At 43.6% G+C, this 288,358-nt stretch overlaps 15 protein-coding genes across 24 annotated transcripts in view; 9 read left to right on the top strand and 6 right to left on the bottom strand.

The window, feature by feature from the left end:
* Window positions 1-8,511, top strand: part of eya2 (EYA transcriptional coactivator and phosphatase 2) — a 29,253-nt gene extending 20,742 nt beyond the window's left edge. For all 3 annotated transcript variants that reach the window (XM_030375809.1, XM_030375810.1, XM_030375808.1), the window contains 7 exons: window positions 568-657; window positions 3,306-3,364; window positions 4,651-4,811; window positions 5,771-5,885; window positions 6,174-6,295; window positions 6,973-7,073; window positions 7,405-8,511. In XM_030375809.1, the coding sequence (XP_030231669.1) occupies window positions 568-657; window positions 3,306-3,364; window positions 4,651-4,811; window positions 5,771-5,885; window positions 6,174-6,295; window positions 6,973-7,073; window positions 7,405-7,485 (729 nt within the window). In that variant the 3' untranslated portion in view covers window positions 7,486-8,511. The remainder of the gene's footprint in view (window positions 1-567; window positions 658-3,305; window positions 3,365-4,650; window positions 4,812-5,770; window positions 5,886-6,173; window positions 6,296-6,972; window positions 7,074-7,404) is intronic.
* A 114-nt stretch (window positions 8,512-8,625) lies between these two features.
* On the bottom strand, window positions 8,626-16,677 carry tgm5l (transglutaminase 5, like). The gene is made up of 14 exons (XM_030375194.1): window positions 15,753-16,677; window positions 15,392-15,574; window positions 14,587-14,820; window positions 14,194-14,312; window positions 13,679-13,807; window positions 12,754-12,931; window positions 12,369-12,504; window positions 12,085-12,188; window positions 11,405-11,644; window positions 10,917-10,979; window positions 10,589-10,798; window positions 10,056-10,213; window positions 9,548-9,684; window positions 8,626-9,206 (listed from the first exon to the last, which is right to left on the bottom strand). Exons 1-14 carry the CDS (start codon window positions 15,757-15,759, stop codon window positions 9,056-9,058), a joined length of 2,049 nt encoding a protein of 682 aa, XP_030231054.1. The 5' UTR covers window positions 15,760-16,677; the 3' UTR covers window positions 8,626-9,055.
* A 189-nt stretch (window positions 16,678-16,866) lies between these two features.
* Window positions 16,867-19,644, bottom strand: pxmp4 (peroxisomal membrane protein 4). Its single transcript, XM_030375195.1, has 4 exons — window positions 19,444-19,644; window positions 18,919-18,981; window positions 18,625-18,823; window positions 16,867-17,960 (listed from the first exon to the last, which is right to left on the bottom strand). The coding sequence occupies exons 1-4, from the start codon at window positions 19,554-19,556 to the stop codon at window positions 17,697-17,699; spliced, it is 639 nt and encodes a 212-aa protein (XP_030231055.1). The 5' UTR covers window positions 19,557-19,644; the 3' UTR covers window positions 16,867-17,696.
* A 688-nt stretch (window positions 19,645-20,332) lies between these two features.
* itcha (itchy E3 ubiquitin protein ligase a) lies at window positions 20,333-38,486 on the bottom strand. Of its 2 annotated transcripts, none has more exons than XM_030374074.1 (24): window positions 38,354-38,486; window positions 37,326-37,391; window positions 37,025-37,166; window positions 35,096-35,220; window positions 33,832-33,963; window positions 33,657-33,705; window positions 33,385-33,563; window positions 32,892-33,162; window positions 32,596-32,691; window positions 31,951-32,125; window positions 31,282-31,351; window positions 30,831-30,915; window positions 29,568-29,696; window positions 29,317-29,389; window positions 29,024-29,095; window positions 28,819-28,907; window positions 27,782-27,941; window positions 26,125-26,258; window positions 24,963-25,103; window positions 24,133-24,253; window positions 23,523-23,627; window positions 23,198-23,294; window positions 23,022-23,094; window positions 20,333-22,656 (listed from the first exon to the last, which is right to left on the bottom strand). In XM_030374074.1, the coding sequence occupies exons 2-24, from the start codon at window positions 37,348-37,350 to the stop codon at window positions 22,557-22,559; spliced, it is 2,643 nt and encodes an 880-aa protein (XP_030229934.1). In that variant the 5' UTR covers window positions 37,351-37,391; window positions 38,354-38,486; the 3' UTR covers window positions 20,333-22,556. The 2 variants fall into 2 exon arrangements, with proteins under 2 accessions (XP_030229934.1, XP_030229935.1); XM_030374075.1 differs by having other exon boundaries at window positions 29,568-29,693; window positions 38,354-38,485.
* Window positions 38,487-38,910: 424 nt separating this feature from the next.
* Window positions 38,911-41,235, top strand: bloc1s1 (biogenesis of lysosomal organelles complex-1, subunit 1). The gene is made up of 4 exons (XM_030374079.1): window positions 38,911-39,162; window positions 39,344-39,416; window positions 39,991-40,123; window positions 40,479-41,235. The coding sequence occupies exons 1-4, from the start codon at window positions 39,102-39,104 to the stop codon at window positions 40,587-40,589; spliced, it is 378 nt and encodes a 125-aa protein (XP_030229939.1). The 5' UTR covers window positions 38,911-39,101; the 3' UTR covers window positions 40,590-41,235.
* Window positions 41,236-41,373: 138 nt separating this feature from the next.
* rdh5 (retinol dehydrogenase 5 (11-cis/9-cis)) lies at window positions 41,374-45,147 on the top strand. 2 transcript variants are annotated; one of them, XM_030374077.1, is made up of 6 exons: window positions 41,374-42,058; window positions 42,831-42,912; window positions 43,041-43,363; window positions 43,558-43,816; window positions 43,907-44,070; window positions 44,513-45,147. In XM_030374077.1, the coding sequence occupies exons 2-6, from the start codon at window positions 42,881-42,883 to the stop codon at window positions 44,731-44,733; spliced, it is 999 nt and encodes a 332-aa protein (XP_030229937.1). In that variant the 5' UTR covers window positions 41,374-42,058; window positions 42,831-42,880; the 3' UTR covers window positions 44,734-45,147. The 2 variants fall into 2 exon arrangements, with proteins under 2 accessions (XP_030229937.1, XP_030229936.1); XM_030374076.1 differs by having other exon boundaries at window positions 43,558-44,070.
* A 790-nt stretch (window positions 45,148-45,937) lies between these two features.
* gls2b (glutaminase 2b (liver, mitochondrial)) lies at window positions 45,938-56,139 on the top strand. 3 transcript variants are annotated; one of them, XM_030374071.1, is made up of 18 exons: window positions 45,938-46,333; window positions 47,901-48,001; window positions 48,334-48,458; window positions 50,015-50,144; window positions 50,304-50,383; window positions 50,634-50,797; window positions 50,992-51,050; window positions 51,754-51,786; window positions 52,247-52,305; window positions 52,456-52,522; window positions 52,971-53,021; window positions 53,148-53,324; window positions 53,698-53,829; window positions 54,919-55,011; window positions 55,098-55,159; window positions 55,555-55,631; window positions 55,780-55,843; window positions 55,941-56,139. In XM_030374071.1, exons 2-18 carry the CDS (start codon window positions 47,942-47,944, stop codon window positions 56,089-56,091), a joined length of 1,584 nt encoding a protein of 527 aa, XP_030229931.1. In that variant the 5' UTR covers window positions 45,938-46,333; window positions 47,901-47,941; the 3' UTR covers window positions 56,092-56,139. The 3 variants fall into 3 exon arrangements, with proteins under 3 accessions (XP_030229931.1, XP_030229933.1, XP_030229932.1); XM_030374073.1 differs by lacking the exon at window positions 45,938-46,333 and having other exon boundaries at window positions 48,334-48,483; window positions 50,674-50,797; XM_030374072.1 differs by lacking the exon at window positions 45,938-46,333 and having other exon boundaries at window positions 48,334-48,483.
* Window positions 56,140-62,744: 6,605 nt separating this feature from the next.
* On the bottom strand, window positions 62,745-66,767 carry LOC115557723 (elastase-1). Its single transcript, XM_030375787.1, has 8 exons — window positions 66,633-66,767; window positions 65,878-65,978; window positions 65,030-65,130; window positions 64,672-64,797; window positions 64,135-64,271; window positions 63,669-63,811; window positions 63,101-63,250; window positions 62,745-62,822 (listed from the first exon to the last, which is right to left on the bottom strand). Exons 1-8 carry the CDS (start codon window positions 66,670-66,672, stop codon window positions 62,811-62,813), a joined length of 810 nt encoding a protein of 269 aa, XP_030231647.1. The 5' UTR covers window positions 66,673-66,767; the 3' UTR covers window positions 62,745-62,810.
* Window positions 66,768-87,553: 20,786 nt separating this feature from the next.
* Window positions 87,554-236,089, top strand: asic1b (acid-sensing (proton-gated) ion channel 1b). Of its 4 annotated transcripts, XM_030375948.1 has the most exons (11): window positions 87,554-88,780; window positions 99,031-99,226; window positions 212,990-213,140; window positions 215,665-215,792; window positions 222,254-222,404; window positions 225,370-225,426; window positions 226,879-227,032; window positions 228,849-228,940; window positions 229,343-229,422; window positions 231,546-231,647; window positions 233,273-236,089. In XM_030375948.1, exons 1-11 carry the CDS (start codon window positions 88,419-88,421, stop codon window positions 233,366-233,368), a joined length of 1,569 nt encoding a protein of 522 aa, XP_030231808.1. In that variant the 5' UTR covers window positions 87,554-88,418; the 3' UTR covers window positions 233,369-236,089. The 4 variants fall into 4 exon arrangements, with proteins under 4 accessions (XP_030231808.1, XP_030231806.1, XP_030231805.1 ...); XM_030375946.1 differs by lacking the exons at window positions 87,554-88,780; window positions 99,031-99,226 and adding an exon at window positions 185,773-187,168 and having other exon boundaries at window positions 231,546-231,651; XM_030375945.1 differs by lacking the exons at window positions 87,554-88,780; window positions 99,031-99,226 and adding an exon at window positions 185,780-187,168.
* Window positions 236,090-242,637: 6,548 nt separating this feature from the next.
* smarcd1 (SWI/SNF related BAF chromatin remodeling complex subunit D1) lies at window positions 242,638-256,532 on the top strand. Its single transcript, XM_030374515.1, has 13 exons — window positions 242,638-242,883; window positions 245,550-245,725; window positions 245,975-246,017; window positions 246,487-246,609; window positions 248,090-248,212; window positions 248,375-248,491; window positions 248,617-248,718; window positions 250,736-250,897; window positions 252,083-252,180; window positions 252,975-253,110; window positions 254,202-254,324; window positions 254,971-255,072; window positions 255,246-256,532. The coding sequence occupies exons 1-13, from the start codon at window positions 242,701-242,703 to the stop codon at window positions 255,297-255,299; spliced, it is 1,542 nt and encodes a 513-aa protein (XP_030230375.1). The 5' UTR covers window positions 242,638-242,700; the 3' UTR covers window positions 255,300-256,532.
* Window positions 256,533-256,714: 182 nt separating this feature from the next.
* Window positions 256,715-260,285, top strand: LOC115556999 (glycerol-3-phosphate dehydrogenase [NAD(+)], cytoplasmic). The gene is made up of 8 exons (XM_030374516.1): window positions 256,715-256,858; window positions 257,507-257,684; window positions 257,926-258,066; window positions 258,329-258,467; window positions 258,611-258,723; window positions 259,048-259,284; window positions 259,430-259,536; window positions 259,739-260,285. The coding sequence occupies exons 1-8, from the start codon at window positions 256,815-256,817 to the stop codon at window positions 259,833-259,835; spliced, it is 1,056 nt and encodes a 351-aa protein (XP_030230376.1). The 5' UTR covers window positions 256,715-256,814; the 3' UTR covers window positions 259,836-260,285.
* A 1,139-nt stretch (window positions 260,286-261,424) lies between these two features.
* Window positions 261,425-277,161, top strand: cers5 (ceramide synthase 5). The gene is made up of 10 exons (XM_030375372.1): window positions 261,425-261,905; window positions 266,652-266,757; window positions 268,408-268,538; window positions 268,730-268,787; window positions 268,924-268,974; window positions 269,873-269,965; window positions 271,532-271,660; window positions 272,762-272,868; window positions 274,477-274,633; window positions 276,155-277,161. The coding sequence occupies exons 1-10, from the start codon at window positions 261,733-261,735 to the stop codon at window positions 276,323-276,325; spliced, it is 1,176 nt and encodes a 391-aa protein (XP_030231232.1). The 5' UTR covers window positions 261,425-261,732; the 3' UTR covers window positions 276,326-277,161.
* Window positions 276,866-277,357, bottom strand: cox14 (cytochrome c oxidase assembly factor COX14). The gene has a single exon (XM_030375376.1). It carries the CDS (start codon window positions 277,342-277,344, stop codon window positions 277,168-277,170), a length of 177 nt encoding a protein of 58 aa, XP_030231236.1. The 5' UTR covers window positions 277,345-277,357; the 3' UTR covers window positions 276,866-277,167.
* Window positions 277,358-278,930: 1,573 nt separating this feature from the next.
* On the top strand, window positions 278,931-279,842 carry bcdin3d (BCDIN3 domain containing). Its single transcript, XM_030375373.1, has 2 exons — window positions 278,931-279,168; window positions 279,266-279,842. Exons 1-2 carry the CDS (start codon window positions 278,968-278,970, stop codon window positions 279,824-279,826), a joined length of 762 nt encoding a protein of 253 aa, XP_030231233.1. The 5' UTR covers window positions 278,931-278,967; the 3' UTR covers window positions 279,827-279,842.
* Window positions 279,843-280,075: 233 nt separating this feature from the next.
* Window positions 280,076-288,358, bottom strand: part of ppp4r1l (protein phosphatase 4, regulatory subunit 1-like) — a 12,972-nt gene continuing 4,689 nt past the window's right edge. The window contains exons 8-20 of the mRNA XM_030375370.1: window positions 288,053-288,118; window positions 287,415-287,573; window positions 287,078-287,202; window positions 285,969-286,480; window positions 285,479-285,813; window positions 285,285-285,368; window positions 284,981-285,166; window positions 284,604-284,765; window positions 284,252-284,352; window positions 283,946-284,066; window positions 283,393-283,527; window positions 282,520-282,661; window positions 280,076-282,421 (exon numbers count right to left, since the gene is read on the bottom strand). Of these exons, the coding sequence (XP_030231230.1) occupies window positions 282,276-282,421; window positions 282,520-282,661; window positions 283,393-283,527; window positions 283,946-284,066; window positions 284,252-284,352; window positions 284,604-284,765; window positions 284,981-285,166; window positions 285,285-285,368; window positions 285,479-285,813; window positions 285,969-286,480; window positions 287,078-287,202; window positions 287,415-287,573; window positions 288,053-288,118 (2,274 nt within the window). The 3' untranslated portion in view covers window positions 280,076-282,275. The remainder of the gene's footprint in view (window positions 282,422-282,519; window positions 282,662-283,392; window positions 283,528-283,945; window positions 284,067-284,251; window positions 284,353-284,603; window positions 284,766-284,980; window positions 285,167-285,284; window positions 285,369-285,478; window positions 285,814-285,968; window positions 286,481-287,077; window positions 287,203-287,414; window positions 287,574-288,052; window positions 288,119-288,358) is intronic.

Genomic DNA, 288,358 nt, shown 5'->3' with positions numbered 1-288,358 from the left:
ATGACCAAGTAGGGATTATATTGGTCAATCTCAATCGATATGAAAAGCCAGACGCTTGATTTAATGTCAAAAGTTCAAATGGTTTCGAAATATTCCCGTCCACTGTGTTTTTCACATTAAATACATCTTAGTACACAGGTCCAGTTGCGGTGATTAAAAAAAAGACATCTGTGACAGTCAGTAACTTCTATTAGCCAAATCAAAATGAAGATGTGATCGAGACAAAAAATGCTGAAAAAACGAAATGCTAATTAGAAATGCTTGCATGGCTTCAGACATGGAGAACGTAAAGAGGGAATACTATTGTTGTTGTTATGCAGTGAACTAAAAGCACCGCGTATTTCACTATGTCAATGAAGTCCGTCTCCCTCCCCTCCCTCTGAAGTTAGAGACAAAGATACTGAAACTCCCCTTTTCTGTGTGTGTGTGTGTGTGTGTGTGTGTGTGTGTGTGTGTGTGTGTGTGTGTGTGTGTGTGTGTGTGTGTGTGTGTGTGTGTGTGTGTGTGTGTGTGTGTGTGTGTGTGTGTGTGTGTGTGTGTGTGTGTGCGCGTGTGTGTGTGTTACAGGACTCCTCCAAGGCTGTGTCTCTAGGTCTGTGGATGGAGGAGATGATCTTCAATCTGGCCGACTCCAGACTCTTCTTCAACGACCTCGAGGTAAGCACCATTATTACCAGGGATTTCTTATACTTACTGTGGTAGAACCTGAGCCTCAACACAAGCCCGTCGGGAGCGGTTCTCCCAGCGGAAATCCCAACATGTGGACCCTCATCTGGGCCGGTGCTATAGTGAACCTGTATCTGGTGGAAGGAAACAGCACAGCCTCTGTTTATTCAAAGGTGAATTTATGTTAGATCGTGAAATTTGCAATGTGAGGCCAGACCGCGAGTCTCTGCGATCCCAGCGCGTTGTGAGCGCGGCCGATGGATGCCACAGACCCCCTTCCCTCTGGAAGAAGAGTGGGCTTTAACTAGCTGCCGTCGCATCCCTGCAGTCTGGTCCTGTTCAGACAAAGACACAGATAAGAATCGTGGAATGAATAGACAGAGAGAGAGAGAGAGAGAGAGAGAGAGAGAGAGAGAGAGAGAGAGAGAGAGAGAGAGAGAGAGAGAGAGAGAGAGAGAGAGAGAGAGAGAGAGAGAGAGAGAGAGAGAGAGAGAGAGAGAGAGAGAGAGAGAGAGCAAGTATGAGAATAAGTAACCTTTGTACCATAATTATAGATGTGTGGCTGTTTCTCTTGAAGGACAAATTACTTAGACGGAATGACTAAAAGGGTGGAGAAGGCCAACAAAGCTGTTCAGAGAGAGGCTGCTTCTCGCTCTTTTCCCTTTGTTGACCTATTGGACCCAGTTTCGTCTCTCACAGCGACTGACTGCACATCACCACTCCTTCTTGTGGTGCACAATTATCTTGTCCTAACCCCTCATGTAATATCGCTAATCCCATCAACCGCCTCCATAAGGCCGTATTCGCCCGCATGACTAAAAGCCCAATAATTTAGTGGTTACAAAGCACAGCACACCAAAATAACTTCTATGTACTTATGTATGAATAAACGTTAAGACACTTCGTGGTAACTAGTAGTCAACAACTTCACAATAACGGATCTGAGACGTGGTGTGTTTACGCCGGCTTTCTGCTTTCAGATCTCAGCCAGCGTTTGTAATGGAGCCGTCTTGTTAGAGCACAGGGTGGCAGGCCGCTGTGTCGACCGTATCAGCAACACTCAAGTGTGTTGTAGCCTCCCGGGAGTGGGGGGGGGGGGGGGGGGGGGGGTCGTAAAGAGGGCAGGGGGCCGGGGATGTTCTGTCGGTTCTGTTTGTGGCATGCTCAAGGAGCCGTAGTGTGTGTGTGTGTGTGTGTGTGAGTGTGTGTGTGTGTGTGTGTTTGTGTGTGTCGGTGTGTGTGTCGGTGTGTGCATGTCTGTGTTTACGAGTCTCCATTTTGCATGATTGCATGTGGTTTGCTTGTCAAAATGTAAAAAAGAGACATAGAGAAATAGAGAGAGAGAGAGAGAGAGAGAGAGAGAGAGAGAGAGAGAGAGAGAGAGAGAGAGAGAGAGAGAGAGAGAGAGAGAGAGAGAGAGAGAGAGAGAGAGAGAGAGGGAGGGAGAGAGAGAGAGAGAGAGAGAGAGAGAGAGAGAGAGAGAGAGAGAGAGAGAGAGAGAGAGAGAGAGAGAGACAGAGAGAGAGAGAGAGAGAGAGAGAGAGAGAGAGAGAGAGAGAGAGAGAGAGAGAGAGAGAGAGAGGGAGAGAGAGGGAGGGAGAGAGAGAGAGAGAGAGAGAGAGAGAGAGAGAGAGAGAGAGAGAGAGAGAGGGAGAGAGAGAGAGAGAGAGAGAGAGAGAGAGAGAGAGAGAGAGAGAGAGAGAGAGAGGGAGAGAGAGAGAGAGGGAGGGAGAGAGAGAGAGAGAGAGAGAGAGAGAGAGAGAGAGGGAGGGAGAGGGAGAGGGAGAGATGGAGAGAGAGAGAGAAAGCGATAGTATGATTTACTGAGTGAAAGCTATCCTCAGTGGATCAAGGAGGGAGGTCAGAGATGGGAACAGCAGACCTCGCCGCAGAAAGGACCATTGTTGATAAGTGACGAGATGATATCCTCGTGACAATAGGGCTGTGCTCTGTAGCGATCATTAGAACGATAAAAAAAAAGCCATACATTATTGTTAAACTTGTCAAACTCTTTGTGGACTCTTTCACGTAAAGCCATATTTCATGTGTAGGGATGCATTTTTCTTTTGAAATTGATTTTCCTATGCTTGTGGTCATTGTTGTACATTTTTGTATTTTGACTGAAAGGGAGCATTTAATAAATGCTCACCTACACGCACTCACTGCAAATAAGACATTAGACAAAGGCCCTCATTATTCCCGGTACGAGAAGGGTTCTAGTGAAGGCAACTATGAGTGGGTCGTCCGGCTCCCTCATCCGAGAGTCGCGTTGGCACGGCCATGCCAACGCGTCTCACATACACGTTCACTACAAACGCCCCTGCCGCCAACCCACCCTCCCACACACCTGGCCCCCCTTCGGCCCCGTCTCGCCTCCTCCACCCAACGCCGGCTCGTCTACCTCCGTCCCCCCCGTCGCCGTCCCCCGCGGTTCCTTCATGGAGCTCAGGATGCTGTGGAGGGTGGGGGTTTGCGTTTGCTGCTGTTCTTTCCCAGAGGCTCTCTTACAGAGGGCGGACCTGCCCGAGCAGAGCTAGAAACATCCCCCTCCTCCCCCCGCCTATCTCCCCTCCATGAAAGCGATCTCTGATATATCCGCTTCTCCCCCCCCCCCCCCCCCCCCCCCCCCGGTTCCCTAGGAATGCGACCAGGTCCACATCGACGACGTGGCGTCGGACGACAACGGCCAGGACCTCAGGTATGGAAGCTCCTGCTCGTTCTGCTCTTCCTCTGCTATCACGAGGGGGGGGTGGGGGGTCCGGCGGCACTGGAGCACTCACGGTCGGCTGGCGGGACGCTCCGTTCTGATCGCCTCGTGAACCAGACTTGCCCTCGAGTTTTTTTTCCTTTTTGGTGCACAGAGGGGATTAAGCCAGGGGACATGAGACGATCTGGAGGCGGCGTGTGTGTGTGTGTGTGTATGTGTGTGTGTGTGTGTGTGTGTGTGTGTGTGTGTGTGTGTGTGTGTGTGTGTGTGTGTGTGTGTGTGTGTGTGTGTGTGTGTCTGTGTGTGTGTGTGTGTGTGTGTGTGTCTGTGTGTGTGTGTGTGTGTGTGTGTGTGTGTGTGTGTGTGTGTGTGTGTGTGTGTGTGTTTGTGTGATTGGAGGCGGTGTGTGTGGTGTGTGTGTGTGTGTGTGTGTCTGTCTGTCTGTCTGTGGGTGTGTGTCATATAAAGTACATGAGACAGTGTGTGTGTGTGTGTGTGTGTGTGTGTGTGTGTGTGTGTGTGTGTGTGTGTGTGTGTGTGTGTGTGTGTGTGTGTGTGTGTCTGTGTGTGTGTGTGTGTGTGTGTGTGTGTGTGTCTGTGTGTGTGTGTGTGTGTGTGTGTGTGTGTGTGTGTGTGTGTGTGTTTGTGTGATTGGAGGCGGTGTGTGTGGTGTGTGTGTGTGTGTGTGTCTGTCTGTCTGTCTGTGGGTGTGTGTCATATAAAGTACATGAGACAGTGTGTGTGTGTGTGTGTGTGTGTGTGTGTGTGTGTGTGTGTGTGTGTGTGTGTGTGTGTGTGTGTGTGTGTGTGTGTGTGTGTGTGTGTGTGTGGACATGTGTCATATAAAGTACATGAAGAGTGCACCTAGAGTCTATGAAGGTCGTTGGTGCAGCATTAACATATCTCTCTTATCGTTGCCTCCACCTCCCTTCAGACGTTTTATTGCACAGACTTGTTGAAGTGCCTTTTGGATTAGATTTCAAGCTAAAAGTCGCTGTGTCAAATTACCCCTTTGTGAATTATTCGCTGCACCAGGCAGCCCCCTTCAGCCTTTTCATTAGTCACCCATATTCACTTAAATTGCGGCTGTCGGAATTTGTCGCAGATACACAATGCGGCATTCACACACATCATAAAACATATAAAACATGCATCTGACCATATTCACGTGAGGAACACATGCAACCACCAGCCGCACCAGACCCGTCAGACCAACCACCCCGGTGGTTTCCGTGCTCTGATCCTTCTCCTCTCCCGACCCCCCCCCCCCCCCGCAGCACGTATAACTTCGGGACGGACGGGTTCCAGACCCCCGCGGGGGCCGGCTCCCTCTGCCTGGGCTCGGGGGTCCACGGCGGGGTGGACTGGATGAGGAAGCTGGCCTTCCGCTACCGCAGAGTAAAGGAGATCTACAGCACGTACAAGAACAACGTGGGAGGTGGGCGTTCTTTCAATGCTACTCCAGCGCACCGAGCCAAAAACGCTTGGCTTCCTGGCGAATCGTATGTTTTCTGTTATTTTGGACGTGATGGATGAGGGGAGCGATGTGGCCCACGAGAGACCCAGCGAGCGTCTGGAAGCGTCTCAGAGCGATGACGCTTTGACACAGGGTTTCATCAGAATATTAACACGTCCTCCTCAGTGGGAAGTGTGCTCGTCGATGACGGGTCCGAAGCTTGTGATTATGGGCTGTACTTCACGTCACCCTGTCCACACAGAGCCAAGTTTAGGCGGAATAAAGGCTCAAACATTTTAAGGCAATAAAACGAAGAAGTAATAAATACTTTATAAATAAATATATGTATGTATATATATATATATATTTATGACGTTTTTTTTTTTTTTTTTTTATAATCAGAAAGAAAAGAACAACTCAGCGGGTTCGGGCTTGTAGATCGTGTTTTCGCACAACCTTTAGATAGGAGGTGATACGGTTGTGGTCTGAAATGGAGAGTGTGCAGCTGTTCTTATGTCCAGACAGCCTGCAGTGTGAGCCATGCCAACACTGGCTGTGTTCAGGCAGGGCTGATTACTACACTATGTTAAGAAACAACATGTGGTTTTGGGGTTTTGGCTGTGGGAGCATTGTGTGAGATTTGTCCATCAGTAGAATGGAGCCTACGTGGAAGCACTGTGTACCAATCTCTCAGGGAAATTAAGCAAGATCGCAGTGCGGTGGATCTGCTTTCCTGTTGATTGTTAGTGTTTTATTTCGTTTGTCGAACAAGCACGGTCTTGACTGGCTTATTATTCTTCGATTTCTTCATCGATTTCTTCTTCCTTGTCTTCCTAATTTCTCCATTCCTCATCATCACATCATCTATCATCATCCTCATCTTCATCATCATCATCCTGACCGCCAACTTCCTCCTCCTCCTCTTCCTCCCGTGGTGGCAGGTCTGCTGGGCAGCCCTAAGAGAGAGGAGTGGCTCCAGCTGAGGAGGGAGATGGAGGTCCTGACCGACCTCTGGCTGACCCAGGCGCTCAAGGCCCTGGCTCTCATCAACTCCAGGTGGGTTCCTGCCTGGGTTGATGTGGGGGGGTCGTGAACTCTGCCGAGTGCTTTTGTTTTTGCTTGTTTGTGCAACTCTGGAAAAAAGTTGGAAAATGTGGAGCATTATCATCAGATTTCCATTCATTTACAGTGTGTTGACACATCACTAATGAACATGAATAAGTGATGTGAAGTGAAAATATTAATAATTATCATTATAATAAATGCAAAAACCCAACGATCAATACCATGACCCAAGAGCCTAGAGAGGATCCACCTTAACCCTGTCCTCGTCCTCCGCCCCAGGCCTAACTGTGTCAACGTGCTGGTGACCACCACCCAGCTGATCCCTGCCCTGTCCAAGGTGCTGCTGTACGGCCTGGGCTCCGCGTTCCCCATAGAGAACATATACAGTGCCACCAAGACAGGTGAGACACACACACACACACACACACACACTGACACTCTGCCACAGGCTGCTCACACTTTAGTAAAGGAAGGGCATGAAGGAATGAGGGGAGGTAATGGACAAAGCCATTGTTGCATTTTGGAAGGACGTCAACGGATAGAGTGCAAGCGTGTTGTGTGGTACATCGGAAGTGTCATGGTAACGGTGTCAGAGATCCCTGGAATACTATCCACTTTATCCCTTCCATCCTTCCCCGGTCTCAGAGGGATGGGAGGGAAAGGATAGAGCTCCACGTAGAATGTACCTGACGTGACACGACTTACGATACATACAAATAATAATGATATTACATTTTATTTATACAACACTTTTCTGAATACTCAAATTACATAAGATATAAATGGCATAAGTGATGCATGATATGGCTGAGACGAAGGCAGGGTGGCTCAGCACCGAAGAAGTAATAATAAAGAAATAATTCTCAAATAACTGGACACACCACAGTGGATTAATCCGCTTATACCAGAGTTACCTCAGGCATTATTGACCAATCAGGAAGTATTTAACATTGCTGTGGAAGTGTTAATAAGTACATATCGTCATAAATAATATTTAAAATACATGTATAACTTGTATCAATTGTATGAAATGTGAGTGATATCTCTAATGCTCACCGACTGATCCGGGGTCCCTTAGGGAAGGAGAGCTGTTTCGAGCGCGTCTCACAGAGGTTCGGACGGAGAGCGGTCTACGTTGTCGTGGGCGACGGAGTGGAAGAGGAGACGGTGGCCAAGAAGGTAAACACCCCGTCTGTGCTCATGACTCTAACCCAGGGAGACCTACTCAACCCATCGCTTGGCTGCAGAGTCGTCTCACATACAATATTTTATCTATTGCGTTACATTTGTTTCAGTGCAAATGATAAATATTCTTCACTGTTTGTTTGCCTAGAATGGTATTTTCAAGGAGTCCTGGCTTTTCACTACATAAAATATATACAATGATTTGAATATATGATACATTTATGTATTTACGATCTGTAGTATTACACTGTTAATAGTATTTTTTTAATAATTATAAGTTAAACATATATAATATAAATATATATTATTTTTTTGCGGTGTTTAGAAGACGATGCCTTTCTGGAGGGTGTCGTGTCGAGCTGACCTGGAGGCGCTCAGCCATGCACTGGAGCTGGACTACCTCTAGGGGGCGGCAGCCACCAACACCACCACCACTCTGCTTCGAACACGTTGGCTCTGGGAGAGCGAAAGACTCAGGCGACTGAGTGAAATGGATCCAAGACACTGATGAAAGCAGCTTCGTTTCTTTTTGTTTTTTTTATCCCCCGGTGGTCTTCATAATGACTTGGAGCGGACAACCGAAACAGGAAGCAGCCTCACCTCTTTTGACTCAAGCCAAGAGGACATGTGGGGAGCTCTGTTTTTAAAGACATTTTTCGAGGTTTTGTTTTGAAATAAGGGACCAAAGTTACACATCTAACCACAGGGAACGCTGTTTATTACTGGAAAAACGTTTTTTCTCGGTCATTTATGTTTATTTTATCATTGTTTTGACAAAGGATTAAGGAGTGGCGCCCCACTTTCGGTGTAAACTAAAGGGTGTTGCACTGAAAGGAAAATTGTCAACATGACACGGAATCTAACGTTCCTTCCAGTAGGAATCCCAGGTCGTCTCTTGGGAATGGGGAGAGAATCTAATGATTTCCAGTAAACAAGCCAACTTCATAGAGTAGAAGAAAAGGTTTAACACCATAACATTATTTGTAACTGATATCCCACCTTCACTATATTTTAGAATCACTTTAACTTTGAATAGGCTAGATACATTACATTTACCTATATAGTTAGAGCCTTTAAAAATAGATCATATGTTACATTTAAAATGTAAGTTATTTATTAATTAGTGAAATCCCGTAGTGAGTAAGGAGTGATTTTGGAAACAAAATATCAACGGAGAGGAAAAAAGGCCCAATTTCTAAAAACAATATATTGAAGATGCTGTATGATAGGCTTTTGGTTTGAATGATTACTTGTGATAAGGGGTTGTATATTTTGTTCATGTTTTAACTTAGCCCATAATCTCTGGTATGGTTGTCTATGGGCCATTTTACACTCCTACTGTCAGTTGGCTACTGTTTGTATATAATGCTTTATTGTTACATGTGTTTTTCTTGAACAGTTATAATAGATTAATAAATATAAATTAAATGCATTCTGGGAAAAGTGTGTGCTGGTTTCTTTTACAAATTTTCTTATCATTACATTGATAGTGAAAGCGGTTTATTGTGAGATGCACTCATTTTAGGATGGATAAATAATGTTAGTGACGCAGAGGATAACTAGCAGAACGCTTGAAATGTACATAGTCTGTATTTGAGAAATATTAACATGGGCAAGGGCTCCCTCTGGTGGAAAGGACATTTACTTAATTTACATAAAAAAACTGCATCATATTTTACGTTATCATGTAGAAATATTTTTAATACATATATAATAGAAATATACAAAAATAACAATTTCTCACAGATACAAAATATAAAAATAATTTAAATGTTCAACCTGAAATTGTCCACCAACCGGTCTAAAGCGCCTACTGGCTTGGCATTAGATTTTGTGGTAGATATAAAGTTGTTAAGTATGTTTTCAGACAAGAGTGCTTGCAGACGCAAGCCACTCCTAATACTCGCACTTTAGACATGTTTACACAAAAAATACCACTGCCACAAAAAGACACTAAGACAGCTAAAGGGAACTTTTCAATTTCGGTTGACAGTGACCATCTGGTAGCCTCTGACGACGGCTCTGTTGGTGAGGTCGAGTCTGGCCTGGATCATCCTCGTTCCTGCCTTCTCAGGCACGAAGCTCAGTGGCTGTTGTACTCTGCCCCCTGGTGGAAGGTTGAGTATCCTGCAAGGAGAGGGAAACGAGACAGGACACCTTTAGTCATTTATCCCTGGCGTTCACAACTCTTTTCATGCCCTGATTGAGAATTCTGCGGACAGAAACGCCTTTCTGTCCGCAGATTTGTTATTGGTATAGTTTGATGTAATGAGTGCCGCTCCCACATCAGCAACAGTGTGACAGCAGCAGCGATTCATTATTCTAAGGAATCACACAGTGCTGTTGAGTGAGCCTCCTGCCACACCTGGGACCACACATTCCTCCACCCATTCTCCTCCAGCCATTCTCTAACGGAGATCTAAAACATGAACGAGGGAAGGTATCAGGCACTGAGGTGGTCGTCTTACCTGAACTCCCGCTCGCCCAGTTTGAGTCCAGCGGCCCGGATAGTCAGCACCCCGCTGACAGGCACAGAGAAGGGGTTGGTGAAGCTCACCACCGCCGTCTGTTGGGTGCCACGATTCACAGCACCCTCCTTCATAATCTGGACACAGAGAAGAAAACTTTTTACTTCTTCAAATGTTTTGGTTGACTAATTATGGTTAATTTTGAGCGGGATCCTCGTCCCATAATGAATATTCTTATTTTTTTATTTCTTATTGTATAAACTCTTCCAAGTAAAACGAAGGGATTCATCCAAACCTACTCACCCTAAGATGTCAAATGTTGTACTGATAAACATCTGACATATAAGACCATTTACACATTTTCATCGATTGTGTATGACTGTGTGTGTGATTGTGTATTTAAATACATTGAATCTATTCAGATCTATATTATCTTTGCATTCCACACGCATAGCAGAACTCTGCTAGGGGGTAACCCCGGGCGTTCGTCAGTGTTTATTTATCCTACCTCTACGTCCAGCTGTGGGCTTTCGATGTTGAACTCCTCGCAAGCAAGGACTCGCTGCTGATTGGACGGATCTTCCAGGACCACTGCCAGGTTGATCAGGTCATCCCCCACCACATCCTCATAATGGACTGGAGAGATCTGGTGCCTGACCACTCTGACTGTAGAAGAGAGAGAGAGAGACATGCAGAGATCTTCAGAAACAGTTGGTGGCAGATAGTACAGAGGAAAATGTCATTTGTGGAAACTCATTTAAAAAATGCCTTCTTTGCGTACTGACACAGCTTGTTGGAAGTTTGATCATTGATCAACTATGGCAGATATTAATCTCAATCTCATGTAAATGTGTATTAGTTCAACAAGGTTTAAGAATATATCATATTTAATTCTTAATCTATGCATCCATCTTTAAAGCAAAGTCATATATTTTTAAGTCCTCTTCTTTTTTAAGTTCTATTCTCTTTCATACAAGCTTATGTATATGGAATTTCTTCATATTCTATATAAATGTAATGATTTGAATGAGGTGAATTTACCCTCCAATGGAGCCAGCTTCACAACGCTCTCAGCCTCCCAGAAAGTATCTGAGGGACTGTGGTTGTATTGTTTGGCCTGGGCATTGAGATGCTCAATGATCTCCTTGGCAACCGTCTCCTTGTTGGTTATCGTCACCCTGAAGGTGATGGGCACCCCGGCAACTGGAGCTTTCTCCAGGGTTAAAGTGACAGACACACCCTGGGACGTAGCTGCAGAATATAACATCAGGACATCGTCATATAATACCACCAAACAGTTCTAAACCATACCAAAAAGAATGAGCCAAATCATTGACGCAAAGACCAAAACACTCTAAGGTTTACTTACAATTGCTGGACACTGTGTCATCTGAATTATGTCGCCTCCTTGATCGCAGCGTCGAATTAGGGCCTAGATTTGAAGACACACCACATAAAAGGTTAGTTTAAATAAATCCCTTGTTCATTTGGCACATATTAATGAGTCAATTATTAATCAGCACTCAAAAATTAATTAACGAGCAATTTTCTGTGCCTAAAAACTATCCCTGCTAAAAAAACAAGTCAAACAAGGTGTTTTAACCGTTGGTGTAACACCAACACCCAACTACAGAATGTGACCTCAAGTTGGCCAACAAGAGAACTTCCAACGAAAACCGCCAACAACCACCCACAGGGAACAGGGACACCGGCCCTGTTTTGGTGTCTGATGGGATTTGTTCGGCCAAATAAAGCACCTTTAAGCTCATAATCCATCGGTCTGCACACACACACACACACACACAGATGTTAAGACAAGGCAGTTGGTCTGTGGGCTATAAAGGGCTCCGTGCGTACTCTTGACGTGCTTGTAGTCTCCGGTGATGTTTTCGGGCCGGGGATGACCTATGGCCTTGGTGCAGATGAGGCTGCCCACTCGCTTGGTGTCCCGGCTGGAGCAGACGACCTGGCCCTCCCGCAGCACCACCGTGTGCACGCTGGCCTTCACCTCGGCGTACACGAACGGGATGTCGTAAGGCAGCTCGATGCGGCGGTCCCTGAGAGCCCTGACCGGAGCCGGACCGCAGCAGAACACCCCTGGTGGGACAGACGGACACACAGGGTCAGACAGAGGGAGGGCCAGGGGGGGAGGGAGGGAGGGAGGGCGGGGAGAGGAAAGACAGAAAGACAGAGAGAAAGAAAGAAAGAAAGAAAGAAAGAAAGAAAGAAAGAAAGAAAGAAAGAAAGAAAGAAAGAAAGAAAGAAAGAAAGAAAGAAAGAAAGAAAGAAAGAAAGAAAGAAAGAAAGAAAGAAAGAAAGAAAGAAAGAAAGAAAGAAAGAAAGAAAGGAGGGAAGCGGGTAGGGAGGGAGGTAAGAAAGACAGTCAGAAATAAAAAAGAGAGAGAAAGTAAGAGAGGGAGGGAAGGGGGAGAGAGTGAGAGAAGAAAGGGTGGGAGGGAGGAAGACAGGAACGAAGGAAGCTAGCTACTGAGATGGGAGAAAGGTTAAAACCCAAAGGGTGGTGTATTGAAACCAACCTGCACTCCTCTCCTGTGGGGTTGGGTCGAGCACCTGCCAGCCGTTCAGGTCTGAGCCCAGGTCCTTCCTGGTCATCCAGCACTCCACCCAGACATGGAAGTTCCTGCCAACAAGCACCCCAGCACATATTGATGTGACGAAGCTTGAACCCCCGTCAATAACCATAACCACTTGATTGCCTCCTAACTTATCAACTCAATTATAGTATAAACATAGAAATGATCAGTATTCAAGGTTCCGTGCCCTGATGTGAAGATGTGTGCTGGTGCCCGTCTCTGCTCACCAGATGCTGTCCTTGCTGTGAGGTAGTTTCTTCCCCAACTCGTTGTAGAACTCCTCGATCACCAGGTTGCCGTTGGTGTCGTGGGCCGAGTTGTAGTTTGTGACGACGCGGCATGGAATGCCGAGCACTCGCATGACTGAAAAAAGGACAAGGGGGTGTGAGATACATGAACACACACACTCACACACACACACACACACACACACACACACACACGTAGACGTACGGTAGCTTGAACATTGTAATGGGAACGATGGAGTAGGCGTTGGAATCATGAATAATAACATGAATAATGTCATTAAAAAAACAAAGGTGTGTTTTGATGACTTATCCAAACAAACTGTTTACAGAGAATTCAGATGGAAAATGTGATTGCGTCAGTCACCTGTGCACATGACGGCAGCAAACACCCAGCATTGGCCGTACATGACCGGGCTGAAGCCGCTCTCGGCCCACTGGGTCAGGATGTCCCCACTGCCGGTCCACGTGGACGGGTCAACGCCCTGCGTGAAGTCCCCCGACCACTTCCCCTTCAGCACCCCCCGGTCGTCCTCAGAGTTGATCTGCACGGCAACAGAGTGGGCAGCGGGGAGAGTTCAGGATGCAGCTCGTATTGTATTGAAGACTGATGTGTTTGTTATGAAGAGGGCCACAATGTGTTCTTGAGTGCTGTACAAACAGGCTCTGGACGCTTTGGTTTATGAAGGTGTTTCGTGTATTTGCGGTCCACCAACATGCACGCACGCACAGAGACACAGACGCAGGCCAGGTCTGTGCAGACATACACATACCCAAACACTTGCATAATCGTGTAATTAAATGGAGTCGTGCCAGGTGGCCTCAGGTGACTCTGGCTCGGTTCAAACCCATTTGAATAGGCTGGGGTCATTAAACAGGCACGGCAGTAAAGGACGTCATTGCTGACAGGTTCCATCCTGCTCCAGCCTTCTCATAGGGGCCAGCGGGGTGGCTAGTCAAATTGTTTATAGTTATTATTATTATGTGCCTTTTTGTATACATGCAGCCTTTCAATCGTTTAAATATTTTTATAAACGATAGTTGTTTTTTTCGGGGATTCATTTTACATGTTGTTGATTTTTTTCAATTCTCTTGTTTGAAGATTGTGTTTATATCTTTGAATCAAGCACCTGTGTTACCATAACAACTTCCCCACTATTGATCAATGAACTGAATCTCACCTCATACAGCGTGACAGAGAGAGAGAGACAGAGAGAGAGAGAGAGAGAGAGAGAGAGAGAGAGAGAGAGAGAGAGAGAGAGAGAGAGAGAGAGAGAGAGAGAGTTGCTCACCATGGCAGACACGACCCTGCTGATGTAGATAGGGTCGGCCCTGGATTTGTAATCCTTCACTGGGTTCGTCAGGTGCTGGGGGCTAACCTGGAGCAGGCTGAGACACGCCTCCAAGATGTCTGGCTCAAACTGCAGACGGGAGACATGAAGAAGAAGGGGAAGAAGTAGAAGAAGAAGGGGAAGAAGTAGAAGAAGAAGAAGAAGAAGAAGAAGAAGAAGAAGAAGAAGAAGAAGAAGAAGAAGAAGAAGAAGAAGAAGAAGAAGAAGAAGAAGAAGAAGAAGAAGAAGAAGAAGAAGAAGAAGAAGAAGAAGAAGAAGAAGAAGAAAAAGCAGATAGCAATCAGAAAAAAATAAGTGACACATCTTTCAAATGAACCCAAAGTGTCATGGTTATCATTATTATACATCCTATAAATACATTCAATTTAATACTACTAATAATTATAATAACAACAATATTATCTATTTTTTTAATGTCACTGTGAGAGTTGTTCCTCACAGTAACATGTACACACCTGATCGAAGGACCAGGGCCTGGCAGCAACGCTCAAAGGCGTGCCCATGTACAACAAGCCTGAGTCGTTCTGAATGTACTCTTCTCTCTGGTCCTCGAACGAGAGAAACACTGCATCTTCTGCAACATAACACAACTAGCATTGACTTCAACTCATTACCACACAAAGGTTGAACTACCCTACTATTGTGTGCGTGTGTGTGGTTGTGTGTGTGTGGTTGTGTGTCTGTGTGAGTGAATGAGTGAGTGAGTGAGTGAGTGAGTGAGTGAGTGAGTGAGTGAGTGAGTGAGTGAGTGAGTGAGTGAGTGAGTGAGTGAGTGAATGAGTGAGTGAGTGAGTGAGTGAGTGAGTGAGTGAGTGAGTGAGTGAGTGAGTGAGTGAGTGTGCACGTACTGCTGCACCAGGGGTTGCAGAGCAGGGTAAAGTTGCCCAGACGGTAGGTCTTGCGGCTGCTGGGCGTGAAGACAAACATCTGTATACTGTAGGTGCCAACGGGGGCGGTGGCGGGGGTGGAGATTAGGATGGAGGGGCACTGCAGGTCCGGACCCTCGGGGTCCATGCAGGCCCCCCAGCGAGAACAGGGAGACACCTTGGAGAAGGTGACGGACCGCTTCACAAACAGGTGACCTGGCAGGCAAAAGAGAGGCCAGTTAGAGTTAAGGATGAGAGATAAAGTGGTTTGTATTGACATTGAGTCATGTAGCAGAGACTTTTAACCTAGACTACAAGTTAGCTGAGAAAAATCGTAGCATGCAATCAAAATTGGGCTAGAGCTAGAAAAACAGGGTTGTTGTAGTGCTGCTTGATAACCTTGTTTCAGGGCTAAAGATGAATGGATTTTATGAAGACTTGTGCATGCCACAGCAGGTTAGGTAACTTACATTAATCATGAAAAAACATGAAATAAAATCCCACTTGCTGAAGTTGAATCAACGAGGGCAGTGAGGACAGTTCCACCTATGTTTCCACATGTGCTGAATCCATATCCTCACAAAAGTCGAATGGTTTATCATTCATATTTGTTTTATACAAACATCATGGTTCGCTTTCCCCGTTTTTTTTTACCACTATAAAGCTTCACTGTCGAACTGAGATTAATCCATTCTCAAATCTTAAGGTTGATATCCACTCTATAGGATAAACGTAAACTTTAAGTCTAACTTTTAACTTCTCCATGCACGCAGTGAACTGTTCCTACCGATGCTGAACTTGAAGACCAGGGCGTCCGTCTTGGGGTTGAAGGGTCTTTCCTTGAGCTTCAGGGAGATCCTGAAGGGTTTCCCCCTCCGGACCACCAGGGCTTTGACGCCGACGAAGCCCTCCGTCTGGTGAAGCTTCTGGTTATCATGCCGCCAAAGCTTGACATGTTGAATGACCAAATCTGTGAAGGAAGCAGGGAAGAATCAGACATGTTATTTCGCAGTTTATTTTGAAAGCACCAGCAACACTATTCAACTTTACAATGTTCATAAACATGCTGTTAAACCAATAAAAAGTACATTCATTTAGAGTGGACAATTGATCATAATCATAAATTCTCATATGAATCTATATCTTACCCTTCATCTGTTACGGTTCTCTCTCAAAGGCTCACTGCAAAGTGAAATGACTCCAGATGTAATCTAGACAGCTATTTAAACCCTCCCTTTAGAAAAAAAAAAAAAGGCAAATAGTCCAGATATATTACAATGGTGCTCATTAGAAAGCTGAATAACTAGTTCTTGGCCAGCGGTAATGAGTACATGGAGTACAGTACAATATCTGTTGTGCAACACAGACGCAACAGATGCCAATTTGTAACATGTTTTACGCACAAGAACGCGCATGTTTCAGGCATGAGTAACCGGCTCACCCTAAATTCAGTCCTTTAAACATGCTGCTAGGTTGCTAGGTGCGCTAGGTGTGGATATCTGCTGATTGTACGTAATTACAATTTTTATGAAAGGTTCAAGTAAAAAAAAAAAGAAATTGCTCAAGTTTTACAGCCATTACTATTATTTTTGTTTAGTGTTTATTCCAGTTATAGGCTACTGCTATTTGTTGTACGCCTATCTCAATCAACTGCACAAATAATTCATTAAATAAGGCATAGCCTATAATGAAAATAAAATGACAATGAAAGTGGTCTCATACAGAGCCAAGCCCATTCACCTCCAAACGGATGTGTTCTCACTCACAAAGCATTTCACTCACTAGCAGACGGATGGCGTCTACTTTTCTAACAAATCACACTCATAATTGCTCTTGCATCTTACCTATACCTAGGATAATAAACATTCTTTATTATTTAAGGTCATGATGTACTCTAGTTAGGATCCAGTCAGAACATGCCAAGTGTATCGGACTGTTGATTTTTATTTAAAAATGATTGACAAATAGAATGCCGACACACATATATAAATATATTATCATTATTGACCGTACCTACTTTCTCTGCCTCACACACACACACACACACACACACACACACACACACACACACACACACACACACACACACACACACACACACACACACACACACACACACAGAGCTACTGAACTTTACTCCACTGCACCTTAATGCCTCGTCATTTTCTTCAAAATAAAAGCATGGGAGTCCTTGTCGTGCTTGAACTCTTTTGTTGGAATTTGTTTCACTATTCAGGGTGAAAGGTAAGGGTTGAACTCAGGTCAGGATACATTTTTATTCAGTTTCAATTAGAGACGCTATAATGTTTGATGGAGAATCATTCTATAAACAACTACGGTATTATTAATATTCATAAATTAGAAAATGGCCAAGCTATGATTTCTTTAACCCATACAACCCTTCAATCACTCAACTCTTTATATAGATTAAATACTTGAAACAGCAGAAAAATAATTCAATTAATTAACCCCAGCCCTCGTTTTAACATACCAAGACATCTGATAAAAATTCAAATTATCTTAATAATTAAAGAATTTACTCAAAGTGACCCCAAATATCGTCTAGTTATTGCTGAAGCCTAAATGGGTACTGAGTTATGGCTGGGGCCCCAACATGGGAGCACGCAAAACATTCAACTGACAACCACACACCATGTCTGGTCCGACACCAGGCACTGGTGTAGCGTACACCATGTTAAATTACACCTTTCAGCCCAAGCTTAAACTAAACAAGTGTAGGTTAAAACACATGACCCAACAGGGTTGATTGTATTGTAAAGGCTAGCCCCTCTTCTGTATCGGCCGGTCCATATTATAACAATATCAAATTCCGTTCTCCGATACAGTCCCATTTTAAAATGCAGTGTGTAAAATTCCCCCTGCAATGATTTCTCATAAGTTCGCTTTCGAAGTGTTGGAATGTCAAATTGTTAATGTGCAATATCTATAACCTATTACATAGAGAAGCATCCTCAAACATAGAAGATAGGCAACGATGGCGTGGTGTCGAACATGTCGATTGTACACAATTAACTGCACAATGTTCACTAACGAGCCCGCTGTCACTTAGAGCGGTGCACTGTACACTCAATTCATTTCGGCGTCCTCTGCTTGTTGTAAACGAGGAAGTCGGAGATGTCATGCCACACGTTGCTGTCGTTGTACAGGTAGTTCATGGAGGACTGCAGGGAGGGCTGGAGTGTATGTGGGTACGTCTCAAACAGCCACAGGACCGTGCCCCAAACTAGGGTAGCGAACAGGGGGAACGGGTCCTTCTTAGGCTGAGGAATGTAACCTTTCTCTACGGCCAGTCTGGCCAAGGCAAACAGAATCCTGGACAGCAGGTACATGTTGATCTGTTTAAAAGATGTACAGAATAAATCCAATGATTAATGTGAACATTGATAAAGAGTACAATTACTCAATAGACAAGTTAATTCGTATTCAGAAAATATCAAACATGACTTCCATTGCTGATTGAAGCTGCTGTAGGTAACATTTGCGAGAGCATGATTAAAAAAAAAAAAAAAAAAAAAAAAAAAAAGAAGAACCTCAGCTCACTCTCTCCCCCATCCCTATGTCAATCTGAGAGCCACTGAGAGGTTTTGCATTTAACGCACATGCTATTGACATGCAAGATGAATTCCCTGAACCAATCAGCCTAGAGATGACCTGATTGGTCAGAAATGTTGTCTAAAACGAAATGGTCTCCTACATAGGCAGGGTGCAGTCAACCGGAGCACATACATCACAGAGCAATTCACTTACTGACATATCATGCAAACATTTTGCTCTTTGATCTTATCTACAGCAACTTTAATAAATGTATCATTTAGTCTATAAAAATGTCCCTGCTTATGTCAAATGCCCTTCAATGTTTCTAGAGCACAAGGCATTGTCTTACAATAGTATAAGCAGATAATAAAAAGATACAAGAAATTCTGTCAAATATTTGGTTAATCAACTAATTGACAAGAGTATCAATACGTTGAGAGACTTGTACATTGGTTGCACACCCACCTGGCTATTTATGTTATTGTTCTCCCCGAAAACAAGCCATCCGCCTACGCAAGCAGCCAGGAAGGAATGGGACTGCAAGCTCTTTCCCTGCAGCTTCTCTTGCAGGGCTTGCAGACCTTTGTACGTAAATACAAAGCAGGCCAAGTTGCGAGAGTGTGTATATGTGGCTTTTGCGATGGCTCTCATTTTGTCGTTCAAACTAGGGTAAACAGAGAGAAAAAAAAATGATAACATGAAGATAAGAGGATTTTTTATTACAGTTACGCAAGGTATCATTAATATTATTATCGTCACCTTCCATTTCTGAATAGGAATGTCATCACAAGGGCATGGGGTGCTCTGATTTTGGCACCATACCTGAGAGGGTAAAAAAAAATACATTGCATTGAATGGTGACATTCCATCAACCAGTGCCAGGGTTAAGTTTTGTAAATAAATGAATAGCTGAACATGCAAAACAATAACTAGCTAACGATGTACGCATGTGGCAGTGATTCAGTCTCCTGGCTGACTAGAAATGAGCTGGTCCTAGTACTTTGTATTAAATATATTTTGTATTTGAATACAGATAGTATTTATCTATAAATGAAGAGCTGGTCCACCCATTGCAAGCGAACCCCATTGGCAAATAGTACAACCACTTTAGAAAGACTTCATTCAGTGCCAGAATGTTTCTGGATTCAATCTCTGCAACCGACCTGTAGGCATCCAAGATGCTTAACCTCTACCTACTGCTGCTGCTTCATTATCCACTTTACACCACTTTGGATAAAAACGTCTGCTAAATAAATGAGAGAACAGATTAAAGAGAAAACTTACACGGCGCCATTTCGAAATCCTTTCAAAACGGCTAGAGCCGCTTTGTATTTCTCTTCCTTTAAAAAGTTATTAACAGTGTATAGCACAGTTCTGAGGAGATCTGGAGCACTCATCTTTCACTGTACGGGGAGGGGGACAACATATATTGTTGCACTGGTAGGGTGTGGGTCGTCTCTCTTAAATTCCCCGTGATGAAACGCAACCATACAAACAGTTCCTACTTTGCCTTTAGGTTTTTATATGGCCGTCAGTCAAAAATCAATTCGGCTATTGAAAAATAATTTATAAATGTGCGTATATTCTTTATACTAAAATGGTCACCTTACATCAGGTAATTATCGGAGAACACTGGGTCAAAATTAAACAGGGCTACTACTAGTTAAAATAATTCTACCTCAGTTCAGTCGTACTTTGTGGTCCTGCACAAAATTAATTATAAAATGTATAAAAAGATTTTTAAATGGAAACGGTTATAATTTCTAGCGTTTTAGCGACCTCGCTACACGGGATTCCCCATCTATCCACCTTATACCAAAAGCAGGCATGACCGATCATAAACAGCAGGCTATCCAAACCATATATTCCTATGGAATGAGCCTTTGGCTTGTTATGACGTATGTTGATGATTCGTAAATCAAAAGTCTGAAGTTAGTGACCAATATTGTAAGCGGTTTTAAGCTTTTTTACTTTAATATGTAAATCTCTATACGCTCCAGTAAATATTGAACTATCTTACAATTATCGACTTAATTAACTAATGATTAAAAAAACGCAACATGTTTTACAGGGCAATCGACCAAAATACACAAATACGATCGAATCCCAACCGTGAAGAATTCTCCTCTTAAACCTGAAAAACTAGGAATAAAATGGATAGCCATTTTAGATGTCCAGGTGCTAGAACAGTATTTATTCATCGTGGTTAAAATGTTACAATTGCCATCATTTGAAATGAACAAATAGTCATTTTATTCCAATCGTTTTAAGAATCGCCTCACAAATCTAGTTTACATTGTCTATTCATTATCACCAACACAAAACAATGAAAAACATAACTGAAGCAGTGGAAGATATCTTTTAGTTATTTTGACTTGCACAATTGACTGTTGCAATGTGCAGTGTAGCTTACAGAATCACAAGAGCCTAGAGACCTCACGTGGTCAGATTTCATACACTTTCCTCAAAGGTCAAAGTTCACACACAGGATAATTATGTTACCACCATTAACAACACATTTTGCTCATCCACATTAATACAACATTTGATACTTAGCCAATGTCAACATTGTTAAAATCACCATTGCATTCAATTTTAAGCTACATTTTCGTAGTGTCAATGTTTGTATAATGTGATCGACACTTTGCATAGATACACAGCAATAGCATTATTACTATGTATTACTGAAAAAATATCTTACGGACAGGTGACGGGTTGTAGATATGTTTCTGCTTAAACAAGGGCTTAGACATATATCTGATAAAAAAATAAAGCAAAAATCAAAAACAAGAGTCTGTCATAAGAAAATACCTTTTATTTTACTCCTCCCATAAACAAACAGAATACACTTAATCAATCCAATTACTTCTTAAAAGGTGGTTGCACTGTTGGTTACTAGTCATTACTGACAATTCCTAAATGGTAAGATAGATTTACTTTGGGGTCACAACGAGAAACGCAACGTCACTACATTCCATGATACTCAATGCCCTATAAAACTAGGGCCACTCACATTAGTGCAATCAAATGTTAATTTGTAGGCCTACAAAAAGCTTTATCAGTCCCTGGGCTAAGGCTGAGGATCGTTATCATCTACTGTGTATTTGTTTTCTCGTTTGAATTCATAAAACATATTTACATAAAACCCAAGTTCTCAAGCCCATGGAGTCATTTGACTCTGATGCCTGTGATAATACTTATTTCTATAGAAGACATCAGCTGCTAGCCTTCAGTGGGAGGAAGTGGTGTTATCAACTCGCTTCTATCTCTTCTTCATACATTATCCTATAATCCCACTTCATCAGCAGCAAAGCTGATTCTCATGCTAGCAAAAGCTTTTCCAGGGTTTTGCTCCCCCAACGTCGGTAGAGGAGGGCCTATCCAGTGTCACGCAGGTGGATCTAGCAGTTAACTGCAGAGCCCGGCTTTAAGAGCAAGAGGGGGAGGAGGGAATAACTCACAGCAAAATGCATAACTGTGCTGAATACCAATGAACTAAAATCGCTACTCTATTACATCGCATTGGCTTTGATGGCTAAGCAGATTTTCTTTCTAGAAAAACTATTGCACTTAAAAAAATACTGCTGCTTAACAGCAGTCTCAGCCATCTCAATCCTTACAGAACCATGACGTTATCAACAAACTAAAAGTCAGTAAAAGTGAGTCCTAGCGATGCAACTCTACTACCCGATACCCCAATTAGTCACTCCAATTAGCTTCATTAGGCGATCTTTACGCCAGAAAGGTTAATCAAAATAAGTTAGATACAAAATATTTAGAATATGTGATCCTCTATGTTTTTTTTAAATGTTAAAATGTTATTTACACTGTCTGCTAACTGTGTACTCACTACGGCGACATTGTACAAACAAAAATTTAGAATAAAAATATATCACAGCAAATACACAATATAAGATTCGTCCTTTAGTTGTTTCTAGTAGTAGTGCATAGGCCAGCCATGTGGCTCTTCTCTTAAGTCGTTAAAGTACTGCTGCATGAATGGGAAAGAACATTGAGCACTTGCTCGTGTACACAATAAACGATGGTGAGCATGCCGTGATTGGTAAACGGTTGGGCTGGCAGCCATCTCCTCTTATGCATGCTCAAAAAGTTGGGTAAGGCAAGCTGCATCTGTGTGAAGTGGCAGGGGTGAACGGTCAAGTGGGAAGGACTCTCAAGTCGAGTTATTGGTGAGGAAAGGAGTGCAACCGTGGTGAATATGTCTTCACCAAAATATACTGTAGGAGGGAATGTGTTATCTTATGTCCATAATCTATAGAAGAGTAGCAACTTCATTCTGCAACTCCAGTCCTTTTAACATTGCTGCTACCTGAAACGAAAAAGAAAGCAAGAAAGCCTGGAACTTGAATCTGATTTTCGTCCTCCACCTCCTACTCCTACTCCTGGCCGAAGCCTTCGGTCTCCTCGATGGCAAACATCAGCTTCTCTTTCATCTGCTCATAGCTTTTGTAGGGGGGGAGATCCAGACGATTAAAGCTGTCGCACAAAAGGAGAAAAGATTACATTAATAAATGGATCAAATGGGATCTATGAAGAATTTCAGCTCATTAACGATATCTCATGTACAGTGGTTTCGGTGAAGGTTTACATGACCCACCCTACTTTAGACATTATTTGATTCATGTCCATAACATCCAGCTAAGGAACCGGGTGCATTATCAATAAGCTCTTAAGCCTAAGGTTATACAGCTAGCAACACATAACAAAACCAGGTCTTGTACAACAAAAACTGCTGGTTGAATCAGCCATGACTAAGAGGGGCTGGTCAGCAGCACTTAATCCCCGATCCGCCCGGAAAGTCCTGCCAAAGCATTGAGGAATGTTCACCCTTGCAGCCTTACCATGTGTGGCTTCTTGGAAGCCAGTTTTCTTTGCCGACCTTCTCGATGCAGAACTTCTGTGGACCGTTGCTCCCTGGGTAAAACATCACAATGGAGTCATCAGGATGCATAAAATGAACAAGACTGCTGCTTCTGGGTGGCAGATGTGGTGTGTTATATCCGTCTGCGGGGCATACCCATGAGGTCGGCGAAGCCTCCCACAGGCAGCCTACAGGTGCCCGTGACAAACTGCAGCAGTCGCATTCTCTTCTCGTTGTCCATCTCCTTCACAAACTGCCAAACAATCAGTGGTCACCCGTTAGTTTATTTGCAACCTAAACATATTTTCTGAATTGGTTTCTTACATTTAATCTATACATCTTGCCAAAAAAACTAAAACAAAAAAATCTCTTCAAAAAGTAATATATACACATCGGGTTTTGAATTTTCAGCCTGAGAACCGTGACATAATTTAACCCCAGTGCACTGGGTTATGCATGTTTGTATACATGTTGTTCATACCTGCCAGAACCAGAGGATCTGCTTGCTGGTGCGTGCATAATGTCTGTATATGGCATTCCTCTGCCAGTCCGACAGATCTATCTCCTGCATGCCACACAGCATCACCTGCATGGACAAATAGACCAACACCGGTTGAACCTCCAGCTTCAAAATGTAAAAGTACTACCTGGTATTTGGAATGTTCACCTATGAATTAACAACATATGGATCCAGGTTACACATTATGTTGCATGTTTCAAACTCTTTGCCTACAGTCGGATGCTAACGAACCCGACATTGAACTCGGCTATTCGCTCTCGAGGATTAAGCGGTTTGACAAGCACAGAAAAAAAAAACACACCCGCAAACAGCCAACCACTAAATCATTGAATCTGAAGTGGGTTCTATGAATCATAGAGGCTATCTGATCAAATGATTTATAGAGATATGCAAGAATTCCCGGGTTGGGCCTCCAATACCAGCCTAATGCACTCAGTGAATCACAAATAGGATTCACGCATGTGTTACGCAAGTAACGCTACATATTACGGCATTAGTAATTAAGAACATGCATTAACATGTTTCACACTCTTTAGAAAAACGTCCCTGAATATCTAACCAAACAGCATACCTCAAGCTCCTTGGCATCAAAGTACTGGAGGTACTGCTGAGGAAGGACTTCGTTGAAGCCCTCGAAGAAGGCCTGGCTCTGTTCCTCCACTCCCCTGGACAGCCTCCACTCGGCCACCAGCCTGGATAGAACACGGACCCAGCCAGCGTTACAACCAATGTGTCCTCGGAGAGCCAGTCCTCGGGACACGTCATTTCACACATTTAGAGCTTGAAGGTGATAGATAGTAGCTACGGCCAAGGCTGCTTTAGGCCCAATCCCATTTCTACCCCTTCCCCTTACCCCTTTCCCTTACCCCTTCAAAACAAGGGGGAGGGGGAAGGGGGAAGGGGTAGAAATGGGATTGGGCCTTAGTCTTTCTGCTACAGCGGAAAAATATATGGACAGTGTGCGTTTGTAAGATAGCAACAGCTAGACCAGACGAGACGGCCATACCTGCCGCTCTTATTTGGTCGGTCCATGATGGACCAATGAAAGGTTGACAGGTTATAGTAACGGCTCACCCAGCGGCGCGTTTAATGAGCGACGAAAACGGTCGAGCTTCTCAGCACTTTCCCTCACAAATCATGACATCCTACTCATCACACAGATTGTTCTCTGACGTCCTCCAATTGCGTGTTGTTGAATGCGTGAACGCGCCCTGGGGAGCACTTGTCACGGTGACGTGACAGTGACGACGTCACCGCCGACGCAATGATTCATCTGCAGTAGAGCCAAAGGCCACTAGAACAACATAGGAGACTAGAATCCAGTGAGTCAGCTGTTGAGGCGCTGTCGCCAGACAACGGGAGACGAGTGGAGGGCAGAGGTTCAGCGGAAGGAAAGGTCACCTGATGTACTCCTCCTTGTTCTCCTCGGTGACCTGGATGTTGCCTCCGTCGGGCTTCAGGTCGTGGGTGGTGACCTCGCCAAGGATCTCCTTGTCCACGGAGAAGAACATCTCAAGGGCGCACTCCTCGATGTCGTTGTCCCTGGAGGGAGATGCGGGCGGAGACACGCGTCACCCTTGGGTGGTCCGCACTGATTTGAGGGTGTGTGGGTGCGGGTATCAATAATTTAGGAAGTCAATCCATGACTATACAGTATTGACTTCTGGTAGTGTGTGTGGAGGATGGCTGGTTTAGGAAGCCTCACTTTGCCGAGTTAAATTGGCACGTTGAGTAATCAGTGAGCACAGGTTAAACCAGCCCTCCCCACACACCACGCACATACACAGGGAGAGTACTCCTGGAGGGCAACATGCAACACCAGGCCATGTATCATCATCAACAAACATCTACAATAAACCGGTCTTCCAACACCACCACCCTGCTGTCTTGAGGAGCCCAAAACAAGTCACCTAGGTGGAGTGTGACAGTCAGCCACCAGGTGGAGTGTAGCAGTCAATCACCTAGGTGGAGTGTGGCAGTCAGTCACCTAGGTGGAGTGTGGCAGTCAGCCACCTAGGTGGAGTGTGGCAGTCAGCCACCAGGTGGAGTGTAGCAGTCAGTCACCTAGGTGGAGTGTGGCAGTAAGTCACCTAGGTGGAGTGTGGCAGTCAGCCACCTAGGTGGAGTGTGGCAGTCAGCCACCTAGGTGGAGTGTGGCAGTCAGCCACCTAGGTGGAGTGTGGCAGTCAGCCACCTAGGTGTAGCATATCTTTTGCACCATATTTCTATTTTTTACAGCACTACAATATTTTAAAGTGTATCTAGTCACCTAGCACAAAACATATACATTTAAATCAATAACTAATGACTAAATAATATTAGAAAAAATTATTTGAGCATGGGTGTTCAGTTTTATGCTTCAGTTCAATTATGCTTTTTCTGCCCTGTACAAGATGCAAAAGCAGCTTGCAGTTTAAAGAGGTAAAAATGTTCACATTTACAAATAGTACATTTACTTTCTAAACCTTTCCTCTGAGGTTGTACCGCTGATTATGTAGCTCCTCTCTCAACAAGCGGCTTCAAAATCATTCTTGCAATATACGCTAGATCCCAGGGGACATACTTGATCCAGATGAGGGAGTTGTAGAACTCGGGGTCTATTGACTCCAGGTCCTTGAGTGCCAGCGGTTTGTTCAGAATGCGCTTGTAGAAGGGCAGGGAGAATCCAGTGTCGATGAACTTGCCGTGGAACAGAGCCTAAAGGGAACAAACAAAGCAAGACATGTTTGCACGGTTGGCCAGATATGCAATTGTGCCCTGTGATGTAACCCAGCGCCCATCTAACTGCTCATCTGCTTGGATGATACACTGGCAGGATGATACACTGACTAGTATCACAATGACATAACTAGGCCCTCGGTTGCCTCAGGATGTGTTATAATTCAGTGCTTTGGCAGAGTTGCTAAGAGTCATAATCGGGTAAATACACGACTAAGAACTCAACAGGACTTTTAAAATGCATGTCAACATCTTTAACCGATCTACTTTGCGCAGAAATCGGTACATGAACGGACAAGCGAAATCGGATAAGAACACCTAGATAACTAGTTAGTAACTCATTCATAACTCTTCGGCTTTCTACCTGCATGTATACCAGCATCGTATCACATATCGGAGTTTGCGTTCTGCGCATGCTCGAGATCTTGCGGCCGGGGACGTGAGCCGGAAGTAGAAGGGAGTCGTGTTATTGTCGCCATAGACATTTAAATAATTCTTATATCTTCATAAATATTTAAGTATTTCTTTATGTTTATGGTTGCTATTTATTTAAAAAGGTGGCACAGAAGATGGAGGAAGCCGGTGTCGTGCCAATGTAGTTAGAAGTGTATCAACATCAACATGCGTTCAGTGCACACTACGCTTCGATTTCCCCCAAGGCTGAATTTAAAGTGTACATGTATCCTAAACGTTGGTCATCAACGAGGTTGTAAAGTAGTAACTTCGGGCACATCTGTCAAAATAAACGTTTTTTTCTTCTAACGTGTATACAAGCTTTATCCATTCATTGCGCCGCGACCGAAATGACGGGGATATTCTCTGATATTATTAATCTTAAAGACTGCGTCGGGTTCTCCGACTCTCTGGATCTTCCACAACAAGTTAAGACCCGTAGTGGGGGTTATCTCGCCCATCGTGGAGAAGGAATTGTGGCTTTGACTCTCTGAAGTCCAGGTTAAAACACGACATATGAGAGAAAGGGATAGTTTCCGTATGCGGGACAGCTGTCATTTCACTTCGGGTTCGTGTCATTTCTCCGACGCTCCATTTGTTCCGACCCGCGGTGGTATGCGGACTCCTCCGGCTGGACTCCTCCCGCTGCTCCGCCGCCGGAGGAATCCGTATACGATCGAGAGTTCGGAAAAATGGAGCGTCGGAGAAATGACATTCTCGAATGCTGCGGCGGCCTGAGTTTGTTGTTGCTGGTGACGTGAAGAGGACAGCCGGTGGCTCTACTACCACTAGGTTAAAATGGTACAGCGCTACCTATCGTACCGGGGCATGACATGCTTCGGCCAATGAATCGGTTTTTTCACCGCCATATACACTCGGACAATTGCAGTTGTCCAATTGAGGACAACTGCAATTGTCCTCAATTGGCTTTTATCAGATTAAGCTGTGTAAGTAAACGTACCGAGTCATTTACATCTATTTACATTGTCCCAGTGCAGTAAACAAACAAATCAAACATGACTGGATATGTTGTGGTATGGAATATGTACCATGGCGATGAAGCGCCCGATGAACTTGAAGTACTTGAGGTGGTCGGGGTTGATGTAGGAGGCGGGGTTGATCTGCAGACAGTAGTTGTCCTTGCCGGCGTACTCAAACAGACAGTACATGGGATTCAGCACTTCGTGGGAGAGCAGGAAGAACCATTCCCTGTAAAGCAGCGGCAGACAGTTTGGTCAACAGAGTGTGAGAGTGTGAATGTGTGTGCGTGTATTGAAAGAGGCACGGTGGTCAGATTGGCATGACTGAAGTTATGTGACTAATATCTTCTGTTACTACCATCTCCTCTCGCCCTTCTACTATGTAAAATGAGTTACCCTCCCTGGTCTCTTCCCACCACCCAACAACCTGCCCTCGACCCTATCCCCTCTCACCTTCTTCCGTCTATTGTGCCCGACCTCCTTCACAAACCCATCTCCTGAACATCTCTTTGACCACTGGTAGTTTACCAAACCCCTTCAAACAGCGAGAGTGCACCCACTATGATCGGATGTAAAGAAATACCGACTTGTCTCTCGTATAGTACAGTCTTCCCCAACTCTCTGCACACCTCCACCTGATTAACCTTCTGGACCCTCAGATTTCTTTAGAAGATCGGTTATTTGATCTGCATGATGCTTGCACCTCCAGGGTTGAATCCCAAATGTTTGAATGCACTTATTGTACGTCACTTTGGACAAAAGCGACAGTGTGGGGTGCATGGAGGGTGGCTGGTTTAGGCAGCCACCCCTGGCCCGAGTCAGGCTGGTGGGGTCTGGGACTGTGTGAGGCTGCAAATGGCAGTGTGGATCACCTCATTCATGCACCATTGATCTTCAAACTCTACACTAAAACGGTTTCCAACATCACCAGCCTGTGTCCTAGTTCTGGAGGAGCCATGTAGGAGCCATGTATAAGCCACGTACCGGGAACTTTGCTGCACTACACCCAATGTGGGGCCTCTCCAGACAAGAGAAAGGACACAGGGCTGCCTGAGGAGGCACTGAACCTTATTAGCTAAATAAAGAATGTGTAGCACTGCACTAACCTGGCCACCCCCCCGTAGTCCAGGCCCTCTTCTCCAGGGAAAATTATCCACAATCGTCGTCTCAGATCTTGTGGGTGGAATCCCATGATCTTTACAAACAGATAAATATATAGGACAGTCAAATTTGTGGGAATAAAACAAGCGCAGACATCACTTCAAGAATCGCGCCAACGATATAAAAAGGTGTCAAGTAATGGGAACTGACTTGTAGGAACGAATCCTCGAACAGAGTTTTCCGGCTGACTGTTATTTTGATGTGCTGAGGCATCGACAGTTGCTGTGAACAAAAACAAAAGACATCGAAAAAACATGAAACAAATATATTAGAGTCATGCTTTGGCTATTTTTCAGAATTTCACGTTAATAACAAATCTTGGTACATTTAAATGTTCTTAACACTGAAATCTAAAATCGTTCCATCCATTTTCCATATAAAATATAACATAAATTTCCCTTATTAGCAATGATATCGGGCAAATTAATGGTGGGGTGACATACCTGACACCAGAAGCGGAAGTACTGAACTTTGGCTTTAAAGTCCCTGACATAGGTAATCTGAGGCCCATTCTCACTGTGGGAAAACACAAGAAAACATGGTTGCATAACAAACACTCACACTTAGATAAGAGTTTACCTAGTAAGAGAATGTGTGAAAGGATCGGATACTTTGATGTTTGTCCTGTTACTGTTAAACATTGCTTATTGATGCAAGTTGAGAAGAGCACTAGCCGGTTTCACCGGAGCCTTACAGCGAAGATTTGCCCGTGCGGGGGTCGATGTAGGTGGTGGTCCGACGGTTGTGGTCCACAAAGTAGGGGATACCGTCCACGGTGAACCTCATCTCCCAGCCCTCTGGCAGGGGCTTGTCATTCAGTCTTCTGGACAAAACATACACAAAGGGAGTTATGAACACTTGAGCTCACACGAACACACATACCTCTTGACATGCACGGGCATATGGCGGTAATGTTTTGGGCTCCGTGATTACTGGTATTTTCAAAGTTAGGTAATGCTGGTAATGCAATAACAAAAAAATAAAAAGGTGGTGCTTAAAATAATTGCCATTCGGCGTTGCTGTGGAGTATTGATTTATAACTCGAAAAAATATCCAAAAAACTAATAGCTTTAGCAAACCAAAGTACAAACCAAATAATTATTTTAAATGCTTGATCTAGATCTAGAGAAGCCCCCCAGAGTGCACTGATCTCAGCAAATAATTACACAACAACTAGGTTACTCACCACCAGTCATGTCAAAAATTAGTGTTTGAAGGTTACATTTCTCACAATAACAAGTGTAAACATCAACCACATACACACACTGAAAATGCACCAAGTCTGAATAGGAACAAGTATGAAATCAAAGCCCCTTCACACATGCAGTCCTTTGTGTATTGGAGCCGGTATTGAAAAAACATATCTGGCAAGGTTCCGACAAAACCATGTGTGACCAATGCTGCAACATTAATGGCACAAGCACGCATAATAACGTAGGACGTGCTAATGAATGAAACTCTGTTGTGGAACTGTATGAGCCAATGTATGAGCCAGTTCTTGAAGAGGTGACACATTTATTCAGTGCCGGCTTTGCAGCGTAAAAAACGGTGTTATCATAAATCCATTGTTGTCACATGCTGGAGGGAAATATATAAATCACAGTAAAACTAAAGATTTTCTTACAGCAGACCTGGGAATTCTGTGGATCGGCAAGTGACGCATGTTTAATCGAAGGATTGTCAAAATCTGCCAACTGGACATATATTGTTCTCAAACTGTTTTTCAGAAACAGTTATTCTGACGCAAAGGTAAAACTAAATTTCCGGGAAATTACAACAAAGGACGATAATGGCATTGGCAGTGCTATGAGAATGGTAGTATTCCGGTGAAAAAGGGGAAAGGATCGTCTTGTGTGAACGCAAAAACTGCTCTATTTAATGAAAAACTTGACCAGGCAGTTGTACGGCATTCATGTTTGTATGCGGGCTCAAGACAGACAACTACACAGAATCTCACCCTTGGGTCCTGGGGTCCTCCCATTGAGTTGTGCGATTTGTATGATGAACATAATACACTCTGCCATTAGTGTCCGTTCTCTTTTCTGATTGGAGAAAAAGAAAGAAAGGTAAAACGATACTCCTATTTAGCAAACTTCTATATTGAGCCTGTTGGCAATGCACTATAAACTAAACCGAAAAATCGGGACGTCATTAATAAACTTATTTGTGACTGCTTGTTATAAATACACACAGTGCTATTGTATACATTAAGTGCTATTTTAAAAGGTTGCCAGTCTTTCAGAATGCTAAAAATATGTTATCATATGGCTATATATATGCAAACAATAAAAAAACAACTAAGACGCTAGTTCTGTGTAATTTCTCAGGACTGAAGTATACTGCTAAATCTAGCCACAACCTTAATGAATTCTAAAGTAATAATTAATTTGATCTTCAGTGATGCTTACCCCAGCCATGAGGTAGAGGTCCAAGCGGGTCAAACTCTTTATTGGCTGCGGGAGCCAGCTGATCTTGGAGCTAAGACGGAGGCCAAACAAGAGTTATTGCAAACCACATGGCATTTGGAGAATCATCTTTACTAATACCTCAGAAGGTCATGTTCGAACCAAGTGTTATTGGATGTTATGATAGCTGTGGAAACGCAGTGTCAGGGAAGGGCGCATCAGGGGAGGATGATGTAGCGTAACATACACCTGGGATCATACAAACAGGCCGTAAACATGTCACACAGGAGGATGATGAGGAAGGTTAAGGCCATGTCCACACCATGTCTCTCAGAAAACCGTTTCTATAGCATTAGATTTCTTTGTACTTGTATTTCATGTAACATGGGCAGAATATTTTGCAATCAATCAGTATTTTGTAATTGAAATAAAGATGACTGAACCAATTTATCTTGATTACGGTAAAAACCTCTCTTGTCAATGGTTAATCTCCATGAAACAACACATTCATATCATCCTAATTCACAGAACATGTGCAGCCACATTTTGTCTTCAGAGTATCGCTAACCCTCTACTATTTGGGGACGGGTCATGCCCCAGTTCCCGATGAGCGCTACATCCCTAGAGCACCCCGGTGGCCTGGCGGCCGAGTGTCCCTGACGTGCCCCTCACCCCATAGATGAACCTCTGGTTGAACTGCTGCATAGCGCCCTGCAGCTGGCTGCGCTGATGCTGCCACTCCTCGAAGTTGCGCACCGACTCCTGGGTGGGGCGCTGCCACGTGGTGGTGCGCGTCATGTGGTCCACGTAGTACACTCTACCCATGGGGTCCACCCGGCGCTCCCACCTGCACACATACACACACGCACACAATCATGAGTGAACACGATAGACGTTATACTCCTCCATAAGGATCCCAAGGAGATACCGCCAAAGAGAGAACAACGATAACTATTATAAAACCATGAATTTAGTAGGTGTGATTGCTGAAGAAGCAACTGAAGAAGCAACATTTGACAGAAAAAAATCTTTTGAGCATGATTTGAGCTTCAATAACATTATAGGGAGCTCTGGAGGGACAGAGGCTGTTGCTCAAAAGACCCTAATCCACGATATGACAAACTAGTTGCAAGTTAGTGAGTTAGAACGAGATAACCTTTGAACTGGAAAATGTCTCTGCAGACTTCTAGGCCTTTGGCATTTTATAACAACCAGTTATCTTTTTGCAGAGCAAACAAAGTCCAATGTGCCTAATGCACAACATCAACCACCCTTAACATGCTAGTGCATCAGGCTGCTGAGGAACAGGTTCTGTACCCTGGGGACAGAGCTTCAGGCCGCTCCCAAGACGTCCTCTTCTCGATGTGATCAACAAAGTACATGCGGCCGTTTTGGTCTACCCGCTGCTCCCACCTGCACACAAACACACACACCCACAGGACAAAAACACTCATTAACAACCAACCAACCAACCAACCAACATTGGTTCTACTGGACGGCAAACCTTTGGTGTTTGCGAAAGCAATGACATCTTCAGTCTGGCCCTCACAGCCCTCCTTTAGGTCCTAAAACAGGAACCCAAATGCCCACATCCTCCCCTTGGCCCCCTTTACCCTGGCGGCAGGGGCCCGTTGCTAACGGGTGTGACTCTTGGGACGACGGCGCCGGAGCCTGCAGCAGGTGGGGCAGGAGGCGGTGGTTCAGCACCACTGGAGGTCACTGAGGGCTCCCCTCCATCTCCCACCGCTGCTGCTGCTGCTGCTGCTGCTGCACCCCCGGGGCTGTTCTGTGGGTTGGAAGCCCCACTCATAGCACCCAGCGTGGCGCCGTTGGTCACGGCAGCGACCTCGTTCACATCACAGGTGGATGAGCTGTTGGAGGAGGCTGGGCGGTGGATCAGAGGGGGGGATCAAGGGCAGAGTAGAGAGGAGTTCATTTGTTAAGCTCTATGGAGAATGACCTCTTCAGGGACAGTAGTGGCGGCGGCACGTAACGATTACATACTACAAGGACGAGGCATCTGAAAACAAAAAACAGACTGAAAACAATGCATCTGAAAAGATGCCTAATTTCCTCTGTAATTCTTTTGGCTGCTGGCTCTCCTACCTGGTGAGGCGGTTGGTCTGCGGGGGGTGGGTGGTGGGGGCCGGGCAGGTCTCGGAGGACGTAAGCCCCCCGAGCCCCCTGGAGAGGGAGCTGGAGAACCCGTTTGGTTGACGCCGTTGCCGTTTGGTACGATGACCCACTCATCCGATTCACTGGACGGAGACGCATCTCGGCTGGACCTGCGAAGGGAATGGTCAAACGCTCTCTTACAGCACTCAAACGTGTGGCATGCGACTATACGATAAATATATATAGTGCGGAAGAGTATGAACCTGTTTCCGGTTTCTCTGTTCGGCCTTGCCTTCCCATTGGAGGCAGCTTCTAGAGAATGGTAGAGAAAAGCATTGTTAAAAAATAACATAATACAACGACATATTTCAGAATGCTACATATAATACTAACAATCCTGCTAAAGTGTCAGGGTGTGTGTTTTTTTAAAATCTCCACCGTGTTCTCTCTCAGCAGAGGTAAAGGTCTCTGCGTCGACCTGCAGGCCATCCAACAAGACTGACAGGTCACCAACGACATCCTGGCGATCCCTGTCCGAGGCAAGCTGCAGATTCTGCACCACCTCACATACTGGTGGGACACACACACACACACACACACACACACACAGAGTTGGAGAACATGGATCGCATTCCTATGTCATGAGATCAGCACATGTTTTCCCATGAAGAGTCTTATGAAGAGTCTTTGTAATAGTAGATTTGTCTTTAAGAAATCCTATAGTTGGTTATGAGATACATGAACACCGACATAGATACTTGAATATTGTTATAAGTATGCATGAGCAATATAAAAAAATGTTAGCTGCATTCATCTTCTACATGCACATGAACACATGCATTAGTATGGGTCATTTGAAAATCACCCAAAAACCAACATTCTATTCTAAAAAGCAAATTAAACTGAATCAGCGGATGCATCAGATTAGGGGGTAGCCTACATCTAAAACACACCCAGAAACAAAATTAAGAACAGACCATGTTTCAATGAATTGCAGGTTTTGCATAAATATTCATGGGATTTATAGATGTGGGAAACAGCTGCTAGTCATTCAGTTCCAAATGTCAGACTTTCAACAACCTTTCCTCCAACCCGATGGAAAATCTAATTCTGCTTATAAAATATAACTCTTGCTAAATGAAAGCTTTAAAAATCCCGAATCAACATGAGTCGGAAGGTATTTGTCGAACATATTTTTTGTGTGGTGCTTCAGCATAATTTCAGAGTTCAGTGCAGGACACAGCTTTTCCAAATTTTGAAGGGTTTTGCTGCATTGGCTAGGGTAGAGCTTCAGCCTTAAAATTTGCATCCCTCAGAAAACCAAAGCCAGCCTCAATCACATGCTATGAGATACTGTTGACAATAGAGCAATGTAATTGGACGTATACAAAAAACTACTACAGTTTAACGCCAGTGCATACATGTGTCACAACTACGTTATACAGCTGCATACCAGAAGTAAGCACAAATACATTTGAGCGCAAATATATGAATGTTACCTACATTGATTATTATTATTTTTGCGTATATCGTGCAATTGAAGAAATGTAATTATAGGTAACCGAATTTGGACCTAAGAGGGCAAATTGTTCATGTTTTGGTTACTTTCTTCCAACCCGTGGTAACAGCAGATTGCAAAAACCTTAGAACAACATATTAAAACAGCAGATTATGAATAGACCGGAGCACAAAAGACCCTTACATTTCAAGTCGTTAGCCTTGAGAGCTTTGCTTATCTCGAGAGTTGCTATTCCCAACAACATGTCGGCCTTGAGAGTCTGATGGCTCCAAACTCGGAAGATCAACTTGCTGAATGGGGTAACGATGCTGAGGAATGAAAAGAAAAAATTGAAGTGCGTCAGTTCAGCCCATAAGCTTTAAATTCACTGCATACATCTATACTATGACACAAAATAGGTATATGAAAAACAACATCTCAACAGATGCCAATTCAATAGAGGGACTCAAGCAAAACGAGTGTGGAAGAGATTTCCACAGTTCACAGGATTGTTTGTGTTACTGCTTCCTGCAGGGACCAAACCACTTCCACCAACAATCTTCAGAAATTGTCTGCAAACGCATGTTGCATTGTACATGCAACCAATGCAGTAGTGTTAGGGGGCACTCACACAAGTACCGTGCTCAAGTACGATTGCCCTTCTGTTGTAAATGCGACGGCTCCGCGGTTCCGGGGGGGGGGGGGGGGGGGGGGGCTTGGGTAGTGGTGTTGCTGCGCTGTCTCCACAGACAACGCAGCGATATGATCATGAGCAGTGAACTTCTAACTTGAGAGAAAGTGAAATCCTCCAGCTGCTGATAATGTGAGAGAATGTGGTGCAGTCGTAATAAACAAAGACGTTGAAAGATGGTGCGATCTATGAGAGAGACGCAGAGGAAATGTCCTTACGAGGCTTTTGTCAGGATAAAAAAACAAGTCAGCAAAATATAGAATATGTTGGCGTTTTTGCACTTGTAAGTAGTTAGTCGCGTTTGTAGCCTACACTCAGACGTGAACTTATTCTTGCATGCGGGTGTCTTCATTCATAAAAAAATAAAAATATTTGGGAGTTTGCAAATTATTCTAAAGAGGTCTAGACTCCGTGCGCAGCCCCGCCTTCTCCTGTGAACAAAGAATGCCTGCGCCGTGACGAACGGGGTATTTTTGATCAAAAACTCAACTTCACTATCGCACCAACGTGAACCACTAGCCGTCATGTTTATTGTTTAATGTGAAAGAAGGGTCGCATGGACTATACATCATCCAGCTCAGGTTGCGTAGCCGTGCGTGTGCGTGCGTCGCAGAGATGGAAATTAACTTTTTTGCCCACCAGGCACTGTGGCAGGTACATTTAAAAATCTACCAGCCACTCATCTTTTTTACCAGCAACTTTTTATACGCTATATATTTTTAAATATATGCGTACATTTTAAACAATGTAATATTAACAATAGATAAGAAAAGTGTTGTTCATACACATCTTTTTTTCCATCAGAAGGGATTTTTACTGTAAGTAGGTGCTACCAAGAAACTGAGTTGAAAACGTTACAAGTTACAAGTGTGGCATAGGTTGAATTGCGTGTGTCTCACGCAGAATGCGTGAGACTTGAGAGCCCTGTTACCGGTATATTATCCCGGATGCAGTTCAGCAAAAGAGGCGTAGAAGAAGAAGGGGGCCGGATGTTGACAGTAACGGCTGTGGAACTGTGCAGCGCCGTATGACGAATGTCTTAAATATGCAAATTTTATCTGACCTGACTGGAAAGTATAACCTGACACAGTGGCGGGTGAAGTGACACAATTCACCCGCCACCATACAAATCCACAGGCAAATGGCGTCTGGCGGGTGTAAATTTCCATCCCTGGCGTGTCAGCTCATTAGCATCTGTACCGTGGCCTGAGCACACCTCTACAAGTGTGCTCAGGCCACGGAATTGAAGTGGACTTGAGTACGGTCGGCGTGCTCACATTAGCCAAACGATCTAGACTTGAGCACGGTACAGGTGTGAAACGGACTTGGGCATGGTACAGATGGCCTAGTGTGAGTTCGCCCTTAATATCTTGTGATAAGTAGAGGTAATTTGACCATAACATGGGTGATAAGGTGCCGTCTATGTACTGGAGCATACTTACACTGTGAGTGCTTGCTTCCATTTTGGACTGTGTGTGTTGTTACACTTCTCGGTCTTCTTTGACTGTCCGTCCACAGCAACTTCAACGTATGGGCTTGGGCCAAACCAGTTCTTTTTGTTTTCCTTCAGCTTGGCTGACAGCACTTAATTAGTAAAAGAGTAAACATTGAGTTACTATGGTAGAATATCTAAAAAACATGGTTATTTTGACTCAAACAATAGTGTACAATATGTTTGCTTATGAACTATATCCAACATTATTGCAACGGACTGTAACTAGATTAACTGAATTGCCAACTCACCTGTAACTTGTAACTGAGCCTTCATGGTCGTGCCATTACACTGCAGCCATCATACACAGAAAGGACCTGTAACAAACACGAGGAGTGACATCACACGTAAACATCTTGACATCCTGTACAGGTAACCCACTTAAGAGATTAAACTCTAGCTTCACATAAATGGAGCGTAAGTAGTCAAGTGTTTTCATATAGCTCTATCATAATTCTCAAAGCACCTTACAGGCCAACATTCAATTGACAATTTGAAAGATCCACCTGGCATTTAAACTGCAAAATTACCAGTATCATGTAAAAAGGGGGCTTTATTGGAACATAACATTAATAACTAATACTTTCAACATAATGTGCTGCTTAGGAATCAAATCAAATAAAAACATATTTAGACTGGATCACACGCCCATCTAGAGGGTTATTTGAGCGTCAAGCAATTGTTGCTATAGATTCGTTATTATAGATGGTATATAAAGCATATATTTGAATAGATAAATCCGACGAGAATAATAAGGACAATAGAGCATATCAACTAGTACATTCCTAACAGAGACACAGTTGCTCCAACGGATTGAGGCAATATGAAACTAACCATCGATTCAATCCAGTCAACATTGTGTAAAATAAGTCCCCCACTGACTTCAAATCATTTTTTACCCACGATGAATGGAAAATGATGCGCTGCTCATTGACATTATATGAACTATGACAACAATCGAGGTCGCGTAATCGTGGACGATTATGATAAGAGGCTAAAGTTGACAATCTTTCGTTTTTAATTTACAGTTATTTCTCACAAGTCGTGGGACAATCTACACAACTAAATATTTAGACCGGTACTGCAAACTTAGTAAACAACCACCGAATCCAAATGAAGGATTCAGCTAGCTTACCATTTAAGCTAACTGCATTACTTTAAAGCTAACGCCAAACCGAGGCTTCAACCTAGTCGTCTTTACAAATCTTTAGAATTGACACATCGCCCAATTATTAGTAACTTGAAACACAAACGATTCTGCGTATACATGGGGACTGACCGTTATAATGAAGTCCTCCAGTTCCACCAACACGCCGACCAACACTTATTTTCGCTACACACAAAAATTGTTGACAGGTTGCTGCCAGCAGCTTGTCAGCCCGCCAGCTTCCGGTACCACGACGCATCTGCTCTTCAAAATTAAAGAATTCAGCGTAAAATGGTTACAAAATTATTGATGATACAACGTTTTGGAGTAACGTGCATTAAATTATAGTCAATATTTCGCTATCTATAAATAGTGGAATGTCAAGCAGTTGCACGGTAGGCAGGCTGAGAGTAAAACGATTAATATATCTGCTCTGAATAACGTTGTTATATACATTTGATAGAGAAATCATAAAGACAACTAAATATTGTGTATTTCCAGTTCTGCAGGGCATGTTATGATAATGTTGCCATCTGTAACGTTGCATATGAGGTGAAAAATGGCACAACACAAACATATTATACTCAATGTGTCACTCTGGAGGGAATTGTATTTTATCATTATATTCTTCGATACATGCAACAAAAAGAAAATATATATGACACACTACGATATCCCAGAGCCTCCATGGACGTACCACGCATGTGTGGCTTTTAGCTACCCCATGATAATGCACGTGATTGGCTGACGAGAAGGCTATCTGAAGTCTCGTGATAGCAGATCCATTGTTGTGTTACGGCTTTAGATTTTAGATACAAGCCTGCCATATTAAAATAAATGTAAACAAGAACAATACATCATAAAAGTCACCGCTAACACAATGCTTTCCCGTTTATTAAAGGAGCACCAGGCGAAGCAAAACGAGCGCAAAGAGCTCCAAGGTGAGTTTCAGAAAATCGAAATGGATAGCAATATTGCTATCTTAAATGCTAACAACACTGTGGGTAGTCCACATGAGTTAAGCCTATCTACAGCGAAATGTAGATGACTTACCGATCGCAACGATTGATGAACAATGTGGCAACGTTTGGATTTAAATGTATTGTGATTCATTTCGCACAGAGAGAAGAAGACGCGAAGCCATTGCTGCGGCTACCTGTCTGACAGAAGCTTTGGTGGACCACCTTAATGTTGGGTACGATGTGACTTGATATGTTCAATCAGGTGTGGTACCTGACCTATTCAGGTTCATTTTAATCAGCATTGCCGGGTAACTGCAAACATTTATTTAGTTATGCTATTTTGAGTTTTTGTGTTGGATAGATTATAAATTTCCTCCAATCATTTATTAGGCATAACGTTACAGATGACAAAATATTTTCATCCATTGATCATTGTAAAACCTGTGGCATAACCTGGGCAGCATGCCAAGGGATAATCAACTTTGAAAACAATATTTGGTCGCAGAAAGCACAATGATTTAAGACCTATATAGTATCAGTCTGTGTTGCGTTTGAACATGCAGAACCATATTCACATTTCGACCTGGTAACCTCAGTACAAGTTAACATTGGCGCACCAACTGCCATCGAGATGAATGATTAATAAATTTAACAGATTAATTTGAAATGTAATAAACTTATATGGACGAATTAAAATAACTGCCTGTTGCTAGTAAATATGCTACATGGTACACAATGGAACTTTAGTGTGTATGTGTACCAAGGGTTAAGGTCACAGTGCACCACTGATGTGTGCCTTGTTTTTAGGGTAGCCCAGGCATACGTTAACCAGCGCAAGTTGGACCATGAGGTGAAGACTCTCCAGGTGCAAGCCAGTCAGTTTTCCAAGCAGACGGCCCAGTGGATCAGCATGGTGGAGGGATTCAATCAAGCCCTAAAGGTATGCTCTGTTCTGTATATTGAGATGCCTAATGTTGACAAGCTGTCATCAGCCACAAAATATATTGTCCTGTAGGGAAAGTGGTGTATAAACTATTTTCATGTAAAGTAACTAATAAACATATTTGTCTGGCATGCAACTTACACAGCTGCATCTTTAAATCGTATCATTGCTACCCCTTGTGGTCAATATAGTAATCAAAGCTTTTGATAGCCTTTATTGCTTTCGTTTAATCTCACCCTCTGACCTGGCACCATGCATCCATATGTGGCATGTCAACGTACAGTTGAAATCCATCAGCCTTTTAGACCACAGAAAGTCGCCAAATGCAAAGCAATGTCCATTATTTTGTTAGGAAATTGGAGATGTGGAAAACTGGGCTCGGAGCATTGAGATGGACATGAGGACAATAGCCACTGCATTGGAGTATGTCCACAAGGGTCAGCTTCAGTCGGCTTCATCCTAAGCATGAGGAGGATGGACGTGTCATGAACTGCCAGCTTCAAAGCTGAAACCCCAGCTGCTCTGCAACAAGAGGCATATCAGAAATATGGAGATCAGGAGACGTTTTAACACAGATGACTTCAAGACGCCTGATGCTGCCTGCTGAGCCCAGCTTGAATTGTGCTGAATACTGTGGTGTTCAAGGAATAACTGAAGAAATGTATTTATAATATATGCAAGGCTGCAATGTTTATTTTCAATATATTTACTGTTTGGTACTCACAAATCATGTTCCCTTGTTACTTTAACTGCTGATCAATATCTTCAGCAAAAACACAGCTGTGTTCAGTTTATCTGCAGTAGCTATGATTGTCGAGGCAAGTGCACAAGTGGCTGTTATGCAAACAGTCAACTGTGACTGAGAAAAGGGTGAGATGTGTGAAATTGGATTTATTGACATGTAGCTTTAAGAGGCCGTGAACAAGATTACCTCTTGTGTTCTTTACCATGGTAGCGCTATCGCTGTTTGCCCTGAGGTAGGCTTTTACACTTTTAATCCCTCTGTTCTGTATTTTATTATTTTCTTTAGCCAAAGTTTGTTCGAAATATTACACATCTAGCTGAAAGGCTAGCTGTAACATCTTAATAAACACGCACTAAAAAGTTAATTCTTTGTGTTGCTATTTAAAACATGGTAAAGCTCGATTAATCCATCAGTGGAATGCGTGTGGTTGAGGAGGAAAGTTATGCCACACCGAGCACGTGGCAAGTGGCAACCACACTATTGTTCTTTATTTCCGCATCTTGCATGCCAAGAAGTCAGTCAGTAGATACCATGCTTTTATATGGTTCTAATAATGGTCCCTTTTGCTGCAGATCAATATATGCATATCTAATTATAAAAAGGGGAATTTTAATAATATAACAATTCACTTAAACTTTGACACACATGTCGGGACTAGTTAAGCTATTTCCATTGACGTATAGGAACGCTAAAATTGACTGAACTAACCAATAGCACTACCAAGAGCACTTTCTTACAGGTCACATGATCATTGGACTTTGAAATTATGCCTCACCAGTTGATATGAACAAATGTTAAGTCACCCACCTTCACGTCTGGTGTGTTACATGTTTCCTGAGGTTTCTTAGATCAGTATTACGAATCCAGCTGCTTGAAATATTCTTTTTGCAAATGATCGCAAAATAACTGGTGAATACACATTAACAATGATGAGTACATTGTAATCTAGGATTCCCTGTTTTTTTCACTAAGAAGGCATACACATATTTGAACATTCACGGTCACAAACAAAGCAAATGCTTACGGATTGGGGATTACGAGTCGCAGGCTTTCAGGCTTTTCTTGGGGGATAAACCTTGTTTGGATAAAACCTTTACCCGGACCAACTTTCCCTTGGATCAGAGAGCAGTCCAAGAGGGAACGAGAAGCCCAAGGGAAGCCTGTAGACCTGTAGAGACGTGGAAAAGGTAAGGCATTTCATTTAGTTTGTTAGATATTCCAAGAATATAAAAAGTTGTAAACATGTGGAAGAGTCATGCAGGACTTTGGTCAGCAGTACCGAGGGGTGCAAGCAGAGGTCTCTCTTTTTACTTTAATTTACTAGCAAACCGAAACCCAACAACCTGCAGCCAAGAGAATAAGCAATGATTAGAGATAATATAAATATAAATCATTATTTTGTAAATAATTTTTTTCTGAGATCTGATTTTTGGTTGAAGAGGAATAATAATAATGAATTATAAACATTCTATTTTTTTAGTAAATATTATTTATTTAGAAGTTGAGTCAGGATTTTGCCCATACGACACATTCTGACGTATGCAATCATAATTTAACCATATCTATGTAGATCGATGACAGGTTATCTAAACATCTTGTTCTACTCAAACTAATAAGCCAAATAGAATCCGAATAATCTGGTTCTCAGTAGTCAGAAGCTTAAGTGGAATTAAAAGTGTGCAGCAATACAAAAGGTTCCACTCTGCTGAGAGTGCTGTCATTTCACCATGCAGCTCTTTGTTCCATAAGAGCATTATACAAAGATTTCTCATGTGCTAAGAACGTTGTTGGGTTACAAATTAGACAATCAGTCATTAAAGAAACACAGTCTGCCAACAAATCTATAGTGCTTCATAAGGAGAGGTGTGTACATATTTACTGGTCATCATAACTATGTTAAATGCTATTCAAAAACTGATATTACACCTACTTATTTATTGTTTTCCATTATCTTCACAGCAACCAACATCTTCTTCAGGTCATCCCCAAATAATATATTTTCATGCAATATGATTACAGAGTGTCTCTATGGCCTTCTAGGGTAAGATTATTCGATATCCTCTGTGAATAAATGTGGTTTAACGATATCAAGATGCAAATCATTCTTTATAATGGCAATGGCTATCAAGGTCAGTTCAAGAACAAATTTTAAACAGTCACTTTCATCAGGGAGAATGCACTGCTGTACGTCTCGGCCACCTTTGTGGTTCTGTGGATCGTGGGCTGGCTCTACCGAGACAGCTTGGTGATTGAAAACGTCACTGAAAAGTATGTCTTTGTGACGGGCTGCGACTCTGGGTTTGGGAACCTACTTTGCCGCAAGCTAGACGGTAAGGGTTTCCGGGTGCTGGCGGCCTGTCTGACGGAGAAGGGTGCCGATGACCTGAAGAGGGTGTCAGGACCTCACCTTAAAACGGTCCTACTGAATGTGACCTGTCTGGACAGCATTCAGAAAGCAATGGAGTGGACCAAAAAGGAGGTTGGCGATAAGGGTGAAATATGAATTTTGAAAACTTTATTTGCAATAAATACATATATTTAATATTATATCAATAACTAAATGTAATATTTTTTAGATAAGGTAAGGGATTTTTTGAATGGTTTTGTAGGTTTTGTGTTTGGCTTTTGAGATGATCATGTTTTGAATGCTGCTTTCAATACCTTTTTTTTCTCATTTTTATTCCAGGTCTATGGGGCATTGTGAACAATGCAGGGTACTCTCTGCCTATGGGCCCCACAGAGTGGATGAAAGTGGAGGACTTCCACAAAACGCTGAACGTCAATTTGAATGGAGTGATAGCCATGACCGTGGCCTTCCTGCCGCTTGTCAAGCTGGCCCGGGGCAGGGTCGTGAACATAGCATCGGTCCTGGGTCGGGTCGCTGCCAACGGCGGTGGATACTGCATCTCCAAGTTTGCCGTAGAGGCCTTCTCCGACTGCCTCAGGTCTGCCCTCCATCATCATCAAAGGCAGAGTGTGTGTGTGCATACTGCACCAGTCTACTTCATTATCTGCTCTGTTCTTCTGTCTATTAGGAGGGATATACACTACTTTGGAGTCAACGTTTGCATCATTGAGCCGGGGTTCTTCAAGACAGCCGTGACCAGCCTTGATCCCATAGAGAAGGAGCTGCATCGTCTGTGGAACCAGCTCAGCCCTGAGGTGCAGGCCAGCTATGGAGACAAGTACCTTGATAAGTGTAAGGGGAAAACCGCAGAGGAGGAGGATGGTGTTGCACCGTTAATGGATCACTGATGAAGAATGGCAGATCAAAGGGTTTCCAATCAGCACAATTCGGGCCGTTTTATCAGCAAAGTTGAAATACTATCTGTCCATCTGTGATTAAGCTTGACGAGAACCTACAAACTAGATTGAATTTGTGAGCTCACTGCCATCATAAGGGTAAATACAAACAACTGTGATACACTTTATACAAGGTAGTTGTAAAACAGAATTTGAATAATATAATAAATTAGTCTGAGATTCGATTTTGCCGGCTTTCATAAGTCAAAACAAATGAATAGCTTTTTTACACTGTCTTTATTTTCTATTAAGTAAACATTATTTGTATCAGGGATACATATTTAACAGAGAAAGATGGGAAGAATAACTTGTTGCTCAACTTTTCATGTGATTTCCAGATATCAACATCCAGCGTTTCATTATGAATGGCATCTGTGACAAGGACCTAGCCAAAGTGACCAACTGCATGGAACATTCCCTGACAGCTGCCTATCCCCGAACCCGATACAGCGCCGGCTGGGATGCCAAGCTCCTCTGGATTCCACTGTCCTATATGCCTGCCTGTGTGGTGGACATTGGGCTGAAGTTGGTTATGCCACGGCCTTCAAAGAGTGTGTAAGAGTAGAGATAGGAAATAGGACAATAGTTTCAGTCTCTGCCTTCTTATTTTGATGCACACCATTTCTGCCTGCAATACAACCAAGCTACCAAGGGACATTGCAGATCTACCCATGAAAAACACAAACACACGAGATAGTACCTTTAGGGATGTCTTGTGCATATTAAAAAAAATATAAAAACAATAACAAATAACTAACTATTTAGATAGTGTATAATTTAATTGATGCATTGTTTGTTTACAATACTCGTGCCTTGTTGCCAGTGTTATTTATGGTCCTGTAATGTAAGAAATTTTCAAGGAACATTCAAAGCAATATTATGATGAATGAAGGATGGACACTAGGAGTTATTATCATAATTTTTGCTCTTGTTTAACGTGTTTAACATCAATAAAATTAATGATGCTAGTGAACATTGCAAATAATGTCTTTGTTTTGTATCATAACAGAAATTTTATCACGAAATGTGACACAAAAAACATGTTTATAAGTATAGAACTTATGGCCTGTTGGAAATGTACATGTTGAACTAATCCTCTGATCACAGGCCTAACAAAATAAACAATAATAAGGGAAGCACTGTATAGTATCAAAAAGTATTTATACAATTATAGATGAATTGATTCAAAGTATAGTCGTTATTAGGCCAATTGTAGGCAGTATAACTATGTTTCAACTGTTCTAATTGGGAAGGTGACGCATCATTTATTGTGCCGACTCATTTAATGGACATTTCACAAGGTGGTGCTATTGAGTCACACATCATGGTGGACTATTTCATAGACAATGTTTTCAACCCAAGCAAGAAAATGACCCTACATTTGAAACATGTATTACTTTAATCATAGTTATCATACTATGAATAGTTTATATATTTCTTAATATATTTATTTTATCATAAAATAAACTACATCTACATTGACTTTCTATTCTAATTAGGCTAATATAATTGGCCTACCTCGTTTTTAAGCTTTTTATTATATATGAATCAGCCAGGTGAGCTGTGGTTTTATTGAAGGATTCTATTCCAGATAGATAACCGATGGTCTATCAATCAAAAGGGCCGACCTGCTTCAATGATGAAAGTACACATCAACATATCGAGTGCAACAATAACCTATTCTTTGTGATGTACTTTTGTTTGTCAGCCATAAATAACTTGTCTTCTGATTGGGCATTGCATCCTGTCATTCTGGCAACACATGGGAACGTCAAATTCCTGGACAGCTGCCAACATTTTAAAGGACCCCGGACAACTTCACATTTAGTTTTCCAAGGCAGTCGCACGCCGTTTACCTCGCTTATGTGACTTATCCAGAAAAGCTGGAGAGGGGCCCGACATAAGTGAGGCATCAGATAGTCCACCGTCAGCTTACTCTGTTGTGGAGCTATAGTCTAGTGTTGTTTAACCATGCACTCGTTGAAAGAGATACGCATGTCAAGCAAAGTCGTGGAGTTTGTTGTCAAAGATTTAAAGAAGCGTGTTTTGAGGGACGCAGTGGCGGGTCTCCACACTGTTGTTCTCCCCGCAATATGTCGAAGCACAAAGGCGTCGCACTTGTACCAGCGAAACTCTTTTTACACGGACCATGTAAATATGTAAGTTATGAAGACTTGAAACGGCATGTTTTCCTCATTCATACACATTAAGTGTTGGCTAAAGAAGCCCTGTTAAATGTGGAGCACGCTTTTCCTTTGTATTGCATTATATTGTATCTGAGTGCAATATATGGAACATTTAAATGAGGTGTAAAAGGGCCTACCCTACTATATTGTCCTCCCAATGACCATGTCTTTCATTTAAATATGAATGATATACACATTAACAATTTTGGATTAAAATGGGTTTATATTATTATATATAATATAATGTATTTAATGGTTTCCAGCGAATTAAAATGACTTCCAGACTTCCGTCACTTACAGAAGGTTTCTCTGTGGGCTCTAGGCCTGTTGGATAGGCACCCTCGGCTGATTATTATATATTCTGTCTGGCAGGTCTGTACAGGCTGTACTAATTTAGGCATCTTTGGTTTCTTGCTTTGGACAGTTGATAGCTATGTCATTGCTGACTCTGGGTCATGTTCTGCAGGTTCTGCATTAGGAAATGAGGAAATTAAGAAGGCTGTTATCATAATGGAGACCTTTTTAGTTGGTAGGCCTATAATGCTCAGGCTATCCTTCCACTCTTGCGGTATTGCTGATTTGGTACGGCCACACTGAACGCGTTACGCGCGTTAGAGGCTTAGAAAATCGGCATTTTTTGCATGGGGAACCCTTGGTTTAGGCGCGTAGATGCGCGTTCAGTGTGGCCGTAGGAGGAATGCTAATGATCTGATACTCATGGTTGATGAAACAGTTAAGCAAATGGTGGTGTGGCAATCATCTACATTGTTTGGGCTTATCCCTGAAGATATCCGCCTTATTGCTGTTACAGCCAGCTTCATCACAGATGCTACCCTTGTTTTCTATGGTGTGTGTGTGTGTGTGTGTGTGTGTGTGTGTGTGTGTGTGTGTGTGTGTGTGTGTGTGTGTGTGTGTGTGTGTGTGTGTGTGTGTGTGTGTGTGTGTGTGTGTGTGTTGTGTGTGTGTGTGTGTGTGCGCGTATGATGCTCGTCCCCACATCACCATTGCTGCCACAGTTGGTAAATCCTGTCTGATTGTTGTTTCTTGGTGTGTGGACAGCAGATTAACCGTTGAGGAGCTGTGTGTTGATGCGTGTCAGTTAACTGTGCAGCTAGACTAGAGAATACTGCACCACTGGAGCAGCTGTAACCTTTGGTAGAAAGTGGAGCAAAAAATAAATCATCCTGCACATTTTTTGTCTGAATGAAGCTTTCAGGGCCATGCCCAAGAGTCAAGGAGGACCATACGCCAGACTTAAAGTCCCAAACTAGCAGGACTTGTTCAGTGAATAACATGTTTGCACACATCTCAACTATGCTAATTAAGATGACTAGGATGTTCTCAGACCGTGATGGTAAAAAAACATTTACTGCAATCCCCCAGAACTTTCATACAAACCCATCCTTTGACTTAACGCACAAAATCATTTAAAATCAATATTTTTTAAGTTCCAATAATGAACAGGTGACATTTAGGATTATTTTTGTTAACACTCATAACACACATTGGGTAATTACAATGTTGTCACTATGTTTAATAGGTGTATACGCAAAAAAATCCCTTTATTCCCGAGTGGAAGACATGCTGTTCTACACCATTACAGATGGGCGGGAGAAGGTGCCCATCTCCTATTTCACCTCAGTAAGTATTCAGTCTGCAGATATAGCCAAAACCTCTAAAATAACCGATATTTATTTTACCACCTCCTTCTCTGGTTTTCCACCCATCTCCCCCGGCTGGAGAGAGATCTGTTTAATTAATGAGAGAAATCAATTAGAGAAATTAGCAAGCTTAGTGTGAGTATGGAACGTTAGCATTGCAGAGATTTCTGAACCTGAGCATTACTTCCACTGGTGGAGTATTTATTAACTAGAATCTCTACAGAGCTCCAACAATAACTGCTTCAAGATACTGATTTATGAGATGATTTTGATTTCATTAAAACAACTGTATTCATTTAACTCTGAATGCAGGCCCTAAGGAAAACTGGTCTTCACCCATCTGACCCTCGACTGAAGTGCAGCATGGAGAAGCTTGAAAATGCAGAGCAGGATTCGGTTGGGGGGGAAGTGATGATGGACCGAGACCTGTTCCATAAGTGAGAGAGTGGGGCATGTCGATTGGTTAGTTGTGGTTATTGTCAAATTGGTCAAATATATATTTTTTTTCCATTGTTTTAAGAGCTTCATCTATATTACAAATACAGAAGGTAAATTGATTTGCTATAAAGATCAATCAACAAAATAATAAGTTTCTCATCATATATTATAGTATATATAGTATATTTATACTAAATTAAAAAGATCATGATACATGCTGCCCACATAGCCCTATCTACTGATTGTCAGTTTGCAGGCCAGGAACATCAACTCTCCTGTTTCTAAATATAAAGGTAATTTAAACAGACGTTCCCATATTGGCCACAATATTGTTAATTATAATAAATAATCGATCTGGGGATAGAGAGTATGGTTGAACCAGGTCTATGGTTTTGCAAATTGTGAGTAAAAATAATCCCTTGAATCAAATCTCATACAGTGGCTGTGAAACCTGATCGCTATCACCACTCATCCGTACTCTATTACTTCTTCAACTCCAATAGCAGCTATAACAAGACTGCTATTTTTAGACGGGGCTCCTAATATTCCATGATGATGAAGGACTATCCCTATCGGTGTTCTTCACCCCTCCCATCCACTCTATTACTCACTATCTTTCCCTACGCAAACATGCACGCACACACGCACACACACACACACACACACACACACACACACACACACACACATACACACACACATACACACACACACACACACACACACACACACACACACATACGCCCGTCCCTAACCCAGACACAAATACACACAGGGCTTATGGTTTTTGGGGCCTGTGAGGGCCTCTCTTTCCCTGGCTCAGATAGATTTCCAGCAGGTGCTGTCACTCACACATTCCCTTGTGAGAAGGTGCTCTGTTCTCAACCTCTGACCTCTGCCCTACTTTGTGTGGACACACTTTGACAATGTCAGGAATTGGAAGGCTAGAAGGAAATTCTAATTATATGCTATTTGAAGTGTCTTGTCACTAGCTATAAAAGCGTCAAGCCATGGTGTTTACAGGGCTGCCTGTACAGGTTTGATAACGTTGTTATTGAAGCGCAAGTTCTGACATTTTGCAATATGATTGAGAATTATTTATTTTTTCTATATTATTCCATTTCAGCAGCCGCCCTTTTCTGCCCGCTAGGAGTCATGATTTATTGGGGCCATTTGAAATATAACAACATTGAAAAATAACCTTAAATTGGTATCCTCGTTGTTTGGGTGGCTCATGTCCTGGCTATAGGGCATGACAAAGATAGGACCAGGGAAAAGACAGCCTATCAGGGTCACCACCTTACTCTCTCCCTACCTTGCACTGCAACATATAGACCGACAAGACAGAACAGCACTTCTGCTACATAGAAATAGAGAAGAATGAAACACAAGCAGAGATCACTGACGGACATGATATACTGGTAGCAGGCCGTGATCCAATTGACCACAGTCTTTCGTGTATTTAGGGAGGCCTATAATCTTTTTTTTCTAATTTTAATCATAACCTTTGCATAACTGTTTAAATGTGTTTGACAAGATTATCATTTCATTTCAGATGTGTTGAAGGAAACCTCCTCCTTTTGATCCAAGCCTTCAGGAAAAAATTCATCATTCCTGAGTTTGATGCTTTTGCAAAAAAGATCAATGAAATCTACAAAACTGTGGAGAAGCAAAGAGATGGGCATGTAAAAAAATATTTTAAATGGCTTTTTGTAAATAATTTGAATAAATGGTTGCATATTTCACATAGATTATGTGTAATGGTTTTTCATCAATTAAGCTTTTGATTCCTTAAATCAATTATATAAGTAATCGCTGGTTATTATTGTGTCTCCTGGTCCCAGGTAGCAGACTACATCCCCCACCTAGCAAAGTTCAGCCCAGACCTGTGGGGAGTGTCTTTGTGTACAGTGGATGGTCAGAGGTAAGAAAAACAAGACACTCAATAGTTGAGTAGTACTCAATACATTGTAAAACAAACAGCAAATCATTTTGTTGATTTTGTCTTACTGCATCATCGCGGATGCGTTACCTGGTACTTTTGGAATACTTACCCATTAGTATGTAAAGATATTTTCCATTCTACAAATCACATATTGTCAGACATAAGTCGGAACATAATTTACATTGTTCCCGCTTTGTGTTAATTAAAATGACTTGTTGTTCTCGTTCAGACACTCTGTGGGAGACACCAAGCTGCCATTTTGTTTGCAGTCATGCGTGAAGCCTCTGGAGTACGCCATCGCGGTGCACGAGGCGGGGACAGAGCAGGTGCACCGCTACGTGGGGATGGAGCCCAGCGGACTGAAGTTCAATCAGCTGTCACTCGATGAAGAAGGTCAGACGCACTTTAAGGAACTGTTTGTGATGACGTCTTGTTATTAATCAATCATGCTCAAATCTAGTTTGGAGGTTTTGTTCTGCAATATTTACATACTTATCTAATTCAAACGAAATAATTTGCACAATTAAAGTTGCGGTTCCGAGTTTTTCTAATTAAAAGTTGATTTGTACCGGTATTATTTCTCCCAGACAAACCACACAACCCTATGGTTAATTCAGGAGCTATCCTGATCAGCTCTCTTATCAAGGTAAACACCGTCATGCACTCAAAATGTAAATAATAGACCTGGGGATTCCTACACTTACATATTTACAGGTCACTTCAGTGCATTTGAACCAGATGCATTCTCACAAATCAGACTAGCTCAAATGTTCTGATCGATCAGGGCATCTCTGCCCTGATCGGTGCGGGGGATCCATCTTGCCTTTCAATCCCATCAGCACTCAGAGCATTATTGTCGGTCCACTGCACTGTGAATGCACCTGCCGTGAAACATAGAAAGGGGGGGGGGGGGTTTGGATGGTTTATTTTATAAATCATACTCTCTCCTGCTTTTTCTTTGCTCTTTCTCTCTCTTTACAACTCTCATCTCACCTAGAGCGACATTAACCCCTTTGACTCACCTCAGCCATATTATATGAGCACATTGGGAGATTATTCAACCCTCAGTTCCCATATTTCGTTGTGTCTGTGTCTATTTGGGAGATTGGAACGTAGATGCCTAAAGTGTTCGTATGAGCACCATTGCTGAACCCTCATTCTGTCACCTTGTTCTCTCAAATGATGGTGATAACTCTACCCGCTTGGGTCATTGATCAGAAGGAAAAGTGTGCCATCATTGTAAAATTAGCTGTTGAAGTTATCCCAGATAACAGCTCTACCCTGTGATTCATGTGACATTTTATGTTTTAGTCTTTTTGTAATATGTCACCCTCATTCTGTTCCCGTAGCCTGGTTCAAACAAAGCAGAGAAGTTTGACTATGTAAGTATATAAGGATCTCAAGAATAGTTCCTGATGCAATGGTCATTTAAAGGGGTAATAAAACCAATGTTTTTTGGTTTGGTTTTTACGTGGTTATATGTCTTGTATGATTCCCAACATAGTGATACGTGCCTGTTACTAAAATATGACTGCAATCCAGGGAGAACAGGTCTAAAATCGTAAAATCTCTGACGTCCAATTTGTGAATCTGTGCAGCGGTTGATTTTGATGTCCTTGTCTGAGAGTGTTAGGCTTTAGGATACTGCCATTGTTTGTACTACTGCCACAACTTTTCTTATTATAGCAATCATACACACTAAATTGCCGTAGGCCAGGACCATGAGGATAACAAATCTGCTAGAGCTGAAACTCTCAAAGCATGCTCCCTCACACTTTAAGGAAACTTAAATAGTGAACAGGGATGTATGGTATTTACTATCGTCATAATTTGTTTTTATAGGTGATGGAGTTTGTGAAGAAGATGGCGGGCAACACCTATGTGGGATTCAGCAACGCCACGTGTGTATCCCTCTCTCTACTAAATCAAATCCCTGGTGTAAATACTGGGACTGTTATAGAGTCATAGAGTACAGTGTTCTGGCCTCTTTGCTAACCTGCTCCATTATTAATGCATCGATGTTGACCCTATTTATTGCTTCTCTGTCTCAGGTTCCAGTCAGAAAAAGAGACAGGCGACAGAAATTTTGCTATTGGATACTACATGAAAGAAAAGAAGGTGTGTGATACAGAACAGTTTGCTAGATAGTGCAGCTATGTAAAATGCATCATAAGCCTAGATTTACAAGGCAGGGAGTTCAAATCTATTACTTAACACATAAACCTCTTGTGTTTATTGCTTCAGTTTAAAGTATTTGTTTTTCAGATGAACAGTTTAAAAGTAAGATGCTGCTCTGTTGATAAGATGGTCGCTCAGAAACCTACATTACAACTCATATCTATATACAAATATGTTCTATGATAACAAGGATAAGTGCTTATTTGAGTAACACATTTAAAAAGGTAGTGTTAATTTGGTAGAAGAGCCATTTCAATAGAACCTCACCTCAGATATAATCTTGCAAATCTTGACATTCAGTTTTGTAGTTAATGTGCTATGCTAGCGCACTTCATTTAATGAAATACTCCATCATTGTTAAATGATCGCATGCATAATGTATCCACAGTGCTTTCCTGAAGGAGCAGACATGATCGATGCTCTAGACTTCTACTTCCAGGTAAATGAAAATAAAATGTGATATTGAGAAAGAACATTTAATTAGATATTTAATAATAATAATAATAATGAAAAAAAAAAAAACACACAATCTAATCATCATGACCAATACATCCTTGTCTTTTAGCTTTGTTCCATTGAGGTGACCTGTGAATCAGGAAGTATCATGGGGGCCACTCTGGCTAATGGAGGGATCTGTCCAATCACAGGGGAGCGTGTTCTGAGTGCTGAGGCAGTCCGCAACACCTTGAGTCTCATGTACTCCTGTGGGATGTATGACTTTTCTGGACAGATGGCCTTTCATGTAAGTTGTGTTGACTGCTGTAAAGTTGGCCTTGTGTTGAATAGCAAATATTTTAATATTTTAACCTTTCTAAAAACAATACTGTATGTTTGATCAGTATTCAATTAGGAAATTCAAAGTAAAGGCTCTTTGAAACATGTTGTTCATTCCCATTATTATTCTGCATATTTATATCAGAACTTTTGAATCAGCCGTAATACATTTCAAACCTCAAAACATATTTAATATCTGTTTGAGGACAGTGTGGTTCTCAGACAGAACTTAAACTAAAAAGAGAGACTTGAATCTTCAAATGTCTACTGGCTTTCCACTGAACAACATCATGGTTGCAGCACAAATGACAATAATAATAATGCACCCACCAACCCCCCAGGTTGGTTTACCTGCCAAGTCCGGCGTGTCAGGGGCCGTGCTGCTGGTCGTCCCCAACGTCATGGGTGTGATGTGTTGGTCCCCCCCACTGGACAGAGTAGGAAACAGTGTACGCGGAATCCACTTCTGTCAGGTAGGCACTGGATTCACCTGCATAGCACTGGCATTTGATGGTGTGGATCATTTCATCTATAATGGAGTTGAAAATCTAATTTATAATTGTTTGGATAATCAAATCTATCATGGTAAAAATAATCGAATCACATCTTCCAGTTATAGATCATCTAATCTATCATGATATTGATAATGTATTCTAGTCTATCATGGTGTTGATATCTAATCTAATCTATTGTGGTGTTGACAATGTAATATTTGGAGGTGGATAATCAAATCTTTCCTGGTGTTGATAATCTATTCTAGTCTATCATGGTGTTGATACATTTATTAGACATTACTTTGGTTTAGTTACATGTATTTATACAACCAAGTGCTCATGTTGTATACTTAATACTTTTAAAGCACCTTCTAAGATGTAATCGTTCTTATGTTAAAGCCTTGTTTTAACATGAACATTCATAGATCTATATTTATGCAAAAATGTCAGACATTGTGTGTGAATTGAGGCAATGTATATGGAATGATTCCATATTTCTCCAATGTTCGCCCTAACCGACTCATCGCAAAATAATGGTCAAGCAAGCTGTACAAACTAAGAATGGGAATTCTGTCTGCAGCTGTTCTGTATTCACCACCGCAGATCCATCCCCAGAGCATGTTTATGTTGGTTTGGATATTTGCAATGATTGCAATCATGTGCCAATCAACATTAATAGTGAGTAATGAGCCACACTTTACACTTCATAGTGTTTGGAGGTGGAGCTCCATTATACATAGATGCAATTATTTAGCTGAAATGCAAGGAGAAACTTTGCTACACGCTCACATAACCGAATGATTGACACTGAATAAGTGAAACCTTGGCTCGCAATAATGAAAAATAAGCATAATTTCTCCCAAGGGTTCTGTTATAAACGATTATACAATGAATATTGTGCAGCTTTCTCAGAGAAGTAGCTACCAATCAATCAAACAAAAAAACCCTGAATGCAGCCAAAATACCAAACTTGCAAAGTGTGCACGTTTAGCCAATTTGAAAAATTGGTATTCTTAAAATATGATTTGTTCCTGTGACTCAACTTTTCTTGTTTTCTGCTTTCCCCAGGAGCTGGTGTCATACTTTAACTTCCACAACTATGATAACCTGAGACACTTTGTGAAGAAGCAGGATCCTCGCAGGCCGAGTGGGGATGACAGGGTAAACTTCACTTCAGCTCTGTCTGAGTGACCAATTTACGCTGCTATGATCAGTCATAAACAATGTGTCTCTTTCTGTGCTTGTAGAACAAGGCTGTGTTCAACTTGATGTTTGCTGCCTACAGTGGGGATGTGTCAGCCCTGAGAAGGTACCACATCTTAAATCAGTTTGACTTGGATATTAGTCTATGAAATGATGTGTTCTGGCTAGACTTACAATGTGGGATTTTCACTATCCATGCCAGGGTAAACTTCAACCAAAAAGCATTCAATTGATTAAATTAAGTAAGAATGAGGTGCAGGTTTCCAGCTGGAAGGCCTTTTTTTGTCTAAATTTAAGCTTTGTTTTCAAAATCAATAGTACTGGCAATGTGAGGCTAATTAAATATCAGATTGGATTGCATCGAGGCAAGCACCACTGCCAAAATGAGAAGGCTTTTTATATATTATGAAGGAAAAGCAACAGTCCTTTCGAAATACCCATCCTAGTCAACCCAGTTCAAATCCAACCAATAGACTCACTTCTAACCTCCATGTGGTCCAGATTTGCACTCTCATCGATGGACATGGATCTGAAGGACTATGATTGCAGAACAGCGTTGCATGTTGCCGCTGCAGAGGGTGAGATGACTGGTGCACAAGACCAATACCTGATGTCTGCATAATGCGATACAGTGGAAATAAAAAAAATGTTTTATACTTTCTCATAACTTATTAAATTCATTTATTTTGGTTTTGTTTGGTTCCTTTATGTTGTGTTTGCTTTCAGGACACCTCGATGTTGTGAAGTTCCTCACTGAGACCTGTGAAGTGAATCCATTTGTAAAGGACAGGTACGATTTTGATATTTGCTCTAAGACATTGAGCTTTGCTATAAACTGTTGATATTTGCAATTTGGAAAGATCCTTCCTCACATATGTTTTACGTAGGTGGGCTAACCAGCCTGTGGACGACGCCCTGCAGTTTGGACATGACAGTGTGGTGGAGTTGCTTAAAGAGTACCAAAAGGTCTGCAGCCAAAACAAACTGCCGGCCCCTGATGGTCCCCCCAAATTGGAGACCGTGGAGGGCATCCTTTGATCCATTTTTCAGGGGAAATCTGATCCAAATACAGCCAGCAGAGCAGTTGTCTGATCTCTTCTTTGTGAAACATAATGGTTCATTATAGCAGGTGTGTGTGTGTGTGTGTGTGTGTGTGTGTGTGTGTGTGTGTGTGTGTGTGTGTGTGTGTGTGTGTGTGTGTGTGTGTGTGTGTGTGTGTGTGTGTGTGTGTGTGTGTGTGTGTTTGCTTGCTTGCGTGTGTGTGTTTGCTTGGGTGTGTGTGTGTGTGTGTGTGTGTGTGTGTGTGTGTGTGTGTGTGTGTGGTGTGTGTGTGTGGTGTGTGTGTGTGTGTGTGTGTGACCATGCTTTATGCACGGTCAAGAGGTAGTTTTATTTGACTGCAATCATGTTGAGGACAAAGCACAAGACATTACCTCAGTGTATCACTGCTACATACTATGCACTGTGCAATTATGCAGCTCAGTTTATACAGAGAGCGATTGTATTTGTGAAGCGCACAAGCAACATAACCAGATTTGTGTTATTTACCACTGGGAAATGCACAACAGACATCCCAAAATAATTACAACAATTTATATTGTATTCTAGTCAACCCGTTAAAAGGTTGGCTGCTTTGCCATAGGTATAAATTCTTTCCTTTATTTATAGAGATTAACCTACTTGAACTCATATTTAAGAGAGGCTGTAAGGGCAACAAGAGGGGTTCTATTCATTGTAAATATGCAATTGTAATTAGTAAGCATTTGTTTATTATACTGTTATGGAGAAGTGCCTTACCAGGGCCTGTGGAGCACAGTAGCCTCCAATTCAACAAGAGCAATTCCACTATTTTGAACTTTTCAAGGTTCCTCTATTTGACTACCGTAAGAAGTTTCTGTATTCTGATTCTGTATTTTTGGGATCAGAAGTTGAGCTTTAAATATTTGTATTTTTGTAAAACAATGCAGATTGTAGACGGGTCAGTCCTGCCTTGTGTTCAACACATAAGGGAGAAGAGAAAATATGATGCCAGTATTGAACTTTATTATATGTAGTATGAAATAAGTTTGACTCTACGTTCCTTGGTAAATTTTCTTTTTAGTGGGTGTTGCTGCATGATGGAGCGTCTTTATACAATCTGTTAAATACGTTATGTTTTCAAGTAGAAATGTGGCCATTTGCCACGTGAATGTTTTAATCCAAATGAAGATTGTACCTTTAGCTACCTTTCATTCTATAGAATGTGACGTATTCTTTCCACTTAGATAAAAACACAATCCATTCATTGTTGCATCTAAGGAACAGATGGTTTGAACATTTTTACCTATCTGATAGCAGTTCAGAGCTTGCCTTATTATCACCTTGCTAGAATGGATTGGGCAATATGATATAATTTGATCACTTTGAAATCCGGTTAGTGAGACAACTCCGGTAGTGTCCATTAGATGGCGCTATGGAACCATTATACAATTATTCCTCACCTCTCGGGCTCATCACACTACAAGCATGAAGCAGAACCAATCCCCAAGAGGGGAAACACGCTGCAACAGCTCTGGGTAGGCAGGCAGTAGGGGCCTTGCTCCAGGCCACAAGATAACTTTCCTCAATGGAAATAAGGAATGTTAATTTTAATAATGTTTTTAACTCTGAAGTTCCATATATTTTGTATGAATGATATTTATGACTGTAATTTAAATAAAAAAAAGGATTTAAGAAGGATCGAATGCACACGTACTTACGTATTTCTGTCTACAAACTAAACTGGAAATGTAATTGGACTAAGCTTGGCTATAATATATGGTACAGCAGGCCGCAAGGATCTATACAACAGTCAGACAAAAATACTATTGTGTTTCCTAATTTTCCTCACAGTTTGTCATTCATTCTATTTCTCTTCTAATTCAGAGTTGAACATTTTTATTAGCCTCTATCTGCGCAATTCTATTAACCAACATAACAAATTGTAAAAATAGATCGTGATTAGACCTGCAAGTGGAGTTTTTCCCATGATTAAAAAACAGAACAATTACCTTCTGCCGTAGTAATATTAGAAATGCAGTGACCTTTTAATTGTATTCTGCATGGATAGATTGGGTGAAAGTGTTGTCTGGGGCTGGAGTGTTGCGTTTCATTCAGATTAACTGCCATTATCGTAGGTAATTAGTCTCCTAATTCTCACATATATCAAATCAACTTGCAACCGTGTAATACTCAGTAAATGAATAATTCAAGCAGCACAATGTGGGTTCAGAGACATTTGAAACATTTATAAATGCTTGGTATCACCACGGCACGGAGCGATCAGCAGCCAGCAGGCCTATGGCATAGTGGCTGTAGTGAAGTTGTGCCTATGCCAATGAACGCTTTACGTATCGTACAGGCGGGGCATATCATCCATACCATACGCACCACGCCCTAAAAACATTTTTACAGTGTCATACATAATCCAAAAAAATGAAATAATGTAGATAATATAAAAATACTAAGGTAACACATCATCACATAAGTAGCAGTGGAACTTGAAACCCTACAGCATATTGTCATGGAGGTTATCGGGATTACTAAACCCATTAGTGACACAACGGTGGAACAAGGAAAGCGAGGGAAGGCCCCCAGTCATATTACAACTGTGAAGGTGGATGCTTACTTTGAGCAGAGGTGTCGACTTGGGGATCATGTGGATAGAAAACAGGATTTCGGACACAGAGGCTTCAGGTGAGCCCGTTGCTGGTGGGTCTGAGTGAATGTGGATGTTGAGACTGAGGTCTCGATGCTAAAGCAAAGAGAGCCCAAGCTTCGGCTGATCCCCTGGGCTCACATTGATCACAGTTTGAAGGAATCTGTGAGTCTGTCTTCGATTTTTTGGAGCTTGGGTTTCATGTGCCAGTGCTCATTTGTATGAATTTCGGCAGGCTGCAGCTGAAATACAGACCCTCTCTCCCCCCCACACACATACAAATACATTTGTCTGTGTTCACATGTGTATTGTGGTTGTCTTGACAATGGGCTTGATGTCAAAAGGAGGCATTCAAAACGGGCAAGAACACATAAAAATAGCATCTCTGGTGATCAGGGATAGCTGCTTTCAGCTGGTAGAAGGAGAACCTTCCAGCATGTCTTATCTACTGTGTGATCCTCCCATCCCAGCAGACTTAATTACAAGCCGATGTGAGAGGGAAAGGAAAGTGCCTGAGTGGGGTCTGAACGTATTTACAGCAGGGAATTATTGTGGGAGGTGTAAATCTCCTTTTCGCTTTATAAGCCTTCTCCAATAACAAGCCAGCATTACATTTTTCATAAAACAAAGGTAGGGGGGGTGGATGTTGCTTCTCAGGAAAGGTGCATTGCATGCTAACTTATATAATAGGGGGTGGATGAATAGATAGGAAAGGCAAATCCAAACAGTAAAATGTGCAAGCAGTCTTTTCACATAAATTCAATATAAAAAAGCATGAACATGAGTGTAAAATAGAACAGAGGATATATATCTGGGGTTTTCTGGAGCACCATCAACACATTGATGCACTCTTTAATGGAGTTAACACTATAGACGACTCCAATTACAATCCCAGGCACCACCTAAGAAGACTGGACCCAGCAGCAGTAGAGTTAGTTGATGTGTTGTTGCTGGCCATGCTCCAATTTGTAGTTTCACACAAAGTGTTGACACAACAGAGTAAAACATTTAATAATTTGTTCATTGTGTATTGTTCATGGGCGCAACATCATAATTTTCTGCTTACACCTGAGCTTCCAAGACCTTAAATACACAAAATAGCATATATTCAAGGATAATGCACGAATAATGCATGAAAAGAAATACCACAAATCTAAACTAAGACACACACAACTTTGGCGAGATGGAGGTGGCATCAGTCTCTTCTTAGCCTTGGTATACCAGCTGCAGAGAGATATGCACAAATGCAAGTCTGCAGGTCATAACAATATAAACCAATGGCTTCAGAAATATATTTAATTATTGAATCTCTGACCTCTATTACTCAAACTGCAACAAAGAGGTCACTCCAACAAGACTGGCCAATAAGGACCAGACTCTTAATGACCCTGATGGAAATTCATATTTTCAGTCGGTAAGTTCTCTGCATGTGCGTGTGTGTGAGTATGTGTGTGCGTGCATGTGCGTGAGTTTGAAGGATTGCCATGAATCTCCTCTCAATGGTTTAGGAGGTGGCAGCCTTAGTTCAACTTCTCCATCCAAAGTGCTGGGTGATGAGGGGGGGGGTGTCATCTCTGTACCATCCCCTCCTCCACAAGCATGTGGGTTCAATCTCTATGGGAGAGCAGGACAACACACCATGTCTGTCTGTGTTGTCATTCATTTCACTGTGAAGCATGTTCGTCACCCTTGAATCCGTATTTAAATTTTAAGAGCATGTTTGTGGAGAAAAAACATATTCACAGCAGGATTGTTTTGTTGTGTAGAATATAGTGCAGGTGGCAGACTAAAGCAGTTATGATTATGCTAGCTTTTCAGGTCCTGATGTTCTCATAATTTTTTTTCTTTTTATATTAAATATTTACGGAAGACTTAGAAGAATTAAAAAACATGATAGCCCCTACATTCACGTGGGCATGGGCATAGGAAAAAACAACAATTCAAATGCATGCAAATGTATCATCCCTGTTTAATATAATGCACACTTTGACAAACTAAATGTGAAAAGTAGTTATAGGCCTTTATCACAGAGGTGTAACCATATGGGATGAAAACAGTTGGAGCTAATTTGGTTAATGATGGGTCTGTAGGCCCGCAGTGCCCATAATTAACACCATAAGATAAAGGCTCTGTGATAAAGCCTTATTGGACCGTGGCGTCTTAAAGCCCATCCCAGTTAACTTCATTATGGTCAAGTCCAGTGTCCTGAGGTGACTTATTGTAGTGCACATCGTGGCCCAGCAGTGGTCAGGTCATTTATCATTTAAATGCTGAAGTCTGGCAGCGAGACTTGTCTGTCGACATAGTGATAACAAAAAAGAAAGTCTGACCTTCATTGGACTTTGTTTTGGATTGACATTTGAGGAAGTTGTGAGCAATGCTTCAAAACATTCATAGCTCAGTTGAGCACCATCAAGCCATCATCAATGCTCTAGCAGAAATCATCTTAAAACAGAATAAAAGGTCAGTGTTTTATTCCTCACTGCCAATCTTACTTTTTTGCCATTTGGTTTCCCACGGAAATAATATTATAAAGAGATGGGAGCGGGACCATGAGCAAAACTAGGAATTCATTTATATTCACACATTTTCAAACCTGGGAATGGATAATGTTTCTCTCTTTATACGGTTTGGTCTTGTACTTTAAAGCGGAATCATGTTGTGAGAACAACAGAGCGATAGAGTTTGGTGTTTTCCATGTGGAGAAAATGGAAGAAGGCACCACACGAATCAACCAGGGTATCTAGCACATTTGAATCAGAGTGCAAGCGAAAATTAACACAATCTGATCTTTTGAAAGCTTAAAACAACTGGCCTTTAAGGGCAATTATACTCCTTTTATAGCCTATTGCTCGACGCCTTAGTTCTTATATATAGCCCTAGAGAACACGCATTAAGCAAAAGATATTCCATGTCATGTTCTCCCCACAAATTAACACCTTTATTGATATGCAACACCATCCTGGAGCCTATTTGATCGATAAATTGTAAATAATAGACAATGCAGCTCTTTTCTTTTTAAATAATTGGGACAGCACAGTGCAGGAGGAGACTACAGGCGAATCGTCCTGATACAGAAAAAAGCCATGCGTTGATGGTTAGTCACTGTGTTGTCATACCCGAAAGGAAACATTAGCATAGAAATCTGTATATTATACGGTAGTCACAGTAAAGTGGCACTGGCTGTGCCCTTGGGCCAAAAAGGTCACTCCTACTTATCTCCACAGGAACCTCTCCCCCGCCCAACCACTCCACTGTGGCTCCCTAAAATAACAGCCGGTCCCATGCCGGTAACCCCATTAAAAATTGTCAACCTCTGAATACTTAAGAAAACATAATAGACACACTCAATGGTAAAAACAGATCAATTGAATAAATGTCAACTACTGATTCCTTCTGATCCCTAAAGCCATTCTAACAAATTTCTTTGCCTTAAGATCATCATTCAATTACATTTTTTTGGGCTTACACGTGGAAGATATGACACAGTGAGAGTAAGAATCTGTTGCTAGGATCCTTCAGAGTAATTTCCTCATGACACACATCGTCTCTGACCTTGCTCAACCCGACAATCTCAGAGGGTTATAAAGCGTCGCAGCCCTGCAAGAGAGCCATGCTCTCCAGAGCTGTCGTTAGTGATTGCTTGACTGCAGGCTTTAGCTGGTCTGAAACGTTGGCTCTATATGCTTGTCTTCCCATACTGGGGTTTTGATTTGTGCATATTTTTCATCTTAATCATTTGATGAATGATAGTATTGAAGTAATTGATTGTGGTGACACAGTCAGCACATACAGCTTCAGCAAAGCTGCGTATGTACTCCAAAGTGAATCCACTTCTTTGTAAGATTTGTGTAATAGGTCTATGTTAAAGCTATTGATTAAAAGGAAGTCCCCTTATGTCTCATACCATTTCTTTCCCCCAAAATGACATGTACTAATGTATGCTTATAATCAGAGCCAAAATCATACATAGCAGTGAAATAATGATAATAAGAATGATACAAAAAAAAGGGAGTTGAATTATACAGTTTATTCACATAAGGATACATTTTCAGAGAATGCATGGAGGTCCTCTTGAGCTTTAACCCATGATCTGCAAATGGGCAGAACATTTATGGTTAATATAAACATATTATAAAAAAATATAAAGGAAGCACACCAATTGCTCACCCAAAAACGACATATTAGTACATAGTGCATGAGTATGAATCGAGTAACGTATATAATCAGTGTGTACTCTTTAAATGACATTATTTTATTAACAAAATAACACCAATTATTTATGGAAAAAATAAAATGTGCTCAAAATGTGCTATGAATCAAGCCCATGAGATGAAATAATGCATGCATATAAAATCTCCCGATACTGACCCCATTCATCCAACCGATATAGGAGGAGACGCGGGTGAAGACGGTGGGCTTCCTGATGGCGTTGCATCCAGCAGAAGACACAAAGCTGGTCACACCGTGGACCACCCAGCGGCCCCCAACGCTGCAGTTCAGAGGTCCACCAGAGTCACCCTGGAAACACAGAACACAGAACCCCCAACATACCCATGAGCAATGACTCCAGTCTCACACTCGCACGCCCAAACACGCTGCAAATCGACCAAGCTAGCATCAATGGACAGAATGTGGAAAATTGTGGATCACGAGTTCCTGATCATCTGATGACTTCATTAATAATACATCTACACAGCTGTGGTCCCTACATTAACATCAGGGGTTCATGTGTGACCAGAGCACCACCCTGGTCGATGTGTGGTGCCTCCACTAATGATGGCCAACGCTTAATATCCTCATGCACCCCAACCTGGGTTTCCCCTCAAAATGACGTGTTCATCGCCATCATCAATCCTTGTACAATTGACTCAATGGTATGTCCGGTGCCTTTGAAGGATGGACAAAGTTGGGGGGCGGAATATCGGCGCCTATTCACCTGGCAACCAGACTCGCTGGCACCTCCAGCGCAGACCATGGACTCCTTGACGGTGCTTCCCCACCATGAGGAGCTGGTGCAAGTCCTGTGGTCGACAGAGGGCAGGGTAGCCTGCTTCAGCTCGGCGGAAATCTGGCCTCCGGCTGGCGGGACACACAGGGGAATGATGGTGTGGGGATAAGTAGTTTATTAGAAGAGGAGGCATGAGTGGGGAAGGTATAGGAAGAACAGTTTTGTCTAAATTAGTTTTTAATAATTGTGGGGTATTTGAAGATTAAAGGAGATTGCTTAATCTTTCAATGGTTGAGTGTGTGTGTGTGTGTGTGTGCGTGTGTGTGTGTGTGTGTGTGTGTGTGTGTGTGTGTGTGTGTGTGTGTGTGTGTGTGTGTGTGTGTGTGTGTGTGTGTGTGTGTGTGTGTGTGTGTGTGTGTGTGTGTGTGTGTGTGTGTGTGTGTTTGCGACTCACTCTTGGTGCGTCCCCATCCGGTGATGTAGCAGGGGTTTCTGTTAGGCAGAATCTGGCCAGTAGGGGGCAGAGAGCCCAGCTGGACGTTGTTGTTCAGAACAGCGTCAGAGGTCAGACGCAGAAGGGCGATGTCCCAGCTAAAAATTAGGCAGATAAGTATGAAACATTTGTTTTATGTGTAACTCTGTGTGTGTGCTGAGATCTCAAAAGGGTGACACAAAAATAAAACGTGTGCATAGCACCTTAGTGATGTTAACACCTCCTTCAACCAATAAATATAGCAGTTAAAATAACCTGTGTTATTCATCCACTGTGACAGTGGAGTGTTGTTACTCGTGTTGTTCAGCCTAAAATACAGTATATGCTTTAGTTAGTCAAACTGAGACTGGAAAGTCTGTGGCCTTTAAAAATCCTTCGAAATTAGAAAATATATAAATTCCTAAAAACAAGGTTGCTCTCTTTGTCATTGTGACTTCTTTATCTCAGGAAGTAATTGCACATTCCCATGCATGTCCTCAAACTGCAGAGCGGACCCACCCTCCGGCGACGCTGTTGGAGTTCCAGTTGGGGTGGATGTGGACCCGGCTGACACTCATGTACTGCTCGCTGCCCTCATGCACGTTGATGTTGTGGTCCCCCAGCACCACGCGCCATGTACGGGAACTTTGTAAAAGGACAAAACATGTTAGTTATAGGTTATAGGATATAACTCGTACTGCAGGTCAGGGTTCATTTTTGGGAGAGTGGGTTTCTGTGTGTGTGTGCGTGTGTGTGTGCGTGTATGTAACTGGCGAGTGTTGGGTCAAACAGTCCTGTATATTATGTTTCTGTATGGGTGTGCGTGCGTGTGCCCTGCTGGGTCATCTGCTGCTGTCTGCTTGTGTTTCACTCTCACCTGTCCACACAGTGGGCGGCAGTCATGACCCATCCCTTCCTGATCAGGGTACCTCCACAGGTGTGGTAGAAGGAGCTTCCAGACTTGTATTGGAGGGAGATCTTAAACAGCCACACAAACACACCAACAAAGAAGAAAACGCCAACACATCGCATTAGGATTAAAACACAAACAGTTATAAATCTTAAAATCGGATTATTAATAACAGGCAGCTTATGCTGACGGGTGCACAGGTATTTCCGTTAAAACATCCATTACTAATTTTGCCATGAATAGATAGGAGGACATTTGCAAAGATTCTACCTTTGTATTTTGAGTCAATGGAAAGTATTTCATAAATAGCACAAGCAGCTGTTGCCAAACTGGTTTACGTGCATAACTCATTCACAGGAAAATGTCATGTTATTTGGCTTGAGGTAGGTAATGTAGGCTACATGTTTTATGCAACCCTGAGATCTGTTTAAGAGAGATTTAGGAATAATAAGAAGAGGAGCAAGGTTTAAAATGTATTTAGGAATAACTGAGGATATAAGTGCGTTGACTGAATGCAGACTAGGCAGCCAAAACAAGTTTTTTCCTTTGAAAAGTTGCCTCAGGGTTGAGCTGAAGAACCGACATTTATCCCACACACATACACACATACACATACACACACACACGCGCACACACACACAGACACACACACACACACACACACACACACACACACACACCCTACATGGGGGAAGGTTGCAAGAGAATGTCGACTGCAGTTAGGGACATCTAAAAATAAGGTAGAAATAACAAGGTTTTTGTTTGTCTCCATACAACTGCAAAGTGTAAATATGAAAGCATATAGCATAGCCTACCTGCCAGGGCCAGGAATGAGCCCTAGCCACCTCACCGCCCACGACACGGCCCTCCACACTGTCCTCCAGATACCTGGGCTGGGGCTCCAGCTCAGCCAGCACTGGGAGATGGAGATAGTTAGCAGTCTGGGCTGCCACGTCGTATGCTAATGTCTTTGTCTCATCATTAATTGATATAAGATTTGCATTAGGCAAATTTCAGCAAGTCTCTAGGAAGGCAGCAAAAGGAAAACTTTTAGGATAAAGGAGGAATATAAAATAAGGCAATGGTCAATTATATGGTGCATGGAAAATTTGCCATCAATGGAATACATAAATTCTAAATAGAAAATCGATCTAAATATACCAGAGAAATTTGTCAGATTGTGATTATCTCAAATTTTTTATTCATCAAAGTCCTGTAAATCAATTGTCTGGAAATGGAGCAAATGGAACGAGGCTCTTGGCTCATGTGTAGAGTTTGCCTGGCTGTTTGTCAGCGTTTCCTTCACCACTCGGTCACATTAAGTAGCCCGTAGTGTGAACCATGCAACAAGTTAATTAGTCGTCTGCAATCTGTATCATATCTTACTCTAATTGTCCTTAGGGGCGAAACACTCAGACTCAATGCAAGATTTTCTTGCCTTTCAATCAGTCAAGGAATCGATTAATCAAAGCCATGTATAATTGCAGTTGAATATTCTATGTATTTCACGCATTGTGAATGGATGGTGGAATGAATGAACACCTGGTGAAGCAGGGTTGGAGCTACTTACCCAGGGCTGCGAGGGACGTCAAAAGTAGGAACCTGAGCATGTCTGCAGTCTATTGGACTTATGTGACTGTCAAGCGTCCTCTCAGGGCCCTTTTATACACCATGGGGTACTTAAAATACTACACACACACACACACACACACACACACACACACACACACACACACACACACACACACACACACCTCCACTGATACACATGCGAAGACACAGGCATACACACACCTATAAACACACACTCACCGACACAGCCTCAAACCCGCACACATGTACACACACACACACACAAACACAAACACACACATAGTGGGTATACATAAATCGCTAACCAGCAGACAGTGTCCACCTGTTTCTCTCCCACCGATTATCGCCGTGTGCTGACTCAGCCGTTTCAGCCGTTCTTGTTTCCATTTGTTTCAGGTTAATACTGTGCTTAATATCCTGCAGAGACCATTACTCCACAAACTTCTTTACTGCTGCATAATGTATTACGAGTGCCTCTTTAATCGGAAATAAAAGAACTGATTAATTGTGCTTCGTCTATTATATACTGGCACCATGTGAACATCTGTACTGTAAAGTATCCTCTATCAGATCATCCATTACAATCTAAACTATCAAATCATTTCAAACTTTATTTATATAGTGCCTTTCGTGCACAATTGCAATACAAGCTGCTTTTAACAATACAATGAAATACAACAATAAAATACAACTACACTGGCTTCCATCTCCTACTATTATTATTATTGTAATATTGTATGACATTCTCCAAGATTCAGGATTTTTTTAGTCAGGGATTTAGGCCTTGACTTTTGTGCTTCATAACAGAAAATGGAAAATGGTGTTTTGACAATTTGCATTTTGCATTATTTTGCGGAATCTGCACAAACACGACTCAAATATACATACACTCACAGCATGGTATGTAACATGGCCAGGCTTCCGTGTTTAGACCAGAAGCTTATGGTCCTGGCATGAATTCTGTAGCTCTCAGTTCAAGAGTACATCCAACAGTCCACAACTGGCTGGAGACAAACTACAGTTATCAGAGAGGACAGACCGCCCCAAGCTGGAGAGCACATCATGAGAGGTGTGAGGGGGGAAGGTGATAGGATTATGGAATATATATATAGGATTATGGAATTTGTTGGGTTTGTGTGTTTGTGTGTGTGTGTGTGTGTGCGTGTGCGTGTGCGTGCGTGCGTGCGTGCGGGCGTGCTTGCGTGTGTGTGTGTGTGCGCGCGCGCGCGCGCGTGTGTGTGTGTGTGTGTGTATTGGTGTGTATGGATGGGTGCGTGGGTGTGTGTGCGTGGGTGTTTGTGTTTGTGTGTGTGTATGTGTGTGTGTGTGTGTGTGTGTGTGTGTGTGTGTGTGTGTGGGTTGGTGTGTATGTGTGTGGGTGTGTACATTATGTACTACAAGTCTGAAATTAGGCTTACTAGTGGTGTACTCAGGGCTCAAGGCCAAAGATGGCCCAGAAAGTAAATAAGGTAGGACATTTTTGATGTTGGACACATTTTCGACACTGTGCAGGATACATTGAAGTTGGTTTAGTTTACTCAATACATGCAATTTAATTTACATTTTTCTAAAGTATTTTAAAAGCTTAGACATATGCAATCATCAAGGACAGAAATGCCATTGAAAATCTATTTCAAAAAGGCAAAACATTTTCCTATTTCTTTCACAAACTCCCACACTTACGCACACACACAAACGATCCACTGTTATTTCACTTTCAATCCAATGTATTGATGGAGATGTTGGCCGTTAGGTAGGTTGAATGTGTGTCCTCCCTCTCCTATGCCTCTACACCCCCCTGCTCAGACACTGAAAACAGCAGGGAACAAATGATGTGCAGGCATAGAACCAGTAGCATATCAAATTGATACATTCTGCAGGGAACAGGTGGGACGGGGTATGCACCTTTTTCGATTTAGATTCTTAATTAAGGATGCATATAAGGAGATAAATGATAATGGAAAATACTGACCTAGATGTTCTCAATGCAATAGTTGATGCTGATCATGTTAAAGCCATTTTTGGGAAACATTACCATGCGCTGGAGGAACGGAATGCCTTCATTTATTCATTGATTATGAAATAATGATACAGAAATGCTGAAAGCAGGAGGGTCATAAAAACCGCGAGGCTTGTACCTTGAAACGGAAGAAGAGGCACAGTAAGATATAGCAGCATATCTTCAGTGTGCCACTGACTTCCCATAGCGACATCATTATTTGTCCTTTTTCTATTACCTGAGGTGAATTAAGGCCTAAGGCTGAAGGTTTTAGCCCATTGCTTGAACAATATAGACGCATGCTTAGACCAAAGTAACACAACTTGAAGTTTTTGTTACTATACATTAAACACATGTTACCATACATTAAACAAAAGTGCTGCTTTGCATTTTAGTTGCAATTCTGCGACACACTTGTGCCTTTCTGCAGCACACTTGCTCCTGCAAACAACAAACTATTGCATACATAAGACACTTAGTTCAAAAATGAAAACTCAGGTACCATTGGGAAAACACATCCATTCAAAATACAAAACACATTGGGCAATTGAAAATACTTAGATACACACCTGAAAACACTTACTTACAAAACTGAACATCTATCAGCCAGCTACAAAAAGGGCAATTTTGCACTTCCCGGAGCAACGTGGGGGAAATATCTCATTGTGTGCCACCATTAGCCTTCGAGGGTAACTGCACCATCATGCAAAAATAGGTCCCTACAATACCCAACATATCATCACATTTCTAGATGCACTTCATGATGCAGCTCAACAGGACGGAGCTGAGCAGCCCAGGTTTGTTGTTGTCTGGGATAATGTTTGTTTCCATCAGGCTGTTTTGATCCGGAACTGGTTCAACAACCATAAACAATTTTAAGTCGTATACTTGCCCCCTAACTCGCCATTTCTGAACCCTATAAACATTTTTTTCCGGCTTGGAAGTCGCGCGCATATGACCGACAATCACATGCCCGCATGCCTCTTCTGCAGGCAATGGAACAGGCCCGCGCCGGAGACATTGAGGTAAGGTCAATCCATGGATTGATTCGGCACACAAGGCGAGGATCCATAAGCCCACCCACGCAAAATTGCTTCGTTTTTCTGTGTTACCGTTTTTTTCACATACACATTTTGCAAAAAAATTGGCTCATTGTGTCAAAACTCAACACACAACTCACAACAACTCATCATCCATATTCACTGTTGTTATTCAGTTCCACAGAATGACAACAACCAAAAAACCTAATACTCAATACTGTACATTGCAGTACAGTACTTTACAGTTCAGTAAATTATAACAAAAATTAACCAAAAATACACAACTGTACTGTACATAAACACAGAAAAACAAGGTAACATGTCCCCCACGCTGCCCCTTTGGCACAATTGCCCTTTGGCCTTTTTGTAGCTGGCTGATTGGTGTTCAGTTTTGTAAGTAAGTGTTTTGAGGTGTGTATCTTGTATTGTATTTTCAATTGCCCAATGTGTTAAGTATTTTGAATAGATGTGTTTTCCCAATTATATACTGAGATGTCATTTTTGAACTAAGTGTCTTATGTTTGAAATAGTTAAAGTGTGCAGGAGCAAGTGTGTTGCAGAAAGGAGCAAGTGTGTTGCAGAATAGCAACTGAAGTGCAAAGCAGCGCTTCTGTGTAATGAATGGTTACATGTGTTTAGGTATAGTAAGAAAAACTTCAAGTTGTGTTTCTTTGGTCTAAGCATGTGTCTATAGTGTTCAAGCAATTGAAAAAAACTGTAACAGTACAGTATTGTATTTTTGGTTTATTTTAGGTTCATTTTTGCTTAAACTGAATTTTCTGCACTGTAAAGTACTTTAATGTAATTTAGAGTATTAGATTTTTTGGTTGTTGTGAGAACATGCCTTCTGTGGAACTGAAAAAAACATGGAAGATGAAAGACTGCAGTGTTTTATATAAAATAGACTAGTGTGTTGCTGCTGATCTGGAAGTGTATTCATATGATACAAGTGTGTATCATTTTGTCATCAAAGTGACTTTTTGACGAAGGATTGTTAGGTTTGGTAGCTGAATTTCAATATGACATAGATGTGAATGGCATATTTCTCAGTGTTGTGTCTTATTTGCCTGTGTGTTGCAAAACTTGTTCAAGCAGCAGGCAAATCTGTAATCTTAAAGCTTTTCTACACTCAGGGCAGGCTTTCTCTCAATTAACCACGAAAGCAGCAATGCCCGGTCACCTTGCAACATAACTCAATAGTTACAAACATTACATCTATTACTTTTTCTTACAGACGTTGACGTGACAAAGGGTTTCATTTTATTAATTTCATTCTGATGCTTTACATGATTTTTGTCCTTGAAGATCACAATTGTGGATCCCAAAGAGGGTGCTTACCATTCAAAGCATTCTTCTTGAATTTATAATAATGCATACATCATATTTAGCATGCACCTAGGTAGTCATCCACTGCAATACGTGTTTCCCCTTGTGAGGCCAATCATATGGCTGTCACACTGATTGTGTATAGTTTCTAGCCCTTTTGACTTTTGAATTTATTTATTTATTTATCACAGAATATGCCATTTTCTAACAGTCATGTAGCTAGTCTAATAGTTGATAACTAGTTATTTTTATATATTTCTTTTCTCTATTCCTTGCTCCTGTAGCTACTAGCATGCACCAATCAGACACTTAAGAAAAGGAAGGAACTGTTTCCTTCTACTTTTTACTCTCTCCTACTACCTCTTTGAGGTTGTCCTTTATATGTTGCCTGAAAACCATGTGGGACTTGGACAAAAAAAAATCTGACTTTGATTGTGAGGAAGCATTGGAAATAAATATATAGCCTGTCCCTGCATTGGTGCTTGTTCTGTCACAAACTTAAAACACCCGATGTTGACAGTAATGGCATGCTGTGGTGATCTGGCCATGTGGATTTGAAATTCAAATGCACGTCCCTGGGTATTTGTTTGTGATGTACCTAGCAGATATTCTTTGTAACAAAATAATGTGGGAAAAACTATTCATCGGTCTAGTAGACATATTAAAACATACAGTCAGATACTGATACTGCAGGCTTTATCTATGACGGCATTAATGCATTCGAAACCAATCATAGTTTTATGAATTAATAGAAAAGAATAGAGCGAAAGGTCTATAATTTAATCTTTAATTTAATCATTTGTTTTTCTAATTGAATAGGCTAAATGTATCTCTAGAACCAGAAAATGAGATAAGTTATAGTTCATGACCTGAGGTGAAAAACATGATTTTAAATGCAATACATAATTTAATAATAATAGTATACAATTATCTACTATTTGAGTACACTGAAATAACTTATAATAGCCAAACAATTATATACTATGAATCATAGTACATACTTTTCCTTTTCCTTCACCACCAGAGCCGTGGCACTGATCAGGTATATTGAGGGGATGTTGGCAGAGACCTATATGATTTTCTTAAAAGTATTGCATCCCATGCTTGATATGCAATGAGCATCTTCAGGCTGATGAGTGTTGTTGTTTTTGGGGCTGGTTGGATGGATGGAACATTTGGTCAAAAATATAGAAATAAACGTTTCTTGCCTGGAATGTCCTCTCATCTTTCAACTTCAATACTGCAAGGTCGAGATATAACACTGGACAAATGGAGATTTCCTCAGTGCCAAGAGCCATCTGCAGTAGCCAATCCAACAATTGTGATGTCATTGGATGCAAGGATTACAAACCATTTAAAATGTCCCTTTGAAGTGGGCTCACTCTGTAATGCAAATGTTTCTGTTTGGGTAAGCGCTTGTCTATTTCCCAGCTTTTTTCGATTGGAGAAGCTGTTCAGATTTGTTACTCATTGTCTAACAAGGGTCTAGACATAGACTCCTTAAAAAAACAATTAATATAAAAAAGCAGTCACATAAACAAACCACATATTAATCCTCAGTGACAAATACTGAAAATACAAATACAGATGGAAGAGAGGCCCATGGTGGAATATGGAATGGATTGCATAATCTTTTGTAGAGGTCATGTACTCAGGTTGCAACCAGAATTAGCAGTGCCTCCTGTACAAATCGTAGTCGTTTTAATAGAGCAGCCTCACCAGCAAGTGCTAGTGCAGGATCTATTGTCAGGTAGGCCTCATTCAACCTCACATACTGGCCAACGTTAGCTTTAACAGGGGACCAGATGACCAAGTGTATCCCAGCGCACATGTTTAATCTGTGCAATATAAATCCGTGCCTAGTCATGAAAAGCTTGATCTCACACAATCGTTGATTGGCTGAACCTCAGAATTGTGAGGCAGTCAATTGAGTCATTAGGAAACACAAACAGCCCAACTCGTTGACTCTATTAATTCTAGCTTCGTACAGCCAACCATTTTCAAATTCGCTCATTAGTTCTGGGAAGCCTGCAGTCAGCAGTTTGTTGTGGAATTGTCAGTCAACCTTACTTTGCTGCTGATTGGATGCTGAAGTACCCTCTTTCCAAAGTAAACACCATTAGCAACCACTACCACAGGACCGCTACCATTTTAATTGAAGTAAGAACTTCAAAGTGTTAAAAGGATTCCAAAGCAGAATAAATGTTGTGTTTATCTTCAAAATGCCACTGCTCTGTGTTCACGATCATTCGCTAAGGTGAGGTTTGCTGATTAGCCATATTTTTTCCTAGCCTAGCTTCCCATGTTGGTCTGGTTTGAGACTAACATCTTGATGCAAAACCGGACGTGAGTTCTGAGCTGATGTAGCGAGATTTAGACCTCTTGCTTCACAAGACTAGTGTGATGCCATTTGACAACAGCCTGCCATCCTCGCAACAACCTTTTCCTGACCGCATTTGGGTTCAGATTTGCAGAGACCTCTGATTTTGCCATGCACGAGTGTCTGGCAGTGCAACATGGCGAGGTGTGACTCATTGGAGGGTAGCAGGGTAGCAGAGGTTGTTAAGGGGCAGGCTCTGCTCAAAGGGCGGCAGGGAGCCCAGCTTGACGTAGGTGTTTAGGAAGGTGCAGATGACAGACGTAAAAGGGCAATGGCGTACCTAAATGTCACACAAATGGACTCCATTTAATCCACTGTATCGGGGAAATGCAGAAATGCAACATTTCTCTCTCACGGTTCCCCCAACAGTGTCTGTACTAAATGTCAGAAATGGTCAGAGATAGGTTCAGATCTCACATTGCGGGCCCTCCTCATGGCTATCCTTAAACCAGGGTAAGGTGCGTCAGACGGGGCCTCGGTTTTGGAGCGCCCTTCCCAGACAGATCTTGAAGGCTGCCTCTAATCACTGCCTTCAAATCAAGTCTTCAAACTCACCTCTTCTTCACTCCCTTCAGCTAACCAACCTTTCTCTGTGACGACCCCCCGCCCCCGGGCTCCACTGTGTGCTGCCTTTTCCTTTATTTTGTCTTTGTCTGTGTTCTTTGGTGCTGTTGGACAGATCGTACAGCATTTGGAGTCTTGGAAAACACTTTATTAAAAGAATATATTCTTCCTCTCTCTTACATAATATAGCAGACAGCACAATTGATACTGAAATGGGTTGTATCTGTATATATGCACAGTATCTGTGGAGTGTGGGTGGTCGATGGCTGGTTTAACCTGCCTGCATTGAGTAATCAATGCAGTCAAATCAAATGGTTGTTAAACAAACGTGATTTCAATATGAACTTTCCAACAAATATTCAGGTGGGATGAAGAAAAAAAATGCTCTTCTTGTAGCCTTATCACAACACCAATATTGAACACAGAAATATCAAACTAACAGGCAAATGGAAATCTTCTAAATTTAATATTGTTCTGGATATCATTTCCACAAATGCTGCCGGAAAATGGGAGGGTTGTAGAGAGCAGAAGAGAGCAAGATTTTGAAGCTAAACAACCAAAACCTCTCCCTCGCCACACACACACACACTCAAAGAAGCATATGCAGACAAACACACAAACACATACACACACACACACACACACACACACACACACACACACACACACACACACACACACACACACACACACAGAAGCACATGCAGACAAACACACACACACACACACACACACACACACACACACACACACACACACACACACACACACACACAGAAGCACATGCAGACAAACACACACACACACACACACACACACACACACACACACACTAACTGTATTCAACTTTAAAAATTGTGTTCACATGTCATTTATTATTTCTTTTCAAATTGATCCACATCCCACACACATAAATAAGTTGTTGTTTAATCAGCCTAGATCTCCGACCTTCAACACTGTCCGCCATGGTGCTCCCTCTCAGCAGCCACTAAGCAGGCATTATATTACAGTTTTTTCCTATCATTTTAGGCAATTTACCTAAACCATGTTCACATTCCCTAAACACTTCACACAGTGAGCATACCAGTAGACCATGTGAACCAAACTGTGGTTACTTGCCCCTATGCTAAGATACAAATGCTGGCAATGACGCCTTCTTCCAAATTTCATGGATACCTGCCCCAGTCAATGTTCACTACCGGCAACACGCTGTGGAACTACAGCATATTTTACCAATGTTTAGATACTCTGTTCAAAACAGTAAACTTTCTGTTCAAAACCTAACAGTAATTTAGATCACTGTAGATGGAAAGATGCTGCATTTGGACAGACAAATGAAGTTACATGTTTGAATAAGAAAAAATATTTAGTTTATAGTTTATTTATTTGATTTTACAGTAATTTAGATTTTTTTCCCCCTGTGCACCATAGTTCTCGGTGAATTGGCATGGAATTACTTTTTTTACGTAAAAGCAACGCTACATACAATGATCTGTACAAAACACAGAGGATAAGTTTTGCAATGCAAAACACCTGGTGGTCATTTCAGCTAAAGACCTACTCAGCTAAAGACCTACTCAGGTGTTTTACATGTAATTTGTGCCTCGTTGAAAAAGGGCCTTCTTTGGCATTTGCTTTGGACTTCTTTACGTAGTTGGTATAGGAAAATGGATGCAGCAAGAGCAAGAGCAAGAGCAAGAGGCAGAGGCAGAGGAAGAGGCAGAGGAAGAGGAAGAGGTAGAGGAAGAGGAAGAGGTGGAGGTGAAGGTGGAGGTGGAGGTGGAGGTGAAGGTGGAGTTGGAGGAAGAGGAAGAGGTAGAGGAAGAGGAAGAGGTAGAGGAAGAGGGAGAGGTAGAGGAAGAGGGAGAGGGAGAGGAGCAGCAGCAGCAAGGACAGTTGTATCTGATGAAATCAGAGCAACTGTCATGTAATCAATCATGGTCTGTCCATGAGGGAAGCTGGTCTGAGGGTTCAGCCGAACTTGCCAAGATCAACGGTGGCATCAATCGTGAGGGTTTTCACACAAACTAACAGGTACTATACAGTATTTACTGTATTTACAATTACAGTACATTTGCCACACTCAATTGTGACATCTTTTGTGGGAGGTAAACCGACATATGAACACTGTCAGCAGATACTTGGCTTGGATTGTCATACTGTAATATTACAAACTTTATTACTGTAGTCCAAAGAAGTGTTTGTCTGTGTTTTTTTCTCTCTTTTTTCAATGCAACACTACAGGAAATCTATGCCAAACTGGAGGACACAGCAACATTTTATATATGCAATTGGCAATGCTTCAAGATGTTAGTGTTTTTTAGGTCATAGTGTTCTGAGAGGAAACATGTGTTAAGTTATGGCAGCATTGTTTGTGGTGTGTTTGTTGTAGTGCATTTTGCACCAAAGGTTAACAGATATGCAGAGGTGTGTGTCTCTAAAGCCCACTGTGTTAAGTGATAGGGAAAAGTGACCATAGTATGGGTACATGACCGAAAACGATAGGAAAAAACTGTATTATAGTATTCATATACATTTTGACATATGAATAATTATTTAAAGTCTTATACTACGACTTAAACCTTCTCGTTTACAATGTCAAGTGAGAGTGATCTTTTCTATTCAAAAATAAATGAAGAGATATATCTATATAAAATAGAATAATCTTTCCTTTCTAACCTAGGATTGGAAAAGGGTTATCGCCAGAAGGTGGAGCATGGTTCAAGAGGGCTGAGATGCGTGTGGGGAAAAGTATATAATGTGTCTGTAATTCATTCCTAACTCATGCAGACCTTCAGACTAGTTAGGCTCAGCTCCCATACAGCTGGCCCACTCACACACGCACCTGTGATCTGTCTCACACTCATTCCATAATTTAGCAGTGCGACAACCACAATGGTCATATATATATATATATATATATATATATATATATATATATATATATATATATATATATATGTATATATATATATATATATATATGTTTATATACAACTACATGATTTAAATATACCTTATTTTCTTTGAGGCAAAACAACATCTGTTGGACATGAGTAGGAAAATAGAAGAGATGTTTGCACACAAAGGGAAGTAAAAAAAATCACTTGAATTTTGTGTGGTCTTCACTTTAGTTGCACTTGCAGCGTTGTATCTCGTCTTTATATGCAAGCTAATCTATACAAGATATACATTTAATAAATCACTTAGATGGAGCACAAATAATATGTTGTTGTGGATGTGATCTGTAAAAGAAAGAAGGAAAGAAAGAACATATATTATATATTGTTATGCATGTGTCATTTGAAAGAAAAGATAATTTAACAAAGAAAGAAGGAAAGAAACCACACAAAAAAAACAAAGAAGAGGGAGAGAGAGAGAGAGGTTTCGGAGAGGCTTGTTTGAGAGACAGAGTGGGTGACAGTGACTCACTTATTCAATGAACTACATGACTGCAGATATAAAAAAGGTAGGAGATAGTTATTAGTCACCAATCATTTCTTGCCCAGGGCTGAGTTTGAGTTCTAGAAACACCAGAGCCCTGAGTCCGTCTGCTGTCCAAAAAAACCCTGTGACAAATGCTCCTCCTCTTCTTTTATAGCCAAAGGTTGACCTTCAGCTGGTCATTGCCAGTCACATGATAACAACAAATATGCACCTGCGGCTGATCTCACAAATGTAATTATTTATGTGCATTTACCAAGTATAGATTTCTGTTGCTCTGGGGGACTGAAGAAGCCACTGCAAAAATGTTATCCAAATTTCGTCGTTTAGTTCAACTAAAAACAGTTAAACTAACGCATCAAGTAAAAACATGAGTCCTGAACAAGATTTGGAATGGTTACTTACCTTATAGTTTTTTTCCGTTTGATAATGGTTTTATTATCTTGCCCTAAAGCATTCATGTTATTTAAATTATTAATTGACAGTAAAAGGTAAGGAGAAAGAATGTTACACCCTTTCACTAGATGGAGCTAAACTGTAGCATTTTATCATCATATTTGAGCAAACAATTTGGTGGAACGATGCCGCTTATCTCCAATTGCTAATGAGACAGTTGACATAATTTTCACGCTAATCAAGAGAGAGGATGAGCAGGGGTAAAAAAAGGGCAAGTGATTTGTGTGTGTGTGACCTGTTTATTCTAAACTCGTTTATAACCCAACTCTCTCTGTCTATCTCTCTCTCTCTCTCTCTCGCTCCCTCTCGGAATAGTCTAAACAGAGCAATTAAATAACATTGACTATACACTCTATATCTATCTCCTACATATCTCCACAAGCGGTAAGACGCCGATCCGTGCGTGTGAACTTAAAGATCAAAGCTACATTCCCCCTCTCCATACTATTGTCTCAACTCTCTGACATTGAAGGCTGGTACTGCACAAGAATTAGTTTATGATTAAAGCCTCCCGGTAAAGAGAAAGTGCATTGAAAGAGGGACTTTCACAGGCCAGTCCACCACCACTCTAAATGTGCCGGCCTGTCGGTCCGGACTACCAACAATGGGATCTTGGAATATAAAGAGGTCTCTGATGCCACTGCCTTTTGTTAAACTCTGTAACTAGACTCGAAGTCATTAAAAGTGTCTGGGTGTGTGATTATTACCGTATCGCTGTATTACAGAGATATCCATGCTGCCCGGTAATTGAGCCTGTGCCCTGGGGCGCGGCGACCGGCTTCCAGTACTTTCACATGGCGTTCTAACTGTTGGACGTCTTCTGTCCCCTCCGCGGTCCACACAGACACACAGACACAGACACCCACACACACACACACACACACACACACACACACACACACACACACACACACACACACACACACACACACACACACACACACACACTTAGACATATAACACACACAAACCCCAATACACACACTCAGATACCATACACAAAACCCAACACACACACACACACACACTCACACAAACACACCTATATAATACACACACACCCCAAAACACACACCCATATAAAATATGAGTGTGTATTATATATAAAATATATAATACACACACACACACACACACACACACACACACACACACACACACACACACAAACACAAACACACAAATAACATACACACAACCTAACACACAACCACACACACACCCCAGCACACACAGAGATAACAGACGCAGCCCAACATACACAGATAACATACTGACACACAATGATACACACACACAAACCACACACTTTCACAATCACACACATACACACACACACACACACACACACACACACACACACACATACAAATCCATACACACACAAACATGTTCATGTACACACACAAACAAACAACCCTACTCACACTCACACACACACACACACACACACACACACACGCACGCACACACACACACACACACACACACACATACACACACGCAAACACACACAAACTCACACACAAACCCTGAAGTGGTCTTGTTGCAGGGGAGGTTATCTAATAGGGAGATCAGAGTGGTGCGGAGTGGTGTTTCAGTGTTAATTAAAGATGTTGGGTCACGATACAGCTTCCTCTCTGTTAATGGACAGTTGATTTGGTTCCCATAAAGATGTCTCACAAACACACAGCGGAAATTAAAGTCCTTAAACAAAAAATGAACAGGATGCCCTGATTAGGTCTGTGATTCATATCCAGGAAAAGCTATCAATAGACAACTGTTGAATTAGCCACCAGGACAACATTAGATACAAAACAAACAACTGAATGATGTCAGAGCAGAGGTGGTTATGAACTGTTCAACCTTATTAAAGCAACCTTCTAGCGGTAATCCAAACCATTGCAAAAGTTATTTTGGGTATATTTTAATTTTCTTTAATCACATTGCATTTCTTGTGGTTGCATTTGAAGTTCAGCAAAGATAATAGTTTATGTAAGATACAATGTTAAACAAGAGGTTTGAACTCAAACAGGAACTTTTGACTCAAGAGAGAAGGAACACAGAGTTTGAAACCTGATTCCATTATTTAAACAAGGGGATCTCTGTCCAAAACAGCTTTTGTATTCAGGTAGAAGGAGGTCAAATTAAGTCCAACGGAAGGACATCAACTCCGTTTGACCATTCCATCACATTCAAAAACCACAAATATCAAAGTATGTAACATTTATCGACTAGTTCATGTCTGTGCAGTTGTTCAAACACACTATTTTTTTTTGAAAATATATTCACAATGGACTTTACTAAGAACTCCTTGACCTTTATTAACAACCCCTTGACCTACGTCTATCAACATCGTCAGCTATGTTTAATAACAGTCAGACAAAAATCCTAGAGATGTGATGTTACTACGTGTTAAATATTGAATTCACCTTAGTGTCCACCGCTGCGCCTGCTCACTGTGTGACTGGCTATGAGCTGACGGACCCCAAGATGACGCCAGATCAACGCCAAGTTAACGTTGAAACGTGACTTTGTCAACGATCATGTGGCACTCAAGAAAACTATTCACAAATGGAGAAGCCGGGAGGATGGTTAAGTGGGAGTGCCAAACTAAATACTGTTACTGCTAGGCCTTAGTGCATCTGTGAATCATAAGTTGCCTGTATTTGAAAGCACTTGATGACCGTTGAAGCATTGAGTGGTAAGGCACAGTATGCTTCTGTATTGAGTTCGAAAAAACGGCAAAAGTTTCGAACATTTAATCAGAATTATCCTTCAAATGCACTTGATGATGATGTCTACAATATGATCATTTTAATGGTGGGGCGGCACTTGATTGTTGGTGCCCATTGGCATATTGAAGGATAACCTGTTGCTGTCCGCTCTGATTTGCTGTTAAATTCTCTGTGAGGATGTAAACGTTGCACATTTGATTTGATTTAATTGTAATTTATTTAAATAAGCTAGAACAACATGTGCCATCAGTTGGCAGAAACAAAAACATGGATCTTTTTTCCTTTTTTTTTATTTCATGTATTATCAGCTTTTCCCTGTGAGAGGTGTTGTGATGCAATAATGATTCCATGCAGTTATTCCAGGGTGACGGCGGCAAAAGTAAGTTAGTAAGTTAAATTGCAATTATACAACAGAAGAAATAATAGATTCCTTCCCCTCCCTCCCTTCCTCCTTCCCTCCCTCCGTTCTTCACTCCCTCCCTCCCTCCCTCATTCCCTCCGTCCTTCCCTCTCTCACTCAATAAATCTGTTCTATATCTCCTCTCTCTCTTTTTTGTCTCATCAGCTCCTTCCATTTCAGCATCCCTCTTCAATACTTTGCTTCCTACTGCCTGCTTGTCTAACTGCCTGTATGTCTGCTTGTCTGCCAGCCTGTGTGTCTCTTTGTCTGTCTGCCTTCTATTTGTTAACTTAGTAAAAGGCATAGGCTGTAGGTCAGTGGGTCAGTGGCTAATCAGGGAATTATGCCATTGAATGTGTGTGAGTGTGTGTGTGTGTGTGTGTGTGTGTGTGTGTGTGTGTGTGTGTGTGTGTGTGTGTGTGTGTATGTGTGTGTGTGTGTGTGTGTGTGTGTGTGTGTGTGTGCATGTGTGCATGTGCGTGCGTGCGTGCGTGTGTGTGTGTGTATGTGTGTTTCTGTTTGAAAGCATATTCTTCTGCAGATGCAGATTAATAGAATTACGCCTTTGTAATGTGTGCACAAATAAGAAAGTTTCAATTTTTTTTCATAATCAATGTGATCCCAGACAGTTAAATGAATACATCAAGTGAAAACATGAGTCCGAAACAATATTTGCGTGACTTACCTTACACATTTGTCTATTGATTATGGGTTTATTATCTTGTCCCATGCTCACATGTGCACACGCTCACTTAGGGCTGAGGAGAGACCATCCTCTGGGGCTCAGCAGACCCCAGTGATCCTGTCTGGAGCGACCCTCATCCATCTCTGTCCCCCCCCGCCCCATTACTCCCAGCTCCCGTTGCTTCCTCGGCCAGCTCCTCTCCTCCAGCAGCGCCCTGACCCAGGGGTCGGGGCAGGCTGGCCTGCTAGGCTCAGCTGCTGCTGGGCCCTGGTCCACGGAGGCAGTCTGGAGGGTATAGGAGCTGAATGCCGCCGTGTGGAGCCGGGTGGAGGAGCTACAGGGCTAGCGTCAGTATCATCTCCCTCCACCCTGCCACTGTTACCTCGCGCCAGGAGATACCTCTACAAATCCTCCGAAATGAACACAAATCGAAAAATAAGGAATCTGTAAATGGAATGTACATGAGGTTCCATATTTGTTTCAAAGAAGGTAGAGATCAATATTATTATTATTAGTGGTAGAAGTAGTAGTTGAAGCATTATTATCTGTATAATAAATATGTGGCTTTAAATAGAACAACAACGTAGGATAGGAAAATACAGGAATATTCATGGGGGATATGATTTGTTATTTCGGATTTAAAATGCGTTATCATAATTTCTCATCTTGAAAAACTTAGCATGTCAATTAGCACAATTTAGCTATCAATCAGTTTGAATTAATGAACTGTGCTCATAGTAACATGCAAATTTAGAGAATAAACAGCATGAGGCGATGATTACGGTGTGTTTATGTGTGTGTGTGTGTGTGTGTGTGTGTGTGTGTGTGTGTGTGTGTGTGTGTGTGTGTGTGTGTGTGTGTGTGCGTGTTTGTGTGTGCGTGTGTGTGTCTGTGTGTGCATGTGTTTGTGTAGATGTGTGTTTGTGTCTTTGTGTGTGTGTGTCTCTGTGTGTGCATCTTTGTTTTGTGTGTGGTTTGTGCAGGGTCATGCTATCCCAGTACCCCTTACTCTGCAACCCACATGATGAGCAAAAGGTAGGCATGGAAAAGAGGGGTGTTGTTGAAGAATAAGAACAGACTTTCCCAGAATATATGCAGATACATGCAGATATATTCGAACTGTTGGGAGTAGCGACTTGTTTTAATTAGGCATACAGACGCGCAGCAAATTATGATTAGGATTTTTGACAGTCACTTTTTTCTAAGGTATTCTGATAATACTCATATAGTTTTAGTATTATTGGTATTACTGAGTAATGAAGTTTAAACACATGGAATAAATGTTGACTGAAAATTAACAGGGAGAACAATCGTTTGAAACTGTTCAGAATTGGCAATGACGATGTATTCATTATTTACAGATGTATTATATGCATATTTGTGACAACTCAGTAAGGAAAAGTTATTACTGAGAGATCAGGTTTATTATGTTTTAAACAAATCACAATTCACCATCCTTGGTTTGTGAGGAGTTTTAACAATTATTTTGCCGAAAGGTGAATGTTATGTTTGGCCACATTTGCCAGACACAACACATATGATAATAGAAAAAACAAACTTGGCTTGAAACTCTGCACTTTATTTCCATTCATTAGGAATTATCACACATCTAATATGCAACCATATTAAGTGTTCTTGCAGGTATGGTATTAATTTGTCTTCTTCCACAGTAAGCTTACCAGCCTCCATGATCTAAATATTTCAAATCAACTGGACTCATTCAAAATCATTAGGTCGGTGAGTGCTGCCAACAATTGCGAGTAAGTTAATTTTCAATTATGTCTTCAATGAAAACCAAAGGCTATTATATGGACATTAATTTAGGCTTGGCACTCAATAACATGCATATCTCCTACATGCAGCACTGTGATATAATTTACTTTTGCCTTTTTTGACGTCCATCACAAATGTATAAAAAAGTGACAACACAACACTTACACAGAAGAACGAGAGTGACAGAAGCACGAAAGAGAGAGTGAGAGAGAAAGAGAGAGAGAGAGAGAGAGAGAGAGAGAGAGAGAGAGAGAGAGAGAGAGAGAGCGATAGATAGAGAGAGAGAGAGCGATAGATAGAGAGAGAGAGAGAGAGAGAGAGAGAGAGAGAGAGAGAGAGAGAGAGAGAGAGAGAGAGAGAGAGAGAGAGAGAGAGAGAGAAGAGGGAACAGATATAAAGACGGTTAGAGAGAGGGAGAGGCAGGGGTTGAGCGATAGAGAGAAGGGCACGAATACCATGTGAATATTTAATTCGTTTTAATGAAAAGAAGTTATTAGGATTCATTTTCCCATTAGAACTAATCTTAATATTCTTTTCCACTTCTCATATGAATTAAATTCTAAAGGAAACACTAAGTTGAAGTTCCCACATAATCAACGTTGTTGGCAGTGGTGAGCCAAACTGTATGAAAAAGAAGTTTGAGGAGGCACTGAAGAAAAGGCAGGGCCCTTTAATTTGTATTTTTACAATGTTCAATTGTGGATAAAAAAAAGTTAGTTATTATCTTAATATGATTGCATACATGTTGAACACTTAACCAAGAACAGCCAATAGGAGAACAGAAAATAGCAATAGCTTGAGCATAGTTCCTAATGCTTTCTCTGTACTGGCTAACATTGAAAGGTAGGTTTGACAGGTGAACTGAGGCATATTATTTGTTGCCTGTTAAACTATTGCTCCTGAATTGAGTGGCTTACCTCGACAGACACTTCCCAATCACAGCCTATATGTGGGTATGTTCTTTGCATGAAAAATTGATAGGTAAAAGGTTGTCAACTTGGTGCTCACCATTAGCCTTGCACGTTGAGTATTGTATCACTTTATATGAGCATGAACAACAATGCCGTAAGGGCAGATACCTCATTGGTCGAAAACCAGCCCTCACTCACACACACACACGCACACACACACACACACACACACACACACACACACACACACACACACACACACACACACACACACACACACACACACACACACACACACACACACACATAAAAACGCATGCACATACACATTCCCACACAAACACACACACACACACACACACAAACCACACACATGCACACAAACACAGGCACACACACATTTGTGTGTCATTCTGCCTCAGAGAGAGGAGAGGACGCATGGTGCGTTCGGCCTATAGCTCCGACAAGCGTTTCTGAGGGATACTTTACCAGCCTGCTTATCGAAGTGGCCCATTGATGGATTCTTTAAGCGCTGTCGATACGATAAAGACGTCCTTGACCACTAATGACCAACCTCTGCTTGTTCTATCCATTCTCCGCGGACGGAAGTGGCAGATGCCATTATGACGACGCATAGCCGTCTGTTTGCAAGGACCTTGTCTGGTGCTGCTGTGCCAGCTGGATGTAATAACCCACCCTGATTGGCTGCTGCTCTTCCGAATGGTGTTTTCTGATCATTTTCGCACGTCTGTGTGTGTGTGTCTGTGTGCTCAGAGAGGAACTCACCGATCTTCAGTTGAGGGTCAAGAGCGTTGTCTTCTTACTCCGATGGAGTGCTTGTGAATAAAGAGGCCTGTCACCAGGCAGCTTACAGGGAATTCATCTTGTCTGCCAGTTTCATTAGAGCTGATTGGCACTCCCAATACCCTTTGCTGATGATGGAGATGCCAATTTGCATGCACACCAACGGTGAACGCTATAGAGGGAGGAAAGCAGAAGGAACGGAGGGGGGGGGAAGGACTGGAAGGAAGGGAAATTGAAGGAGAAGATAGGAAACTCAAGTCAGTTCAAGTCAATTTTATCTGCTCAGCCCTTAATCAGATACAGTCTCAAAAGGGCTTCAAAGGACAATACCTACCCCCTGAAGAATAAATAAAACCTTGATAAGGAACGCTGAAAGAGGGACTCCTCCTTCCAGGGAAGGTTAGTAGTGTGATGAGTTAAAGAAGAGAAGGAGAAGAAACGAGGGGAAAGGAAATGACGGGAAATCAACGAAAGGGCTGGTTTGTAAACAGACATCTCAGCACTTCAAAGTTTGCTCGTGTGTTTGAACAAGGACCCCTGACGTTTTTTGAATCATGCACTTCCTTGGAACAGTGCTGCACTTAAATCAAATAGTGCTCCTACAGAAATTGTCGCATGGTGCATTTTGTGCCAATACACCCCATTTTTCTGACAACCTCCAATTTGTACTTGGTTACCACATAATGGTTCCTTCAAAGGCTAAAAGACGGAACTGCACTCAAAAGTAAAGGTGAATAAAACGGCCCAATGAGTAGTACCACTAAAGAGCAATAATGGATCATTGGCAGGAAGTGCTTCTGAATGGCACCTCAGGAGACATGGTTATGGTTCTGGTCCATTTGTTTAAAAGAAAATCCCATGTATTTGGTGGTTATCTGGCACTTAAGTATTCAAGGCATTCTGCAAACTTAAGATAGCTTGTCTAAATTCAGACTTTGAATTTGACATTCGTCTTCTTAACCATGACCCCCCCCCGCCCGCACTGACACTGATAAGAAAGAGAAAGACAGTCCACTGTGGGTCTTGGTTGACCTGAGCAGAGCTTGGAAAGAAACAGCATAGCAACACGATGATAGCGGATGCACTTTGATCATCCAAAGATATGGATATACTCGGAAATGTCGAGCTGAATAGATCTTATGGATAGACTCCCTGCGCATCTGAGAAGATAATGTGGTACAGGATATCCTCAGAGGCTTCCACATATCCTTGGATCACCTACGTTGATCCAAAGATATGGATACACACTAACCCGGCCACCCCCCGCCACATGAAAATGTCATATCTAATATCAATTTCACGTGCCCTGACTCAAGTTCTAAATTCACAAAACCTCCTCTTCCCATACTGGAATTTCGCCTGTTTCCAGCACTGCAGATCAATAAAAGATGTTTCCTTTATGGATGACTCCCACACTGGCGAAAGTCAATACTATGGCAAATGGCGATTATGGACGCATTATGAGCAATTTCATGGGTGAGCTCCACTCCCCTCCTCCCACCCCTCTTGGCAATAGGTTTCCGATGACAGACGTGGCACATCTGCCTTCAGCACCTATCTCCGAGTGCCACTCGTTTTCACTGGCGTGTCTGGATGTTCCATTCATTCAACAACATGGAATTTGTCAGGGGAAGAAAATCGATTTGTTTGGGGGCAGTATTCTGAGTGCATGTGTCAGGGATGTGTGTGTGTGTGTGTGTGTGTGTGTGTGTGTGTGTGTGTGTGTGTGTGTGTGTGTGTGTGTGTGTGTGTGTGTGTGTGTGTGTGTGTGTGTGTGTGTGTATATGTTGTCGTGCACGTGTAAGCCACTGAAATTGATGTCGCTTCTGAGCATGGTTTTGTGTGTGTGTGTGTGTGTGTGTGTGTGTGTGTGTGTGTGTGTGTAGCATGGGTTTATGTTATTCTGTGCAGAGAGTTGTAACTCTTGAAGGCAGTGTGGTATGGATGAATCATCAGCCCACGTGTGGATGTGAATCTGTGATTGTGCGCGTGTATAATAATTGTTGAATGCCTGGGTAATAATGCATGCGGTGTGGCGGGTCCGTTTGCGCGTGCATGTGCTTGGAGCTCGCCCTTGGCTATCGAATGTGGCAGCGAATGTTTGGCTGCAGGCGCCTTTTTTTTATGCTACAGCCCACGTCAACGATTCAAAACGCATCTATCTCTGTCCGACCACTATCTGCTGCGCGTGTTATGAAAAATGTCAGCTGTGTTCACAATCGAATTGGTCTGATTGCTCCAAGGTAGCAGAAACCTACTCCGGCGTCACCCAATGTAAAACACGTGCTGTCCAATCGTTGCTCTCTTCTGTTTGGGCGATTTCAATTGATCTGGTATAACCATATAGCCTGGCTCATTCGGAGGTTTTCTTAAGGATTTATTTCACACGAGGCATAGCGTTTGAGGATTACTATTGTTATTTAAACGTGATATCGTGGCATCACCCACGGATAACGAGCCCACGGAGTATTTCCCTGCATGGTTTGGTGGCGGCTCTGGATTCGGAGGAAGTCAACCATGCAGTCGCGTAATCTGACACATTCTGCCCCACTCTGATGCGGCTGTTCGCTTTCATGTCCAATCCACGTACTTTTCGGTATTTTGATGTTTAAAAGGACCGGGGCTCGCTTCGTTTGCCTTCCCATACGGCCGTAAACCCTACCATGAGGAGTACAAGCGGTGCACTTTAGTCGCACAGGAGAGAATCATTCTTACCGTACCGTTTTATCCTCGTTATTTTTTTTATTGTTTAGGAGGAAGAATTGAGCCCGCCCGATTGATCGTTGTTTCCCACCTCTAACGCTTTCGGAGTTGAATTATCAACTTGGCAATCGCTGAAGTTCGCGAGGAGCAGAGAAGACCGCGTTGGATTCCGTCCTCGCGCGCTCGGGACCCACTGAAAGACTGTGACCCTAACCGAGGTTCAGACGTGCTGTCGCTTTATTTATTCTTGCCGTTTTTTTGGGTGGGCAAACTAGACCCAAAGCGCCGTTAATCTCTTTGGAAAATGCTTCTAAATTGCCACTGGTGAGTGTCGGGGTGCTGCAGGGTGCCCGTGACGCAACGTCCATCCCCACCACCACAGACTGGGTGAGGAGGAAGAGGGATATAAGGGTGCTTGGGTATAGGCGTAGAAGGGCGTGAACTCTCTACTCAGTAACCTCCTTCCCATTAAAACCCACCAGCCCAGTATTTGTCGTGCACACATCTGTTCCCCCTTGGTAAAGTCATTCCGTCGCCGCCATGGACCTCAAAACGGAGCCGGAAGAAATGGAGTACAAGCAGCCGGTTCCCATTGAAGTTTTCGCCAGCAGGTCCACGCTGCACGGGATCTCGCACATGTTCACTTATGAGCGGATGTGCGTGAAGCGCAGCCTTTGGATTCTATTCTTCTTGGGCTCCCTGGGATTGCTGGTGCTCGTGTGCGTGGACCGCGTGCAGTTCTACTTCCAGTACCCCCACGTCACCAAGCTGGACGAGGTGTCGGCGCCGATGATGGACTTCCCGGCCATCACTTTCTGCAACCTCAACTCCTTCCGCTTCAGCCGCGTGACGCGCAACGACCTGTACCACGCCGGGGAGCTGCTTGCCTTGCTCAACGGCAGGTGTGTGTATATTTTTGTGTTTGTGTGTTTGTTTGTGTGTCTGTGTGCGTGCGTGCTTGCGTACTTGTGCACTCCTTGTATGTTTGTATGTATGTATGTATGTATGTATGTATGTATGTATGTATGTATGTATGTATGTATGTATGTATGTATGTATGTATGTATGTATGTATGTATGTATGTATGTATGTTTGAATGTGTTGAGTGTATTTCCCTAAAGAGTAGTCAGAGACATGTAACACATCTATCTATCACACCTCTTCACATGTCACTATTCTCCAGTGATTGGTCAATAACCCGATAGCCCTACATCCCAGAGGGCTGCCTGTCAAAAAATAAACATTCCTTTTCGATGATAGATAATTACAAACAAAATGTTACCAGTTGATTTAACATACACAATTTACAGAATATTTCAAGTAATTTGGACTTTCAACCTGCATCCCCATGCCCAAACACTACCTTGTTTTTCTGATCAACTGAAAAATGTAAATGTCACTTTGAGGTATTCCTACAAAGTGCTGCCCTCTATCTAACACCTTTCTACCTCACTGTCTCTGTCAGATGCCCCAAAACACACAAAACCTTTTACAGCTCTCTGAGAGAAAATATGCACTGACTTAACCGACTACAGACTGTTTGTGGAAGACATAGTGTGGAGGTTTGAAGCACTTTGTGAAACAAGACTCTATATTCTATAAACAGGACCTGGCTTATCCAATGACACATGTCGTGTTTTGTTCTTCCCTCAAGGAAACAAGGGTTGTCTAGAGAAACACGCACAGGCTGTAGATCACTATGCGTAGTGGGATGGGGAAATGGTGTTTAAGATCATGGGGATGTTGACATCATGAACCAAAGCACTGTTTTAGGTCCGAGACAGGTCACACAATGATTTGACAAGATTTAGATGTCTGGAAATGATTATCAATAATGTTCATATGATGACCTATCGGGAATAGGCTTTTATTTTATTTTATTTTGCTTATTACACAACTCAGAAAATCCTACCATCATAACTTTTGTGGAATAAGTTAATTTACAGACAGGATAATAAACTGTTATGATGTGCAACTCCAGATAATAAAGTTGAAGTAAATCAGAATATCCCTTTCATAGTGGGATTTATATTGTAATGGACAATCGCTGTTAATGACAAACACTTGCGTTGAAAAAATTGTAACTGAGATAGTCCTCATCTGACCTCATGGGGTGCATCGTCTGAACCACAACGTTGAAGTGAACAGCAGACCGCACAAAACGACAAAACATAACATCTTGCATTGGGTGTTTTCTTTTGTACTTGAAGTCCCCATGGAGTTCAGTTCAATGTAAGATGGCACTTAGGTGGGGATAGCATAACCATGGTGTGTGCGTGTGTACGGTGTGTAGGTATGGATGTATGTTTGTTGAATCTTTTGTTTTAACATGCAACAATTTAATCATGAACTACTGTTCACTTTAGGGAACGGTAATTTCATAAATATCCAATGTGATTCTTCACTTTGTTAACATTTCATCATGGTGTATCCCAATGCGACCACTTCAATAGTAGATGAGCAGTAGAGTGGATCTAAGTAGATTAAAGTAGATCTTTACCCAGCTGAGGACAAGCTATGCGCCATCTACAAACATCCCCCCAGACAAGGGTTAATTTAATTATTTTATCCTCACCTTGTCTGTGATTATTCAGGTTTTGTGAACAATGACGTCCGATCCAAAACCTCTGTGTTTTCTTGGCTCTTTTATTTTATTTTATTATGTACAATTCATACACAATATTCTGCATGGTTGACTTGCCCACGTGGCTGGTGTATTTTTAGCGTATTGATCCACACAGGGCTTTGAGAACATAGGCACTTGGCAGGAGTGTATCTGTGTGTCTCATATGAATTTTAAGTCATACCAATATATAGTATATACATTAAAGAAGGCGGATTGCAAAGTCTTGAATTTATGTGTGCATGTATGTATATGTACTATGCATACATGCATGCCATGTACACCTTCCAATACCTTTTTTTCATTTTGGCAGAGGTATTATCAGTGCAGTCTTTCATTTAGGCCCTTATAACAGACCGCTTTTTAGCAGCTGGGGTTGTTTTCTTTGTAATTGTTATCATTATGAACCAAGCGTTTTGCTCACTGCTTCTGCGTTGCTGAGTGCTTCGCTTTTCATTCTGCCTTGGGCCTCTCACGTTTCTGGCTGACTGCCCTGTCCGCCCCGAGTTGGAAAAAATTCAACTCAAGAACCAAAAAAAAGCCCAGCGTCTTACAGGAGGTGTAGATATACTTTGATTGCTATGCAACAGTAAAAAGATACATCATGCTATTCAGCTTTTTTCTCGGCTTCAACAAAAAGGCAGTGCAGTGCGCTTCGCCTTCAAAGTTTTCTACGCGATCAGGCACTATACTTTCTTGTACTAAAAGCTACTAACAAAGAGTATTTTAATTGTTTTTATCAGCTCCGGTCCAGCAGGTTGTGCTTATAAAGAGATGTACCAAAAGTTTGAAAGTCAAACGAACAAAAAAATTGAAACGACTAAGACTACAATGAAACATGTCGGGCCTAAGCAGCATCACTTCAAGCCAAAGTGACTTTGAAATGAAGATAGAGACTTCTGACTTGGGGTGGAGACTACAAGCAGAAAGCAATTAACTTGTCTCTGGTAAGCTGTGTGCTGAGCAAGGCTTTATCCCCGTATAATTAGTGTTGTTTGTGAAGTTACTTTGCTGTCCCAACGATAACCACTATCCTGCCTTTTTTCACTGTGTTTCTTGTCCCTTGATTCATTTGGCCTGCCGTCCATGCACCCGACCAATGCCTTAGTGACCGTCGCTTTAGTGCTACAGGTCAGTCACGCTCTCAGCGGGGAGGAAAACAAACAACAACAACGTATCAGTTAAGATCCAATTAAGATCTAACATTAAGATCCAACATTAAGATCCAATTTTATTTTTCAAAACTCTCCTTTTGTACTTATGTCCTCGTTTGTTCAATGTATTTACTCATCCTGTCTGTCAAATATATTATTTCTTCAGATATCAAGTTGCATCAGGACGGCTTTTTGTTTGGTCTCTCAGGGTTATGAGGGGTAGAAAAACATATGAACTTAAACAAAGGAGATAGAAAAACAACACCTGACAAAATGAATGCTTTGACCAGAATCTGTGAGGACCTGACACCATAATCATTTACATAGTTTCATTGACATTAAATAGTTGATATACAAAAACAATATATTATTATTGCATAAACAAATGTGAGTGTTTGATTTTTTTTTACCGTTCATTCAGGAAAACAAGCACTTATTAAATCTTTCTCCAGGCAACCATAGCCACACATGGCTCAACTTGAGACTGTCATCCAAGTGTGTTAAATGCTGGCAGCCAGCAGATTTCCCACCAAGAAAATCAATGGCATCTTCCAAATGTGTCTTTTGTGTGTGGCAATTCTACTAAACAGTGCAGAAAATAAAGTAAATCACTTAATTTCTTTTTTTGCAGTGAATATAATGCCAACGTGATGATTAGTAAATGAAAGGTCATATTGATTTTGTAAATTGTAATGTTGTGTGTTGTGAATCAGTGAGGCACTTATTTAGCATAGACCTTAAATTGTGCCGTTAGTGGTTCTTAGCTGGCCCACTAATTTGTACCAAAAGCAGTAGGTCTAAAGGTAAAAAAAAAAGATCTGTGCGTTATCTCTGTTTATATCTAATCCATATACACTCTGAGAGGTGTTGGGATTCAAGGTCTGAACTAGGGAAAGACCTAGACTATTACGATGTCATGGTCAAATGTGTTTTTTATGGTCATTTCCAAAGACATTATTCTGCTTTGGAACCATGCCCATTTCTTCTCTCTCTTTAAATCAGTAACTGGTGCGATGCATGTAGAAGGCTGCAGGGTACTGATCCTTGCCTTGGCTTTTAGATCTAATCCGATCTAATCAATCAGAACAAGTATAGTTGAGTAATGGTAAGTGGAGGGCAAGGTTTGATTATACGCTAGTAAGATGGCACTAATACAAAGTGCTTTTTTATTTATTTATTCTCTCTCTTGTATAAATGCAGACGCTATTAATATATTACTACTTTGTAAAACAAAGTCATTTGCATTTAAAGTGTGATTGCTGTGTATCCGAGAGTCCAAAATATGGATAGGGAGACATATTGCAGTTTAGCGATGAGATCAGGGCCCTTATAGACTGCATGTCGTGAAGACCCATCCTTGATAGATGTCACATTATAGAATAGCTTCCCTCCAACATTGCAGTTTGTTCGGAGAGTTGCATGTTTTTGATCTAACGCTCTCACTCTCTTTTGCGGTGTGGTTTTGAGAAATTAGTGGATATTGTGTTCATAATAGCCAGTCTCATGTGCATTTGCATTCGTGTGGCGGTATTTAATATTTATTTTCTGGTGCTAAGATATGAGAGTTGAATTGACAGTGGGTTCAGCCTCACCCCTCCAAATTAAATCAGTAATATAAAATGAGACCGCGAGAATCTTTGAGTTTGCCTGCTGCCTGTGTGCACTGTGCAGTACACCGGCAATAATACCGCACACCGGGCTAGATGGAGAAGATATAACCTGATTGTCCCAAAGGAAATTTGTTTTGGACACGCAACTGTATCGGACATTCAATATTCCTACGCATACATTTCATGCAGGACAGCCAATATAATGGCTAAGACAAAATGAACTGAAGCAACTCATATGTCATCAGACAAAATAGGGTTTATTATACATGTGCTGCTTCTGAATGGTGGGGGACTGGTTAGGCCTCTACCTGAGAACAGGATCTTGTTGTTGGTGTAAGACATGCCATCATTTCAGTTGATCATCATCGCCGACATCATAATTGTTATCGTCATTGTCATCATCATCACCATCATCATCATCTGAGGTCTGACTGTGAAGTTGACACAGAAGAGTTATATTTTAGATTTCCTTCCAAGTGGAACTCCTACAGCTGAAAAAGGTACTTAAAGATGGTGGAATATATGAGTGAGACTTACAAAGCCGACAGGCATTTGCTGTCTCCACACTGACGGGTGTAGGTTTGTTGAATGTGTAGGAATGTGTATAAGAAGAAATGTGTATATTATATATTGTGGCAGACGCCAGGGAGGAGTGAGGGGAGTGGTAGGTCTGGCAACCTGCTGGCTCCACCCCCAAGCCATATATGGACTTCCTCACTTTAACGAGGTGAGCCTGGGGATCATTAAGCAGGGGTGCTTGGGCTTAAAGGAGGTAGCAAACGTCAGACAGGGGGGGCTGGAGTTGGAAGAGGAGCTAGGGCTAGCAGACGACAGGCAGGATCTGTGTGATCGCCTGGAAGCACGGAACGCCCTGAGAGAGAGAGAGACAGGTGGAAGGTGTTGGACGGACTGGAACACATAGGAGGTGGATGACCCTTTTCCCACCCTGGTTTTCATTTACTCGGTAAATAAACCATTCTGCACTGGAACTGCTGTGTGTTGTGTCATAATATCTGTTCAACTTGGTAGCGTGGAAACCCCACACCCACTGGCCCGCTACAATATGTATGCATGTATGTATATATTGTATAGTATAGTCATAGTTTAGTGTTGGCAACACCAGGTGTAGCATTTAGTATTGCAACTATGTGAGCCTCAGGAAAACTTTAAATACATCTGCTGACGGCCCAAAGGGAATATATTTTAGTAAGTGCTGGATTTGTCGAGGGAACTTTGGAGTTTACAGAGTGCGACCTGTGCTGTGGTTGTCAAGGTGATTTGTTAAGGGGAAGTGTGCGTGTTTTCCCTCAGTTGCCCCCACCTGAGGGAGTGCCATTGTGCCAGAGTTCTCCTGTCTTCATTAAAACCACATTCCCCGAACCGCTAATGGGGAAGTCAAGGTGTTCATTCATTCTGGAGGATAACGCACTGCAGGCAACCCTATCCCTTGGATTGTGTGAATTCAATTAAGGGCGTAATTGAATAATTAGCTCAGATTTATGAAAATGATGTGACGATTGTTTTGTCACACGGCTTGGGTTTTTATCACGCATTGTTAGTGGCACGGTTCTTAAACTGAGAACAGCAAGTGCGATTTTGTTTTCCTTTTCTTTTCTCCCCAGCGCTACCAAGTTCATATTAAGTGCTTGATGGCGTGCCCTACCTGTTCAAAATCCCATCTCGAGAATCAGAATGTGTTTCTGAATTGGTTCCTTTTACTCCGTCCCTGCGATACCCTTCCCCCCCCACCCCCCCCACCCCCAAGGTGGTGAGACCATGCAGAGGCTCTTTTTCGTTGATTCGCCTCGCTCACTGACGGAAAATTAAAGTGCCAGCGGCCCCCTAATCCAATTTGGTCTCCCCCCTCCCCCCCCCCGTTTGCATGGGGAGAGCACGGTGCCTTGCTCTTGGGAGCAGTGGCAGGGCGATATTAAAGAACCCAGCCTCAGTGCCGTGATTGTATCCGCTTCGGCTAAAGTCTCTCGGTTCGCGGATCCGGGCACCGCGTCTTAAGTGCTCTCCTGGCAGCTTTATGTCGTTTGAAGAGGCGAGCTGGAGGGACACAATTCAATTAATTTCCCAAAACCAAACCACAACAGGCTAGTCTTCCTATTAGAGAACGGCAGTGTGGCCAAGCGGATCACGGGCAGACGGCAGTGGCAAAATAATCATACAACATCCCCCCCCCCCCTCTTTTTGGTTAAAGATGTACCTTTGTGTTCAGAGTTCATTGCTCTCAAAACGAACTGACGGGGAGGAAACAAAACACCAAACCACGTGCACATTACCCGTGGTTATGGGCACGTGGTTTGGTGTTTTTCTCCAGAAGGAGGAGAATTACTTGTTTGGAAAGCCTTACGATTCATATTGCTTCCCACATTGTTTATTGTTAATGTGTGGAGGGTATCATTTGTACAGTGACGAGAGATTTGTGAGGGACCTTATTCACGAAAATATAACCCAGTTGGAGCGCCACACTCGCCTTAATGCAGAACAGTGATCTGTATAAACTGTAGCTGCAACAGAAGGGAATGTTGGAACTAGAAAAGAAAATAAAAAACATAACTAGCCTGTTTTGGCTTCACGAAATGTTTATATTTTCATCTGTCTATACTACTTTAAAAAGAACTTTACATTTTCTGAAATGTCGTAACATATATAAGCCTTCCTCTCACAATGGTAGCTGAAGCATTTAACCTCTGCTGTATAATAGGCTAGGACGTTGTTACAAGTGTTATAGATTTAAATATAGGGGAATATAAAGAAGGGGATAACAGGGATAACATTGAAGCACATGAGCATGTGATCACACAGGTCACTGCAATTCGAAATTAAGGTTGGACAAGTGCAAGGTTTCAGTTAAGGAAACGTTGATCAGGGGATTCGTGAAATTACCTCCACTTTTTAATGCATCTCTACATTAACGAGTTAGCGCTATCGTGCGTCTTTGGTTAACGCAGTCACCACCGCAGTATACTTCAGCACCTTTGCGGGCTGTTTCTCCACCCTCAGTCCCCCCCACAGTTCAGATGCAACCTAGCACCGTTTCAGTTTGATGACGATATTGTCTGAATCCCTTGAAACTCATGCACAGCACAATAACGGCAATCTTCCACCGGCGATGCATACCCCTAGCCCCTATGACTTGACATGAAGCAAAAACTGATTGCCACCTTGAGTGCAATTGATGAGAACATTGGAGAGCAAAGGTCTATTCTGTTCTCCTCCTAAATTATAGTGCTGATTGTGTCATACCGAAATGCAATACCGAGTATTGCGTTTCGTTCTGTTTGCAACGGGTAAACAATTGTCGCTTCGGCAGACCATGTCTTGGAATGGCACTCAAGTGAAAAATATGACCCATTGCTGAATTTATGCAAAAGGAACATGTGTTGAACAAAGTTTTAAATTCGAAGGAGATATTTTCAACCATGCCCAATACCCCAAGGTATCATGGTCCTTCTTGATTAAAATCGATTAAAAGGAAATATTTGTCCAATACAAGTGTGGCTCCTTATCTCATAATGCAATTTGTATCTTTATGTCTGACTCTCGCAAAGACTGACAGTCTCTATCAACACCGTCGCCATCAAGCTTTGGGTGGCGGTGGCGGTGGCAGGGGGGGGTGGGGGGGAGATGAACGTTGCTCTTTTGACTGTACAACTATCTCCATGGGCGCCCGCCTGCGTCTTAGCGAGGCAGGGCCAGGCTATTTAATGAAGGTTAATTAGAGCCAGAGTGGGGTGGTGAGCAGGTGGTAGAGCCTGTGTGGCTTGGCAGACGAAGGTACGCAATGAATAACTTCCCCAGGATTTGTTTTCTCCCTCTCTTTCTGTGTGTGTGTGTGTGTGTGTGTGTGTGTGTGTGTGTGTGTGTGTGTGTGTGTGTGTGTGTGTTGCAGGCATAATATACTACCACCACTACTCAGAGCTTGAAGGGGGGGCTGGGGTTAACACTCCCTGCTTTTTAAATGCACGATATGATTGTGTTTTGCACGTCAACATAATTGGACCATATGGTGGATAAATTGTTAGTGAACTGAAAGCTAAATTGCACCCATCTTCAAGTAAGTGTTGGAGGGCTCTCCAGTTTGATTACAGCATTAGAACCCATGCCTTTACCGTCTAAAAGCACTGCTCTTTGAGCCTGTCAATGTTTAATTATACCACAAAATACAGAGCCAAATGGTCTTTGTGGGGAAGAGAAATACAGCATTTATGTTGGATTTCTTGCCACGTTTACCCTGCCCATCACATTTCACAATAACAGGATACGTGAACAAAAATGTATGTTTGATCTAAATTGATCTGCTACAAAATAACAAAATAAAAGTTTTTTTGCGGGATTGAATGGGTCAGTCATTCTTGAGGGTCAGTCTGGAAAAGAGTAACGGTATCAGCGTATCTACCATGGCAATACATGAATCAAATCGTTTCATATTGATAAATAAAAAAAAATATCATATGAAATGTTTTTGTTGGTGTTTTTCCTCAGAACATCTTAATTATCATCAGAAGTTAATAATTCATAATTAATAATTGTGTACATTTTGTGTAATACAGCATAATCCAGCATAAATTATGTTACAGTGGGTTAATTATGGTGGATGAATTTACCCATGCATTTATTATGTCTTATTATTACTCAACTGGTGTGTCTGTCTGTCTGTCTGTCTGTCTATCTGTCTGTGTGTGCATATTTGTGTGAGTCTCTGCAATTCAGTATCAGCCATAACCACTTATAAGCACAATGTAGTCAACATTTCAAAGTGTTAACTGAGTTGTGTGTGGTGGTTCTTTAGCTATTATATTCGTAGGCTTATAACAAGCATAATCAGCATATCAACGATAACACAGAAAGTAGGGTGAGCGTGAGCAACCATTCTCAATGTGTCGACTTTTCCTGAACTCAAATAAATACAAAAGCCACATTAAGCAAGTGAAATTCCCTGAATCTGTAGTTTTTATATGTAATATTATATATGTACTCTGTATATTTATGTGATATATACACATAAATATGTGATACTCTATATGTGATAGATATTTATATATATATATATATATATATATACACTATATAAAAAGGAGTTTGGCTGGTGTTTACTGTTCAATAATTACTGATTACAGCTTTGTGTGTGTGCGTGCGTGCGTGCGTGTGTGTGTTTGTGCACATGCGCGTGTCTCTGTACATAGTTGTGCATGCATATTTATTGTGGGTAATGAACATAAAACACTTGCTCACAACACCATGCATGTCCTTAGTCAAGGATAAAAAATGAATGAATAATAAAATTCCACAGTGTGGTACAGAAACGTCCCTGCAATTAAGCGCCACGGGGCAAGAACGACCTTGTTTTGAATCACAGTGTTCCCGATTCCAAACTTTTTGGTTACCTTTTATTGAGTTTTAGATGGAACACGACACAGGGAATTTGATTCGGGCCTCTGGGAACACTGCTATGGAAATCCTCTGTAATTGTACAGTGTAACATTAGAGTAGTGCTCGGTGGGTGCGCCGTGGATGAACCCTGCATAGCATTCAGCTCGTACCGTTTTGAGGACAGGTTGTGCATAGTGTACCTCGGTACTTTCCCCTTTCCATCACTAAATAGTTATACGCGATGATGATGATCACATGCTGGGCTTTCCTATAGTAAGACAAAATCAAGTTAGACTTTTGCAAATTGTGAGGAAAACCATCAACCCACACAAGCTGAAGGCTCCTAACCCTTTTATCCTGACTCCCCTGGCCTCGGCCTTAGGTACGAGATCCGCGACACCCACCTGGTCGAAGAGAACGTGCTGCAGGTGCTGAAGGAGAAGGCGGACTTCGACAGCTACAAGCCGCGGCCGTTCAACATGCGCGAGTTCTACGACCGCACGGGCCACGACATCAAGGACATGCTCCTGGCCTGCCACTACCGGGGCTCCGAGTGCAGCGCCGAGGACTTCACAGTGGTGAGTGGGGACCTGGTGGGGATAGCGCTGGTTGCGCACCTCAAGGTGTTTTTACACCCTTATCCGACAAACGCAGACCAACCAACAAACCAACCAACTTCGAGCAAGTGTGCCGGAACCCATTGGTGGTTGTTGGTTTTATTTTACTTTTGTTGTTGGGTTTGTGACTTACCAAATGTTCTGAAGTTGTGCGTCGGTGTGTCCATTCCTGTTATGGACAACAGGGGGACAACTGATCAGCTGTGGCACCGGCCCCGCATCTCTTAATGCAACACAGTGCAGTCGATGTTGAAGGGTTTAGCATCTACTCTCTGCTGACCGCAAAAAAATAACCATTTCCGATGTTTGCTTTTGGCGACTCTCACTTTGTGGGAGATTTATGAGCTGGCACCTTTCCCCGGGAAAGTAAAGCAGGCTAAGACATAATAATGGACTGATTTCCTTTTTCTTTTTCTTTTTTTTTTTAAGCAGTCATAACTCTTGGTGACACCCCCGCTCTCAGCCACCTTCACCGTGGCACGGTGCGGGAGGAGAGGGCGAGAGAGAGGGAGAGAGAGGGGGGCGGAGAACAATAGCGCAATAGTGTGAACGACTCGCATCTCGGCAGCCAGTGTCGTGTTGTGATTGTGAAACACAAAAGACCCAGGTGTTCCTAGCCAACATATGAGCCTGTACAGGAGGCTCACTAACTCCACCCCCCCCCCACGTCTCCAAACAGTGAGAGACGACAAGAGCTAATCAAGCAATTTTTTGTATTCAAAATCCTTTTGCATGGCAGTGTTGTGTGTGGCTATGTGCGTGTGTGTGTGTGTGTGTGTGTGCGTGTGTGTGTGTGTTCGTATGTGCGCGTGTCAGCCACAGATACTGAACACCTCTTCTTCACTCATCTTCCCTTTACATTGGCTCTTGGTTCTGTGAATGCTCTTAAATCAACAATAGGTGTACAAGTAATTTGCTCTGCCATGCATCGTTTCACAAAGTCATAGTTATTTCAAGAAAGCGGGAAGATATTGCCAAAGGCCCGCTTTCTTCGCACAGTTAATTTGTTCTTGCGGTAGAAGAAGATCTTTCTTTTATTAAACTGCTTGTTGTCACCATTAAAATTGTACCGTGATGTTTTTTGCCTTTTAACTGTTTGCTGAAATTTCCAATTTCAAAAACGCCTGCTGTCTTAACTTTGATATTGAAAACAAAGTGACATTTCATCTTGAATAATGAATTGAATTCATCCTCACACAAAGCCTAATGGGACACACAGGAGACACTCCCTTAATTTAAAGCCCCTTCGGTGCCAAAGAAATTTGATTTGTTTCACAGAATTTGATTTAACCCCATAACCGTGCACACGTCAATACATTCTGGCTATGATTACTGTTACTGCCATGTGTTTGCATTGTTTTGGTCAAGTCTTACTTTCAAGTCTCTTTCTTTCTTTCTTACTTTCTTTCTTTCCTCCTGTCTACCTTTCCATCTGACTCTCGATTGGGATCTAAGGGTCCTCGCTCTTCCTCTTTTATTTTCGTCATCTTACCCCGTGTCCCTCACTTTTCTCTTCATAGCTCTATCCTTTTAGACACTTTCCAACTTCTGTCTCCCTTTGTTTTCCTCTGGCTTTCCTATCCACCAGTGCCCCCCTCCACTGAATCAGCGTATCCCAGGGCCAAAAGAGAGCCATAAAAACCCATGCTGAGTGTTTACGATGGCTGGGCCAGGCTGGGCTGTCCTAAACAGGGCGGTGACCATGAGATGCAGCCTATGGTGGCACATAATGCATACACCGAGTCCTACCCCCCCTGCAAAGGCTGTGTGTTGTTGTTTATTCAATGGTCTCACAGAGCCAGACTTTCCGTAAAGGCAAGTCTGGGACGCAGTGTTGATTAACTGTCGAGAACGCCCTACTTGTCTTGAAGAGGTTTTGATTGACATGCAATTATGACCAACCATCGACCGCACTTCGGGAACAGTCCTTCAAAAGAGAACTGTGGTAAAACAAACGTGATTTAAAATGTGATTTACGACAATGGGTCGGCGAGCCGAATACACCCACAGATGTAAATGTAATGAATAAACTTTTCTTACGTTCCTTGTAGACGCTGCACGGCGTGACTTATTCTATTTATAGGATGTACAGAAGCATGATGATGTAATGTGAAGGAACGGAAGAGACTTGCGCCCGCTAAATAATAATCCTATGTGGATCACAAGAGTTAGGAGGCCTCGGTCACAGGGCATTTAAAGGGGTGCCCGCTAACAGTGGAGAGCCCACAGCGTTTAAGAATCAAGCTGTTCCTAAATTGTGGTGGAAGACGTGGCCAGACTCCACTACATTTGTTTTCGAAACTTCTCTCCATTAGGTTGGCGCAGTCCTAATGCAATCACATCAGGTTAATAGGGAGTCCAGTTGGTTATCTAACCATCTATCTTTTGATGGATGCAGAGACTGGGACCGGCTTCTGCGAAGCAACTACTGTATCACTAATGATTTTTATAGCAGTTTCAGGTCCAAGGCTAGGTGTTGAAGCATCCATGAGCCTTGCTACCAGAAGCAAAGGCTGTTGCTGTAAGGGCGAGAAACAGAATGACAAAAAATAGCTACTTAGCCCTTACCTGTCAATGGAAAGGCTGTGACTGCACACACTCTCCACCATAAATTATATGTATGGATGTGACAAAGGTTTCTCTCTCTCTATTTGACAGAAAGATCTATTATTTTGTCTCGCCATTTTCTTTGACCTCATACCATTAGCTAATTGGTTGTGGTTAAGGAATATAAACGCTACAGTTAAAAGCGTAGCCTCTGTTCTGTTGCTGAAGGAGATAATGAAAGATAATGGCCAAAGGAAAATGTGAAGACTCATTCATTTCCCTGACCAAGACTTCCTGTGTTTATGTGGGTAGGGGTGCAAGCTCGTCACCTTTCCGCGAAAATTCAGTTTTTCCCGAAAATAGGGCATCCAAGGGAATTGCGTAGATCTGCAAAAACAATATTGGGGGTGGGGGGCGGGGTCTACGTCTCATCAAAGTCATCAACGAGTACAAGGCAGAGAAGGATTCAGGACTTTGCCATGATGTTGATGCGCTGATGGCTAAACTCTGCTGCTACTCGTTTGCTCGTGGAATATTGATAATTTTATTGACAATTTAGATTGTTTTCAGTGAGCTATTAACAAGGTAACATGGTTAACTTTATTTGCTTTTTTGTTAACATTGCTCATGCTGCTCTAGAAACAATATTTATTATAATTATTTTTAAATATTAATCATTTTTAATCTTTCTGAATTTATTATACATTTTATAAAAATAGCAAGGCAGGGAGCCTGCAGTGGAGTCAGAGGAGGACAACCAAGCCACAGTGAGGCACATAGCTGCTCAAGCACAAATAATGTGCTTTGGTAGGGTGGGCTGGAGTTCAGGGGGAGGGGCGGTATTGTGTGTTACTTATATTTTATTTATTTGTCATTTCACATAATAAATACAAACCTTAAAATTCGTACAGATGCGGGTTGTTCTTATTGTTAGCACTGCTTCATATACTAGGTCTGTATATCACTAAAAGGCTTTTATGTTTCACTTAAACAGAGCTTGTTTAAAAATATGTAGCATGAATTGTAGGAAGGGGCCTTATAAGGCGCAACACATAGCTCATTTACTTTGTTTCTGACGAAATAAGTCACCTTTGTGCGCACGTGTGTGTTTGTGTGTGTCTAGAAACAAGTTGCGGTATATTTGGTGGGGAGTATAAGCCTACAGTACACGGTGTCACTGGTGAGCCGTCTGCCTCCACATAAAAGCCTGATACATGATGGATGATTGATGTTGCAACCTACAAGTCGGTGCCTCTGGAGTGTCCAGACCCCCACGCCCCCACAGCTGGCTCTCATCAAATGTGTGAGCTCTGAAGTTTAAACAAGTTGAAAGGGATAAAAAGTTAAATGAAGACACACAAGAGAGGAGTAAAAAGAGGTTTGAGTGAAGCTCATCAAAACAAAGAAACGAGGGCAAGTGGTGTGTGTGTGTGTGTGTGTGTGTGTGTGTGTGTGTGTGTGTGTGTGTGTGTGTGTGTGTGTGTGTGTGTGTGTGTGTGTGTGTGTGTGTGTGTTGTGTGTGTGTGTGTGTGTGTGTGACAGTTACAAAGCTCAAATGACGAATCCTACAGCAGTGACTTCAATGCACGAAGGCAGAACTTAATTAGATAACCTGCTTCAATAACAAGCTTATGGTAGCTCAACATCTCTGCGGGAAATGCGTCATATTATTTGGAAAAGATAATTGCATTAGATCATTTTGCAGATCATTTTGAATTTTGAAGCATATGAATTTATTCATCCATGTGCTAGTCTCAACACATTTGAGTTATGTTGACGGGGGGAATGTTTGCTTGAAATTACAAAATATAAGAAGGGTGTTCACTGGAATTAGCATTAAACAGCTGTTTGCATGCATCGTAATGGTTGTACTTGGCAGGATACTTGAGTAGTAGGGTTACAGTGTCCCACAACGTCCTACAGAATTGTCCTGATTACCGGTATTGGACAGAATGTCCTATCCGTCTCTCTCTCTCCCCCCCCCCCCCCCCCCCCCCCTTGCTCCGCTAGTGTGAAGTGGAACTGCCTGCTAATTAGATTTGATCAATAGACAAAGCTTGTTTGAGGCAGCAGCTCCTGGGATCATATTTCATAAACACTATGGAATGTCCCGTTACAGTCTCTAGGGTCTTCTCAGAGCGTAAACGCTACACTTAACCAGTCACTTAAGTGTGGGCTTCGTCTTGCTTTCCGTCTTTACCTTAGTTTTTCCTCTCGCCGGCTTGAAATTGACAGCGCTCTGCTTAATTAAGCTTTGATTGAAGCTACTGGCTTCCCAGCTCAAATCCACTGCTAATTATTTTAATTATATTGAGTATGTAAATGTGATGGATGGTATTACCGGGGAGGAACTTCAATTTGAGTTTCCTGTCAGGGAATCAGATGTTAGAAAATACATTTGTCAGCTGTTTCCACAATCTGAAGAGATATAAGATATATATATATATATATATATATATATATATATATATATATATATATATATGCATAGAGCCATGTGTTAGTTTCACCCAACATGTCAAAACTGATCATTCGTCCCATCAGTTTTTTGGCAAGACAATTCCAAAACCCTTGAGGAGGGACAAATCAATTCCTTATCACTGAAGTGCCCATAGACAGGGATCAATTATACCATTGCTGAGTAATGGATCTACCCCAGATGAAACAACAGGAGCTCTTTGCTCGGTTACTTCACAGCGAGCTTCGTATGAGGCAATTTACATCAGAAATAACATGCGATCTGTATCGGGCCAACGGAAGGGGGCTATGTATTATGCATGCTAATGCAAAATGTAAGCGCAACACAGCTTGCATTGTGAGGCGAATGTGTCCAAGCAGTGCTTGAAGCCCTCTCCACCCGGCGTCAACTCACTGGCTCTCCAGCGTGCTTACCTCGGCGATACATCATTTATGCCCGGGGGTACCTCATGAGATAATCACGACTGCTAATTGTGGCGTTGGTAGATCTTCTCAGATTTACCAAATGACTGTGGCTGCTATCTTCTTACCGGTCGGTGTTTCTCTTTGACTCGGCCGCTGCAGTGATCTAATTACAACCCACCGTGCACAGTGCCTCACCAGGACTGTCTGTTTGTGCTGCTTCCTGGGAGAAAAACAGTTTAAAACGAGCCGGCGTCCAAGTGTGTGACACATCTCCCCGTGCCTGTGGCTGTGAGGAGGATTCTGGCAGCGGGCCTGACTGTGTGCGTGTGCGTGTGCGTGTGTGTGTGTGTGTGTGTGCATGCTGTTGGCCTCCACCCGTCTAGTTTCAGCAAGGCTACAGTTGAAAGGCGGCCCGAGTCTGTGTTACAAGGAGCATGCAGGGAAACGACGTGAATTTGTGATGCAGTGCCGGAGTACAGCTCCTCGCCCGAGGTTGTTTGGCAGTGTTTGTTTTGGTCAAGAACTAAAAGACACGCCGTCCTCATTTGAATGCTTTGCGTTCGGGGAGGAAAACAAACACGGAGTTACATTGTGTACTGGAGTGGATCTCATTCTCTTTGAAGGGTCAATGGCCAATGTGTCCGGCAACCACGGGGTTACCACTCTCGCGGACGGTAGGCAGAGTTCCTTTTTAGCCCTGCCTTACCCTCCCCTCTGTCAGGGACCCCTGAGTGAGAGAGTGAACAACACACCCCAGCCATGTGCAGGCAGACCTGCAGACCTTGAGTTGATGTGGTGATCACACTCTGCAAATGGAACCCCTGCACCCCACACTCTGCTAGCAGGAGGAAGGACCCCAGATACACACCCACTCGGCGCCAACACACACACACACACACACAAACACACACACACACACACGCAAGCACACACACCCAGGCATATGCACACTGCCTCTAACGTACATGCACGCACACACGCACGCACGCACACACACACAAACCTACAGCCAGACACCTACACATAAACTCGCACACAGATTGGATACATAATATTGGTCTCAAACAGCATGCAATCGTTGCGTCTTATCTGGGATTTTAATTACAGACTGAGCGAAATCGCGGGGTTATGACAGATCAGAGAGCGAGGACGGAGGGACGGGGGATACAGATTGAAGCGCGGCAAGATCTGAGGAACACATTCAATCTGTTTGACCCCATCGTCTCTCCCGTTCTCAAGTAATATTAGAACAATTTATTTTATTTTTTATAATCGGGCAGCGGAACTAAGCAACACGAGACGGGAGAGAGAGAGGGAGAGAGAGAGAGCGAGGGAGAGAGCGAGGGAGAGAGAGAGCGAGGGAGAGATAGAGCGAGTGGGAGAGGGGAGAGAGAGAGAGAGAGGGAGAGAGAGAGGGAGAGAGAGAGAGAGAGAGAGAGAGAGAGAGAGCGAGGGGAGAGGGAGAGAGAGAGAGCGAGGGGAGAGAGCGAGCGAGAGAGAGCGAGAGAGAGAGAGAGAGAGAGAGAGAGAGAGAGAGAGAGAGAGAGAGAGAGAGAGAGAGAGAGAGAGAGAGAGAGAGAGAGAGAGAGAGAGAGAGAGAGAGAGAGAGAGAGAGAGAGAGAGAGAGAGAGAGAGAGAGAGAGAGAGAGAGAGCTTATCCCTTAAAGAATCAATTAGAAGCGCTTTAGCTGAGATCAGAGGCTGTGAGCGGCCCTGCCGGGGATGCAGGAGCCCTGAAATAGGGGCGATGATGGAGGCCAATAGGGGGGGGGGGGGGGGGGGGGGGGTGGCTGTTGTCTGTCTGAGGATCAGAGGTTAACAGTTTACGGAACGATAAATGGAGAGATAAATATACAGTTAGATGGCTTGTAGATGACATGATGGACAGATTGATTAATATATGGATGGACTAATGGGTTGCTAGGTAGATAGATATATCAATAGATGGATAAATAGATGATAGGTAGATTGATTAATTGATAGATTGACATAGATGAATAGGTATGTGTGTGAATAGACAGATTGATATATAGATAGATGAATGCCTGCCATACTGGCAGGTGGTGTATGATGTGCTCTGCATGCTCAGTTCCTGCCAGCATGCATGCAAGATGTGTATTAAGTGCTCAGCTCGCTCCACTCTGCTGCAAAAACACCCATGCAGGGGCCGTGCCGTGCGTCTCGGGTGAGCTATTTAGATCCACACGCAGTCTTCAGGGCCTAATTCAAATAGAGCTAGCAGGTAGCACGCTACCGGCTAACACAGCTAATTTACTTCCTTGGCTCACGTCTCTTCTTCTCTCCTCCTGTCTCCTCCTTTCTTCTATTTTCTTTGTTTCTCGTTTCTCTTGGTTGCTTCTCTTCTCTCTTGTTCCTCCTTGTCGCTCCACTTCTTTTTCCTTTCTTCTCTTCCTCCTTCTCTTGCCCTCCCCCTTTCCTCATTTCACCTCTCTTCTCTGTCCTCAATTCTCTTCTCTCCTCGGCTCTCTTCTTTCCTATTTTCCCCTCTTATTTATGCTCTTCCCCTCTCCCCGGTTCTCTGTTTCTCTTCTCTCCTCTTCTTTCTCCCCTTCTCTCTGTTTCTCCTCTCTCTTCGTTCTCCCCTTCCCTCTGTTCTCCTCTCTCTTCGTTCTCCCCTTCTCTCTGTTCTCCTCTCTCTTCGTTCTCCCCTTCTCTCTGTTTCTCCTCTCTCTCTTCGTTCTCCCCTTCTCTCTGTTTCTCCTCTCTCTTCGTTCTCCCCTTCTCTCTGTTTCTCCTCTCTCCTCTTCATTCTCCTCTTCTCCTCTCTGTTTCTCCTCTCTCTTCTTGTTTCTCCTCTACTCCTCTCTTCTCTCTGTTCTCCTCTCTCCTCTTCCCTATTATATTCTCTCTGTTTCTCTTATCTCCTCTTCTTTCTCCTTTTCTCCTCTCTTCTCTCTGTTTCTCCTCTCTCCTCTTCCCTCTTATATTCTCTGTTTCTCTTCTCTCCTCTTCTTTCTCCCCTTCTCTCTGTTTCTCCTCTCTCCTTTCTTTCTCCCCTTCTCTCTGTTTCTCCTCTCTCTTCGTTCTCCCCTTTTCTCTGTTTCTCCTCTCTCTTCGTTCTCCCCTTTTCTCTGTTTCTCCTCTCTCTTCGTTCTCCCCTTTTCTCAGTTTCTCCTCTCTTTTCCATGTTGTGTCATGTTTTATAATGAGAAAACATTTTTCCCCATTGACTTGTTTAGCTAGAAAGTGATTGTTATGTTGATTGATTTTGCTGATTTAAGCACGGCTTATTACAGCAACTGCTAATGGCAAAGTGAGTCGGGTCTCTTGTGTTTATACAGATAGCTGATTTTTCACAATGGGATGGCAATATTGACAATGGGACATTATTTGGGTCTGACATTAGCTATTAACAGCACATAACCAAATAAATTGAAACGAGGATCATTTGAATCGTGGATCTGATTTTAAAAACATTTTACTATTAATTTGTCTAGGCTAGACTGTACATCATAGTCAGATGAATGCCAATTCCCAATATCTTTGTCAATTATGATATTACTACTCCTCCTGTATACATTATTTATATATATATATATATATATATATATATATATATATATATATATATATATATATATATATATATATATATATATATACACTATAGACACACACCACATTACTCTCATTATTGCTGTACTCTGCTGTCAAGTGAACGGCCGGAGGCCCTGTCATTTGGCCAGGATCATGACAGCCGGGTCAAACAGATGTCATGTTCCATATTCTATCTACCAAGTTTCTCTAGACCTGAAGGTGAATGATTTTCCTTAATTTTGTCCTACAAAGGAAAAACACAATCTCGTCCTGATTTTCACCTCCTTCTCGGGTATACCTTCACCTCCCCAAAACAAACATGTTTCCAGGACAACCTTCCAATTGCCTACCGTATACTGATGTACTTGACCCGAGTTACTCAATTGTCGGTTGACTTTGGTTCGGTTCAGCGAAGGTTTAATGTAGAGCTGGGCGATTAATCGATTTTTAATGGTAATTTGAATTAATGGTTTAGGAAGATTTTTTTAAAAGAAAAAGCAATTACTATTTTATTTTTTTAAAGGTTAAATATCTCACATGGCAGCATGCACTAAAAAAGGTGAGTGTTTAGAGTTTGCTTAAAGTCTGTGGCAATAATAAGCAGCAGCACATTACATTTATTCCAACATCTTGAACTGATGCACGCAGCAGAGTCGGAGAAGTGTGTTATGTATTTAGCTTTTGTTAATCATTGTTATTCTTCAAATACAATCCAAACTTAATAAAAAAAAATATTTTAATTTTTAGGCCAAATAGCCCAGCCCTATGTAAAAATCACTTGCACGCGTTCAGCTGCTACCTCGATGGTTACCTTTTTAAATGTGTGCTGTTTTCTAGGCATTGGGGTCAGAAAATGTTGCTTGTGTCGCAAAGTTTCAGCACGTTCTCCCCGCATTGACGTGTGATGGGATGTCGGGCGTAGCCAGAGGTCCAACATGTGCTTTGATTTGCCCACCCAATGTCAGATCAAATGCAGAGAGATTGATGTTGTCCGGCCTGTGACACTTCCATGCTGCAATGCAGCCGAGATTGTCTCCTCCACACACAGACTGACAGACGGACAGACAGACGTGGAGTACGATATATTTTAAAATTTTAAAATATTTGCATTGTACATATCCATTGCTATGAGCTAGATATGGAATGTGTGGAAGGCATACATTATTATTAGTAATTTTAGTATATCATTATCTGATACGTCTATGACTTCTTTAAACCTTGGTTTGGATATCGGTAGTGATATTCTGATCGTCTGTCCCTCTGTCGATAGTTGAGGTTGTTTGAATTACAGCAGACTAAGATCACGCCTTAATGCAATACAGCATCGTCACTCAATGATCAAACCATCTCCTTTTGTCCTTGTGCTGTTCTGCTCAGCAATCACAGCCTGGAGGAGACAACACATCTGATGTTAATCACTTGAGATTACAAGGGGGTACAGAGGCGGGTAGGACTGCACTCAGCAGCAAACTAGCATGAGGATATTGAGCCAATGGAGGATCCACTACTGTACCGTATGTTAAATGCTGTAGTGCACTGCTGTCATACATAAAAGCTGCTGCTAGAATCTGTTCCTAACAATGTCTGATATTCAATTAAATAAATATTGATTTGATACCAGGAACATTTCACTCAACATTCATGAGTAATGTCCATTCTGCAATGGCGTCCTTAGTTTTTTTTATCATAGATTTTCATATTGGAATGACATTGTAAATATGATGCAGAAATATACACCGTACAACAATAATGATAATATATCTATCAACAAAGATAAGTAAAAGATGACTAATAAAATTTGTATTGCACGATCATTTTCACTGTGTTCTTGCTCTACCTCTATATGTTTTTATAGATCAAGGTAGTGCTTCATCCTAAGGCTTTCAAACCTCTATCCTGGCTTTTCTCTTTTCATCTTATGCGAGGATCTCCATCACTTAGAATCTCCTCGAATCACCGCTCTCCCATCTGCCACTCCCTTCATCTCCCTACTCCCTTGTGACTGACTCTACACGTTATGCTCTCATTGGTCAGGGCAAGGAATTGTAAATCACCAGCATACACTAAACAGGCTGCTGAATGTGTATCAGCGACCAACCCTATGTGTGCACGTATGTGTGTGTTTGTGCATATGTGCTTGTGTGTTCTGGCCATATGTGGGTCCATCATTTGAATGCAGCAATCCAAATAATGTATAATGTTTGTGTGTGGAGAGGTGTGATAGTGAACATGGGAACATGTTTGTGCTGATATACTGTGTGTGTGTGTGTGTGTGTGTGTGTTTTTATCTGTCCGCATGCATCTGTGTTTATATCTGTGTATTCTTGCATCGGTGTGTGTGTGTGTGTGTGTGTGTGTTTGTGTGTGTGTGTGTATGTGTGTGTGTGTGTGTGTGTGTGTGTGTCCCTGTGGGTTTTTATCTGTATGTGGTTACATCCTTTGGATGTGTGTGCGTGCGTGCAGCCCGGTGTGTGTTTTCCCGGGCGTGTATCAAACACATTGTAATAGCGGGGGGCATTAGGTGGGGGAGACCTGCTTTAAATGCTCAGATCTGGCAGCCCTGGCCCCTGAGTATGATGCTGACCTGCAGCTTCTGTTGCTTTAAAGCTTCAAAAAGCGAAGTGGCTGTTTTCACGCTCCCTGGATTTAAGGCTTTCACACTCCTCAGCTCCTCTGCACCAGGAAAACTTGCCCCTGTTTCTGAAAGATTACCAAGTGGAGCAGGCCCGCCTTCCCTGCTGTTGTTCTAGTGTGTGTGTGTGTGTGTGTGTGTGTGTGTGTGTGTGTGTGTGTGTGTGTGTGTGTGTGTGTGTGTGTGTGTGTGTGTGTGTGTGTGTGTGTGTGTGTGTGTGTGTGTGTGTGTGCGACTAACAAAAAATTTATTTAGCCAATAAAGTAGGAATATGAGTGTGTACGTGTGTGTACATGACGTGCACCTGTGTGTCTATGTGTGTGTGTGCATGGGTGCGTAGTACGTTGTTCTGGTTGTGTGTGCGTTAGGTGTGCATGTGTGTGTGTTTGTGTGTTAACATCAGCATGGCCCGATATGAACTAATGAGGGATTTTTCCATCTGGATTTGCGTGTTGGTCTCATTCCCTGGGAGGAGCGGGGTTACTGCAGAGTTCTCCTTCCCACCGATATAGACAAGTAATTCTTACTTCTACAGCCGCCCTGACAGCTGCAATGGATGGGCCAGGGCCGGGGTTACAAATCAGTAGTCTCCGGGGAGGGAATGGTGGTGGTGGAGAAGGTGGTGGAGGTGGAGGTGGTGGTTGTGGCACAGTGGTCCGGGCTGAAATTCGTCAACGCCACCTTAATTCTGTCCCAGACTTCTGTCGATGTCCCGGGGCTAACACGCCGATCAGATGAGTGCCAAGGACCCTCGGGTTAGAGAGGGAGGGAGGCAGAGAGGGAGAGGGGGAGAGGGGGGGGGAGAGAATTCTGTCATTAATGTTTATGGAGATTGGTAAGATTGACAAGTCCTTCTCTGACCTACTCCCAGGAAATAGTTTGATTCACTGAACCCCAACATTAGCATATGGTGCATTATTATAATCCTACTTGTCCCTACACATTTAAAGTGAATTTGTTATTATTTAGTTATTTTGAATAATTTTTAGGCTGATAAAAAAATGTTACGCAGTTGATGTCTGCTCTTGGTTTGCTTCCTGAGGCAGCTGGGTTTTGTTTATTTCCCTATGGCGGCGGACCTTTGTGACAAAGTATCCTTGCAAACCATTAGCCATTAGCCATCCTGGCTAAATATGGATAAGGACAAGGATAGAGTTGTATACTGAAGTGTGGGCGCACTGTTGTTGTTGTTAACACCAATGTCACATTCTTTAAGAAATATGCCTTTCAAGACAGTACATTTTTCTGGCCTTGATGGATTTTTCTGAAAATAATCTATGTTCAAACGATATAATTTAAATTAAAAAACATTTCCCTTGTGTTGATCCAACATTAATAATGTGATTTACCATTTAAATATCTATTATAATTAAGATAGGGAGAGAGCGCGAGCGAGAGAGAGAGTATGGTGTTTGAGTTATCATAGTGCCAGAGCCAAAAGGCCGGAGGTTGGGGGGGATAGTGGTGCTTGTGGCCCCTGGTTCATTTGTATTAGATAAGTCCACCTGTCTCGCTGCTGTGCTCCGCTCATATATCCTCGGGCTCCTTCTCAGCTCTAAGGCTTAGTCACGGTGACTTTCTGGCCAGCTCTCTTGGCCCCTGCTTCTTAGTAATTACTAAAAGCCAAATAATCTTGCATCTCGAATGGTTCACATTATTAATGGCTTCATTTGTGAGTGTTTCTTTTTTCTCTCTTGAGTTGCCGCTGCATTAGCCTCCTCTTTTCTTCGTCTTTAATTAAAATGATAACTTTTCAAGTTTCCTCTAAAATAATTAGCAAAAAAGAACATTAGCCAACAACAAGTGGCGTTAAAAAAAAAAAATCCCTCAGTTGTTTATAAAAAAAAGCGTTGGTATATATTGAGTGACCTCATCACTGCACTGTAACTGCGGTTTCTTCAGATTTCTGGTAGCCCCTGGTCCCTGTCTGGATCAGAGGTCCTTTCAGACGACCGCTAATAGTCCTCCTCTCAGAGTGAAACACATCCAGTGTGACTCAAGGCCACCTCCAAACGAGGTGTTAAACAAGAGTTACAGTCGCCCCTGACAACCTCTTTAAGGGCATCCATTATCGCAGATTAAGTTTTTCTAAGGGTAATAAGATGCCACTGCTATGTCAGATATTTTATATATACTCTCATACTTACCTATATGTTATGTATTTGTATTTATTTATGTATATTCAATGTAAACTATGGGTTTGGATGGGCAAGGGCCTTGTTCAATTGATGACTAATTAAATTTACATGTAAATCCAATACATATCAACTAGTACATTTCCTGGGGATCACACTGGGACACACATCTGCAAAAATATAAAGAAAAATGCTTGTGTACATACATATGCACAACTTATCTCGTGAAGATACGTCGCAACATTTTTCCAAGAAATGTAATATTTATTCAAACACCAAACCGGACCGGTAGGTTGAACACAACCACGAGATGGCGTGTGCGTCCGCGACGCAACTGCTGACAAGTGGAACATAGTGATTTATGTGTACCTGTTCCACTCAAATTTACAAAATGTGAGGGACACAGATGAAGATAAATATAAGGAAGCGATTTTGCCAGCACAGCACCGCACACATATTCCATCCTCCAACGTCCCCGGCCTGATGGTCAATGCCGAACTCCCGCCAAAATCGGAATCACAATCTCACGACAAAAACTTTAAGTTAAGCACAGACAATGACCAGAGGTGGCCATGCGTGATATGCTAGCTTTTGCACTCTTTTGTCAGAACATCCTAAAGAGTGTGTTAAGAACTATGGACAAAGTCATGGAGAAGGCGTGAAAATGAACTACATGTTGCAGCTGCATTGGACTCCTCCATTATTCAAATCCATCACACTATTGCTGTGTCGGCCATGATTCCTTGTGATTACCAGTCAGTGTTACTTCGGATTGTTGCAAATCGTGTTTCACACGTGACAATCCATACACTGCGTACTTGGCTGTGACGCTCCATTAGTAAAAAAATTAGTTAATATTACTTTATTTTGACAGAACGTGGAATGCCGGTACAGTCAGTCTGCCTGAAAGAAAACTGGTGTAAGCTCACACCGTACCGGTAAATTGAAATACCGCCAAACCCTAGTATGAAGATAGGTAAGGGGGCATCTCACCAGGGCAGGCTTGCACAGACGGATGGTCATAAATCTGTGATACCAAGGGTCAGGTGTTTTTCCACTGAAGTGCACATCTCATCCTCTTGAGGGAAAGACAAGATCACACACATTCATCATCAAGTGTCCCCGTAAAAACCCAATTACTATGCACAGGCACAGCCAGGACGCATGTCTGTTTTGTGTGGTGTGCCTCTCCTAGTCTGATTCAATGAGACTGTGTGCTCAAAGAAAATGTGTTCTGATAATTGTATACCAAATACAAATACAAAAAGATTATGAATAATACGATTCAATTATATACAAATACTATACAAATAGATAAAGAAAAACAGAGCGTGCCGCATTAAGAAGATGCGAAGATAAGGAGAACAGTTATTTATGTGGTGCCTAGCCAGGGAGTGGGGGCTGCTGAAGAGCCCTTCGTCATGACGACGCTACCCTTGCCTGTCACTGAGAGAAGGGCTCTATTTCCTGCTCTCATTCCTGCCATTGCGACTGCCTTCTCCTCTCCTCCCTTAGCCTTTAACTGCTACTCCATTGCGTTCGCTCCCATTAATATTTCATACGGTGACCATGTGCATGAGGTGCGTATTATGTTTCCCTCGCTAAAAGTAAAGCTGGATCAGACACTGAACAGCCGCCAGTGTATCCTTTACATTGAGAGGGTTTTTTTTTGGGGTTCTTTTTTTTTGTTATGCATTATGCAGTGTTGTGATGGGTCTGTATGGTAAAAGGTTGCATGTATCCTTGTGTCTGTCAATTATTGACCGTTTGGAAAAGCACTGTAAAGTGTAGAAAGTAAAATATTTCTGAATGGGTTTGTTTTTCTCAATTAAATGCAATGGAATTATTAAGCCCTTTTTGGCATATGCAAGTAGGCTACCGTGTGCTTCATTTTTCTGTTTGTGCCGGAACAACCAATTACTATTACACAGATAAAAAAAATCCCAAATAATCCCAACAATTCGATGTATCAAGGTCAGTCAAATCCATTTCTTCCTCTGACTATTGTCTGGCCAAATCTATGCCATCAATATTTCAATAATTTGCCGAACTTTCATTTAAATCACACTAGTGAAGAAAAATAGTATTTTACACTTTAAGGCCCAATCCCATTTCTACCCCTTACCCCTTCCCCTTACCCCTCCCCCTTGTTTTGAAGGGGTAAGTGGTAGAAATGGGATTGGGCCTAAATCTTTGAATTTGGGGGGTGTCTCAAGGGTGCGGACATCTAGTAAATGCTCCGCCGCTCATTCTTCATCGCCAGGTCCGGGCCAGGTCCGGCACCGTGGGCTCAAGATGAAAATCTGAACTAGATTTCATATTTGTTCCTTCAATATTCCTTCAAAGTGCTTCAATGACTGTATAGAATCTGATGATCATAAAAGAAGTGCCCCAGAGACTGAAACAAGTTTCGAAATAATTTTGTGCTCGTCATCAAACACACACACACACAGACACACTATGGCGACACATTAGTGCCATAATTCACTAATGTGATAAAAGATGCATTCGGGCGTATTATATTATTCCACACGCGTAGATATTAACTGCGAGCGCGCAAATGATCTCTGCGCGCGCGCAAATTACCTCTGCGCGCGCAAAACAGCCTCTTGCGCGCGCAAAACAGCCTCTCGCGCGCGCAAATTACCTCAGCGCGCGCAAAACAGCCTCTCGCGCATAACAGCCTCTCGCGAAAGATGTTTTTACGCTCGCTCGAATTTAATTTTGGCACTATGGGGGAGGGAACCAAGGCAGGGCGGGCTTTCCTATGATTGGCCTTTTCTGAAGCGCGATATTTGATTGACAGCCCTCCTCAGCCCTCCTCTCATTCAATTCTGAATTGTACAGTAAATGGCTGAAACGATAGTTACGTATTGTAACTCCAGATTCTATGAGTATAGGCGCAGCCTTTTAAGTGTCGGCCTCATTGTCCTTTAAATAGCTGAAGAAAAGCTGTTTATTGGGAGCAGAACGTCTGCCGGCGCCCGACTATATCTGCGAAATGCGGACGTCGTTGAGGCACGCCGCACGCGGACGTAATTGAGGCCCACGCTGTTGGTGGTCGGGGATTACACATTTTTCAGTGCTACGGCTCACGCCTAGGGCTAACCCAATAGCGATAGCCTTAAAAGGCTGCGCCTATACTCATAGAATCTAGAGTTACAATACGTAACTATCGTTTCAGCCATTTACTGTACAATTCAGAATTGAATGAGAGGAAGGCTGAGGAGGGCTGTCAATCAAATATCGCGCTTCAGAAACGGTCAATCATAGGAAAGCCCGCCCTGGCTTGGTTCCCTCCCCCATAGTGCCAAAATTAAATTCGAGCGAGCGTAAAAACATCTTTCGCGAGAGGCTGTTACGCGCGAGAGGCTGTTTTGCGCGCTGAGGTAATTTGCGCGCGCAAGAGGCTGTTTTGCGCGCGCAAAGGTAATTTGCGCGCGCAGAGATCATTTGCGCGCTCGCAGTTAATATCTACGCGTGTGGAATAATATAATACGCCCGAATGCATCTTTTATCACATCAGTGACTTATGGCACTAATATGTCGCCATACCTACACACCTACACACCTACACACACACACACACACACACACACACACACACACACACACACACACACACACACACACACACACACACACACACACACACACACACACACGCACACACACACACCTACACACACACACATACACACATACACACACATACACACAGTGGTGGTGTGGTTCTGCATAGTGAAGATGTGTGAAATGGGAAATCTTTTGATGATTTCTTTGCGGTTCCTTTTGCGAGCAGAAGGATAGAAGTCACATTGGTTGTAAAAACACGAGCACACACAATGTGGTTCTGCGAAGTGAAGATGTTGAAAATGGCAAAAGTTTTGAGAAAGACAGATGTTATGCTGAACTGGATGACGTGAGTGTAGAGATATTATTACCATCTGATGCTATCTCTTAGTAACACCCTCAACAAAGTAATTGGTAAAGATGGTCATCTAGTTGGTTTGCCATCAATAAACTAGTGTACATATTTTTTATTAATGCTTTTAAGATGTCCATTATTCATGCCTTCTGATTATTTCCTTCTGCATTAACACACTGGCTTTGCTCCAACAGATGGTCCAATTAAAGATTTTAGTACTTTAGGCAACGGAAGACATGCGAAGATTCAAGCTTTCTGTATTCACAGCCTTTTTCACACACTTGGTTTCTACAGCTAGAAAAGGGATGCCAATGCACCAGCTTACTATACACTGAATTGATCAGTACAGAATAAAATATATGTATTGCAATGAGGGTGGAATACAGAGTACTGTATGTTTTATGACAGCTGTGTTACGCTTGCACATCAGAGGCCCAAGCAGTAATATCTGCGTGTGTTTCAAGGCAATGGCTGCCAATTTGTTTGGCAAGCATGTCATCGTCACTTCAAACAGCTCAAATACAATCCACATGTTACATTTCAATCACAGTGTCGCTGAAGGAGTCAAAAATACAACTCCATGTTAAATGTTGTCGTTCACAAAATTGACTAACCGATAGTGGAATTGTATTTATCTTTCGGTTAAAAAACATATAGATCTCTCATTTTGCAATATCTGCCATACTGTCAGAACCCAGCTGCGCTGGCTGGTTCTGATGGACGTTTAATACCTCTGTAACACCCTCTTCTCGGTTACCTCCACGTCCTTCATCCATCCTTATTTCTTTTGAACACAAATGTGATCTCCCACCTAGTGAGGTTAGTTTGGGCAGCAGTATAATCAGCCGTGTAAAAGCACTGTAATCATTGAGCTTAAATACAGAGTCTCTAATGGGAGCCACGTCTGTCTGATTGCCTTCTGATCATGTCTTCTCCTCGTAGACTTGCCTAGCAGCAATCATTTGGAGAAGTAATATGCACGTGTGTGTGTGTGTGAGTGTGTCTGTGTTGGTTACTATCCCAGTGTGTCTCTGAGCCTTATTGAGTGGCGGGTGGGGAGGGATGTAATCTGGCACTCTCCCCGGCCGCCAGACACATCAATAGCACTTCAGCCGGTACACTTGGGGGAGAAAGAGGAGTCCCTCCTCTACAGCAGGGGAAACAATAGGCAATTAAATAGTTCATCTCGTGGAGGCAAAACAAGGCAGTTAAACAGACCAATGGCACAAGAAGGCGGGGCTGGGCCAATTGATGGTTGGGACTGTAACGGAGCTAGTATCAGGTTCTTGAATTTGCCTTTTTATTGAGGATATAACGGCAGGTGTGGTGGATGTCTTTCAGTTAATTGCAGTGATTAAAACGACGGTCCCTCCGCCCATGTTTTAGCATTTGTGGTTTGAAGTGTCCTTCCACGGACTGAAGTGTTAATTCGCTGAACGGTTACTCAGACGATTAATGAGGTTGAGTAGTGATTGGATTGTGTAAAATGGACCCTTTGTGTACTGAGCTGTACAATTGTGTTTCTGTATTGCTTTTTCCTTCCATCTATCCATCCATCAGAGACAGTGGTTTGACGTCACAAAATGACCCTCACCCTAACACTAGCCAGTCTTTACTGGCTGGTGAAAACGTATGGCCACTGCAAGTCTTTTACTAATAATGTACGGCAGGTTGCAGCAATTAACATTGCTGGGACTTACGGCAACACATGTGTCAAAGTGACATTAATGCATTACAAATATATAGGGCTGAGACCTCACGACCCATGCCCAACAATACATTCCTTGCTCCAGCAAGAAACACACAAAAAACGCCTGATGACAAGATAAGCCATGGTACGACCAACCCTCTTATAATAACATTATGGGGTTCGTTTACTGCGCAATTGCAATAAATATAGAAACAAAAAAATGAAATCCCTGCACCCTTCCAAACTGACATCCACCTGCACAGAGGGACACGCATTCCTGGAAAGGAAAACACAGGAAGAGAAATGTGATGTTGAGCCCTCCTGTGTGTCCGTCCCGCAGGGCTGTCTATATTCTACAGCGGCATCTCCGAGCCTGCAGTCATTGGCCACCTGGGACCGGCATCTCTGCAACTCCCTGTAATTACAGTCCTGCGTTCTTCAGCTCCATTAAGACCCCGGCTTACCGGCTCTGAGATATTTACCAGCTGTGGAAAGGCATCCTTGGGCTCTCCGAGATATGGCTGGGGAATGGCTGGTGGATGAATCCCAGAGCCTCTCACCAGTCCACAGTGGCACATTGCCTACGGTACTAACCCTTATTTTTAATATTCCACTGTGAGAGGAGGAGTAAGGAAAACATTTAGCGAGGGAATGGATCCCTGGACAGCAAATGCAAGGAGGGACTGCAGACAAAGCGCCCCCTTAGTGCCTGGCCACGAGAAAATGCTGCTATTAATTAGTCAGTAGGAAGCGTTTGTGGGTAAGTCGATCCTCCACAATGCACGGCCTGGACTCCTGCTTACCTACCAGTGCACCACCATACCTGGGTCTGCTCCTGGGTGGAGGTTCAGTCACACATGAGGCATAGTGAGGGGAATGTGTTTCCTGCTGTATCCTATGTAGATTGCCAGCCCAATGATTGCCAATAGGCTGAGTTTATTTCAGTTTCAGCATTGGTCCTCCTCCCAGCGGGATTTTGTCCTCTAGCATTTGACTCATTCCCTCACCGCCTACCATTCTCTCTGCATAGTAACTAGGGAAAGACCCAGGAATACAATAACGTCTCTTCTAAAGGCTAGTTCGAACACAATGGACATTGATGGAGCTGCAGATGTGAGACGTGCATTGACATCCATGGCTGCAACGTTTTTCACCCCTTATTTTATCATATATATGATAACAATTCAGGGGTATGAATGATTGATAATAATAATAATAATAATAAACTTTATTTGTGTAGCACCTTTCATACACAGAATGCAGCTCAAAGTGTGTTACATTTTAAAAGATTCAACCCAATCAGGAACATTTAACACAACACTAAAAGAAAAAGAAAAATTAAAAATTAAAAAATTAAAATAATAAGAATTACCCAACCCGTCCTTTGTTGCTAAAATCTCTGATATATATAGGTATGTTTGTAGATATTTTTTAAAGATATCCACTGAGCTCTCCTGCTTGATGCACAGAGGTAGTGTGTTCCATAGCTTTGGTGCATAATGGAGAAAGGCAGCTTCTCCGCTTTGCTTGTGGGGCACTTTGGGTACAGTTAAATATACTTAAATATAATATTGTACTGTTCCACTCAAACTATTGAAACTCCTCACAGAATGCTTTGACCTCCTCATGAAACACAGGAGCTCCTTCTACATGGCCCACCCAGTTACCGTGCAACTTTAGGGGCAAAGGTCATTGACTAAAGGTCATTGACGTAAGAGCCCGCGCAGCGAGATCTGCCGCTCAAGATTGTCCCTGATGACTTTAATCTGCGATTTCCCATCAGAAAGTCGTTTAGTGTTGAATTGGTTTTATTTATTGATGCACTTATTGCTCTGTCCCTGCACATCCTTGAAGAAAACAGACCCACTGACCCTTTTCTTCCATTTAATTTATTTATGATAAATGTATTTTGTGTGTGTGTGTGTGTGTGTGTGTGTGTGTGTGTGTGTGTGTGTGTGTGTGTGTGTGTATGTGTGTGTGTGTGTGTGTGTGTGTGTGTGTGTGTGTGTGTGTGTGTGTGTGTGTGTGTGTGTGTGTGTGTGTGTGTGTGTGTGTGTGTGTGTGTGTGTGTGTGTGTGTTGTATTATGCTGTGCGGCCTTCCTCAGTCCTAGCAGGTCACGTCCGCCCACGCCAGTTCATGAGACTCAGCGAGTTCTCCCTCTTTTGTACTCTTTTCCGGTATTTTCTCCTTCCTGTGGACACGTTGTGTGACAGACGGTGGCTTAGTAGGTCATTGAAGTAAACTTTAGGGTGAATACAACATAAGAAGCCTGTCAGACACTTTTGGACCATTTCTCTCTGGCCACAGGACCAGGTTAACAGCCCACTGCAGCTGATAAAAGGGCTTTTCCCGTTTAGATAAGCCTGTATCAGACAGTGAACTTGATTTTGATAAAATGCTCGCATTGAAGACACAATTAATGCATGCCATTTCAATAATGGGGAAACAATCAAGCAAAAGAGGGATTATGAGATAAACTGGGGTAGAAAAAAATCCAACTCTTTGTTTTACAAACTGGAGGTTATAGACGGCTACAAATGAACAACACCCAAATCCATCCCGTACAATAAGCCCGCAGTAGGAACGTGTTGTATCAACGCTCAGTTCCACATTCCATATGCTTACATCAGAACTACAATTTGTTTTCCATGTTTCCCGTCGCTATCAGCCCGGCACATTGATTGGTTCCGCTTGCGAGTTGCCACACATTGCATGCGAATGGATTAGGAAGAGAACGGGAGAGCGGGAGGAAAGATGGAAAGTATTAGTTTGAGACAGTTATCTCCTTGGATTTAAGTTGGCCCATTCATTTGTCTGGGAAAAGAATAAGTCGATGGGGGGTGGGGGAGGATGAGGGGGGCGGGGGGGGGGATTGCCGAAAATTGCGAAACAAAAAAAAAAAAACAGCAGCAACCCAGAAAGCTTCCCACGGCCTCCCCCCCCGAATAGGCCCACTTTATGCTAATGTTTCTGGACCGGACTGGAGCCCTGGCTCTGGAGATGAGGATGAGGATGATGAGGTGTGAATGTAAAAGCCATTACACCTCCCTATATGAGTTCTATTATCACCCCCGGACGGTAATTGCATGGGAGCGCTGCTCTCTTAGCGCGGCGGCGGGGACGGCGGCCGCAGCACAGCACCAAGGCCCCTCCTTTATGGCGTCAGCCTGATATGATCTGGAAGTGCACTGGTGCGAACACTCAGGGTGTCTCTGCTTTTTCTTAACGCCCGTCCCTTTTGTGAAGCTTTCTTCCCCCCCCCCCCCCCCCCCCCCCCCCCCCCTCCTCCCCAAACGGGAGCGGAGAGCGTGAGATAGCGAAGTTAGAAAGGCAGTGAGAAAAATAAAGAGAACGGGGGGTAGGGCTGGGAAGCGCAGACATTTTCCTTAATTAACAGTGAAGAAAAAAGGAAGAGGAGGGAACAAGGAAAAATCGGAAGCTTCTAATGTGTATTTACACAGGTTCTAAGCTCTCTCTCTCTCTCTATCTGGCGTCTCTATTCGCAGGGGAGACTAGAGAAAGGGTCACAAAAGGCTGACTTTTTGAGACTTTTGAGTTAACAGGCCTTGGACAAGCAAGGGCGATGGAGTTGAGCTGAAAAGGTTGGGTTTTTTTTGGCCACCATTTATCTTCCGTATTTATTTTCCGTGATTAATTAGCATTCTTCTCTTGTATTACATTGTGTCCAAACATCCTTCACACCTGGCATTGACACGTATCTCCTGCAACCACCTTGAGCATACTTTCTGCCCCTCCCTTTGTCCCCTCGTATCCAATAACTGTCTGCGTCCTCTGTGAGGTCTCTCTCATGGATGTCCAGGGTAAATCTCTATGATCCTCTCCTTGCTCTTTCAAATGTGGGTGTTCATTTCCTAATGCTGGCCAAAATTAAATTCATGTAAGGAGCTGCCTCATTTGAATTTCTGTCTCTACCTCATCAAATGTTGAGTGGTGTGAGTGATGTTTGATTGCATTAACATTTACATTTAGGGCATTTAGCAGATGCTTTCATCCAAAGCGACTTACAAGGGTTCATCATAAACACATTCCGACACACCGACGGCAGAGTCAACCATGCAAGGCGACAGCCAGCTCGTCAGGAGGATCTTGCTCAGGGACACCTTGACACTCAGCTCAGAGGAGCCTAAAATCCGGTTACAAGTTAACCCGCTCTACCACCTGAGCTAAGCCCACCCACCGATGGATGGTGTAAAATGTTGCAGTAGCCTCTGCTGCTGCGGTTCAAAAACTCCAAAGGGCCGTATTATTATTTATATAAATCCCTGTTTAAGCAGCAACGCCAGGAACACAGCAATGATGTTAGTGCTGCAAATAAGAACACATGGTCGACAGCTAGCTGCCAGATTTTAAATTCACTAATGACTGCAATTTACTTTTGGCAATGACTTGGACCTCTCGGTTTTTTTTATCCGGCAGCACAACAGAAGTCCTGCATTCTGCAATCTTGTTAAGAGTGGACTTATTCTTTTTTAAGAGACATCATCCATGGCTTAGCTCCTCCCACGTTGTTAATGTATTGCAATGGAAGGCATTCAAAGGCAACTTATCCATCTTAAGTCATTTTATTTTGCTGGATAAACACTTAATTGTGAGAAACACATTTACTTAACCAATCAGACAGGGTTGCACTATGGGTCGGTCTCTCTCTCTCTCTCTCTCTCTCTCTCTCTCTCTCTCTCTCCCTCTCTCTCTCTCTCTCTCTCTCTCTCTCTCTCTCTCTCTCTCTCTCTCTCCCCTTGATCTTTGAAAACAGATGCGTGTGCCATATTTTCCCTTCTCCCCCTCATTATCTCACTCACTCTTTCTCTCTCTCTCTCTCTCTCTCAATCATTCATCCTCTCTTTTACATTCTATCATTCTCGCCCGCTCCGCCGGAATCTCATCGGTGATCCATCAGTGTCGCTCCTCTTTGATATTCATGCAGAAAGGCGCACTTGAGATGCAGAAAACACACTTCTGAGGTCTGCCATTTCCTCCTGAGTTGTTCCCTTTTCTTCACCTCCAGTCCCTTAACAGATCTCCTTCTTTCTTCTTCCCCCTTTTTGATTTCCTTTGATGCAGCTCTCACTCTGTCTCTCTCTCTTGCTCTCTCACTCTCTCTCCGCATGTACTTTCCTCCGTAAAGAGGTCAGATTGCTTATATTGTTGGTTTTTAACAGTGCTACTGTGTGCTACTACTGCACACTGCCAACGCCTACTGCCACAGGTTACTGTCACAGGCTACTGCTACTGCTACCGCTAATGTGTACTGCCAATGCCGACTGCCACCGCCTACTGCCAAAGGTTACTGCCACAGGCTACTGCTACCGGCTACTCCTACCAGCGACTGCTACCGCTCACGCATACTGCCACCGGCTACCGCAATTGCTACCGGCTACTGCTATTGCTACCGCCTACTCCTACTGACAAATGCTACCACTTACTGCTAACCCAAATTGATACCGTCTATCGCAACCAAGTACTGCTACCGCATACTGCTAAAACGCACTGCTATGCCCACTGCTAGGATACAATACTACCGAGCACTGCTTCCGTATACTGCTGTTGTTTATAGCGACGGCAAACCGCTACCGTCAATTGCTACTGCATACAGCTATGACACCCAATGTGTGTGAACTGTAGCTAAATGTACTTGGTCTGAGAATAATTCAGAAGATGCTTGTTCTGGATTAACTCTGGATTTCTGGTGTGTTCATGCAAACCTCATACCGATCTCTTTGCTCACTTCTGGCATTTGTGTGTGTGTGTGTGTGTGTGTGTGCGTGTGCGTGTGTGTGGAAGTCCTCTAATGTGCCATTCTGTGATAGTCATGGCTGGAGGGTTCTCAGCAGCCTACCCTGAGAGGTCTCAGTGGGATGACCGGGATCATGCTCGTGAATTAATATGCTTGCTCTTTGCCTGAGATGCTTAAGCAAACTGTGCAGCTCACACATATGTTGAAACACACACACACACACACACACACACACACACACACACACACACACACACACACACACACACACACACACACACACACACACACACACACACACACACACACGTGCACTCAATCCTGGAATGAGCTCCCTGATCCCTGGTTCCTCCAAGTGGAGGGAAACGATCCCTGACCTTTCCAGACCGCACGCCACTCTCCCGCCAGCATGCATACCAGGCCAAGTGCGGGCCCAATACCCACCGGTCCAGAGACCACCACTGTCCCACTCTCAGCTCCCCCAGCCTGCTGCTCAGGGCACAGTCCTCTGCCCCCTCAATGCACCACCAACACACACACACACACACGCACACGCACGCACGCGCGCACGCGCGCGCGCACGCACAAATACAATACGAATGTGTTTGGAATAACCAAAAGTCCATGTCAAATGTCAGATTCACACATACTGGACAAGAGAGAGAGCGGGGGGGACTGGTGGCGGTGACGGGTGGAGCAGTAAGTGGGAGCACATGAGGAATCAGGGTCTGGAGGATGTATATCCTGAGGAAAGATGGATGGATGGATGTCTCTTATGATATTCACTCTGGCTGTGTGTGGGCCGCGGGGAGTGCACGGCCCGCTGTGATGAATTGGCCACTTAAAGAGGCGAGGTCAGGGGACAAGTGGGGAGGGGAGAGAAACGTGGAAAGCCATGGAGTGGTGTTGGTGGTCTCTGCACTTTGAATCATTTGACAGCATCGAGTGGGGGGGGGGGGGGGGGGGACAGTGGCGTAGGCTGAGAAACGGTCGTGAACCATAGCGTTATCCCAGTCTACCGCGACGCAATTTCCCGTATTTGTGCTTCCGATGAGCTTGTGTACGCCGGTGAACAGTCTCCCGGAGCGAGGAGAAGAACAGTCGAGGGGGATTGATAAAGAGGCTTCGACAATGCAATATCCGGCAAAATTCTACGGAAACGAATATCCCTCCGTTTGAAGACTCTCCCTCTCTGTCACGCCTCTCGTCGCTAAACCCGTTTAACAGAAACGGATATCGCCCCCCCCCCCCCCCCCCCCCCGAAGAACGTTCACAAGGCCCGCCCCCTCTCTCTCCCAGCAGAACCCCAGGTTTCAGGGCTTCCCGTCGTGAGGCCGGGAACGCCTGGGAACCAGGGTAGGCTGTAGAGAAGGCGGCCCGGGCCCAGCAGGGGGGGGGGAGGAGGCTGGTCAGAGTGCCAGGCCATGCTGCGTACGTACGCTGCTCTTACGGAGGACGCGGTGGGCCGGAACATTCGCTGTTTACCCTCTGGGGTGGAATAGGTTGAGCGTGAAAAAGCGAGGAGCCGCGTAACCGCCCACGCACCACCCTCGCTCGGCATGCTGGGATGACATGAATTCCCCGGCAAGTGGTGGTTTTGCTTTATTTTTTCCCGTTCAAAGAGACAAAGAGGAGCTGAGGGGAAGTTATTTTCTCATGTGAGACGGCTACACGTGAAACTCCTTCCTGTGATATTTTTGTGAATATCACAGAGCGTTCGTTCAGCTTTACAACGCAGGCCGGATCGTATGCCAACTAGAGATAAGTCTTTCCTAAGAAAGACATGATATGCTCAATTATTACACGGCCTTGTATGTATGTATGTATGTATGTCTCCATTAATACATACAACCCCAAAAAGAATTGGGGAAAATAATCAGGAAACTGGTCAATGAAGGAAAGAACTCCCCCATAGTTGTGGATATAAAAGCCAGCCAGATGCATCGATGGTGTCCGTCGTCCTCTGCTCCTCTCCAACGCTGGAGAACAGCATCGGCCTCTCTCCTTCCCTTTGAAGAACAGCTTGTCCTTCTCCTGAGACGTTGTTGTTTTGGTCGTCGTCGTCGTCGTTGTTGTTGTTGTTGTTTGTTCTCTCATGGCCACGTGCAGATCCTCCCGGACCACCAGGGGTAGCTGAAAGCGTCGCTCCCCGCCCACTCGTTCTCGGGGCCTCTTGAAGGGTAATGGGCTCGGATGCATTAGCATTCATTCAGACCTCCTTCAAACTGAAGGAGTGGAGGAAAAAAAATCTTGTCTTTACTCATCTTCCATCAAGAGACCGTATGCTGGGCATTCATCATCAAATGAAAGTCTAGTGCTCTCACTGGGCACATTGTGTATCAATTGCTCTTGTGTGGCTAATTTCGTATGCTCGATGGAGGCCATCTTTGAGCGCCGCAAAGTATAACGCGTTTCTTAATTTCCGACTGCCGAGGCCCATGTGTTCCCAACGCAGAATGGATATCTGTTATTCTGGAGTCGGATAGTAGCGAAGTTGTGCTACTTCAGCTGCTGGGATAATGTGGATTTATGGGACCAGTAATAGGTGGAAAATAGGGAGACGGTTCTCCAAGTGCATTTGAGGCTCTTAAATATGATATGTGTGTACATCCTGAATCCTGTGATTGGTTTTCTGACTATTGTGATTAGGATTTAATTGAGGATGCTCTGAAATGGATGATATCCAACTAAGTGTATGTGTGACTGCGTGTGTGTGCGTGTGAGCGTGTGTGTCTGCTCCCACGCGTGCGCCCACCGTTGTTCATTCGTGCTTGCCCTGTGTGTCTATGTGTGTGCTCCATCCAGATCCTTAATATCCCATCTAGAAGGTAGTAACTCCATTCACTCTGGATATTTCCTCTGTCTATTCATCTCTCTGTATATGTATTCGTACAAATGGCTATAAGCAGCAGGTTGGGGGACATTTCTCTGATTATAAAAAGTGACAGATTCTCCATGAGCAAGGCACATCACGCTGAGGTCGGTTTGGCCCATTGCACTTTACAAGGTGCTGTGGTTCCTTCCCGTTTCCTGCTCGTCCCTTGGTCCTTTTCATCCTCATGTCGACATTAAATCTTCAGCATTTATTCCGTTGCTCTCACCTTTATCTTGCTACCTGTTACGCTTCTGGAAAAGAGACAAGAGAAACTTAATTTGGAAATGTTAGAAGAGGCAGGGATCACAGCAGATAGCATCCAGAATGCTTTCTCACCTTTTGCTTCCATGCGCTGGTGTCAGCCTTCTTAATGGCTGCCACCGTGGCTGAGGTTCCATTAGCACAGCTCCAAAGACAAACATCATGAAAGCAAAGGGATTACTTTGTTTTGTTTATTTCTGGTTGAAAGGTCATAGGTAATAAATGATAACAAAGGTGTTATGTGTGTAGTTCTGCGTGTGTAAGAGATGTGTGAGTCCTACTTCAATCCTTCCTTCAAAGGTATAGCAACCAAAATACATCCTGAATTGAAGAGGGGGGGGGTTATTAGCTTGGACAGGTACAGTGTTATACCAAAAATACTTTGATGTTGCACCATTCCAATCACAATCAATACTGCATTATGAGTTGCGGTATGGATCTGTGTGTGTGTGTGTGTGTGTGTGTGTGTGTGTGTGTGTGCGTGTGCGTGTGGTGCTTTGCAGTACAGATTTGTTAACCGAGGAGGGCTTACAGCTTTGGGCTTGATGGCTCACCTGACACACTCTGCAGAGGCTTAAGGCACGATAACATTCTAAACTAGTTGGATTTTGAGTTTTCTTCCTTGTCTGGCAATTCGTGATTGTATTTATTTGCTAAAAAGAATTATATTGGTGTTGTAATTTTGCAGATTTAAACAGAACACCACTAACACAAATTTCCCACTAAATATTTGCAAATAAAATATTATGCGTTTATTTGTTTACACATTTACATACAAATTTTCTGTGTTCTATTAATTGTTTTTCTTGGCAGTGTTCACTAAACATGTTTTTTAATGTTTATGTTTGCATACAACAAATACAAAGGCTATTCATGTTAATATGAAGTGGAAAATGGATCAAAATGACTGAACTAGGAGCTTTGCTCTGGCTGATGGACTCCAATTACTCTCTGTCTGATGAATTCAAAATGAGTTTGGATCGCAGTGGTTATAGTTAGAGATGGTATCATGAAAGCAAAGTCTTCCTTGTTGAAGGACTTTGAATAAATCATGAAACTTTTACTCACACACTGTGCTCGTGCTTTCAAACGTTTAGCATCTATTCGACATTTGGTGATTTTCTCATTAATACACTTACTTGTACTAACTCCAGCCCACACTACAATTTCATGTGTTTCAGTAACATTGAATAATAAGCATAGTCCTTTTAAACATACAATCATACATTAAATCATCAGCGGTTTTTCCTTCTAACTAACAAATGGGCATTTAAAATGACAAATCCCTGCTTCCCTATGACCTGTTCAATCACATGCATCAAACTTGTTTTGATAATTTGCTGATCTGTGAATGAACTGTGAGAATTGGTACATGACATTGAACAACTTCTGCATCATAATGGATGTTAATGGATTGCGTGTCATGAGGTTGTTTATAATTATCTGAACACCGGAACGTTTTATGAATGGCACTGCGATGGAGCATGGGGTTGTAACGCATGACTACGGAAACATTTCTTACCCAGTTTAAAAAAGGGCTGTGGTCTCTCACACACAAACACACGCACAAACGCGAGCGCACACAGACACACACGCACGCACGCACACACGCACATGCACACTGCTTTTCTTAGATGTTGATGATGTGTTTCAAAAACCACCAAAGTGTTTTGAGTAATTTCATGGGTATTTTTTTTTTAGTTTTTTCAATTAAAGACGTGTAACAGTGTCATTGGAAACACTTGAAAGTGAAACTATCATGTGGTTTTTCGAGGTAAGATGATTTAAGACTAGTATTTGCTTAGAAAACTACTAGTAATTGCAGACGAAATTGGGGCACAAGTGCCTTGCAACCCAGCTAAGCAATTGCCAAATATTGGGAGTGCTAAACTACGGAAAGCTAGCGTTTTATGACATCATTATCTTGATAGCAGCTTCAAAACGGGCCCATATCTTAACACTTTCGAAAATCCACATTAAAATGAAATGCTTGGGTTAGTTTTCTGCGATGCACATACAAACCCTTTTTTTGGGCCTGACATTCAAGTCAAACTTGGGTGATCTAATATAATTGTTAATCAAACATCATAGCTGTTGGGGTATCCATGGAAACACATTGATGAAATGTTTGGTTAATGACTGTTGACTGCATGGGCTTGCTAGCTACCATATTAATTGTGTGGTAATTGAAAGCCAAAAAAGGCTTGTAAAATGTTTTTACGCACACATTTTGAAGATGTTGAATGTAGTTCCAAAAGACATGAATGCGATTTTCTACCAGCAAATGTCAATTTGTTATGTTGTTGCTTATATAAGGAGTGCTTTCTAACAGGTTGTGTTGAAGAGCGTCCCTGCACAGCAACACAGAGCGGCTGAATGTGATGACATGGACAGGGACTGAGAACACGCCAGAGCCAAGCTAAAGGTTATGGTGGATCGCAGGCATAATAAATTGACTTTTGAGTCTTTGCTGAAATAATGAGCGAGAGAGCTGTTGCCAGGTTCCCTAACAAGGACAGGAAGATTGGTCCAGCGTAAAGGAAGCCCCCTGAGAGAAAGCTATGCCTCATCCCAGGTCCTCAGTCATTTTTAACGTGCTTTTGATTGAAGCATTGAAGATCCAAGGCCAGCATTAGTATGCAAAATAGATTTGGTGGGTAGGTACTGTGCAGCAGTTCCTTTTTCATTTGAATGGAACCAACCCAATGTTCCTTTTAAGCATCAAGGGACCAAAATAGAAAGGACATTTTAGCATGCTGTTCCTTTTTATACATTGGACGATACCAACAAAAGAGAAAAGCTATTTGGCCTTTATCATTGATGTGTGGATGCTGTGTGGTGGATATACAAATGCAAAAAGTGGGTGGATTTACTGTACACATACAAAAAGCGTCAATCTCCAGTAAGCCTTTTATGTCAATTACAGTCGAGCATGACTTCTCAGGGCTTTATGTGACAGCATTGGTGTGTTTGATTTAGTGATCTCATACACATGGCTTTGGACAAAATTACAGGCTATTAGTCAAACATAACTTTGGAGGATGGAGGTAATTATCCTCGTTATACTTTAATATCTAGTGGTATTACTCCGGGAAATGTATGTTAGCATAGGACTCAATGCAGGCTCACCGTACAAAGATGGCATTAACAAGAGTAACTAAACAGTCCAATAATAAGGCACTGTCTTCGTCATTTCTGCTGAGGTTCAGGTTTTTGTTATGTTTGACCTTCATGTAGGTTACTATTTATTTTCAGGTACTGAAACTGGTACTTTTAAGGTAAACTGACACAGGAGGGGCAAAAGGTTCTCAATTCAGCTATTAACTAAATGTGTGTAGGGATGATAACATGCTCCTGTGTCTTCCATTGTCCAACACATGATCAGACTTCTTCAAAGCGCTGAAAAATATTGTGGTCTGTTTCCTTTCCTCCTTTTTCTTTTTTCTTGTTATATTTCTCTATCTTCTTTGGTATCTCTCTCTCTCTCTCTTTCTCTTTCTCTTTCTCTTTCTCTTTCTCTTTCTCTTTCTCTCTCTCTCTCTCTCTCTCTCTCTCTCTTTCTCTCTCTCTCTCTCTCTCTCTCTCTCTCTTTGTTTCTTGACGCACTAAGCTAGTGTCCCAGTGGCATAGATTAGACATTAAAGAAGAAAAGAAAAAACCCAAAGTTAGAGAATTCCAGCGAGCGCAGGGGGAAATGGGGGAAGTGATCTTATTAAAACTTGAAAGGGAGATGCGAACGAGGAGGACGTGAGCGCGTGAGCCGGGGGGATACATCCATCGTCCACCAGCGCAGCAGATGGCCGCTCTGTGTCCGCGTATATGTGTGTATGCCTGCTCCTGTACATGTGTGTGTGTGTGTGTGTGTGTGTGTGTGTGTACGTAAGCCTGAGGCAAAATGTACTTCTCGTCCACTACTGTTGAATCTTAGCGCATGCTCACTTGTTAAAGCTCCTCTCCATCCTCCCCTTCTGCTCCTGTAGGCTTTGTGTTCTTAAGGCGCTGACATGCGTAGCCTCCACCACCTGTCTCCGGCCCCTCGGCTAGAGCCGCTGATTTGGCACGCAGCGGGTGATCAAGACGCTCTGATTAAACGTGTTACTGACCGAAGTTCATCTCTCGGCTCAGGAAGAGTGAAAGGGAGGCTTAGAGAGGAGCAGAAGCGAGCTCATTGGACAGTTATTAGGTTTTTGGAGGTGATTGGAGGTGAATCTTCCTCAGTCCTGTCCTGAAAATAACCTTTGGTTTTCAAGTGAGCGATGGTGCTGAATTGAGGTTCACCTACGCCAAAGCGTTTATCGTTGAAATGGATTCATTTATTTATGCACTTATTGCCCTGTCATTCATCTACCTGGCAGCGCTTGTGCATCCTTGAAGGGAACCACGGAACCTTTATTCTGCTTTATTTATTCATACTCAATTTAGGTTGTTTATACCAGCACTGTGTGTGTGTGTGTGTGTGTGTGTGTGTGTGTGTGTGTGTGTGTGTGTGTGTGTGTGTGTGTGTGTGTGTGTGTGTGTGTGTGTGTGTGTGTGTGTGTGTTAGTACGGGACACAGAGAGAGAGGGAAAAGTGTGTGCGTGAGTGGAGTTACATTTTTGTGACTTTGCCTGAACAGGGTTTATAAATGAACCACTGAAATGCGGGACCTGCTTTGATAAAATATCTGCAAATTGGCTTGTTGCTGTCAACTGCTCGTTATCTCTGTTCAAAAGGCTACGGAAATAGAAGAAGAGTCAAACAGGATATTATCAGTGTATCATTCAAAATACGCCCCCTTTTCCTCCACCTTCTTCAGAGATCTAGAAACGTGTTCATATTTAAAGAAAACGGAAACAGACAGAGGCGTAAGAAATAATTGTAGCCTACGATTCAAATAGATCCTTGAGGTCAATAATCACAGAACTCCAACGCCATTACTATCTTAAAGACCTCTAGTGGTTTTACCTCTACATGAAGAAAATAAATATACATATCGCACATTGTTAATGTGTGATTTAGAGATTGATTATTATGATTCACACCAACAGAGCAGGCCTTTCTGTTGTTTGGTATATCATACGTTTTTATATGGAAGCGTAGGTTGCGCTAGATCATAGTTTTGTGCTCCTATTTTAAAAAGTATTAGTTATTCATGAAACACAATTTTCAAAGTCGTTTTCCTAAATGCGTAGAAGAGAAGCTGTTTAAGGTCTCAGTGCTCCTCTCCCGTTTCAAGAGACAACAGAGAAGTGTGATGCTCTTCAAATGTTTATAGAAACCCAGCACAGGGGAACAAGGTGGTGTTCATCGTCCTCAGCGGCATTGTTCTCCTGAAATGCCTATGGGAGAGACGGAAGTGCTTCTGACATTTTTTTCATTTAGTCGTGTTATCATGCGGCAACTGGCGACACTCTGGCCTGCAGAAAAACGGCAAACTGCAAGAGACACATCAGAGGGGAGGGGAGTGCAATAACGAAGGGAGGGGAAAAAAGATATATTGGACGAAAAAAAGGACAGAGAGACTAAGATAGAGTGCTGTCTTTTATTCTATTTTACCTGACAACCTTGTCAGATTAGGCTGTCAATGTTATGGCTTTTCAATTGCCTTGTATTTAAACTTCAGCTGAAAGGGGGAAACTTAGACGGCGGCAGGTAGCCTGGCTTTTAATCCGTCGTCTGGAGAGCGAATGGAAAGAGCGTCTTACTTTTAAACAGGATTATTTGAGACCCTGGGCGATTGAAAATGAAGTCATTATGCTGCAAACGGAAAACAAAGCATCCATCATTGGAGCTTGCACGATGGGCTTTGCCTTCGCACATCCTTATTCATGTGAAAGGCAATCCACTCTTTCAATCACAAGTACTTTGATTGTATTGGTTCGATCTTAAGTATTCCCGGGTGAACGCTGGGGAGAACAGCAATGGCATCGTCTTCCAAATTGGGGGTGTTCATATGCAGTTTATTTCTGGCTGGGTGCCTGAAACTGCCAATTCATGGGAAACTTTGGGGATGGAAAAAAAAAATGTAAAAAAAATTCCAATCAGTGTCTGATTGGAAATTCTCAACACAAATATTTATGCGTCTGTATGTCTAGTGGCAGCATTTCTTTATTTATATTAAGAGACAGGCAAAAAGAGTGTACCAGAGGACATTGATCCAGGGAATTTCACTGCTGGCAGTTGAATTGTAATGTGTGTGAGAGTGCTCCTCTTCATCTCTGGAGGAGCCCTCCCAACATGGCCATACATAATGGATCAGATATTTGAAATGATGACTGTCCCAGTTAAGTTTCACTCACTTCAACTCATGAATAATTTCCTCTTTGTTTTCTTTGTGGCTCCTTTACTCGTCCCTCTCTCCAGGGAATACATCTCTCTATCTCTCTCGCTCTCCCTTTCTCTGTCTCTCTTGTTCCATTTCTCTCTCTCTCTCTCTCTCTCTCTCTCTCTCTCTCTCTCTCTCTCTCTCTCTCTCTCTCTCTCTCTCTCTCTCTCTCTCTCTTTCTCTCTCCCTCCATCAATTTGACACCCTCTTACCATCACAATTCACCTTTGCCCTCATAGCTCTCTTACAATAATCACACCGCCATCTAATCTATTACTCCTCTCCTCTCTCTATCGTCTCCATTTTCCTCCTTCACCACCTCCTCCTCTAATTTTTTCATCCTGCTCCTCCTCCATTGGCCCATACTCCCTTCCTGGTTCCATGCAGATGTCAGCAGTCCCAGGTCCACAGGAGTCAGTGGGTGGTTTTTGCCAGTGCAACTTTCCCTTTAACTGTAACTAACGGTGGAGGACCAAAGTCAAGGCACACACTGTATCAAAAACGATAGAGACAACAGCAACAAGAAGACTACAATAATTAATCTGGGCTCAAATGCTAATTAAGTGACAAAAGTTGCTTAGATTTTATATATTTTTCAATATCGGGGAAGATCGGGGCAACAAAGATCTTTGCCCGTGACATTTGGATAGAAGCACAGCACAACCCCCTCGGCGTCACGCAATATTTATATCAAGCCTCGCCTCCCTTCCCCCCTCAAACATATTGTGCTCAAATGCAACCAGACCTTTGGTGAACTGCCAACCTGCATCTATCTATCAGAGAGAGAAGCCTCCCACCGTCTCATAACAGACAGACAGGGCCGGCCTTTTGCCCAAGTCAAAAGCAAGTCCATCAAACTTTCTGTTAGGCCTGGTGCCCTGTTGTTATCCTGTGTGTGTGTGTGTGTGTGTGTGTGTGTGTGTGTGTGTGTGTGTGTGTGTGTGTGTGTGTGTGTGTGTGTGTGTGTGTGTTGAGGGGGAGCTGAGAGAAGTGCTGGAGCAGGTTGGTCAATCAGTCACAGTGACAGCCTAATAAAGGTCTCCTCTGTCAGTACAGAGGTAATGGTAGCCCCACAGGTGTGTGTGTGTGTACGTGTTTGTTTGTGTGTGTACATGTTTGTTTGAGTGTGTGTGTGTGTGTGTGTGTGTGTGTGTGTGTGTGTGTGTGTGTGTGTGTGTGTGTGTGTGTGTGTGTGTGTGTGTGTGTGTGTGTGTGTGTGTGTGCATGTGGTTATACAAGGGTTAGTGTGTGTGTGCGTGTGTGTGTGTGTGTGTGTGGTTATACGTGTGTGTGTGTGTGTGAGTATTTGTGTGTGTGCGTGTGTGTGTGTACGCTGGAGCCGTCATGCTGTTCCACTTTCTACTCACTCTGACTGCACCGCGGTCTGAAGACTCCTGGCATTGGGTTATGTTGTTCCCCCTCATGGCTGTGTATTAGTGGGGGGGTTGCTGTTATCAGCACCTTAATCACATTAGGTATGGGGGGTTTAACCACTCCTTATATTTAGAGTGAAGCGTTCCGAGACACTCTGCATTTGCCTGAAAGTGTTGGTCTAACTCACACACGTCCGTCCGTGCAGCAACATAATCACACAGACGCGAGCAACTGCACACGCTCACACACACCACATCCATCCACACTAACACATTCACAAACACACAAACACACACGCACACAAACACCACATGCATCCACATTAACACACACACACACGCACACACACACATACAATGTCCACGCACACACATTTTCTTGTGTTCTTGCTTTCCTTCTCGTCCTCTCTCTGGCCGGCGAGTCCCGAGCTCTGTGTTCGTGCGGTGGCGGCGGGGATGTAGCACTACTCAGGTGGAGCTGCAGACAGGGAAATTGGAGCCATGCATCACCTGCCGTACAAAAAAAAATCCCATTACAGTCTGTTGCACCTCTCCCCGGAGAGGTGTCCAAAAAACACACAGGGAGAAGGGGGAGGGAGAGTATTGTTAAAAGATGTCCAGGTAGGAGGGCCAGGCAAAGATAAAAAGGGTAATGGTGAGAAAGTATCATCATTATAATACATCACTGTCACACTTGTGGGACCACCACAACAGCAGCGGAACCACAAACACTTTACCCTGTTTAGGTCCGCTCTCTTAGGAGCTGGATGTCTTAGACGTACCGCTCTCAGCCACGGATGTACAGCTCCGCTTGTGGGAGAGAACAAGGCTGCTTTAATGGCTATGCATTTGCTCAAAGGCCTGTAGAGTCTTTGTAGCATGTAAACACATCTTTTGATCCCAGCCCCATCACTGAACCCCTGTTTATCTCCATTACATTTTTGCTTGTATTCTGTTGCTGTTTAAGTGATTGGTTGTTATACTGAAATGTATTGTTAAGTTTTACTTGTATACTCGATCATATGCTCCTCACTGACTAATAGCTAACTACTCAACCCACTCATACACTCAGTCGCTAACGCAGGCACTCGCTTAATAACCAAATAACCAACCAACTAACTGGAAATATAAGTCAGAGATGGCACTATTCCGAGTGCATAATTTACACTCTTTCCCTGTACCGAGTGACAGTTACAAACTAGTGCACGCTGCGCCACGGCAAACATGAAGCAGGGAGGAAGGCGTCTGATCTTGAACTGATCCTTAACGCGAGTGACAGCCGAAGCAACAAAACAACCTGAAGCTGTACCATTTTCCCAAAGTCGCGTTCAAGAGTGCACGCCTCAAAGTATTCAGCATTTTGTCCGAAAAATGCGCACATTTGTGTGGGAGGTTGATTTTGTATTTGGTATCCATCTGTCACGGTTCATCGTCATGGAAATGACCTCTACAAGAGACGGGCCGGTAAATACTGCTAAAGGCGGGGAAGAACAGAAAGGTTACATCAGGCAGATGCAATCCAGTAATACAGCGATAGAGAGAGAGAGAGAGAGAGAGAGAGAGAGAGAGAGAGAGAGAGAGAGAGAGAGAGAGAGAGAGAGAGAGAGAGAGAGAGAGAGAGAGAGAGAGAGATCGATATATATAAAGCGAGACAAGGAGCCGAGGGGCCCGAATGCATTGCCCATGCACCAGGACATGTGGAAGAGGAGGGCTGAGAGGAGGGAGATAGAGAGGGAGAGAGAGACATTGAGGAACAGAAGCCGACTTCAGTGCGGCTTCCCACCCAGGCTCACTCCACGGAGCTGCTGTGATCCGATAAGACTTTTCTCCCTTCTCCCGCCCCGTCAATGCGGAAGACTCGGTCGCCATCACTTCCCACCCCCACCCCCACCCCCCGACTCATCACGCCCACATACTCCCTGGGGGCGTGTCACCCCTGGAAGAGATAGTGGAGATGCAGGGGAGAGAGGAGACTGGGAGAGGAGGGGGGGTTGAGAACACAGAGATAAGATATGGTGGATGGGTTGAGGCAAAGGAGTGGTGTGGGTGTGCTGATGCAGGACCCCCCCCCCCCCCCCTCCCAGAAATGGATGGAGGGACCAGTGGATTGGGTAGAGGAGGAGGGGGGAGGGGGGGGGGCTGAGGATGGACCAGGAGGAGAGTCTAACAAGGGGAAAGACAGAGAGGAAGAGGAGGAAAGAGAGGAGGCAAGATGGAAGTTCAACAAACTGAAACAACTACGAATACCACCGTCTGAACAACAGGGGACGTAGCTTCAGAGTCTAAGGACCAATCCCATTTCTACCCCTTACCCCTTCCCCTTACCCCTCCCCCTTGTTTTGAAGGGGTAAGGGGAAGGGGGTAGGGGTAAGGGGTAGAAATGGGATTGGGCCTAAAGGCCATCCCTGTTAAGAGAAAAGCACTATGGGTGACACACATCAAAACATCTTCAGTGTCTTACAGCAATGTTGAAAGGCATTGGCCTTTTCTGAAGGTAGCAGAAGAGCTGCGAGGATTGAGCCAAACCACTCCAGCCAACCCCTCAGGATACCGTCATTCTCCTTTCGTGTTACAACCGTGCAATTAACAATCGAGACACTCGGAGCGCAGGTAGAATTCAGGTGAAGAGAAAGATGAGAAAAACATAAAGGACAAAACTCCCCAATTAATCAAATCTAAACCACCACCAATGTATGCATTTGCAGATGCAGATGTCATTCTTTAATGCGTGGATACTTAGAGACCCAGTAATTGGTGGACACATTTATGCTAGGTTTTATGTGTTAAAATTGTGATCTGCCGCTGTATAAACAGTAGTAGTAATTGCGATGGCAATGATAATAGCCATATATAGTATATTAAATATTGTATATTAAATATACAGTTGAGAGCAGAGGGGTATAGCCTGGTGTCATACTGTCAGACAACGTGTCGACACCAGACAGGTGGTTCTGGAAGGAAGATGCTAAAGGAGCGCGATAAGGATGGTGACAGATGAGGAGACACAGGCCTTATTCCTTGCAGGATTTATCCTCTAAAAAGGAGCTATGCATCCAACTATTGGAAACTGTCTCCCATTCCCTTTGAACTACCGAGAAGATTTTTGAAATGCATGAGATCGGCCTTGGCCTAAGAAATGGAAGATAAGGTTACCTTTAAAAAGTAGAGGCATTTCTGATATGGTGGGAAGGGGTGGGGGTAATGAGAGGAGGAGGAAGCACATGCTGGCAATGCAGCCGGAGCCATAACTCAATGTTATTGTTTGTCGTCTTTCAACGGCGTCTTGCTGCAATCTTATCGATAAACCCGAGGGTTACGTAACAAACGATCACAACGGGAGGGTACCCATAAATTACATATATCTTCATGGAAAGCCATAAATATATCTATATTTATATATATGATTTTGTAATTCTTTATGACCAAATTATCACAGAGCGAGAGAGAGAACAAGAGTGAGGGAGCGAGAGAGTGAGAGAGAAAGAGAGAGAGAGTGAGGTACAGAGGGAGGAAAAGAGAGAGAAAGATTGGTGAAACATCAAATGACCAAACACAGCTTAGGGACCTCTTGGATGCGTCTGCTGCACCTGCTGTGGTTCCATGTGGGAATCTATTTGTGTATGCTGCGGTCATCTTCTGTGCATGTTGATATCTGGATGGAAGGAGTTTTGTGCAGTGTATGCATGCATCTTTAAATGTGCCTGTTTTATATTGCAGTTAAATAGCCATACATATGCATTCAGCAGATGCCAGCCATAAAATCTAAAGATAGCAAGAAGTCAGTAAAAGTTCTGGGGATGTCATATTTTCTTATTTTGTATGAATAAAATGATCAGCAGCCAATCATGGCTATTAAGAGTGTGTCTGCCACACAGACACCCAGACACACATACGCATACATATGCACAGAAACACACTTGCACAAACAGACACACACACACAGTTGCACACGCCACACACACACACACACACACACACACACACACACACACACACACACACACACACACACACACACACACACACACACACACACACACACACACACACACACACACACACACACACACTGCTGGAAAGCCAACCTGCCATGGACAATGAGTTTCTCTCATAGCCCACCCATTTGAAAGCACACCTCTGCAAAATGTGACACTGCTCTGATTTAAACTTTCTCCATGAGTATCCGCTGATAAGGAGTGTGTGAGGGCTCAGTTTAAGAAGCACACTGCTCCAATAAACTCCCAATTACACGCAGCCCTGCCTGGGAAGTGTTCAATACCCCCCCCCCCCCCCCCCCCCCCCAAGGGAGGAGGGTTGCTCTTGGAGAAAAATTAAAAGCTCAAGCAATGCAGCAAAAAAAAAGACTCAAAGGAGGTAAATACGGAGAAAGGTGTTAAAGGATGTGGGATCAGATTCTGTCTCATCAATAGGGGAGCGATACCCATACCTATCCCGTCGCTACGGCTCCTGTCACGTACCCCTGTCACACGCGCCAACCATTGAACGCAAAAAAATGTCCCCCAATTATTCCCTGGTCGTAGTTTGACAGATTGTGTCAAACTAGAGTCTTTGCTGTCAGGTGGGAGTCGACTGCTCTGTCTGTCACCATCAATGGCGTAATTGCCCCATGCAGCGCCCGATGATGTGCACCGATGACGGCTGTGGGTGCAGGCGGCAGGCCTCTCCGTGCTGTGTTTCTGTGCGGCTCTGGGTTATTTTTCTTCCGCTTTTTTCTGCTTGTGTCTCCATCATGCTCTCCCTGTCTTGTGTCTCACTCCTTGGTTTTTTTGGTCTGTTTTCTGTATCTCGCTGCGATTATGTCATACATTTTGGAGGGACGGGGTGTCCAAATCTCAAAGACGACGAAGGGTATATAATGTTTAATATTCAGACAGATATTGTTAAACTTTTAGCAACCCATTTTGTGTACAAACTAATGGTTGGATCAGAATTATGGTCATTCAAATGTTTTCAGCCTTTTTTTCAAGTGTTTTCAGCGCTTTGCTTTTCTTCTCTTTACTAAGGAACAAGTGTGCAGTTATATTTAGGCGAATGGGCTTCAGCATTCAGCCCCCCGCACATCACTTGACAACAGTACCATGTAGTACCACGTCGTCAATGGCAACATGTTGCTTTGGGACCTTAACCGCACGAAAGACACTGCTGTGCCTTTTCAATGCGTCGGCCTTAAAAAAGTCTGTTCACTTCCATATTTCTCCAGAGCCAACCTTTTAATATTGGTAGCATGTGTATGTCACTGGAAGCATTTTGTGTGTGTGTGAGAGAGTGAGATAGAGGGGGGGGGGGGGGGGGGGGGGCAGCCGGTGTGTATGGGGGAGGCTGGCTCCTCTTCTGTTTTCTGCTCAGTGAAACCTTCAGGGAGTGCTTAGAGAATGTGTCGCAAAACACTGAGACGGACTACCTCAATCACGTTGGCATGTGGGTTTGTGTGTGTGTGTGTGTGTGTGTGTGTGTGTGTGTGTGTGTGTGTGTGTGTGTGTGTGTGTGTGTGTGTGTGTGTGTGTGTGTGTGTGTGTGTGTGTGTGTGTGTGTGTGTGTGTGCGCGACCACCCGAATGTGAGTGCTAATGTATGTGCGTGTGTACGTTGCCATGGCGCAGGCAGGTGTGATTGATGGGCTCCTGGCTGGCTTGATTAATTACACTCAGGGGGGATGTGTGCGTAGGCACTTCGGCGCAGTGCATATGCAAGCCGTCAGACACATGAACACCTAGGGGGGAAGATGTTTGTGTTCGTGTTTCTGTTGTTGTGGTTGTTGTTGTTGTGCAATTGTGTGTGGGTGGGTGTGGGTGTTTCTTCAGTGTGTGTCCTTTGGCAAACCAGGGAAGAGCGATTTGCATTTGACCGTAAAATAAGCCAGCCACAGTCAGGTTACAGCCAGGTTCTGGTTACCAATCCTTGGCTCTATCCTACCCTCTTGAGTCCAGGCTAGTATTCATGATAGTCCTCTCCCTAGGACCAGAATAGTGTGCCTGGATGTCTTCTTGGGTCCAGGCTGGAAATCATGATAGCCATCTCCTTAGGAACAGAATAGTTTGCCTGGATGTGCTCTTGACTCCAGCCTGGTATTCATGACAGCCATCTCCTTAGGTACAGAACAGTGTGCCTGGAGGCCCTCTTAAGTCCAGGCTAGTTTTCATGAAAGCCCCCTCTTTGGGTCCAATAAGGTTGTATTCATGATAGCCCTGTCTTTCGGTCCAGACCAGCGTTCCTGGTAGCCCTTTCCCTGTAGCTGCTCAACTGCTACTAACCGTCTTTCCGGCTTCCTGGGTTTTCTGACTGGTCCCCCTTGATTGACCAATCGGCTGCAGGTGTTTCCACTGCCAAATTCCCCTGGGTAGAAAAACTGCACTGGCAAGTCCCGCCCTCAAAATGCTTTGCCTAGCAACAGCCTGTGGACGTGGTTGTTAGGGCTCTACACTTCCCGGGGTACAGTACATGCACATGCAATTTCCATAAATATATTTATTTGTCATCTGTGATGCTCATCATCGTATCTCTAGCTATGCACGACCTTACCATAGTAGCTAACTGTGTACTTGGCAGGGGGATCTCAGCGACCTGAAACTGAGATCAGGTAGGTAGCAGAGGCAATCTGTCAGCTGAAATAATAACTGAAACTGAGTGTGCACAATAAACGAGAACTAAGCTCAAATGGATATAACGGGCTCTAAAATAAAATGTATAATACTTAATAAAATTAGCATGGCAGGTAAATCATTTTCATTCATTTTTATTCCAATATCCGTTCATAAAGTACAATTTAATTTTAAGTGCACTGGTGGTCATTCATTTCAATTTTAATTTAATTTCAAAGTTAGCATTTTAAATAAACGTATAATCCTTTCAACTAAATGCTGCCACACCCAGGGCTTGAGAGAGAGAGAGAGAGAGAGAGAGAGAGAGAGAGAGAGAGAGACTAATTCATAGCACTTCTTCTTTCTGACAGAATAATCACTAATTGTCTGCATTAACTCGGAACAAAACCACAGGCTGTTTCCCACTGGAAGTTTTTTTTTTATATTCCTTTCATTTTCTGTTTTTTGATTCTATAATTCTCTTGTTCTATCTTTCTTACGTTCTTGTTCTTAGCCTCTTGTCTTTCTTTCTTTCATTAATTTCTTTCTCTCTTGCTCCCTCCCTCCCTTCCGCCCTTCCATCCTAGACTGAGGGGTATTTTTTGTCCTGCCACATGTCATGGCAATGGTGCTAACAGCAGACAAATGGCGGCTACCTGTCCTCCTCTCCTTTGCCTTTAAAATGCTCATTAATGTGTCTTGGTGCAAAGCAGGCAGGGGTCACCTTGGGAGAGAGCGCTCTCCTGTAACATTTGATTAAAGGCCCACTATGTCTTGTGCCATTTTGAATACCATAAAACCTCTGCATCAGCTGAGCACCATGCTGACGTTTCTGGGGGAACAGAGCTGCCATGTATTGATGGTGTTGTAAATACTGCAGAGGGTGTGTGTGTGTGTGTGTGTGTGTGTGTGTGTGTGTGTGTGTGTGTGTGTGTGTGTGTGTGTGTGTGTGTGTGTGTGTGTGTGTGTGTGTGTGTGTGTGTGTGTGTTGTCTTGGGAAGGGGAGGGGGGGTATGAGAGGGAAGAAGAATTAATGGAAACTTGTTTCATTCTCAACTTTAGGAAAAAAAACTTTTATGCAGCCCATGTCACCATTATACACACTTTCCTTTTTTTATTCTAAAATTGTCTGACATTTTTCATTAAAGTGTGGTTGCCTGCAAACATGGCAGAAGTTTTGTTGTGAGTCAGTGTGTTTCTGTGTAGGCGTATGCATGTGTGTGGGGGGCTGGTGTGTCGGTGTGTGAGAGACTCAGACCCCTGGTGGATTTCTTCCGACACCAGAAGTGAATGAGCTGGGCTCCAAAGTGCCTCCCGACGTGTTGTACTGGAGCTGGAGAGAGAGGAGAGCAGAGAACAGTAGACCGTAACACAGCAGTCGTCTGTAGAGTGGTAGTAGAGGAACTCAACGGCAGAGCAAACAAATACAGACAGACAATAAGGCCGGCCCGGAGGTCACGGCCAATGGAAGAGAGGAGAGGTAAGGGCTGGAGAGATGAGGACGAGTAGAGAGGAACGGGTCATGGTCTGAATACAAAAAGAGGAAGGAGTGAGCAGCTCTCTACCAGATGGCACTCTGACAAGTTCATTTAGTTCGAGCCCCAAACTGTACATTTCCAAAGATGCTCCCCATGTGGAGAGATGATCTTTGACACCATCATTATACGCTGCTGTGTGTGTGTGTGTGTGTGTGTGTGTGTGTGTGTGTGTGTGTGTGTGTGTGTGTGTGTGTGTGTGTGTGTGTGTGTGTGTGTGTGTGTGTGTGTGTGGGTGTGTGCATGTGAGTAAGAGAGGACGTTTATCTATGTTTATATAGATATTAGTCTGTGTGTGCGTGTTTGTATAAACGTGTGTGTGTGTGTTTTCTTTTCCCCAAGTACCCCCAGATGAAATACTATGAGCCTCAGTTCATCTGCCCAATCTGCCCACTGCTTGCATAGGCTCCACGGCCCTGCCCTCGAGCCAACCATTTAAAGACCTGTGTGTGTGTGTGTGTGTGTGTGTGTGTGTGTGTGTGTGTGTGTGTGTGTGTGTGTGTGTGTGTGTGTGTGTGTGTGTGTGTGTGTGTGTGTGTGTGTGTGTGTGTGTGTGTGTGTGTGTTTGCATCCGTCAGTGTGTCTCTACCGTACCACTAACACAACCTCAAAGAATGGGTTCAGCTTTGTAAGTGAGTTGACCTTGCAGCCCATCAGTGTGCGGGCGTATTTCCCAGAAAGCATTGCTCGCTGGGGCCCTCATTACTTCGGTACAGGGGGCTCATGGGAAGGCAAGGGCCTTGCCTAGACCCTACCCTGCCACTGGCTGTGTTTCATAGCGTTCTTGGCTGGTGTATTGTCAGGGGAGGGGGGGGCTGTGTGGTATTGGATTGGACTTTACATTTTTCTGAATTCTCTGTAACTAAAGGTATGCATGGAGGGCCGGCTTTGTTGTTTTGGTTGGGGTTGTCATTTGGTGGTTGTTTCTCTCAGGAGCGTCTTTTATTTGAGTTTGCTTCTCTACATGTGAGTGTATACTCGCCAGGACATCAAGTCTTTATTTGGATAAAGCTGGGCCCAGAAGTAATGCAGCAGCCATGTCTACTAGGTGTACTTAAAGTGTGAGTGAAGCCCCATGATTCAGGTGGAATTAGGAAGAAAAGGGGTATTCTTGGAAGAATGGGGAGCGTGTTATTCACATGGTTACGCCTCATGACAACTTTGTTCAACTTTCTTTGGCCTATCGTCGATTTAATGAGCGTTATAAAGAGGGATGTAGTAAAAGATATCCAGCAGACAGCGTGGTGTTACACTATAAGTGTCCGGGAAGCATAACCCTCTCTCGGAAGCTACCGTTAAAATCAAGCGCTGCCGATCTCCACTCATCCGCACATTTACACAGACATCTACACACACTGTTGCTTTTCTATAAGTGTCAGAGAAGCTTAACCCTCTCACAGGGATGCTGCTATCGACAACCAGTGCCCAGAAGGAGCCAGCAGAGAACGTTCACAAAGTGTTGGCAGACTGGCCAAACCCTGGGTATAAACAAAGCTCCACTGCTTGCCATTATTAAACAAAACTACGATAATGATTGTTTGGCTACGTTTCCCGATTTATAGTTTGCTCATTTCAATCTCATTCCAAGGATCAGTGCCTCTGAACCAGGCCTCTATTTGAGGTCCGAGCCTCTGTCCTTTCATTAAAAGTTCCTGAGAACATTCAAAAGAGAGGTAAAGCACATGTGCTTTAATCTCTTAGTTAAGACTGCTGTCATGTTTCCACCAAATCAAAAAGTTACGTTTCATTGCTCTGTGTTCTGGTTGAGCTGTAGGCGCGAAGAAATTGCGTTTTTTTCCCGAACGTGAAAGGTTTTGAGGTTTCACATTACTGAGTTCTACATCAGTGAGCCAGAGTGAGTGTGCTGCTTTTGTTAAAGAGTAGTTGAACGTACAGTGTTGGCTGTTAAGGTTAAATGTGTCAGAGTAACTTGAAGTATAAAAGTACTTTACCAGTGGTTAAATTACCTTGCTCAAACATTGGTTCTATCAAACATGGCCGTATGTTTCATGTACTATAACATAACCTAAACCTGATTCCTCTGTCCTCAGTTTAAACTGTGCCTTGGCAGGGCGCCGGCAGTGTTTGTGAACACAACTTCACAGTGTATGGAAAGTCAATGAACCCTTTCTGATTGGCCTGAATGAGCCAATAGCAACTCCATCATATTTTTCTAATGTTGTATTTTAATGAGTGCGGCTCCTGGGTCTGCTAAACCCAATTGAAAAGTGTTTCTCGGTGTGGTTTGCTAATGGTTTCTCCAAATGCACTAATGGACGATGGATATGAAATGGGTCAAACACTACGTGTACACTCACTAACTTGGTTTGCCATACATTGTCGACATATGTATAATTCAGATTATATTACATTGTAACATAACATTGTAAATGTAACTGCTAGACATCCTTTGTGGCTAGTGGCTACTAATGATGGATTTTGAAAACATTAACAATAATGATTTCCAGTAAACTATTAAATAAAGTCAAACTTCTAACCCCAGGAGAGGCTGTCTGAGTACGTGGCAAAACCAAGATTATTCATTTCAAACTTTAAAATGAACCCAGTGGAAATATCACATTGTGTCTGGTAGCATTCGGGTTACACTAAAGTAATTTCATGATCCAGCTTTGTCATCAAGAGATAAATGGTTGAAAGCCGCAAACACACACACACACACACACACACACACACACACACACACACACACACACACACACACACACACACACACACACACACACACACACCTTGTTCTGAGCAATATATGTGACAACAAACAAGGCCTTCTCCTTGATGAACGGCTCCAAGGGAAAACACTACTGATTACTTATGCTGACTGCATCAAGGTTGCTGGTTGCTCTAAATCTAAATTGAGACGCTATGTTCATCCCTCAAAAGACCATGCTTCATTATAAACTCATTATAAACTCTGAGATGACAGTTCTCGTGGCAAGCTAGCAAGCTAATCAGACGGCTACTTATACCAGCGCTACCACAACACGTGGAGGTGTGTCTCTGCAACTGATATTGGCAAAAGTAAACATGTAAATACTTTATTTAATTATAAAAGTTCAATTTGAATGCATGTTGTTTTCATATTTTCAGGATATGAAGTGCGACTTTGTGATTTTCTTCCATAACAAATTGTCTTAATAACAAATTAATTTCCTCACTTTTTGTTTGCCTTATGCTGATGAGGTATGATACTGGACAATTTGAACTGTGATTTCAAAACCCCCAAAAACTTCCACCGTTTCTGACATTTGCTACCCAAACCTTTGGCATCATCTTTCCCTGTCAGCGTGTGTGGGAGAGTGGGCATGTCTGCAAACACACGTTATAGTGTTGGGCCCCCAGAGAGGGACACAACCGCCTTCAGCCGCTTACGAGCTCCAACACGCTGCTCCTATTGACCCCGCCAGTGTTTCTGTAGCGTCACTGTTGGGTTTTGTTTCAGCTTCTTTGTACACGTACAAATTGCCCTCATGAGGACCTTAGTCTTCTGCCTCCGAACAACGTCCCCATATTTATATATATATATAATATATATTTGTATGGACATTGTATATGACAGACCGGTCTATCTGCACACCCACAGAGTTTACAGCAGAGCATCTGTGGACGGGTATGTCTGCGCCATAAATAATGATTTATATTCCCCGTTTTTTCTTTATATGAGGGGGGTTGTCTGAGGCTGCCGGCTGTGTATTTCCCTGTGAGGAGCAGATAAGGTGGTGTTTGCCTTATCTCTTCCTTCGTGTACCAAGTCGGAAGATGAAATGGGTGTCCTAGGTCATTGGCACTCAAGAGAGTGGTGTTAGGGTTTTTCCATGAGGATGCGGGGACATGATGAAGGAGTGTGTGTGTGTGTGTGTGTGTGTGTGTGTGTGTGTGTGTGTGTGTGTGTGTGTGTGTGTGTGTGTGTGTGTGTGTGTTCCCTCATCAGCTGGCATCTACGTGCACTAAAGTGGTTTTCTTGAGTTTGTTTTTATCCAGGGACCTCGTTGGTTGTGGCTCCCCTTGTGTGTTGTTGGAATAGCCACGGCCACAGGTTGTTGTTCTCTTATTATGCTTCAATATATTTTTCATGACGAGGTCTGTGAAATGAAAATGTTGTGAGGTTTAGCTCTGTGATTCATATTGTTTGGATCGTTTGCAGACCACTTGGGTAAAGGTTTGAAAAGAGATGAAGTGTAGTCGTTAATGTAGGCTGGGGTTATCCACTATATCTGCCACAACAATTAAGCCCTACCGGTACAAAGTGCACACAAACGGATGCATTATAGCCCTTAATCAATCTGACCATTCATTCAATCATTTTTTATTAATTTGTTTTCTGGAAGAAGTGAAAGTGTGAAAGACTCCAGAAAGAGCCATTTTATCTATAAAACAGCATATTGGAAACATCGGTTCTGCTGGTAGGGTTGTTCAAACCCCCGAATACTATTTCATTTCAGTTCGACACAAACATAAACTTGAACCTGCACTATTAACTTTTTCATTAAAACATATTGGATATAGAACGTTTGTCAATTAAAATGTGCCCATCCACGAGTCAATCCTTTCCTGGGAATATTTTTCTATCAATTGTTTGAGTTGTATCTTGTTACTTGTAACTTGTATCTTATTCTGGTGCACTTCCACCACCCGCTGTGAAAAGTCTGTAAAGGTCAGTCAAATGTAATTTTGTGAGTGTGACCTCAGTAAGTCATATTGTTTGGATTGTTTGCGGACCATTGGGTTAAAGGTTTGAAAATACGTAATTCGTTGAAGTGCGATTTCATTTACCAATGGTCACATAAACCGTGGCATAAACTCAAGTGTAGTCATAGATGTAGGCTGGGGTTATCCGCTATTTCCACCACAACAATTAAGCGGTACGAAAGTGCACACAAACAGATGCATTATAGCCCTCCTCAATCATACCATTCATTCAATAATTTTGCATTAATTACTTTTCTGTAAGAAGTGAAAGTGGGAAAGACTCCAGAAAGATCCATTTGATCTTAAAAAAAAAGCATGTGGGAAACATTCAGCTCTGCTGGTAAACATAAACTTAAACCTGCACTATTAACTTTTCTGCTGCAGCTTTAAACTCCATTAAAAAATATTGGATATAGAAAGATTCTCAAGATGAAAATGTGCCCATCCACGAGTCAATCATTGGAGTTGTATCTGGTTACTTATTCTGTTGCACTATGAAAGTCTCAAACGTCTGTTATTGATAAAGCTATAGCTGTGGCTTCAACTCAAGCCACTAGGGGTTGCTAATGGAAAGAAATATTCAACTTCTTAATCATCTAATGATTCAAACAAACCATTTTCTTTATTTTTATTAAATTATTACAACATTGTCCAATGCTCCTGCAAATAATGAAAAATCGACCCATAAGGGTTATTTTCATATAACCCCAGTTTTCTTTCTTGTTTCTGTCTTCTAGACCTGCATGTAGGTCAAAGTTGCCATCCAAACTAAAGTGGACAGGCTGGGAACACACACAGATTCCCACTGCAAAGCCTTTTCTTGACAAGGGGATGAGTGTGTGTGTGGGAGGGGGGGGGGGGTCTTTCTATCCTGCAACTAGGTCTAAGAAAGCGTTGGCAAAAGCCTGGACTCAGCAGTATCAGTCCACTGCGTCTGCATGGGGCAGATTGGCCTACTTGCTGTCGAAGCATCTATGGTAAGCTCAAGTCCAAACATAGGGCATCCTATCTTGAGTTTGTGTGTGTGTGTGTGTGTCTGTGTGTGTGTGTGTGTGTGTGTGTGTGTGTGTGTGTGTGTGTGTGTGTGTGTGTGTGTGTGTGTGTGTGTGTGTGTGTGTGTGTGTGTGTGTGTGTGTGTGTGGATTGGTGTGTGTGCGTGATCGTGATACACCACACACTTCAAAAGGCCGTTTTGTCCCCAATTTTGTACACCTACACTACATACACACCAAACAATATAATAAATAACATCTCTTTGCATGATCCAATTCCAATTTAACATATTAATTCCTGTATATAACCTTGACACACAATGAGCCATTCCCATTGATTTACCTTCAAACTCTCCTTATGATCAGTCCCTCATTCTCCATACTGTCCGAACGTCAACAACAAAGCCATCATGTTTTAACAGGCCATTTATGAAACCACCGATTCAGTGTTGAACTGGCGCCTCTCCTGCGGGCGTGTTGCACTTCTTTTAATTGAAATGTCATGATAAATAAATGTGAGAGAGAGAGAGAGAGAGAGAGAGAGAGAGAGAGAGAGAGAGAGAGAGAGAGAGAGAGAGAGAGAGAGAGAGAGAGAGAGAGAGAGAGAGAGAGAGAGAGAGAGAGAGAGAGAGAGAGAGAGAGAGAGAGAGAGAGAGAGACCCACCCATGGTGCAACCTTGTTTGATGAGGCCTTTTGGCAGGCCTCACTTTTAAGACTCCTCGTTCAAAGGAGTGACAGCTGGCCAGACTGGCTGGTTAGTGATGACGGGGGTGAGGGGAGTCTGGCCTGTGTGTTCTCAGAACTGTTTATTTAAAACGTCAGCAGGGGTACACGGACTGGCACACGGACCGCAGCAGAAAGTGTATATACGGTGTACCAACCGTGCCCTGAGTCGAATGGACTTATAGGGGCCAGAGGCGGGGGGGGGGGGGGGTCCTCCAGAAGGGGCCACAGCTCCTCCGTGTCAGCCCTCTCTTCTTCCGCACCAATCGATAGAGGCTTTGATTTGGTCCAATCAGATCAGAGCCACAACGCCCCCCTAGTTGTTGAAGGGAGATGATTCACAGGGAGTAACCAGGCAGTCGAAGCCTCTGCAGCTCAGCCCATTACTCCAAGACTCCTGGGGTTTCGGCATGAGGCTTTTGCTATTATTGTTCTTTTTTAGTCGCCACTTGTTGACAACTTTGCATCAATCTGTGTTGCCAAATATCCACTATTTTCTCAGCCCTAGTGCTCGATTTTGTTTCATTTCTGGTGGGGATCCACATTTTTTATCATACAAATGCAGGCACTCTCTCACACACACACACACACGCACACGCACACACACACATGCACACACGCACACACGCACGCACACACACACACACACACACACACACACACACACGCACACAAACAAGCAAACAAACCCATATCTAAAAATCTAAATGTACTGGGATGCAGATTAGACTCAGCTTAGTACAGCTCTTGATAACAGTCCATTACATTTTATCTTCTTGGGTTTGCACGCCGCCCGACAGTGCCATCAAACACGAGGAACATTCATCTGAACCATCCGCTGCAAATCAGGCCGGAAGCAGTCGGCAGTCTGGGCAAACAAGCTGTCGGCAAAAAAAAAGAGCCAATCTGTCAGCCAATCAGATTTGTCAGTCATTGTCAGTCACGCGGCCAATCAGTCGGTTGTTCAGCCAGTCAATTAGTCAATAAGGCAGCAGCCCGTCTGTCAGTCAGTCCATCAGGTGGGCATTCAGCCCAGTCACTGAGCCAGTCAGTCAGTCAGTCAGTCAGTCTGTCAGCCGAGGAATGTAATAAGTCTATTATGTCAGATATCTGCTTGGACAATAATTCATCCAATAGCCTACCTGCGCTATCAGTCACCCGGTCCGTCTGGCCCAGACAGACTAACTGGCGGCGACTGGCCTCTCCAAGCAGCTCCCTTCGAGACGGAGCGGCTGGCAGAGCGTGGTAAAATGTGATTTGTTCATTGAAAAAGTGCAGACTTGTAGCATGTGGCTAGTCAGGAGGACGTAGGGGTGTGCGTGCGTGCATGTGCGTGGGAGAGAGAGATCGAGATTGAGAGTGTGTGTGTGTGTGTGTGTTGTGTCAAATTGAAGGTGTAAATGATTGGCCAAAGTGGGCAGCAGGTGGCTCTAATAGCTGTCCCACACACACACACACACACACACATACACACACACACACACACACACACACACACACACATACACACAATAGCTCGAGGTGGATGTACAGCTGGGCAGAAGGAAGGGTAGATAGCTGATGGATGGATAGATAGATGGATGTTAATTGGTCAAATTGGATGAGAAGAGCGAATGGGCAGATACCGCAGCTGATATGCCCTGGAGACCGGTCTCTAAGATGTGTAGGAAGTGAGTGCGAGAGAGGTGTATAGTCAGTGTGAACATGCACATATTAGGGATGGTAATGTTTTAATGAAGGTACTGGCATCAAATATCGGATTTCCTATCTGACATCAAACATCTAAGAATTGTCCCGTTTTGCCATACGGAAGCTTATTTAATATCTATACAAGCAATTGAATGACTACTTATTTATCTGTATTTACTACTATACATAAAATATGTATATTCCTCAAATAACTAGAATTTGAGTGGCATTAATGCTCGAGCCATACTTGAAAGGAACTCAGTGTGCACGCATGCATTCCTGTTCTGCATCGATGGTTGTCTTAAATCAGATTGGTCCACATTTGGATCATGTCGAGATAGTCATCACTACCGGCTATAAAAAGTACAGGAGCTTGTGAACCTGGCATTTGTCTTCATTTTACACATTTAGCCTGTGTGGCATCTACAGATCAGTTATCTGTGGGGGCTGAATTTATTGGTTTGTCAAGTGGAATATATCATTATTTTTGGATTATGTACAACCAAATTCATCTGATTTGCAACTGGGGTTCTGCTATAATTGTAAGACATCCAGAGAATCTAAACCGATATATCAGACGTGTTAGACCCCAAACAAGTCTGATTTGTCACATTGTTTAGTTATAAAGGTTTTTATGTACTGGTCTGTAATGTCTATAATTAAGGAACAATTGAATGGCTGGGTAGTTCTCTGTATAAGCAACCAGGTGTCTGTATTATACATGTCTGAGAGCAATTCAACAACTGCTTTATGACGGACATTAATGCTGTAACAACACTAACACTAACTAATAGTTTCAGCAAGAAATGCGATAGCACACACACGCACACACACACATGCAAACGTTTATGCACAGATACAAACGTAAACCCACACACATTCATACGCATACACACACACACACACACATAACCACACAAGCATTCATTAGCTGTTTGCTCCATTGTTTACCCTGAGCGACGCTTGGCTGCCCTCTACATCAATCTGTCACAACAGTGCAACCAACTCCCTGCTAGTTACCACTATCTCTCTGCCTTACACTCAGCTTCACCCCCGCCCCCGCAACACACACAACTACATACGCATTCACCGTAACTATGTGTTAGCATCTTTTTTCTCTCAAGGTCTCTTTCACAAGCCAGCAGCAGAGTGCATAAACAACACAGCCAGCCACACACACACACACACACACACACACACACACACACACACACACACACACACACACACACACACACACACACACACACACACACACACACACACACACACACACACACACACACACACACACACACACACACACACACACACACACGCGCACACGCAAGCAAGCAAGCAAGTATGCTTGAGCACACACACTTAATGAAGAATAATTTTGCACCAGTTCCATTAGTGATGACAGCTTTACCTGCAACCATGCCCGGCTCCAGTGACATACATAAAATGCAATGTCAAACAGGTCCACACACCCCCCCCCCCCCCCCCCCCCCCCCCCCCCTCCAACACACACACACACACACACGAACGCACGCACGCACGCATGCACGCGCACGCTTATAAAATACGGTTACACTAGTACATGCACATATATGCATGTTAATGGCTCGATTGTTATTAAAGGCTGCATGACATTACCTAGGCGTGTGTATGTGAATTCTCACATACACACTATATCCCCCTATGGAAGAAGACACACATACACACACAGATGCACACACATAGGAAAACCAACACAACCCCACAACTCGTATACACTCGCACAGTACACACACACACACACCACACACACACACACACACACACACACACACACACACACACACACACACACACACACACACACACACACACACACACACACACACACACACACACACAGGCAGTCCCCAGGGCCAGTCTGGATAGTGCAGATGGCTGTGGACCCCAGCCCCTGGCTGTCAGCTGGGGCTCTCGGCAGAGCAGTGAGTGAGGGAACCTGTGTGGGAAGAGAAGCGGTTACCTCCAAATGGTCCTTAAAAGGTTGGCCCATGCCGGAGGAGACCCTCGCCAATTATGGAGCGAAAAAAAGCTTCCCGGTGGTGGCAGGAGAAAGTGACACATTATGCATGCAGTTGAGCCTGGTATGCTAGGCTAACATGCACACAGCTGGGAGCAAACACGCACACATGTACACACTCACGCATGCAAGCACACACACAAACACACGTAAGCACACACACACACACACACACACACACACACACACACACACACACACACACACACACACACACACACACACACACACAGGGACATTGGCCTATGGACGTACACCGCAGCGTCTTGGTCCTGTTCTGTACAGGCGTTGGTTTTATCTCTGATATCCACCTTTCATCATGTAGAGAAGGTCAGGACTACAGGCTATATAAAGGAGAGGAGCTTCTTAGATTGAGAGGAGCCGTGTCAGGTTGACATCTATATTTGTTTAACATCTGTATTTCTCTCTTAGCTGTGGTTGCTGAATTGATTGGCTTGTCAGACGTATGTAAAATACAATGCTGAATATCAAATGAATTTTGCAACAAGGACTACTTTGTTCCTATGTCTGTCCGATTGGCAAGGCATTGTCTTAAATTGTCAACGTCCCAAATATTGTACCAATATCTGTATCATCTATATTCCACAGAGTTATCGGGGGTTGCTTGGACATGGGGAAGTTGTCAACAAAATAAACACAAACCCAAAAGGTGGTTGTCTTTTGTGTAACATGCTTATTCGCAAGTGCAAGGTATCACACTGGAAACCCCAAAAATAAAACGTGAACTCGGGCGCACATTCGCTCATAACATGGCTTCCATTAACTCAATCTAAACTTTACCTTTCAAAAAAGCTGCTATACACAAACCGGAGGAAAAGCGGCAGTGTATACACAGTGAAGACCCAAGCAAAGCAAAACTGAGATCTTAAATGCACACAACACTGGTGACACAAATGAGGCAATAAACACAGTTGCATTAAATTAACTGAAAATGACTGAACAGGGCCCCCTAATGACGAGACAGAACCTAATCGGGGACACAAGGTACGTAGCTCAAGCGATCATGTTTGAGGGCAACGTCCGGGTGTGAATTCATGCTGTGCACACATTTGTAGCAACAGAGCAATAAAAAAACAACAGACGGGGGGGGCTGACCTTATGAAACGCATGTTGTCGATCGGGACGGATGATCTGTGTTTGTGTCTGAAAAGGTTAGGCGTGTTTATTTTAGCATAGCATAGCACGGTAAACCTTTTTAGTTTTACGGCACAGCCTCTGTGAGACCCGGGGGTTGTATGGCTCCAAAGAACAACAGCAGTAAAAAGTGTTACGATATCATCCATCATATTGTTGTTGGCAATAGAACCCCACAACATTCGTTCGTACTGTGTGTAGTGCTCAAGGAGAATGTTCTTCTCTTCAAACAGTCCTCAGATGACATATATCGTTGGCTGAGGGTTCATCCTTTAGTGCTCTGCAGTGGTAGAATTCTCCCTCAGCTGTCCTCTGGTCGGATTTCAAATATGTCTTTTGGGTCTTTTGGGTCATACATCGCTAAATAATTATAATCACCATTGTTATCGTAATTATTCCGTCATCCTAATCTTCATTATCAACGCAATCATCATCGTCATTGTAATCATCATCATCATCATCATCATCATCATCATCATCATCGTCATCATCATCATCATCATCATCATCGTAATAATCATAATAATTACTATGTTAAAAATAGGTTCACAATTCTGCTGAGGAATGCGTCTTGAAAAAGGTTCTCCTCGTTGAAGGAGATGATATCGAAAAAGAAAGAGGGATCTTTCTAATAACCCCGGCTGTCACAGTCAACTGTGGTCATCTGGACTTTTATATTATCCGTAAGGTGTCAAGCCGTTAAAAAGAAGCCCTGCCGTTAAAAGATTCTGTTTCATCTCCCTTGTCACGTCGACCCTATAATCTCTGCTAGCAGCTGATTGGTCCTCACTGAGAGGCGGCGTTCAGTGGGTTGGACAAGGTGTCATAGCAGAGCCCTCCTCAGCCCCCATGCACTCAGACCAACTGTTAGTCCAGGCGTGGAGGATGTGTTTCAGAAGGGAAAGTCCTCTCTGTGTACCTCCTTGCGTTACCAACAGTGAACAAAATAGATGTGTGACAGCATCGTCGTTGTTATTTTATTTTTTCGTTGACAGTCAAAGGCTCAGAAAGAACAGGTATACTGTGTACTACACTAGACAGGTGTTCCAATATATATCTTTCTTTACAAACAGTAACAAATATTGGAATGGAGAATAGCGTTCTAATAGCAATTTTTATTATTATTGATTATCAACATTGATAATGTGTGGTTTTGTTAAGCGGCGTATTCAGCTTTTCTGAGTCCGGGCTGACAGAGTGAAGGATTTGTGTGTGGTTTTGGCACACTCAATATCCAGCAAAAATATATTTATTCTGACATTTGTCTGGCAGGTTTCTGCTCATTTCCATCAGCACCTGATTATTATACAGACAACAGTTTGCCTCTACGACTGCAGATGAAAAAAGTAGCTGAGTGGACGCCTACACAATGGTACAAACCATGTACCATTTGATAAGGTCTGGAAGCCAGTTAATGAAATATTTCTTTGTGAGGGAACGACTCTTGTTCAGTGAAGTTCAGAAGGAAAAGGTAATGTATTACATATCAATACATATAACGTATATATATATATATATGTAATGTGTGCATACATTTATATATATCTCATTCAGTTGTCATCTGAAAGACTGGGACAGACCATGAGGTTTTAATGCAGTTGTTTAAGAAACGGCCTCCATGCAAGCAGACGCACGACGAGCTTCCTGTTATCCACCTGCTGTTCTGGCTGCTGCATGACAGCATCGTCTCACTGGTAACCCAGCAGCCAGTCAACCGCTGCAGAGCCCAGCGCTCAGTGCCACCGCGCGGCAACCCGCCGTCTCTGGCTATAGCCGGAGTCTGGATGCCTGGCTGCTGTACTTCCCACGTACGAGACACTGTCACTGTTCCTCACATCTGTTCTGGCGCTTCCTGGAAAATCACACTGCCGTGTTCTCTCTCTCTCTCTCCATCTCTCTCTCTCTCTCTCTCTTTCTCTTTATCTCTCTCTCTCTCTCTCTCTCTCTCTCTCTCTCTCTCTCTCTCTCTCTCTCTCTCTCTCTCTCTCTCTCTCTCTCTCTCTCTCTCTCTCTCTCTCTCTCTCTCTCTCTCTCTCTCTCTCTCTCTCTCTCTCTCTCTCTCTGTCCCTCTCTTACTTTCTCTTGCTCGCTCTCTCTCGCTATCTCTCTTTGTCTTTATCTCGCTCTCTGTCTGCTCCCTCGCTTTTTCTATCTTTATCTCTCTCTTTAGCTCGCTGTCTCTGTCTCTGTGTCTATCTCTCCCCCCCCCCCCCCCCCCCTGCTCCTGTCCCGGAGTCTCCACAGATAAAGTTGTAAGTGGGCTGCCCACTCCCTCTTCTTTTCAGCCCCCTCGTGGGCTCGCTACTTCTCAAAGGCGAGCCCTTTTTTTTTTTTACGAAAGTTCCTGCGCTGGCGTTGACGACGGCGACATCACACAGTGTGTTTCTCTGTGAACTATAAACTATATCCGCCACACCGGGTTGTGTGCTAGACGGTGAGTGTGAGATCCAATGCAGGTCCGGGACGCACGCCGACGCGAGCTAGTCACAGCCGGCTCGTCTCAGCTGGAGACGGGCTGGAGTCAGACGCAGCAGACCTCGGCGTGGAGCGTGGGTGACGTTCAAGATGGAGGCCGCCTTTATTTGCCGCTTTTATTTTCTCCTAATAAACTGAAAATCTCATCAAACGGTTATATGGGGCACGGCGATGCGCGCAGAGTACCAGTGCTTGTTGTCTTTCCTTGAGAGAGGAGGTGTGTTGCCTGGATACGTTTTCTATGTTCAGAAAGACAGACGGAAAGACGGACAGACTTCACGGTAATCATATGTGATCTCGGCAAAGTGTCTGCACTCATCCATATGGCGTTTTCTTTTTTTCCCCTGCCCCTGCAAAGGTCAAAGTCGCATCAATACAATGATTTACAGGCGATGCAAGACAGTAAAACTGATTAGAAAGCCTCTTAATTCATCAAATGAACAGTCCCGAATGCCCTAAGAGGAAAAACGATTTACGTCTCTTCACTGCACTGGGGACTGATGAATAGTGTCATCCTCACTGATGAATGGGCCCGCCTCTGTTGTTGTTGTTGTTGTTTATTTCTGATAGAGATCATTTAAATTTGAATACAGCCAGTGAGTTGCAGTAATGAAAGTGCAGGTGTTAATGCAATGCTTGAACGAACACTTTGAATGAACCTTAATGTGGATGTAATAGCCGTTGTTTAATTCCTAGCCCCAAACTGAGAATGACTATGGATTCTCGCGAGCGTTTTGCATTGTTCTTCTGTGCGGTGCATTCACTGGAATTAATAACGCAAAAATAGATTTTGAGATTCATCGAACACAGAGCACTTGACTGAGATGCTATGGAACAGAGTGGAAATTAAGGACAAATTAAGTTACGCTCCATAGCTCTGATAAATCCTTTCTGAACTAACAAGGTATCTTTCGTTTTGCCTCATCGTATGGCAAGAATCCAGAAGACAAAACGCGATGCCGGGGGGGCTTTATAACGCTGGAAATAAACCATCAATCCGAGGCATGTTTTACTCGGTAAAGTACCAACCTATAACATTTCTCCTGCATGTAGCCTCCAGCCTTCCCTTCCCCTCCCTTCTCCCTCCGCCTTTACATGCCTTTATTCACAGATTTGTTTCCAATTTCAGAGCGTCTGACTCGCCATCTGTGGCTGTATCTAAGAGCTTGCGTAGCCCTACCGACTTCTACTAACCTGCCGCTCTGAATCCAAGCCAACAATCTTCTGTTTCACAGAGCCCATCGCGGCCCACCACACTGGCACGGCCTCACTGGACCGGCACCCCGGCCGACGTGTCATGCACTGATCATGCACTTTTTCAAAATAAGAGTCGCTGCCAAAACACTGCTGTGTTGTCTACACAGATCGTTGTTCATGTTATTGAATCTCTAGTGAAAGCGGAGAATCCGATTCAAGCAGATTGTTTGAAGATGGGATTCATGTATTTGGTTAAAGCCTTATTAAGTTAGTTGTGCATGGATACTGTGTGTAAGAATTACATCCCAAACTGCAACTGAATGTTTGTGGCCTGCACTGCGTTGCCATGTCTTTCTCCTCTCCCCAAGACCTGCGTTGGCAGGGACTTGTACTTAAATAACTGCTTTGAGTAGGCGCTGAGATCGCTCCACTATGAAAGGGGTCGGAGTTCATGCATTTGTCTTCACTCTCCTTTCTTGGACCACGTGAAGGCGTTAGACCTTTGGTTTGCAATAATCATTTGTAAACCATGCAAAAACAAAAAGCAATGGCTCCATATCTATAAGCCTGCTTGCCTAACTAAAAACTTCAGCGACAGAACGATTGTTTTGTTTTTTCATATTTCTTATATTATTGACAACATGCCCCAACTTAATGGCGTCCCTGCTGCGGTCATATTAGAAACCCTTCACGGACATCAAGAGAGCCCCGTGTGGAAAAAACATAAGATATGGATTTGAGTTAATGAAGCCGTTGGTCTGGTAGGCGGAGTGAGCTGAACTAATAACTGACTCACGGTTAATGGAGCTAAATGCATTAGTTGATGAGTTGATGAGTGTTACTGGACGTCTTAAACTCTGAGAGATGGTGTCTGCTTTTGAGGGGTGCGGCAGGAAATCTCACCCATGAATTTTCCCAGAGCGACTGCGTGTATGACATGATGTGATTATGTGTAGACATATGAACTGTGATAGTGGCCGAGTGATAGATGTCCTATTGGTATTCGATTTCACACATTATGAAATCTGGATTCCCTTTCACTGAAGAAGTTTTGCTGTCTGCGGTATTAGTGTGTGGTTATGTTAATGGTAGTGCCAGACAACCCTAAACCATATCAGGACAGAAGTAGTCGATCGTTTGTTTGGGTCACAGATATGTGTGCTGTCTATCTCCAAGATAATGTGTTCTAAATCAGTGGCAATTATCAGCTACAAAGTGGCATCAATTATGTACTCATCTTTTCTGGCAGAATAATTACGATACTTGTATCACTCAGACCTTTACTTGAAAATAACTTTTTCAACCTCCTCAAAACATCTTTACTTTATAATCTGGCACCTTGACAGTCCTTCATTCCACACTTGTTTACATAGTTATCAAAAACTGTCAGAGACTTATATCCTTCCATTTCATCCTTACAGTAATTCACCTCTCAGCTCTCTCTCTCTCTCTCTCTCTCTCTCTCTCTCTCTCTCTCTCTCTCTCTCTCTCTCTCTCTCTCTCTCTCTCTCTCTCTCTCTCTCTCTCTCACTCGCTCAAAGACACACAGGTACACACTCACATACTCATAAACACATACACATTCTCTTATCAACTCTGTGTCCCTAATGTTTTTCTTCGATTTTTTTAAAGGGTGAGCTGCGTGGGGATTGGACGATGTCCGTCCTCCCTGTGTAATTATTATTTGCTCCTCCTCCTCTCGTTACTGTGAGGACTTTTTCATTTGGCTCACGTCACCGGGTCACCGATAAAGACAATATTAGCCCTGCTGCTCATTAGACGCGACCAAGCATCACGCAAACGCGACACAAACACCAGGGACAGAGCAGCCGGATAATCGTAATAATAATTATTTGACATCTATTTTCATTTTGTTACATCATACATTATACTGAACACCCAAGTGTTTTCTCTCTTTATCTCTCTCTTTAGCTCGCTGTCTCTGCAGTGTGTGCCTGCCTGAGTTTGTATTCTTGCATGCACAAGAGTACGAGCTAGCGGGTGTGCGGGCATGTGTACACGTCTGAACGTTTCCCAAGCGCCCCCCCCACCCCCCCCCCCCCCCACCTCTAGACCCATGAGTTGGGCGTTCAGAGCCTCATTTAAATGGTTGTGACTCAAAATATGTGGCAATCAATAAAAGGTCAGACAAACAAAGGGCAAGGAGGCATTCTGCCGCTCTAATCACCATCTTAACCTTCAGCGTATCCGCGCCGCTGACAGGAACCCCCCTGGATGCCAGGCCCCATCTCTCTCCATCTGCTATGCAAGGCACTACGCTACGACAAAAACGGGCCCGGCACACAGATGTCTTTCCGGGGGAGGCAATCCAAAATCCCAGCACCGCAACATGTGGCGGTGAGTGAGCAAGCAGGCGTGGCGGCGGTGAAGGAACTCAGTCGATTTTCTTTGTGGTTGTGGTTGTTTTTCGAATATTCTTGGCTGGGTTTCAGAGGCTCTTTAAATGTGTGTGTCGAGCGCAACAGTCCTAAAACCTTTTTTTAAGTGATCACTTATCAGTTGTATTACCTACTTTACAGACCCTTGTGGTCCTCCAAAATAAAGGAAGAAATGCACTTTATTTTTGAATTGATTCTCAGAGAGGCTGGCTGCTCCGCCGTGCTGGATGAGTGTTGAACCGTTCCCACCTGTGTGTTTCCTGGGATGGGATTTGCTGAAAAATACCCCCGGCATCCGTTCACAAGCAGCAAAGGAGTGATTGTCAGTGGATGATGTGTTGGGTAAAAAGGAAGACGTATTGACTTTGGATTTGAACTCTTGTTTGTCTCCTATTTCCTAACTTGACAGAATATTGAGTTAAAAAAATGAGTCAGGGTAGGGTTTAAGACCCGAGGCGTTGTTTCATACCATATTATGTTATCACACGTACTTTATTTTGCAGTTGTTTCGAAAAATGTAAATCAAATATGTTATGACATACATTGAAATAAAATGTTTATCTTCAGAGAACGTAATATTATAGATCAGAACAATGGTTTAATTTGACTATTAACAAAAACAAAGCGCTTTTGGGCGGGAAAAGACAATAAACAACAATGAACCAAGCAACTAAACCAACCAAACAAATAAATAGGAACCAAAGCAAATTACAGGCAGCTTGGTTTTCTTGCAAATCAGATAACTGGGGGAAAAACTAATTGGCAAAACAAATTATATCCAGCACTATAATTCAGATCTGGAAATGGGCACCGTATATATACGACTGTATATTCAAAGTAGTCTCCGAGAGAGAGAGAGAGAGAGAGAGAGAGAGAGAGAGAGAGAGAGAGAGAGAGAGAGAGAGAGAGAGAGAGAGAGAGAGAGAGAGAGAGAGAGAGAGAGAGAGAGAGAGAGAGAGAGAGAGAGAGAGAGAGAGAGAGAGAGAGAGAGAGAGAGAGAGAGAGAGAGAGAGAGCAGAGAGAGAGACTATCAAGGATTATATAAATTCATGCATGAAAGTTTAGCCTTTGTTTTATTGTTTATGTAAACCTTTTACAATGGTTGTAACTGATATTTCTCTACATAACTGGCCGGACCAACGTCTGGTCTGGTCCTACTTACTTACCAGTTCAGCTTGGTAACTTGTTGAAGTTGTGATCACAAACGTCCCTTATAGGGTGAAAAAAACTATCTGAAGTATAGAGCATGACTGTTACGTGGTAGTGCTGGATCTTGTGCTGTTTTTGTTTGTTTTGCACTAATGTCTTGCTTTTGCCTCCTGCACTCAATCATTTCAATCACCTCCTGGAGGCGGAGCCTTGTGGCTGCAGGTTGCTGGTTGGCTCGCCCTGATTGTTGGCGCTGCCCCCACACATATAAAGCCAAGTGGAAGATGGAGGCTCACTCTCTCTCTCATCTGAGCACAGACGCTGGCACACTTGTACCTTTTGTCAATTCTGTTAAAAATATCATATTTGTTGTTGCTCTTGGTAGTTACTTTCTGCACGTTAAGGTAAGAGCAAGCGTAGCTATATAGTTTCCATTCTTTTATTTTGTCCGCTATGGGCACGGAAGCTAGATAAGCGGAATCTCCCATGCAGTTAGTGTGAGGTTTTTCCTTTGCATTTTTCCATTTCTGTTACGTGGTATTCCCCGAGGCCTTTTCTGGTTTTTTTTGGTTGCTGTTACTGGTTTCACTGGTGCGAAACATTACGATCACTGGCAACCATAAAGCATTGTTTTCCCCAAAACCCTGTCGTCTGTCTTTATGTTGGGTTGTCCAAAGGCTGCTGATTTTATGTGTGTTGGACACCGTAACAATGACATATCAGCATCTGCCCTAGATTACCACTATAGGGACATACTCGTGTTTGCTTCTCTCTAGTTAGATTTTTAACCCTCAGACACTGAGCTTCCTCTATATTTTCACGTCACCAGAGGTAAAACGGTGACATTGTGTTTTCGCCCATTCTTTATTGCCTTTCTGCTTAGAAAAGTAATTTGTTAATGAGCTCTGCGTCTGCCTGGCTCTCAGCCTGAACCAGCCCACTACCAACCTACTGGCATTTGCTTTTGTTTCTCTTGTGGTTTTCTCCCTGTCTCCATCTGTCTCTGCCTTTCTGGTCACTGTCTGTCTGTCTTTCTGTCTGTGGCTATCTGTATGTCTCTGACATCATCTCTGTCTCTTGCTTTCCATCTCTCTCCGTTTCTCTCTCTCTATATCTCTGGTCCCTTTCTCTGTCCATGCATGTGTCCCTCTCTATCACTGTCCCTTTCTACCTCTGTCTTTCTGTGTCTCCACCTGTCTCGTTCTTTTCCATGCTTGTCTTTTTGAGGTTAGGGATGAGGAGCAGGAAAATGCTTCATGGGGGTGGGGGGGGGCGCCAGATCAGAATCCTCTTCAGATCTGACTGCGTGTTCACCCCTCTCCATCTCTCAACCTCAGCTGACTTCACACAAAGTTCAAGTTTCCCTCGTTATTCTGAGTGCTTGGCCATGGCTGGTTAACGCTTCCCGTTCGGCCTGATGAATAGCACCCGAAACCTTTCAACGCCCATCTCCAACCATCCAGCGCCATCGCCAGAAAGCAGCACTTTTACAACAACACAAATAACATGTGCAATAATGTGCGGTTCATAGAATAGCACGGCTGGCTGCAGTACAGACCAGCCCCACACAAACACACACATCCACACACAGACCTCCACAGAGCTTCACACTGCGTTGAAACTGGCTGTGAGGCCAGCTTGTGTAGTGCAGTGGATAAGTCGGTTGACCCCGTCAGCAGCCAACATGACAGGAGTTGCTTTTAATCATGGCTGCCCCCACAGCGTGCAGAGATCAGGTAGCTGGATCTAGACCTGAGGATGGAGAGATGCTGCAGCATCAATGGATGCTTCTCTCTCTCTCGCTCTCTCTCGCCCTCACACCTCCATGTGATTGATATCCTCTGCAGTTCAACTTAACACGGTTGAGTCCGGACGGACCCATGCGCACCTTATCGCAAGTGTGCACATGAGGAGTCAGTAGTGATGCATGCCCGGCCACCACCATTTCCTTTATAACTTTCTCTTGGTAGTGTTTTTTTTTTTTTTCTTATTTATTTTCTTCAATTTCTTCATGTTGGTTCTCTCTCACTCTCTCTCAATGTCTTTTGTCACCCCCCCACCCCCGTTCTCTCTCTCGCACCGGCTCTCGCTCGCTCTCACTCTCCCTCTTGCTCTCGTACACAAAAACACAGACATACGACCACACGGATCAGAAAACAACAATTCTACTCAACTATAATTCGATCCATTTCCGTTTTTCTTTTTCTCCGTTTGTCTTTGACCTCTAACCCCAACAGCTTCCATCTCTTGTCAACCTCACAGGTGGGCCTGCTTGACCCCAAACAACTCACAGTTCCCCGTGTGTCAGCCTGTTGGCATGTCAACGCTCGGGAGACGGCAAGGCAGCGCTCAATCACAGCCACCAGGACCAAATAAAAGCGGTGCTCTCCTCTGATTGTGATTCCATTCACAGGGGACCTGTCTCCCACTCCACGCCACTCTATCCAGCCACGCTCCGGCTTTACATCACGTCCATTTGCATAACGGCTTCTTACGCATCTTCCCTTTTCCCCTTTGATGCGATAATGTATGCGCAATTTAATCCATCGCAGCCACTCCGTGACCGCCTCGCTTCAGGGGCTCAGCCGGGCCAATCAGCAAGCGCCCACCATGTTGCAAACTGGATTTTTTTCATTTGTTTGTTTGTTAGTGGTTGTGTTGTTGTTTTTTTTCCCTCCGTCTACATACTGACAAAGTGGTGCAGCAACGCCAGGCCACAGTGGGGCGGGAGTTTACTCCCATCTTCATCGACTGCCCCCCAACCCCCCAGCCCCCCTAACCCGCCCACCCGCCCGCTCATGTCTGCGTCAGTGCGTCCTCCTGTCTCCGGTCCCTTGCATCTCTCCGCTGCACGCCACACCACCTCCAGCTGGGTGGTGTCGCCGCCGCCGCCGCCGCCGCCGCCGCCGCCGCTGCTCCTGCTTTCATATGCCGCCTCTCTTTGATCCTGCCGCGTGCCCGCGCACTACTCCCTGATGGCCGCCGTAGCCTTTGAACGCACACACCCACTCTGACACGCACACACAGACATGCACACACACACACACGGACATGCACGCGCAAACACACACAGAAACGTGCAGACATGCACGCACACGCAGAAATCCACGCACAAACACGCAGCCATGCACGCACACACATGCACACGCAGATATGCACCCATACATGCTACACACGCACATGTGCATACAGACACACACACACACATACAGATGCTTCCAAACACCCACACACTCTCATGCCCACATACAGCCATACTCACACACCTAAAAGCACCCCTCGACCCTCCGCCCCGCCCCCACACACACGACTCTGTATCCATGCCGATCCCAGACACAGAGCCGTCGTGTCAATGCATAAGCGCGGAGGGTTTGTCACACAGGCAGGCATCCCAACGTGGCACAGCTCTGTGCATGTATGAGGCTAAGAAGCTGGGCTCAGAACCCGACCTGCCAGGCAGAACCGTTCCATCATACATCCCCACACAATTTCACGCGGAGCCACAACAGGTCCAAATGAGCTCTCGACTAAAGGTGCGTGGAAAGGGTACTCAGATTACCCGCCAGCCACCAACCCTCCCCTCCCCCCCCCCCCCCCCCCCCAGCCCTTCAGTGTGTGAGGGTGTGCAGTCGGACGTTAAAACAACCCCTTGCAGCTAATCATTTTTTTGTGCAGACGACACACAAACTGCGACACACCCGGTGCCTCGGAGGCAACCGTCAACGCTGCCACACGTGCCTACAAACACACACACACAACGACCGTCGTTGCATATACACACGCACACGCACATGCACACACGCGCACACACACACAGGCGGGGCTGTTATGATATTCTTCATATTTCTTCCTCCCTCACGGTATGTGCTGTGGGAAGCCACACTTATGGCTAATGGATTCACGCTTGGCTCCCGCCCTGGGAGAACCATGGCCCTGTGCTGGGAGGTAGGGAGGTTGGCAGGGAGTGGGGAGGGAGAGGGGGAAGGAGAGAGGAAGAGGGAGTGAATGAGGGAGGAAGGGATGGAAGGAGGGAGGGAAGGAAGGAGGAGGAAAGAGGTGAAGGAGGTAGGGAAGGGAGGGAGGAAAGGAGGAAGGAAGGAGGAAAGGAGGAAGAGGCGAGGGAGGGAGGGAAGGAGGAAGGGATGGTTGAGGAGGGAGGGAGGGAGGGAGGGCGGGAGGGATGGATGGAAGGAGGGAGGGAGTGAAGGAGGGAAGAAGGGATGGGGGAGGGAGGGAGGGAGGGAAGGAGGGAGGAAGGAGGGAGGGAGAAGAGAAGGAGACATGGATCGGTGAGGGAAGGAAGGAAGGATGGAAGGAATAAGATGGCAGGGAGGGCGGGAGGGAAGGAAGGAAGGAGGGAGGGGTAGGGGAGGGAGGGAGAGAAGGAATCAGGGGAGAGGTGTGTGTGTGGGGGGGAGACTTGATGGATCTCATTAGGTGCTTTCACAGCCACCAAGCAGCTGGCCAAATGGTGAAGGATGTGGATTTTACAGAAGCTTATTTTGGCCAAATATTCAAAATTCCTCATCTTTATTTAATCACGGCGTAACCATGCAGATGAGTATCCACTATCCGTTTGTTTGAATGGTTGTGTTTACATATTTATTGGACATCTTTGTCTATTTTTAATCCCCAGCACTGCGCTTGATAATCCAGAAATAATAACCAGTGCCTAGGGCCGTCTCGCTGGCTCAACACGCCAGTGCGCTTACCACGAGGCAGTATGCCTTGTAGCGATACAGGTTCAACACCACCCTGTGGTCCTGTACCCCTCATGTCAGCCCCCCCTTCTGCCGCAACACACATTTCTGTCTCTCTCGATGTTCTGCCACACTGTCCATGAAGTTCCAAATAGACACATAAATATATGTATTTATAAAACTAAAAAAAAAGCTATAAAAGCTTGGATCACTTCAAGGTAAAAAGTTGTAGTTGTTGTTGTTGTTTTGTTTCTGATAACGGGGTCCGGCGATTTGGGGATGAGAGTTGAGTTTATGGGCATGCCTTGCTGATCTCTAATTGGCAGTCCACACACACACACACACACACACACACACACACACACACGCACACACACTGACAGTAAGCCGGTGCTACCGATCTCTCTCCTCCTGCGGTCATTGGTCCAGCAGGGTGTGTGGGTAAGTGGCCATTCAACTGGAACTCGTTCTCCAGGGCTGAGTTATTAACCTTGGCCAGCAAAACTGTCTGCTAGGTTACTGTGCTGAGTTAAGTGCAGTGCAGCCGGCCTGCAAACATCTCCACCAGCTTCGAAAATCTCTCCGTTTTGAAAAGAAAGACTGACAGAGAGAGATGAGAGTCTTTTCGGGCGTGTCGTGGTTTAGCGTGCATGATGAATTGTGTTAGGAGACATCTGCCCTCCTCCCCCTTTGACCGCCCCAACACCCTCTCTCCTCATATTATATGGATGATGATGAAGCCTGCGTGTCCCTGTTGGAAGTTCATTGTACTGTCTGACTTTTTAGACTCCGATTTAGGCACCATAAAGCAGATGCTCTTCACTCTGAGCGGTGCAGGCCATTTCAACTCTATTGACATGCCAGTTAAATGTTAGAGACCGGGCTAATAAAGGAAATGCTTGCTGAGTTCCCCACCTTACGGGTTAATAAAGTATACCTTCCTCTATCTTATGTCCTAGATGAACCTCTAACCTCGCCTGGATGTTCAACAAGAAATAGCTTCACACTGCACACGCCATGTCTGTAGACTGTGGGAGAAGAAACCTTTCTGTAACTTTTCAATCGGAAGCCCAAACGGAGTATTGTCTACCCGCTGGTTGATACTATGCAGTCCTAAGGAAAATAGACTTCTCATTGAGGATGCGAACACTAAGAAAAGGCAAGATTTATTCACGCCTTTTTCTTTAAAGCCCTGTTCATAAAGAATTTATGTTTGCGAATTCTCATGCGGGTGATTATAATCATTTCAGATAGCCAATGGACCCAGAGCAGTTGCGTGCTGTGGTTACTGATGTCAAATTAAGAGAACAGGTGCTTTGACTGAATGCACCGGCTATAAACCATCTCAGCTGTGTGTGCATTATATATATTTTTGCATAGCTTCAGATCTCTGTGTCATGTGCTCTGTGTCTCTGTGCTCCTATTTCTGTGGGGACCTAAGCGTCACTAAGAGTGTTTTTCAGTACAGGTGCACTGAGCCCCATTGTGGTTGGGTTAAGGGGTTTGCTGCTTTAGCTCCGGTGTGGCCGCGGGTTTGTTTGTGAGGTGAGAGGAGATGGATCTTAATGGAGGCACATGCTCTTCTGTTAGAGCTCAGCAGCAGCAGCAGTGCTGATGCCACAGCAGGGCTAATGACCACAGTTTAGCCATGGGTTTTTTCTGCTAGATACAACACAACAACAGAAAAAGGTAAAGGAAAAGAACAAGACGAAAGGGGAAAGTCTAATAATGTCTTTCTGTGAGAAGATTATGGCCGTAAATGGTCGCTTCTCCATCAGACCAGACGTTAAGGCAGGGCCTTGGGTCGGGTTCAAATTGGAGGGGAGAGTATTGGGGGGGGGGGGGGGGGGGCGAGGTGTGAGGAGAGATGAAAGAATGATGTGTGTATCCTCCAGCAGTGGGGACTGCTGGAGGGCACACAAACACGAGCATGGCACGATGTGGAAACTCTTACTATTAAAATTTGAATATGATGCTATGATGAACACACTTTTAACGTCAATATTTTATTTGAACACACAAACACACAAACACACAGACAGACATACAGACACGAAACTACTACAGTGCACATCCGCACTTTGTTCACAGCGTGCCTTAACATATTAATAAATTTTTTGGTTCGAATTCAACTCAACCTCAAAGTAAAACTTGTGTCCCAGCAATTCATTCGCCATGCCTGACATACAGTTCATGTGGACACCCTTGAAAAAACACTATTTTACAAGGGTATTACCAGGGCAACAGAGGCACAGGGTGTGTGTAGTTGAGCGTGTGACAGAATAGGCTGAATACAGGTCCAAGAAAAGGTGAGAAGACTAGAAGAGGACAAAAAGTGAGAAAAAAGAAGGATGGCGATTCAAAAAATATGAAGGGAAAGTTAACTAGAAGGCGCATAGGGGGGAAATGGAGGAAAATAAACTGAAGAAAAAGGGGAACATAAAACGAGCTTCTCTCAAACGTAATCTCCATAAGAAAAGGCTGTGGTGATTGCCAGGAAAGCCTCTGAGGGGCAAAGCAACAACAACATATTCACTATGCATTCCAGATTGGCCGTCAAGTCCCATGTGTCACCCTCACAGGGGGAAAATACATTATGTCGGCCCTGGTCTAGCCATTAAAAACAGAATAAGGGGGATAACAATGTAGGAGTTTCTTCATTCTTATTATATTCTTATTTTATTCTCAAAATATACGTTTGTTGTCGATAAAGTAATTTGATCGGGCTATTTGGGAGAATGAAATACCATAGAATATAGTGTGTGGATGTCTTTTGAATAAAGCAATCGCTCCACAACTCCATCGTCCCAGTAAATCATGCCGGGTTGTTCTGTGTCTTTGCAGAGCAATGGCTGGAAATTACAATGAGAGGACGCTACGTCAAAGCTAATGTTTGGTAAAGTGGAAAATACAATTAGTTTCTTGTTTTATTAGAATCAAAACCAATAAAATCTCTCAGTTACCTTCACAGGCGAGTTTGCACTACTTCTCTACAGAAAACAAACCAGAACAAACTATGAAAATATGGTTGCTTCAGGAATTAAGAAATATAATTTTGCAATTGCTGTGGCATATCTCACTGTATTACAATTTAAATAGATAAGAATCACAATTGTGGTTTTGATGTGGGTTGGCTGCCGTTCGTTTTCTTCTTGCGGCAATGTCTTTGTCAGCATGGCCATTAGCTGTATTGATCCTCTTCAGTTGACCAATAACAATTGATCTGGTACAGTTGAACTGATTAGTTCTGTTAAGATGATAGGCAGTGTGATAGAAAGGCCAAATTCTATCACTTCAACTAAATTAAAGAGAGTAGGAGGAATCGAGGAGTCCGGAGCAAGAACGACAGAAGACTTTATTGTTACCCGTGAACAAGCAACAACAAGGCCGAGTGGTTTGCAAAGCACTGCTGGATGTTTACAACCCAAGCTATTTTTGCCCTTGATCCCAATATATTTTTCCCGCACACAGAATGCTTACTAGTTCTCCTTTTATGGTAGGACCGGTCAGTAATTCCTTCATTTGAGATACATTGTTTACATTTGCAGCTGGCCTAGACTTTAAGTTGACGTCAGTGCACCCTGACGCCCTGTTCCCTACACTGGCAGCAAACCATAGATAGGTTTGGAACAGACTCTCTGGCGCCGTGTCAAATCTCACCTATGGGGGAGAGGTGATTTGGTTACTTTGCACTATTAATGTATTTATATGATATACAGTATAGGCCTGATAATAATCATAGTTTGCCATAAAAGGTAGGGGTTAATTTCTTCTGTAGCAGCTTCCAGGAACTGATGACTTAACACCTCTTAGATAGCGGCTGCAGTTCATATAGTAAGCATTGTTAGGATTAACAAATGTTCAAGCTCTAACCATTAATATGGTTACACTATTAGGCTACTATATCCTATGTGTATATATGTGAAGGATGAAAGATGCTTCTCCTTGTTCTATTTCAATGTCATCTATGTTTTCACAATCTGCAATAGCTACTTGTAAAGGAGGAACAGGCACTTTTGTAGACGGATCAATCTATAATGGAATGACTCCGGGAGACGGCGTGTGTGTGCGTGTGTGTGTGTGTGTGTGTGTGCGTGTGCGTGTGTGTGTGCGTGTGCGTGTGTGTGTGTGTGTGTGTGTGTGTGTGTGTGTGTGTGTGTGTGTGTGTGTGTCCTTATTCCATGTATTCACAATTCCATTCTCATGTCCTCCTTCTATATCTCCCCAAAACCTCCTTCCCCCTTCCTCCCAGAATCCTCGTCCCATCACACTGTCTTGATTAATTTTCCCACATCAGCCTCAATTCCCCGTGATTTATATGTTTATTGTCATTATTGACGTTGAGTAATTTGTTTCCCCTTTCCCCAAACTCTCTCTCTCTCTCTCTCTCTCTCTCTCTCTCTCTCTCTCTCTCTCTCTCTCTCTCTCTCTCTCTCTCTCTCTCTCTCTCTCTCTCTCTCTCTCTCTCTCTCTCTCTCTCTCTCTCTCTCTCTCCCTTCCCTCTCTCTCTCTCTCTCTCTCTCTCTCTCTCTCTCTCTCTCTCTCTCTCTCTCTCTCTCTCTCTCTCTCTCTCTCTCTTCCTTCCCTCTCACCATCTCTCTGTTGGTGGAGGCAGAGGCCCCTCGAAGGAATAACAATTATGTGGTTTGCTGTTTAATCACACAACCTCACATGCCACTGCTACTGGCATAGCCCAGAGTTAGTTTCTTTCTTTGCATTCCTTTGTCTCTCTCCTCCTCGTTGAGACCGCTGTTATAACCTGTGAATACTGCAAAGTCTTTAACGTTGTTTAACTTTTCGAAAGAAATCATTAATTGAATCCTTCGGCTGTTAAATATAGCCAAGCAATGCTGGTGGTATTGCTTCAACAAAGGAAATCTAATTTCACATTTGTTTGCATCCCGCCATGCCCGATATGAACAAATGTTAAATGTTAAATTATGAAGGAGAAGCAGAACTATTAACCCCTGGGAGATTCAGGGGAGAGGGGGGACCAGCTATCGGTATTTTGCTATATTGCGTTATATTCTGCTAGCAGAAACAAAACTTGCTCATGTACCTTATGAATGTGAAAACTATGTGCTTACCTGGCACATACACATTAATATTGCTTATCACAGATGAAAGATCAAAGCCTTAAGTCTGTGCTTGCCTTCCATTTTTAACATGTTAACAGTAGAAACAAGTCATCTGCTGCTACTGGTCCTTATTTGTTGACGAAGTAAGAATAACTTTTTTTGCAACACGGTGTGAGTGTATGTGTGTGTGCTGGCGTGTGTGTGCGTTAGTGTGTGCTGCCCTATATAAGTGCCCACCATCTATTTTTCTGTCTGTCTATCAATCTATCTATCTATGCATCTATCTATCTCTATCCTAATAGATTATCTAATTTTGTACGCACAACATCCTGTTAAAATTGTTTCTCTTGTTATTTAGCTGCACAGTGGATGTGACCACAAAGTTTAGTGTTATCAACTAATGAGCAGAGGTGTGTGTGTGTGTGTGTGTGTGTGTGTGTGTGTGTGTGTGTGTGTGTGTGTGTGTGTGTGTGTGTGTGTGTGTGTGTGTGTGTGTGTGTGTGTGTGTGTGTGTGTGTGTGTGCAGGGCTCGGAATTGAAACCTTTTTCGTAGCGTATACTCCTGGAATTTGATCTTTGCAACCTCAAAATATAATTGCACACATTTGTTCAAATAATTGCTCTGGTGCAGCTGATTTATTTAAAATAAACATACTTGTTCTGTACGTTCACTAGTTAGTGCACTCAGTATGTACCTTCGGAGCTGACAATGACCATTCCAACCAATTAAATGTTGGCTTGACATTCCTACCTAAAATATGTATAATCACTTTTAAACTTTTTAATATGTGAGGTGTGGTTCACAGTTTGATAAAGATGTGGTCTATTTGAACAATTATATTAACATAAATTGGTTGCTTCTTGTCACATTTTCTATGGGACACATTTATGAACACAAGCAGGTCATAGTAGTGGGAGTTCTGACCCCACCTGGACTCATTTAGATCATTCGACCAACCATCGTCATTGGAACATTTTGAAAGTGAATCACCAACCAGTGAATCGTTATGTATGCACATGAGGGATCTAATTGTCCATTTAATAATTGGCCGATGCAGCAATATGAAACGGAAATAATCAACTTTCAGTAGCAGATTGGCACTGATGTATTTTGAAGACAAACGTGCAAATGGCACATAATTGTCAAATAGAAGAGTGTGCATGGGTTTATAAAACAATGTTGAAATGTTTCATTCTTTGTGAAACATGAGGCACGTTGTTCCATGCATTATAACAGCATTATAACATTGGAATACATTACAGCATTATTCTAGGCCACAATTAATACTGTGTTTAATCAGCCAGAGCAAGTTTAGCCAAATGAATCCCCTGTAGGACATGGCTTTTGCTGTTTTGGCCATGTGGACTTGTTTTGATCTCCTCTACTTATACTTCTCATAATTGCTTCCATCTCATTATTAGTTTGAGCATGTCTGCATCTGACTACAAACCAACGTATCGGTTATTTTCACATCCCTGGTATTTCTGTGGATCTACATAGTCATGCATCTAAAAATAATGAACACAGATTATGTTTTACAGCCTTTGGGAACTGAAAAGCAAGACCATGTAAGCCCTGAATCAAGGAGATCTCGATACGCAGGTGAAGGAGGTGTGCGAATAACATCAGGGCAAATATTTGTGTTTCTATTTTTTCCGGCCCAGAAAAAAGTTTTCTTGTTCAGGGGGTAGAAAATCACATTAGAAGCGTGGACTGGAGGCAGCAAGGAAGGGGAACTGGCAGAGAGAAATAATGAAGATACGCACACAGCGTGGTTCTTATCTGTCAGATAAAGAAGCGAGGGGAGGGGGGGGGGGGGGGGGGGGGGGTCCTTCCCCTCCCTAAGCTGTGTTTTCACTGTGGATTTCTCCGCCACGGACGCAAATATTATCAGCCTTGTAAATTGGCTGCCAGAGATTTTAATACCAAGCTACTTGAAGCTGCTGCGGAGCCTCCTTAGGACACAGTTTAATGACGACCTCGCTTTTCTGTGGAACTCGTGTGGGCTCGTTTGACGAGAACTGTTGCTTCCAACACAGAAATGTGATTACATATTATGCTCCGACTTAGTCCCGATAGCACCAAATGTGCCGCCTTGTTTTTCTTTTTCTCCTTCATGAGCCTGAATAAAAAAGTTTGAGTTTGTGGAGTTTAGTTTAGTCAGGTCTGTGTGTTTCCATGATTATTTAGCAGTGACTGACTTTCTTTTTTTTTTGGTTGAACGAAGGAACTTTTTACTTACAAGATCAACATTAAATCCAGAATTTTCAATGAGGGAGCTTTGGGAACCAGGTCACGCATAGTGCGTCGGAGACCGTGTTGAAGAAAGATGAAAGAGCTGGCCGAAGAGTATAGACAGCAGCGATGATGATGATGATGATGATGATGATGATGATGATGATGATGATGCTTATGAAGCGGAGATGACCTTCCCCTTCCTCTTCTCTCTGTTAGCGCCCTCTCTCTCTCGCTCTCTCTCTCTCTCTCTCTCTCTCTCTCTCTCTCTCTCTCTCTCTCTCTCTCTCTCTCTCTCTCTCTCTCTCTCTCTCTCTCTCTCTCTCTCTCTCTCTCTCTCTCTCTCTCTCTCTCCTTCTCTCTCTCTCTCTCTCTCTCTCTCTCTCTCGCTCTCTCTCTCTCTCTCTCTCTCTCTCTCTCTCTCTCTCTCTCTCTCTCTCTCTCTCTCTCTCCTTCTCTCTCCTTCTCTCTCTCTCTCGCTCTCTCTTACTCTCTCTCTCTCTCTCTCTCTCTCTCTCTCTCTCTCTCTCTCTCTCTCTCTCTCTCGCGCTCTCTCGCGCTCTCTCTCTCTCTCTCTCTCTCTCTCTCTCTCTCTCTCTCTCTCTCTCTCTCGCCAGGCTAAATTAACTCGCCCCGTCATTCTCATCTAGCCACCTCTGATGTGACCCGAGACGCACGTTTCACTCTCATGTTTATTCATTTCACTCTGCCAGATACGGGGAGTGCACTCTAAACCGGTGACCCCGTTTCCGTTGCCCCAAAACCCAGAGCAGGGCCATGGGAAGCCAGAGTCGCTGTATTGATTTATTTGCACCCCCTCCTCCTTCCACCAACACCATTTTCCTCATCGTCAGCGAGAATCTCATTTGTATCGCTGAAACGCAGTTTGTGTTGAAAATATCCCGAGCGCGTTCCTGTCCAGATCTTAATCTCAGCCTGTCGGCAGCCCTCTAATCTTACTTTAGTATGTACCACTGGTTAGAGACCTAGGAGAAGGATATCCATATAACGGAAAAGCTGCATCGATCATCAGAAAACACACATCCACAGAGTTCACATCCGTCAGCAAAAAAAAAAGACTTCCTTGTGTTCTGGTTTTTTTCTTCGTGGACGAAAAAAAAAACTATTTAGGATGCTTGTTTGTATTGCATGCAAATGAAGAGGCACTGGTTGGGTGTGGGATTCTGCGGTCCCCAGAGCACTGGTGTACGCACAATGGACAAAGGCTTCCACTCAGTGGAAGCTTTTCGATCAAATCAGGTTGTGTGCACGTCTGTGTGTGTGTCCTTGGGTGTATGTGTACATGTGTGTGTGTGTCTTGATTTGAACTGTTCGTCAGTACAGATAATCGGTGATGTAATGTCCCACCAGCGATGTAATGCCATCCCTATGCTGGTTGCCCATGTTGTGACATTCAAGAAAGCTGTATTCCTCTATAGTTTCACAATGTTGTGTTTCTAATGGATTACCAGATTGAGTTAGGTGCTTTGATTTGTTCAGTTCAATGCATCACACATCAATTCATGTTTCCCGTGAGGTTGTTTGATAAACCACATTAGAAATATTGAAATAACATAGACCATTAAACGGACCATTGAGGTAAAATAGATGAACATATATTCAAAATGATTAAACTGAAACTCTGAGTAGAACTGTTGTGGACGTGCAGTCGCTGCAGATTGAATAACATGTACTCTGTATCAATACTTACCTGCAGACATGAGACGCTGAGTGGATTACCCACCGTTTCTATAGATTTGTGAAGATTAATGAAATTCTATAAACATTTTGTCTGTCTGTGTTTGCTTGTATGGGTGCACATGCAAGTGGATGTTTTTTTTAGATCCATTGATGGCTCAATATCTGCGTATACTAGGCTGCAGGTTTGTGTACATAATAGACAGATAGTCCTTGATATGCATTGCTGCAGTAGCATCCCTATGTATTAGCTGAAGTCTCAAAGCCTTCAGGCAAACGTCACGTCTTGTTGCCTTTCTCAGGGAAGTAGGAAATTGCTGCAGACACCCGCTGTTGTCGGTTGCGGTCTTACCCAAAACCCACCGTTATCAACATACCCTCCTCGCCTCCCCCCTCCCCCCTCCTTCCCCCAGCCCCCGTCCTAATAGACATAATTGGGTTAGTAAATCACCGGGATCTAATCTCCATCTGAAAGGTGATCAGAGTGCTGGCTGCTCTCTTAGTCCCGCTAATACATGGAGGCTCAACAAATAATCTGGTTATGAGCCCTCCCTTTGAGCGCTTGTCATATTATCTGATTTGACGAATAGATCGGAGAGACTTAAGGCATCTGGTTCTCCCGCTCTATCTCTCTCCCCATCTCTCTATATCTTCTATCTCTCTCTCTCTCTCTTCCACTCTCCCTATCTCTCTGTCTCTCTCCCTCTCTCGTTTGTCTTGTTTCTTCCTGCTGCTGTAGTGTCTTCCCACGTCTAGTCTTCCTTCAGCAGACGCGCTCAGAGAAGCACCAGGTGCCTTTCTCTCAGCGCGCTTGTCTGTGATTGGCTGAGAGGCGTGCGTTGAGTTTAAACCACCATCTGTGTCCCCCTACCCGTCCTCCAACCTGCCTCAGGATGTGGAGGGACATGGCGTGTAGGAGGGCGCTGTAACACCTAGACACCTCTAGGCAGACACACACACACACACACACACACACACACACACACACAAGCACATTCACAAAAATAGTTGAGTGTGTGTGCACAACACACTCACACACACACACACACACGAGACAAACAAACACATCTTACGCTCACAAACACATGCTGCAGAGCATACACACACACACACACCACACACATATGTGCGCAAAGCCACACACACACTACACATACTGTAGTGATGCTCCCCCACACACGCAAACAAACACACACACATAGACGGACGCATAAACACACACACACACACACAGATGCACACAAACAAAGACGAAAAACTAATAGTTTGTGTGTGTGTGTGTGTGTGTGTGTGTGTGTGTGTGTGTGTGTGTGTGTGTGTGTGTGTGTGTGTGTGTGTGTGTGTGTGTGTGTGTGTGTGTGTGTGTGTGTGTGTGTGTGGCCTCTGATGAACTATTCTCTGCAGCCCTAATGTGTGTGATGGAGTCGGTGTCCTGGCACAATGCGTTTTGTCAAGAGCCCTCAGGGGTGCAGCAAGCTTTCAACAATATGCTGTCAACCCCCCCCCCCCCCCCCCCCCCCCCCCCCTCCCTCTGTCTACACTGTCTCTATGCTGGTAACTGTGTCTGGCTGTAGTACTTCCATGGAAGTGGATGGGTGAATGATTTTGTCTCTTAAATGTTTCATTATGTTTGAATTTTATTTGAAAGCAAGCCATATCCAGCTAGTATCAAAGAAAAACATGCAAATTGTAAATACTGTATGAAGCAGATTCAGAAATCAATACACTGTACAAGTTGGCAGGATTGTGATAGCAAGGTTCTCAGATCCTTGTAGCAAATCGTCCCAGACAGAAGGACTACGTCCACTAAGAGTCCTGTCAGTATGCTAGGCCTGTTGGAGGTTAGCCATGCTACTGTGTGTCCTCCACTTCAATCCAGTGTTTAAATAATCACTGTCCCCCTGTAGTCGCTTCAAAACTCTGCTTGTTTCGCAGTACACTATTTACAGCTAATTGCTTGAGTGTGAAAGCTGTTTTCCTCCAGTGAGTGATTGTATTTCTGTTCCACACAGGGAATAACTCATTATTTTAAATCAAGTTCAAACTGAAAAATGAATAGAGACCAAGACGCAATAATGCATCTTTGAACTCAGGTTATGTAGGAGGAGGAGAGAAAACATCTCCCTGGGTTATGTATATATACATAGGGTTATGTGTAATTATGAGTTACATCAGAAATATTCAGCCAATACATAATAATACCAGCAGAGGAGAATAATCTCTTGAGCGTTTTCTGTGGCTCATAGGAACGTAGTGCGACGGTGCTATCTACTGGGGGCGAGATCAGTAGATCACCCCATCAGTCCTTTTGGAAGCATTTCCCACCTGTGCAGTAATGTGATCTCTGATGAATTGCCTGCAAAAGAATGTTACAGAGTTGTACATATAAACCATTTATCTTGATAACTGCAGCCCCCTCAAATGCGCTGTTAAAAACGCCCACCCCTTCGGCTCCCGGGGTCTCATCTGACTGGGAGGGAGACTCCCCGATGTATTGATTACCCTGTGTATGTATTGATTCAGAGAGGCAGAGAGGGAGAGAGGACGCAATGTTGGTCATATATCTGAACGCAAAGGAACAACTCAAAGACGGGAGAAAAGCAACAGAGAGAGAGAGAGAGATGAAAGATTATGAACACACAAACTTAACCAGTTGGGGGCACACAAGAAGAATGAGAGGGAATGTGAGCAGGAGAAAGGAGTGAGAGAGAGAGAGAGAGAGGGAATGGGAGCGGGAGAGGGAGAAGGAATGTGAGCGGGAGAGAGAGAGAGAAGGAGATGGAATACGAGCAGGAGAGAGGGAAGTAGAGAGGGAATGTGTACGGCAGTGAGGAGAGAAAGCGAGAAGTAATGTGAGCAGGAGGGAGCGAGGTATAGTGAGACAGGGAATGTGAGTGGGAGAGAGACAGGAGCCAGAGAGGGAATGTGAGCGGGAGGGAGCGAGGTAGAGAAAGAGGGAACATCAATGAGAGGGACAGGAGCCAGAGAGGGATTGTGAGCGGGAGAGAGAGAGAGAGAGAGAGGTAGTCTTGATGTGAGCGGTGGGGGGTACGAGACAAAGGGAGAGTGAATGGAGTGATGCGAATCCGTTGCTATCCCTCAGTGTCAATCAAAAAGGAGCCACCACCGTGAACCTGTGACCCCCACTATGTCCATGTTTAACACATCCATCGAGTCGTTGGGTAATGGGGGGGAGGAGGGTTAGGGGTGGGGGGGGGCGGGGTCACTGGTATTCCCATCACCGATCTGAGCAGGCTGATGGGTTCCCCATCGATCACATTGATTACTTATGATGACTCATTGATTCGCGGAGCCACCGTGTCTGATGTCGAAATGGATTACATCTGCCAGCACTGCGCCTCCCAGGAGTATCACCTCAGCGGTCCGCTAATTGCGCTGACCTTAACGACTACCAAACATCTCTCTCGCCCGCTCCCTCCATTTCTCTCTCACCGCCCTCATCTCCTCTCTCTCTCTATTGTTCTCAGTACCCTATCTCCTCTCTCTCTCTATTGTTCTCAGTACCCTATCTCCTCTCTCTCTAGCTACCTCGCTTTCACCCTCTCTCGCTTTGTGAGAAAAAGAGAGAGAAGGGAGAAAGGAGATGGGATAGTGAGTATGTGTTGTTGTCACCTCTTGTATCTCTAAAGGGATTGAATCTCCACTGGTTTGTGTGTCTCTCTCTCTCTGTTTCTTCTCTCTCTTTGTCTCTCTCTCTCTCTCTCTCTCTCTCTCTCTCTCTCTCTCTCTCTCTCTCTCTCTCTCTCTCTCTCTCTCTCTCTCTCTCTCTCTCTCTGTCCCTCTCTCTCTCTCTCTCTCTCTCTCTCTCTCTCTCTCTCTCTCTCTCTCTCTCTCTCTCTCATCTTCTCTTCTCTGTACAACACTTTGAGGGCAACTCAGCCAGACAAGTGACAATGTAACTGTCAACACCTTAATAGCTAAGAACAACGCCCACGCACATATGCTCTCTCCCATGCACACACACACACACACACACAGACAGACTCACACATATGTGTTCAAACAGACATATTCCAGGTGCCTACGACAAGAGCTTTTATAGAGTGAATCAATCTATAAATGCACATGTGAACTCCACAATGAGAAACGTCGCTTTAATTTGGACACGATGATGAGGTATATCAAAAGATATACACACAGACTAGAGGCAGTTTTAATTAAAACCTGAATGACTGATTCAGGCTAATCCTAAAAGTAGGCTCTTAAATTTATAATTATTGATATTCATTGACTTTTATCAACAATCATTAATTCTTACTGTCTTATATGTTTTTTTATGCGTTCCGTAAACCGCCTATCACCACACATGCCCCCCCCCCGCCCTACGCGCCAACACCACTCGTTAGCCTCCAGGATTTACCTTCCGTTTCGCTGAGTCATCACCGTTAAATCATGATGGCAGTGCCAGTCAGTGTCTGGGTCATCGCCAACCACTGGCACCACATCCACCGCCAAGTGTGTGTGTGTGTGTGTGTGTGTGTGTGTGTGTGTGTGTGCGTGTGCGTGTGTGGGTGCATATATGAGTATCTATGAAGGTATGCATGTTTTTGTTTGTGTGAGTCTATGCTTGTGCATGTGCCCTATTAGTGTACATGAACACACACACACACACACACACACACACACACACACCTGTTTGTGTGTGAGTGTGTGTGTGTGTTTGTGTGTTTGTGTGTTTGGATTCAGCCAGCGACTATCATCCTTGCTGTACAAATCCTCCCCCTTTTTTCATGCAGGGGGTTTATAGGCAGTTCCACTGTGTCACGACAGCATGAACTTTGCTAGTAGAGAACGCTGTGACATAAACCAGCTGCTGTGAGGCACACTGGCCCCCTCCCCTCAAGAGCCTTTGGTGTTGTGCGAAGACAGCAGCTCTAAACACTGTTGCACTGTGTGGCCCTTGGACCGCGAGGTCTTTAGTCTTTGAGACTATCTTAGCATCCGGTCAGAGGATGTGGCTCTGGCGATACTCTTCAGCCGAAAACGCCTAAGGAGTTGAGCAAGGAGGGTTTAAATTAAACTTGATGTTGTGTTCGAGTGCTGTTTAACGCTAGAAAACATCTGGTTTATTTCTGTACATGGAGATGTCCATTAAATGTTGACCTATCCCGTAACCATACTGTTGTTGTTTTCGATGTGGATTTAGTCTTTCACTCATTCACTGTCTGATTTGTTATTTCATACCATTGTTTTTGTACTCCAGTGATGGACGTGTTTTTGAATACAATCTTTTATTTACCGGTTACGGGGGAAGACCTTTACTTAAAAACCAAATGTCTATTTCGAATAGGTCATTTCACACGCACACAGACAGACAGACACACACAAACCAACATGATCTCAGTGCGGATCTTTCGCCACACCGCAACACAACACAACAACAGTTTATGTCCATCACTTTGCAAACTTTCCTATTTTTTTGCATCTGGGGGGCGGGCGTTGTGATCTGGTGGTGCCTGAGGGTCAGGGGATATTACCCGTCAACGCAAAGCCTAATAACGTTTCCGTTTGAGCCCTTTCGTCCGCGTGTGGAGAGGGCATATGCGTTGATGTGGGGACGTGAGCGGACTGGGTAGTGGCCTTTATCGTCAGAGGCTTGCGACGCAGTGTTGCATGTCAGACTGATCGCTCGCATGGCGCCTCAGTGGCATTAGTGAGGGAAATCGTCCGTCTGCTGTGATCTGCGTGGGGAAAGGTCAGTGGAGTTCTACCCCTGCCCCCCCCCCCCCACACACACACACACACACACACACACACACACCTCACACACCATCCTACCTCACCCACCCCCCCTCCTCAACGGGGCCGCCCATGAGAAATGTTCGCCCAAAACGCCTTACCCGCAGAACTTAATTCATACACATTATATACCACCACATATACATGCCCTGTGTTGAAAGGAAGTTGTTCAATGGTGGACGGGTTTTTCCCCCCGTTATTTTCAGCACCATTTTATGTGCCTGGTTGTTTTTTCGACCTGTTTGCGGCTCTGGGATCTGATGTCCCCAGAGATGGAATGATACAGCCTCCAGGGTGTATTGATTGGCAGGGCTATTAGCCAAGTAGCACCATATCTTCTTTATCTCCCTCTGCGTCTTTCTCTTTTTTCTCAATCTTTCCTTTTTTCCCTTGAAGCTATTGTCAAGCTCAGTTTGAATCTTCGCTGAAATCAGATTTACAAGACATGCCAAAATGACCTGCAGGCATTATGGGAAGGGTACATTTTGCCATGTTTGTGTCCGTTTTTGTGGGTGTAGTTTTTTTGGGCAGTGTGCGTGTGTGTGTGTGTGTGTGTGTGTGTGTGTGTGTGTGTGTGTGTGTGTGTGTGTGTGTGTGTGTGTGTGTGTGTGTGTGTGTGTGTGTGTGTGTGTGTGTGTGTGTGTGTGTGTGTGTGTGTGTCTATGTGCTTGTTCTCAGTAATGGGCTTCGTGCATCTCCCCTCGCGGACGGCCAGGATGATGTCGCCATGGCAACGGCAGGTTAGACCCAGCGATCGGCAGGCCTTGCGAAAGACTCGAAAGAGCTCTCATAACCTCCCATATTTCTTTTTTTTTTCTGCTCGCTCTCTTTCTTCATCTCCTTTTCTCATTCTCTCACTCTCACTGTTTCTCTGTCTTTTTCTCTCTATAACTCTCTCACCCTTTCTTCACCTTCTCTTGTTTCTTGTTGATAAAAGACGGGTGTTTTGGTCTTCAGTGACGCTGGGCGCCGACTCGTACGGCAACACTGCCACCTTTTGACCTAAAGTAAACAGGTGGGGTTTTGAACCAGACCGCGTTATGCCTTCTCCGGTCCCAGTCCGAGGCACGTGAGGAACCTGGGTCCGTGGACGGAGACTGCAGTCCATGACCAGCAGCAGAGAGGACAGGGACAATGCTAGTATGTAGCAAGGAGGTTGAGAGGGGACACAGCCTATTAGTCGTTTATCAAGGGTGCTTTGGTCAAGGCAAGTCTATTTGAATCCTGAACAAATATCGTCAAAAAAACGGTTTACCAATCTCTAAGAATCTTTTATTTTGAACTACAAAGATGTTACAAGGATCAAGTGAAACGATTGAGATGAGACGATTCAGGTGCATTGTTATTATTGCTCATTGATCTACAAATTAATCTACAAATTAATCTTTGTTTTATTGTTTTGTTAGAAGTATTTCGTAATTGATCGTAAATGCAGCACCATTGAGTGTTATTAACAGTCACTATATAAACACATGAGGAAAGCATTTATATACAGGAGTGATAAATACAACATGCATCTGTCAGTTTCGTAGTTGCTCTACAACTTCACAACTATTGAAGGATTCATCAAAGCCTTCTATTTATATTTTCCAGTCCTACTAGATTCTTACAAGGTTGTACGTACTGACATTGCCACCTAGTGGTCTCCCCCAGACAAGCCAACATGGTTTCGTTAGGCTGTGGAACTACAGTGAATGGCTTTAAACTGTTATGATGATCCAGTAATCCTTTTCGATTAAGGAAGTAAATGCTTACTAATGGCATTACATACAAAGAAAAGTACAAGTTGAAGTTGGGCTCTGCATTCCTTTGCAAGGTTTCTTCCTCGATATTAAGGGAGGTTTTTCTTGCTCCATGGAGGCCTAGAGTTAGAGCTAGTGACACTAAATGTGGCCTATGGAGCCATTTGAGACTCTTAATGTGATTAAGGGCTATACAAACCAAAATGACTTGGTTTGAGTTGCATGAAAGAACAGCCACATAAAAAACGGTTGTATAACCACCACACGAGTTTGGGGGAGTCTGTTCTCCCTCTCTTCTTTAATGTTGTACAGGCACACATCCTTCCAGCATCTTGCTGCACAATTTGAATCTTCCATCGCATCCGTTTCACATGTCACTGATTTATGTGCATATTCATGGCTCCAAGGCCCTAAAGATGCCTAAGCCAAGGGAGCTGGGGTGACACCGGGTCAAGACGGTTTCCAGGAGACATCCTCAGTCACTAATAAATATTCAAGAACAGAGACCTCCAGGCGCCGACATTGACACATGCAGATCCATGCCAACTGCGCAGTTTACTGTCATTGCCCCGCCGGCCGGATGCTGTTGATACACTCTGTGACGGCTTCGGCTGCAGTCGGCAAGCACCCCGGCCTGTTCTTGTCCCACGCTGGTCATATATTAAATTCTGGTCATATATTGATGCTTGTTTATATATTGATTCCTGCTCATTAATGCTTGGTCATAAATTGATGTTTGGTCATATATTAATGCTTGGTCATAAATTGATGTTTGGTCATACATTGATGCTTGGTCAGACATTGATGCTTGGTCATGTATCGATGCTTGCTCATGTATCAATGCTTGGTCAAGTTTTGATGCTTGCTCATGTATTGATGCTTGCTCATGTATTCATGCTTGGTCAGATTCCCGAACCCGAGCCTGCTGTGTTCATCCTCTCGTGCCCCCTGCGGTGTTACGTCATGAAACGTAAGATTGATCAAACATATACTCCACATCCGGAGGGGCGGTAAAGTGCCCGTAACCGTGTAAGTTAATACAGTTTGAAAAGGTTTGACACATATATGAATCACTTTAGGCTGTAGCGCTAATGTGTTTTCACTTAAGGCTAAACGCCCGGGTTTGTTGCTGTTACTTAAGGGGCCGGGGGTATCGTTGGATTAGGAGGGTTTTTTTTATTTGTGAGGGGGTCTTGTAAGGAGTGTTGACCTAAATGGGTGTGGGGTTTCATGCCCATTGCAAGACAATGATCTCTTCACAGTTTAATGGAGTCAGATCAATACGGACGTATCGTATTCTTGAAGTCTCCTTTTCATAACGCAGCCATTCCCCCATTCCCCCGCCCTGCAGGGAGTCTCTGTTTATCTCTGTATTCAATCCGCTTGTGCTGGTTTTCCACTCCACTGCTCCTGTTTTCCGCTTAAACTGCTCCCCGTTTAAGCGCTCAAAGCTGTGGTTGTACAATTTGACGGCTCATTGGCAATAGGGGAGTTTGGAAACTCAAATGTTTAAAGAAAACGTTGAGGATTTATTTGTTGTCCTTTATATTTCGTTGAGCATGTCTGGGCTTTTGCGCTCAGTTACCTTGCAGATAATGTTTGTTTAACTTGTTTCTTGCTTTGCCCAGTCCCTGTTCTACTTTTTTTTCACATACCACAAATCCTTTCTGAAGATGACAGCCAATTTACACTTGGGTTTTTCGTGTCTTAAATCGTGATCAGCTCTTTGATGAAAAACAAACATTTGTCCCCACAAGCTTAACATTGATCACTTGCAGTTCAACCAAACGGAGCATGAATTAATCCATTCAGGCTGCTATCTTTCATTGTGACAAAAACTTTTGCAATGGCTTGAGAGCTTGTTTGAAACAGTGTCACTCTGCTTTATTGTATTGTATTACCCACACTGAGGTATTTGGGCGGGGGCGGCGGGGTGAACAGTGAAATCAGCAGTAATAAATAGCCTGTTTACTGGGTTTTTCTCTATAGCTCAGTGGCTGCTGATCCCTGACACTCTCTCTCTCTCTCTCCCCTCCCTCTTGCTCCCTCTCTCCTCCCTCTCACTCCCTCTCTCGCTTTCTCCCGCTCTCACTGTCTCTCTCTATGACCCCACTCTCTAGCTCCCCTTCGTTCTCTCTCCCTCTCTTTCGCTCCCATCCCTCTATCCTTCTCTCCCGCTCAAAAACTATCTCTCTTTCTCTCGCTCTCTCTCCCATCCCTCCCTCCCTCTACTTCTCTCTCTCTCCCTCTCTCTGTTTATCCCGCCCTCTCTCTGTATCTCTCTCTCCCCCTCTCTTATTATCTCGTTCTCTCTCTCTCTCTCTCGCTCTCGCTCTCTCTCCCATCCCTCCCTCCCTCTACTCTCTGTCTCCCCTCTCTCTCTCCCTCTCTCTGTTTATCCCGCCCTCTCTCTGTATCTCTCTATCCCCCCTCTCTTATTCTCTCTGTCTCTCTCTCTCTCTCTTTCTCTTTCTCTCGCTCTCTCCCATCCCTCCCTCTACTTCTCTCTGTCTCCCCTCTCTCTCCCTCTCTCTGTTTATCTCTCCCTCTCTCTGTATCTCTCTATCCCCCCTCTCTTATTCTCTCTCTCTCTCTCTCTCTCTCTCTCTCTCTCTCTCTCTCTCTCTCTCTCTCTCTCTCTCTCTCTCTCTCTCTCTCTCTCTCTCTCTCTCTCACCCTCCCTGCGTCAAAGCTGTGCTTCCTGTAAACGGTGAAACTCTGCCCCGACATGGTGACCTGTAGCCTGGCCCACAGGGAGTATCATATGTTCTTGGCTCCTTATGGCCTCACCTCCTTTCCCTCCCTCCCTCTTGACTCTTATCTCCTCCTTCCCCTTATCCTCCTTCTCCTCTTCTCCCGTTTTCCCTTCATTGCCTAGTTCTTCTTCTCCTCCCCAACTGTTCTCGGGTTTCTCTGCCCCAGAGTTCCAAGGACGCTCACCGGGTCAGATTCATCTGAGTCCTGCGCTTCTCTCTCAGTCTCTATCCCGGCGGCCATACTAGAGTTCCTGTTTCGCTTTTACCTAGTGTTGAACCATTCCTTCATTTGTTTCCCGTACATCGATGTTTGACTCGCTTACCTCTACAGACCCTGGCGATGGGCGTCGTGGTAGATACTTGTCTCTCAAAAAGTCAGGGGTGTTTTTTGATTGACGGAAGACGTTCCAACGATCAGTCGCCGGGATTTGAACTCTGCTCTTTGATTGTGGCATAGGTCTTCGATTATTAGATTCTCGCAAAGAGCAACAAAACTCGACCAGCCCTGCTCTTGCCCCCCTAACCGGCCTGGACAGCGGTGAACGCTCTGCGGTTTGAACCTTTTGCTCCATCCCCCCCACTCGGTGAGAGCCTCCCCAACCAGCCACCATGCCGGTCCGGATCATGTGCTCCATCTCCTTCTCGGCCGACGAGGAGCCCGGCAGCAAGGACATGTTTGACGACCGCTACCAGCGCGTCCGCAAGGGCTGCGGCGGCGTGGCCGGGGGCGGAGGCGGCGGCGGCGACTCCCAGGACTACCCAGACGGCGGCGAGCAGCCCGACGACTACGGCGGCGAGGGCTCTGAGGCGGGCGGCTCGGAAGAGGAGGCGGGCCAGGTGGACAACCTGGCGGCCTTCTTCGACGGCTGCTCGCTGCACGGCGCCAACCACATCTTCGTGGAGGACAAGAAGTTTGGCGTGCGGCAGGGCCTGTGGGCGCTGGTGTTCCTGCTGGCGCTGGCGGCCTTCCTGATGCAGGTGGTGGACCGCGTGCTCTTCTACCTGTCCTACGACCACGTCACCATGCTGGACGAGCGCACGGCCGCCAACATGACCTTCCCCGCCGTCACCTTCTGCAACTTCAACACCTTCCGCCGCTCCCAGCTCAGCTACAGCGACCTCATCTTCATGGGGCCCCTGCTGGGCTTCGAGGACAACATGGCACCGGGGATCCCGCTGGCGCCCGACCGGCCCCCCGGCTCGCGCTTCAGCCTCGACGAGTTCTTCAACCGCACGCGCTTCCGCATCGAGGACATGCTGCTGGAGTGCGACTTCCGCGGCCAGGAGTGCGGCCCGGAGAGCTTCCGAGAGGTAGGGGTCGGCGGTGTTGGGGGGTTGCTGCCGGAGAGAGGGGCCACGGCTAGTATAGCGTCGGGGGGGGGGGGGGGGGCCGACGTTAGCGTGGCTGGTGTGTGGACGGGAGGGAGGTCGACCCGGACGGCTTCGTTGTGATCGATTGACGATGGGCGGAGGGAGTCTGAAGTGTGTGAGGAAGTTGTGTGACACAGCCCATGAGACCCGGCCGCAAACACATGGTGTGTGATAGAAATGATTCAACAAAAAAAACATTCATTTATTTGGGATCATTGAGAGGATTCTTGTAGAATAGTGCGGTGCGGAGTGGATGGCCCTGCTGTGTGTTTGAGCATGCGTATGTGTGTGCAACGGATCGACGAAAGAAGCAGGTACAAAGGATGGATGTACAGGCAGACAGACCAATGGAAATACAAATTGGTTGAATCTGTGATTCATGTTGGATCTCAGATGTTGGGCTGACCTTTGAGCTGTTTACACAAGAGAACGCTCTGTTCCATGTGGAAAGAGAGGGTACGTGTCGTATCGACGTATCGAACCTCATGTTAGTACACTGGTGTTAACATACAGTAGGAGGTAGCATACATCTGTTGTTGGCGATAAAAGGCGTGGGGGTCAATCCTGTTTGTGACCTTACAAACATAAAAACCATTGTCCCACCTTGTAAAGACACTTTCTTCCTGTCACGTTGGACACTGGCCAGCCATAACCCCCCCCCTCCTCCCCCCCAAGGGTACATGCACGTCGGAACAGGCCTACCACTGGAATACTGAGCGTCCGTTTGTGTTGACAAAATCCATCCCTACGGCTTATTGATTTCCCCGACCTTTGGGCGGATGCGAACAGTTATGCTGCGACTGCTAATGGCTGTACATGGGCTATAATTAGAGCTCTGGTAAATTGACATTTTTAGACAAAGCCTCTGGAATGATGAGCTCATTACGAGTTCGTAATGTTTGCTAAAGTCGATTGTTATGTATTTAGTGGTGGTGGATTTATTAGGATAATTACTGTTCTAATTATGATTACATCAGCTTTTCTTTTTCCCTGCATTTCCTCAGTGTTGAAATAAAGTAGCATTGTGAGACTAAGTGGAAAATGTGAGGTGACGTCATGATAAATTTCAGATTAGAAATAGCAAGGCTGTCCAACCAGGTATATATTCGTCCAGATTTCAGCCATCGTAATACTAACAATTAATGGCTAAATGAATGTATTGCTTTTTCCTATCTCAGATCATAAAATGCATCGTTGGCTCGGCTGCCCTTTAACTTGGCTCTGCTGCCTTGTGAGTGCCCTTGATATCATTAATGAAATATTACAGTCTATTTAAATCAATAGATTCAACCACAATGAAAATAAGCTTCTTCTCAAGCTCTGTCTCCATGGTTCTGGGGGTTGAAGAGCAGAGTAGAGAGCTGAATACCATGTCAACAAAACAAGAGAGAGAGAGAGAGAGAGGGGGGGGGGGGGGGGGGGGGACAACAACAACATATGGATTGGTTGCGGCTGGGGTACCAGCTCTGCAAAGACCTTCAAAGCCGGCTGGGGGTGGTAGATAATCCTTTGGTGTTCCAGTAGTGGAGAGAACAACTCGGCCTGGGAGGATGTGTATGTTTTTCTTACAGAAAAGCTCAAGGTTTGGTCCCACACAAAGGCGATGAAATTATGAAAATCTGAATCTCTTATTACGGACATACAATAACTGTCAGATATATCGGACAACGTCTGTGATCCCGGAACAGTTGTTGCAAAGAAACAGATGTAGAAACACGCCTATGTTTGTGTGTGTGTGTGTGTGCGAGGACATGCGGACAGATCTTTTATGTCGTAGTCTTACTGGATAATAGGGCGGTCGTGCTCAATACGGCTGTCGCTTTGAAATAAATCTTGCTCTGATAGCCATTGGCGTGTTCTTAACTATAAAATTGCCACGGACAAATGTTGACAGAAATGAAAAAGCTGCAGGCTGTATAGCACTACGCTTTCTTGGTGCATAAAGCACAGAACACACAGCCAGGACGAGCAGAGCAGCACAAGGATTCTTTGAACGCCTTGTGTTGCCTTTCAAGCCCTGTGTTGCCTTTCAAGCCCTCTTGGCTCTGGCGTGCCATAGTTACATTTTCAGAGCGCCTATGGGCAGGGACGTGATGTTCTGTTTCACATTCCAGACTATGATGAGAGTGTTGTCTATTGTTTGGATCTGTAAAAAAAGCATTTGAAATACACTGCATACATGCAATTAGATTTGAAATATAGCCAAAACTTTGATTATTTTATGTTTGAAGATTTCTGTGGTTATTATTTGTGCCCATAGATTCAATGTTGTGACTTTTGACCCGGGGGTCTACTGGGGTAATCAGTAGGGGTTGCTCTCGAGGCTTCCACCGTCTACCCAACATTTTGAATATTCACACTGTGTGTGAGTGTATGTATGTATGTATGTGTGTGTGTGTGGGGGGGGGGGGGGGGGGATTTGTGGGAGTGTGGATGGATGTGTGTGTGTGTGTGTGTGTGTGTGTGTGTGTGTGTGTGTGTGTGTGTGTGTGTGTGTGTGTGTGTGTGTGTGTGTGTGTGTGTGTGTGCAGGGCGTGTCTGACTGGAGTTAGCGCCGCTGAGCACTTCAGAGCTGCCGCTTCCTGACCTCAAAATCGAAAGGGAAGTGGCGCCTGCCGCTGTGTGGGCGGCTCTGAACCGCTCCACCGGCCGTGCTGAGCCGCTCTGGGTTCAATGTGACACGGTTCTGGACCGTGCTTTGAAGAGCACACCTCGCCCAACTCGACTGCATCAAAATGGTGCAAATCGGAGGCTCCTGTTACAATGCGGACACAGCTAATCACCAATGCTGATTTTATTTTGCCGCAATCGCAGAGCCGGCGGAAGGTTCAGGCCATGGACTTTAGATAACAACATTCATTTTGAGTAAATATGCTCCACATATTTTAAACACATAACAATACAAAAAGCCTCTCTAAAGAAAATGTGTGTACAAGCAATAGGTACTGACATTCTGTTGCTATAGCTTTCTTCAAGTTAGATGTGTGGCTAACTAAAAAGGATGTGAGCCCTGTCTAAAGTGTGACTGTTTGATTGATTTCTTGGCAATTATTCAAAAGCACTAAGCAAGGTACAATAAAACGTCTGAGAGCATTTTCTGGTGTTAATTGCATTATGGAGAAAGAGCACTTAAACAATCAATTTATAGAGACAGCTCTGAGAGGCTGTGGTTGAGTGGGAGGCCTGTAGAAAGGTCAGTCCGGGTGTGTATGTTTGTGTGTATGTGTGTGTGTGTGACTGCATGTGGGTGGGTTGGTGGGTGTGTGTGTGTGTGTGTGTGTGTGGGTGTTGGCATATGTAGATGCGCGTCTTTGTTTGTGTGCGTGTGTGTTTGTGTGTGTGTGTGTGTGTGTGTGTGTGTGTGTGTGTGTGTGTGTGTGTGTGTGTGTGTGTGTGTGTGTGTGTGTGTGTGTGTGTGTGTGTGTGCCTGTGTTTTGAACAGAACGTTTACAAAACCCCCAAAGTACTCAATATTCTTTCAACAAAGGAGCGGCCTATTCATTTCCCCCTGTCTGGTGCTATGGAGACGAATGCGGGGGGGCTGCGGGGGGAAGAGAAGGGCTCTTCTTCGTACCCGCAGCCCTCTCGCTTACCCTCCACTGGGGGGGAGTCATCGATCGCCTCTCAGTCAGCCAATGCACCAGTGGAGTCACTGGAACTGTGATCAGTGCATCCGTTTTACCCCTGCACCCCCACAATGCACCACTCCACTTGTGCCGCAATCTCCACTCTCTGGACCCATTTATTCACTAGGAGACGTCCATCATCAAGTCCTAAGAGAGCGAGAGCAAGAGAGAGAGAGAGATCAGATACCAAATGTTAAGGCAATAATCTGTGAGGTCAAGCCCAGTTGGGTCCCGGTCATGCAACGTATCACATCACCCCGAACGATGTACCTACCACAATCTGCTGCTGGATTCCACCAGCACAACAAATCACTTATCTTTTATGTTGTATTTTAACACACTCTTTTTGACTTACCATCCTGACCAAGCTATGCATCAAGCACTACAAATGGTATTCAAGATCGAAGGTCCAATCTTTCTCACAAATACAAAGGTTTTAATTTATTAGAATTGCATAAAAATGACATAGTACAACATAGTAAACTATGTTGCTGATATCAATGGATGGTTATGAATTATCGATAACAAATACAAACCATCACAGTCTCAAACCGAACCGGCGACTGTTAGAATTACAATGCCTGACTAATGCATGCATAATACACCCATTCAGGCATCGCATGGACCTGCAAGTCCTGGGCAACTGACCAAGCTGACTTCAATCAACAATCCCTCTCTCTCCTCCCCACACGTTTGGGCCACAACTAATCAATGAGGGAATCTATTTGGGGTAATGTGGTCACTGCCAACCGGACAGACGCTGATGAGAGACATGCCGAGGCCTGCTCTGTTTGTAAGGCCTGCCTGAAGGAACGGCCTCCCAGACTCCACTCACACTGTATTGAGGAGGCTAGGGGAGGGGGGCCAAGAGGGTAGGAGGCAGAGCATTGATTTCTGTCTGTCTCTATCTATCTGCCTCTCTTTCTAACCCCTTTGGGTATCCGCTCTGTCAATCTGACTTATTCCTAAAATCTCTCTCTCTCTCTCTCTCTCTCTCTCTCTCTCTCTCTCTCTCTCTCTCTCTCTCTCTCTCTCTCTCTCTCTCTCTCTCTCTCTCTCTCTCTCTCTCACTGCTTCTCTCATACTGGCTGTCCCCCCGTCAGTCTCAATCTATCCTTATCTCTCCTTCTCTCTCACACACTCTCCCTCTCTCTTTCTCTCTCTCACCTCCATCTCTATCCATCTCTATCCCTTCATGAATCCTCATCAATTCTCTACTTTCATGCGTTTATTTCTCATTACATTTTTTATTTTGTGTTTGCATTAGCGATTCATCTTCATTAACGAGACCTAGCTCGCTCTCTCTCTCTCTCTCTCTCTCTCTCTCTCTCTCTCTCTCTCTCTCTCTCTCTCTCTCTCTCTCTCTCTCCACATCTCTCTCTCTCTCTCTCTCTCTCTCTCTCTCTCTCTCTCTCTCTCTCTCTCTCTCTCTCTCTCTCTCTCTCTCTCTCTCTCTCTCGCTCTCTCTCTCTCTCTCGGAGACTGGTGTGAATATACAGTCGCCTCTTGGCTTTGTGTGTGTGTGTGTGTGTGTGCGTGTGCGTGTGTGTGTGTGCGTGTGCGTGTATCTCTGGAAGCAGACGGCTGGGTCAATAGTTGGGCCTCACAGCCACGACCTGGGCTTCAGCTTGCAGTAAGTCTGCCCCCAGGCACAAAGTGATCCCACAGTCAGATCAGTGATCCAGATGCCCCTCTTCTGCTGCCTGCACCCCTGGACGCGGCTAGATTTACAACCGAGTGGCAGACAGCCATCCCACAGGGGGGGCTCACTTTCACCCCCTCCTCACCTCTCCTCTCCTTTCCTTTTCTCTCCTCTTCAATTCTCCTCCCGCTCTTCTCCCTTCCCCTCTTCCACTCTCCTCTCCGCTCCGCTCCTCTCCTCCCCTCCCCTCTCATCTCCTCTCCTCTCCTCTCCCCTCTACTCCCCTCCTCCCCTCTCCTCTCCTCCCCTCTCCTCTCCTCTCCTCTCCCCTCCCCTCCCCTCCCCTCCCCTCCCCTCCCCTCCCCTCTCCTCTCCTGTCCTCTCCTCTCCTCTCCTCTCCTCCCCTCTCCTCTCCTGTCCTCTCCTCTCCTCTCTCCTCTCCTCTCCTCCCCTCCCCTCCCCTCCCCTCCCCTCCCCTCCCCTCTCCTGTCCTCTCCTCTCCTCCCCTACCCTCCCCTCTCCTCTCCTCCCCTCTCCTCCCCTCCCCTCCCCTCCCCACCCCTCCCCTCCCCTTCCCTCCCCCCTCCTCTCCTGTCCTCTCCTCTCCTGGAAGAGCATTTCACTGTTTGGTCCAAAAAAACTGAGAAAAAGGACAGAAGACAGACAGAATGACTCCCAAAAGGAAAAGGTCAGATAAATACCGACAGACAGTCGTAATGGTGGAAAGATAGGCATGATGGCTGACCGACAGACAGACAGACACAAACATACACACAGACTGACAGACATGGTAGACAGACAATCAGAGAAACAGGCATGCAGGCGGCCAGACACACAGGATAAGGCAAAGATTGTAATTGTTCCTTTTATTGGCAAGAAAGACATACAGTTAGCCAGACAAATGCAAAGAAAAGACAGCAGGCTGTGGAACCGGCCTATCTGTATGTAAGAAAGACAGACAGAGAGGGAGGGTGAGACACACAAGCGGTATAGAAAGAGTGAGGGGAAAGGCTAATTAAATGCCAGTGCTGGCTGTGTCTTCTCCGAGTTGTAAATGCTTGCCATCGTTTGGCACTTTATAGGAGACATTTGGCAGAAATTGTATCTGGAAAGACAAAGTATAATGTTATCATGCCAAAGAAGCACAGGGCCATGATGTAATAGACGCTGGTAAATAATTAGAAAGTGTAATGGATTACACTTACACAGAGTGGGTTTCAGTGACTATAACGCCAGATCCTGGCTGTGGCACATAATTAAAGCTAGTCATGTATTGAACCGATATTAGCATATACAATAACATGGGCAGTAAGTCTAATTAAACTGCCACTTTCCATGATAGAAACAGCTGTCCTGTCATTTTTCTAACAAATAGCCCTTTTGTCCTTTATTTAAATGTGACTTCTTTTTTTTTTGCCATTCTCAGAGTAACGGGAACACTGTACGTAACCTTAAAGCACAAAGGTGTTAATGTATGGAATGTGTGGGGTGCGCTCCATTCCTTTAGAAAGCCTTCCAATTGTATCATCTACAGGGGGAATCAGAAAGGCACGTACAGACATTAAGGAAAGTCAAAGTCAGGTTAATGACGGCATGTCGCCACAGAGGATTCCTCTGCCGGTGTGCAGTTCTAAAGGGGAATAAGTAGCTGTTATTACGGCTGCGTCAGGGTTGGATGAGGTACGCTCCACATACCACAAGTACTTTCTCCGTTCCAAGGTGAACACAGAACACCATCAAATATTCATCCAGCTACTCGGTGGAATTCAAATAGCAGTCTGAAGATGCTGTCGTCTTCTGTCGCATTAGGTTCCTATTTGTTATTTATCATTTGCCAAGGTTGACTCATTGAATACGCTCCCAACGTTTCTATCAGAGCAATCGTTTTATTCACTTCATGTTCTTCCCCCAGAAGGGAAATTTGCAAAAACAAATTATTCATTGTTGTGTTTTCTTATTGTTGTTCTTATGATGTTTCTGATCTTTCTCTGCCTTCAGAAGAGATCATTTAAATGTGTTTTCCAAATAAATACAAAGGAGAAAAATCCCCTCATCCGCCCCCACTAACAGACAGTGGGGTTGTTTGTCTCTTTGGTGACACAAGGGGGCACTGTTTTACAATCTTTACAGAATATGTTATTTTTCGATTGTTTTTGTGACAGAGCACTTCCTGCTTTTTTTTATGCAAGCTTTTTCCAGAGAAGTTAAGGCATTATACGTTGTTCTTAATGGGGGAGTGTGGATATTTTTTTGTGTGTGTCTGTGTGTGTGTATGTACACACACAGACATTTGTTTGGAGGGGTTGCATCCTCCCGGTACTCTTGGTCGACTCATTAGTATACTCTTCTCTTCATTATTATTTTTACATATTTTTTTCCTCGTCAGGGCATGGAGGGTCATTTAATATCCGTGGGCTGGGTAGAATGGCAACATATTACTCCTTCTCTATCCCGGTGAATGATTGCCTTTTTTCCCCCCATGCAACCTTTTTAATTAAGTCATTGATTGGTCGTCTCTTGGAAAGAGAGGCCAACCGAATCAGTCATAAAGCCAGTTCTATCTGCATCCAACCACATCCAACAGGATATAAAGCTCTGGTTATTAATTGGAGAAGTGAGTGGGCTACATCTTCTTCAGCGCAAGAAACATCAAGCGACATTTACTGAACAGCTAGTGAAGCGGTGAAAAATCGAAGGCATGGATTGTGTAGCTTGACAAAGATGAATGCCTCACCATGGTGTAAAAATTAGGGATAATCCAGCCATACTGGGGGCAATTACATAGGAGTAAGACATGTTTTACGGTATGGACTGGCGAACAGCCAGTTATCAGCTAATTAGGCATATGACTTTACCTTAATGGCTTCTTACAGAATACTACTTCTTAGCCAATGCCAAGCAAGAGAGTGCTCAGAATGACTTACGCATGTGAACACAATACAGCTCTCTCTTCCCGCTATAAATAGACAAAGACTTAAGGTGATTTTAAATCAGGAATTATGCAAATAAATAAAAGGGGGAATAAAACAGTCTTGGGTATTGTGTTTTAAAATGTACTGACAAAAAAAAAAAAAATCACACCTAATGTTAACCTTCCCAGTGCACATTCTCTTTGACATACTAATGATCTGCAATATCTCTACCCCAATCTGTCTCTCACCCGCTCTTTATCGCTGTGTCCTTATTTTTCTTGTTAATTTATTCATGTATTGATTAATTATTTTACACCAAGGGAGAGTGCGATTGCACAGGAAGCACACAGTCTTGCATTTCAAGGCCCCGGCAAATTGAACAGCATCAGTGTAACCACGCCAACACCCCCGGTCCTAGACCACGTTGTGTTGTCGCACCGCTCTAAATCACTCCATTGGTTCCAGAGTCTCAGGGGACGGTGCCATCGTGCTCATCGATAACAGACCCTTTTCAAGGAGGCCTCGCGGGGGGACGGACACAGGTGTCGCTCATTACTACACTGATTATGTGTCTGCCGCCTCCGATTAACGACCTGAACGAGGCCTGTGTTAGTCCTGGCGTGACACCACTGGGGAGCAGCTCTATAAAGGTCTAGTGCTGGGTCCAGAGACAGCCAGGTGACTTGACCTGCCATGGAGGACTGACGCCTGACTGTAACAGGCCGTGGGAGGCCAGCGTTGGGCTGACAACAGCATGCGTGTGACAGGCCGGTCCACACTATGTGATGCTATATCCAGAGCGCGCCGCTAAGAGCCTCCAGGGGTTTCACAGGTGGCCGCGTCTCCCCTTCTCAGCAGCACTGCATGGTGTGTCACCAGAGAGACAGGCTGTTAACATGAGAGCGTGGCCTCAGCAAGGCGCCGCGGTGGCGCTGTATAGAAATGAAATGGCCAGTGATCCATCATGGGGACAGACGTGCAGCGTGCATGTGGATGGTGTGTGCTCGTCTGTCTTTGGAAAAATGGGGCGCATATGACATGTTGAGGTGTAGCGAAAGGCATTTTGTGTGTGTGTGTGTGTGTGTGTGTGTGTGTGTGTGTGTGTGTGTGTGTGTGTGTGTGTGTGTGTGTGTGTGTGTGTGTGTGTGTGTGTGTGTGTGTGTGTGTGTGTGTGTGTTTTTAAACCATGTGTATATATGTGTGTGTGTGTGTGTGTTACCGAAAATGTTGCACAGCCAATATGCGCAGCAAACACTCAAACATCGACCACTATGGACCATGAACATAACACTCAAGAGGCATTTCTGTTTCTTATCATTCTTGTGTTTGGATGCTCCCAACTCCAGTTATAACCACCATATCACACATGTAATCCCCATCAAGTTTGCCTCTCAAGTATCCTCCAGAAGCCAAAAAAAAACGACATTTCCCATCGATTGAGACACTCCAGCTCAAACCAACCACTCTACCTCAAAGAGGGAATAACTAAAAGTCAGATGTTTGCTGTAAGCGGCGATGCCGTGGCCCAGTGTGTAAGCAGGAAGTCTGCGCTTACTGCATCCCTTCATGATGTTCTGCTTTACTCCAGTATCCAGGCAGCCCCCCCTCCCAGCGGGCGGCCTGGGGCGGGCTCGGCCGCCGCCTTTGGGCAGTGGCGGCGGAGGAGTGTGTGATAATATTATGCACATCCACAGCCTAATAAGCACAGCGGATGCAAATGGGAAGCGCTAATGATGCTAGCCCGACTGGAAGAGTGTAGAACATTTTGCTGAAATACCAGCGGGGGAATTGGCTCCCGGCGCCGTGGCCAGGCCGCCCTGCAGAGAGGCTTCCCGCCAGAGCTAATGTTGTTGTGCCTCCAGAGCCCCATGCAAAACATTTGGATATATGAGACCATTTGGGAAGAGGAAAAAAATATGTAAAAAAAAAGAAAATGGAGCCAACATGCCAACAATTAACAGCGAATCCCTTATGATATAAATGAAGAGTTGACATGTTTATGTGCGCACACACACAGACACGCAGACTCACAGACTCAGACAAACACACACATACACACACACAAACATACGCATACAAAGCCCCATCAACAAGCTTACACACACAATCATAAATATCTCCAGAGGAACCATATCTCTGTTTACTGAAATTCGATCAAAATAAAAGTTCCATTAGATTCAACCCAGTGCACTGCTGTCTTTGGACAGTCTTTTCTATCTATTTTTTGTGGCCATTTTGTGTGTACGTATGTGTGCATGTGCGTGTCTGTGTGTTTGTGCGTGTGGGTGAGTGTTTGTCTGTATGTGTGTGTGTATTTGTGTGCCTGGAGTGGTTTTAGACACCACAAGGGAAATGTGTTTCCCAAACGAACAAGCTCCCTATCCTCCTTAGCTCTACACTTGTTAGTGTGGGAGGTTGACATCCCTTGACATTTGGTTTACAAATGCATGTACAGGCACCCACACACACACACATACACACACACACACACACGCACACGCACACACATACACTATTTCACATGCACACGCAAACTAACTCTACCAGGCACCTCTTGTCAAAAAAGATAAGCTTCAGAGATGTCACTACCGGTTAAAAGCTTCCACAACAGCAGCAGCTCTTTCAAGCGATGCATGATCATCATCATTTTAATGAACGTGAATAGGCTGTATTGAACATAATGAAGTACGCTGTCCTCTGATTAGGACAATTAGACTGGTGGAGCCTGGTGAATATTTTGGGGCTGGACCGGACAGCTTGTCTATTGAGGATTTAAGTACTGAAGTGGTCCTGGAAGAACTGTTAAAATGGTGTCATTTGTCATTTGTTTACCCATGGGCCATGGCAACGCGATTGCTACCTGCTGTAGTACTCTCATTGGCTGAATCGTTGAGAACGTTATAGACTCAATCAATCGCGGGTAGACGAAGTTCTGTTCGTTTGTATATTTTATTTACGTGACCATATTTTTGTTATGTGTTTCAAAAAAAAGAAAAAAGAATCAGTTCTCTTGTTTTGGGAATCAGTTCTCTTCGTTCTCTTCCTTCGGGATTCGTTCGTTCTGACCGAATCGTTCGTGACCAACCCATCACTAATGGCTAGATAGACATATAGATGGATAGATAGATGGAGAGAGAGAGAGAGAGAGAGAGAGAGAGAGAGAGAGAGAGAGAGAGAGAGAGAGAGAGAGAGAGAGAGAGAGAGAGAGAGAGAGAGAGAGAGAGAGAGAGAGAGAGAGAGAGAGAGAGAGAGAGAGAGAGAGAGAGAGGGATGGATCCATTGACGGATGGATCCATTGACGGATGGATCCATTGATGGATGGATAGATAAATGGATCCAAAGATGGATCCATAGATGAATAGATCCATAGATAGATGCATAGATGCATTGTATTTATCCACTGTCTTTTTTGTTAAACTGCGCTCCTACATTATTCATATACTTACATTCCTGCCTTTATATAACTTTTTAGATTACACACCCCTGGCATAGAGTGCTGGCTTGCACACAGACCCTAAGAGACCCCATAAAACATTTGGGAGGGATTTTTTACGCTAAATGTTCATTCATGAATGTCAGGTGGAGAGGGACAATTTATTTTACCAAAAAAACATTAATTTGTCTCTTCCCAAGCATCAAATGGGTAGTGCAAAGTCCGGGCAACCAGGGAAGTGATGCTGTAGCCGGTGGCCCCTCTAATAGTCTTTCATCAGAGCCATGTCCTTTTACCTCTTTCTCCCTCTCTCTCTCTCTCTTTGTCTGTCCGTCCATCCGCATGACTGCCTGGATAAATTAGCTCTGTTATCCTGCCTGAGTCTTGTTTTGCAGGCAGGAGTTCCCTTCGTTACACCTTGCGGTCTAAAATGAATAATCTCCCCCATCCAGCTAACGATCCATCACATCTATCGATCCATCAGTTAAAGAGGCCGTAGGTAAGATTTAACATCTATTATTTGAGTGTCATTTGTGAGAAATGGATTAGCGATTTGTCAGCTCTCAATGAGTGAATTGCTTTCTGAGAATATCTGTTACGAGTTGACTGTGTCCGCCTCTGGATGAGCCAATTTAGATTTAAGACGGCTTCCTGCTCATTTCTGGAGGGCATATCTCCCCTGATTGGTTCCAGGAATCCATCAGGCCTGTCAATCACAGGTACGTGAAACACAAGACTTCCCAAAGGCTGAGAAACATAGGGAGTGACGGGGACAAGAGGGAGGGGTGGTTTAATGGGTTGTTTGGTTTCAAAATCGTGCTCTTTCTTCTGATCGTAATGCTCAAATCTTACCTAAAGCAGATTCAAGGCTAACAGAGTACAAATGGAAAGGCTTAGATAACCACTTTAAATATTTCTGTGCATTCAAAGGAGAGCTAAAGCATGTCAATTCATGGGGAATTGTGGGGAATGTATTATTTTTGGTGTCGAAGCACCATCTGTCAAGTCCGCTGCTGGCAGGGCAGTGGAACACTGTAGTACAGGATCCAAACGTAGACTACAACTCGGGAAACCTAACAAAGGGCCTTGATAAAGAAACTCAAAAATCTCCATTTCATGAACTGGCAGAAAAGACTTAGAATTTGGGAACCTCGAGGCCTCGAGACACAAGGACAATAAACAGACAAGGGAACAAAGGAACTGAACTTCTAGATATGGACAGACTGATTGGGGGAAAAGCAGGGGGAAAGATTGACAAGGACGTAAGGGGAATGGGGGAATGAGAAGTCGAAGGACAGCAGGTGGAAAGGGGGAGAACGAACCCTAAACAACATTAAGACAAAGTTAGATCATGTTTATCCATTATTCATCCTTGTGTACCGTACTGTACACACGACCCCTGAGACTATCCTATGAACACTGCTTCACCAACTTTAATTCAAGATAATTCAGTATTTATGTGAAGCTACCTTAGGCTAGTCAGTCCCGCACTCAAATCCTCACTGGTTAACCTAACTAAACGATTGTGTTTGTTGTTTTGTGATTTTTTCATAATTCCATCAAGTAATTACCACTCGAATTTCACATGGGCCTCCAGTCCCCGGGAACAGTGTAATGAATGATATAATTATCCTACAACTGAGGAGCAACCAGACCGTATGATTATATTATCATGTCATATGTTTTCTTTGGTTTGCACAACGGAAGAAATGAACTCGTTAAATCATTCAGAGAGAGAGCTGCCGTGGCACAAGCTTATCCACTTACAATTGACCCTGGCCATTACGTGTGGAGCCTAATCGCTTCATGCCATCCTTATATTGAAAAGTTCAATCGGCGCACAATGTCTCATAAAGGTGAGTTATTTTCCAATGTTTAAGGTCAAACTATCGATTTTTAGTGTCAAGTTTCCGCTACTTCGGCTTTTACTGATATTCAATGCCACAGCTTAGTCCCCCTCTCTACCCTGTAGGGAGAGTGGGGCTCCTCAGTGACTCTTGTCCCTAAGAGCAGACCATGCACACAATTATCCTGGAAAATTGTCTCTGTAAATCACAACCTGTTCCTCTGTCAGCTACCCAGCGCTCCAGGCCTAACTGTTGAATCTCTCTCTCTCTTTTCATTGTTTTTGTCTAGCTTTTGTCTTTTGTCTTGGTTATTTTTACAGTTTTTAATATTTATTGAATTTATTATAACAGGCCAAGGTCCAGGCTCACCCTGGCCTGGTCTGTATGCCCCCAGACTGACAGTTTGATTTGCTGCATTCTGTGACTCTAAAAAGTGTGCAAATCCATCCCCATCTATGGAGGCAGTGAAGGACCCTTATGATGTGTCTTACCCCCCAGAGCCACTATCCAGAGACTATCTGCAATGTTGTGCTATCCTATTACTCCCATTTCAAATGAATGGGGCATGAACTATTTTTATTGACTTGGTGAAGTGGTTGAGATAACGCATTTTATTTTATGGCCATCCGTTGCATGGTGATTTATGTATGTCCAAACTATTTCAACTAAATTAAATCCGGAGATGGGCTGAAACAGTGTTGTTTTCTTTCACACGCGATATGATTGTATTCTATTACACAATAATTGTATCACCCGCTAAACCTCATAGAATAATAACATAAGGCATTATGGGTTAACTTTTTTTATCTGTTATTGCTGTTATTAGGTTCTTCACTTGTATCTTTAAATTGTCCATTAATCATGTCAGAGATGTATTTCAGTATTCGAGAATTTTCACATTAGAGAGCATGTGAAACGGTTAAAATGATATAACGGTTTCCTTATGGCATCTGAGACCATAAATCATTGTGAATATGATATAATGTGTGTTATATGGCATCAGAGACCATGTGAAACCGGTGATATGATATAATGTGTGCATTATGGTATCAGAGACCATGTGAAACAGGTGATATGATATAATGTGTGCATTATGGTATCAGAGACCATGCATGTGTGTTAAAGGAAGTTGCTGCTTCAAGTAGTGGAACAAAGTAAAGCTAGTGTTTCTGAGTCTTATGTATATAGTTCTTAAAATAATTAGACTCATGCAATTTGATTCCTAGACTAAAACCAAGGTTTCCTCAGTAATGAACTGTTTTAGAACCAAAATAAACTAATATGTTGGCATTAATTGGCATGTCAAGGGATGGCAAGTTTTGCAGAATACCATTTTCATGAGTCATATCACAAGTAAACCTAATTCAAACCAGTTGAGCCAAGGCCAAATAATATATAAAATCCACGTGGATCGCTTCCTCGTAAAAAGAGAATCCCATATGTTCTCTACTAGCCACAACTGTTTTATCCGAATATTGTGTTTCTCACAGTTGTGGCTATAGGCGTATATTTTGTAATCATGGTGAAGAATGGTTTGTCAGTGCAACTGGTTGTTCTGGTTTATGGATTTTTATTAGAAGCTATGAAAGTCAGGTCCAGATGGTAGCCCCTGTCTTCAAATGTAGCACCCCGACGTCTCTCTTGTAAAATGAAAACTCAGACACTTTCATCACTAATGCCTTGTTAGTTAGCCATCCTGAACGAAAGTGTCCTTGTTGATGTGTTCCTGCTCAAGAGTCATTTCTTTTCCCGGCAACTTTTGTCCGAGTTTTCTGTGCTGTCAAATCGTTCAAGCGCCGTGCAACTCAACGGAGGGATCTATAAATAGATTGGATTTGACTGGACTTGGCTTGACTGTCGGACTAGAGTCCTGACCGACAATGTGTGAAGAAGGACATGGGTTTTGATTTAGCACCCCTACCACTGCAAATTCTTCAACCACCCTTGGCTGAGGAGCTGAATGACGGCGTAGTTAACAATGTCAGCTAGCCTAGAGAAAGGGCCCACTTTATTGTTCTGGCTCCTTGTTGATTTGTGTCTGAAGTGCATAGGTAGGTGATTGCATGTCTCTGCCACACTTTGAGACATACTATTGCAGTAATACAAGCCATCATACTAAAAGCACTTGAGTGAAAAAAAGCCTTACCATCTTGCTTGATTGCTTACATCACTCAGGAACGGAAGGATATAACGTCAGCCTTCAAGCGATGATTGTTTGGAGATTGGGATGCAGAGAGACATATTTATATAAATATATTTATATATAGGTATGATGCTATGTAAATTATAATGATACCACATACTGGTAGGTGTGTGGGTATTACGCACGCTGTGCTTAACTCGATGACTAAGCTGCTACTGGGGGATACACATTCAAAGAGACTGAGATATTTGAGTAGTCCCATATGGGTTTGCTTGATGTTCATACACACTAAAAGATTATGCATGCAACTATAAGTGATTGATTGGTTGATTGATTGAGCGATAGCTTAAGGGCTGCCGACAGGTCATTTAAGAGCGTAAACAATATCCTAGTGAAATGCCACTCATGGTGCTGGTAGCTTTCCAAGATTCACCGTCGCTCCAACTGATCCAGTCTTTTTCTTTGGTTGTAGTCCCATTTTAAGTAAAAATATAAAATACTGGAAAGACAGCATTGTCATGCTTTTTTCAATGATGGATTTTGGTAGAAAGGCTAAATAGCTTTTGAAATGCCTGTACATTTTTGCACTGGCTCTTTTATAGACTCTGAGCTTGTTCTATTGGAGAATACGCAACCCTGGAAAATCAATAGACTTTTAGTCATAGCCTTCTTTCTCTACTTCCAGCCAATACTAATCAAGGAAACAGCTTAATTTCTGTGTCTTTATTTGTCTTTTTTCGCTCTTTATTGAATAAATAAAGGGAGTGTTGGGAATGTTGTATTCATCAGTTACCCCAGGATTTATTCATAATTTGCTGCCAGTCCCAGTGAAGCAGTACATAGTCCATGCTCCCCACTCCTGGAATTGCTTTAGGGAAGAGCTCCTTAATGGCTTTCCCTGTTTTCTCCCATGCTCGTCGGGAATGAGAGCAAAGGGATGGATTAACGCAAGTCTTTAACTGGGGTTTCATAGCACCACATAGCAGTGTATTTAGTTTAATTGTAGCAGTTGCAGAGGGATTGTTTTTGAGTATAATTATCCCATTGCCCGAACAGATTAGCTTGTTAGAGCTCCCGCCTGCAATGTGCTTTCAGCACGGCTGCCTGAACGAGGGATTGAACAATTGTGTTTTAAAGTTATATATAGGTTATCTATCATGGCCATATGCAACAAGTATAGGGGGGACATTTCATATTACATTCTTCTGCACAATTGTCAACCATATTTCATGCATGCTTGTCCCCAACAGCCACATGGGTAACTACGATATCAATTTTATTTATTAATTGTATCTATTTTACCCTATGTGTAAACATTTGCTACATAAGGCCCCTGAATAGTGTAAAGTAATACCTTTAAAAAGCATATATCTGTACTTCTGCCTTTGCAGTCATGGTCTGCAGAGGCATGACCGAAGGAGTGTACCGGTTTGAATACATTGAATTGAATGTCATCACAACCCCTAAACGTCCAGACACGTTCCACAAACTGGAAACATTGAAAAGGTCATGTGAGCGGCCAGACCTCTCATGTCAAACCGTGTCCGCCCAACGGGGTCTTCTCTGCACGCTGCCTGGTGACTCACTGCCGCTGGTCAGACGCCCCCCCCCCGGCAAACAGCCCCGAAAGGAAGGAACCATAGTGTCCAAAGGCTAAACAGTGACCCAACGCCCTGGTAAACATCCCCGCTGTAACCCCTGATGTGCTCCTAATGGGGCTTAACCGGGGCATCATATATGGGGTCACGTGGAAATGGGAAAGCATTATGGGGTAGGGGAGTCGCATCCGCCAGAGATGGGCGGGACGTGGGGGAGAATTTCTGCTTCACATGCATGATTTTCCATGCTCTATTTGCACTGCTGACTGTGATTCCCTATGGGAAAAAAAGACACACACACACACACACACACAAACACAGACACACACACACACAAACACACACACACACACACACACACACACACACACACAGCAAAGGTGTCCTCAATTGGTGCCCACTCTTTTATTCACCAGCCATTTCGTTCCCTCCCTTGTGCATTTACCTACCTCGACCTAACTCATTCATATGCACACATACAGATAGATGCCTGCACACACAGATAGACACACACACACACACACACACACACACACACACACATAAGCTCACACATAAACACACACACGTATGCACACACACACACCAAACATACACACACAAGCAAAAGCACTAGCAGAACACACACACGCACACGCACACACAAACCACAACCATAAGCACACAAACACACACACACACACATGCATAATAAAGTGTTGTGTAGCCAGAAGCCTACCTGCAGCTCTGAGCCTCTGATCTGGTATGGTGGTATTCAGGGATGAGCCGGCCTGGACCACAGCCAGGAAATACTCAGGACTAAAACTCTGCTACGCGGATGATGATGATGATGATGATGATGATGATGATGATGATGATGATGATGATGATGATGATGATGATGGCCAACAGGGCATACATCTCCACTTAACCAACCTCCTGAAGGGGTTGATGCTGGGGGTTCATTCGGGCATGTTTCTTTTTTTCCTCCGGTTGGAAGCCGATTTCCCGGATGACCCAGAAAGCAGTGCAGCTGGAGGTTACAGAACCTATTTAAAATAAGTTATGCCGCAGCTGTCTCCAGGGACGTGTTAACGATGTGCGGTCGCTGTATTTGCATTCGTTTACCGGGGGCACTGCATCATTTTATTAGCACGCTTTAACATGGCATTTAGGAGACAACAACTTGCGTTGTTTATACATGGAGAAGAGATCATTTAAGAGTTGAGCTTGTGGAATGTTTCGCATGAGTCTTAAACCACCTGCATTTGTGGTGTGCAGCTGCTATATTCAAGGGGTTAGAGACCCTCCATTCTGAGCTACAAGTAGACTACACAGCGTTTAGTTTCCAGGAAGAATGCAAAGCGTGGGGCTAGGGAGGGAATATAGTGTCTGTGTATGTTTGTAGGGCGGGTGTGGAGATCCGTGTGACAAGCCAGAAAAGGAAGACAAATCGTCTGAAGCCACTGGAGGCGATGATTTCAGTCAACTACGCAGCAAACGATATTCCCAAGTAATTAGACTTAAATGGTGGGTGACTGGGAACGAGCGAGTGAGTGAATGGCAAAAAGTACTACAGGATTAAAAAAATTAGACACTTAGACACTCGTGTTTAATAATCGTTTTTTTAAACCGTTCACCCCCCCCATGTCTCTCAAAACGGCTTGGGGGGAAGAAAAAAACACAGCGCCTGGAGGAAATCTTCCACGGGCTAGTAGCCTATACCCTGCCTACCGCTGCAGCTGGCTGGCGGTGGTCTAAATCATTTGGAATAACTTGGCGCCCCCCGGTCAAGCTGCGGGAGTGAGCGCTCCGCTCTGCGACTAACAAAACCCCCGTCACCACCAGCAGCAGCAGCACTCACCCCACGCGCTCTCTCAGAGCCGAGCGAGGCGAGCGCGCGCCGTGTGCGCTCCACTCGCGCCCTCTCCCTTCAAAATAAACCAGCGACGAGACGGCGACGGCCATCCGGGAGACGCTTGGACTTCCCCCTCTATCCCCACCCCCTCCCCCAATTCACTGTGATCATGCTGTTAGTTCGGTAAAGGTTCGTCAAAGGTGCTAAAGGTTTCACCTTTAGCAACCTGTTTTTAAGGTGAAAATGTGCCAGGGGGACGCTTCTGGATCCAAACCGAGACCGGGCTCCCTCGCCGAAGCCGGGAAGCTTTTCTTAAAATACACCACGCTCCACGGTCTGAGGCACGTCTTCCTCAGCGGTTCCTACCCGCGGAGGGTCGCCTGGCTGCTGGCTTTTCTGGCCGCGCTTGCTCTCCTTTTCACCTGGTCCTCGAACCGCGTGCGCTACCTGCTGTCGTCGCCCGTGCACACCAAGGCGCACATGATTTACGCCAAGCGGCTCGTTTTCCCCGCCGTGACCATCTGCAACCAGAACCTGCTGCTGCCGCGGCGGATGAAGAAGACGGACATATTCAGTGCGGGCAGGTGGCTGGGGCTCCTGGGGAAGAACTGGCAGGTGTCCGCTGCGGCGCGGGAGGCTCTGGCGCCGCGGAGCGGGGAGGGCGAGAGCCCGAACGGCGCCGAGCCCCCCTGGTCTCCACTCGCCAGAATTTTGGACTTCAACCACTTTCTCCCTCCGCCGCGGGAGTCCCAGCCTTCCATGAGGCAGTTGCTCGACCGCCTGGGACACCAGCTGGAGGAGATGCTGCTGTATTGTCGGTACCAAGGAGAACTCTGCGGGCCGCGTAATTTCAGCACCGTGAGTGTGTGGACAGCGGGAAAGTTTTTTATTTTGGATGTTGGCATGCAGGAGAGGCTAGTGCGTTAGTTGGTTTTTATCCTGGGCGTTACTTGGTGAAGCCTGGGCTTTGGGTCTCTCGTCGCTCTGCGGTGAGCGTGTAGACGCACCATCTGTATTTATTTGGTTTAGTGCTGAATGCTCTTTGCCATTACATTTGGGATTTAGCCTCATCGCCTCACGGTGCTTTCTTAATTCTCTCCCTCTCTCTCTTCCTTTCCCTTCCTTTCTCAGTCTATTCTCTCTATCTCGCTTTTTCTTCCCTTCTCTTTTCTCTCTCTCTCTTTCGTTATTTAACTCTCATTATCGTTCTCTATCCACAAACACAGATACTCACACATACAAACGCGGAAGAGAGGGGCACAAATAAAGCTAAAGCCGCGGGAGCATCGGTATGAGTGCCCTAGTCCTTTCATCCGGCTCGGTTGAGTAAGCCCCCTGGCCTCTCTCTCCTGGTTCATATAGTGCCCTATTTTCTCGTCCATTACAGCTAAATCAATGTCTGTACAACCCCATGCTCTCTGGAGACCAGTCAATGCCTAATGAAGACTTTAGATTCATTTAGCTGCGCTTTATGGCACACTCTGACACCCTGATGAAGAGCCTTTAGTGCCGGCCTCGTCGGAAAGCTCCAGCTCTGCTGATTATATCTGATCACAAAGCAGGGTGAAATGGGACGCGGTTTGAGTGGATCATTCTGGTGGAAAGGCAGCAATAATTAAAGTAGGACTATAAAAGGATCAGTGCATATAGCTCAATCCTTTTTTATAAGCCTTCTATATTTTGAAATAGACCCAAGCCTACTCCCAGGACAGGGTGATTTGACAACCGCATGAAAGGAGTGTTTAAGTAGTCAAAGCATTGATGCGTATATTCGGCTGAGACTGACATCCTAGCATGAAAGTTTAATTACTACTTCCATTAGAAAGCACTATGTATATTCAGTTATTTTAGGTGGGGTCGGTTCATAATAAGGCAGCCCTTGTATATCCACGGCTATGTGACAGGTCAGCCTCCACTAGTGCTACACAGCTACAGTGTAGCTGTGTAGCACTATGCTGAGCTAAGCAACCTTTACTTTTGTCATTTGCCCTTTTCATAGAGGTGTCATCATAGGACAACAACAAGTGTCGCTGCAACACTTCCTATGGATCTGCTTCTATATTAACCAAGGCACGGGTAGTAGTTTTTATGTTGTTGTTGTGGTTAACGGTCATGTGTATCTGGCCTATTCACTGAGAACAATTTCCCCAAGGGGACAATAAATGATCTATCTATCTATCTATCTAGACTATACGCCCGTCTGTGATTTTCCTTCCATGACTACTGTGGAAAGGGCCTACATCAACCTTGTAGACCCTGTAGCTATGTCTCTCTCGTACAGATCTACAGATTAGTCTAGCACAGCCCAGAACAGTCACAGTAACTGCTGATAATTGTTTTGGACAAATTCCGGAAAGTATGTCTAAGCACTGCTTATATGTAAAATCATGTAATATTTTATATGCTATATGTTGTGTGTTGTCTATCTTTCTTTTTGAAACTGAATAATTTGACCCTCACAAATCACCTTGGCAAATGCACAAATCATACAGCCACTATTGAAACCGTTATACAGAAAGGTTATGTATGACGAATGTACAAAACTACTGCCACAACAGTGTTTACGGTGTATTTTCCCTAACCATTATTCAGGCAATGCCTGGGCATATTTTCCAGAAAGTATTGTCCAGAACCATAAAGCTGTTTGTGTTACCACTTCAAAGCAAAAAGCGTGGCAGTGTTTTGGCCTGTGTGTGTGTGTGTGTGTGTGTGTGTGTGTGTGTGTGTGTGTGTGTGTGTGTGTGTGTGTGTGTGTGTGTGTGTGTGTGTGTGTGTGTGTGTGTGTGTGTGTGTATGTTTGTGTCTCTGTGTCTGCGTCTGCGTCTGTGTGTGTGTGTGTGTGTGTGTGTGTGTGTGTGTGTGTGTGTGTGTGTGTGTGTGTGTGTGTGTGTGTGTGTGTGTCTCTGTGTGTGTGTGTGTGTGTGTGTGTGTGTGTGTGTGTGTGTGTGTGTGTGTGTGTGTGTGTGTGTGTGTGTGTGTGTGTGTGTGTGTGTGTGACCCACTTGCCTGGCCTCCAGCAAGATGAGGCAAAGCTGCTGGAGTGAATTAAACCAATGGCGTTTGTTCACAGCAGAGAACCGTGGCAGGGAGGCATAACAAGCACCTGTCCGCTGAACAATTCCACACCAAACAACAGATGGGCATTTATATGCAGGACCCCTCTCTCTCTCTATGTTAATTTGATCCAATGGTGACAATCTCCTCCCTCCTCCACCCAATCCCTCACTCCACTTTATACCGGTGATGAACAACAGTCAACACTGAAGCCAGGTTCCCTCCTAGCGTTCACCCAGGGGAGGCCTATTGATTGCAGTTGCCCCAACCAATTTTGGTAGAGAGGATTATGCCCTTCTCCCTCGTGTTTGGCTTATTGAACCACCAACGTTATAGTTCCTTTAGCCTGTAAAAGAAAGGAGAGGTGGCAGACTAACTGCTTCCTGTTGGAGTCTTCATCAAAGAACAATAGATTTGTCAGTGTGCGGAGGGATCGGAAATGCCTCCCCTGATCAGAGGTGGCGCCTCACATTGAGTGGCATCAAGGATCTCCTTAACGAGAATAGATCCCCTTTTGAACAGGACATTCACTCTCAGCTCTATGCTCTCCTCAATGTGCAGGTATAAATAATGTTGATAAAATCAACCCTCATTTGTTGCTTACAAATACATAAAAGTAAATACCCCAAGTGAACAGTGTGCAACAATTATTTGGTAAGACCCTTACGGGAATATCAACAAGGAGCGCTTGTGGAAAGCTTTAGTTGGAGGCCAACCGAAACTTGTGTGCCGTTACCCTTTAAAGTATCTAGCCTTTGAAGAAATGTGGAAATTACCTGAGTAAACGTTGTGTGCATGCTCGTCTCGCTGTGAAACATCCGGACACGGTGTTTCTCCCCCCTCTGATCTCAGACTTCATCGAACAGCGAGTGAGAGAGTGTGTTTTCCTGGCCCCGTTTTCATGGAGCAGCTTGTGAACCCTTGTCACGTCATCATGTGAAGGATAGCCCGAGGAGGGCTCTACATTCTCTTGTTGTCCCAGGGTGAATTATTCATCTCAGACAGACAGTGACATCTCGGCACTCTGTGACAACGGCCAAAGGTGATGTCTGAATTCCCGCCCTGTGCGATCTGTGTGTGACTTTTTTGAGGGATTGTTTTTCAGTTTAAAGGTATGGACATTTATATAGTGTTAGTTGTAGATGTCTTAAGACTGCGGGAGTGTAGAGGAAGCAGATGCCACTCCAGTGCAGTTTTTTTGCCACCTTTTCATTTCCACTTCAAAGTTGAGTGAAATGTGTTGAATCCAAAATGAGGCGCACATAATCTTCCAACCTCTTATTATGTCTTTGTTTCGAAGGAATAGTAATCATCCTTGTTTCCCATTTACTCAACTCCCTTGTGTGTTGTTGGTTGTGTGTGTGTGTGTGTGTGTGTGTGTGTGTGTGTGGGTGTGGGGGGGGGGGGGGTTGTGTGACTTCACTTGTGTGTGTGTGTGTGTATGTGTATCCGTCCGTCATGTCGTGTGTGCGCATATGTCCGTGTGTGTTTGTGTGTGAGTGACGTGAGCGGTGCAAGCGGGTACTTGCGTGAGAAGGGCTAGGAAGAGAGGAGTGTGTCTTGGCAGAGTAGATCTAACGATGTTCGATTTAACGCCACATAATGAAGAGAGGGGCGTGCGCGTTAAGATCTCAAGACCCCCAGTCTTGGCTCCCAGGTGCTTCCGTCAACGCAAAGCCACAAAGAAACTCCAGAGCCCCCCAAGGTCACCGGACCGATCCCCCGATCCCCCGCGCTGCATCGTTCAGCACAACCTTCTGGTTACCAAGGCAACGTTAACGACAATCTCCTCCCTCCTCCCCCTACATTCAAACCTTTTAATCAATCTCTGCGCCTTCGAAACGAGACACAGCTGTAGGCATGTGTTCAGGCAATCGGAAGGTATGTCCGTAAACATCCTAACACACACGTAGACGGACACACGCACAGACGCAGACCCAGAGATGCCAAATACATAAAGAAATACATTAGCACACACCCACGCTCATACACAGACACACACACCTTCTCGTCCGAAAAGTCTGAAAAGAGAATGATTTGTCAGGATTCTATGTGCTCAGCTAATCAAGACTTTCTAAGAAAATGTTAGATATTATAATAGCCGGTTCTAAAGTGAATTTAATCTTTTTCTCTCAGTAGTTCTACACAGTAGATTCAGAGATGGAGTTACCAAATGATTACCAAGCAACAATGATAAAAGGCCGAGCAAATCACATATGTAAGTTTTGCCTCACCTAGGCGCTAATATGATCATTGTTGAAAGTATTAGATTGTGTCTATGTGCACAAAACAATAGGATGGATTTGTTCAATTTGGCTTTGGTTAAAGTACAATGATTAGGAAATAAGTATAGGGAGAATTTATCGGAGATAGAAAATTAAAGAAATTACATAAACATGCCAATATTACACAACCCTAGCAGCTAACATAAATTCAACAAATTGCTGGCAACCTAAAATAATGTGCAATGTATCAAAAAAGCTTATAAGATCCCATTTGCCCTTTGGCCTGTATGCTTCAGTCTGGCATGAATGTGCCACAAAACCATTCACTTTCTATTGTGTTGCGTTCCACTGATTTGTTTCTCCCTGCCCACTACCCTATTGTGTCTTTTTCATTTTTCCCAAACTGCAAAGGATGGAGTCGTCGGTTAAACCCAAAACATCCTTCTGCAGGATTCAGCTCCACAAGTATCTTTGCTTTAATATAATGAAGTGACTGATTAAACTATTAAACTCTGTTCCTTAATGCATACTGGTTACCTTATCCTCCCCTTGCTCTTTCAGCTATAACATGTCATTTTCCTTTAGCCCACGTCATAGTTAATGGCATGTATGTATTCATTGATATGGTGAATACATTGTGCACCATTAAGCCTGCCCTTTCAAAACAAGATACTTAAGCTGTTTTTCTCATCCAGCCCAAGGTCGACAGGCATGGAGACAATGAGGAGGAGTTTGATTTTTGGCTCTGTCCACTGTATACAATTCTCTGATGTCCTTAATTTGATTACATTTCCATTAGTTTTTTAGCCAATCATGTGTTGCCGTTGTTGTTGTTGTTGTTGTTGTTGTTGTTGTTATGTGACCGTAGGTCATTCAATCTCATAGAAATGTTGTTCTAATAGATACTCTCCATTGTCAGCGACATGGCCAAACCCTCCATAATAGGACAGGAGCTCACCTAGGGATGTGAAGGGGGAGGGACACTGTTTAATGCTGAACATCAACGTGGTTCCCCTTGTGTAACTGAAAGGTTACATCAGGAGTAACGATCTGATTTATAGAAGTCAAACTCTTTCAAAAGACCATTAGCACTGTTCCCCTTCCGTTATGGCTCTTTTCTGTTTGAGTCACAAAGCCCTCCTGTTTAAACCAGAATGCCTGAAAATAACCATAGCGACATCATAGATATACTTACTGCGGTTACCGGCATCGTGTTATTTTTCCTTTTCTTAACCATTATCAACCGTTTTATAAAACAAGAAGTTCTGATGTTTACAACTGAAAGGCAGAGGTGATGATCATATTTAAATATAATTTATAAAGTTGGTACACCATAATAAAACAATTATATTGATGTGACACTGAGTTATGCATTATGAATGGTAAAAAGCCTGTCTACATTGAATACCCCTTTAATGTGTCTCTTCATGTTCTTATATTTCAGATATTCACCCGCTACGGGAAATGCTACACCTTCAATTCGGGCCAGGATGGCCGCCCTCTAATGGTGACGATGAAGGGTGGAATGGGCAATGGCTTGGAGCTGATGCTTGACATTCAACAGGATGAGTATCTGCCAGTGTGGGGAGAGACCGGTAAGGCCCACAGTGCATTGCCTACGCTTTCATTTTCGATTTTGAGGTTAAATGATGGGACTCAAGAAGCAGGCTTGCGTAATGCACCAGTCTCTTTGAAGTCAACGTGATTATGCTTTTCTAGCATACCTAGTGGCAATATAGCTCATCAAAGTCATGTTTATTTACCGCATGAAGCTTAAAAGAAAGAATACAGACAAATATCGAAGTATTCGTTTTTTTGCTCATCCAGTTAAATATTGACATACTGCCTACCACTTCCTCTGAAGGTTATGTCCCATTATTTGTTGTCAAGAAAGCAGAAGCCGAATGACTTATAACCAGGTAGCCAAATGCTTTAGCATCACTTATTATATCAATGCTGGATGCTTTTCATTTTGGATGCACTGTTGCAGCAAACCCAATAGACTTATATCTGATTTGCTGAATGGACAATGAAATAAGCAATTATGTGTATTCCAACCTTACCGCAAGGACCGTCAGCCAAGTCACTCACAAATTGGCTTTAATCTCCCAAAGTGCGACTCTGTCAAAGGTCAGGAAATCTGCTTTGTTGGTACTGGATGAGGCTTTTATTCACGGTATTTTCTTATCATTGAATTCCTAAATTAGCAAATAATTAGCCAGATACAAATCTGCAAAGATGTAAATGTTTGTACAATGCATAGAGCTATAAGAGCTCCTAACATGCAGTTAACGAATATTGTAAAATGTGAGCAAGCCAGAAATCTAGAAGATACCCTTTTTAAACCCCCGTCACGTGCACTATAGATTAGCAACAATTCAATGTCTTGACAAATGGATATTGAATATGAGAACTATTGTTCTCATATTAAACTGTGGTCTTTGTGTTTCAGTTTCCTCATCATTCAAATAAGTGAATCTCCATTTGGCAGATAAACAGATAGAAAACCCTTAAAAAGGGTCTGTTCACGGTGGACCCCCCCCACACACACACACACACACAAACACACACACACACGCTAATGCAAACACACACACACAGTCTTCTTGACAGTGCTGGCCTGGTTTGAAAGGCGATCCAACTGTATATCTTTAGATGTAAAATGGAGGTAGAAATAGTGGCAAAGCAAAGCAACGAAGAGAGAAGGTTCTCCAGAGTGTTTCTGTTTGGCTGCACTGCTTGGTTGCATCACCTTTGTAAAAACGAGAATGGAGATACAGAGAAAAGATTAATATTGCTGGGTTCATGTAAGACAGGCTATTATTCTGCGGTCAATTACTCTAAATTACGTTTCTTGTAAATAACACTGCAGCGCACAGAGTGATTAGTATTAATAAGGCCATTGGAATACGAGGCCTCTCACAGTTTTGTAGACCACCATCATTCATTTATAGGCGTCACTGGCTAGCAACATCCTAGAATGGCAATTGTATTTCTGTTCGTTGATCCATTTGACTCAAGGTTAGGGACAAATATCATTATTCTTACTTTATAACATTGACAGATGGACCAGGACATAAAGGAGGCATCAGCCCATCTAAGTGGCTCTTGAGTGGTAGTTATGTATATGAGGTAATCAAAGGGATAAGGTCCCTTCCTGGAATTGCCATTAAAAGCTTTGTGACCGACACCACACCGTCACACTGCAACCCCTAAAGGCAAAGGAGGGAGGGAAGGAAGGAAAAAGGGATACGAGGGAGGGAGGGAGGGAGGGAGGTAGGGAGGGAAGGAAGGAAGAAGGGATAGAAGGGAGGGAGGGAGGGAGGGAGGGAGGGAGGGAGGGAGGGAGGGAGGGAGGGAGGGAGGGAAGAATGGATACGAGGGAGGGAGGGAGGGAGGGAGGCAGACAGAAGGAAAAAGAAAGCAACCAAGACACGAATGTGAATCACAGTCAGAGATAAAGTGTGACGACCTGGAAGATGCTCAGGGAAAAGAACAGACATTACATATGACCCTGCCTCCTCAAAGACAATCGCTCGGAGCCAGCCGCGGCCTCGCTGGCCCGATAAGCAGTCTGGCGATCCCCACAAACGTGATGAAAATAATGTGGGTCCTCATTGAAGCCCTTGGCCAGCGCCGCATGTTCTTTTGTGATGTGTGCTGATATCAGTATCAAGGAGGCCCATCTGCCACATGGGACGTCAAATCCATAGAGGCACAGTGCTGCAGTCAAACTGTCAGTGCCATTGATTTGTCCTTAAATCCCTTTAATCATTTATTTATAAATTTCTCCCTTGCCTCTGATTTTACCCGCATGGTAAATAAATCTCCTGCCGGCTACTTACAGTCTAGGACTCCTTCAGATACGTTGATGTTCTCATTGTAAAATTTGTATTGCCCTAACATAAACCTGTTTTAAGCCATAAGCCTGGTTTCTCATGTCATTTACCATGAAATGATATTCCACCCACAAAATGTAATTTATTTTTAAGGTAATAACAAATTTATGGTTCATGGATGTGGTCTATATGCATGCACACGTGTGTGGATATGTGCAGTGTTTGTACCAGATCATGCCGCCCTTGCTAGAGCCCTTGTCTCTCTGGCCTCTCTCCACAGACGAAACATCATTCGAGGCCGGTATCAAAGTTCAGATCCACACCCAGGATGAGCCTCCTTTCATTGACCAGCTGGGCTTCGGGGTGGCGCCCGGCTTCCAGACCTTCGTCTCCTGTCAGGAACAACGAGTAGGTCTCCACACATGACTTGTACTAGTACTAGGATACATGCAGCCTGATTGTCAATTCTAAACTACACTATAAGATACTGCTGTCATAGCCAGGTTCCGCCAGAATTTCATCTTGAAAGAAGATGATCATACAAAAGTAAATAGCATAGTAATTAGAGCCGAAAGTACACATTTTTTCAACCAGTTGTTGAACAAGTTTTGGTTTGTTTCAGGGTTTCCGATCGCAAATTATTTAGGTATTTCCTCTCTTTTGATTGATGGTGGAACATGGCAGTATAATTTTCCTGTTATTCCTGGGAGGTTTTATTCTCCATGTACATATAAATGTCTCTTTCAGACCTTCTTCCAGCACGTATTGGGTTTCTGAACAGTGTCGTTGCTGAGTCATGTTGCCTCAGTAGGAAATGAAACAAAGCCAGAGACATATTTATTGAATGGTGCAGATTGCAGACTTGTAGTAATACTAGTACGGCTCCCGTTCCATGCCTTCTACATCTCACTGATCATCCATCCATCCACCCGTCTTCCTCCATCAAGGTCACAATGGTAAGTGGGCAATCAGTGAAGGCCAAATGTCTCTTCCAATGACCACTCCAGTCGGAAACCTTGTAAAGACTTGGTGTTGTGTCATTTTACGTCATTTATTTTGTCGCTTTTGGTCCAGAAACAAAAACGTTGCTTCTGCCAACAAAGTCAGAAAAAGAACCGGGGTTGATACCAATGTACTGGAGTTCCTCTGTTTGGCTGACTAACTTGGCCATATTGACATGTCATAGTAACATCAGTGTCTCAGACAGGGGTTATTGATGAACATTTTGTGCTCTGGCAGAAGTCTGATTAATGGTGCTTGGTGATGCTGATATCCATTGGGGTCCTATTTGTCTTGTTTTGATGAATGGCCTCATGCTATTTTGCTGTACAGGCAAAGATTATTTAACGGGCTGAACCAGTTGTTCTGGTTTTGCTAGCATCTTTAAAGCAGACCAGAACATGCTCACCCTTCTGGGTCTGAGCAGTTTTTATGTGTATCTAAGTCAGCAGTGCTGGAAATGACTGTTGTCTCTTGGTGTGGATAACATCAGGTTAATCTTGCAGAGCCTGCCTTTCAATCATAGAAGACTGGTACATGGCATTGATTAACTGTGTCAAAACAGCATAATTATCACCAAGCATGATCATAACGGGCCGTACGCTTTGAATAACAGTTTGAGAAATACTATGGCTCAGCTGTGTAAAAAAATGGATCAACCCGTTTACGGAATAAACCCATGAATTTAAATACAACAATAAACTTTACCAGTGTCCCGCCTGAGCTACGTCTTCATTTATGTCGTTGACAATGTTGGTAGCCCATGAGAAGTTCAGTTTCTCACCAGGATGCTGCATGGTTGAACTTCCTCTATGTATCAGATGTTCCGGCCGAGTCACATGGTGACTTTTATTGCAAGGGAACGGAAGAGGCGGAGACTAACGTCAGCCTAACGCCTACTCAGTCGGGACGGCTAGATCCTAGGCTAATGAGGTTAAAGGCTTTCACGGAGAGGCACCATCATGGCTTAATCCAGGGTTCCACTTGATACCCCCCACCACTAGAGCCACAATGCCAGAACCACAGTGCACTTTAAATCCGTGGCATCACTATAGAGCTGCAGAGAGCAGTCGGGATCTGAGCAAGAGCAGAGGAAGTGGTGCTTGAAGAAAATGACCATTCCTGATCAGGCGGAGGACTGCTTAGTGGGAGGAAGGACAAGCCAAGGATTCGACTGTGAAGAGATGGCACTGCAACCACGGGCGTTTGTTTATAGAACAGAGGAAGTGGTAGTTGTGGGATAAACCTTGAATCAGATCAATTGATATTGATAGACATGTAAGAGGATTGTGTTAGAATGCATTAATTAGCTTTTATTGCAGGGGCGTCAATTGAGTGTGGCATGGTAGTGGCAGCGGCCACACGTTGACCAGGGGTCTGTGTTTCTGAGGTGCACGTCATGTCAATTAATAGGAAATATGTTATTATTTCTGTATTGGGCTATACTACACATTTTTCCCGTTCCTTTTACACAAATACAATTATTAAAAAAATGGGTCGAAGTGGGCTGTGGCAGCACCCACTTGTCAGGCAACGACTGCTCATCAAATATTTAATCAACAATGAGATGAATGTCAATGGGTATAGGCTTTTCCAGAGAGATACAGAAGCCCAACAGGATAAAAAAAAAGGCGGTACTTTGAAATACCTGACCACTTCTTCACACAAAATGAGGAACTGATGGATGAAGTCAAGGTATTTGTCAATTACTCTCCCAGCCTTAAAGTGATTTGTGCAGGAGCCAACCTTGTGTAAAAGTGAAAAACACTCTAAGTTACTTGAAGCCAAGTGCCAAACAGAAAAACATTTAAGTCTCATTATTCCAAACTGCTGCCACACTGCCCAATTCCTGCCCAAATGTTATGTGTGCAGTGTGATTCGTTAACACGTAGCTTGGTGTGGTTGTCTTAAGTTAAGTCCATTTGCTTTGTCATTTTGCTTTGTTGTTTGGTTTTACTTAACTTCTTATCATAGTTCACGTTGTTTTCAGATGTTGTGGCTATACCTTGACTTATGAAGAGCTAAGGCCAATGTATTTTACTAAAACTCTCGGTTTTTAAAACCTAATCAAGGATCTTGTGTCATCTTCCTCATGTGCTGTCTGTGGTCTCTTAAATATGCAAGCCAGATTTTTAGCAGAACACCAAGATGTAAATCACCTGTTAAAGGATATCTGCTAGTCTCAGAGGGCAAATCAAGAGCCAGCCTCAGTCAGCGGGATGTAGATAACTGGATTGGTGTTTGCAGCATCAAAAGGGCACGGAATTTATTACAGTTGTCATCCAGTGCAATTTGAACCCAGTCAGACTAGTATCTTCCTATCTATGTTGCCATTTAAGTCCTGCCTCAGAGTTCGCTTCTATGCTGTCCCAATGTTAACCTATTTTATAGAGACAGATATATATATATATATATATATATATATATATATATAGGCACCTTGGTGAGCAATAATTCCCAACCTGTAGCTGCTTTGAAAGGTGCTTTAATATCTTATCAGTGGTTTCTGACAGCTCCCAACTTCATTTAGTGTGTGTGCCCCCCCCCCCACCCCCAAGCCCACTGTCCCCGCCCGGCGCACGCACACAACGTGCCCTCTATCAATCAGAATGCTCAATGCTGCTGTCTTGTGGGAAATAAAATGAACCGCATGTGGATTTTATCTCAACTGTAAATAATTCCTACGGGTTGAAATGTGTGAGCACATCGGCGTAACGGAAATTACTCCTTCCGACCCCATCATTTGGCTCCTGGGAATCATACATAATGAATATAGGGGCAGGAAGCGATGGAGTTAGGAGGGAAGCGCTCAGTTTCTTCTCCACTGCAATCTGTTACACTGTGTTGGGCAGAGGCAGGGGACTATGCACGCGGACAATGTCACGTTTACAGAAGACCCGATTCCCATGTATATCTCTCTCTGTCTCTCTCTCTGTCTCTCTCTCTCTCTCTCTCTCTCTCTCTCTCTCTCTCTCTCTCTCTCTCTCTCTCTCTCTCTCTCTCTTGGTCTCTATCTCTCTGTCTCTCTCTCTCTCTCTCTCTCTCTCTCTCTCTCTCTCTCTCTCTCTCTCTCTCTCTCTCTCTCTCTCTCTCTTGGTCTCTCTCTCTCTTGGTCTCTCTCTCTCTCTCTCTCTCTCTCTCTCTCTCTCTCTCTCTCTCTCTCTCTCTCTCTCTCTCTCTCTCTCTTGGTCTCTGTCTCTCTGTCTCTGTCTCTGTCTCTGCCCCTCCCTGTCTCTGTCTCTGTCTCTCTGTCTCTCTCTCTCTATTCCACTATGTTTTTCTCTTGTTTCTCCATGGCAAAAGCGTTATTCGTTTATCGGTATGCGTTCCTCTCACATTCATTCCACACCAGAATGGACAGCCTCTCTACAGCTGGACTTGTTGACTATTTTCCCCTCAACACTTTTCGACAAAAGGGTCAATTGTGTTCAATCGTTTAGACCTGGTCAACGAAGTCGACAAAGGGAGAATATTGAAGCAGCCCTGGTTGGATTTGCTAGGTACAAAGCTACAAACCTCTTAATGCACTATTGAACATTTTCCAAAAAAGCACCTGTTTCCCGTGTCAGCTTCTGCTTGCTCTGCACTTCCTCCCAGTCCGACTCGGTAGCGGACTGCATGTTCCAGACAGGGACCTCGGTGGGCAGGCAGTAGATGGTTTCTGGTTGAATAGAGGGCTGTTTTTTCTGCTCTTTATCATGGTGAATGTCAGAGCTCAGACTTATGGGAGGGCCTCGGAGCGTGAGGGAACCATTAGTCAGTGGAATGGCTGTCCTCTGTCAGGGTACGCGCCACACAAAGAGCCGCACAAATACAGAGAATCTGCAGCGGTGGACGCAGCGCAGAGAGCACATTCTGGTTCTGTGGGGTTTAATGGACACTTTGACTTTGGCATGGCGTCCTGAGTGTGTCAACAGAGAGAGAAACTCCTTTTATAATCCTGATTAGATTCTTTGATTCCTTGTGAGTGTTATGATGATTGCATTCTGTAGTTGTTTGTGTGTGTGTGTGTGTGTGTGTGTGTGTGTGTGTGTGTGTGTGTGTGTGTGTGTGTGTGTGTGTGTGTGTGTGTGTGTGTGTTTACCCATGCTGATTGAATAAGGCACAGGGTTAATGGTAGCCGAATGCTATTTGTGAGCCACATCACTGCACTTCAGTAGGGATTGAGGAATGCAAGTCTTCAAACAGCGACAGTGGCTTTTAATTTATCGCTATTTGAGCACCCAGCGATGCAATGTGTGAGGACATAACTAGAGAGAGGGAGGCTCGCAAGATACCCAGCTGCTTACGTGAACCTGCTTCTATGAACGGCTTGGTGTGTGCACCTCAGGTTTTCAAGGGTATTTAAACTGTTGGAAATACATATAAAGGGTTTTTTCACCAAGAAATCATTGCATCATAATCCCACCTGTTAATTATTCCTGCCTGCTTTACACAACAAATCTTAGGGATTTTGCCCAGACACAACAGCAGAATATTAGCAAAGAGAAAAACCCAAAAATTAACAAGATGACGGATCCACCCTAAAAACTCACTATATTCATATGTTAAGCAGACATTTGCATGGCTATTTACTTGCCCCTGTCTTTCCACCAATTGTTTTTATTATTTCATTTTTTATTCACATAATTTTTAATAAAAAGAAAAGAATCCTTCTTAAAAAAACAATGATATCAGATTCCATTATCTAACAATAATAAGGTATCTTCGACCCCTCATGCTGATATAACAACATTATTTGCGAGCGCTCACAAGAGTAGAAACAAGCCCTGTTCTAGCCACCCTCCCTAAACCGTTCTCCCCTTCGTCCCCTCCTGTCCGCTCTGTCTTTGTTCCCGTGCTTCCTTCGCCTATGTCCGTGGGGATCCATGGTTGAGGCAGGACCAAACACACACATACACTCGAGTGCAGCTCCCGCTATACGGTGGATCCACTGTTCACAAGCCATCTGAACTACTGCTGCGCCCACTGCTCACCTTGCCTGCGCCCAGTAGGGAGTCCCCATCTAAGCAACGTTCTTCCACTCAAGAACATGGGCAGAAATGGAATGCCGGAGCGGTGGTGGTATACGCATCATGAATGATGCATCGTAAAGGCCAGCCAGGATACTTTGGTTCCTTTGTATCTTGTGGCTGCCATGAGGACCTCAATTCTACTTCAGCGTGGGGTATTTTTCTGGTGCGGAGATGTATTGGTCTACTTACATTCACACAACAGGGTGAGGACGAGAACAACGTTTTATTTAGGACAAGATTAACTGGATCACAGGTAGAGGGCCAAAGGAGGTAGTCGAATAATCGAAGGAAATCTCATTCAGGTTTCGGTTCAAGGGACAATTCCTTTGTTTGAAATTGAATCCAATAGTGAAAAGGTTTCTCAATCATAAATTATTGACTCTCTTTCATGGAAGAGGGAAAAATATTCCAAAAGATTAAACTTAATTGCCATCTATTGCTTTGTATTCATTCATTCCTTGGCCATATCTCTTCGTTATTTTAGTTTTGTATCTCTGTAAAGTCCTCTAGAGAAGGCATCACATTTGTTAACAACAAAAACATAAAGCTTCATCATGCTTTTGTGAACATCAAAATAAAAATATTCATATTCAATGAATGATGGGAAATGTGTTTGATGTCATGGACCAGTTCAAACTGCCTTTCACTACATGATTCTTGTAACACTGTACATGTTCAGTAATATTTAGTATCTGTTTTGCCCAATATGTATGAGATATATCTGATGATTTGTGTTGTTTCTCGATCCACAAAGATCACTGTTGAACTGAAGTCATCACACTAAAAACCTTCAAATCACTCATATAGTATCACACATCACTGAGGGACAAATGTGTTCTTCTCTCCATCTCCCAGCTGACCTACCTGCCCCCACCCTGGGGGGACTGCAAGGCCTCTGCCATGGACTCAGACTTCTTCAACACCTACAGCCTCACGGCCTGCCGCATAGACTGTGAAACGCGTTACCTGGTGGAGAACTGCAACTGCAGGATGGTTCATATGCCCGGTATGCACTGTCAAACACAAACAACCTCCTGCCAACTGCTTTGGCTATTCAATACAAACCCCTGCAGCTGTGTACATACTGTATTGACTCAAGGTACTTTCAAGAGCCGACCATCCGATGTACTTACAGCTAAATCAACACTGGCTTGTTCCCAAAGTCTGTTGAATCTAGCGATTTCAGCAGGGAACAAGATAGTTACTGTGCTGTGTGGGCAGTTGAATTACGCCAGGAGTTCCCAAACATCTCTCTGTCCCTTTAGTCCTTGCTCGAGTGGCCATACAGATGCATATATTACCTCACAATCTCGCACTGGTTCATGTGGAAATGGGACGTAGTTTGACAGATGCCACAAATACCAGACACTGACATAATCATTATCATCATATTGTTGACCAGTTGGGGGGGGGGTCAACAATTCCAAGTTGTAATAGACTAATACAACTTAACCCATTGCGGTGATAGAAGCCCAATGTGTGTTTTGGTTGCAAACTAGCCCTTTCGTCTTTGCCAACCCACCATTTCTATTTAGTTTGAAGTATACCAGGGCCTTGACACTATAGTATTTGGAGCAGTAACCCAATCCTCAAATCATACCTCAGGAACACGCCTTCACTGCTCAAACACACTCTCAACCTTTTGTGATTGGAACTGAGTGGGTGTGGTAGCGGTCTCTTTAGGGCCGTCCCGGAGCTGCTCCTGAGTGTTTGGTTAGGGCGAGCTTACTTGCTCTTCTGTGAAGCTAACTGAACTGAGCCTTACTAAGAGGTGAGCCGTACTAAGGGGACCATCCTTTGTAATGCAGCACGGCATCTCCAGGTGCCAAACTAACAAGCAATATTTTAATTGCTTTAGAAAATGAGATGGTGCATAACTAACAGCCTTGAGGTAATAGTTGCTGGATGGTATTTTCAATGTCTCTAAGAACGGGCACCCATGTACGCATGTACTGTATGTTCAGAAAACGATTCGGGAGAGTGCTGAGAGACTTGTTCAGCTGTATTTTTGTGAAACCTAGCATTACCACATACTGTATCTAGGAAGCATCCTAGCGGCAACAAAAATAAAGTTTGCCAGTCAGTTTTATCCCAAAATGCTCACATTGGGGGAAATTGGAGATGTCACACTTCAGGGAAGCTAAAACCTCTACCAGCGTTTCCCCTGTTGCAGCTTGTGCGGTGATTATGACGGGCTGTTTTCCTCTGTCCATTGCCGTTTAATCAGTCTGTGGCATCTCAGTCGGTGGATTGAAAATGAAAATTGGCACAGAGGAAACGTTTTGATTGACCCCAACGTTAAACCTGCCTCATCCGTCAAATAATTGCTACGCAATTGTCTGTCTCCTACTGGATTCAGTCTCTCTTTTTGGTCTGTGTGAAGGTTACTGTGTGTTTGTGCTTGCGGGCCTGTGTATGTCTGTTTGTGTGCGTGTGTGTGTGTGTGTGTGTGTGTGTGTGTGTGTGTGTGTGTGTGTGTGTGTGTGTGTGTGTGTGTGTGTGTGTGTGTGTGGGGGGGGGGGATATTATATGATATGATATGTATTATGTATTATGATATGTATTATATGCAGGCTGATGGTGAAGTGTACAACCTGATTGTACATGCTGGGTTCATGGTTGTTGAAACATTCTCGACCACGTATTAACATCGGCACCCAACATTCTGATTCCTCAGATAAGAAAGCCTTCCATTATTCATCTTTATCCTGTAGTTGATAATAATGGGTCGATAGTGTTTGAATGTGGTTGATAGTGTTTGAAGTGGTCGATAGGGTTTAAATGTGGTCGATAGGGTTTAAATGTGGTCGATAGGGTTTGAATATGGTCGATAGTGTTTAAATGTGGTCGATAGGGTTTAAATGTGGTCGATAGGGTTTAAATGTGGTCGATAGGGTTTAAATGTGGTCGATAGGGTTTAAATGTGGTCGATAGGGTTTGCATGTTTTAATGTGGTCGATAGGGTTTACATGTTTAAATGTGGTCGATAGTGTTTAAATATGGTCAATAGGGTTTACATGTGGTCGATAGGGTTTACATGTGGTCCATAGTAGTGTTAAATGTTCTTTTCCCTCTCTCTCCACCTCATCCCTCACTCTCCACCTCAAGCTGGTGTATGGTGAGCGTTCTGGCGCCGATTGGCTGCCGTGCATCACCCAAATGGGTGCTACATACTGGTGGTGGTTAGTGAGGTCCCCCCCCCCCTTCACTGTAGGCGTCTTTGAGTGTCTAGAAAAGCGCTAAATAAATTCAATGAATTATTAAATAAATTCAATGAATTATGTGCCCGGTCCTCTGTGGACAATCCAGACAAGCTGTCCATATAATGAGTTGGATTAGCAGTTAGCTAACCGTGATCGTGGTTGTGATTAATGTGGTTCTCCAGAGAACTCCCCCAACCTTCCCCATGCTCACAGGTGGACCACTGATCCTATTAGTCCTCCCATTTGTCCCAATCATTTAGTTCACTTCATCAAACGAAATTCCACCAGATTGCAAACTCTACCCCCAAGGAATATTTGTGGATCAGGCTGTGAATGATCCACACCTTTGAGCTGGTGTTCCCCCAGCCCATCTCCTGGAGAGTTAAATCACCATCGCTCCCTTCACTTCTTCAGAGACGGGGGGGGGGGGACAGGCAAGAAAGACTTTGATGGAGTCAGGGACTGAGCGGGTGTGGGGGGGGCGGTGTTGTCGGATGTGGGGCAACAGGCAACAGAGGAACCACACGGTGAGACACAGAAAGGAGATAAACTCAAAGAGAAGTTAATGAATGCAATTAGGAGATGAGATCAAGCTGAGGGAGTAACTCCAGCGCTGATACGACCTGTAATGACGGTCTGACACTCACATTAATTACCGGTCTGCCTCTGATCTCTTGTCCTTCCTTCTTCACTGAGAGTGCTTAAGAAGGACCTCCCTTCTTATTGTCCCAATGACAACCTGCTGTCTGTCCTCTGTCTGGTGTTCAGGAGATGCCCCCTACTGCACCCCAGAGCAGTACAAGGAGTGTGCTGACCCAGCCCTGGGTAAGGAGATGAAGCAGACGCCTGTGTCTGTTTGGCTTTCTGTCTTTGTCCGCCTGTCTGTCTGCCTGTCTTTCTGTGTCCCTACCTGTTTGTCTGTGTCTACCCTTCTGTCTGTGTCGAACTGTCTGTCTGTGTTTGCCTTTCTTTCATGTATAAATTCATACGTGCCGGTTCACGTCTTTCGACATCTTTAACCTTGTTCAATTGTTTTATTGAATTTTTGCAAGTTCTCCACCTCAAAGCGGATATGTGATCGTTTCACTTTGTATCCTGACACTTCACTCGTGTTTTGTGTGCGAAGAGAGGGAGGATCGATTAAGTAGGCTCCTTCTACCACTATATATTTAGGTACACTGTTGAATCGATTCCAGTGATTCATTATGTCATTTTAAATGGCAACATCCATTATTGCTAATGGATAATGCATAGCAGTGCCCAACAGTGGCAGGAAATTAGAAGGTGGAGCAATGTTGTGTCTGTGTGTTAAGTCATACAGGCACAGTCAAACCATGATTTGCAGCCATGGCTGGTTCTTGTAATTCCCATCTGAAGGTTTATGGGCCACTGGTTTAGAGTCTGAGTGGTCTGTGCAGCCCAAACCGGCCGCAAACCTATTTTCTGACACAGATGTCTCAGGTACCTCGGCCCCCAATTTTACAACCACACACCCATAACTCCTAAAATCCTCCTTCATTAGCGGTTGCTGTCGACCAATTGATGGATTACAGGAAGCACACACAAGAGATCCATTGAAAGTCATTGTGCCAAAGCTTAGTCCTGTGTCAACTTTGTTTGAAGAACTTCATCTCCCATTTAATGCAGAGCACAGCATCTGTCAGTGTTTTACAGCAGCGTATATTTATATATTCAAAAATTATATTTTTCATACATGTCCGTTTCTACATCATATCTAAAGTGCTGTGCTGAATATAGACACCACAGGCCAACTCACCATCATCATTGCTGTGTCAGTAGGTGTTTTCACCACAATCAAACATCCCCCACACACCAAACCTGGGCATACCTGACTCCTACAACAGCCCAGCGTATCTTTGTTTTTAATCCTTTGAGACATGTATTATGTGAGCCTTCTCTCACACTCTTTTTTTGTTCACTTTTTGTTCACATCTCCATCTTTCTTTCATTCCTCGCAAGTCGGCCATTGCCGTCTTTGAGGGCGTCCTCTGTGCGCTTCTTAGTGTGATGCTGTGATTTTCTCTAGTGTTCTTTGTTCAAGTCTTATCCGGTCCGTCTTCCACGCTCTGCTCCTGCGTAAATCGGAATCTGTGTGTATTCATGCATAATCATGCGCATTCATGAATGAGGTGGGCATGCGCATGCAGTGGAGTAGAAGTCAGAGAGAGAATGTGTGTGTACTTGAGTGCAAGCCAACACTCATCACTCGTTGGTTTACGCTAACGTTTTCAACCCCCCCCCCCCCTCCCCATGTAGACTTCCTAGTGGAACGGGACAATGATTACTGCGTTTGTGAGACGCCATGCAACATGACGCGCTACGGTAAAGAGATGTCGTTTGTCAAGATCCCGAGCAAGGCATCAGCCAAGTACCTCGCCAAGAAATACAACAAGACCGAGCAGTACATTGCGTAAGTATCATCCTGTTTTCAAGCGGGGATCAATACCGGGTCGAAGAGAGCAGCATCGCTAAATTAAGATCATCACGATTGTGCCAGCGGGGAACGGAGCTGACAGGCCCCTAAGTTTCCCCGCTCCGTCTTAAATCCACAACACAGGCCCGACCACCATGGGTAAACCCATCGTTTGGTTTGTCTTTGTCCAACAAACGAGAGAGATCAAAGAGATCAAGAGAGAGGCACATTTTGAGTCCCGAAGCTGTCACAGAAAGTTGTCACAGTCTAGAGACGGATCATCCTCTCATTCAGCCCTCACTTCTCTCTTTGAGAAGCTTCCTTTTTTGCCTTTTTAATTCCCTGCGGGCAGGGATATGAAAGTCCTCAGGGAGAGCCATTGCAGCTGGCCATATGTGTGCATTGTCGCTCTGATACACACCATAGGACAGAGAGGCAGATTGTCTGTCCATAGCCGTGTTTACGGGCGTGAAACTAAATCCGGAGACAATGAGCAGACACACTTCTCCTGTCCCGGCATTGTAACAGGTGGCAAAGGTGGATGGAGCTTCTCTGTGTTATCCCTGTCTTTTGCAGCGTTACGCTTGTCACAATATGATGTTAAGCACATGCACAAACATTGTATTTATCCCAAATGTAAATAAGCAGTTAATACATAGGGGGGATGTTGCATTTGACAGTTGGAGCAAAGGCACCCATGAGACGAACACACCCAAAGCCAGACAGTCTTATCTTTCCTTGGATTAAACACCATTAGAGCTGCTGCAGCAGATGATAACCTGCGCGTGTGTACACATTTTTCCCAGTGCAGACTGGCATGCTCGACAGGTACTGCATAACAAGAGGCTCTGCCCGGACATAGGGATTGCTTTGGGGATGATAATAATATGGTATTTGTTGCGTCTTCCTTAGTGCAAAAAAAAAGAAACGCATACGATTGTGAATGTTACATTCACAATTCATTGAGGTAATCATTTACCTTTTTCTGTACACTGATGAACCTTTTTGTTTAGGACTAAAATAGGTTTTGTTAAAAGATATGCCGTTTTTGAATGGCTCTTTTCTGACAGTCTAAAACAGGGACATTTAGTTTTTTTGTGCTGGCTTAGGTTGCTCTTAAAAACACACGTATACGGAGTTCAATTAGGTGGGTAAAGACCCAATGTTTTTATTGTTATCATAACATATTCCAGAATGACCAGAACCATATTTAATAACTTGCAAACATGCAATATTAACATTACCATGAAAAAGCATTCAAATGCGGTCCCTTCCTCATTATCTTTATTTCTCACATATTCGTCACCCTTTTCTCCTATCTTTAGAGGAAATCTGTCATCTGGCGGAGGGAGAACGCCAAGAAAAAAATTGTCATTCAACGCGTTCCCATTAACTAATATCACATAAAAACATCCTCGTGACGAATAGGCAATAATGGAGGAAAGCAACATGATATCTCAAACTTCCGCTCGCAGCCACAAAAACGTCAGTGAGGCAGTAGTCAGATATCTTTTCCTTGAGATGCACGAGTTGAGTCTCTGTACGGGTCATTACTTGGCCTATCCAATAACAAACCACAATGTTTCTCTCCCTTCGATATATAACCTCTAAATAAAAATAGAAATCATACAACAATATTGGTTCTCTAGTTGCTTCCCTGAATCGCTTGGGAAGTGGAGGTGGTGGTGGTGGTTGTGGTGGTGGTGGTGGTGTAGGAGTGCAGCCTCCAGAATTAGACAACAGCATGTCTTTGTAACGTGAATACTGCGGAGCTGTCGATAGCTGAGAGGTTGCTTTTCCTGTGTGTTCCCAGTGACAACATCCTGGTTCTGGATATCTTCTTCGAGGCTCTGAACTATGAAACCATCGAACAGAAGAAGGCGTACGAGCTGGCAGGGCTGCTGGGTAAGGGAGTTCGAGTCAGACCACGACGACTTATGAATAATTCATCTGTGATTGTGATGGATCATTTATTTATTTATTTTAAAGAAATACTGTGACATATATTCAAGCTGACATTGATGCACGTCAACACATTTCCATAAGAGGCCATGGAAGGCTTGCTGTCACATTCTAGAATGTGTTGTTCGTTTTATCAGTTTTTACCCTTAATTTATATAAAGTGTACGGTATGTATTTTCATTTCACACATTATACCGGCCTATGCCTCCAATGCTGTCAGACCTGCAGTTAGTGATTTATTGAGAACAACGTTCCCTCCCTTTGGGGGTCAAATGCATTGACCGATCCTGTAGCACTCTCAGCTGGCTTGTGATGTGACTGGACCGATTTGATTTGTCTATCCAGGTGACATTGGGGGTCAAATGGGCCTTTTCATCGGGGCCAGCATCCTCACCATCCTGGAGCTCTTTGACTATCTGTATGAGGTAAGGGTCTCTCTCCCTCTCTCTTGCTTTGTCTCTCTCTTCTGACTATCTGTACAAGGTAAATGTTTCTCTCTCTTTCTCTCTCTTGCACTTTCTCTCTAGCTCTCTCTTTACCCAAACATCTACTCCTTTTAAATTGATGGGTTCTGCAGCATTTAGTTTATTGAAAAGAAACTCTTGCCAAAATGGTCTTGTAAGTTATTTTGTTTTTAAAGCAACACATCAGTATAGATATTTATTTGCAAATTTATTTGTGTCGGCACAAAGTCAAATCCATTTCAGTCTGAACGAAAGTCAATTTCAAAATGAAAAGGTTACAAAGAAGTACCACATGGGGTGCTAAGGAAAACTTTGGAATACTTAGGAAAAACAAAAAACTAACCCGTTTTCTTACCTGGACCCTATTCTCCAAACACAGGATGCAATGTAATCCTTTGGGGCAAAAGAGGCCCGACAATGTACATCCTCTAACGTGCGTGTTTTTGCCACTGACAGGCTCAGACTGTATTCTAACATTATAGAAAGGATCCCTACAGAGAATTACAACTTTGTTCTTTACCTTTCGGTTGGTTTGGTACTTTGTCCAACCAAGTATCACTCGATGAGACTCGTGAGGGTTGGGTTGTTGCAGGAAGAGAATGGGGGAAACGTCAGTTAGAGCCGGAGAGATGAGGGTTTGTTTTGTCGGGCAGCAGAAAGCATGCCTTGATGTTATCTTAAAGATTTGGGTGGAGAGGAGAGTTTATTTCATAGACAATACGGAAATGTACTACGCAACAACAAGATTTCAGAGCGAGCCAAACAGGCAGGATCAAGTGATAGCCAAATAGAAACTTGTGTTTCTCTGTAGAGATTCTTTCCGTTAGGTTCGAATATAATCCGAACCAGTCAGTGGCAAAGAAAAGAACTTTAGAGTACGTGCTTTGACAGGGCATTATTCGTCCGACGGATTACATTGCAGTCCTTGTTCAGGTTATACTAGACCAATTCCAAATATTGTTGTCTGCATTAGTCCCTTACACCCTAAAATGACAAAAAAATAGGGTTGAAAAATCCCTAAATCCTATTTTAAGCCATGGTCCCATGGGCATATCCACAGATTGTTTAGCCTGATTCCAGTGTGTGGACAGTGGACACCATTATATCCACAGATTGTCTAGCATGATTGTAGTTTGTAGACACCATTATATCCACAGATTGTTTCGCATGATTGGAGTGTGTAGACACTATTTGATCCACAGATTGTCTAGAATGATTTTAGTGTGTAGACACTATATATCCACAGATTGTCTAGTATGATTATACAGCGTAGACACCATTATTTAGAGCAATGACAATCCATGGATGTAATTGAGTCTACACTCACTAGAATCATACTAGACAATCATGGATAGGCCCTTGAATGCAAAACAGTAAAGCTATCCTTTGACAGTTTGTTTCATATAAAATAATCTACTTTTAACCAGAAGTTATTGCTCCGTTCTCCATTCTTTGTGTTATGCTTTCTAAATTATGCATTGATAAAGGATATATTAAGATATAGAGTAAATAATAATGATAAGCTGTCTGTTTACAAAAGAACTGGGCCTGAAGAATGTGGAGTTGCCATGGAGTCCCCCGCCCTAAAAACTCACACATCATTACTGCTGAATACATTAACATTTTGGATGTATTCTATTTTAGATGAATCAGGTTCAGTCCATTCTTTTGAAGGAAGCTCTCTGCTTAGTTGCATGCTTGTTTAACGATTAGCGATGGAGATTAATCTATTCTTTGTCAGGCCTTGGTTTCAGTGGGTGCATGCGTGCGTGTGTGTGGGCATTGGTTTGATCATGTGTGCGTGTGCATGTGTATGTGTGGGTCTGCGCCCACGCCATCTCCACTCACATAATAGATCGCTGGCCTCATATTTATAGAAGTGTGAAATCCAAGTCATCCTAACCAGTGCTGTGGTGCGAGTGGGCGTGTGACATTGTTGCGAAGCCGTGTGTCGTGTATGAACACGCACACCGAAAACATGGCCATGTCAAGCACGCTGAACATGTGGGAGAGCAGCCTGGTCCTATAGGCTGCTGTGAGACGTCTTCATACTCTGAGGACACTCTGGGTGCCGTCTGTTCCAGGTGATCAAGTACAAGCTGTGCCACTGCTCGAAGAAGAAGCACAAGCGGAGCAGCAACAACGACCGGGGAGCCGTGTTGAGCCTGGATGACGTCAAGCACCATGTCAGTGAGCGAGTTCCTAACCATCGCACCCTCCTCCATCCCGTGCCCCGTCCCGATACCGCCTAGCTTAAACGGGGGGGAGAACAATCATAATTCGATGTCCGTTCGTTATGATTTCATGTCTGGGAACAGATGTGACCGCTTTACGCCAAGTTGTCGAATGATGTTTGGCAATGTGTTTTCTCGTCAGTCTGGTCCACCTGGAATTCAGCATTTATTGACAGACATTTTTTTGTATTAATTAACCACCGGCTGGCTCTTGCCTGGTTTCGTTTGAATTGGAAGCCGATTAGTGAAACACAAACATCGGAGACTCAGTTGGCAGTGTTTCTAACAGGAAACCCTGGCAAGTTCTATCGATTTTTTGGGGGGGATTTTTCTCAATTAAATAGTACCCCAGACAGCAGAACACCTAGGAAAAGCCTGTTTTATATTACTACACTTTAAGATTCTGGGTCTGAATCATTCCCATAATTACATTGAAGTAGAAGGAGATGCAGGTTAGGATTGAGAGAGAGAGCGAGAGAGAGAGAGAGAGCGAGAGCGAGCGCGAGAGAGAGAGAGAGAGAGAGATTGTGAAAAAGAGACAGTGAGAACAATAGAGAGGGATAAATTGTGAGAAAGAGAGAGAGTGGGAGATTAAGCTGAGAAGCAAGTGGAAGAGAATTTGATAGATGTGCCATTGAGAGAAAGATTGGGCTACAGAAAATTGAGACATATTGGTAGAAGCCACAGCAGAAACAAGTTGAAATTGTTTGAGTTTAATCAACGGTTTTAGGCCCAGACTAGGCCATTATAGTGAGAGGGGAGGGGCTAGGGCATGGGAAGGTTGGACAGCTCAACTGATAACCAACCCTAAATGAAGCCGTTGCACTTTATTATGTCATTCTAGCTTTCCCTCATCAACATCTACAGGGAAGCATCTGTGCTCGTTGCTTGGTCAACACAGTAACTTAGTAATCGGTTTTCTGTAGTATTTTCTTCATTAATTAACCCTAACACAATTTTACCTACCTAAAAGGTTCATCCACCATTATTCTAACCCTTCTGGGACAACTTATTTCTGTATTTCTTTTCTCACTTTTCCACACATTGCTTGTATGACTTATTTATTAATTGGCAACACTAATGAGTGCCTTTCCCTCATGCTGCCAAAAACAAAAACAAAAAAACTGTTAAAATAAATAGGTGGACCAGAAAATGCTGCCATGCCATCAAAAGACCCAAAAACGTGAAAACCTGTTAACATCCAATTACTGAACGTGTTGGAATTTTTTTTCGTGTGGTGGTTCAAATGAAAAATGTGTTCCAGTGTGTTTAATTTCCTCTCTCTCTCTCTCTCTCTTCTCTCTCTCGCTCTCTCTCTCTCTCTCTCTCTCTCTCTCTCTCTCTCTCTCTCTCTCTCTCTCTCTCTCTCTCTCTCTCTCTCTTCTCTCTCTCGCTCTCTCTCTCTCTCTCTCTCTCTCTCTCTCTCTCTCTCTCTCTCTCTCTCTCTCTCTCTCTCTCTCGCACGCTCTCGCTCTCGCTCTCGCTCTCTCACTCTCTCTCTCTCTCTCTCTCGCACGCTCTCGCTCTCTCTCTCACTCTCTCCCCCTCTCGCTATTCCTCTTCCTCCTCCATCTCAGGCTCCGTGTGAGAACCTGCGTACGCCGTCCACGTATCCCGCCAACATGCTACCTCACCACCCTGGCCAGGGCAACTTTGAAGACTTCACATGTTGAGTGCAGCGCCTGGGCGCTCAGGGAACGAGGACTGGCATCGTGTCGTCCAAAGCCAGAAACACAGAATAACAGAACAGACTTTAAAGTCTTGAACAAGGGAGGCCAAGATAAATGATACGAAACCATATTCAGAAAAACACAGACTTTTTTTTTTCAAAGAACTAAACAAACAAAAAAAGGAATTCAAATAAAAAAACTTTTTTCTTTTTTAAACAGAGGCTTGAAAGGGGGGGAGGACATAATTGCGACCTGACGTAGATATCTATCGCGTCTCCCCGAAAAAACGCAGTAGGAGACAGTGTGTCGTTTGGCAGCACCCCCCCCCCCCCCCCACCCGTGGATGTGACATACTGCCGATCACAGAGAAAAGTATGTCAGAACACGGACACCCGTTTCCCACGGCAGACGTCGGGCGGTGCAGTTTACCGCCGCTCCGCCGCAGAAGACAGCTGATGAAGAGCCACATGCCTTTGTATCCCCCTGACTGTTGACAGCAGCACCACCACCCCCCCCTCTGACTCCGTTAGAGAGTCAGAGGGGGGGGTGGGGAAGGGGGGGTGGGGGTGTATCTAAAAAATACAAAACAAAGCAAAATTGCTTATTCCATTGTACGTATGTAGCAAGATGAGAGCCTGCGGCAATTGTAGGAAGAAGATTAATTAAACACGGTGGACACGGTGTAGTGGGCGGCACTTAGCTCATGAATGTATCTTTGTCCGTGATTACAAGGTTCAGATCAAAGCATGAAGGGGGGACTAGCTGTTACCGTGTTTGGGGGGCTGACAGGTTTTGGTTTAGGACTGCAGTGGTGGTCATAGACACATCCTCCACCGTTGAATTCGAAACATATGCTGGTGGATATATCAGGTCTCATCTTGTAAATGCATGCTTGTATTCGTCCTGTGCATGCATTTCATTGTTTTATTATTTTTTATGTTTTTATAGATATAAATATATACATTTGCCAAATTTGCCTAAGTGATAAACCGCAACAGGAAGATGGTTTTGTGTGTGGGTGTGTGAGTGCGTGTATGCCTGTGCGCAAGCACTTGTGTGTTAACACACACGTGTGTGTTTGTGCGTGTGTGTCTTGTGTAGTGATTAGTGAATCACGTAGCCACATGCTCTTTGGTTTTATATGTTTATTTTGATTACAGAAAAACAAGCAGCAATCTATTTCAATCTAGTCTTTTCAATTCACCATTCAATGTTTGCCCAGTGAGCCAGAAAACGTGTGAGAGACTTCCTCTGCCCAACTTCATTTCCTGGTATCTCCGCTCTTGGGATAGGCTGAGATTGCCACGCTCACTGGATTGGTCTATTCCTTGGAGTACTGTTGGCCTGTTAAAAGTTCTTTATCTGTGTGTTCTAGTTGCAAACGTCTTATCAAAGCACAATACCGCCAATATGTAGAGGTAATGTAAAAGAAATGTACTCTTCTTATTGATATATTGTCATATTGTCGACATCATTATTTCTGTGTTGATCAGAACTTTTTTTTGTATTATTTTAGCTTTTCTTTTTTCTTTTATACAAAAACAAATGTTGCCTGATGATCAAATTTCCATTTTCCAGGTAATGGGCTATTCTATTTAGCTAACGAAACATAAATATATAAAATCATTAATGGTATTAATGTTGATATTATCATTAACATTAATGTCAATGTTCATTTTAATGTACTGTATATACGTATCATTTTGCAAATTGCTATTCTATGGAGATTTTATTCCTAAACCTCAATACACTATGAAAGATTTAATTGCAAGCTGCTGTATGATTGGTGAACAGTTGCAAAGACACTGTATTTGTATTTTTCAAATGAAGATACCGTGCAAATGTTCATTTTTATCACATGAAGTAGCTCTAAAAAACGATTAAGAACGCTATAATTCATCAAGTACATTTTGCTCGTATTTTTCCCCAAGTGTGAGCTTATCAATTTTTTTCCATTTAATTAGCTTTCTCTGTAACAATGTTGCTAATGGCTTTGGGGGAAGGAAGCTAATCTTTTAATAAGTCAGATATTTCTTATCTTTACTTAAACAGGTTGCCAGAGGTGGATATGAACAGCCTTTAGCCCCAACACCTTGTTACGAGACACTGAAGCTCTGAAATATAATTACCCTTCCAATCGATGTGCGACAAGTGGATGGATGAGAAAATATCCTGTGAAGCCTTTTATCATCCTTGTCTGTCAGGAACCTACATGGTGTTAAAGCCTCCTTAATGTTCCACAGAACATCTGCCACTACCAACTGGCCCAGTTGCAATGGGTAAGTAGCTCAGTAATGCATCGTGTGATCCATGTGCTCAGACCTAGGCCTACTCCTAAAAAGCCAGCTACGCCTCCACTAATGTGGCTTAAAACAGGTTCATGCTGGCTTGTTTCCTCACTGACAGTTTTTTGCAGGTTATCCAAGGACAAGGAGAGAACTTCCATTTGTCCATAAAAACTTTTCTTTTAGCGGGAAATGAAACATCAACGTTTTACATCTGATGCGAGCACACATTCCCTTTCATTATTCAATATGTTAACCTCACGGTCACCATTCATTAATATGCTAGTATTAGGCGGTCCTGCAGGATAACTGCCGAGTCCTACACGCATTTTTCTCTTATGAATTTCTACGACATGATTCTATCAGTGATTAGTATTTTTTTCTCTGTTGTACCTGCCAAGAAGACAAATTAACCAAGAATAAAATATGATGCAGTTAATTTCCTGTTACAACTTATTGTGTCTTTGTCTGAGTCGCCGTCTTCTGCTTTCTCGATCTATTTAAATATTGCACCACACAAGAGCTGCTTACTGAACATGACAGTCCACAGCCCCTTGCCCTAGATATTAACACTTATATATATATATTGTGTAAATACAAAAATACTTTCACCTGTCCTGTAACAGTGGAGAATCTGCTCAGTTTTGTCCAACCATGCATCATAAGACCTGTCGTCACAGTGGATTCACTTTATTTTCTTTCAACAGATTTAATCTCCAGCTAGACATATATCATATGAATAAGATCATTCTAATTGATAAGAGTAAAGCAAGAATGTAATGTTAGTCGTGTTGTCTCAATGGAAGAAAAACATCCACATTCAGTTCATCAGATGAATGATAACAGATTGCCACCCTCCCACTCCCACCCTCGCTGGAACGTGGCATGTGGCACCATTTAACTGGTGCTGCCACCTCCTGAGGAGCCTCCGAGACCTGGCACCAGAAGCACTGCAGCGTCAACACTTTCTTGTGTCGGTCTCCATGAGGTCGTACCGAGCCCACAGGCGAGCGTCTGGCCCGATCTTATTGATGGCTCCCCTTTGGCTCCTGGGTGGCCGTTAGTGGATTACTACCGTCTGTTGCTCAGAACATTCTTATTATAAGGAAAGCCCAATTGTGGAATACAAGGAGCCAGAAATGGTGATAACTTGAGGGGCGGCACATAGAGAATGGTTTAATATCGTCTCCTGCAGTTTATTGCCAGTATAATGCAGATTTAGTTTAAGGGCATTGAAGGATTAGAACTAGAGTTTTTGACCCTGACTTGGACCTGGATGAGGTTCAATAATAACGAGGGAAGGGAGCAGGTATCCTCATTGACTGAAAGGGCCTCTCACCTTTCTGTTTCAGCCAGTGCCAATCTCAACAGTTTTCTTGAATTTCTATTGTTATTCAATAAAAAACAACCACCGTGTCCATACACAGGTACAATACAATATTTTTTATCCAGATACATTTTCCTTATTTATTTGTTTATTTATTTTTGTATACATAATGATTTTTTTATTAAAGATGAAGATTTTAAAAGCTATTGGCACGTGTTCAAACATCTCTGCAACTCAGTCCATTTTTGTCCCAAGTCTTATACTGAAAACAATTTACTGGCAAAAAACACAACAAACACACTTAATATTCTACTGCACGCTGGTCTTGGTCTGGGGAACAATCTTGTGCAACGGTACACCAAATTTCCCTTTGGTTTTGTGCTCTCATCATTCAAGACCCCAGGGGAATAAGGGAGTATATCAGACTTTAAGGCATGCAGGCATCTCTGTGGAGTTCCTTAGAGCACCCCCACGATGGGAAGAGTCAAAGAAGAGAATGACACATTGCCTCATGTGTGTCATTCACGTGTCCTCCTTTTCATTCCTCAATGCGATGTCAAAGATGAGAACTTTCGATTATTTTTCAGCCCTACTTTCAACGTATCCTGTCCCCTCTCTCAATGCAATTAAAAAAGTCCATCTATTCGTCAAGGAGGAGGCTGAACTGGAAGATTCCTGTGGGCGTGACTCAGGAGTGCCTCTCATTTGGAGGATTAAACAATTGTCATGCAAACTGGTTTCTCTGGGATGCTGTGTCAGATCTCATACTCATATTGCCCCAACTGCTTCAAAGTACTTCACCATTCTCTTAATGATATCCAAGCTGTAATCACTGGGCACTAATTGAACAATTTATGTTTTATAGAGATGGGGAAGACATCTGTCCAGGGAGTTTCATGAAGCATCAATGAATGAGATAGCATGAAAACAGACAAGTCACTGGTCTGTTTTTATTTACGTACATGTGACTGCCCCTTGTCAACACACACAGGTAACGTATGTTCACTGGTTCATTCTAACAAGTATTTATTCACGCCTCATCATTATTTGGTCAAACACTTAAACGCTTACTTAACTTTCGTTGCAGGTTTGTTGAATGTATTTTTTTTTATAAACATAAAAAATATATATTATAATTATATAAGTATAATATTTGCGTTCTCCCATAACTGAGAATGAATCTTCCACATAAACAGTTTAAAAGGCTTTCCTCACACTACACAAATACTTGTTTATGTTAATCAATTCAACCATTACAAAAACCATATCATGGGGCCCCAGGATAATCCTGTGACGAATTACCTGCGTTGATTTTCTACCTTATCCTTCATTGAATGGTAATCAACACTGCCTCTTTTAGTCTGTTAGTTCAATGTCAAATTGAAGAATGTGTTCATTGATGTAATTGGACATGCTTGACTAAAAGTGAGAAACATTAAGTTTTGATTTGACTTAATGATCACTTCCAGAAGGTACATTAAGTGGAAATTCAAGGTACTCATCTGTTTGTCAAGGTTTGTCATGACTCATCTGACAGTTAGGCGAGACTAGAAAATAAATATATTCGAGGCAGGCAACCTCCTTACGTCTAAACACTTTCCTATTTCGTCAACACTATGTTGAGAGAATCCACTCAAAAAAATGTAAACACAACTGTGTTTCATGAAAGGATTCTACATTAGGTGAGTGTTGCATGCAGCGCTCAACTATTGTTCTTAAGTTTTATTCTTTCTTTCGTTCGTTCGTTCGTTCGTTCGTTCGTTCGTTCGTTCGTTCGTTCGTTCGTTCGTTCGTTCTTTCTTTCTTATTCTCTACAAACTTTGGGACCCACCTCCTTCCACACCTTCTCACCTAGAGACTCATTCCGATTTGAAAATTCTTCCATTCCATTCAAAACACTTCTATTCAATATTATACATTTTTTAAGATATTCTACTTTTAAAATATTATTTGCAATTCGAGGCCGACGAAGCCGTCCGCCCAACTACTTCAGACTTTGTAACTTTGTTTTTTAAACTCTTAACCTTCGTTCAAACATTTAACAAATCAACACACTTGTATCTCTAAACAGAATTTCTATATAATTTTTTCATTTTTTTCAGAATCAGTTAAATTTTATACCATATATTTCAGTTGTCTACGGCTTTTGTCTGTGGGCCCGTGTATATGTATAGAGGCTTTGTGCTCACTAAAAATGCGGTTTACTCCTGGTAGAAGCTACATGCTAAAGAAAACGCTTAAACTATCTTTTTCACGTCATGCTATCTACACAAAAGATATGCCAAATGAAAGCTGAGACTCAAAGGAGTCCAATTGTATGAGCCTCATCATTGCGTGGGCTTATTTTGATGAACTAGATGTGAATGAATAAGGTCAATAACATACTTTTCCAAGTGTCACACACACACACACACACACACACACACACACACACACACACACACACACACACACACACACACACACAATGACACAGAAATACAGAGACACAGGGAACGGCTCAGCTATTCTATATTATCTCAAATGTATTAAAACGTTGTCACTTTAGCTATTTGTTTAACTCTGCTTTAGTTTCCAACCATTTACATGGTGTGCATGTTTACTCCATTTAGACTCCCTTCACCTGACTTTAGCCTTTTAACATTTATTTACGTCTTAAATGTGTGGTTTAACTAAAAACATATTTCAACCTCACTTTGCACTAACAGCACTAACCACATTTTTTGCAGGAAATGAATTTTCTAGTTTGAAATGTTCTTCATATATGTGGTATTTTGTCATTATTTGATTTATATCATGGGTATTGTGTTATATATGGTATTTATAGTATATTGTGGAGTACCACAAGAACCTCAGCTGCCCCTAAGGGCTGAGGAAGCACAGCTCAGGCTTGCAGGTAGAATGCAGTTGGGACAGGTGATTGACATCACTATTATCACTCGCAGCCCCTGCAGTCCTTGGAGCAACAATCAACTCCCGGCCTACTTAAGGATGCCGGTGGCTACCGTGATGTGATTCGTGGGAGATTGTAGCACACTAAGCACGGCACTCTGGCCCCAACAGTTTGTATGGAAGAAGGACCTCAGGGATTATATGAAGACTCGGGTGTGAAGGACTCCCAAAATAAAAGAGGAGCTAAGAAGGCTAGCTACTACTTACCCCTTTTCCCTGGGTTTGCAGCTGATCTGCTCGGGTCTGCTGTCATGAGTTTCCCCCTCCCCAGGCCCCATCCAAGGAGTGATTCCCTGAAGAGAAGATACCCAAGTCCGGGCAGAACCTTTGTTACCTTTTTATCCCCAACCCCTTAGTTCCTTTTGCAGTGGTTTCAATAAAAGATGCCCCGAATTGGTTTAAGCCAAAGCCGTTTCCTTGACGTTTACTGACAGTCCTATCTGGGTGCCACAATATGTTATGTATCATGTAAACGCATGCTCAATAGCTGGAGGTGTAGATCCTTACCATCTCACAGAAGACAGATGGTTTGGGTGTGTCGTCACAATCACCAAGTGTATAAGATTATATTAAGTGATGATTAATGAGTTATATGCTATGGGTTAAAAGAAAGGTATATGCGTGATATGTTGTGTGATGTGTTATTCATTGAGTTAAATGCAACAGTTGAACTGAATCCTTTCCGCAGGTGATGGTGACTTGACAACACCCGAACCATCTGTCTTCTGTGTGATGGTGAAGTAGTCACTTGAAACTGTGCAATATGTGTGACTGTGTTGCATCTTACATACTGTTCTGGTCTTTGTTTTCCATCATGGCCATTTTATTTAATATGGTTGCAATGAACATTCAAGGAAAATGACCTCTGTCCCTTCGTTAAACACTATTGGATAATGGCCTCAATCAGTTTTACATGACATTAGAGTTCCTTTTTTCAGCATTTATAGTTTGCTTATAGGGCTGCCATTCAATAATCTGCTGGGTACGAACATGTCAAAGATATTTGGCTGTGGATTGTGGCCTGACAAGACGGAGAGACAGCTCTTTTAAAATTGTAAATCATCCTCCCCGATTCCTCATGGTAACCGAACTGTGACCTCATTCTTGCAATGCTGTGATTCATGCGACTTAACTAAGTGCTGTTCTATGAATCAATACATCCTTCAAATCATTTTAATCAAACAAAAATACTTTTTTTTTTTCTTCAAGGCTGTAAGTCAAATGAATAATTTAAAACTCCCTTTTTTTAAAAGGGAGTTTTATGGCTAATACATATTATAGAAACCATTCAGCTTGCCAGCTCAATATGACACAGGCGCAAGGAAAATGGATTAAATTGTAAAATCCTATACAGGTTAGGGATGATCAGTTGGGTGCCTAGTATAATGTTTAGTACCATGAGCGGAAATACCAGAAGAAAATAGGAGAATTATTTCTTTTTTTACATGTGGTCATTAAGTTTGAATCCATACTTCAATCAGTGGGGTGAAAAGCATGCGTTTCCCCCTCCCATCTCCATGGAGATGGTGCGGAGCTGCCCAGAATAACAAATGGGCGATTCCTCCGCTGTTGCTATTATTTTAACTGTGAGAGTGACCTGTGTGCACCGATGTGGTACTGACCTGGAGGGACAGAATCCAGCCAATCTTAAAAACTCTCTCCTGTGATTAAATGTTCTCCAGGTCGGACTGGTTGGAGGAGGAAAAGAAGATGAACCCAAATAGATAGAAAATGTTCCTCACGTGCACAGTAGTTTCCTTTGGATTATTTCATACATATATTGCATTTATCAATTTGCTGCAAGACTGACCTCATAAATAAAGGAATGGCTTAATGTGTTGGTTGTGACTTCATGACGTCTGCAACTAGGCTTCTAATAGTGCATTGGAGAATAAAGTCCATCTTACGGTTTAAATTGGGTCAACGCCAACAGGAGATTCTCCTATTTAATAAGCAGCTGTGTTCTTGCAGTTCTGAGTGCTTGGGATATGAGACGTATTGTGTAGCCTAATGTAAAATTGACATATCTCTCAAGTATGGGTTGCCTTGTAACCGGAAGGTCGCTAGTTCGATCCCCTTCTAGAATAGGTCCATGGCTCCTCCTGGCCGAGTGCCCTAACTGCTCCCGACGAGCTGGCTGTCGCCTTGCATGGTTGACTCCATCGTTGAAGTGTAATGTGTGTATGAACCGCTGTAAGTCGCTCTCGATATAAGCGACTTGCCCTGTCGCTTATATCGAGTACCAAGGGCACATTCGCAGCAATGGCAATCGGGATGTCAATTATCTATTGGATTCAAAAGACCTGATACCACAGAATATGATCCCAATCCGCTCAATGGTATGATCAAGAGCACTAACTAGTTGATCCATTGACGGATTCTCTTTGAAAGACAATATGCCTATTTTTGGTTAATTACTTAATGGGGGGCTTTGGGAGAGGCTTGAAAATCCGATTATAAAAATGTATAAAGAAATCTAGATTTTGAGTAAATTTGGATAAGCATTTTTGCAATAGTATTATCTACAAATAATATACATCTTACCCTTTTAATTGAGACATTTTAAAACATTCTTGTCCCAAAGGAGTTGGATTCCAGAAGTTTTACATGAGATTTATATGATGAACACATGACCCAACACGAATTGTAAGTAATGCACATCCTATACAGCAGGGGTAGATATTGCATCGCGTAAATACTACTGAGCGTTTCTTTACACACTCTTCCTCTCGCGGTACTTCCACACCACCACAGGCGGCGGATTTCAGGAGATGGCGGCCAGAGGTGGTTTTCAGTCGGCACCGACAGGAGGTGGCGGCGGTGGAATGGGTCCTGGACCACCGGTACCGGGTGGAGGACCAGGTATGGGCCCTGGGACACCTGGAAGGATGGGACCCTCGCCAGGCGCGCAAAATCATATGTACCGTTCCCCGATGCCCGGGCCTGGATACCCGGTAAGCGTCCCTCCGTCGCTGGTGCTGACGCGTTAGCGTGTCAGCTAGAACAAAGCCTTTAGCCCCTTGCTTTGTTAGGTAGCTAACTGAGCTAGTTGTGTTTATGTTCTTAACGTGGACACGTAACCATATTAAGATAAGGCCATGACCAACATTTGGTAAAACTGTAATCGCATATGTGCAAGGGGTGTTTATTGCACACACCACTTTGTTGTGTGATTTGTTGTGTGGGGTAGCTAACGCGCTGCTAACAGTGGTAGCGTTAGCCACTTCTATTAGCTTTGCTAACTTGTACGTCAGCTAATGTCAACATATGGATATCTTGACGCTACAATTATTTCAGTGTATTTGTATTCTGGTGTAAAAAACAAAACAAAGTTGAATGAATCACTTGGATCGCTAGGATACAACTAACGGTAAAGTAGTATATTGGAGATGTCGCGCCTTGGGTTTAATTCAAGCCAATAGCATCGCCCTCTTACCTCTGCGTTACTCCAGCTGCATCTATGTTGGTTGTGCACCGACATGACAACGTTGTCTCTAAATGTAACTGCCGTACTTGTGATTTTTGCACCCTGGCCATGAACGATCATTTAAACACAAGTTTAAATTGTGTTTATATTATGAACTAGGACGAACTTTTAAGATCGATACATCTCTTTCGCTGACCCCTTTTTATCCCTTGTTAAAAAAAATATTTATTTTTATTTTGAAGTTACAAACGTACCTCTTGTTCTTCTCAAATGAGTTCCATATAACTTACTGTGTAAGTATGATTTAAATATATTTCGTCAATCTGAAACGATCTGCCGAAAGGTTGTTATAGCTTCCAACAACCTGTGAACGGTCCAAGGCCATGCAGCTTGCTCCTACCGTGAACAAATGCATTTCCTGTGAAAGGATGCTACACTTCTCTCCCCCCCCCCCCCCCCCTATATCCTTGACCACACACACACACACACACACACACACACACATACACACACACACACTGGCTTTCAGAATGTTATAAAGAACGCTCCAATCACTACTGCAGGAGTACTGCAGAACACTGAGAATATGTTTGTTGAAAACCAAGGTTGCAATGATGAATAGTGATAATAGAGTGTGGAATTTCTATTCCACCCACACATTCTGTTTCCAATACTATAAGAATCTCCCATTTTGCACACAGTTTGTTTGTAAAAAGATTGTATAAGCCACAATAGTGCAGTGATGTGCACCACTGTGGTTGCAAAATTAAGAGCTTATGTGTAACTCTGTTTTTCTACATAAGATTTCAAACTTGAATGAGCTTAAAGTTATTTAACTTGGTTGGTGAATCCAATCATAACAACGTCGATATTTTGGAGATGGGATCAACCACCAGTCACTGTTAATGTATTGAGCTAAAAGCAGACATTATCCTTTATCTTCTTAGCAATCATTTTATTTCTAATATCAATATACAAATTTACTTTTGGCCATTGAGATGTGCTTACAGGACACAGGTGTTTCCCACTTCTGGCTTAAGTATAAAGCGAATGAGATGGGGAGGTTGTATCTCGACTTGCTTGGCTCCACCCGAGTCTGTTCAGAGAGAGGGAGGGCTGTAGCGCTGCTGTTGCTGGAGAGCGCTTGACGATCATAGGACTTGTAGCGGAGCTGAAAAGAGTGGGGAAGAAGAGGAGCTAGGTGGCTTGTCCCTTATCCGAACGCATGCAGTCTAATACTCGGAGCCGCCTATTTGAGTTCTTATCACATGGCTTGGTGAGTCACCAGGAGATTTAGTTTCATAGTTTTTTATACATTAGGCAGGATCGCCATGCGGAGTTGCTTTGAGACGTGTTTCATGTTTGCTATTTACTATACAATCCAGGTACATTTGTACCTGGATGTACATTTGTACATTTTATTATGCCCTTTTTTGTTTTATAAAAGTTTAGATTTGGAAAGAATTGGCACCTTTCTTTCAGTCAAAGCGCGATGATATTTGTCTTTATCCGTTGATGCAAATATTTGGTTTGATCTGATGCGTCTAGTCTAAACTTAAGTTTGTTTACTGATTGCATGATATAATTAGTTTGCAGAGCTTGCGCGTCTTAAATGTATGCCAGCAAACCCTTTTGAATTCACATTTAAGATTACGATTTTAACGGGCTACCTTGTGTGGAGATGGTGTGATAATCAAAAGCACTGAAGAGCTTTGATTTATTTCATTTGTCCATAACTCTCCAGCACACGCCGTCCTTGAAAATGAATTTTGCTTCATTGAATTGGAATCCTGGTCTTTTGGCATCATTTTTGTTCTCCATCACCCAATTACTCGACAGATTTTGACTGCAGAAATGTTGGGAGTACACAAATGCAAGGGCTTGGTTTTCTTTTCCCATCATTTAGGCGCTCCTCATCCAAACGTGAAAAGAGATCCCTTATCCACTACATTATGTCCAATGTGTCGCAATACAAGTATCTCATAATGGAAAGGTGGTCATCTTGGGTTAAGAACCAGCCGAAGGATTCCTATCACCATGACTACCAACCCTTACAGGAATTAATTTCAGGTGCTTGCTGCTAGGGTTGCTAAACTCACTCCAATGCAACTGCAGTACTTTACTGTAAGCGCTATTCCATACCTCCTCTCTTGGTCAGTGGTGAACCTGAAACCTCTGGTCCTTCCTCCACAGAGACCTGGTATGCCCCCATCCAATCGGATGACTCCACAGGGCCCTGCCATGGGGCCCCCAGGCTATGGTAACAGTCCGGTATCACGGCCCGGCATGCCCGGCGGGATGGACCCTTCTCGGAAGCGTCCCGCTCCCCAGCAGATCCAACCGGTGCAGCAGCAGAACCGGAACCAGCAGTAAATACTACCCATGGTGGAGAGCGGTCTAGTCACAGGCCTGCATGTTCGGGATAAACACTAATGATTAAACAAGTTCACATTCTTTCATTTCGTTTTCATATACTCTACCACATTTAATTGCATTTAAGTTCCTACGTTTATCAATCATTTATTCGATTTAAACTGAAGCCTGAGGATCTTTCTACTAACCAATACTGGCTAACCTAATTTAACCAGAACCATTTCTTAATCTTGTTCTTAATACAGCACAAAGAAGAAGAAGATGGCTGATAAAATTCTACCTCAAAGGGTATGTATAAACTAAAAAAACAACAATCATTCTGAAGGCCTGCTGCTCTGGTCTAGATAATTGGATTTGAGGCCCTTGTTTAATTACTACCGACAACTAAATAATCCACCTATCATAAAGATCTAGCATCTTTATGATGGGTGGAATATTGAATTGCCTTGACCACCGGCACCATAAGCTTGTGAACGCAGCGTATTTTTCTTTTGTTGCATCAGCGGCCATGCTTCAGTTAACGGGGTCCTTCTAAATAAAATCACAGTATTACACAGACGCTTTATTGACGCACTGACTATCATAATTAATTGAATGCTAATTACGTGTGTGTGTGTGTGTGTGTGTGTGTGTGTGTGTGTGTGTGTGTGTGTGTGTGTGTGTGTGTGTGTGTGTGTGTGTGTGTGTGTGTGTGTGTGTGTGTGTGTGTGTGTGTGTGTGTGTGTGTGTGTGTGTGTGTGTGTGTGTGCTGTCTCAGATCAGAGAGCTGGTGCCAGAGTCTCAAGCCTACATGGATCTGCTTGCCTTCGAGAGGAAGCTGGACCAGACCATCATGCGTAAGAGGCTAGACATCCAGGAGGCACTCAAGAGGCCCATTAAGGTATTCCATTCAAATGATGTACAGCATTCCAGGGACGCGTCCTCAAATCTCACCACATAGCAGACATTTAACCAAATGCTTCATTTATTTTTTTTGCTGTCAGTTATTTTATGAATGTGTAGTTGTTATTGAGATGGCTTTACTTCTTCGATGCCATTATGATCCGTAACTTAAATTGCGCTCCTCTTTTGTAGTTGAATGGAAATGGGTTTCCCTTATTCAAGCACCTTGTTATATACAGTCCTGATTTGTCAAAGAAATTTCACGGGTGTGTATTATAATTCCTCTACAAATCCAACATTAAATCAAAGGTCAAATAGAAATAGTATCTAGATGTTTCTTTACAGTGCTAAAAAAATAACCTCAAAGTGAGTTGGAAGAATATAGAAATTTTCGTAATGACAAATAAAATAAATTTAGAGCCACGCTGCTGGTTATACAAGTCATTATGGCGGGTATGACATTGTCTAGCCCACAATGCTGTGTGTCTCCTGTGCCATTAGCCTACTTAGACAATTCTTGCCGGGGTTTAAAACTTTTGGCCCATTGAATAAGGATTTATTCTATAATTTTTTGAGATTTCGTACAATTCTCAATCTTTTTTGCGATTAATCTCCACCGATGTACTTATTGAAAGTCAGTTGAACCTGTATTATACAGTCAATGTGCGTTACATATATACTGGTGCTCCACTGGTACTGTTGAGCTTGAGGGATACATTTCTGAACAGCCATTTTAATGTTATGGGCTCTGAAAATTATAATTGATATTTGGGACGTCTCCTGTATAATTGCCTTTTAGTTAGGCTATTGTTTAGCTTATCAATACTACGGTCTTCAATAATTCAGCCCCAGAGGCAGTTATATACCGGGTTTTAGTACAGATTCCTAATAAACATGATAAAAAAATGTAATTCATTAGATGTCGTAAAAAGTTGAATAAAAAGAGGAGTGTCTGTACTTTTGACATTATTGAATCATACATTTGGTATTTGTACATACCCTGATATCCCATGATACCGCCCAAGCGTTCTGGTCAGCCCGTGCCTCTTTGTTGACAAGTGTTTTACTATCAACATTCCCAAAACCCCTCTCACTCAACCCACATTTCCCGATGATTATCTAGATTTTAAACTCCCGAAGCTAGCCAACTCTTAACAGTTTATCGCCCCCACCTATTGACTCCATTCTGAATTTTAATTGCTATTTGATAAAAGGAATGGCATGACCAGTGGTGCTCATCACCATTTGTAGACTAGATTACGTTATTCAATGGTAAATGGATTTTAGGTAGCAATTAGTTTTGTTTGTCATCATGACCCATCATAGACACTTGTCTCAATGATGATGAAACGCCTTGAACCATCACTACCACTTGCCTCTTTGTAACCGATTATATTTATAGGTTCCCACTATAGTTCCCTTTATTTTCCAATGATTAGTACAGTTAACATAATGATTTACTTTTTGTCCCTTTTCAGCAAAAGAGAAAGCTGCGCATTTTCATTTCCAATACATTCAACCCTGCCAAGCCAGACGCTGAGGATGGGGAGGGCACCGTGGCCTCCTGGGAGCTACGGGTGGAAGGGCGGCTGCTGGAGGACGTAAGGCCTTACTCCCCATTGAGTTGTTCTGGAACCATCCACATGTAAAACCGTAGTTGGCTTTATTTATTGCTCTCCCACTCTCCGGTTGGAATACCTCACAGCGACGTACTCGGCACAGGGCGCCCTGGTAGTAAATGATGTTTTTATCCACACCTTCAGACGGCTGTGTCCAAGTATGAAGCTACCAAGCAGAAGAGAAAGTTCTCCTCCTTCTTCAAGTCCCTGGTCATCGAGTTGGACAAAGACCTGTATGGGCCCGATAACCACCTGGTTGAGGTAAGTCCGGACCCACCTTTGAATGTATTGCACTCAATAAAATGTTCCTTCTGTAGTATAACCCATTGGTAGTTAGGTGTGCACGTTCTACATCTTCAGTGAGGTTATTTGATGTGGTTCTGCAGTGGCACAGGACGGCCACCACACAGGAGACGGATGGTTTCCAGGTGAAGAGGCCAGGGGATGTGGGCGTCCGCTGCACCGTCCTGCTAATGCTGGACTACCAGGTGAGTGCCCCTGGAGCTTGGGTCAATATAGAGATGGCACCCTTTTTTTTTTTTTTCTTTAGAACGTGTACGAAGGGTGTAGTGGTTCTTGTCAAACAACGGACCCGTACCAGACGACGCTAGTAACAGGACGATCTAAACATTTCATGTCCCATTATCCTGGCCCAAATAAAAAAAGGCCTTTTTACAGTATCATGAAATATGCTTAACTCTTAAAAAGGCACTAACACAAACTGCAATCAATTAATATGCTACTAATGCAGGAAAGGTATATCCTGATTCACGGTAACTATAATTGATATTCATCATGATTAACTTTTTGAGTGTTTTATACTGAAATCCTGTGGGGCTCAGAGAAATATAGATGCCTGATAACATAAAGGTAGAGGATGGTGATTGGAGGAACTAGCAGTTTAAGCAGTTGCGTCATTTAAGTCTGGTGTCAGGGGTCGATGATTCCGTGTGAAAATATGCTATGCCATTTAAAAAAAAAAAAAAAAAGATCTCCCGACAGCCAACCCACCATGCGGATTGACAAAATTACTAATGCCGCTTTTCCACCGCACATGTAGCTCGACTCGACACGACACGACTCGACACGACTCGACACGGTAGCAGCGCGGGTCCTTTTCCACCGCAAATAGTACCTCCGGGACGTGGGCGGGGTCGGCTGCGCGAAAGGGCCGTGACGTATTTTTGTACGCGACGCAAACAACACCTACGTAACCCACACATGGACAGAACCCACACAACAACAATGGAGAACATCGATGCGATGGTATTCGTGTTCGCATTATTAGCTGGCATGTTGAAGAAGTGGAATATGTTGGCTGCGGCGCTGCTATGGCTGTTACCAGCATGGTTGCCATGTCGCTCTCGTGACTTCGTCACACTCTCTGGCCAATCAGTGGCCGGCCGTCTGCCGACGTCACCTTTTAGCATCGGCTCAGCCGCTTGGAACCTAGAGCGAGGCGGTACTAGAAAAAGCAGCCACTTCAGGTACCAGATACCATGTTTTCGCGGTGGAAACGCAAAAAAGGCGAGCTGAGTCGAGTCGAGTCGTGTCGAGCTGGTACCATGCAGTGGAAAAGCGGCATAAGGGTCCTTTTTTTTTCTTTTCTTTTTTCCAAAACCGTGAACCTAAGCATACCTGGACTGTTATACCCCTAATGTCTACTGCATCAAGAGTGAACCCTATCCATTGATATATTTTTTATCAATGAATCCAGAGTACCTGCTTTGACTGATTCGTTTTGCCTTTGAATGGTGGTGGGCATTAATCAGCAATGAGAAAATAGAAAATGCTAATGTGTGCCTGCTGGATGGAGAAGAGTTTGTAATCTCTAACAATTTAGAGTGAAAACATTTGGCTGAGCCCTTCTTGGCCTGACCCCTTATGTTTATCTGTAAATATCTGTTTATCTCTTTTGGAAGGTCACTGGCACACGTTAATAACTGTGCAGGATTGAACTATACACAAGGCCAGTATATCTCTGGTGTTTCATATTACTGCAGGCAGTAGCATGTTGAGACCGGACTCATGGGCAAACTGGCTCAGAACCGAGCAGTCCTTGTAGCAGATGATAGAGTGTGTCAAGATTTGCACCCTTTGAAGTGTTTGCTCTCCAGTCAATTTGTATAGCCCTTAATAACAGTTGCAGTCTCAACAGGCTTTGGAGGCAGTTTATTTATGACGCTAAATCTAGCCCCCAAAAGGGCTTAGGTAATTCTCAAGCAAGAACTCTTGGGAAGGAACGCAGAGTGTGGAATCCCTCCTTTTAGGGATAATGGGGAGTGCAATGGGTGCAATCATATACATAATAAAGCCACGTTTCCACCAAAATGACCCCAAACTGTTAGTCATGTAAAGGTTCCTAATACTGGGGTAAAGTTCATATGGTGGAATCGCGACTATTGGAGTAATAAGCAAATATTTAAAAAACCTCTTTCCAATGCTGTAGTATGAAGTATGTTGCTGATGTTGTCTCATCTTCCCTCTTTCTATGTGGTCCCGCAGCCCCCACAGTTCAAGCTGGACCCCAGACTGGCTCGTATGCTGGGGATTCACACCCAGACCAGGCCCGTCATCATCCAGGCCCTCTGGCAGTACGTCAAGACCCACAAGCTCCAGGACCCCCACGAGCGCGAGTTCATCAACTGTGACAAGTACCTGCAGCAGGTCAAGAAGAATAATCTTTACATGATGCATGCATATATATGGAGTTCAATGAAGCCATTTGGGTAGTGTATTCAAATGAAGATCTGACATGACTGCCAAGGCACGATGATCGCATGGTCAATAGGGCTGGCCCGAATTATTCAAATACTCGTTCGGAAAGTGTATTCGAAGCTTAAATCAGTATTCAGAGTTTCGTTTTGTTTTTTTCACGTACGTGACGTTACCAGAGCGATGGAGGTGGAGGAAGAATAGATATCTTGTTTCCCTTTACTTTATAACAAAACATTAGCGGGATCTCGGGCGGAAAAGTAATGCTTAGCGAAATCCTAACCTTAGCTTAGCTGTTTGTTTACGTTCGCTGTACAGCGCCCATCAACTGTGACTGGCTTGCTGCAGAGCGTGAGCGTCTTTGGAATACCCGGTCAATATAATGGATATAATATGGACACATAAGACAATCAATATTCGGTCTTTGTTGTGGATTTATTGTACAAATTCCCTGAAAAGTTACATGTTCCAGGATGAATTGAAAAGCTCCCGTAAGGGCTGAGATGGCAGAGTACGGCTGATTTGGAACGGAACAACAGCTGTTCGCTTCCACAGGGAAAAACTAAGGAACTCCAACTGACTTAGGCCTACTAATTAACATTCAAAAGCTATTAAATCTTCAACAAAATATGCAGATACTGTCAAAATCGGTTCCAGGGAGTATATAGGGATTATTAATGTTGTTTTTGATGGTGTGTTTTTCTGGAACGAGTGTTCGAATATTCGCTCGGAAAAACGAACGAGTATTCGAAGCCTGAAAAAAGGCATTCGGGCCAGCCCTAATGGTTACACAGCACTCTAAACCTACAGGAATGTATTGACATTTTTTCTCATTTATTTATTTTGTCATTCCAGAGATGTTTTCAATTGTGTCCTCCAGTTGTTGCTTGCTGCTAACTGCGCTGCTTTTAGTGTGAAAAAAATGCACAAATGTTGTGGGATTATTTTCCTAAAGCTTTTTCTGGTTAAGGGCATCCTTTTTACTTATTACTACCTTATTTGCATGATGGAAATAGTGACATGGGAATGGTTTTGTTATCTCAAATACGACGAAATGTCTTTCCTTTTCTAACACTACGATATTAATATTGGTTAAGCCCGACCCGTTTGGACTTATGTTTTTTTTCTGTCTTGTAGATCTTTGAGACTCAGCGCATGAAGTTCTCTGAGATCCCGCAGCGTCTACATGCCCTCCTGATGCCCCCAGAGCCAATCATCATCAATCATGTCATCAGGTGACTATAGCCAAGTTTCTTTGTGAACCTGGTTTATGCCTAGGGCAGAAGTTCGAGAAGGATTTAATTTTACATGACCGAATGTATTGTATACACACCTATGACATTTTGCTTGAATATTGTCTGTCTGTTACCATTTAAAGCCATAGGCCTTCAAACATACTTATGAATAAAAATGACATGTGAAAGTTAGTGTTTGAACAAATCTTTTCTATTTACATTTGGGATATTGAATGGAAAATTCTTCAGATTCTTAAGGGCTTTTCAGACGGTTCTGTAGCACAAATTGGTTATGGCATGTCACTAGGAAAGGGTAACCATAGCAATGAGTCAGCAGCGACTACAGAAACCAGTTTGTATTCAGTGTTTTCACATTATTTCACTCAAATGCAATCAAATTAAATTAATTGGAATTTAACGTGCCTGTGTGTTTGTGAAAGGCATTTATAAAATCGTGAGCTTTTGGAAGGCCCTGAATGAAACCTTTTTCAAATGGCAGAATAACCACCAGGGTAGCATTAAAATATGTATACCGTTAATGGTTGGTTTGTCTGATTGTTAGTAAAGGAGGCGACCCTGCCCCAGGCTGTCAGAAGTGGGACAAAAGGCAACTGTGGTCAAGGTAGTGAGTGGGTGCATGAGTTATGTAGTGATGCTGCCCCAACTCCATTCTATGCTCGCCTCATTAGTGTTGAGTGAAGAGACTGTATTCTTCTTCCCTGTTTTACAAAGCTTGCTTTTGCTGCAAAACTCAATACCAGACCTAATGTCTTGTCAATCTGTTCCTTTACCAGTGTCGACCCCAATGACCAAAAGAAGACTGCATGCTACGACATCGACGTGGAGGTGGACGACACTCTGAAGACTCAGATGAACTCCTTTCTGCTGTCTACTGCCAGCCAGCAGGAGATAGCTGGACTGGATAACAAGGTATGGCCCATGTACCCACCAGCAAAGCAATAGCCCATCCTCTGAAGCCCAGTTGCGGTCTGAATCGATAGGATGTGTTCCTTTTCAACTTATTTCAAACATGTTAAGGGAACACATGTTAACTGCATGAGATTTGCCGATTCTCTTACATTTGGTTTTTCTTCCAGCGTGTTAGTGTTTCTCCTGCCGTCCACTGCAGTGTTACGTTGAGCGGACCTGTGGAGATCGTCGGTAGATTTTTAAAGGTCCAATCCCATTTCTACCCCTTACCCCTTACCCCTTACCCTTACCCCTTCTAAACTTGGGGGAGGGGTAGAAATGGGATTGGGCCATAAGCCATTAAAGGCAAGCGTAGTAGCTGTAGCGCCACTACCCCCGACATCACACCCGTCAGTGGCCTGTGACAGAGTAAACGCCCTGAGACCCACACCCTCACTTTGAGGTAATGCCAACAGGCAATTTATGTCTGGCCTTCATGTCACAGTAATCTGTGCTCTCGCTCACTTCTCCCGCCAACCTCACCGTCACCACCACCATCCCCATTTGTGTAATGGTAAAATTGCAGCCCAGGGTTTCTTCAACGGTTTTCCTATCATGAAGTGGACCAGGGTCATGTTAACCTGGCTGCGAGCGCACCGTAATCACATTGTCCTTTGTCATACTCCTTGGCTGTGTAATCTCCGCTACCAGACAGGGGGAAAAGTCAACTACCACTGCTTGTTTTTGGTTTGGAGGCACCTGTTGCCTTCTATGGCTCCATACGGCCTTGTAATTTGTTCATGCTGCTAAGAAAAAACATTTGATTTATTTTTGTGTACAATATTAAGTAGTACCTGCTCATTGACACATTTAATTATTCCTCCATTGCTATAAACTGGGAACGCACTTAAAGCACCTAAATATGGTAATGCAGTACAACCAAAGCCATTACCTGTTGGTTCCCAACAGATTACTATGTACTGCTCCACGTGTAGCAAAGCGAGTTAACATTTCTCCCTGACATGGTGGTGACCGTAATCCCTCGTCACGGTTGAGTTGAAACGACGGCATGAATTAACGCTGTACCCACGCCCCCCCCTCTCCCGCCTCAGATCCACGAGACCATCGAGACTATAAACCAGCTGAAGACCCAGAGGGAGTTCATGCTGAGCTTCGCCAGGGACCCCCAGGGCTTCATCAACGACTGGCTGCAGTCCCAGTGCAGGGACCTCAAGGTGAGCGTGGGAGGTTGGATTATTATGACGTTTATACTCCGTTAAGTTACCAAAGGCTCCACATGGATGTGATGACTGACGACAATAAACGTCCCAATACAATGGCTATGGTTTAAATAGAATGTAGAGGTTTGAAAAAGAGATGACGGAAAACATGGTATCATAGCAAGTTATATATAATGTTAAACCCAAGGTATGGGGTTCGTTTTTTGAAGTTTGTTTGATTTGGGCTCCGTGATGCACTTAATCTGTTTCTGCAGCAGTTGTACAAGGTTAATAATGTTAGTCTGAGCTGTGCCTCGTCATTGGGACATCGTCATGGTGACATGGTTAACATTTCAGTGAGCGTCCCGTGTTCCTCCTCCAAGGACACATGGTCATTTTGTTACTAAGTGCACAGAAGCATTTTACCTATTCGAAACGGAACATGAAAATATTAAGCCATCCCTCATGAAGAAGAAAATGATCCCCCTTCCGTACATACAGAGAAGATCATTTGTGGAGAAGGAAGACATCCGTCATTGAACTGGTCAACCCGTTTAGAGGCGACGCCACCGAAGTTCACATTAGTGGGACTAGCCTAGCGCTTGTTTCGAGCCTGCCTCTGTTCTCATTGTATTATGTCTTCCTCCCTGTCCCCTATCAGACCATGACGGATGTGGTGGGCAACCCAGAGGAGGAGCGGCGGGCCGAGTTCTACTTCCAGCCTTGGGCCCAGGAAGCCGTGTGCCGCTACTTCTACTCCAAGGTAAAACCGCTCTCCTCCTCCCCCTTTTCCCCTGTTTACATTACCCATGCTATCTCATGTGCTGGTGAATGGCCTCCACTTACTTGATAGATAACCCCACATAATATAAATACTGTATTATTTTGTAACGGAGCCTCACGTGACTAAAGTCCCTCTGGGGAATTGTCTTGCAGGTCCAGCAGAGGAGACAGGAGCTGGAGCAGGCTTTGGGCATTAGGAACACCTAGGCTGTTGTTTTCTCTTGATTCAGGTTTTTCCTCCATTATGGCCAGGCGTTATACAAAGTAACATTGTTGGGCTCTCAGTGATTTGTGTGTGGTGGTGGGGGGACAACTGGTGGTTACTTTTTCTTTTTTTTTGGGGGGGGGTGCCTGGGGGGGTTAAAACCTAGAAAGACATGGACCACGGGTTGGATGTTTCCATCAAATCAACCCAATGCTGTAACTCCTATTGATATTTGCTTGAGCCTGATCCGGAAGCATTGGTTTATTTTATAATGGACTGTGTCCTTGTGTCGCACAACTTTTAATACACCGGTTCCCACACAAGGTATATCCAGGTACAATGAATTAGTAGTGTGGTTCCTGTGTTTTCCCTGCCATCAACCCCTTGCGAGTCAGCTGTATACACCTCCGAGTAAGAACCGCCAGTTCCCCATCCGGTAGTATTGGTGGTGGTGGACACCTTTGTGATTGATGATGCTACTACACTATCAGAACGTCACCTGTCATGACTTATTACCTGATATGTGTAGAAATTCTTTTAGTTTTTCGTCCCTGAATTCCCCCCTACTCTAAATTCTAATGCTTAACCACTTCCGTGAAAATTGGTTTTTGTATTGGGTATGAAAGTTTTTTTTTTTTTGATATTGATTATATTAAATGTGTTGTTAGCTAGTACTCAATTATCAAACAATTAGCTTGTATAACTCTAGGCTTGTTTTGTAAATGCAACGCAGGAAAAAAAATAAGATGTAAACTTGTTCTAGGTTTTTTTCCAGCTGAAACATTCTTCAATCATTTAGTACTAAAGCTTCCAGGTGGGTATCGGTGAATCATTGGCTTTTTTAAAGTAATTTTTAATCATGAGCAAAGAAGCCATATAAAAAAAGATCTAGCCTGGCTCATTGGTCACTAATTCTGCCTGGCCTCTTTATTACATTTTCAGTTGTTTTAATATCTCTGGCAGCCAATTTATGTTGTGTTCATTGTATGCAACATTGTTTGCATCACTGAAGCTCGGTCTGTGGACCTGTCAAGCTCGGTCCTTCTATGTTCAGAGTTGTCTAAATACACTAATGTAGTTTGGGGGGATATTAGGAATGTGGGGGTACCGTTAGGGCTGAAATTATTTCAGTGAGTAATCGGGACTATTAATATTTGGAAATTTAGATATTTTCATGGACCAAGCCTATTTTTCTGTATGTTATCTTATGTTATAATAAAGGATATGTGAAAGTACGTTTGGTATTTTGTCGTCATTCAATGCTACGCCATTTTACAATAATTAAATTATTTATTTAACATTGATACGATCAATTGTTTTCCTTTTACTAACGAATGGATTAACTTAACTTGGTTACTTACTGGGTTTGCCGTGGGCCACCATGACTGATCAACCAATGAGATGGGGCGGTCCTCAGCTGTGGGGAGTCATAGCTGCGATGGTATAAATACACTGTCTCTAGATCTGGCACTCCTCGCACCCGTAGCTGAGACGGCGATACGAACCAACCTAACATAATGGCAGTCGGAAAGAAAGTCTGCATCATTGGCTCTGGTAACTGGTGAGCATTTAAATTGCATTTTTCTTCTCGTTAGAACAGTGACCGAGTTATTCTGTATCTGGAACCCATTTAGCAACCTATTTTAATGGTTTAATGTCTTTCACAAAAGCTTTTCAGTAGACCGCTTAGCTATCAACTTATTGTGAGTCGAAAGTTGTGTTGAAGGTATTGTCACTCACCCCCGTTTCTGTGAAGCGATACTGTCCTGTGTCTGAAGGTTTATGGGGGACCCTCATGGGGGTTCATTTCTAGGATATGTGATATGGGAAAGACCTCGGTGGTGTCTATGATTGAAGAACGGGTGATGGATTGTGTCAAACTGTTCGGCAACGGTGTTGCTCTAGTCTAGACCGATGTCTACGGCGGAAAGCCATGATTGTTTTTCTATATAGGCAATGCATTGTAGCCTATCACATATGGGGTTACAGTAGATCTATACTTCCATTATATGAATTTACAATAACGCATAGGCTATACTTCCAATTTAATAATGTAGCCTATACAATTGTAAGTAGCCGTGTTATTGAATACAATACTAAATTGTCTACCTCACTAACAAAGTAATCTTTACATATTCATTGTTATGGTTCTCGAATCAGTAGCCTAACTTTCATGAAAGCCTGGTAAGTCGCAATGCTCTGTCTGCAGGGGGTCTGCCATCGCTAAGATAGTAGGTGCCAATGCAGCCAAGTATGACCAGTTTGACACGACGGTGAACATGTGGGTTTTTGAGGAGATGATCGAGGGCAGGAAGCTCACCGAAATCATCAACATTGACCATGAAAATGTTAAATATTTGCCCGGTCACAAGCTTCCCCCAAATGTGGTGAGCAGTATTATAATACTTGAACACATTTTCATACACTATTTCAATCGTGTTTAATATAGGGTTTCTCTGCTATTAATAGTCAAAGAGAATCTCAAAATCACGATGATGGTGCATATTTACTTTTTTAAGTACGTTAATTAATAAATAATTTAACAAGCTCGACAGCAATAGGCCAGGAGCTTCACTATTCTCGTTGATCTGTTAAAAAAAATATTTTCTAATTTCTTCCGTCTCGCAGGTGGCAGTCCCCGACTTGGCGGAGGCAGCGAAGGGAGCGGACATCCTGATCTTCGTGGTACCCCACCAGTTCATTGTCCGAGTGTGCGACACCATCAAGGACCATATCAAAAAGGAGGCCGTTGGCATGTCTCTCATCAAGGTGGGGGCAGCAATTACTAAAAAAAATGTATCTCCTTCCTACGGAGGTGCATTTTTCTTTTGCACACCTGCTTTTGTCACCAAGTCAGTGGGCGAAGTTCACTTTCTCTCCTCTGGATTTTTTCGAAGAAATCAAAATAATTCCCTAGTGATTTCCTTACAAACTATTAATTACCACCTACCAAAATCAGGTATGCAATCCCTGATCCGATTTGTATTAAGTTGGTAGTGGATGTCATCCTGTTGGTGGTTGTTTCTTGCAGGGTGTAGATGAGGGCCCAGAGGGACTGAGGCTGATCTCTGAGGTGATCAAAGGAAAGCTGGGCATCACAATGACCGTCCTTATGGGAGCAAACATAGCCAATGAGGTCGCTGAGGAGAAGTTCTGTGAAACCACCATTGGTACGGACCACATATTTAATAGGAAAGTAAATGTAAAAAATGACATGATTGATATACATTTTAAAAAGCTAAATAAATTCATGCTTTTTTGAGCCCTTTGATGGACGAACTTGCCGAACTAGAACTGTGACGGTTTTGTTCAGGTTGCAAGGACAAAGTGAATGGACCCATTCTGAAGGAGCTGATGCAGACCACTAACTTCCGTGTGACTGTGGTGGCGGAGGCGGACGTAGTGGAGATCTGTGGGGCACTCAAGGTCAGAGGTCCTCCTTTTGTCTTAAATAAAGTTAGTTTGGTCTGCCAGACTATAACAGGGCTGACCCATTCAGCTGTAACTTTGATAAGATGTTAAAGACATTTAAATACTTGGTAGCTGGGTAGCAATTGTTTTTGTGCCCATAGTAATAGCATCTATAATCAATCATTCTTGTTTTTTAACTATACATTATATTTAATTGCTATGTGTATCTCCAGTATTTTTTGCACTAATCCGTCTGTTCAAAGTGCATCATCATCCTGCCTCAGAGCCTGAGAATATACATATTCAGGACCCTTGTTTCACACTTGTGTGAACCGTTAGAACATCGTGGCGGTGGGCGCAGGCTTCTGCGACGGCCTGGGTTTCGGAGACAACACCAAGGCTGCAGTCATCCGCCTGGGGTTGATGGAGATGATCGCCTTCGCCAAGGTGTTCTGCACTGACGGGCCCGTCACCCCCACCACCTTCCTGGAGAGCTGCGGCGTGGCCGATCTCATCACCACCTGCTACGGCGGACGCAACCGCAAGATCGCCGAGGCCTTCGCCAAAACAGGAAAGGTAGGTGTATGCCTTGTGACCTGAGATGGGAGGAGGTGTCCGCTCTGTCTCTTTTATGTGTCCCTGTGTGTTAAGTTCCAGAGGAATCTTCATGCTCGTTTGTGAAACCGTGGGCAGTTAATATGTGAACCGTGTGCCCGTCTAGACCATCGAGGAGCTGGAGATTGAGATGCTGAACGGACAGAAGCTTCAGGGACCGGCAACTGCAGGAGAGGTCAACCGTATCCTGAAATCCAAAAACATGGTTGACAAGTGAGTTGCTTTATATTGGACACATTTTACATTGGTACAAAATAAATACCAATAAATGTTTGTAAAATAACCTGCAACAAGACTTTGGTCAAAGTTCCTGTAAGGGTAACCCTGTAGGGTTATGGCGCCACTGGTATCAAAGGATAGAAAATCCCTCCTAACGAGCATGAAATGGTCAACATTCTTCTCTTGTACTCTCCAGGTTCCCTCTGTTCAATGCGGTTTACCAGATTTGCTTTAACGGACACCCGGTCACAGATTTCATCAGCTGCTTGCAGAACCACCCAGAGCACAAGTAAAAGAGCCAACCAACCACCGTAGGACACTTGAACTTGTAGGCTGAAGCTAGCCGAGGTGACTACACAACGAAAACTGTTGTTGAAGTATGGAAGTGACCTACCGCGGCTTTAACCCATAAGACATTACCCCTAGGCTTTGTTTAATTTCAGTATAACTGTGTTACAACCAGATGTTACTGAAACAACCGTTACAACTTGGTATGATATTTATGGTATTAGTAATTAACATTGTGACTTGAATAAATGTGTCCTTCATTTCAACGTAACTGTAACTTAAGTGCCTTAGCATTGCCAATTGACAAATATGTACGCTTTGTTTTTACACCCATCTCTGATGCAAGTGACATCAGTTTCTTAACCACAGTGCCGCAGCTATGTCCGGTGTTTTTTAAGGAATCGTATAATATATGCAACAATTTGTACTGAGCTTAATAAAGTACTTGAAGACTACATGTGTATAGTTATTTTACTGATATTTTACTTCAGATTGTGTCATGTTTAACTGTTTGAATTGGAATGATCGTGTTGGAGCTTGGTGATAGGACTTTAACAAAGGCATGCTCTTTTCTGCCTGACTGTAACCTGATCTGAGCCAGACCAATCTGCTACTCTAAACGTTTCACCTTTACCATTTTCTAGACTGGCCATTTTGACCTTTCTCAAAGTTCATGGCCTGCAAAGACATGAGTCCCCTTTGCAAGTGGAACAAGAACGAAAACGAGTCTTGCTGAGATAATGTTAAATAAACTTGGAATTGATTAATAGATGAACTACATTTTTTAAATACATATACGCATATTATTGACTGTTGTTCTATTTTCTTTTTATGGTTTAAACATTTATCATGTACGAACTAAGCCACACAATGTTATTTAATCAAGAATATCTTTGGAGGTGGGTCCGTATCATGATCAGTTTCCATATGGAAAGAAGAATGTATTGGTTTTAGTAACACCTTCAATTGGATGACAATGGAGAAATAAATCCTATGATGCAACCACAGGATATCTTGAAACAGTGGAGAAGTGTCCCGTGACCCGTGTCTTGAGTATGACAAACTAATGGCTGCAGAGCCACTGCAAATCGTAGGGTCTTCCTCTATTGACCATGCATTGATTAATCATTCTTTGTTCCATGGCCACCATCCCTTGCATAGCTACTAAGCCAACTGCCCATTACTTTTCTAATAATAACATGATGCACCAATAGGCAAAGGTGCATCTATAATTAGATGGTAGAGTTTGCATAGCATTGCAGCTGCCTTATCATAGGTAACCTAAAGAAATCAAACATTCCTATCCAATATACAGTAGCCTGCAAAAAACATGCAAAAAAAATTTGGCTTTCAGCTCGGTTGGATTATTTAGTCATTTTAACTCCATAATTGTATGATGCAGTTTACTTTCGGGTTGGAACTAGATACATTTTCTCTGTCTTAATAAATGTAAATATCATTAAATCGCATATTTGTTCATATACCGTGAATGACCACTTGGTGGTGCCCTTCTCCCTTTAATCCGCACGTTACTTCAGGTCAACTATTTGATTTATTCCTGTTTCAGCAACTGTAGCGTCGTGTGTCTCTAAATCCGTAGTTCTGATTATTGGACTAATATAAGTCAACATGTTTAATAAAGGGGAACGCGGATCAATTCAAGGCACAAGTGATATGGTCATGAACACTGAATGGTCGTCTACCCATCACTTTTTGAGCGTCTTGCTCTAACCGTTGGGAGGCGGCACCGCCTTTACTTCCTCAATCCCAATCCTCCTTAGGGCGGTGGTTGGGGGCTGGGGACTCATCCATACCGGCCCCAGGGTAGAGACGGCATTCTAGGACTTTTTTTCTCCGAGAAACGAAAACTATTTGGAGGGTTTGGCGTTACGAGACTAAAGCATGGCTGCTCTTTCAGCCTGGTTTTGGAACGAACGGTTTTGGCTGCCGCACAACGTGACCTGGGCGGACCTCGCAGACCCGGCTCCCGGGGTGGAGTATCCTAAAGCCCGGCACTTGCTGTCCGCTCTACCCCTGGCTTTGTTGATATCGGTCGTGAGAATACTCTTCGAGAGGTTTGTATGCAACAATAATATAGGTCCCAAATTCTTAGACTAACTTTCACAATATGTTAGATATGGGGACTTGGTTCGCAGTTTTAGACCATACGAGTAATAAAATGTGATAAGCTATCAGCATCACTGGGCGCTGATGTGTTGCTCCTTCGTTCTTCCTTTCATTCGGTCTCCTCCATACAGCGGAGAGATGGATGTCTGTTACTAGATGGCGCGAAAGGAGGGAAACTGTATGTTGTTGTATTGATTAACGATCAGAACATTTGCATTACACAAAGTTTAGACCCATAGGCTAGCACATTGTGTGTCTTGGATGGCTGTTCAATTGCTAAGAAGAGCGCGCTCAAACACACGCGCGCGCGCACACGCACACACACACACCCTCTCACACACACACACACACGCACACACACACACACACACACACACACACACACACACACACACACACACACACACACACACACACACACACACACACACACAAGGTAGTTCAGCTTGAGCTATATATGTATACGTTCTTGTTTAGGATAACTTACTGTACTCTATGCTTATTTCCTTTATTCCAAACTTGTAACAACTGGTTCATAACTGGTGGAATTAATCATTATTAAGGAATATGTTCAGACCGAAACAAACTATTCATTGTAAACAAATCGCACAGTGGAGCCAAAGTGAAATACGCATGCCTCAGGTGTGTCCTCCTGGGATCATGCACGCCTATCAGATCCCTGGTGTTTGGTTCACCATGTGATATGCCCTGTGTTACATTCAAAGAGCTCGATGAAATAAGAAAACTACTAAGCTGTCTAGTGCCGATAGCGTTGGGGAAATGTATTGGGCCTTTGTGCTCAATGTTAAATTAGTAAGCTTCAGCCATTGAGCACCTCAAAACCATTCACTAAGAATTATTCATGTGTTTCAACGTTTACACACACACACACACACACACGCACACACGCACACTCGCACCCACACGCACACTCTTTGCTTGATAGACTTGCCTTAATAGCTGCACTTGATGACATCTAAAATTGTCATCTAGGCCCTATTTGTTTATGTTTTGTAATTTCATCTGCCCCATGGGCATTTATATACTCAAAATTGAATTTACCTAATACATTTGAAAGTATTAGAAGTATAATGAAAGTAGTAGGAAAAACGGTCTATGCGGTTTTAACAGTATCTGTTTTCCTGAATATAGCCTCGCAATAGCATTTGTTATCACCGTATCAAAAAACGATTCTTAGCCATGTGCAAGGCAGGCACTGTATATTTGTTTATTTATTAAATGAAAGCAGTGAATGGGATTCAACAAGTCAGTGCTCACATTACGATCTTCCCCATCCACCTTTCATACTCTTTTGAACGACGTCCACTGTATCTCTTGCCTCCTTAAATGGCTATGGGAAATGAACAATCCCCTAAACCCACCCGGGAAATAGAAAAAGGTAGAAGATTCCCCGAGAAGGGACCCTACTTTAAGAGTCCGATGTCCGCACAGCAGGTAGTCCGTTAAAATGTACTGTCGACAAGGCCTGCGCCTAGTTGTTAGACGTCAGAGAGTAAGAGAAAACACGACTGTGTTTATTAAGCCATTGCATCTAGAGCCGGGGTAACGGGGTTGGTGAAGGCGCAACGAGAGACAAGGTTCTGAGTGGCTGTTGCTCGGTTGGGCTCACCGGGCCATGTCTCACTTGCTTTCTTCCGTTGCCAAGACGCCGGTGAGGCAGATGTAGGGCGAGGGGTCGATGTTATCAGAAACCATTTACTGCTACCGCTGAAGGGCGTTGCGCAGGCCAGATATTGGGCTCATTCATTCACCCATAAGTGGAAAGAAATTACAGCCGAGCTTGGATTCCTTATTGCCCTTCACGTCGAAGGATGCAAAGCCATGGATGGATGTTGAGCGAGACACATGCATACGTTGCACGTGATGTCTCTGTCACCCACACTGAAACCCTCACTCACATCTTTCAACGTCATCAATACCCGGTGTTTACACCATGAATACGTGTACTCACATATATCCATGAGCAATTCGTAGCAAATATGTGCAAACTATAGCTGTTTCATGGTCTAAATATTATGAATCCTCATCATAATATTGAATCCTCCATGCAGATGACCAAATTGAACAACTGGTAAAACATGATCATTTTTAATGATTCCACCACTTCCAAATCTCTTATCATATCCAAGACACTTTTTAAAATAACTTTATTTTCACCAATTGCATTAGGCCTTATTGTGTGATCATATTCCTGGCGCTTGGCAATGAGTTTGATGAACAACAGTCAGGCTACTTTCTCCGCTCAGCCCCCCAAGCCTTACTAAGCCGTGTCATGGGTTGAACGGTGAACCACAAACAATGATGTGTACTGGATAACACTAAGCTGGCTTCTTGAGCTTCTGTTGCTAGTGGTTGCGTTTGGCCTTGGTGACCGACCAAATGGTCCAAGGTCTGGCATCGCTAGATCCTGACCTGTTGCAGGTGTATGTCGCCCGAGGGCGATATATACAAAAACGAAGAGTCTTTAAATCTTTAAATCTTACTACTCATGAATGTGCGCTGACCAAACCCATTCCCAACCACAGCTGGATTCTCCTCCCTGTAGGGAACGTACTGTCATCATTTTTGGGGGGAGTTGAAGCCGAGGCGAGCCTCGGGAACGTTTGTTTTCAATGGAGAACCAGATAGTGAAGGTACATGCAGGCCTAAGCAAAGGCCGGGCGATTCACAGCGATGAGATAAAAAAAATAACGTGTGAGATTGTTATATATGGTGTTGGCCACAAACAAAATTCTGAATTCTGATCGCTCGTAATTCGATTCAGTGTTGTGGCGCTGCAGCCAGTGTCATGTTTCCACCAGTAGAAAAAAGGTGTTGTGCCTCACAGAGACAAGGACACACTCTGTGTGACTCTCCCAGCTTTTGTTGCCCTTTACAGAACCTGCCCTTTCCATTGTTTTATAACTAGGCCAATACTTGACAAGCTGGATCTGTGAATTCATTCATTATCTAATTCCAGTATCTCAGTGGGTTCACAATTATATGTTTCATTAAAAAAATTATATAGATGCCTGCAGTTGTTATTGTTCATATTGGAGTTTTTCCTAGTATGATCCTATATGGCTCTTCATCTGCGTTATCTTCTACTGTCTTCTAATAGCTTTGGTCATGAAACTGGTCATACCCCCCCCCCCCCCCCCCCCTCAACACACACACACACACACACACACACACACACACACACACACACACACACACACACACACACACACACACACACACACACACACACACACACACACACACACACACACACACATCTCCACACCATCTTCAGGCGGTCTTGTCTCCTAACACCATGTCATCATGGTCCATGTCTCAGGAGTCACCACCTGGGCGACAGCGGCCCTCGGGGTAGAGGTTGTCTGGCAACCAGTAAGGGTAGATCCTCGGCTCCTCCCGGCTCGGTGTCGAGGGGTCCCTGAGCAGGACACCTGCTCCTGACGACTGGGCTGTTGCATTGCAGGGTCGACACTGCTGTCGTAGTACGATTGTGTTGGGAATGATGTGAGGCAATAATGGTATGAAGCCATTTGATTGGCCACATGTCCGACACCGCAGTGTCTTTTCTGACACCGCCGCGGCGCCGCCTGTGTATGAATGTGCATTTGAATTGGTACATTTGAGGCGATAATTGGCACTCTGTGTGTGGACACAAGTCTTAAAAGTGAATGGATGGAGTCCCTTTTTACCGCTTATATTTTGCCACTAATGCCATAGGAGGTCTATACACATTTCGGCCTGGCCAATATGAACTATTTTTGATGCTTTTCTCCAATAGTATTTTGAGGGGGATTGGCTGAACTACTCTTTCTTTACAACAACTCAACAGGAAAGGTCAGCCCTAGCTTTTCTATAGCACAATTCACAGTGCAATCTCAGCCCGTCTGGTCAATATTTGTCCTTTTATTATGTCCTTTTCTTTGCAACAAGGTTGCATTTTGGAGAAAAGTATGCTTGTTCTGAGCAAATAGACTGCGTTTTTGAATACCTGATGAAAATGTAGCCCACTGGAATGTGTATGGTTATTTGATCTTTGCATATTGTTTGCATTAGATAAGTTCCTTTTACCCTTGACATGTTATATTGCACACCTAGTGTTTCATAGTTTCTGACCATGAACTGATCTATAAATGAGAGCCTGTTTTCTGCTCAGTGGCCAATATTTAAGAATAAAGGTTATAATAAGGGTTTACTATATTATATAAACCAGTTTAATTCCAATTATTATTTTAGTGTAAAGAGAAAGACACCATCATCACTGTCTTTGACTAACATGAGCAACCTGAGACGAGACAACTTCTCTGCGTGAAAACCAAAACGACGAGGCCTCAGGCGTTACAACTGCTTTCAACTCCCCTTTGTGTTCTGTTTGCCACTGAACGGTAATTTGGTTTCAGCGGTCCTGAAATGTATTAGGTGCAGCACCAGTGAGATGTTGACCAGGTCTTATCCACAGCTGTGATCTGTGCTGATATTCAATGAATGCCACAAACATTTCCTGCAATCAGATACTTCCTCCAACGCCACTGTCACTCATCAAAAAGCTAAGAACAAGCTTCATAGCCTTCTAGGTCACAAGGGCTTCATCTTTGTATTTATGGGTATCAGTGGTAACCCAAGCATAAGATTGACTGACTGGATGTGTTTTCTTTCTTCCATCACTGTGACAGATATGTGGCCAGCCCCTGTGCCCGGAGCCTCCATCTCCAGGCAGAGATCAGCTGGAGGGCCCAGCCCAACGCTGTGCTGGAGAAGGTGTACATGTCCATCACAAAGGTAGAATGTTCTCCCTGTGGCTCGCCAGTTAATCTAACAACTCTTCCCTGTTTTCTTCTTTTGAAGTGTTGGGAACTGCAGCAGGACTAACATCAGAATCGCTTCCATGCATGTTGATTTGCAAAGGCATAAAAATAACCTTTTTGGTCAAAGTCAATGTCAATGTCAATGTGTAGGACCTATTTGTCCAAGCGTCTTCCATTGCATTGTGCGTATTTGTAGTTGGTGTATTCCTTCATTCAGCTGGTTCAGGCAGAGCAGAAGGATTGCGGAAAATATGCACTCGTCATTCTTGATGAAGTGACAGGGCTTTAATGGATTACTTATGTGGAAGTCAAGCCTTCACATTTGGGATTCATAATGAATCCCAAACAAAAGCGATATTGGTCGACGCTGCCACCCAAAGGACATCATTTGGGTCACAAAGTTGCAAACTGGTCTCTGCCCTGGCAAACATGCCCGCTCCCCGTTCACAACATCCACTTTGATTGGCCTGTCACACCCGCTTCAGCTACCTGTTCATTGGCCGCCCACGGTCCTCGCATGGTAAAACACAGCAAACAAAGGGAAGGGTTAGGATTGGCTGTGCTGCACACACACACCCATACATGCCCCGGGGCAATGAGCTTTAACAACATAAGCCATTCTGTAATTGTTTTATTTAATCAGGGGCTTTAGGCTATGCTAACTGGAAGGAGGCGTGATAGAGGATTCACACTCCTCTCCCATGTGCAGGTTTGAAGATGCATGCGGGGAACTTGATTTGATAGTGGTTTTGTAAAGCGCAAGGGTGAAGCTAAATTGACTTTATTGAGCGGTCTGCTCCAAAGCTTTATACTTTAGTTAAAAATGGTCCTGCCGATGGTTCTCTCTTCTCACTTAAACAATTGGTTCCTTCTAAGTTTAGACACTTCAAAGTGATTAAGCAAAGACAAGTAAATGGTGTAGTTGAAGTAAGGCAGTAGATAACAATATTGAAGCTCTTTAGTGCTGCTTATTTATATGTTCTGGCCGTGGTTCAGTGGCAGTTTCAGTTTTTGTTGCCTAACAGCTACGTGCGCCAGGAGGAACCGTGAAGGAAATGTTTACGTGTCGTGTGATTCTGGCAGCCAGAACCACACAATTAAAACAGGGGAATCAATCAAAGCAAAATAATATTATCCGCTTGCAACGATCTTCTCTATTTGTTGCTTTTATCACTTCTTATTTCCACCACATTGAGTTCAAGAAGTGTCCTGTATAAATGAAATCAACTATCAAGATTATTCTCATGAATATTGAGTCACGTTATGTGGAGCAATTTCAGGGAATCGTGTGAACAGGACAGTCCTGAACATGAACAGGCATGGAGGAAAACACTGACTCAGTTATCTTTCACATCAACCTGCATTTGAATAACCGTTTGATAAGAGTTTCAGTTTGAATTCTCATGACTTTTTTATAGTTTTTTGCGATTTGACACGTTTTGGAAAGGTGGTTTGATTTTGGGGTCCTTTTTTATTTACATCTTGAAAATCCAATTAGCCCCTGTAGCCCCCCACAGTATCTCCCCAGTCCCGACTGTAGCTCCCTGTACAGGTTGTGTCTCATTGTTTTCCATCTGACTTGTTTCTATTCACCCCTGCGGATCATTCCGGTTCAACCCAACAGGACCCAGACCCGCGCCACCTGGATGGCCTCTCCAAGCAGCTGGACTGGCAGGTGAGGAAGGTCCAGCGATGGTTCAGACGCCGCAGGAACCAGGACAAGCCCAGCACGCACACCAAGTTCTGCGAGAGCATGTGAGTGCTTCTATACTCAGTGGGGTTAGCTTTTGAGTGGTCGATTTGGTTTGTTGGTAGATTGGTTTTGCTCAATGGTTGGGTGGTGGTGAGGGACTTGCAGAGGTGTTTGAAAAAATGCGGATAATCTTTTTTCATGTTTGCATAGATTGCTTCACTAAGAGCTTCATTGTCTGTTTTTTCCTCATTAGGTGGAGGTTAACATTTTATCTCTGTATATTTACCTATGGAATCCAGTTTCTTTGGCGGGTAAGTAAGCCAGTCCGTGGGTCAAGTGTGTACTTGGGGAAAGTTGCTTATCAACAGCAAAGTGGTCTTGTTTGTTGAGCTCGTTAGTTCATCTGTTTGATGAACTAACGAGCTCCTCTCTGTGTGTCTGTCCCAGTGCCCCTGGATGTGGGACACGAGGCACTGCTGGTACAACTATCCATATCAGGTGAGATGCAGCTTGAGATGCACAGCAAAGCCCCCTTAACCCAATACCCTCATCCTCCTCCTCATCGTCATCCGCTTATCCGCCATCCTCTATTTACTCCAGCCACGGAAGGAAGTGGGAACTTCCAGGTTCAGAAAGGATAACATTGCAGTTTTATACCAGTAAACTATTTTGGATTGGGGTTGAATGGTAGAAACACAACTGGTGTTATGCTAGATAACAGATTAAGATGTTGCTGGGCTCTCAACTTTGAAAACCTAAACTTTCCAACACTGCACAAACAATACATCCATAGATTTGTTTAGAAAATTATTTTAGTGGAGTCTTTTGATTTTCTGCTTTACTGGGGGAGAGGAGGAAGTACGCAGATTTGTGAATAACGTAAAAGAAGTCTGGCAGGTTTTTCATCTTTTGGTGAGGGTAACCTGAAATGCCATTATTATTTGGCTGTTCGTGAGTTGGAAACATCTTATCATCAATTTCCATCTGCCCAACTTTCAGTCGCAGTACGCACCTACTATGAGTAATAACAGCGGTCCAGTTTTGAGGGTAAATCGTATTACACTCACAGGTTCCTCCTGTGTCATTGTGACATTCTTTCTATTGTTGCCATCCATTTCCTTCTCTTTAGCATTCCTTCTCTTTAAAACCTTCTTTAAGTCCCCCCCGAGCAGTACAGTTTATATGTGTCCAACGTGGGCCTGAGTCCTCTATCCGGACTGCCATCTCACCTGGTGAGCGGCTTTCTGACCCCCTGAAGTTTAACCTGACTGTCATCCAGGCGCAAAACAACCCAGAAAGGGACAGGATTGGATGAGATAAATCGTATGATCGACTGAGGATCAGGCTTTGGGGGATGAGGCTTATATGTTGTGTTGTTTTAACTGTCTCCACATAGGTCCTGACTCCAGGGCTGTATTACTACTATGTGATGGAGCTGGCCTTCTATTGGTCGCTCATGTTCTCCCAGTTTACTGACATTAAAAGGAAGGTAAGAGCTGTGCGTTTGGGTGTACGTAAACGTGATCGTGTGTGTGTGTGTGTGTGTGTGTGTGTGTGTGTGTGTGTGTGTGTGTGTGTGTGTGTGTGTGTGTGTGTGTGTGTGTGTGTGTGTGTGTGTGTGTGTGTGTGTGTGTGTGTGTGTGTGCGTTTTAATGTGTTTGGGTGTGTTTATGTTTGCGTGTGTGTACATGCGTTCATGCTTTCGTGCATGTATTACCAGTGGCTGTGGAAAATATGGTGCAGGTTCCATTGTGGTTCCCTGGGGGAGGTCCAGGGCACCCCCGAATAATCATTGAGACGCAATGATGCCAAGTCTAAGCCTGATGCTCAGGGCGAGAGAGAACAGTATTTCCCTCATAATGTTTTGCAGAATGAAAACCTGAAATTGAACAGACTTTTGAACTGAGCTTGTTATTAATTTGTGGTAAGCTTGGAATATGAATTCAGGACATAGAAAGAGCCATAAGCGTTTGTATGATGGCATACATTCAAAAGTGTAGGTACAAACACATATTCATTAGTATATTTGTGTTGTTAAGGCCACAAGGGTGAGCTTTGAAGATATTGGAATTTAGCCAGCACTTTCCATGATTTGACCTCTGTGTAACCTCTGGTACTCCCACCGTCATGACGTCTTTGTTCTAAGAAACTTTAACCCAACCATCATTTATGTTCAAGAGGCCTGGGCCTCTCAACTTTGAAGACTTTAACATTGAATAGATAGGAGGTTTAAAGATCCTTGGGCTATCTTATACAGAACTACTAGTGTCGAAATCGGACTGGGCAATTTACATTTTGCCCAGGTTGTGGTATTATACAACAGACTGAAATATATCAGGTTTATTTTTATGTGAAAATAATATATTAGTCCTATGTGTTAATTTCCTAATTGTTAGAATCATAACAGCAGACTGTTGTGAAGACCGGGAAGAGAGAGGAGACACACCCCCATTTCTTTTTATTTCACCACTAAGTTGGCAGTACCTGTATGAAATATGTCCACACATACTCAGAGAAGGAAATGGTTAGAGCCACAATGAACCCTTTGTCAAAAACAGGTGCCACTCATAACATTAATGATGGGTTTGCCCCTTTTATGTTAGTTGCTGCAGACAAAACAACTGTTGCATAAAAGTAATGTAATGCGAACCAGGGCACGGGCAGTACACTAAACTAGTCAAGATATCACACATTGAAAATTGCTGATGCCGCCCAATGTTAATTTTGGGGGCTTCCCCTGTCTTTATAAATGCTGTGCCCTTCACAACATGTACATGTTAATGTTTGAAAGCTATGTATTAATGTAATTCTTTATGTATATTTGTATTTGTCAATTATTAGCTGATACTTTACCATAGTAGTACAGTAATACTGTATAAACACAATCAGGAGTTTAGTGGTGTTAAAACCCCAGTGTAATCCATACTACATACATGCATACATACAAGCATAGATTTATGTCTGCAAGGCATGATCAGTGACACACACACACACACACTCACACATACACATTCATGCATGTTGACGTGCATTTGTCCCCCTGTTTTGTGTGCAGGACTTCCTGGTCATGTTCATCCACCACATGGCCACGGTGAGCCTCATCAGTTTCTCCTACGCCAACAACATGCTGCGTGTGGGCAGCCTGGTCATGAGCGTCCACGACGCCTCCGACTTCCTGCTAGAGGTCAGTCTGCCGTCCAACGGCCGCCGGCCGATGACAAAGGGCCTGATTGTCCTCCGATCTGAAATTGTGAAGGAAAAGTCAGCGCTGCTCTAAGTGGAACTAAAGTGTGTCATGGAGTCAGAGAACCAGCACTCTGTTAACCGAGGCAAAAGTCATTCATTTAGAGAAATAGTACTTTGTGAACTGAAACTAAAACAAAACACCAACAAACTTGTAACGGAAACTAAAAGGTCAGCAACCCTATGATTTCTGACAGTGCACATTGTTTCAATGGGGTCTCTCTTTGAAGGAATAATCATATGGTGTTTGATATTTTGCCATTAGAGGCAATCTCAAATGCTTCCACTTGGAAAGGGACAGACATCGGTAGGCGGACACATTAAACACTGGCAGGTGCTGTGTGGCCAGCCCTGCTCTCCTTCCAGCTATGGATCACGGGGCTAACAGTCCATGTTAAAATACCCTATCAGAGCCTGCGTACATTGATTGCGTCATATTGAGAACTGGATCTATTTTCAAAACTCGATAATTTTATTTCCACTGATGTAGTTCCATAAAGAATCCCCATTATGTCGTAGAGTAGAGGATGAGAGTCTAATGGATTTTGCCCTCATGTCCAAAACCTTTTCTCTTTAACAATCTCGTTAACAGATGTAGTGACACACCTCTCTGGGTCACTTGATTAGTGTGATCATATTAGCTGTTGTCTGAATAGGGATGTGATGACATGGAATTTAAAAAAGATGAGGTTATATCTGTGACTTAGAATACCCTTGTGTTTAACCTAATCCAACAATCATTTGTCACCCTTTCTTTTGATTATGTGTTGGTTGTGTGTTAGATACAAGTAATTGGCTATAAAAAACTATTTCCAACATCCGAAAGGACACTAATGGCGTCCATGGTGATACTAATAAAAACATTGTGCTGATATTTAACTTCAGGAGGGCTTCTGGAGGTAGGATATGTGAATATCTTGGATGAGTTTTCTGGAATTACTTGTAGTTTGCCTTCTGCAACTGGATCGGTTTTAGGGGCGAGGTTCTCCATGAACTGCTGATGTGTCCAAATGTGTTGCTTATTTCTGCTTTTCTCCAACAGGCAGCCAAGCTCGCCAACTACGCCCAATACCAGCGCCTCTGTGACATCCTATTCATCCTCTTCAGTGTTGCCTTCTTCCTCACGCGCCTCGTCATATTTCCATTATGGTCAGTGTTGTGAAGTGTTGTGGGTGACAGAAACATTGTACCATGGACATGAATATCATACTCATCCTACTTCTCTATAATGTTTGTTTCCGTCTATTATCACAAAAATAAACCCCCATCAACAACATCGTACTACATTGGAGATGAGAAGCCAGGCGCCTCGGGACTCTTATTTACTACCTCTGTCTGAAAAGCTGGTGTAACTCTATTGGGCAGTTCAGTGTTATACAATTAACGCTACATCCGCAAATCAATGGGCATGCCCATTGAGAGTGGAGGGGCGGGGGGAGGGGGTCGATCCCACAGAGAGAGGCTGCCAGCTGCAGAGCTGATCTGCTATAGCCCCGGGGGCCATAGGGAGCATGTTTTAGACCCAGGTAACCTGAGCAGCCGTATTGGGTGTCGAGGTGCTGCAGATTGGGAGGGGGGGTGGGGCTGGATAATAACGTCACATTGGAATGGAAATGCACACCTCAGCTTGGATGTGTATGCGGTGGAAAGGTGCAAACCGCTCCTCTCACTGCTGTTGTTGGGGGAAGGCGGTTCATTTGAAGGCCAGCCTGCAGGCAGGCACCCCTACCTGGTGGAACATTTGAAAAAAAAAAGGAAAACTTAAAAGATACAATGGAGAGGAGAAGGGTCTCAGGAATGTGTGGTTACTGCAGGACAGGTGCGGTTTGGACTGACACGATCCATACACAAAGGTAGGGGTCTTGTCTCAGACGTGGGGTGAGATCCAGCGTTGAAACCCGAACTCTTTAAAGCAGGCCTGTATAGGATGAGAGTGTTGCGCATCACACTGTCAGTGTCATGGTACACGGTGAGTACACAAAGAGTTAATTGCAATACATGTTTCAACGGCCCGTAGGTCAAACCCTGCCATGATAGCCATTTGTTTTTCCAGTAAGCCTGTCTTGCTAGTGGATTGTAACCTGAGGAAGTGGGCCAGGCATTTATCAATATTTAACTTTATTATTGCCCTTGCTCTGCTTGCTGGTTAGGGCATAAAAGAATATATCAACAACCTTTACTGGTTTTATTATACTGTCAACCTTTACTGACAGTAATCTCATTCAAAGAAAATCCCAGGAAAGGCTGTCTGCTTTCACTTCCCCTAAAAGTGAAAGTGTGTCATTTTGTCGAGGGCATAGCATTTATCAAGTAAATATTTTAATAATTTATTAAATATTAATTTGGCTGGGACAGTACATCAAATCAATCAAACATTTTAGTTCACCCTTAAAATGTAAAGATTTCCGAGTTAGCTAAGAGACAAATTTGCATCTGTAGTAATCACCTGATATCCCTTTCTATTTGGACACAATAATAATAATATGATAATGAGTCATAATCATCAAAATGATATATATATATATATATATATATATATATATATATATATATATATATATATATATATATATATATATATATATATATACATATAATATATATATATATATATATATATATATATATACATATAATATATATACATATATACATATATACATATGTTTACTGGTAGATGGTTAGATGGATGGATGGTACTTCAATTGAAAATCATATATACTATTCCTGCTGTACTTAGTTTGTCTTTCCTTCCAGGATCCTGAACACCACTCTGTTTGAGAGCTGGGCCATCATCGGCCCGTACCCATCCTGGTGGCTCTTCAATTCCCTGCTGCTGGTGCTGCAAGTGCTCCATGTCATCTGGTCCTACCTGATAGCACGCATAGCCCTCAAAGCTATGCTCCGCGGCAAGGTAAGCCCCAGCCCAGGGCAGGCCACCGACTTACCAACCCTAACCCTAACTACCAGAAAGCATGTAGATGATTGAGACCATTTGAAGAAGGTGAAGTTGTCAGTGAACAAAATACGTTTTTACACTACTTTTCCAATGCTTAAATCATCCATAATTCCATTTTGTTCCTTGAAATCTATTTGTTACTAATTTGTGTAACTAATGTTCCTCATATGAAATCTTTAAAATATCTTGAGATCTATCAGGAAAGTCCCACGAAACATCTGATTTGGGTTTTCTGTTCCTGTAGGTCATTGGATGTGATACATTGTGCCGTCACTTACTGTTTATTGACCCCACACACTCATTCAATGGAAGAAAATTTGCAAATTAATTGCACCTTTTTGGTCGCCAAAGATGCCTGCATATTGAACTGCTTTGGCAGCATATATATAAGAAATATTATTTTCCCCATATTTTCCCCCACCTAGGCCATCAAAAAACCAATTAGGATGCACTATGTCAATCCTAATGGTTTGTGATTAATTGGTTTGTGATTTATTTGTGATGGACGTAGTCCCTGACAGCTATAGTGACATGTTCTGATTTATAGTTATAACTATTAAGAATTTATCTGTCTTTAGATATTTTTCTGAAACGGCAGCCACAAAGCTTGATTTAAAAAATAAGAACGAAATAAAATACAAAAGAAAATGTTGCACATTGATGTAGTGTAGCTGGCTAACACATTTTGCAACCATATATTTCACACTACAATACCATGACCTTGCTGTGAGATGCATGTAACTGTATGCTTTCAATCTCTTCTGAAACGGTTGCTCGTTTCTCATTCCTCCTGCAGCGTCTGATTCCTCTGGGATCAGAGATCATGTGTGTTTCTTTGTCTAAATCCGGTGACTCCTGCTCGTCTTATCTCTGCTTCTCTTCCTTCGCTCTTGTCTGCTTGACAACATTTGACCTTCTTTGTGCTGTAAGTTTCCCTTTCATTCCATCTGTGGGGCTCCCTTTCCATCTATGTATTTATAATGTATTAATATGTGGCGCCATACTGCCATCTTGTGATTAAACTCGGCACACTAAATATTTGCAGGACTTTCTTAGGTTTTGGTTTGCAGGTTAGTACAATGGAGAAACTCCCATTGGTGCCCCGCACCAATGGGGTGTTGGGGGCCAGTGGTGTAGTTGGTAGTAGAGGTGTGAATGTTCCTCCAACTGTCTTAATTTCTGTTCTAGAAAACTGGATTATGTTAGAAAAAGGAAATAATGCTGTGAAGTCAGTCGGCCTGGTCCCTATTCCCCCTTGACCATCCAATTTGAGACCCAATTCCCTCCAAGAACATCGACCCTGGAAATTCCCCACTAGCTAACTCTATTGGATGACAGAAAAAGCAATTTATCGTAGCAATGCAACAATGTCCTTATAAACAACATGTGATGGAAAGTTTGCACTAAGCTGAAAAACACGTCCCTGAGTCAGGGGCATGGCTGAGGAGTTGCTTCTTCTTTCTTTTGGCCTGCCAGGTGAGCAAGGACGTGCGCAGCGACATCGAGAGCAGCTCGGAGGAGGAGGGAGAAGCGGCTAGGGCCTCCGTCGCCCGGGCCGTGCCCCACAACCCTCACTCTCCCAAGGCCGAGAACGGCACCAACGGCCACTGCACCTCCACTCAGTACATGAACCACAGTGGCTGGTGACCTCCTCCTCCCCCCACCCACCTCACCCTCTCATACATGGCAACCACAGCCACACTAACATGCTGCCATGGAACAGCAGAAGGACCTTGAGGCCAGACACTGGGTTATAAAAATAACATAACATTTACCTTAATTACTTTATAGTGAGGGGGTAGAGGAGGGTAAGTCGACGACGGAAGTTTAACATCTGTTGAAAGAATGATTTGTATATCCTGTTATTATGGCATTTGATTAGTCGTGTTTGTCTTAATGGCGAGTTCTGCTGCAAATTGCTTGCTTCTGGGTTCTCTTCCAGTTTTATTGGTCAGATGAATTTGGGTTGTTTTGCTTTTTAAACACATTATATAGATAGATAACTTTGTTTAAGATTTTATGCTACTTATGTTTAATATTGCGGTCACTGCCTTTTGAAATATCCAGGATTGAGAAATGTACATCTACAGTATCATATACTTCATTAAGTGCCTTGTAAAAAAAACTAATTGTATTTCTTTATGTGTCATTTGTGTATATGTTTCTTACCTCCAAAGAATAGACATGTTTATTGGTTGACAATTATTATTTATTTTACAACCAATCATATCATCTTGCAATTATTGAGGACAATTGGTGTTCATAAAACAGATATGATTGGCAATATTTTCACCACTGGTACACTCTTTTAAACTGTTTGTCGTCATAGTTACAATAATTTAGTATGCAACGGAAACAATTCAACTACCTTTGGCATGGGCATTACCATGACTTACAGTAGATTTGTGTCCATAGATAAATCTTCAAGACTTTGTCATGGTCAAACCAAACAAGAATAACAATTTCAATGAAAACTGAAAGTAGTCCATCTAGTCTTTCATCACTTCTGTGTCCTGGTTTTCTGCAGAAATCTGGAGCTGTTTCTGTTTCTGCATATAGCGGTATCCTCGCAATACACACAGGTAACCACCATAGACCGTCAGCAGCATCATTGATCCAGAAAAGGCCCGATATCCATAATCAGCCACTCGCTTTCCAAAAGCCATGGTGAGACCGATCCTGATGGAATTAAACGCAAATTGCAGGTTACACTTTCATCCAATCAAATAAGGTCAACAATTGCTAGAAATACTGCAAGAAAAGCATTTGAGATTCAATTACTAATGTAAAGAGGTATTTGATTTAATTTCTGCCTCTAGGGGTCTCTCAATCAGAACAATATCAATATACATTGTGAAGCAGTTGGGGAAAATGGGAGTTGTTATGTCTTCCCAACAATTGCCTGTGAAAAATCTATCTGGACGCTACTAAGGCAGAAATCATGTTTGACATTCAACAGATATTCATGTTCTGAATAACAGCGATGTGACAGGCTGTAATCTTAAATTCAAAAATTCTGACTAAAGACGTGACCGCCCGTGTGAGCCAGCTGTGTCTAGCGGTGTATACCTGCAAAGGAAATGGGCATTGTTCGATCAATATTTAATCACAATAGGCGATGGCGAACCCTTCCGGGGAGATATCATTCCAACAGTTGTGAGTAAGATAAGCCATACGAGCCGTTAGAAAATTAGCCTTTTCCTGTATTTTAGTGACATCACAAGTGGGAGTTTTCCTCCTAGATGTACGCTGGATAGATTAGTCTACCCAGTGCACTCTAGCAAATATTGCTTTTCTATCCATCATACATAGAGGTGGACATCCCACTTGTGGGGTCACAAAAACACATGGCAAAAACACTCACACCTGGTTGCATAATGTGGGGCTATGTCCGTTGTCCATGTATTTGTAAAAAAGGTAGAGCTAATAAATGCGTTGGGCGCATCTTTAGGATTAGATATGAATTTAACCACACACACACCGACACACACACACACACACACACACACACACCGACACACACACACACACACACCGACACACACACACACACACACACACACACACACACACACACACACACACACACCTTTCAGACGGATACTTTACTTTCTATTTAATGACCATTCCAAGTTAAATGTATGTGTGGAAGAAAATGCATTAGCCTGGTGTCTGGCATGCAACATGCCGTTACCGTGAATAAAACCACGTTTTTTATGGGGTTTGAACATTGTTGGAAACAATTGGGACAATGCACATAGGGAAAGTCGTTGTAAGATTTCTGAAGGCGGAAATGTTACATATAAACATTTGAACGACTAACACCTGACACAAGGATCCGACCTTGCAGCAAAGCCATAAAAAATCTTAAAACAAGTATTTTTATATTATAAACATTCAGCTGCAGGTATAAGTTTGGACACTGGTTTTTGAGTTCAATATTAGAGATAATACTCTCGCAAGGATGGAAAACACATGACATTCCCTCCAACGCCACAGAAGCTAGCTTACACAACAGCATCCTTCAGTATACATTCACACATCAGGTCTCTCAAATAGTCAAATATATACAGCACAACATTATGCATTGTTATCTTCCATAATGAAAACACGCTGAAAGCCGTTACTTACCTTTGTGTTTATACAACTAATAACCAAAAGAGTCTTCACCTTCAAAGCAGCACAGTGCAGACGTCGACAACTACGGGAGCACATGCAGGACAAATTATCTTCAGGGGAGCTTCAGGTGGCTGTTTCTAGTCGGACTTGTTTAGAATGCGCACACTACAATGGCAGCATACGAGAAGGATAACGTGGACAATGATTTAAATGATCCAGGTGCTGCTCCTTATGGCAACTTTATAAACTATTACACATTTAATCCACCTGAAAACCGTTTAAGTTTGCTGCCTAATACACTCTTTCAAGATTTAGGATACAGAGACATTCACCAAACTATGTTGATGCTCGACGTAGGATGTAATTCTGGGGTATGTTGCACATGGCTCTATTAAATTTATATGCAAGTAACCGTCAGGTCGAGTGTTTGATTATCCAAAATATGTTTTTTCTATTTCTAATTTTTAGGACCTGAGTGTAGCTCTGTACAAACATTTTGTGCTGACACCAGAAAAGGACGAAAGCTCAAAACCCAGGGCAGCTCACGTCCTGGGTTTCGATTTGGACGAGAGCCTCATTCAGCGAGCTCAAGAGACAAATCCGCTTCCCGAAAACATTTCCTTTATTCCTCTAGATATCGCCAAGGATCCCTCAAGCCAGGATCCACTGCAGGACTACCTCAAACGACATGGGTGTGCCCATTTCCATTTGTGTTTCTGTTTTGCCGTCACCATGTGGATCCACTTGAACCACGGAGACGTAGCTCTGTTAAAGTTCCTCTCTCGGCTTGCGTCCCTAAGCCAGCATATCGTCCTGGAGGCTCAGCCCTGGAAGTGCTATCGCTCTGCGGCCCGTCGGCTGCGGAAGCTTGGCCGCTCCGACTTTGAACACTTCAAGAGTTTGAAGATCAACGGGGATGTGGCCGACCATGCTAGGAAACATTTGGAGACACAATGCAGCATGGAGCTTATCCAGAGCTTTGGCAGCACCACCTGGGATAGAAAGTTGCTTCTCTTCAAACGAAAATAAAAATCCCCTCCAATGATGTGCTTGTGGGCCAGTAGATTTGTCAAATATGATATTGTTGGAAAAGCAAACCCCTTTTAGTTATTAAATATTCAAGTACAGGTTTAGTGTACCCTACATTAGCATACTGTGTTGTAGGTATACAATTGTTGGAATCGTTTCTTTATACATCCCCACTTGTAGTCTTTAATTGTCCACTGATCCAAGCTTGATTGGTGTATATTCATTTACATTAAACACCAGAACACAACCTAATTTCATCATTTTAATTACAGAATGCTAAAAATAACATTACATAAAATGTCCTTTTAAAAGAAACCATTGAATATTACAAAGGTTGTAGATTTTGCAAAGTTAGGATATAAAATCTTTGAACAGTGGTGCATAATTGAAAAGAAAAATAATTTTCATAAAATGCATATATTAACAGTTCTACCACATAAAAAATGAGATGGGCACAAAATGTTTGCTGACAGATGAGATGAGTATAGACGATGCACAGCCACACAGTTAACTCTCCTTCCAAACACAAGAAGTACTTGGGAATGCGCAGCGCGCTCCACACATCAGCTGAGACTTCAAGTCATGGTCAGAATGGCTGATTTACAAACTAGGTGGGCCGGGGGGGGTGTCAAAGAACTGAAGACTCAGAAAGTGACTTGGTGACTGCTCCCATCATATTCACACATGTCATTGTAAAAATAAAAAATAAAGATGACTGGCCATTGTTTCAGAAACACATCGTTTCCACAGGTTTAAGCTATACAATGTTCCAAATAGCTAAGGGTTTAGAAACCTCATACTTTATGCATTCAACCCATACAAGGGCCAATAATACCACCGCTTTCTCTTTACATCTATTCACCAACCTCCTGATTGAACCGCCCAACTCACTCGACTGTGATTTGCGTCATTCAGAATTTGCTACTGTACAACTTGGTCAGTCAGATCCACTGAAACGCTACCATGGTCACATATGTGGTCAACTTAAAAAAGGGAGCTAGGGATAGACTGTACAACAGGAGGAAGGGAAAACGGAAGGCTTGACATGCATAATACAAATGAAATAAAAGAATAGTGTGCTTGAGTTGCCACCGTCCTTTGCTCTGAGGTTTGAAAATCGAACCGTGCCACTTCGTTGTGAGCCCTTGTTAGAATCAAGTGTTTCTTAATCATGTGAAAGGTGCTCCCCGCGAGAGCAGTTCAACACAAGAGGACATTCAGTCTGCTCCAACCCTGGGCCCCTTTTCTCTAGACAACACACACTGGCCAGAGCCGCATCCTGACAGAGAGGTATTTCCTTGGCTCTCCTGCCATCCTTGGAGAGGTGCCGTCACATTATTTGCACACACACGCACACACACACACACACACACACGCGGCAGCAATGCCACCAATAGTCCATTAAGGCATTCATTCAGACATGAGACATGGTGTTTACATCAAGGCCTGTAACGCAGAGGCAGTCCTCGGTTCTCCTGTGTGACAGCCGTCGTCGTAGTGGTAGCATCATCGGTCCATGAACACGTGAAGCAGAATGTGTGAGAAACAAGTGAAAATGGAGAGGAATGGGAAAGCGTGAAGAGCCCAGTGGAAATGAGGAACACAACAGGTTGGTGTGGCAAGAGAGACCCAGCAGCAGAGCTACTGGGTGGGTTTTTAAGCTGGTCCAGAACTAACTTAGTAAACCACCGGGAGTTCCATCAGCTGGGACGTGGCGAGCCGCCGCACAGGCCTAGCTGGTAGTAGCAGGTCAGAGCTAACGCGTCAAGGTCTGGATCAGTCCCCCCTGAGTTGGTGCCTGCGTCCGCCATGCAGACTTCCTTAGCGTGCTTGTTCGTTTAGTGATCCGAAAGTAAAAATAAAATAATCAGAACGGGAAGGAAAAAAACAAAATCGACTTTATAATTAGCTTTGGAGAACACGCTCTTAGCCCCCTCGTTGATTGGTGAAGCAGGGTCTTAGCATGTTACTGGTATAGCCGAGGAAAAGGAGGACGAGCCGAGTGACGAGGAGACACGGCTGCCCCCAAAGAAGGGTCAGACTAATCTCTTGAGTCCTGCTCACTATTGTTAGGTTTTCTTTTCTGATTGGGGAGCTTCATGGCAAGAAGAGATCAAAAACATCCCTCTTGAATTGAAAAAATGTCTATTATGTGTTGTATAATGTGCATTATGCAGGTCTCATCGCAATAAAAAAAAACAATGCAGCTCTGTTGTTTTTTTTTGTTTTACGAGAGCATGCATGATTTAGGGCGGTATATATGCTGTAGTCTGTACAAATCTGTAGGGTGTGGCTGGTGCAGGACAGTTCTGCAGGTGGTGGGGTCTGGTGGTCAGGTGCTGGTGACGGCAGTTAGACGCTGACTGTGCCTCAGTCAGACAGACAGGTAGACAGACAGGCAGGCGGAGGGGGTTAAAGGGGAGTGAGGGAGGGGGGGCAGAGATGGCGGCTAGATTAAAGGGGCCGTGTCCATCAGGGCCTTGTTTGGATCCAGAGTGGCAAAGAAACGCACGTCGCGGTCCTTGTCCGTCTGCAGCGCCATCACCGTCTCCTCCAGCTCGTCCGAGAAGGGGCAGCCGGGCTCCTTGAAGTAGGCTGCAGAACATCCCCCGCAATGACAGAAAATCAGTACAACCGATACAACTGGTACGTAAAGAAGCACCATCAACCAAAAAAGACAGCAGCCTGCCCACCTTTCTCCATGACGCTCTGTCGCAGGGCCTTGGCTACGAGGACGCGCACGTTGGCCACCGAGTCCGAAGAGAGGCTCAACAGACTGGGCAGGAGATGCTGGGCGAACTGATCCATGGGCATGCAGTCCTCCTCTACTACAGCCTGCACACACAACGGTAAAACATGTTTCCCTGAACTACAAAAATTATGTAATTGCGTTGCGTTACTTTTTACAGTCGAACATGCACTGGAATTTTCCTACTTGTGTGTTAAAAATGTATCCTTCAGCCAAACAGGATATAGTACCTAATATAAAATAACCACTGAGATGTTATAGTGTGATATTTAAATACAGAGTAGTTGTGATGGTCAGCGCTTTGGGTAGGCCAGTAGTGTGTGTGAAACAGCATCTTGGGAAATGTGTTATTCAGCTGAGTCACTAGGGGGCAATGTTGCGCTGTTTTCCGTGACCTAAAGGCTAAGGCAAATTCAGCATTACTCCCACACAGAACCTCTATAGAACAAGCCTACAGAATGTAGGAAGCAGGCCTCAAACGTGCCAGTATTTATTTACATTTAAAAGCTTTTAAAAGCTGTGCAGTAGCCTGGAATGAATAAATATTAAATTTAACTTGGTTGTAATTTCTTCTTTTTGTGTTTTAAAAAGGGACACAACTAATGAATATAAACAAGGATATTTTAGGACTACTAGAATCATCATATTTGAGTGATATTAAGCATCAAAGGGATAAATCAAGCATTGAGAGGAGATTTCAAAACATCAAGATAAATATTGTGCATCGTGATAGAGCCCAAAATCATTGCAATATAATTTATAGGCCATATGGCCCAGGAGTTCTTGTAGTGGTAGGCAGTGTAGGATGATCACTGACCTGGCAGATGAATGCAAAGGCTTGCCGTCCCACCCACTTGTTACAATGGCAGAATCGGACTATGAGCTCGTTGATAAAGTTTAGGCCTAGGTCATTAGCTCCACTTGCATACAGCTTCTGGAGGATCTCCACCACCTAAGATAACATGACAAAGCATAAACATGTCTCGGTTAATGTATAACAACACAGGGTTAGACTGGGCTTTGACCAAATACGAATGATCGAAACTAGCTTTTCTTGTAGCTTTAGTTGTAGCTTAGTTGTACCACGTCACACCCAAAGATAAAGGGAATGTGCTACGTCATTTACGGTGGGCAACACCCTTGATGTTGACAGGCCCATAGAAATAGGCATGGCAGCAAATCTTTACATTAGCTTTTGTAAAGATCTACACTAAAGCCCATGCAATGTAGATTTCCCCATGCACAACATTGTTTGTTTAGTTTGTAAGCTTAATTCCAAGCTACGCTATATCAAGAAAACACATAAGGCAATAAGGCACCAGTAATGAGGCAACTGATTTCAAAATGGTTGAGAGGATGAAGCTTCTCACCAGTTTGTAGGAGATCCACCGGACTTGGGAAACCTTGTCTGAGCAGAGTGTGAGAGCAATCTGTCTGAGGTAGTCATACACGTCGTAGTGGCTGTACAACTCTATGATCAGGATCAACTGCCTGAGAACAGAGACATGCAGGGATTTAGAAAACGATGCCAACGATTATGTTACTGCGTGTACCACAAAATGAAGTATGCCTGGACTTAAGGTCACTCGTTAAAACACATTTAGATTCCAGGTTCCCTGCATGAAGCCACTGGACTTTGAGTGTCTGTTGTGAATAGCCCAGAAGAAGACACTTACTCGGCCAGCTCGTATCTGAACCTCCAGTTGCGGCTGTTGTCGGTCACCATGAACTCCTGCAGCTGGTAAAGATACTCTCTCCTCTTCTCTGCATGCAGCAGCTGTCAAACCATATGTATATTTGAGACTAATTATAGTCAGTGATGTAAATGGACTGAAGAATATTAGTGGCCTACAGGTCAATGCGATTTGAGCAGAGCAAAACATTGATGTAAAATATGTTGATGCATAGTTGGTAGGTTAAATAATGGCCACAAAATGAGAAAAATGAAAGAGCCTTGCTGCATGGCGCTCCAGAATGCAAATAGACAGAGATCCCTAACACCGCAGGGTTTGTGGGCGCAGGACTGACCTTGAGGAAGTCGAACAGGTGTTTGAGGACGCCGATGCGGACCTCGTCCAGGTCCTTGAGGAAGCCGTTGAAGATGGGCACCAGGTCGGCGGCCGTCAGCTGGTCGCCCAGGATCACCGCCAGCTCATGGATGGAGAAGGCCAGCGTTCGACGCACCTTCCACTGTTCAAGACACAATGCCATTTGTGTAAGTATACCGCCATGTTACAAGTTGAAATATAATTTGTATCGGAAAATGGCTAACTGTTACACATTCCAAATTGTATAAACTAAAACATGTGTGATCAACCGGCATTTAAAGTATGCGAGACTTGAGGGATTAAGAAATGTAATTGTATGCCGTTGTAGGCCCTTGGACTGTTCATCTGGCCCCCTACCTGAACATCAGTGGCCAGCGTCTCGTATGTGTCCTTGAGGCAGTGCCAGTTCTGGCGGCCAAGCGTGAGGGCCACCCCAGGCAGACTGAAGGCACAGTGTTTGGCTATCTCCGTGTCCACCGTCTGGGCCCTGTCTGGGTCCGTCATGGACAGGTACTGGTCCAACAGCTGCTGGGGTATGACGTTCTGGACGAGGGGCAAAGAGGTAACATAATGAAAACACTACCAGGAACAGCAGGGGAAATTGTGCCATTTAATGTGACCAATGGGAAACATTCCTTCATGGGAAAAACAACCAACTGACCTGGAGCTTAGGCTTCTCCTCTGGCACTGGACTAGGGGCAGAGTCCTCCTTCTCCTCCTCCACGCTTTCAATCAGTTCAGATTCCTGAAAAAAAAACGAAAAAAGAAATCAAAACATTATAATGATTATATATTAAAACATGAAATTATTAACAAGATGAAAAAATAATAATCTGGGTCATTAGAAAGACTTACCACGCTGCTGTGGTCCGAGTCGTCCCGCACCAAGACAGGGGAACCTGGGGGAGAGTCTTCTTGGCCCTCCTGGGGCTCTGTCTGGGTCTCCATCTCGCCCTGTTCCTGGACGGGGCAGGACTCCGGGACCGGGGGAGGCTCCACCATTTGCTCCTCTTCTGTGGGATTCTGCTCGCTCTCCACTTGGACCTCAGCCGTTTTGGTCTCTGGTGGGGGGCTATCGCTGTCGGCGTGGCCTTCAGTTGGACTCGATGGCTGGTCTTCGGTTGGGCTGCCATCCGTCGGGCTGTCCAGCTGGGCCACCTTAAGGGCTGCCGACAACACCTGGACTTGGGCTGAATTAACAAATGCAGATACCATGAGCTGGCCGATAATGACATGGTTTATATGGATGAAAATGTAGGTTCCATCACAGCAATTTCTTGCTGCCAAGTAATCCTGGGCTGTCACTTCACAACAACAAAAAGGTATGAAAAGTTAATATACTGACCCTGTACATCAGGGTCATCCATATGGGGCTGCAAGCAGTCCAGGACTTTCTGGATCTGGTCACTGGTGGCTTTAGCTGGGCTGTATGTTGACACAGGACATTCCTCCTCATCCTCTTCCTCTCCTTCCACTTCCTCCCCTGTGGTTGGGCCAGTGAGCATCTCCAGCTCCCCGCTGATGTCGGGTAACGGAGGCCTCCAGTAGTTAAAAGAGTTGAAGTTCTCGTCGGCCTGCTCCATGTCCTTTTGGTTCTTGTCGTTCTCCGTAGCCGTGGGGTCATTGTTGTTGTTTGTGTTGCTATAAGGGCCACCGGATGTGGGGTTTCCTCGCGTCTCCGAGGCAGCGGTCGTGGAGTTGTTGCCGAAAGCGTGTGCATACTCGAGGTCAGCCATCAGGGAGCGCTCAGGGGAAGGAGTAGCGCGGCCGTCCTGGTTGGCAGGAGTGTGGCTGATGGTCCTTTGCGTGGGGCAGCCCCCCATTTCAGAGCACTTCAGAGGGTTGATGGAGCAGTCACTGCAATGGAGAGCCAAAAAGCAGATTTCCTTCATATAATATCTTCAAAAGTGCAATATTTACAATTAAGGCATTTAGCAGATGCTTTTATCCAAAGCGACTTACAATAAGTACATTTGTCATAAGAAGTGCAACAATATATCGCTGTCGGTACAGAAAGGGTGTTCATAGAACCAAGTGCAAGTACAACAATCGCTAGGCTAACCAATTCCTCGTGTTACAGTAATGATAGCAGCTACTGCAGTTGCTACACAGTTCAGTACTATGATACAATACAATACAATACAACACAATACAATACAGTGTACAATGGTGGCCAGAAGGGGGAGGGTGGCTATGCAGTGTCGAGGTGGCACACACTTTACTTTCATATTGAAAGTAAAGTGTGTGCCATTGCAACTTCAACTTCAGCTTTTGGGGCATGTTACATTTAGAGTCAAGCTTCCTACACACATTAATAGAACATATATTAAGGATACGATTCTGAAGACGAAAGGACAGCAGGATTTGGTACGATTTAGCCATTGGATCTTCGCTGCCAGTAAAAAAAGGGTGGAGTGATGACAGCATGGAATAGCCTCATAGAGGATGTTCTACCTTTCTAAAGTACACCTGGGCAGCGCAAGTAAGGTGCCATCCTCCCGGAAGTGGAGGCCAGTGCCGGAGGGGTTAGCGAAGGTGGAAATGAAGCGGCCAAGAGACTGAAAGGCTCCTTGGCGCACCTGAAGAGAACAAAAGGAGACCTTCTAGTCAAAACATCAACTCTCTAGCTAATCATGCTATCGTTTGTGGTGGTCAACTGATCATAGCAAAACGAATGTCGTCCCCCTCCTTCCAATAACGTCAATGCAATGGTATCTTTCAACGAGCCATTCATGCTCGTACATCAGCTACAACCTGAATAAATCTTGACAGTACTTTTAAAATGCCTTACCCAGCGTGACTGGTCACTTATGAGGTTGATGAAGAGGGGCGACAGTTTTGTCCGTCGCACCTCTGGGGATGTGCAGTTTGAGACGACCATGAAACACTCTGCGCAGGCTTTCCTGATGCCCCACAGGCTGTCTGAGCACAGGTCAAAGAACTTGGGCATCTGTGAAAGCACAGTAATTTGTTTATTGACCGACCTTTGGATCAGTTTCTGAACATGAGCCCATGGCTATGACTAATGAAAGCAAATGTCCTGGACAGGAAAGGAAGAAACAACAAGCTTTCCAATTTGCAGTACAATTATCAGAATGATTTTGAGGGAGAGAATAAAACTAAAACAATGGCATCGGGTCAAACAAAACAATTTTGAGACAAAAAATAAATAAACAAAACAGTTTATTTGCCTACAATTAAATGGCCGATTAATAATGTAGTTATTTTTGGCAGGATATTTTAAAATGGGGGGGGCACATAGTTTAATGGACCCGATCTGCACAACGCAAACAATATCTTCCCAATAAAGATGCAGCCGTATATAGAATAGCATTGCATATCGTGTCAATCCTTACTTGTTTGGCTGTAATGAATACAATGATAAATTGTTCATAGGGTTTTTGCTGGATTACAGTCAAGGCCTCTTACCAGCAGCTTTTCCGTTGCCTCCTGGCCTACAATGGAACAGAACTCTCCGAAATTGGCAGCACAGACCTGATGACAAGACAATGAAGCAGAATTACGCGACAATCCTTTCTTTGACAAAAAGGGACACACATACCGAGAGGTATGGCTCTTCTGTTTACAAGGAAACAATCGGTTTGTTGTTTGGCAAAATAAAAGTACACATTTTAACTGATATGTTATTCACTCCTGAATAGCCATCCCAGCTTGCACCAGTTATGCAGGGAATTAACATTCCAGCAACAGAACAACAGAAGAGTGTTGGCAGCG

Source organism: Gadus morhua, chromosome 13 (genome assembly GCF_902167405.1).
Source record: "Gadus morhua chromosome 13, gadMor3.0, whole genome shotgun sequence".
Classification (NCBI taxonomy): domain Eukaryota; kingdom Metazoa; phylum Chordata; class Actinopteri; order Gadiformes; family Gadidae; genus Gadus; species Gadus morhua.
Note: the sequence above shows the minus strand (reverse complement) of the source record. Positions and strands in the feature narration are given on the sequence as shown.

Bases quoted from the DNA above. Each gene is read 5' to 3' on its own strand.
- tgm5l (XM_030375194.1), bottom strand. The intron at 10,214-10,588 runs GTAAATTCACCT...TCTCTTCTACAG, and splicing joins GAAGCTGGCTCCATTGGAGG to TCAGAGTGGTCAGGCACCAG. The intron at 9,685-10,055 runs GTAGGATAAATA...CTCTGTGTCCAG, and splicing joins GCCCACAGCTGGACGTAGAG to ATTATGAAGGAGGGTGCTGT.
- pxmp4 (XM_030375195.1), bottom strand. From the start codon at position 19,556: ATGAGTGCTCCAGATCTCCTCAGAACTGTGCTATACACTGTTAATAAC. The intron at 18,982-19,443 runs GTAAGTTTTCTC...TTACCCTCTCAG, and splicing joins GGATTTCGAAATGGCGCCGT to GTATGGTGCCAAAATCAGAG. The intron at 18,824-18,918 runs GTGACGATAATA...TGTTTACCCTAG, and splicing joins TTCCTATTCAGAAATGGAAG to TTTGAACGACAAAATGAGAG.
- itcha (XM_030374074.1), bottom strand. From the start codon at position 37,350: ATGAAGGCTCAGTTACAAGTTACAG. The intron at 37,167-37,325 runs GTGAGTTGGCAA...TTACTAATTAAG, and splicing joins GGCTCAGTTACAAGTTACAG to TGCTGTCAGCCAAGCTGAAG. The intron at 31,352-31,950 runs GTGAGGGGCACG...CCTCCGTCTTAG, and splicing joins ACCAGAGGTTCATCTATGGG to CTCCAAGATCAGCTGGCTCC.
- bloc1s1 (XM_030374079.1), top strand. From the start codon at position 39,102: ATGCTTTCCCGTTTATTAAAGGAGCACCAGGCGAAGCAAAACGAGCGC. The intron at 39,417-39,990 runs GTACGATGTGAC...CCTTGTTTTTAG, and splicing joins GTGGACCACCTTAATGTTGG to GGTAGCCCAGGCATACGTTA. The intron at 40,124-40,478 runs GTATGCTCTGTT...TTATTTTGTTAG, and splicing joins GATTCAATCAAGCCCTAAAG to GAAATTGGAGATGTGGAAAA.
- rdh5 (XM_030374076.1), top strand. From the start codon at position 42,881: ATGATTACAGAGTGTCTCTATGGCCTTCTAGG. The intron at 43,364-43,557 runs GTGAAATATGAA...TTTTTATTCCAG, and splicing joins AAAGGAGGTTGGCGATAAGG to GTCTATGGGGCATTGTGAAC. The intron at 44,071-44,512 runs GTAAGGGGAAAA...TGTGATTTCCAG, and splicing joins AGACAAGTACCTTGATAAGT to ATATCAACATCCAGCGTTTC.
- gls2b (XM_030374071.1), top strand. From the start codon at position 47,942: ATGCTGTTCTACACCATTACAGATGGGCGGGAGAAGGTGCCCATCTCC. The intron at 48,459-50,014 runs GTGAGAGAGTGG...ATTTCATTTCAG, and splicing joins GACCGAGACCTGTTCCATAA to ATGTGTTGAAGGAAACCTCC. The intron at 52,523-52,970 runs GTGTGTGATACA...ATGTATCCACAG, and splicing joins ACTACATGAAAGAAAAGAAG to TGCTTTCCTGAAGGAGCAGA.
- LOC115557723 (XM_030375787.1), bottom strand. From the start codon at position 66,672: ATGCTCAGGTTCCTACTTTTGACGTCCCTCGCAGCCCTGG. The intron at 64,798-65,029 runs GTGAGAGTGAAA...CCTTTTACAAAG, and splicing joins GCCGCCCACTGTGTGGACAG to TTCCCGTACATGGCGCGTGG. The intron at 63,251-63,668 runs GTGAATAGGCGC...CTGTGTTTCCAG, and splicing joins CCAGCGAGTCTGGTTGCCAG to GGTGACTCTGGTGGACCTCT.
- asic1b (XM_030375945.1), top strand. From the start codon at position 186,467: ATGCCGGTCCGGATCATGTGCTCCATCTCCTTCTCGGCCGACGAGGAG. The intron at 227,033-228,848 runs GTAAGTATCATC...GTGTGTTCCCAG, and splicing joins AAGACCGAGCAGTACATTGC to TGACAACATCCTGGTTCTGG. The intron at 228,941-229,342 runs GTAAGGGAGTTC...TTGTCTATCCAG, and splicing joins CGAGCTGGCAGGGCTGCTGG to GTGACATTGGGGGTCAAATG.
- smarcd1 (XM_030374515.1), top strand. From the start codon at position 242,701: ATGGCGGCCAGAGGTGGTTTTCAGTCGGCACCGACAGGAGGTGGCGGC. The intron at 248,492-248,616 runs GTAAGTCCGGAC...GTGGTTCTGCAG, and splicing joins CCGATAACCACCTGGTTGAG to TGGCACAGGACGGCCACCAC. The intron at 254,325-254,970 runs GTGAGCGTGGGA...GTCCCCTATCAG, and splicing joins CCCAGTGCAGGGACCTCAAG to ACCATGACGGATGTGGTGGG.
- LOC115556999 (XM_030374516.1), top strand. From the start codon at position 256,815: ATGGCAGTCGGAAAGAAAGTCTGCATCATTGGCTCTGGTAACTG. The intron at 256,859-257,506 runs GTGAGCATTTAA...CTCTGTCTGCAG, and splicing joins ATCATTGGCTCTGGTAACTG to GGGGTCTGCCATCGCTAAGA. The intron at 259,285-259,429 runs GTAGGTGTATGC...GTGCCCGTCTAG, and splicing joins CCTTCGCCAAAACAGGAAAG to ACCATCGAGGAGCTGGAGAT.
- cers5 (XM_030375372.1), top strand. From the start codon at position 261,733: ATGGCTGCTCTTTCAGCCTGGTTTTGGAACGAACGGTTTTGGCTGCCG. The intron at 261,906-266,651 runs GTTTGTATGCAA...TCACTGTGACAG, and splicing joins GTGAGAATACTCTTCGAGAG to ATATGTGGCCAGCCCCTGTG. The intron at 268,788-268,923 runs GTAAGTAAGCCA...TGTCTGTCCCAG, and splicing joins GAATCCAGTTTCTTTGGCGG to TGCCCCTGGATGTGGGACAC.
- cox14 (XM_030375376.1), bottom strand. From the start codon at position 277,344: ATGGCTTTTGGAAAGCGAGTGGCTGATTATGGATATCGGGCCTTTTCT.
- bcdin3d (XM_030375373.1), top strand. From the start codon at position 278,968: ATGGCAGCATACGAGAAGGATAACGTGGACAATGATTTAAATGATCCA. The intron at 279,169-279,265 runs GTATGTTGCACA...TCTAATTTTTAG, and splicing joins ACGTAGGATGTAATTCTGGG to GACCTGAGTGTAGCTCTGTA.